Source organism: Crotalus tigris, unplaced genomic scaffold, assembly GCF_016545835.1.
Source record: "Crotalus tigris isolate CLP2741 ecotype Arizona unplaced genomic scaffold, ASM1654583v1 scf7180000024439.5362192, whole genome shotgun sequence".
NCBI lineage: Eukaryota > Metazoa > Chordata > Lepidosauria > Squamata > Viperidae > Crotalus > Crotalus tigris.
This window is the reverse complement of record NW_024100609.1, coordinates 4920010-5208367: the sequence shown is the minus strand read 5'-3', so window position 1 is coordinate 5208367 and position 288358 is coordinate 4920010. Positions and strand designations below refer to the sequence as shown.

Sequence of the window (288358 nt, the reverse complement as noted above, 5' to 3'; positions counted from 1 at the left end):
TGTTTCTCAACCTTGGCAACTTTAAGATGGGTGGACTTCATTTCCCAGAATTCCTCAGCCAGTTGACTGGGGAATTCTGGGAGTTGAAGCCCATCCATCTTAAAGTCGCCAAGGTTGAGAAAGATTGCTATACATAGTGCAAGAGAAAAAAATGAGTGGAGGGGACTTGTGATCTACATTGCTTCTTGTATGTTTGCATCCTTGTCTCAAAACATCAAAATATTAATGTGGAGCACTTGCAAATTTAGTAGAGACTGGGATAATGAATGGCCACATGTCAGTTTATTAATAACATTTAAAAATTTCATGGACTAAACCAATGAAATTCTATAGCAGGAACTGAAGCTAGAAGTGATATTCCAAATTAAAAATGGAAATTAAACCGGCATGATCAGCTAGTGATACTAAATAAGGAAAAGAGTAAAAGATATTCTGTACCATTAGAATTTTTTTTAAAAAAAAACTTTTCATGGCCCTTGTAGAAACTTAAACTCTAAATTTAGCTAACCAACTACCTGCATGCTGTCTCAATAGAAAAGGAACTCAGAATTTCATACTGAAGAGGTGATTCCCTAGAGAACTAAAAAGGAGAGGAGGTATAATTGCTATCTATATGAGGTTAAAAGGGGAAATTGTCATATTGGGTATCTTCTTAACATAAAGCACATAAACTATTATATGCTGGCCAGGTCCTCTGAGTCATGATGTTTTCTGTCTCCTAGGAGCATGAAACAGAGACAAAATGGAGCCAAGATTCATCCACCCAATGCAAAACTGGCATCTCTGTGGGAACAAATTATATTGCAAAGAACAACTGAATCTCCCCAGACTCCAGGAAGCTGAGAACATCAAAGCTCAGGTGATAACTTCTCAGAAGGAAAAGGGCAAGAATAGCTATATGTCCAGATTCCCTCGGATGTGTCACCTTTTCCCTCAGCCCTGTTCCAATGTGTGGGAAGAAAAATTATTTGTCAAATATCTAGAATGGCACACAGTGTTGACAAGGAACCAGGAACAACTCATCCCAGCTTTAATATCTGAGAAAGAGCACTGGCCTTGCTGCCTTCTGATTGGTGAAGGAAGAGAAGGGAAGTGGTCATCAAGCAAATAAACAGTGATGTTGCTGACTACAAGGTGCCAGAAGGTTGGGACAGTGATCTGGTGTCTGGTCCCATTGGGTGACTTTGGGCCAATCACTCTCAGGCCTAGGAGGAAGGCAGCGGCAAATTACTTCTAAAAATCTTACCAAGAAAACTGCGGGGATTTGTCCAAGCAGTTGCCAGGAGTCAAGACTAACTCAAAGACATTTAAAAAATCCAAGAAAGAGGGAATAATTCATTGCCTTGTTTCTGAAAAGTTACAATTCAGATCTTATTCTTTCTGCAAAAGGGTCCAGATTTAGTTCTTGGCATTGTAAGATAGAAGGAATTGTTTAATCTTTCCTGACAACATAGAGGGATGCTGTTCCTTAAATCAAAATGACAGACCAATGGCTTGACCAAGGTATGTATAAAAAAGAGCTTCTTGGCTCCCTTTGAAGACCAGAAGCTTTTTAGTTCTCTAAGATTCTAGACCTTATTAACCAAGGGCACACAATTTTAAAATATGTTTGGCATATAAACCTCAGGTACAAAGAGGAACATACTAAATAGAGGAATTATTTGTGCATCTCCACTTGAATCCTATCTTACATTTACAAAAAACAGCCGTTTGTATCTTTAACATGTTGATGGTTTTATGCTGTTTATCAGTATAATTTACTATACTGGATTAACAATGGAAGAAACTAAAAGCATTCCAGCATTGGATGCACACTACGAAAAATATTCTTATCTGCTGACAAAGGATAACTTCTGTATTATGCAGGGAACCACACACTATCCTGAACAGCAGCATATAAATACAGTCTTGGTTCTCAAAATTCTCCCCCACAAAAACTTGATTATTTTCTCACTATAGAGAAAATGAACTACTCCATTGTGAGGTGCTGCATAATGAAGGGGTCAACAATTGCTACTTTGAACAGGTGACTCATCCACAACTGGTGGGCTTAAAAGACTGGGGTGGCCCAGTAGGACTTATAGTCTTATAGTAACATGTGCAGTAGCAGCAGAGAGCATGGTTGTGTTCAAGGTGTGTAAAACCTGGATAGCATCACATAACTGGTATTTTTTAAAAAAAATATGGAACAACATTGGTTTTTTTAGATTTGGTTTGAAATCTATATCACTCTTATGATGTACAAAACACAGGTTGCTAGAACCAAACAGTATGAAATTGGTGCAACAATTTGGCATACAGTTTGTATTGGGAAAAAATGGTATTTTAGGATAATGTTAGTTTTAATTCTAGCCTTTTCTTTAACAGTCACATTATTTAGGTATTCTTGCCTTGTTCAAGAACCCCAGTGTATCAAAGAAGCAGTTCTCATACAGTCAAATAATTTAGCTTGTCCCATAGGACATTTTTCTGCTTCTTCCTTTTTTTCCCCAGAATTTTGGGAAAACCAAAAAGAAGTAAGTTGGATTTCAAAGACAGAAACCCAAGCCAGCTGTTAACTCTATCCTTCCCTCTGCAATGGGTCCTTCACCTTCCTGTGCTTGACTCAAGAGAGGCTAAGTAAAAGAAAAGGGATTTTCCATCAAACAGAGGGAGACAATTTACAAAAACATGCATAAGAAAGTATCTGTGAGCAGGAACCTCAGTAGAGAAAGTTCCTCTACTGCCCAGTCTTTAACTTTTAGCATTCATTTTCTTCAAAGAGGGGAAAAGGTAATGCTCATTCAAGCAGGATTTCTTTTCAGAAGTTAGAGGGCTGCTGAAGGTTGTCGGACATAGAAATCAAACAGTTTTTTTCAATTCAAATTTAAGTTATGAAAAGATAAGTGATTTGAGGAAGGCAATAGAGTCAGGAAAGAATTCCACACATCCTTAAAAATAAAAGTAAAATATTAATATTTAGCAAAAAATAGGCATCATTCAGATTAATCTTTATATCAATAAAAATCTAGTTTCCATTACAAAATTCTAATTTTAAAGAATCCTTTAATAATTAACTGCACAAAGTTTACTTCTTTTTGCTACCTATTCATTCTTGGTGGTGTATAATTTTGGCATTTGAATATTACTTAGAATTTTGTTTCTCTTGGCTGAGAAAATATGCAACTAAACAGAAAACTTAATGATCCCTTTATGCAACTAACTCTTACAATTTCAACATTTTGGAATATTTAAAAGATTATACAGATTTTATAAAGTTTTATAAATATAAAGATGTTATAAATATGTTTATAAATATTAATGAAAGTTCATAGTTTGATACACACACAAATATATGTATGTATATATATGTATGTATGTATGTATGTATACACACATCACAGTCAAAATACAAATCAAAGTACATGGAAACAATTTACTATGGAAAATTAAAAAGGCTTGTTGCATTAGTAAGAGATTGTAGACAGAGATTTTAAAAAATGAGAAAAATCTGTTCATTTATATATATAGCAGTACTGCACTTGGAATATTACTTTGTCTGGACAGAACTAAATCTGCCTAGAAATAGATTATAAAATGTTTAGTTGATTTTCCCCTTTGAAAGGTTAACATTTTAAAAGAAAGCCCAAAATCTTAAGAAATTTTTGCAGTTTGTGCATAATCAATTCCAGTGTTTAATAGATGTGCAGTATTCCCAAATAATTGTCATACGTAAAACAATGACTGGTCTCTTGTACTTCTATAGTGTGAGGGAGGGGGGAGAGGATTGAATGGGTGTAGCTGTTCTCCCTCTTTTGCTGACAAAACCCTTGTGCTAACTTCCTAAAACTCTTCTTGCTAACTTTTTGTGCTGAAATTCTGGTCCCAATTGTGTCCATAAATCAAAGACTAAGGGTCTTATAACAGAAGTGAAAGAAAACATCTAGTGATGATTTGATGTGGCTCATAGCAAACACTATGTAGTTCAGCCTTTTAAAATACGTTTTTCAAAGCCAAGAGGAATTTGTGTTGGCTTTCCAGGCTGTCTCTGGTGAGAATGGCTTGTTAACACTTCCTCTTTAACCCATTTTTCACAGTAAGCTTTAATCCATAAGGCCTTGTATATGCACTAACTTGCTTAGTGCAGAACAACTGAGAATATCCATGAATCTTCAAGCTCTCTTATAATTTAGATCAGGGTAAGAATGGGCTACATCTATTCTCCACTCTGTATCACCACTCAATTCTGTCCCAGATTGTCCTCCAATCCTTTAACATGATTTCAGGTTGGCATGTAGGCAGTGCCAGAGGAGAAGCAGTCTCGGGAATTGTCAAGACAGAGTTGGACAGAAATGAGCCTTTCAGCATACAAGCATTTTTATTTAAACAAAGTTCATGTCATTTAATCCAGAGAATGAAAATAAAGATGGCATCTTGTGTTTTTGAACTCAATGAAAAATACAGGAATTTGCTGGGGAGTTTTAAGCAACAGGAAACAATACTGTTCTAAAAGAGTTCATAAATCCATGAGTTACAAAACATTAGGGCATCATCAGGGGAAAATATTTGTGAGTCATTTCTTTCTGTGAATTGCCCAAATGTTTGATGGTGGAAGACTTCTTTCCCTGCCATCCCACATTCATATACGGACAGCCTAAAAAAAAACAGAAAGCTTATGAATGAGCAGAAGGAAAGAAGCTGATGCATTCTGTAAAATAAAATCGTAATATATTTGGTTCTCTTCCTCAGCTGCCATAAGGTTTTTATAGAAGCATCCAATGTTTCAAATCCAGACAAATTTCTACAGAAGCATCAATGTTTCAGATTCACATAACTTCACATCAGGGCTGATTTAAAGAAGGACAAATATCCTTTGCACAGATTTGTCAGGTCAAAGAGCCATTAGACCACCACACCTGGACTGTGAATTCTGCAGGTCTAATCGAAAGCTGACTGTCCCCTGCTTCCCCCAAAGTATTCAGTTTACAATGAAATAAGGACCTTATCATATAAAAAACCCCAGTTAATTATGAAAGGTTTTCAGTTGCCCATACTCCCATCAATCATACAAGGTTGCTTGCAATCCATTGCTGATCCATTGTAAAATTCTGAAATGATGTCATTCTCAGAAAATTACATTTGCATTTTCTTGCCATTACAGGTCTCTAAATCTGAAATCTTGTAACCCCAACCTGCTCCTGTGCCAATATCCTGAGAGAGAATACAATAAATAAGTATGCATTATTGGTGTATAAAACATTAGGCATAGTCCCACAGTGACTATAAAGCAGAAGTAAACAACTTCTTTGTGGCTGTGAGCCAAACTTTCAAATTCTGAATTGTTTGCTTTTTTTCAGTCTCCAAGATACACAGACATAGAAGCAGTCTTAGGATGGAGTCGAACAGTTTCTGTCCATTGTATAACCCAGAATAGCTGTGAGAATTGCACAAATTGACTAGAGCTTCCTGCAGTGCTACCATAATAAATAAATTATTATTTTGCTTGTGCAGTTTGCATAGCTTGGTGCTTAGATACTTTCTTATTAATATTTAAATATTAACCAACTCAGTGAAGAAAATGGAAAAGGCAGCACATTCCTATTCTCTGCACAGGTCTTTTAAGTTTTCAAGTCCCTGTTATGTATGCCTTTGAAAGTCAGAATCATTTAGGCCAGTTAACAAATTATATCAATTGCTGCTAGGAGGATAAAGAAGCAATATGGCCCTGAAACTTTTCCTGGTGTGCTAAAATCAAGCGAGTGCTTTTTCACACAGTCATCTTCTGACCTAGGCTGGATCTGGCATGTCTGAAGATCCCCTTAAGTCTCCAGACTGAATCACTGAGACACTTTTGATGCTCTTCACCATATGGAAATGTTTCCTTATCACATGGAATCATCAATACGTGGGCAGCCACATAACAGAAACAGAATCTCTTTGTAATATTGCAGTATTAATTAAAAAGTCACTTCATAGCTGTAATATTGTAGTATTAATTAAAAAGTCACTTCATAGCTTTTCAAGTTCTTATGTACCAAAATGACCTCCAAAATATTTTAGCTGGCTGAAAATCCTATTGATATAAAGAACACCCCAGCTTTGCATTGGGTTGAAAATAATTTTAAGCCTTATCTCTATTAATATAATCAACACAAGTTAATTGTATCTCGTATAAATCATAGGAGTATAGAGTTGAATTTCAGCAGAGTAGCCCCTGAGGGTAAAAGTATCCTCAAGGTATCTTCTCCAAAGTTTCATCCCACAGATACATTAGACTTCAGTGCTCACTATCTAGTACAATTGTAGGCGACATTTCAGATATTGGATTGTGGAGGGCTGACCTTAAGGGTGTTAGACCATTCTTTACTTGAAGCTTTTCAAGCAAAAAGATTTCACAGTTTGCTATGAAGCTCACTTCGGAATTTTTGAGCTGCTCCAGCAGGGGACAGGCAAAGCATAATTGAGTTAAAATACTGCTAAGCTGGAAGACTTCATATTAACCAGGAGTTCACTTCCCTCCAGAAAAAGTCTAGTAAATAACTGATTTCTATTAACCTCTTTGTAATTTGCTAGTTACAGGGCTTCTTGGCTGTGTTCAGATTTTAAAATTTTATTTCAAGTTTTTAAAAAGTATATTCTTTCTTTGCCCAGTATTTTTTCCATTAAGTGAAGGTTACCTACCAGTCTTTTCCATTTGCTTGGAAAATATGGCAGCTTTGGTTTGAATGCAGCCCATTATGTCTTTCAAATTATATAATGGCCATACTTCCCCACAGAAGTATAAAATAAACTTGGAGAGGCCTGATTATTATATTTTTTAAATAGTTGTGACTAATTCAGTGAACTTTGTCTGTAATATGCCATGAGAAAGGCTAGGGAGAAGAAACATCTTTGACTTGGGGTGAACTTCAAAGGTACATCCTTCTACCTTCAGGATTCTTTCTCTAATTTTAAGTTATCAATAACTTTAATCTGTAGTTTGGGATCATTAATAAATAAACTGCCGACTAGTAACGGCTTTCTATAAATCTAGGGTGAGATTCCACTTGGAGTTCTCTGTAGTAGAAATGTACAAAATATATTGTTCTGGAGCCAGACTATGCTGTTTTTCTTCCAGAGACACCAGTATAAATGTTCCTGAATAGTCTGATAGCTTGTGGTGTTCTGTAGAAGGCCCAGCCCTGAAATGGCATTTCCAAAATCACTTCCTCTTCCAGAAAACTTATTTCCAAAAAAAAAAAAAAAAAAAAAAGTATTGGATCACCTCTGGTACAGTCAGATTGGCATGATCTGAGGGGAAAAAAGAAAAAGAACTCTCCCCCAAGCCAAATGCAAAACACATAAATAAACTGTGGAATTATGCTGCCACAAGAACTGGAAAGGCTATTAGGTAAGAAAAGTTTAAAAGAGAACTGAAGAAATTCAGGAGTCAATTACCACTAGGTAATTGTCAATTACTTGTCAATTACCACTTAAATTTGTCAATTACCACTATGTCTGATGGATGATTTTACTACAGCCTGGATCACAGACAGAATACTTTAAATGTCAACTTTTGAGGATCCAGAATGCAAGAATGATGTCACTCTCTCATAAGCAGTCACAAGTCTTCTGAATATTTTAGGTGCTATTTGCATGAGAGAAAATGCTAGGTAAGATGCGATGTGAGCTTGATTTAGCAGATATGTTTTTTTATGTTAAAAAGAATACTAGGGAAAACTCCTGTAAAAACTCCCATCTTGGGTAGAATTATATATAAGAGGAGAAATTGCAATCTTGAAATAGTAAGGTAAACATACAAAGCAAATTGCCTACAGATTATTTGCAAAATTAATTGATGCCCCTCTGCTAGTATCAACCATTTTCTGACACACGGAAGCAAGCACTGACATATATTCCTTCCCCTTCTTCTAACCAAAATAAAAAAGCTGGAAATGGGTATGAGAAGCAGCAGCAGCAGCAGCAGCAGCAGCAGCAGCAGCAGCAGCAGCAGCAGCAGCAGCAGCAGCAGCAGCAGCAGCAGCAGCAGCAGCAGCAGCAGCAGCAATGCAAATTAAAGCCAAGAAAGAAGAAAACTGAATGGAGATACTGTAAGTGGGGTGAAGATAATCAGGCAGAGGAAATAAAAGTAAAATGCCCTTTTACAAAAGAGTTAAATTCACCACATATATAGCGTGTTTAAAGCAAAGTCATCCATATTTTTCAGCAGCCTGTTGACAGTCTGTTGTCATCTGTATTTCTTATCCATGCTATGACTTCTTCTTCTTTTCAATGTCATCTTCCTTTCAGATCTATATGATGAGTTCATTTGCCCAAAGTGATGGTGGGTATCAAAACTGAGAATAACAATAATTAGGAATTTCCAGTTTGAATTAAAAAAGAGAAATCAAATGAGAATGTGATCCTGCAGCAAATTTGTTTCTATGAGCTTACCTTAATGTTATTTGCTTTCCAATGGTATGATGTATGTATGTATGTATGTATGTATGTATGTATGTATGTATGTAATTTATTATCTATTTGTTAAATTTATTCATTAAATGTATATGCCTTATATATACCATGTATTAAATATTTTGAAATGTACCGGTATATACAACGTTCTTGCTTGCATATTGCACCATAAAGCTATAGGTAGCAATGTCCATCAGCAAGAATGTTGTAAAGCACAGCTCAGTCTCCTAATAACAGATGGCTTGTGGGAATATAATTCTTCCCAGGCTCAGAGATGACGTATTTTTACAAAAAGAGTAAAACACGGTGCTCAAAATAAACCCTACACTCAAATAAGCATTTGCTAGAGTATTATAATCCATACATATCAGAACTAGGGCAAATACACAGTTAAGAAAATAGCTTCGTTGTTTACCATTAGGACTGGGTGATCAAAGATGTTTAAATGGCATGGCCCACCTGAAGCATTTAAATAGCAAAGGCCCTCTGAAAAGTGCAATGTATTGCTTTTCCCAGTTGTGGAATTTTTGTTGAAATTTATATAGGTTTAGGGATTCTTTCTCATACCTTCCTAATAATATGAGAGCTGCTTTTCTGTGGAGTTATATTTCCACAGTCAGTACTGTGATCCAAAAAATGATTGTATCTACTGGACTTTCTAACTGAATGTTAACTGACTGGGAAAGATGACAGTAGAGGCAATCCTCAACTTACAAGCACAATTGGGAGCAGAATTTCTGTTGTTAAGCAAATCATTGGGGTTGCGCCCAATTTTATGACCTTTTATCCCCACAATTAAATGAATTACTGCCACTGTTAAGTGAATCACACAGTCATTAAATGAACCCGGGGGTTCCCCCATTGACCTTAGTTGTTAGAAGCTAGCTGGGAAGGTTTTAAATGGAGATCACAGGGCCCCAGGACCCTCCAACTGTCACAGATACATGCCAGTTGCCAAGCACCAGAATTCTGAACACATGATTTACATGGGGATGCTGGGATGCTCATAAGTGCGAGGACTGATAGTAAGCAGTGGTGGGATTCAGTCGGTTCGCACCACTTTGGCAGAACTGATAGCTAATTTTTTGTTGCCCAAGCCCAGAATGGACTTCCGGAAGCGGCATCCACACAGAGAACCAGTTGTTCACATATTTGAATCCCACCACTGATCGTAAGTCACTTTTTCTATTGCAGTTGCAACTTCGAACAGTTGCTAAGCTAAGGGTTGTTAGTCAAGGACTGTCTGTAATAGAATGGAAAATAACTTTATTTTTTTAAAAAATCGCTCCTTTGTTTCAGAATATCAAACCGTGTGAGCAGTGATGCAATGCCGATTTTGCCATTTTGGTGAAAGGAGCAAATTTCAGCCAGCTGTGAATATCAGAGCTGGTTTGAAGGTAATTAAAATTTAAGTGTAATGTTTGCAATGTATTTTTTTACTTGTCCTAAAGCTTTCCTATATTGTGGTCTAAGAACCAGAACATCTGCCTCCAACTGACACATCTCATTTCTGTAGTTTTATATGTGTTAATTATAATTAAGACTTAAGGCTGAGTCATGCACTAATTTTTGACAAGATCCTGAAGAATCAGCAGACTTGTTGAGCATTATTGGCATACAATTGTGCAATTACACAACAAACCTTTTGGATATTTTTGTTTGTATATACATACTCACAAATATACTGTATGCATCCAATTATACATTATGGGTGTGCAAATAATCCCTCATCCTATTCAAAATGTTGCTTCAAAATGAAACATTTATTTACTTTGGAAAAAGGTATTTCTACATTTACTTAAGAGTTCAACCAATAAAATGAATAATTTTGAGTCAAATTAACTTCAACTCTGCAAACATTCCCCACCTCTGCAAACTGTACATAAGAGTTTATGTGTCGATAAACAGAAAATCTGTTGCATACAAAAATCAGTTTTCCAGAATGAGGCAGATTGTAAACATAGGTAATCCTTGACTTAAAACCATTTATTAAATGACCATTTGAGGTTACAACAGTACTTAAAAAAAAGTGACTTGTGACTTTTTCACACATATGACTCTTGCAGCATCCCTGTGGTCATGTGATCAAAATTCAGACACTTCGTAACTGACATGTATTTATGAGTTGCAATGTGCCAGGGTCATGTGATCACCTTTTGTGACCTTCTGACAAGCAAAGTTAGAAAGGGAAGCCAGATTCACTTAACAACCGTGTTACTAACTTAACAACTACAATGGTTCACTTAATAACTGTATCAAGAAAGGTCCTAAAATGGGGCAAAAGGTACTTAACTGTCTGGTTTATCCATGGAAATTTTGGACTCACTTTTAGCCATAAGTCGTGGACTGCCTGTCCCCAGTCCTTATATACGTCTATGTTAGATAATTCCTACTTTGCCGCGAGAATGATCTTTGAGCTTCTTCACTTTTTTTAGTCATTATTTTGTGCTATTCTGTATTATTTTTAAGATATGGAAACCTGAATCTCCTTCGTGTGTCAAAATAGGTACATTCAGCCTGGAGAAGGTTTTTACAATCTGTCTCCTATTAAAAATTGGCTCCTTCAGGCAAAAGGCTGTCTTCACTTCAGCATAAAATAGGCCTTAATGTTTAATGCAGTTCCCTGCAAATGAACAGTCATTAGTCAGCCGCATTTTTATATAATTATTGGCAGTGGAGAGGAAACATGAATACTCTGAACTATTTCCACCCAAACAAAACAGAAGCTACTCAGAGAGGCTCCAAAGAAGTAGGTGGACTAAAGAAGTGTTGGAAAACAGCGAGGGGCAAATAACCTCTCATTCTCTTCAAACTGGGAATAGGAAGGAAATTCCAATACTCTCACCCAAGCTGTTCTTCAAAAAGCAGAAAGGAGCCAGCATCTTTTTTAAAAAAGCACTCTTGTACAGCACCCGGTATCACTTCTTTTGCAAGATGGACAGCTACATAAATTAGATAAATACTTATTGTAGGAGTTTAATTGGAAAGTAGCTTAAACTCTGGTTGCATTTTAAAATTCCTCTCCAAGTTTGAACATTAATTTTTAAACTGCTATTCTTAAGGAGAAATATTCAGCAACAATTGAGTCAAAAGCTCCTCCAGAGAAGAAAACACTGGAGAAAAATAGCTACAGGTAGTCCTTGACTTATGACCATAATGGAACCTGCCAATTATGGGCATACATTGTGACGGTCATAAAGTGGATCTTATAAGTTTTTACATGAAGAAGTCAGAAAGCAAATATTGCAGTCATTAAGCAAACACCATGGTCATTGAATGAACCTATTGTTCGCTATAGGGTGTTTTAGCTGAAAAGAGATAATAAATGTTGGTTCTAAGCAAAATGTAAATCATGGTCACATTACCATAGGATGCTGCAAATGGCCATCAATAGGCCATCAATTTGCCAAGAAACCAAAATGCGGTCACGTGACCACCATACCCCAAGGGATGGAGTTCCAAATATCCACATTTTGAAGTAGTTTTTAATCTCATAAAACATTGTTTTATGTAGAAATATCCAGTATGTCTATTGTGTTATTAAGTGCGACTTAAGGACTACATGGGTTTTGAAGTTTATAGTCAAGGTGTCCCACAGGTTTGGTTCCACCCCCAAATACCTCAGTTGCAGTCCAGGATAGGTAAAGCCAATGTTTTTAGAGCATATTTTTGTATTGTGGTAGGCTCATTAAAGGGTTAAATGAATGCTATGAACCTGTAGACTGAAAATACTATAAATTTAAACTCTTTAAACTTAAGTCCTTCTCCAAGGAAGAGCAGCTATTTCCCATTAGGCGGCTTTAAACCGCAAAATGGGTATCTTAAGCCTCTTTAAAGTCCTAATTTTTCTCTATATTCTCCCTAAGCCCCTTAACACTAAATATAGTCCAATAATATTGACTTCACTCTTGCTAGTGGTATTGCAGCAGGATTGGCCATAGCAATTGAAGTCCTTCAAGCAGAGCAGAAAATTGCTTAATGAACCACAGGCTGAACACATTCAGCTTACAGGTAGATTAAGTTACATGGAACAGAGCCATCAATCCAGTTAACTCAGGGATTGATCCTGGCTTTCCAAGATTTGGAACAAATTTCCCTTGTATTTTCAAGAATTTGCAAAGTACATGGTTTAATATTGTTCTACTTGTCTACAGTTATCTTTTATTGAGTATTCAAGAACTAAATTGACGATACAGAGGACTACCAGTAATGGCATCATCCAGTCATACTTTTATGTCCCATTGACACATTTATATAGAAGGAAAAACTATCTGAATTTAATGTAACACAATACAGACAAATATAATGTATGGGATTGTCATCCACAGGTTTTGGACAACTCGCCGCAGGACAATTGGCTGCAGAACAAGAGTTAAACTAATATTGAAGAAATGGTGGAATATAATAAAAGAAAGGATGCCAAAGGAGGGACAAAATGAAATGTGAATGACAAAAATTATAATTTTTAAATTATTTGAAATAATAAAATTGAATTGTCGAATTGTTCCACAGTGAGTTGTTGTATAATGAATTGGCCGTGGTGAGTTGGTTGTGGCAAGTTAGCAGCGGCAAATTGGTCATCTGGGTCATCCATACCTATCTTAATGAAAGTATTGATTAGTTCCTTGGGTGATACCTCTAGGCTAAAAGAATCTTGCCTAGGTAAGAAAGAAATCAAATGAGACAGAATTTCAAACAAATATGGGGTAAACATATGGGGCCCCAAGGGGGGACATCTCATTCTGGAGGTGGCTAGCAAATTAGAAGACAATTCTCTCCCCTCTAGCCTATTTGGTCTTTTTAAAATCCACTGCTGTTAATTTTAATGTTTTAACTTTTAATGCTCCATGTTTTTAATGCTTTTAACATTCTAATTGTTTTACATGTTATTTTACGATGTTCTGAGTCACTTAATAGAATAATGGGCTGCATATAAATTTAATAAATAAATATTTATCCTAAAAATAGACAACAAGCAATGTTTTCCCTGAAATTAGCCACGGCTGGTGTAGGATTGGAAGGGGGAGGGACAAAAAGCCATCACAAGTTAAGTTTAGTTAAATATGCACAATTTTGTTTATTGAAGAGATTAGGACAAAAAACATTAAACCAAATACAAGACAAAGCACCAGAGGCAGTAAAATCCCACCATGCACATCACCAACCTTTCTTCCTACGAGTTTATAAAATAAATGCTTAAAAAAAAAAAAACAGAAGAAGTCCCTCAACACAGCACCATCTTCAGAGTGTAAAAACGTTACTCTTTTATATTCTTAGATACCAAAATAGAAGCAAGGCAGGTCAGCTGCAGTTTTGTCTCTTGATAAGGAACTCTGAACCATCATCTCGGCAAGTGGGATCAAAACCTTCCCGCAGGGCAGGCGAAGAGCATTCATACGTCAAATGCCAAGTAGCTGTACGCACATGCCACAGACTATAGTTAAGCACAAAATTCAAGTAACATTTACAAACTACAGAGTCCACATGTACCTATCCAAAAAACAGGACCACTTCACAAAAACGCATACAGGCAGTAACATCAGAACAGCTGAGGTACTGGAAACACAAATATCTATGCCCAAAAAAAGATGTGTTGGTTTTCCGCTGTTTCCTCCAATGTCATATAGCAATATAAAAGCAGTAATAAAAATCATTTGCCAGTCTAAATCAACATGAAAGCTTTAACAAAGGGGTGGACCTGCAGGAGGAATGGGGGATGGGGGGGTGTTAAAATGTGTCAGTCAGGGACAGGAATACCTGAAGAGAAATACAAGTTTGTTAACTACAGCATGTAACATGTCACCCCAAGTCAACCCGTAATTGAAGTACTGGCTTAAATTCATCACAACTGTGACAGATTCATCAATAAATAAAATCTTGACAATAAAAAAGGTGCATATTACAATGTACTTTTCAGGAGACAGGTCTGTGTCCCAGCAATGTTCAGCTTATTAACAGGTGAATAAACAGAAAAATAAAAGAGCATCCTTGTTGTAAGTCAAAAATGAAAGCAAGAGAACCTAAGCCACTGCCCTACCAAGATATTCAGGGCAGAGGCAGGTGGCACATATTTCTTACTTCAGAAAGATCCACTTTCTGTGCATATTCAGGACATGTAGAGGCTTAGCCAGTTCTAAGATCAAATTTGTTTCTTTCTTGAAATAATCCAAAGGAGATCCTTCTCGCCCCACCTGGTCAACTTTATGTGTAGTGGGTCAAAGTGAAAGCCAGTATTTCAACAGTCCTTGGCAAACCAAAGAAGACAATTCTATAGTCTTTTGACTACATGGTGAAAAAGTCTGACTTCTGGCTCCCTGCAATAAAAGCTCTAACCCCAAAACAAGCCCACCAAAACCAATGGCTTGTATTCAACTGAATCTACTCTGCTTACAGAAAGCTCTTTGATCCAGTGGAAACTGCTATTGATAGACGATGGGGAGGGTCATCGCTACAGCTTTATTCTACTGTGTGTAATTTCTTGTATAATTTTCTCAGGAGTGTCTCCTCAAGTGGCAAACAGAGAGTTTCCCTCAGCAAACTCGTTTTGTCATGCAGAGAAGCCCTCACTAGATCAAAGAATCTTTTGTAGGTTCTGATCAGGAGAATATCTGAATACAACCGATTAGGAGAGAATTTTTCCCTCCAAAATAAAACATTCCAAACATCATTTCCCAAAAAATGTTAACATATCTGTCAACTTAAAACTAGGAATCCAGAGATATGTTCCAAAACCTTGTTTAGCATTCACTTCTCATATTGTCCTTTGTGTGCTTCCTACCCGTCCTCCTGAAGATGAAGCCCAGATTCAGATTCTGAAAACAGGAAACAAAGGAACAAAATAATAGCGAATTGTACCTTCCCTGAATAATGGCTGAAGTTAAATATCTAACAGTGCGATGCCAAAATGCAAGAGTTCCTATCCACTGGGAATCGTAAGTGTTTGAATGAAATGGGATCAGGAGTGGTGTACTGGTGGCTGCATCGGAAACGTTGGGTGTGCAGTGTCCTTGGCTCCATAAAAATGAGAAGCAAAGCTGCTCGGTGCTGCTGCCTTCTCCTTTTTTTTTTCCTCGCTGTCAGTCTAACTTGATAGCAACAATTCTTCCTGTCTACCCATTCACAGGCTAAATTGGTTCTTGAATGTTCCCTCTCCAGCCTTAAAAACAAAACAAAACAAAAGCTTCCTCCAAGTGGGTCCTTTTTTTGCTATCAAGCCAGGATGAGACAGAGATATAATTCTGCATTTTCAGAAAGGTCTCCCTTCAGGTTGTCCTTTCTGGACCATGCATTACCTTTATCAGTCCTGACGCTTAGTTAAAGAATGGATCAGAATCCTCTTCCATGTTAACATCAGGCACCAGCTGATCTGTTACTTCCTTAGCACCATATCCTGAATTAGACACATTAAAATCTGTGGAAAACCAAGGGTGGTCCAGAATTTCCTGCGAAGTCAGCCTCTCTGAGGGCTCTCGGCGCAGGATGCTACGTATAAGGCATTTCGCCTTGGGGGACAAAGTCTCTGGAATGCTGAACTGCCCACGGCGGATTTTACTGAAGAGAGAACTCGGTTCAATGTCATGAAATGGATAGCGTCCAACTAGCATTGTGTATAGCATGACGCCTAGACTCCACACGTCCGCTGCTTTGCCGGAGTAGCTGCCATTTGTGTTCAGGATTTCTGGGCTCACGTAGGCTGGACATCCGTGCTTGTCAGAAAGGGAGTCGTCATTTCCTCGCAATATATAAGCATCTTCAAGGCTCTCCAGTTTTACTCTTGACCTGCAGAGCAAGAAATAACAAACCAAAGAATAGACTTAGTGACAATGACTCATACGAGGTAACAAACAAAAGGCAAGAATATTCACTCAGGCTAGGATGCATATCGATATCCAGCAGGTTCCCTATCCTCTTGTTTTACCCAGAACATAAAGGAGCAGTTGCTATAACTTTGAAGAACATCCCCATTCTGGAAAAAGCATGGGTATTGGGGGATGTTCTGGGTCAGATCCGGGTTAGAAGCAGAGGACCGTATCAAGTAGCAATCTGACCAGATTTATAAATCTTGTTCATGCTTATCATTTTGTGCATTTAATACTTCACTAAGGTGTGTCATAGAAAATGTGGTGTATGTTTGATTTCCCTTGTTGTTAGGCATTTACTTAGAAAAATTATATGGCTATCTTATTTATGAACTCTGGCCAGCTATTTCCAAAAATAGATGGAAAACCTGCAAATCTAAGCCATCTCTAGCATAGACCGAAGTCCCACCCTGAATTATCCATTCAGATAAATGCACAAGGAAAGCTGACTGCTGACTGCCTACTATGAGCGCACATGAACTGGATTCTTTCCTGAAACAAATTTATTTGACCCACCACCGGCATATGGTTAAAAATGTACCTTATATTTTAATTTTAAATGTGTGTGTGTGTGTGTGTGTGTGTGTGTGTGTGTGTACACACACAGAGTAGGTATAGAAAGGGAATGCAGTCAGATTTTTCAGTCAAATCATATAGGCCAGGGTTACTCTACCTACTTAATACTGTCAGTAGTAGGGTGACAGTCAGTCATTCTGCTGGGTTGCACATAAGCTAACTCAGAGATGTCAAGCATAACATCTGACAGTTTTTGTAAGCAAAGCATGTGCTTTATAACTGAGTTAGAGCTTTCCCCCTGCTTGAGAAATCAGTAAGCAGCTCTTGGTCCCTGAGAATGATGGTCTCATAAAATCCAAGTGCATGAGCTCAATATCTGCAAAAACTGTACTACTACATTAAATCAAACCAACTTTATTACAGCTGATTTCAATCTTGAACATCAGTTCTTTGGGAATATAACCATTCCTACTAGCCTCGAGAAAATAAAATATCCCTAAAGGGTATAGAAGCTGGATAACCCTTTAGCATACACATTGACTTAAATGAAGTCACGCATCCCATTAAACATGTAGAGATGTATTATAAATCTATTTTCCCAATGGCAACTTCTGGATTGCTTATACATGTCCCTTTCATTAAATACCAATTAACCTTTAACACTGTAACCAACAATGAATTGCCTATTATTGTATGAAACAATACCAGAAACCACAACACACTATTCCCCCCCCCCTTCTCCTGAACGGATTTGTCAGAAAGAAATCAGGTAAAGGGGCTTAGAATCCTGTCAGTCCACCAGAAAGAATTGATCAGGAAAGGACCAAATTTTGCATGGTAGGAAAAATCAACAAAAAATAAAAGTGAGTTGGAAAACAGACCAGATCCATCTTGGGGCTACAGAGAAAAACTTTCCAGAAAACAAAATAACAATTTTACATACAACAGTTCATTTAATGACTGTTCAAAGTTACAACTTCACTGAAAAAAGTGACTTATGACTGTTTTCTTACATTACAACCATTGGAGCATCCCCACGGTCACATGATCAAAATTCAGATGCTTGGCATATTTATGACAGTTGCAGTGTCCAGGGGGACAAGTGATCACCTTTTGTGACCTTCTAACAAGCAAAGCCAATGGGGAAACCAGTTTCACTTAACAACCGTTTAATTTACCAACTTGCAGTGTTGCAAGAAAAGTCGTAAAATGTGGCAAAACTCACTTAACCAATGTTTCACTTAGCCACAGAAATGCTGGGCTCAATTGTGGTCTTAAGTGGAGGACTACCTATACACAGCTTGCTCTGCTCTTCACAATGTACGTACGTACACACACACACACACACACACACACACACACGGAATAGAGGAAGGGAGCAAAAAAAAAAAAAAACACAGTGAGTGAAGGGCAATGTGTTCAACTACCCAGAACAAAATTCAGATATTTCCTAAGGTGCCCACTGGTAAAAGGCCTGGAAAGAATGGCAGAAACATGCTGTGCAGTCTCTCCCTTATTGTTTTATCCTTGGTTATCTTTAAAAAGAACTTCCTGGGCATCTACATTCTTCTGATTTTATTCTCTGATATAAAATCCTGCTGAATGTAGCTCCCTCCCTCTTTTCTCAGCTCTTCCCTCTCCTCCAAGATATCTGATGCCAAACATACTGTGGGGGTTGATGAACGAGAACGTGCTCCTTTGTTACATTCCTGCCTCTTTCAACAATGCACACTGGAATAGCTACTACCTTTGAACTGGATTTGGACCAGCAAAATAAAACAGAAAAAAAAACCACAATGCAATCATCTCCTGTACTTAAGAATCAAGGACCTGCACTCAGAAGAGAGCAGATTGTTTAAAACTAGACCACTGAACAACAGCTGGCATTAATCCACTTGTTCTATTGTAATCTCCTGCAGGATCAAGCAAAGGAGCAGTAGCCATGTTCTCATCCTGCTGAATAGATGAGACCGAAGCAAATACACCAAGGATAAACATCTGTGTTACACACATGCAGTCTCCCCCCCCACACACACTCCATCCGTTATTAAAAATAATAACAAACACGTTTCCAGAAAATCAAGCAATCCTTGCATTAATTGAGGGTAATTGTTGCTAAAAAGGTACACCATGCAGATAGAACTAATAGCCACAATCCAGAGTGTTGGTTTGTTTGACCTTCTCATAATAGGTATGCAACAAGATAACATTTACCCAACTCTTGAGAAAGAGGGGGGAAAAAAAAAGGGGGGGGGGAGAATAAGATTCTTCTCCAAAAGCCAGTTAAACAGATTGGTCCTCGTCTCTCCCCATGTCCTCTACTTATGCCAAGGGGAAATGCTAACTTGAAAAGATGAAGACAGCCTCTTATCAAGCTGGATTCCTGGCAACGGCATCCATGCCTTTTCCTTAGTGGGGTTTGGCCATTGTCTTTTCTCAGGAGACGTTTTCAACTTCCCAAGTCTGGCCCAAGGCACCTGAATTCCCAGGAGATCTCCCATCCTTGCAGCCCTTGTCAGAAGGGCTTGTCAAGAAATGCAAACTCACTCCTTTCTCCAAATGATGTATGGTGTGCAAAGAACTGGAGAAGCTGTGCCAAACTTCCAGGTTAGACAAATGTCATCAAGAGTTAATACAGTTAAAATGTATAGCAGCCACCACTGCCAGTAATTGTCAAGCTTACAGTATAAGCTGAGCTGATACAACCCTTCAAGTAGCTAGTTATTGCCACCACAAATTCTCTGGACTTCCAGGAACTGCTCGTGTCTTCCTGTTCCAACTCTAGCTATGGGAATGACAGCATTAAAATTTGATAAATATGGGCTTTCACAGGAGAGAAGACCTGCCTTACAAAACTTACTATATAATGCAAAGCTTCTTCCCAAGGCCAGCGTAATTACAGTGTACCATTTCAATTCAGAAAGTGGAGACGCTTAGAAAGACAGCATTATGCATTTATCAGATCACTGATAGAGCCCTGCATTAGTATAATGCTTAAGAAAACAATCAAGCCTGAATCATTGCTATTTAAAAAGGGGAAGTGATTCTGTCTATGAATGCTTTCCCATTACTGGTGAATGAAACCACAAAAGTGCAATCAGAGGGCAGCAAATAGCACTCAAACGGGAAATGCGTCTTTGTCCCCATAGAAACCGGCAGGGAAGCCCATGAAAAACAATACTATTCTTATCAATGCCACATTCATTACTTGAGTGCATTCAGACATGGCTCTTCAGCAATAGAAGGAAACATGATCAGTTCAGCTACTTTCAGTATGAACTCCTTAGTTATTTCTGATGAGCCATTAGCACACAGCTTAAGGTATTTCCCACAATGGGTTCTTTTAAGTCTCTTCTCAGAAAAATCTGGGGATTTTAAAGAATTTCTGACTTGCAGGAAAATTCTGTGGGAAGGACTTCACGTTGTTTACATAGAAGTACCTGCAAGGATGAAGACTTGATGGGTGACAAAATATTTGACTTAGGCTCTGCTTTGTGAAAGGGGAACAACAAAAAAAGTACCTCAGAAACAGGATGTGATAGCACCATCAGTTAGAATGTTAGTGTGAATTTTGATTTATTACATCTCAGTAATATTTTAACATAATTGTTTCAAGTAGACATAGTAGAATTTTCTAGGCTCCCACTTCAATTAGTACAAGCAAAGATTTGAACTAAGGAAAGAGATCATGGGGAAAATACAGGCAATCCTCAACTTACGACCACAGTTGAGCCCAAACTTTCTGTTGCTAAGTGAGACATGTGTTAAGTGAATTTTGCCCCACTTTACAACCTTTCTTGCCACAGTGGTTAAATGAATCACTGCAGTTGTTAAGTTAGTTACACGGTTGTTAAGTGGATCTGGCTTCCCCATTGACTTTGCTTGTCAGGTGGTTATATAAAGGTGATCACATGACCCCGGGGACCCTGCCACCGTCACAAGTATGAACCAGTTGCTAAACATCTGAATTTTGATCATGTGACCACAGGGATGCTATAACGTCATTAAGTGTGAAAAACGATCGCAAGTCACTTTTTTCGGTGCCACTGTAACTCCGAAAGGTCACTAAATGAACTGTTGTAAAAGGACTACACGTAATACGAGGACCTTAAACAAGGAATAGAAAGCTTCTATGAAAATGAATCACTGTGAAGATAGGTCGCTGACTCAATGTATATTGATAACTTTCCATGGGACCGGCCATAAATTAGAAGGCCCTGGGACAATCAGCCTGGGAGGTTGTGCATGGTTCAGGACTTCTGAACCCCCTGGATTGTAAACACAGAGATAAAATTGCATAGTTAAAAGGGTGAGAAGAAAAATAATTCCCCATATTTACTGCTGCCCCCATTTTTCCAGCATAACTCTTTAAAGATTCAGGTTATATTAATGATAAAATCCTTCATAAATTCTTAAAAGAGCAGAAGTGAATTCTGCCTTATTTGCAGAATCAGCACCAAAACCTCAGAAATTAGGCAGCATGGTTTCCAAGAACAAGAATGAGAGCTAAAAAGTCCCCATTCAAATCATAGCTCAATCATAAACCCATTCCTTTGTATTAGAAAAATGTTTTCTGTAAGGTGGTTTGAGTTAACCTAAGTATAGCATATGCATTCCTGGAATATCTTAATAGTACTCTTTAGGGACCCAGTTACCATTCTCTTGGTAGAAGATTTAATAAGTTCCTTGATGGTGCTTCCATACAATAGGACAGTTCTCAAGGCCAGAAAAGTTCAACACGCAGACAGTCCTTAACTTGTGACCATAATTGGGACTGGAATTTCAGTCATTAAGTGACGAGGTCATTAAGCAAGTCATCACAGGACCAGACCCAATTTTATGATCATTTTATTGCAGTTGTTAAGCAAATTGCCACGGCTGTTAAAACAAATCACAGGGTCATTAAGTGAAACATGTGGTCATTAAATAAATCTGGCTTCCCCACATTGACTATGTTTGTTGAAAGGTTGCAAATCACAATCACCTGACAAGATGCTACAACCATCATAAATGCAAGTCGGTTGCCAAACATCTACAGCTGCAACTTTGAGGTCATTGTCACTTTTTCCAAAGGCTCGTTACTTTACCCAAATGGTCGTAAGCTGAGGACTGACTACCTGTGGAACATAAGCAACTTCCACATTAGAAATGGATCCCAGAAGCTCTCACTCCTGACTAGGCTCTCTGAGACCTTGTCAAAAACAACTGCAAAGCTACAGGTCCTTCGAATCTCTTTTACATGGTTTGTTCTTGGGCGAGTCATCATCATCTTTGTTTCAAAATTTTCACTGCAGGCCGGTCCTACACTGAGCATCTGGGGCTAAAAAGTTGGCTTTAAATAATTAGATGGTTTTTGGAACTTCTGGGGTGAGCGCAATCAAGGAGTTCCTCTAGCATTCAGAACCACAATAAAGGAATGAATCAAGTATGACGATAAGGCCCTGTGTATCAAGAGATTCTGAGGAGCTATCACAAAGTAATTGAAGCTACAGTTCCCTAAACTTCCTGCAGAGCTGCACCAAATAAAAACACTTTTGGGAGCGTAAAGTTCTACATCCTTATTCATTATATACAGGTAATCCTTGACTTACGACGTTTCTGTTAACTGAGACATTTGTTAAGTGAGTTTTGCTCCATTTGACGGCCTTTCTTGCCACAGTTGTTAAATGAATCACTGCAGTTATTAAAAGTTAGTAACAAGGCTGTTAAGTGAATCTGGCTTCCCTTTCTAACTTTGCTTGGTCAGAAGATGACCCCATGATCCAGGGATATTTGAACTGTCATAAATAGGAATCAGTTGCCAAGGATCTGAATTTTGATCATGTGACTATGGGGATGCTGCCATGATGGTAAGAATGAAAACCGGGCATAAGTCACTTTTTTCAGTGCCGTTGTAACTTCGAACGGTCACTAAACAAACTGTTGTAAAGTCAACAACATGGCTGGCTCAGGAATTCTGGGAGTTGAAGTCCACAAGTCATAAAAGAGCCAAGGTTGCCTAATACTGTACAAAGAATTTTCAATTACCTGATTTAGAATTTCAGAATGCCCTTTTTTTAAAAAAAAAAAAACCTGAAATGTATGCAGACCTTACAAAACATAATAATCCCTAATAGAAAGTTGGAATCTAATAGTGAACTTGTTCAATAGAAAAGGCAGTATATATGTACTTTGAAGCCAAATGAAATTACGTAACTAATCCACTTTTTACCATTTGATAAATGAGATGTGCTGCCAAGGAGGACAAAAATCAGCCTTCCCACACACTGGCAAATTCAAAATTCATTAGGAAAAGCATTAGTTTTCTGGGATGAAAAGTAACCTCTGCTTTCACCTTCCACAGCTAAGGAGCTATTCCATTTGACCTTGCAGCTTTTCATTCTGTTCCAAAGTTAATAAGGTCTATTCATCTTCATATCCATAACTATGTCTTTGTGGGGAGGGGGGAGGGGGAAGGCAAAAAGGTTCAAGGAAGCCTGGTATGGACCCAGCATGTATATTAGATCAAGCAAAAGAGAAAAAAACAAACATTTACTGGTGGAGAAACAAAGGGACAAAATAGAAAAGTTCCAGAAAAAAGGGTGATGGGAACTGGAATTAGGAATATTGCACAATTATTGCAATAAGCATCCTTGGAAAATGACAAAAATGTTGATTGTCCTTGGAGATTCTCGGTCATCCAGGTCACGGTTGTCCAAATGTGCTTCTTCAAAAAGCAACTGGACATTTCGCTTCTCATCCAAGAAGCTTCTTCAGCTCTGAAGCATTATGATATAGAACTGAAGAAGCGTCTTGGAAACGTCTTCAAGGAAAAACTAAGTCCAGCTGCCTTTTGAAAAAGCCCCTTTGGGATGACAAAAATGTTGGGCGGCTGTTTTGTTTGTGGAAGTGCCACCTTGCCTATGGGAAAAATCGAAGGTAAACCTGTGGAGTTAGGAGAAAGGAGGTTCATTTCACCTGTTTGGCTTCTAGAGAAGAGTAAATTATATATTCCTTGGCATGGCCACACCCACCATAGTTGGCCAGCCCAGCCTTTAATGAACAAGCAAACCCCATCACAACAGTAATACCGGGAGCATACCTGTTCACATTCCAAGTGTGCTGCCAGCGTAAAGTTACCATCCTACCCATGCCTGAGAGTGCAATTCACAACAAGGGCTTCCCTGGTGTCTGTTTTAGTTGAGTCAGCCAAACCCACAAACCACATGAGGACTCTGTTGATCCCTGCTAGGCTAAACACAAGATCTGAGAGAAGCAAAATCTGTGCAAATAGAAGAGCTTATAGGGCAACTGCTGCACCAAGCACACCACTTGCTGGCTCTTTTTTTCCCCTTTTCATCCACAATTCCAGTTTAGCTAGCCACAGGCAATTGCTGCCAGAAGAATGATGTAAACCACAACATTAAACTAGTTGACTTAGAAGTTAAATGCCATTAACAGACAAGACGTACAATGAAAGGTACATAAAGCAGGACCTGCTGGGTTTGGTATACATACTAGGAATAGCAAAAAGAAAAATATTTAGTATTTTAAAATATCAAAATATATAAAGAAATAAAATATGAATATTTTAAAAAATCAATCTATAGGATGGAATGGCTCCAGCCCAGCCTCCTCTCTTCATTGAACATATTTTTAAAGCAATTGCTGGTGGGCTGAGCATCGGAAAATCTGAATTGCCATCTAATAATTGGGAAGGTTATCTTCAGTAAGTGGTGAGCCCTACCAATGAGCCGTGGTGGCACAGTGGTTAGAATGCAGTATTGCAGGCTGATTCTGCTGACTGCCAGCAGTTCGATTCTCACTGGCTCAAGCTCGACTCAGCCTTCCATCCTTCTGAGGTCAGTAAAATGAAGACCCAGATTGTTGGAGGCAGTATGCTGATTTTGTAAACTGCTTAGAGAGGGCTGTAAAGCACTGTGAAGTGACCTATATGTCTAAATGCTATTGCTATTGCCAGATGACGGTACCTAGGATTACTTCTGCTTGTGGCAGAAACATCTGGGATATTTGCTCTCAGAGGCTGCTTCGCCAATTTCCTGTGTGGCCTTCAGCAAGGAACTGTCAGATTCATTCCTCAGTTGCAAAAATGGAAATAAAACCAGTATTGTTCATCAGGTTACACAGAGAATGATTAATATAAGACCACACTGTGTTCCATGACTGATTATTATTGCAAAGATTAATACATTGTTCTACTGACTGTTTTCACGCAAATCAGCTGAGAAATTCAGTGTTAAGATCTATCTTAAAATAGCCTTATTGTATCACTCATAATTCCTAGAAAACTGGGCTTCTTTGGTTTGTTTTCGAGGAAAATAGCATATGGATTTGTTCTTCCTGAAAGCACTTGTTGGAGCTTAGTAACTGAAGATCAGCGGACTGTCACAGCATATATAACAGATGAAGAACAAAGATCCAATGCTTAAGACAAATCTATTACTTGGCAAAAAGTAGGGAATGCTAGAGCTTGCATCACTGATCGTGTTTTGGAGATAACTGCCTTTCCCTGAACTTGTAAAACCAAAGCCTAGAATGAACTAATGCTATCTTCAGAAGAGGTAAGATTATACTTTATTTGAGCCCCTTCAGTGAAATCTTGAATCCAATTCATTGAAGTGACTTTCTTATGTTTATTTGATTAGATTTTTATCCCACCTTTATTACTTTATACATAACTCAAGGTGGCAAACTTATATTTTGCCTTCCTCCTCTTATTTTCCCCACAACAATCCTATGAGATCAGCTAAGTTGGGCTTAGAGCAGTGATTCTCAACCTTTCTAATGCCGTGACCCCATCATACAGTTCCCCATGTTGTGGTGACCCCCAAGTGGGTGTGGCCACTAATAAGAGGGAGTAGGACAGCTAGGGAAAAGGGAAAAAAATGGCGGGCAGCATGGTTTGGTGACCCCCGTGAAATGATCATTTGACCCCAAATGGGGTCCCGACCCACAGGTTGAGAACCACTGGCTTAGAGAGAAGTGAACCAAAGTCATCCAGCTGGCTTTCATGCCTTAAGGTGGCACTAGTATTTACGGTCTCCCTGTTTTAGCCTGGTTTCTTAACCGGACAGTCATGAGAAATCCATCTGATTTGGGGATCTATTCTATCTGCATATGGAATATTATCTATCTACCTATCTACCTATCTATCTATCTATCTATCTATCTATCTATCTATCTATCTATCTATCTATCTACCTACCTACCTACCTACCTACCATGCATCCATCTTGATAAACTGTATGTATGTATGTATGTATGTATGTATGTATGTATGTATGTATGTATATATATATATATATATATATACACATACATACATACATACATATATATATATAAGTTTATCAAACAGTTGTTAGTTTATTAAACAGGTTTTATTTATCCCGGTGTTCGACTACTTTTCTCAACACACACACACACACACACACACACACACACACACACACACACTTAAGAATGCTAAAAACAAAAAGGTGATTCCTGGGTAGATTCATGTTTAACTAGCCAAAAATGCACGAACACCAGGAAATTATAAAACTATAAAAAGTTTTAATAAGATAAAATACCAAGCTTTCGCTGGCAGCTGCCAGCATCATCAGGGTAACTTCCAGTCGATGGGGGAAGCTATTTATGGATGTGGTGTTCTTTGCGCACGGCTCCTAGACCTGTAACATTTTTGTATTGTTCCTAACACCTAACATAATGAGAAAATATTATTGTCTTCCCAATCCAGAGATATTTCTCACTGTTAAAAAATGGCCACTAGAATGCAAAAAGCTTCTAAAGTAACAATAGAATCTTTTTTAAAAAGTTACTAGCAAAACTGATTAACAAGTATGAATTCTAAGCAGTAAATATTATGACAGCCAACATTTGAATTTAATTGAAGACTTAAAAGTACTCTCTGAATATGATTTACTGGCAGGACAAAATGATTGCAACAGGAAAAAAGTGATAACACAAAAGCTGAACATATTATTTTAAATTCAAAACATCATCTTAATTAATTCAGGCAATGCTAATAGCTTGACTATGTAACATTGATCAAAATAATCAATCCATGAAAGTGAGAAGGGACCAATCTTTTGTATTTGGGCACTAGCATAAATGGTAACACACTCAACAATTCAGTAAAAAAAAAAGAAGATATCAACTGCCAGAAAATCTCCTAAATCTATTAATGGAAAGAATATAAAATATACATATAAAAATATGGGTAGATCACATTGTGCCACATAAAAAGTAATATTTCAAGTCAGCATCTTTTAAACACTAATTCAGATATAATAGTTGATCTTGTTCATCAGAATCCAAAGCTTTACTCCCCTCTCTTATGCACATATGTCAAGGTCTTAAAATACCAAGCATAGAGCAACATAATTCATGTAGTAACGACTGCCTATTAATCTCCTGCAAGATGAGGTTGAGCACCAGAACACTATATCACAACCAAGAATACATCAAAGCAAGATGCCAGTTCAGAACAAAGTATATACTTGGGAATACATAGCTACATGGAACTTCTGAACAATAACTACATCTCAAAATATATAGTACTTTACTCCTAAACAGGAAATAACAGGACTCATGTGGACAAGGCACCATCATCAGGAAGAAGAAATGAACATACAAGAATGCTAGGAAATGGAAGTGCAATTAATGGAACAAGAATGGAATTACCACTTTATTTTATACAAATATACGCAATAAAGAAATCTGAAAGTTCAGGTTTCAAAGAGCACAGAAACCTCCCTGGATGCACAAGGTCCCTAATTGTAAGTTTATGTTCCTCATGGAGAGAAAACATAAAGCACAATAGAAAAGAGGAGAGATTGAACTGGTGTGTTTATTATTTACCCTCTGCATTCACAATACACCACAGAAGAAGATCTCAGAAAGAATTAGAAGTTCTTTCTCAGCAGGCAAAAAAAAAGCATTCCATATTCTACACATCTTAATCAAACAACCATTGTATACCGATTTTAAACATGTATGACTTTCCAGAATGAATGAATGCAATGCTGAAATCTGGAACTCTTAAAAGCAACCATTCGCCCACAACTTTTAGTAATTACTAAGAACGTACATTCTATATGAAGCTGAAAGGGAGAACTATTGCCACTATAGTATTGCTGAATAGCTAACACTAACAGGTATTTATAGGCTTGCACAAATCAGCCCTACCCAGATAATAATTCCTATAGGCTTATGAAACATTACCAGATTTTTAAAGTTCTGTGATCAAAATGAATTAATATAAGTGCCATGTAAATGGGTCAACCCTAACAGATTTCTGCACCAAATAAATACATTTTTTGCTTTACCTATACAACGTGTTTGACCATTTCTCCTCCTATATTCTAATTCTGTACAATACTTCAAATTCGGTTCTGAAGAAATGTTTTGAAATGTGTGGGACTACAAAGGCCATCACCCACGAGGCTCATTAAAGCAACAGTGTCCAGTTCCAAGATCATGCTGCTCTGCAGGATTGTGCTACAGTAACCCAGTCCTAAGAATAAGCTGCTTTGGTGAGTCAATCACCAGGTATTCCGTTCGTATTCCTGTGCATTGTAAAACATATCTTCTGAATCAGAGTTGGAACCCTGCAAAGTTCAATTTCCTTCCCTACTAGTTCTAAATCCAAAGTCTAAATCTCATTGAAAGATTGTGTGCGCAAAATAAAAGATGTGTTCTCACAGGGGATGGGAGCAGAGTCAAGCCAAGCAAAATCACATACATTTCTGTCCTCCCCATACACCAGACTCACACAGGTAGTCCTCCATACAGGATCAACAACTGGGCCCAGAATTTGAGTCGTTGAGCAAAGTGGTCTTGAGATGCCACATGACTGCTTTGCTGAAAGTTTGCAATTCTAACTTTCCCAATTTTAGTCTTTAAGTGACAATTGAGGTCATTGACCACTGGGGAGAAGAATCATGACAACATTGGCATTTGCTAGCATTTTCACTAGATTTGAAGCCTGTTTCTCCAGAGTGGGAGTCCAAATCCTATACTATGTAACCGAAGTTTGATTAATAAGACCTAAACAGCCTGATTCATGAGTTATAAACCACAAGATACAAAATATTCACATAACATCCTAAGCTGAAAATAAACAAGCCATTTTTGTAGCATCATGTGTCCTCCATGATCCCATTTAAGTGAGAGTTTTAAAACTATAACAGATGCTCTTTTTCAAAAGGCATTGCCTCCAACAATGAAGGGCAGCCTAATGCTTAGGGATGTGCAAAACCCATTAAACCCAGAGAACCTTAGGACATTCCACTCCCTCTCCAGACCACGCTAAACCTCCTGCCCCCAGACGTGCCATTCTGGGTAGTTCTGACGGAACTGGAAGCAAATCCCCTAAAATGGAAGCAGAACACAGAATTTACTTATGGAAGCCCCAAATTCCTCCAGAACAGCATGGGCCAAAAAGTCAACTGAAATTAAAGCACGGTCGAGAGGGAGACTGGAATGTGCTGCTTCCAAACTGGCAAGCTCTACATATCCCTGCAGGTGACTAACCAATGCCAGGGCTCTTGCAACCGATGCAGAGTGGAACAGGAGATGAACTTTCTATAGATCTTTAAGGATCATGAGGCAAGATACCACACCAAAATTGAAATACAAGTCAAATATTGTTGTAAAAATATCTCATCTATTTTATTATTTCTTTCAGAAAAGCACTTAAAGTAAGTGCTGGCATTCTGATTAGGCAACATTTTAAAAAAAAACCCTGAGAAACAATAACAGTGGTTTGGCACCTTGACAATTTTCCCAATTGGTATTTTGTGAATCTAATGAATCAAACTGTAGCCTCTGAAAAGTTTGGACATGATCCAACTGTTAGTCTTTTAAAATAACCCACACTCGGTTTTCAGCGCAAGAGACATTGCCATCACTTTGGAAATGATGAAAATGTTCAGATAACAGCTAAAAAGTGTAGCTATAACTCTAGAGTTTAAGACTAGGTGCATAAAATAGTTTTTCGGGTGGAAAGAAAAGAAATATGTGCTTCTAGAATTTGGCTATCACAAGAGGATGGGCTCAAAAATACAACTCACATGAAATGCCCTTCCCAGTGAACCACCGAAAGAGGAAAGGTCAAGAACACAGCTAAAACAACTCACTGACTGCGTAACAGTAGTATTAATAGTTCTATCTAAAAAAACTATTTGTTATGAAACTCTATCCAAAAGTTCATCCCATGGAAAAATTTCATATGTATTTTTTGTACATAAGTCAACGTGGGATATGGATAGGTTTTATATGGATGGGGCACCTATGGTTCTCCAAAGATTCCTGAACTACATACCCTGACAGCCCTAATCATCCTGTTGGGAGTTGTAGTTCAGCTACGGGTCTGATAGTGGAGAGAACTAAGTTGAACATCACCCCCCAGCCATGGAAACTCATGGAGTAACCTTGGGATAATAATTTCCTCTCAGCCCATGTAAGCTGTCTTTAGCAACTGGAAGGGCATCAATCTTATAGCTAAATAAACTCCTGGGAGGCCACAAGCTAAGTGGTGACTTCTCCTCAACCCATACTTCTTTAGAAAGCAGATGAGCTACCGGCTTCTCTTAACCTCCACTAAAATCTTCTTTTTCTACCAAAGTCCAAGTTTAACTGAGGATGTTATCAGGAACAGTAGCCAGAAAAGAAGCAGTTTGAAATGGCAAACCACAGCATTTGGGGAGTGGGGAGAGGAAGCAGCAGGGGAAGAGATGTTATTTCCTCACCTTTCTTCATCCTTGAAAATGAATTTCCGCAGCTTGAGATCCCTCAGGACCAGCCCGCCATCGTGACAGTGTGCTACTGCAGAGGCTATCTGATAGAATAGCTTGGCTGCCTCTTCCTCCTTCAGCTTCTTGCAGGTACGAACAAAGGAATGCATGTCCCCATAGCTCCGTTCAAAGAACACATAAGCTTTCGTCTCTCCAAGAATGACTTCGGTAATTTGGTTGATGTTGTCATGAGGAGGCATGCAAAAACATGGCGCCAGTAATTCTTGGTAGCAGCCAACGTCGAACACCTGGAATTTGAGTTTGCAGTAAAAGAAAGGGTTACCAAAAGGAAGACCAATCGCTCCCCCACCCCTCAACATTAGTACTGGTCAACCCAAGACTATGAAATAGCTTTAGTAAATCAGCCACTGCCCAGTGGGTTGAGACAATAAACCCTGAAATATCCCAGCCAGCATAGATTTGGGGAATTCTGTAATCCCAATACATCTGCAGGGTGACAAGGCTGACAAAGAAGGAGTTAACTGTATGAGACATTTTTTCTTAAATCCTTAATGCCCTGGGCAGGCATTTTCCATAATGAAACTCTTGTCTTCTCCTCCGCTCCAGCTCCCAAAGCTAGCTGGTTAAAATATAAAAGGTATCAGCTGGGGGAGGGAAAGATGTACTTTCTCCCAATAAAAACAAAAAGGGGGCAGATTTTTTTAAAGCTCTCTAGGTGAGGGAGCGGGAGAATTAAAAATCCCTGGTGGCCCAGCATCTGATTTAATTTTCTTTTTGAGATACGATGGCTGGTGCTCTACATTGAACTTTTACTAGGCTGTAAGTCTTATGCTTTCCTCCCAAAGTTTGAATGGAATTCTAGAACAACTTTTGCAAAATAAGCCGTGCTTCCTATTTTTACTGGAAAGACCTGTGTCATCAGCTACACAAGGCCTGTCAGCACAGCTCTGCCAATACTCAGTGGACTCCTGCATGAAAGAGTCCACTTTTCCTCCCTGATGGAAAGAAACGGGGGTTATTTTTCCTTTCAGACTGTGGGCAAAACCATTCAGAGCTACAGATCGGTAATAAGTATATTGGCTCCACTTACCGTCAGAGATACACAAGGCTAAAGGATTTCTGCATCCATATTGTCCCAATGAGTTTTTATTACCAAACTGAAGGGTCCTGCCAAAGCTTCTTACTGACCTAGCTGTGCTTTCCAAGATACAGGGGAAAATATATTTCTCTTCCTTTTCCCAATGTGGTAATAGGGACATAAGCAGTACCCTCCTGATTTGAACTCCTGACCCATCTCATCAGCAGTCTCTTCTCACAGTGGCCAACCAACTGTACAAGGAAGCCCATTAATCTTCCAGCAGATGGTCTTCAGTCATACTGACATGAAGGCTGATCCACAACTTCCGTAAGTTTTATGGTGTTCTATACAAATGCCAAATAAGCTGTAATTTGGATGATTTGGTGTTAGCATGTTTGTGAACTCAAACTGATTTATAACTACGATTTAATCAAGATTATACTCTCTGTATACACTTCAGCACTCAATCATACATGTTCCTTGGCTGAAATCATGTGAGAAACTCATGACAAGTACATTTTAATCTAGCACCTTATGTAAACCCAAGGTGTAGGGTCCCAGTTTCTGGTTCACTATTTTGTGTGCAAACTTTTAACAAGTGGCTTAACTCAGTAAAACGTGGTTACATTAACTATGGGCAAAACGTTTTATATATATGTCTCACTGGGCTCAAAAGGATGATGGACAGGAACTTTCTAACACTGTTTCCTTTGCTTTTAAGAGATGGAGGGAGATATGGAGTTACTCAGGTCTTAAGGTATGCATTTGAAAAACATAAGAGAATAGGAAAGGTTGCAGTAAGTTTCAAAATCTCTTTGCTTATGATGGCCTGAATAGGAGGAATAGGAGATACAAGTATTTATTCAGCTTTCAGAGCACTTCAATTAAAAGAAAACAAATAGAAGTGCCTAGAAATTCTTCTTGAGAAAATGCTAGGGATACATAGACTACCTTTAAGTTGGACTGGGCTCCACTGCATTTAGAATGGGGAGTCCAGACTTCTGACACTTCTAGGCAAGTGTCTCTTTAAGAGCAAGCATATCCCTTATGAGCTTATGAATGAAAGTGCACCAAGAGTTCCAATACAAAAAGTTACATAAATCCACCAATCATGAATGAATCAGTGCTTGAGACATGTAGAAGATTCAAAAGAGTGCAATCATTTCATTGAAAATAATTAAGTATTGAAAGTAGGAATTATGGGTAAATTCCCTGCATTTGTTTCCCTTCAGACCCAATATAATAAGATTAAACAGAATTTGCTTTTGTTATTGCAGAAGTTACAATAAAAAATGTAGGCTTTTGTTATAAGCTAAGGACTAAGGAGGTGAGCTTGTTTTTATCATATGTCAAAATCTATTTTTGTCATCTTCTGACATGGGATAACACTTGCTGCATGTGTGCAGAAACAAGACTCTGCCTAATTCAATGGGTCATGCTCCCAGGTTAGCATGCATGCGATTAAAGCCTCTATCCTTACCAGCCTGATCACAGGCTAGCAAAAAATGTTTCCTGAGAACTGAATGCAAAAGTTTGTATTGCCCCTCTAAATCTTTGAAAAGTGGATGACAAAATGAAAATCTTTTACTTGAACAGATTAATCACTGTCCTAGTGCACTATCTGAGAAAGAGGAAGTGCAAGTCAATTTTGATAACACTGTATGAAATCTACTCAGAATGAAATATCAACTATTTACTCTGTGAGGCTGGGGCAGTAGATTTCAACCACCCTTATTCAGACAGGCTTCCTCAGCCTCTAGTGAGGGGAAGGCTGAATGACTATATTCACAACTGTGTGTCCAAGAAATATCAGATCAATTTTCAAGTACAGAGAAAGGTGCAGGTTTTAAACAGCATTTTCCTTTAACAGCCATGCAAAACTGTCTCTTCAGACTAACTTTTCAAAGGCCTTTTCTTAGTTGAATTGCATTATTTATATTAGTTGAATTGCATTATTTATATCGGAATGCCTGATTCTTAATTACCTTGAGTTCTGAGAAGGAAAGCAGAGTTCATCTGGATTACAGGAGTGTAACAGTCACAAAGAAGTGCCCAATGAAATTAAGGGGCCACATATGCCACAGAAAAGGTATTTAGAAGGAACAAGGATGGGCTAACTACTTGAATGCTTATTATTAGAAATTTACAAGTGCTGCAGTTCAACTATCTCCTACACTGGCATTTAGCTTTTAATTATAAAGCATGTTTAATGGATCCCCCAAGGTTACTTACTATGACCATGCAACTTAAGATATTTATCATGACCATGGTTTAAAGTAGTCATTCTTGGGGGAATCTACATGTTTCTTACAAGGCAGATTTCCTCCTGGTTGCAAGAGGCATCAAAAGAAAGAGGGTTTTTTCCCCCAAAATCATTTCTTAAACATTTCAAGTGAAAGTATACAAGGTCTTTGCATGTTTACATGTAAACATTTCATTTGGGGATATCAATTGCTCTTTCTGCAGGATGTAATGTTTTAATCTCTCATCTTTCTTAATAAGCCAATGAATACATTTTAAATAATAGATAAAATTAGTCCATTTTTCCAGCACCTTGCAACAGACAACATGCAAGATCAAATCCTCAGTGAGTTATAAACAGTATAAAATACTGAAAACTAATTTTTCATTAACATGCAGGAGCCATGATTCACAAGTGACCAATATATTTATACTGCCCTGCAAAGCAAGTCTTTACAAGCAACCAGAGAGTGCAATTTAATTTTCCCACCACAGACCAATCTAAATAAAAATCATCCACCAGTCAGCAGGGCTGTGCAAAGCTACTTTAATTATTTTAGGATGTTAATAGGCTTCTTGTTTGCTCCCAGCCATCGATGAAATCCAGGATTACAAGACCCTTTTACTTATTTATTCTTTCAAAAGACCTTCACTGTGCATTTTGAAAAAGAAAATCTAAAATTGAAAAGGTACAAAAATGACCATTTTCTCTAGTTGCCATCTATTAAACTGATGAATGGCACAGAAAACTGTAAGCAGCCACGAAGAGTATATACTGTACGCAGCACTTTAGGAACAAAGGAAACAGAATGGCCTCGGTGAATGGGTGCTAGTTTCCCCACAGACAAGCATGAGGGGGTTTCCTCTCTCCCCCCCCCCACCCCACTTCATAATGAAACTAAAGAGGCCAGTGGATGGGAAGCCAGTAACCCAGCAAGGGTAACCCACATTTGTCTAAAAAAAAAATTGCAATTCTGCAAGGCTTTTGAACGGTTGCTCCAAGGTGGGGGATGGTGTTTGCAAACAACCCATCAGTGTGAAAAAAAAGGCCAACAGATTAAAAATCAACTCTGCAGCTCAAACCTTCTGATTTTTTTTTTTTTTTTGAAAGGAATCCGCTGCTCTTCCAAGCTTGTTCCCAAATAAGTACCGTACGTACAATACGGAGGCTTGCCGCCTTAGGCTACCAGCATGCAATTGTTAAGTTGGCTAAAAAAAAAAATTATGGTTTATTTCCCCCCCCCCCCGTATATCCCCTCCCACTCTCCCGGAGAAGTATCCTGAGACTAGGAAGAATTGGCATCGTGCAAGTCAAAAAAAAAAAAAAAATCGGAAGAAAAAGGAAAGCGCTATATCCAGGGATTCCGATTTTAAACCCAACTCCCCCCCCCTTTTCAGTCCTTCCTCCCCCGCGGCTTTGGCTCTAGGCCACCGTTATAACGTGGCCATTGTCTGCAAAGTTGCTGAGAGCCGTTTAATTATGCAAGGCTTTGTTTGTTTAATTAAATTTCACCCAGCGCCTAACTCGGAGGTTCCCTCCCCGGCAAGCACACACTCCTTTGAGTACCCTCTAAAAATAAACTTGCCAGACAGGGAAAGGCCACGCTGCGTATGCGAGCTTCGGTGCAGGAAGGCGAGAGGAGGAAGGAAAGTTACCTTGCAAACCAGCTCCTCCTCGCTGTGCAGATGCACGGCCCGGAAAATGTGGTCTCCTTCCAGAGGCTCCAGCAATAAGTATTTCCCAATGCAAGAAACGCAATGCGACAAGTTCGGAGTCTCTGGCGGGCTCGGCGAGCCAAGATTGGGGCTAAAACTCTGGCTGGATTCAGTCTGTCTTATAGACGAGAGCTCCTCTAGATCTTGGGTTTTATTCCGAGGTCTTCCATACCGTGCTATCGTGATTGGGGTTGACCTTTGTATGTTCATGGGGATGGAGAAGAAACCCTCCAAGAAATCCCCCCCCAATTTCTCTCTCCCTCACACTCACAACTCACTCAACACGCGCACAATTCTTTTGGCGTTATCAGTCGCTCAGCTTCAGGCCGGCCGCAAGAATGCCTTTGTGCTGTCGTAGAAAAGAGTGCTCGGGTGGCAGGTTTCTGTAGGATCTACAGTCCGGTTTCCAGAAGCCAAAAAGCGGATGATCTCTCGTCGCTGGGAAGGGGGCGTTGGGGGGTGGGGTGGGCGATCGATCGAACGATTCTCCCCGCCGAACCTCGGCCGCGTTCGATTCGAACGTTTGGCTACACCTTTGTACTCAAAAGCGGCGAAGTCCCGCAAAGTAGAAAAACTGAGCAAAGCGGAACCTCCCCGGAAACGCCGCGGGGTTTAAAAATCAAAACAGCTGGTAAACGCGTTCCGAGGGCCAGGTTCGTTATCAGTCTCCGATTCTCCAATTGCTCGCTTCGAAATCTTCACACGGGTTATTTGAACGTGCTACAGCAGGCGACGGGCTTTTTCTTTCTTGCTTTTTCGATACGGTTTTTAATAACCTACTTTAAACTGTAGAGGGCGTCTGATCCTTTTTTCCCTCGTGGAAAGGACTATATTCAGAGAAGCAACCCAAGACAAATAAATAAAAAAAAAAAATAAGCAGCGGAGTATTTAACTTCAGCGGATTGCCGAGACGCTCGGCTAACGGTGCGGGAGTACGCTATCTGATCAGATCCGGATTTATTTTAATTGAACCTCCTTTGCGGTGCAAGAAAAACGTTTCCCAAACTAAAAGCGCCGCTCCTACCAGGATACGAAGTGCGCGAAGCTTCAGGAGCTGCAGCGCTGAATTGGTTGCGTGCGTTGGCTTCCTTTGATCAGACGGAAAAGTGCAACCAAGGACAAGAATAAATCGATGCTCTTTAGCTTTCCATTGGCCTGGGTGATGTCCGGTCTTTCTTCGTTGTTCACCGGATGGTTTGAGTGCAGTGCACATTCAAGCAAAAAAAAGAAAAAGACCACAAAGGACGAGAAAAAAAAAAGAGAGCGCTGCAGAAAAAAAAAAAATCACCCTCCCGACGATCTTCTTAGCCCCCTCCCCAGAGTCCTGAGATGCAGAAAAGGAGGGAGGGAGGCGATGCAGCCACTTCGATATGAATAAATGTATATTGCAGGCGCCGTTCTTTATTCCTAGAGGTAGAAGGAGTGGGGAGGAAAGGGATGGCCGAGCCAATCCCTTTCAGCAAGCCATCGTCTCTTCACCATGTATTAATAGCTACTTACGTGGCTAACAGTCTTTCTTCTTCTAGCCGTGCCTTCCTACTCAGGGTCAGAAGCGGCGGCGGCGGCTGCAAGAGCAGCAGCGATACCAACGCTACATTGACACCGCGCAGAAGCTGACTGCCCGCTCCTCACCGCGGCGCAGCGCTCTGGCTGCCAGCAGAAACGCCCGCCCCGACCCGAGCGGCCTTCCCATTGAGCCAAGGAAGCATCAATCACGCGATCTGCCTGCCAACCCTCCTCGACATCTCCTCCTCCTCGCCGCGTTTCTCCTTTCCACTCATTCAATGAGCCGGCTTCAGGGTAAACAAGGTGAAATATCCTTCCGCTGAGCAGGCTGTGAAATACGAGCTTTGTGAGCAGTTTCTAGCGGCTACTGTTGCTACTACTGCTACTACGGCGTTTCGTTGACCTCTGCGCGTTTCCGTTTGGGTCGAGTTCTTTCGTGTTTGTGTGTGTGTGCTTTCTCCGGAGAGATGGGAGGAGTTTTCTGCCCATTTATATCCAAGTGCATTTGGGCCATTTTATGAATTAAATGACTCGCTTTAACTGATCGTGTAAACACAACAGACTTGCAACGAAAAGCATTTTCCTTATGTTTACCTTGTGTAAAAATGGATCATTCGCTCATCCGGAATATAAAAAGATCATCTAAAAAAAAACCCACCAAGGCACAATGTTTAGATATATTGTATAAGGCTAAAATAAAGCTTTAAAAACAACACAGAGACTTCCTATGTTTTGTTGACTGATGGGAGAAAGTGCAGTTAGGTCATGCTTTAACTCTCTGGTTAGCAAATGGAAACCCAGGAGCCCAGCCTACTCCTACTCCCACTCAAATGGCTAATATCTTAAAATAAATACCGTGGTGGCAGGAGGCTGCACTTTCCCAGATAACTTATGTTTGGATGGTACATTCTGTTAATGGTCACAATTTGATTAAGCATAGTTGGACTAAATCACATGCGGTTTAAGAACTTACTGCCCTAAGTTGTCAGCCATGGTTTAGAAACCCCAAGCAAACTTAGATTAATGGTTGTAAAGATGTAAACTCATCTTTTGGCTTAGTCTGGGGTAGCTGATGATATTTATCTGATGGAGCAGCCCCTTTCTGTTTGCTCAAATGAGATACGCCCCACTTATCCAATCTTTCTTTGACCTGACTGCCCCAACCTCTGTAAAAACAGTCCACCTGCAGGTAGTTTCATTTCCTCTTTTGGCCGCATTTGCATTTGATAGTCCTTAGCCTAGCCACATTTTGCTGGTGAAAAATGTGAGGAATAACGTATAAGGTCAGGATAAGAAATATGTCACCACATTATTCTGGAGCAATCCGAATGGCTGAATTCCCACACTGCACTATAATAGGTCTTTGAGTTAGACATGTGAATCCACATATCATATATGGCTTAATCAACAAACTATGGTGAACACATGAGAATCCAGCCAGTGTTATTTTTTTGCAGAATAAGAGAGGCTAGGGGCTTTATTTCAGAAGATGGAAAACATTTAATATTTTTTGTAAAGTAGCCAAATTATATTTCGTTGTAATTAAATAAAAAGGAAATGAAATTAGGTTTAGTGTCTTTCCTAATCTCATCTATTACCTACAGTACTTAATTACTGTACCAGCGGACACAACCCTCTAAAATCAAATGTGGCCCTTGAACCTGAACCAAGTTGAAAAACCAAATAGTTCACTTGAAAAACTGGCCTTCTTCTATTAATTTGGATTGTCAGTTGATTTTGACCTCGGCAAAAAAAACAAGGTGTTCTTGATTTAATAATGCATAAATACATTTTTGTTGCCACCTAGCCAACCATGGTTAATTTCAAGAAACTTAGTAGGGCTGGATCTTTTAGTACTTGGATGGGAGATCACTAGAAAATCCTGGGCTATTGATTAGACTGAGAAGTTGGAAAAAAATATCCTGGAAGAAGACAATAGAAAATCAAGAAAAGGGGTGGAGTGGGAGGAGGCTACAGCAGATATGGTGCAAGCTCAACTTAGAGGATTCTTTACTTGATTTGTTGTTTTCTGGGCTGATATGTTAAAGAATTTGACACAAAGAGGTACTGCAGAAAAAAGCATTTTTATCTGACACATTCTAATGGGGTCACTTCTCTACACAGGTCCCTTAGTTTTAATAGTACTTTATTTTAATAATGTGACTGATGGAAATGAATGTGGTGATCATTATTTTCCTGCCCTTTTTATCCTGCTATTTCTTTCTTTTGTATCAGGCTAGCAAGGCAAGTAAGCAGTGCTGAGCCCAAGAGAATTCTAAAGGGAAAATAATGAATATCAAAGAAAAAAAACTTCATAAAAGAATGTATCATTTGAAGAAAAAAAATCTATTATCTCCTGATGAGAAAATGTACCCAGGATACCAATATAAATCAAAACTAGATGGGTGGCAAAATGAATTTTTGATTAGCTTTAGCAAAGTGTGAAAGCAATTTTCTTCAAGTAGAAAGCATAGCTTGGAATCCCTTTGAAAACTTGGAAAAGCTACACAGTAGAATTGAGATGGTTTCGCGGTGGTGAGGTTCAAAGAGCTTTTAACAAATGCTGAAATGTGTGTAACTTCACCAATCCTCATCAAGGTTCTTGGAAAACAGATGTTCATGCAAAAATTTTATTCTGTGCCTTTTTAAAATTCATCAGCAGGCAAGAGCCTGCCTGAAGAAACACTAAAGACATGAACACTAGCTTAAAATATTGTGAAAGAGGAGAGGAGGAGCAAATCATCTAAAAAGCCCATCTACCCAAAGGTAGAGCCTCACTGAGCTAGGTAACCTGTGGAGGGAGGGAGGGAGGGAGGGGCAAAAAAATGGAATGGAAAAGGGAATTCAAAGGAGGTTCAAAAAAAGTCAAGATAGGTGCTGCAGCCTCCTGACCAAAGCCTCGCCTTCTTTTTACATGTGTCAGTCTCCTGGCCATCTGCCAGAGAACTAAGATTGCCATGCAGTAGCGGTTTTAGGTAGTCATCAGCCCCTTGTCTGTGATTTAGGGACAAGACTCGGGGGGGGGGGGAAAGAAATTCACCCAGCTGGTCTGCATGGTTGGTTGCTTTACAAATGGTGAAAGGCTTACCTTTCTCCTTTGTTTCCATTGATGTGCTTCCTACACCTGGAAAAGTGACAAGAGAAGAAATGTGCAGGAAGACTAGTTTCCTTAAAAGAAAAAAAAAATCAATATAAATGTGAGCTAATCAAGATACAAACAAGATAGGGCAAGTAGGATAAAAGAACTCTATAGTGCATTCCAAATGCCTGAAAGCATTCAGAGAATACCCATTTGTACCTCCAGGGAATTTTTTTTTTTTCTATTAGCTCTGTTAATGTGAAGCACTAAGCCAGAAGGAAGTCACTTTTTTTCCAGTCAGAGTCCGAATTTATAATTGTTGACTTTGACTGCTACCTTGATGACTCCTGATACCAATGAGAAGCTGTAATCAAACTTTTCCACTTTTTGTTGGTTGGAAGGGGCGTTGAGAACAACTTTTCAATAAAGAAGGTACCCAGTAAAAGCTTTATATTCCCATTTCAAATTTGACATCTTGCAAAAAAAAAATGAGCTGAAATTTTATTTGCTTCTGGATGGTCCAGCTTGGGAGTTGTGGCTCCCGTGCCATGCCATAAACCCAATCTTAGCCATACATCGTGGCTTACAAACCACAATTCTTGGGTTTACCTAACTTGCTAAGCCAGAACCAAGCCAGTACATAATCACTCAGTGCAATGAGCTTGCTCATTGTTTGATTTTTGTACACATGAAAAGGGAGGGAAAATTAAGATTGGTACCAAATGAGAGGTGGAAAGAGAGCACAGAAGCAACAGGATCTCTTTTAATATTTAAAGCAAAAGCAAAACTTCCTTGCTTTCCTGCCTAGTTTATGAGAAACAAATCAGGAGAAAGCCACACACTCTTCCCCAAGGCAAAAATTTCTACCATCATATTTCTAAGAAGAAAAACAACATTGCTATTTCAATAAAGATGCAAAGCAGCAGCAGAGATAGTTATCAGCCCAGCATTTTGGAAATTGGTGCCTTTCATGTATATCACAGGAATCAGTTAGGAAAAGAAAGGCATTGTTCTATCAGTGATCAATGAAACTATCTTTGGCAAACTTGGTTTAACTTGGAATGGTTAATTTCTTACTATCAAGTTAAATCTACTCCTATAGCACCATATGTGATGCAGTATTGGGTGTCCTTTTTTTCTACAGGGGAATCTTTCCCAACAAGAGTTGGATCTTGGGTTTTGTCTGTGGAGATTCTCAATCATCCGGGTCATGATTGTCCCAAAGATGCTTTTCCAAAAGGCAACTGGACTTTCTTGGGTTTTTTTTTTCTTTGAAAACCTTATGCTTCTCATCCAAGAAGCTTCTTCAGTTCCTGGAGAAGTGAAGAAGCTTCATGGATGAGAAGTGAAATGTTTTCAAACAAAATTAAAGATTTCCATCTAGGTTGTAGTGAGACCATAATGTCTAACATGTGACACAGTAGCTGGAGTACAGGACTAGGCCTGGGGAGATTCATGTTTTTTGCCCATGATGCATGTGGGGGGCAACCTTTAGACACCGTCTCTTAGGGAATAGACTTATTAGATTTGGGCTGATGGTTACCTGGGGCTCCAGCTGCTACTGGTGACTAAAATATCCACCTCTATCTTGGCTAAAATAAGACTAAGCCATGAATATAGCTTGTCCCATGAAGCTCTTGCTGTTCATAATAAGGATAGCAATTTGCATTTAGATATTAGATATTGTTCCACATATCAAACAATGTTCATTAACTATTCCGTGTGAACTTGGAAAAATATTTGCATTTCAATAAAATAGTTGGGCACACAGATTCCCTTTAGTTGAATTTGATTCTTGGAGATTTCACAGATATGTCCAGGTTGTTTTCTTACCAGAGCAAAAAATGACCTTAGGAGTCCTATGTGGCTTGAAGGATGAACAGTTTTAGATAAAATCCTACCCTGGGTGAGAACTTTAAATTATTATCACCAGACTTAGCATGTGGGCTAGGAGTATGGCGAGTGACTATGCTCTTTTGATTTCATCAAGAGTTGCCTAGCCATAATTTGTCATTATGATTGCTTACATACTTTCTGTGATGATAGATATATCATGGAGGGAGATGCACATTAAAGCATCAGAATATCTTTCTTAAGTGCAAAGTTTTTAATTTTGTTTTCAGTGTAGGGGAAGAAAGAAAGTGGTTTTGTAATTAAGGTGCTGCTGCCAGAATGATGCAACTGCTATTTAAAAAAAAAGAATGAAAATAAAGAACGAGCAACACCCAGTATGAATAGCAAACTCTGCACTCTGTTTGCCAAACTATGACACTGGCTGATGTCCAAATGCTTCAGAACTGTAAAGCCTCCAAGTATGATTTGCTGCCAGCCCAAAGATTTTAACTTTAGGAGCTGAGAGCAACAGTGACCCAGCAAAATATTATGTGGGTTAAAATAGCCACAAGACTACGGGTTGCGCTAATGGAACAGCAGAAATGAAATGGATGCAAGCTGTGCAGCCATGTAAATGAACTGCATTGGAGATGTGACATCTGTTTAGTATGGCTGTATACAATTCAAATGGTTCATCTGTTCTGAAGAATTAATTAATTAATTCAATTAATTGGTCTCCAGAACAGTGTAAATCAACTGTCCCTAACTTGAGTTGGGGTTACGCTGGGTCTGCAAATTCCTAGAGTATCCAGGCCAGCATAAATGTTCAATAGCGCTATTTAGGAATTCTGGAACCTGCAACTCTAATATATTCCGAGGATCCTTGAATTGGAGGAAAGTCCTAAACCAGCATTTCTCAACCTGGGCAGCTTTGAGAACTGCAGACTTTGATTCCTAAACTTCTTAACAATGGCTACACTGCCTGGGGAATTTTGAAAATAAAGTTCACACCTCTTGAAGTTGCCCAGATTAGGAAACGCTATCACAAATAAATTCTAGTGCAATTTACAAGCCCATCATCAAAACTACACTTTAGGGGAAAAAAAGTTTGAATGGTGATATGATTGAGGGGGTGGGGTGTTTCCCCACAGTTCTTTTCAATTACTGTATTACTGTCTGAATCCCTGACAATTAATCATGCTGACTGCAGCTTATAGAAGTTCCTGCTGACCCATCAGGATGCCTTCTATCCCTGAGATTCTTGAGCTTTCAGATTAACATGCTATGAAGCAAAGCTGTTTAATATCTGACAATAGACCAATAGGGCTTCATTATAGTATCACAATTGTCACAGACCAGCCCCTGACAGGCAAGGGAAAAAAGGAGGAAGTCTAGCCTGTTTGCAAGGAAGGTACAAAAAGACAAGATTTAATGGGACCCCAAACTCTGAGAATCCTGGGCGCTGAAAATTCTCTGAGAAGTGCAGTGGGAGACAGCATTTGTTGGTGTAGAAGGGCATACAGTAACCACCATGAAAGAGGAAATAAAAAATAAAGAGCAGCAGAATCTATAAAACAAGAGAGCCTAAGTGGCTTTCAAAGATGCCCACTGAAAGAACCATTTGAAAGATCTGTTAGAGAGAAAGCGAAAAGAAAACCAAATCAAGTGTTCTGAAGAGGGCATTCCATCATTATAATCACCATAATTAAAAAGCTTATTTGCTCCCATCAGATAATATCAAATTCCTGCCAGTCTGTCTGAAGCACTTCACTGACAAAACCGAGTTCTTAGGATGAAGTGTTTTCTAAAATGTCTTAAACAGTATAGAGCTGGAGTTTTAAATGCAGTGTCTGGAAGGAAAACAGAAGTGAAATTGGCACAGACGGGCATCACACAATCTGTCTTTCCAGCTTTGACTATCCGTGTTACCACCACCACACCCTGGGCTCAAATTCCAGGTTTGCTATGATGTAATATGCAGGGAAGGCAAGTTTCTTTGAGGACTCACTGCCCCATCACAGAAAAACACCTTGGTTCCTATGTTGTGCAACAACGTTATCTCAAGCCTTAGTACTTGACTTGACTGGCTGCATGCATCATGGCAAGATATAATTTGCTTATTCTCAATAGATTAAATGAACAGAAGCACATAGACTGAGTACTAAGTCATAGCGTGGTGGCTTCGGTTTGGCTGTGAAATGTAGTCCAGATTCACAAGAAGGAGGGAGTGCCTTCCAGAGGTGCAAATGACAGTGAATTTTAGACAGTTTGTGTGAGAGAAAAAGTGTTAAGACAGCTTCCCCCCCCCCCTCCAGGAGTTCTTAGAGTATGTGCTTAATGGTGCAAGTAGTTAGCTTTAGTTTGGCAAGATTTCTGTCTACAGGTAAGAAACAATAAAGGAAACTTCTTAGAAGAACCTCAGCATGTTTGTCTTGTTTTCTCGGAACCTGGCAGCTGAGCAGATAATTCATAATTCAACAAGCAATTGCTTAGTGGGATGTAGAAATTCAGTCTTTTTTAAAAAAGTTTATTTTATTTCAAAAAAGAAACCCCCCCACCATAGGTAAAAAAACAAACAGGCAAGAAGAAAAAGAATTGAAAAGAAAGAAAATGTTAGATTAAAAAAAAAAACAAGATAAAAGTGCAAAAAAAAAGTAAAGGAAGAAAAAGAATGACTTCCAAATTTCTTTGATATATAGATGATAAAAACACATTAAAGTCTTCCTCTGAAATTAAAATACTCCTTATTATTTCCATAATCCCATATAATTATTATCATCAATTCCCAATATCAAAATTTCATTTCAGTTTGTCGCTAAAAGTTCAAAATTGGCTTTCGAGTAGAGATAAAAAAAAATAGTCTAAATCTTTTCTTTCTTTAATCAAAGCTCTCTTCGCCAACTCCATCAACCTAACCATCAATTCTTCCAGTGTAGGTATTTGTAAGACCTTCCACTTTGTGCACTTAGAAGTCTCACTGCTTCTTTTTATACATATAAAGTCTCACTGCTTCTATATATAAAAACAAAATTCCATAGGATCTTTCTGTTTGGTTATCCCTTAACCCCAGAAGAAAAACCTCTGGTTTCAATTGTATTTTTACCTTCAAAATCTTCTGAATCAAGATACAAATTTGATCCCAACATTTTCTAGCTTTCTTACCTATCTACCAAGGATGAAAGCATATATGCTCAGGGAATCCAGTCTTGTGTGTACCATGGTCAAATAATCATAAAGGACCAATGGCAGTTCCTCTACTGCAGCAGTGTAACAATGTGATGATAGGATAGAATCTGGATACACCTCTATAACATTGCCTTTTCCAGAAAACCTCCTTTGCCAACAACAGTGAAGTATGATTTCAGCTCGTGTTAGGGTCTTCAACTAGCAGAAAGATAGTCTACTACAGCCGAAGCATTAGTGAGAATTATGACATCTTAAAGGCCAATGTATTGATTATGCATATTTTTGGTGGAGTGTAGCCATTACATCAGCTGCACGGATGACTAATCCACTAAAATTGACACCATGATACATTTGTTTCTTTTTAAGATTTTGCAGGAGACTTTGGTCATTGGGAGGCTTGGCTCTTAATATCACTTAATGATGTAGAAGCTATCTTATCTTTGCCCAAAGCCCAGGGTCTTCTAAAGGTTATAAGAAGGATAGGAAATTATTTTTGCTGGACTCTGGATACTCAACAAGAAGATGAATGCCATGTCCCTCGCAATATTATTTACCGGATTCTACATCTACGTTGGAATTATATATACATACTTATGGCTGTATTTACCACAATTTTTTCTAGTGCAAAATAAGAATGTGAATTCTTATAGATATCATTGTTATACATCCTTGTGATATATCCATAGAAAAACCTTGTATTACACCATATGCTAGAGCCATACTATGATATAGTTTAGCATAATATGTGAATTGAGTGTTTCAATAATAAAATTAGAGATATTCAATAGCTATATTGTAGATTGCCATGTTTTAGCCAAACCTTGCCAATCTGGAGTCCTCTAGATGTCTTCATAATTTCTAACACATCTCTAGAGGGCAGAATTAGAGAAGCATTTTTAAGACACCAAAGGCATCAATGAATCTTAGATTGCATTTTATTCAACAAAAATAATATTTTAGATTCACTGAACTGTATTGTGCTTAGATAGAAAAAGTTTAGCTAAATCACCATGTGGTTGCTGTGAGATTGATTGAATTAATTAAAACATACATTTGTAAAGTGTCCTATAATTATTTCTTGTTGGGAGGAAGTTATTACATGTATTAACACAACTTTGAGACAAGATTTAATATTCTTAGATGCTAGATGCTTATACACTTTTGAACTACATTCCTATTTGATAGCAATTGACATCTGGACAAGATAGAAGATCCTTCATTGCCTACTGAGAGCTAAAGACTTACCGTTCAGCGCTGGGAAAAGTAAAAACGTAATGTCCCCAACTTACTCAATATAACTTCTATGGAATGAGTTTCCCCTGAGATTCATATGGCCCCTGATTTAATGGGCTGTGAGAATAATCTAAGGGAGAGCCACGGGGTAAATAATGGTCAGAAAAAAGACATCTCCTCCCGCAGAAGGAATGAAAGTGGAGAAAATGTCTCAGAAAGTGAAGACAATGGAGGAGAGATGTGATTTCAGAGTTGCAAGATTCAGTTACTGTAAATTTACAATAAAGGTATGTTAGTGGACCCCATTCTGGCAAGATGTTGCTTGATGCATCCCATTACGGCTCAGTGAAGAGTTTTAAAGATAATGACCATCACTTTGAATTGAGCCAGGAAGCTTTCTGGTAATGAGTGTAGCAATTTGAAAATTGGTATTAGTCTACAGTGGGTGGGACTGCTCCAACAGTTGCCTTATTTTACACTAGCTGCAGTTTCTGGGCCACTTCCAAAAGCAGTCCCATGCAGAGCATGCCACAATAGTCCAGCTGAATGGTGATGTCAATATAGAGATTTGCTGGAAGACAACATGGTTCCTAATCTCTCATTTTTTTTCTGGAATTAGCTTATAGCTTCCACAGCCAATGGATTGCTGAAAAGGAAGCAAAAAAATCAGGAACTGGGTGTGTATTTGTGTGTGACAGAATGTTTAAAAATTGACATTTTAGAAATCAACCATGGACGTCATTAATAATGGCATTTATGCAATCAATTAGGTATAAATATAAAGAAACAACGCTAGTGGAAAGAGGCTATTTTGCTTGAACAGTTTTGCCACCACCTACTTCCCAGCTGCTATTTTATGTAATGAAAGGGTTTCCAATGCAAACCATAGAAAGAACGAAAGAAAGAAAGAGAGAGAGAGAGAGAGAGAGAGAAAGAAAGAAAGAAAGAAAGGAAAGAAAGAAAGAAAGAAAGAAAGAAAGAAAGAAAGAAAGAAAGAAAGAAAGAAAAAGAAAGAAAGAAAAAGATTTCAGTGAGAAGGAGCAAGATTTCTAACATGTTTTACTGTAAAGGATGTTCATTGAGAGACCTGTAAGAAGCTGTCAATGTTTCGGGGGGGGGGGGGGATATTTCCAAGAAATAACAGAGGATATGTAAATTGACCATATATAAGAAAGAGCAGGCTGGTGAGTTTTCCTAACTTTCTACAAGGCATTGTCATCTAGAGTTTTAAAATTCCCCATTCTACCAGGTCTTCAAAAATAGAGAATCTCCTTCCATTATTGTATTTTTGTGCATGGACTGAACCTGAGACTCCTGACTTGTCGAAAGAAATCAAATCTGCTGTAAAATAAGTATGGCTCTCATCCACATTCGTGGCCTATGTCTCATGTTAGGTTGCATGCATAGTTTAACCAGGCCCGACTCAAAGGATAAAAGAAAATGGAAAGATCAAAATGAACTACTGTATAGATAAGCTACAAATGAATGACTCATAAGTCATTCCACATATACTAAGTTACAGCTAGTCAACGTGGCAATTGTGAACACTTCTCTTGATGCCCACAAGGTTCATTGAACTCTTACCCCTCCCAATTGTTTGTGTGTGTTATAGATACAATATGCGTAATATACAACCTTTTTAAAAGTGAGAGTGACACACTGCAGAACCCTCTGCCAGCTTCCAACATCAACTTTGTTTTCAAGAAGTCCTCTGGGATCCATAGAAGTTTTTATTTTTATTCTAGGAAAATAAAAATAATGGGTAGTGACAGCCTGGTGCTTACTTTGCAAGACAAATTTAAGCTAAGATGGAAAAGAACATCTGGAGAACTAAAAAAGGGAGATGGTAGCAACTTTGCCACTTTCTTTATCAGTTTGTCTCCTATAAAAGACAGGATCAGTTCCATGCAGCAGCCACTTATTAAAGTGATCATAGCATGCCTTTAAAATTCAAAATGCTGTTCATTTGTGCCTTCAAAATTCCTTCGGAAAGTTCAGCCTATCATAAATGGAATTACATATAAGTTGACAGCCATAATAATTAATTTAAAAAAAACCTTAAATCCAACCATGTACATTCTGCTTAGTGAAGATCAAACTCTTTTATTTCCTAAACACAAAAGAGGGCCGCTAAATATAAAATAAGCCTATTTGTGTTCTACTAGAGACAAAGGATTAGCTCCCAGAAACTCTGCATGCTAGAACGAGAAACTGACAGAATTTGATGTAACTCCCAGCAAACCCATCACACAGAAGACATCTGCTAAGATTGTGGCATCTTCTGGAATTTCTAAGGATGAGAGCATACGGAGAAACAAAATAATTATTATTTTGACTTTCATCTTCATCTTTTGTTTACAAAAGGAAATCCAGATGCCTTTAGGCGGAAGCTGCATCCTGTGATAAAAGAATGACCATCAGTTCATTGCTCATCATTCCATTATCCATGAGAGAGAAAAATAAAAAGGACATTCAGAAAGTAACAAACATGATAACTATGAAACAGGAAACATTCTCATACTGTTTCCCATGAGAAATTCTGCTCCCAAGTTGCGTTGTCATTCTCTGATATGCAAAGGGATTTCTCAATATACTTCCTGCATATTCTCTACTGAATATCTGACACACACAGCCAAATTGTAATGGCTGAAGAAAAATCAATGTCCTATCCTGTCTCCTATGCTCATGAGGATCTGACTGACCTTTAAAGACACCAGAAATAGTCACATCATTAGAAGATCAGGAATGTTTGCTGAGACAACGGTAGTTTTACCAGAGCACTATCAATTATTAGATGAGAATTGATAGCACTGGAGAAGGGAGCTTGCCCTGTGTGAAGATTTCTACACCCAAGGAAGCTGCAATAACCTACATGTGGAGCTAGATATTGCTTCTCTGTTATATTATTTTTCCAATACCGATGAGGCCATAAGAATAAAGAAAACAGGTCCTATTTCATTGAAACAATGGCATTAATTTGGAAAACAACTGCATTGGTTTGAGACAACCAATCAGACCAAATCTTTCAAATGGATTTAATCCAATTCAGACTCATTGGAACATGAATCGCATATGTATCTCACAAAGGATACCTGAATTAATCCAATTTGACCTGGAAATGCTTGCTTCAATGAATCAAACCAATCCAGCCATTTAATTTGTCAAATTGATTCAATATTTTGTGAGTTCATGCACAGCAGAGCTAACAGATCTGAACTGAACAAATCTAGACAAACACTGGATGGGCATCAAAGAGTTAGACTTTTCTGCATCTCTTTGAGCAGAGAGTTATTGAGCCCTGGAATTTCTTCATTAAAAAAGAAACAGTGGGAATGCTGACCTAGTGATAGAAAAACAGCTGCATTTGAATGGGATTTCTCCTCAATTTCTTACAGAATCCCATGAAGATTTTGCAAAGCTCCATTGTTTCCCCTGAAAATTCCAATATAGAGATTGTCTGGATTTTTAAATTCTAGGGTTTGTAGTCCTAATACTGAGTATTTGCATTGGCTGGCTGACAATCCTTTCAAAATAACTGAATATCCAAATGTGGCCATCTAGTTATCTCCAGAAACCAATAAAGAGGGTTTAAACGCCATAGGGTTTCCATGATGATTTGCACTGAATCAGGACAAAGCTGCTAAATTGTTTGCAACAGGCCATAGCTAATGACAGACCAAATTTGCTGGTGACAATTTGTCTCCATCTATTACAGCCAGATATCCTGGAAGATATTATATTAATTTTACAATCAATATCAATCTTTTCCAGGTACAACAGGTACAACATGGTAGGCCAGTACATTTGGAACTATTTGACTAGCATAGGGTATATGCCTGAAAATAATCCTCAATACAATGTTAGATAAGAGCTTATCCCAGGTTAAACTGGTCCTTAGAATATGGCTGTACATATTGACGTCTAATACTGGCTTTAGATCTCACCAAGCCTTGAACGCAGGGGGAGCAATCAAAGGATAGACATACCAAGGACTTTCCCCTGCACCCCCAATTTCCTTAATAAAGAAAAGATATAAACTCTTTTACTCGCAATTTGGAATTCTGGCAATGCTGGACCCCAATCATCTGCAAGCCACCACAGTGGGAGAGCTGCTGTCCCAACTTAAATGAATCCCATTCGTCATGATTAATAAGAAACACATAAGAATTTCATTTGATAATAGCTTCATAAAATTGCATTAACAGAACAAAACCTAGATTTTTTTAAAAACAAAAATGAGTAAAATGGTAGAAATGTAGCTAAATCCACACTTAAATGCCTGGATTTAAATCCCTGTGTATTCAGCTATGGTTCTAGTGCTGAACTCCAAAATTTCCACTTCCTTTCTTTTCGAATCCCGATTGTCTTCAGAAGCTCCTCGGCAGGTACCAGATGGTAAAACTGGGACATTTGACTCTATTTAGTTGGATGGAATCTATGCCCCAAAATAATCTTCAGTGCATTTTGGGATCAGAGCTTACCAAAAACCATATAACCCTCCTTAATTGGACAGAAACCATTTGAAATGTAAAGCATCATGAATACAAATGAATTAAAATATAGGAATCTATCCAAATGGATGTTATTGATTTCAATGGAGCAAGCACAATGGAGGAGAAGGAGAACTTTTTTAGGAGCATAGTCCACATGTGGAAATGTCTGATTAAAAAAAGTGTCGTGTTTTTCTTTCTTTTATCATAGAAAGTTTTTAGGCTATATTTTTAGACTTGAGTCAGCAACTTTCTGAAAGCCATAAGCAGACTTAGCACAAGGGAGGAGAGGAAAATTGCAGTGGGTGGAGCAAGAGGAAAGTGGGTGGAATACATCACACCTGGCTGAGGTCAGGATTTCCTGTTTATGCTGTGATGGAGTTGGGGAGGGAGAATCCCTCTTCGTTACCAACAAGAGGCACAGTTTTCATGTGTTTCCTGCCCCAAATGGCAGGAAACCACACCAACAGCTTTCAGCAATCAGTGTTGGAGGGACTGAAAAGTAATCAAGAGACATGTGCTCCCCATGCTAGATATGGATACATGATAAGAATGACCTGCTGGTTGGGCTTGTGTAGGATTGCTCTGTTAATCACACAAGATATATTTGGTTACCAAATTGCTATCCTTTGGCAACAAGGCCTTGCCTGTTAAGGCCCTTCCTCAAGTCCATCTGTGGCAAAAACCACAACGTGCTCTTTGGACCATAAACAAAAGTACCCGAGGCTGTGTTTCTGCCCTTTCTGTCTTTTTTCATAAATTTCTGCTCACGCAAGGCTATAAATAACAACACGAAGAGCCTAGCCTTCTGTGGAATAGGAAAGTCAAAACAAAAGCCCTTCCTTCTTGGCTTGCAATTTTAGCACCTGTTCTTTCTCCACAGCTGAATATACTCGAAAGCTCTCTCTTCCTCCACCAAATGAAACCATCCCTCTTAGAGTTTCTCACCAGCAAGGCTGATGAACAAATGGGAGATATAGTCTCAGATTAACAGGGACAGGTTGCTTTTAAAGAATCTACAACCCTTAAGTTCTGTTTATGTTGTGGTAACAATCGTCGCCTCTCAATTCAGTTCATCCACCTAGTAGATCTTGAAGATCGCATTCTAAGTTGGATTCTGAGGCAGGAGAATCTGAAAATTATGTTCCCTTTATGCAAACAAGAATAGGATTATTGGCTTTGGTGCATGGAATCCACTATACCAGGGGTACTCAAACTTGGCCTTTTTATGACTTGTGGACTTCAACTCCCAGAATTCCTCAGCCAGCATGCCTGGCTAAGGAATTCTGGGAGTTGAAGTCCACAAGTCATAAAAGGGCCAAGTTTGAAGACCCCTGTACTATACTATCAGTGGGAGGTAACCTCTTAATGGCAGATCCAGCTGAACTAATCTGGAACTGCATATGAATTGCATGGCTTATTTCCCCAGGCAGATATTCTTGTTTTTTAAACTACATTGGAGAAGCTACCCTCTCCTAGGCTTCCTCCATAGGAGCCCTGGTGGACAAAAAACAAAAGTTAGCAATGCATCTTTTAAATTATGACTATATATTAATAAATGCTATATACAAAGGCAGGAGAACTTTCCTTGTGATATGCATTTCTTTTTCAGCCTGCTGTCACCTTAATTATTCATATTTGATTTCTGATATTTTTCTGTCATCTTTCCTCTCATTCTCACCCCTCAATTAATCTTAAATGACCAGATCTGTGATGGAAGCCTTTTGGTTTACAAAGAAAAGGGCTGTCCAAAAATCTGGCCACGGAAATAATGGACTGGGACTAGTACAGGTAGTCCTTGACTTAAAACAGTTCATTTAGTGACCATTCAAGTTACAATGGCACTGAAAAAAGTGACTTATGACTGTTTTTCACACTTACCACTGTTGCAGCATCCCCACGGTCATGTGATCAAAATTCAGATGCTTGGTAATTGACTCATATGTATGACAGTTGCATGTACCTGGGTCATGTGATCACCTTTTGCAACTTTCTGACAAGCAAAGTCAATGGGGGAGCCAGATCCACTTAACAACTGTGTAACCAACTTAACTGCAGTGATTCACTTAATAACTATGGCAAGAAAGATCGGAAAATGGGGCAAAACTCACTTAACAAATGTCTCATTTAGCAACACAAATTTTGGGGTCAATTGTCGTAAGTCGAGGACTACCTGTACTCCTATTCTTAGACCAAGGGCCAAGACAAGAAAAGTTTCAAGGAGAAAAAAACAGATAAGAAAAAAAATCACTATATCTCAGATGTAGCACTCAAAATCTATTGACTACCAGTCCTGTATAACTTTACTGAAATTTTTGATTTCCTTCTGAAAGTGAGGAAGGCAGGCAAGCAAACTGAACTTAGAAATGAGGTAGAAAATGAGCAAGCATTTTTCTATGTGAATAAAAAATACTGCTGTCCTTTTCCCTTTTCTGACAGCCTGATAAACAAGTAAATTCATCTCTGGTCAAAAGCCAGTACTAGCACAAATTATTTTCTATAGAAAGGAGAAAGAAGAAACACACCACCTCGGCCATTGCAGATATTTATTTAAAGGATAATATTTGTAGCTCAGGGTTGAAAAGAGAGGTCCTTGGTGCTCTCTGAGCTTGGTTGTTTTCTGGTAGGTGTTTCATTGCCCAAACTAGGTAACTAGTTGCCTGATCATCAGCTAGCACTGATGGCATTACCTAGTTTGGGGTAATGAAAACAACCAAGCTCAGAGAGCACCAAGGACCCCTCAGACACTTATTTCAAAGAATCTGCTTCCTGATGGATATGGATGAGAATATCAGATTCTGCTAAGAGATACTTCCAAATTCCACTAGGTAGAGTCATTAACTCAGATTAAATATACATAAAAATAAAGGGGGCAAAAGTGAGTAGGGTTCCATTATATTTGTACCTTACCCACTATCATAGTCGTGACCTCCTGAGAAACCAGGAGTGCACGTTTCAAAGACAGCTTCTTGCCCAGCGGTTCTCAACCTGTGGGTCACGACCCCATTTGGGGTTGAACAACCATTTTACGGGGGTCGCCAAACAACACGATCTGCCATTTTTTCCCTCAGGGGGCGGTGCATGGGGGCACATGGGGGCGGCGCCGTGCATGGGGGCGGCGCCGCGCATGCGTGCCGCGCGTGGGGGCAGCGCCGCGCATGCACGGCGCGTCCTTATGCCCGGGGTCGCTGTATAAAAAGGTTGAGAACCACTGTTCTTGCCTAATTAATAGAGTTTGCCCATAAACTGGCTTTGAGCTAAATTTCTGAGTGCTAGGTTGCATCACTGAAAGCATCTCATGTGGGAGGAACTTGGATGGCAAAACTCAGCCCATGGGAAAGGTGTGGCAAAATCCCCAGATTGAACCACCCTGATAATATAATATCAAGAAAGAATGTCTTCCCTATGGCAAAAGGTCAGACAGCTCTGTGCAAACACAAAGTAATGAGAGTTAAATGCGGGTATCTACAAGAATGGTGGTGTTGAAATCTACATAAACATTCAGATTATTTTTATTTAGACAAAACGATCATTGTGACAAGCAAATCTAATCCCAGAATTAAGGCTGGAAAGAGCCCTTAATATTATTTGGGAGTATTTCTGCTTAATATAATATTCCCCAAGATTTATAAAATAAGACCTAGCTACATAGGATATTTTAGAACAAAACATTTCCTTCTTTAGCTCTGTTACTAAACAGATTTAACCAACAAATTTGGCATCCATGGGAATGATAAAAACAGTCAAGCTGGCAGCTGTGACCATGTGATCAAATCCTGTGCCTTATGTACGTTTCGACACATTAAAAAGGGAACGGGGCTTTGACCTGATGGTTGTGACTGCTGTCTTGATTTTTTGACGGCAGTCATGACTACCACTCCCCCCCCATATCTCTGCCTACAATAAGAACAGAGACTGTCAATGCCCTTGTAAGCTATTATATCAATAGGTATTAATCTGAACAAAGTCTCATGATTCATGGATGTTGCAAAGTGAATTAGAGGTCCTTTGATTCAAGGAGAGACTCAAAAACCTTTAAAATATTATAGCTTTCCTTGGGAATTACATTTCTATAACTTTTATGTGACAATTTCTCACTTGCAATACCATCCTATCCATCTACCGTGAAGTAAGTTCCATTCAATTTAGTAGAATGTCCTAACAAATGAACTGGGTATAAAATGGAGTGTAGTGTAAAATTTTGAATTTCTATATATTTTGATGTTAAAATTAATTTGATGTTAAATTATAAGAAATCAAAAGACATGTATATTATACCCAGCAGAAGGGCTTATATTCAATCTACAGACTTGATACAAACCTCTTAAAATAATTGTTATAATCCTATAACAATCCCAAAGACATTCCAAATATGTAACTAAATCTTATCAATATAATGGGTTTTTAACTACAGACCAGAGTTCCTCAACCCCCAGTCCAAAAACTGGTACCAGTCCACAATCTGTTGGAAACCAGGCTACACAAGTGGCAGGTAAGCGAGTGAAGCTTCATCTACACATGCACCTGACCTAGGTTGCATGTGCAAACCATTCCCCCCACACCATCCATGGTCTCTGGAAGACAATCCTTCTCCTGAAATTGGTCCCTGGAGCCAGAAAAATTGGGGACCGCTGCTACAGACAGTAAACAATTATAGAAGAAACAAAACACAATAATATAAAAACCCCCCATTCTTAAATAGATCCATTTTATTTCTTCCTATATTGGAATATAAAAATGATAGCAATTCACAATCTAAATCTTTCATCAAAAAATAGATTTATAAATCAAAGGTTTGGTTTATGAATATTAGATAGTAGAATTGAATAGGTCAGCTTCTTCTAAACCAGTGGTTCTCAACCTGTGGGTTGGGACACTATTTGGGGTCGAATGACCATTTCACGGGGGTCACCAAACAATGCAGTCCGCCATTTTTTCCCCCTTTCCTTAGCTGTGCTACTCCCTTTTATTCTATTGGCTTGTGAAAGCCAATAGAATAGACTCTCTTGAATAGAGTCTAATTCTATTGGCTTTCAAAAGCCAATAGGAATTGTCCAGGCTGTCTCTGCCCTGCTGAGCCCGCCAAAAGTCCCATTCTGCAAATGGTGCTGCACCAGTTGAGTAGTCCTCGACTTATGACCTGTTGGGGGTCGCGGTATTAAAAAGGTTGAGAACCACTGTTCTAAACTACTGCCCTCAAAGTATGTTAGACTACACCTTCCATAATGGAGCCAGCAGGCAGGAGAAGACTGGCCTAGCTTATTGGTATAGCTACACTAAAGCTAGCACAGTCCTCTCTGACCCCCAATATTTCCTTCTTCATTTGTCTTAGACTTGGACAAATTGACCTAAATCTGGGCATGTCTGTCAAGAAGTTATTTTACAAAGGAATACTCTCTTGTTTATTGATCTGAAAATCTTTCTATTAACATTTCCAGGGCTTAAAGGGGAAAAAAAAACCCAATAATATCTTTCCTTTCACTCTTTTTCTTGACTTATCTTTAATAAGATCAGGGTTAGCCCTTTTACCTGGTGTGCCACCCTCAAAAACACAAAATGCAGGTTTAATAAGTAGTCTGCTTATAGCTGACAGGACCTGCATTGCACGGGTCTTCCCCCTGCCCGTTGTTAGAGGACTATTGAACTAGGGTTCAGGGTTCTTCCAGAAGAGTGTTAAACCCAGATTTAAATAGAACATGCCTAATCACTGACAGTCATGGGGGAGGAAGGTTGTATATCACAGTGGGAGAGAAATGGCCCCTGCATTGTAAGATAGGGGGTGGAGCATAGGGGAGGGATGTCTGTCTTCCACTGTATTACATAACCCCCTCCATATTGCTCAGCTGATTGGACACAAGGGGCTTAAACTGCAAGAAATGATCATTCCAAGGTCTGAAAGACTCGTACAATATGTCATCACAGTGTTTCATAAGTAAAGTGCAAAAAGAAAGATACAGTGTAAATACTACATAAGGAAAGCTATCTCTACTGGGTTCTTTTTGACCCATGCATATAGCCCAGTTTATCTTATTAAAAATGATTTGCTGATTCTCAAAACTAGATTTTCTCTATCTTAACCATGTCTATTAAAATGCAGGCAGTCGTACTGAGTTCAGTGGGATTTCATTGCAAAGAAATGGAGTATTGCAATCATACTTTGATCTTTGCAGCAGATGCATTAGAGAGGTGATTCATATATTTTGAGTGATTGCATAGAATATTTTGGCAGATCGTATTTGCTATGCATGAAAACAGCTGTTTGGACCTGTCTTCCCATATTTACAGTCTTAAAAATAAAGAAGCACAATTCTTTTTGGTATCAGTCAAATCAAAGCAATAGAACTGGGCTACATAATGCATCTAAAATCTCCTTCAAAGTGCAGGCTAAATCTCTACTTTCTATTCACTTGAGTTTTATTTGGGAGTAAGTCCCACTGGTGTGTGTAGGACATAGCAGCCTTATTGTTCTAGATAGTGTGTTAAATATCTAGAATCCCACTTCCTTTTCTTCAGGCAGAATCACCCCAAGGATGATATGAAGTTAGCATGACTCAACCCTCTGCTCTCATATTCCATCTACTGGGGAAAAAAAATATTTGATCTGGCAGGATTTTTTTTAAAAAAAGTAATTGTGCAGGCATGTCAGTACTTGTCAAAGCATTTCCCTTTCCTTCTAATTACATATAATCCTGTTTGATATCTTAGTTGATGATTCTGCGCAATGACACCGTGATATGCCTCTCACTAGGACTGCAGGGGGCTTATGTAATTCATTTGTGCTACAAATTGGTTTAGGGAGAAAATCTAAAAAAAAAGCCATCAAAATGAAAAATCACAAAGTAGAGATGTAGAGTCTTATCATTATTATTTTGTATAACTGAGTTATGCTTTCTTAATTGTAACCTTTAGATTATAGACATGTTAGCTTAGTCAGCATTTGAAATGCCACATTTTAGATTTAGAAACTAACATCATTTATTCAGAACTGAGATTCATTATGTTCAAATGAATATATTTCCAAGGGAATATTCTATGAAATTTCAGTGACCATCTTAGACTGGGGTTGCCAATTTTGTTATTTTCCCTTGTTCCAGTTTGTTTTCTAAAACGCACACACCTTTACCCAATATACTTCTCTACTGATTTCAATATAAGCTACAAGTTTATTTAAATGTAAAATGTCAGTTTTCCAGTAAAATCTCTCTCTCCTTCTGTCCTGGCCACTTTTTACAGAGGCACAATTGAGAGCATTTTAACAAACTGTATCACTGTCTGGTTTGGCGGCTGCAGTGCCTCAGATAGAAGGTCCATACAGAGATTGGTGAGAACAGCCGAGAAGATCATAGGAAGCTCGCTCCCTGGTATTCAGGATGCTGCTTATGAGCGCTATGTGCTTAGAGCTCAAAGCATTGTTAGAGACCCCATACACCCACTTCCCTGTCTGTTTCTGTTGCTCCCCTCTGGAAGGAGGTTTCAAAGTATTTCTAGCAGGATTACCCGATTCTGTAATAGCTTTGTTCCCTATGCCATCCGTCTGGTAAACTCGCAAGATTTGTTTTTCGCGCCATGCACATGTATACATAATCCAAACTAGACTGTGTTGTTTCTCTGTGTCATATAATATATGTGGGTATATACATAATTCTGTATTTATTTATTTATGTCATATTTATGTAGTGTATATTGGAGGTGGTGACCCTTTGAGAGCATATGCAATGAAATTTCATTTTAATGTATGCCAATTAGTGTACATTCAAAGTGATAATAAAGTTATTATTCTATTCTATTCTATTCTATTCTATTCTATTCTATTCTATTCTATTCTATTCTATCACCTTTGTTCACCTTAAAGATGTGCATTATATAAGGCCATAGTTTACATTCTTTCCATGTAGTTGCTAGGAGTCAAAGACAACTTGATGGCATGTAATCAAGTAATCACAGTTTATTCAGATTGAAACTTAGCGTTTGCGCGGATAAAGTGAGCTGTGGGGTGTTTGTCAATTTTAAGGCATTCAGGAAAAAATAGAGGTACATGTCCTCACTACTCAGGGTTGGCTCTGATTGGACCACTCTATTAGCCCTGTAGCCAACCAACAAATAGCACCATTTTGATGAGGAAAGGAGGAATCAAAGATGGATAAGTTTGAATTCAAGAAGGGGCAAAGCTATCCTCCAGTTAAGTGATATTGGTTACCCAGACTTTTTAGAATCATGAGTAGCCAGTTTGGTCTACTCGTTAAGGCACCAGACTAGAAAGTAAGGGACCATGAATTCATGTCCCACTTTAGCCATGACAGCCAGTTGGGTGATCTTGGGCAGTCAGTGTCTTTCAGTCCAGCTCCCTTCACAGGGTTGTTGTTGTGAGGAAAATAGGAGGAAGAAGGATATCTATGTTTGCATAGATATTCTATGGAACAGAAAAAGAATTGCATCTGTTTATGCTCTGCCATTACCATAACACCTCACTATTGCCTGGAAATCTTTCTTAATAAGTTAGTATGTTGGTGTGCTAATAGGTTTCTGTGTATGATTACTTTTTCCCTGCAAATAACCAGTTTACATTCTGTTCATCATCCTGATTCACATTTTCACTTAATCCATTATTGTGTGATCCTTCATTAGTTAATTTATCCAAAATTTCTTCCATTTCCTCTTCTTCTTCTTCTTCTTTGCCTTCTTTTTACAACACATCACTGTGGGATTCAGCTGGTTCGCATCACTTCGGCAGAACCGATAGCTAATTTTTTGTTGCCCAGGCCCAGAATGGACTTCTGGAAGCAGCATCCACACAGAGAACCGGTTGTTCACATATTTGAATCCCACCCCTGCAACACATGTATCAGAATTTTGTTTGAAAATTGTATTTCAATTGTAGTAATCATTATTCTGTCATCCTTTATTAAGCAGAGTCCAGCCTGACTAATATTTGGATAGAAAACCATAAAAAAAGCTAATGGCTTTAGGTGAGGTTAGGAAGTTAAAAATAATAACAAGAAGAAGAACCTTATTTTAGAAAAAGGCAATGACAACTATTTCCGTATGGTTACCAAGAAAACTCTGTGGTTTGTCCAGGAATGTAGATCAATTCAAAGGTGTCATTGTCTTTATTAACTTTTTCCTCTACTTCTTCCTTCTGTAAAATACGCCTCAGTCAGCTTTCATTATTTTTGCAATACAAAATTGTATGTAATATAGTTCTGCATATCTGTTCCTTTATAAGCAATATCCCCATGCCTGGCTCCATATTTATCAGCAGAATGTTACTGTATTAAGTAGTATTATTGAAGAAACCAAGAATAAGTGGAGAAACTATGAGGCAAATTGTGCTGTCAAAGGATTATTAGAAGTGCTGTGGAAGTCTAAGCAAGCAATTTTTTTGGTCCAAAGATCATATAAGCTGAAACTCCCTGCAGCATGCTTCTTCATCACATCCTGGTCTATTTTTCCTCAAATTTCATCCTGTTCTGATTATTTTTGCATTATATAACCTAAGCTGCCCACAGATAGATGGAAGATGGCCATAGAAATCTTTTAAAGAAAGACATGAAATCTTTATGAAAGCTACCTCAAGTTCTTATCAGGAAGAAAACAAATACAAAAATAAACCACTTAATCATTTATATTTTCCCTATTCTAAATTACAACAGAGTTGAATTCCATTTTTTCCTGATTCATTATCTGGAATCAGGTATGAATGGGACAAGCTGTCTTCTGGATTCAGAGAGTCTGGAAACAGCTGCAGAATGATTCAGATGGTTCTTGCCTAGCCCCGCTTGCAGGCGAGAGAGATTATTTTTGCTTAGTCCAACATCTCTGTCCAATTACCTGTTCACTATGACTTGAGCAGAAGTATAGAATAATGACTTTAATCTAAGATATAAACTTGCAATACACAACATGGAAAACTCTCCTCATTTCACTTCAAACAAACCTTCCACTTGACTGTATCAAATGTTTTAACTTTAGCAGAGAGCAGTTTTCTTAAATTGAAAACTTTAGCAATATTTCTCCCTTTAATAGGTTCTGCCTGGTGAAGATGGATAAATTTCTGTATAACCTTTAGCATCAAATTTGTGAATGAACATCAGGCAAATATATATTTTGAAAGTTTTTTTTAATCTCTTCCCTTCAGAGGGGGAGGAACTGGTTTGATCTCAGGTAGGGAATATTTATGGTGTATATGGAGCTACACATCCCATTTGAATCAATGGGGAGGAAACTGCTGAAGATAAAAAACTCAAAGAGGAGCATTAACTGATCCTGGGTTTCTGATTGTATTGTTGTATTGTATTGGGGAGTGGGGGTAGAGATTTTTTTTAGTGGTTTTAATATTTAAAAGATTTTTTTAAAAAAAAAATAAAATAAAATGTTGTGAGCTGCCCAGAATCACCTATGAGTGGAGTTTTGGTAGCTATATTAATTTGTTTAATAAATAATAAAAATAAATAAGTAATAATTAAAATAATATAAATAAATAATATAAATAAACAAACAAGCAATAATTTAAATAATATAAATAAATAATAAATAATTAAAAATAAATAAATTATATAAATAAATAATAAATAAAAGAACATAATTATCCAAATATGCTAATGATACAATCTTATACATATCAACTCAAAACTGAGGATTAAATTGGAACTTAACTGGTTCCAGGATTACAGTTGCAAATTTTTCCTCTTATTAAGTATCTTCTAAATTAAAACATTTCCTAGTTGATAACAGTGCTCGTATGTCATACCAAAAAAGATATAAAAAGAGGTTATAGCTAGCTTTGAGCATAGCTTAGCGCCATCTTGGTTTGCAGATGCCATCAACAGTTTTTTGCTGGTGAGAAAAACTTCATTTGCTGATTTTTGCCAATCAAGTTACTTTTTAAGACAGAAATGGGGATAGATCCTAATCCTGGTAGATATGTAACTTTGTGTTGGATGCTTAACAAGAGTTACCAACAAACAAATATGAGTGCTTGACCATATTGATAGATTATTGTTTCCTGTCTAAGAGTATAAAGTCTGTAACAATGGAAGTGGAAATTTTAAACATTTGTTCAAAGATATTTGAAAATACTTTTAGAAGTAATTTCAAAGTCTAAATAAGATTATATTTTATGTTTTGTAATCTAAATAATATTATAATTTATTATATTATTTAAAGTGTGAAATAGGTTCCCATTCTGTGATTTCTAGTCATTCATCCATTTGGGATAGGTAAAAGGCATATTTATCTCTGGTAAGAGAAATCCACTCCTCCCTTCCTAACCCTAGAGTTCATTATTTTAAAACATTATGCATGTTTTATGTATTAATATTTTATTTGTACATTGTCCAGAGTCCATCTGTGAGGGAGGTGGGCAGTTTAAAATGTGATAAATAAAAATATTTTTTAAAACTATCTAGGCGCAATCCAGAACAATAGCCTGAAGATGCTTCTGTCCTGTATTGCTCCTGGCTAGTCTGTAAACTGGTTAAAGAAAATGTTATCTAGCTTACAACACTTGGGCAATGAAGCTAGCTAGGTGCTGAACCTCAAACTGAGGGTCAACATAGGCACCAGCTGAACAGTCTCACTGCTGAATTGCCCTCCAAGTTCACACATGTAGGAAAACACAATTCCAAGTTGTTAGATGTTTCTGGAGTATGTTACTCAAAGCAATATTGGCCCATTCCCAGAATTGCATATGCTGCATTCTCTACTTAATGTTGAATAAGTAGCAGTAATAAAATGTATTGATATTAATAAAAGAAATGGTGCCAGTAAACTGAAGAATTTCAAGGTAGCATTGTAGAACAGAGGGGAACAAGCAGACTCATTATCACAGAACCTGTTAACATAGAACATTGATACATTGAAATCTCCCTCAAAGTATGGCTGGTGAAAATGACAGAATTTGCAGAGTTGGCAAAAATGACTTCTTGACCAATCAAACAGGTACATTTATTAGTGAATTAGGAAATTCTTTATGGACTTTGCTAAAAATGGAAAAAAATGGGCTGGTGATGTATGGACTGGAAAATCAGAAAGAGTAAATATGGGAAGAAGAGAATTATGATGTAACCTTAAGAAGAAGAATAGATGATAAATTTATTTGTAACTCTATAGAGAAGATCAGAAACTGCTCTTTTTTTCTCTCTTTTCTTTATCTATTTACTATTTTTTTTAAAAAAATGTACTGTTTTTACTATTGTATAAAATTATTAAATAAAAATAATTTTAAACACTTCATCAAAGCCAGAAAGACTGAAAAGTATTCTTGTAAAGCCCATCCCCCCGTAGACCAAGGGATTTGGAACCCAAAAGTTGGCCATACTGTACATCCACCAATGAGAGTAGGGCATTGGCATTGCTGTCACAGACCCAGCAGCCTATTGGAGGGGCAGTGGCTGTTTACAAATGAAGGGCATTACACATACTAGACTGCATAGCTTGAGATGACACAAGATAATACCTCAATTTTTGTCTTCAAGATAGTTAATAAATAATGTCACAAATTTGGAGGAAAACCCTGCTGATTCTTCTTCTTCTTCTTCTTCTTCTTCTTCTTCTTCTTCTTCTTCTTCTTCTTCTTCTTCTTCTTCTTCTTCTTCTTCTTCTTCTTCTTCTTCTTCTTCTTCTTCTTCTTCTTCTTCTTCTTCTTCTTCTTCTTCTTCTTCTTCTTCTTCTTCTTCTTCTCCTTCTCCTTCTCCTTCTCCTTCTCCTTCTCCTTCTTCTTCTTCTTCTTCCTCCTCCTCCTCCTTCTTCTCTTTCTTCTTCTTCTTCTTCTCCTTCTCCTCCTCCTCCTCCTCCTTCTTCTTCATCATCATCATCACTCATCCTGCTATATCTGAGCAAGTTGAGTTCTTGATTATTCAAGTCAACTCTCTTTTAAGCTGAGTGTAACCTGTGATGACCAGACGAACTGGCCCATGTTGTTCTCTTTATAATAATGTAAAATGTATGTTGCCATTGGAAAGAGTTTTCAACTTTTCACTTTAATCCACAGCTCTGGGTTTTCTATAGGTTTTCCATCTAATTACTAACAGAATCTGACTTTCTTTCAAAGGCAGCCAGGGTCAGCAAGGCACTGACACTTAGTTGGACATTTAATTATTTGTTTCTCTACAGCTTGGACACACCTTTCACTAGAATATGTTCAGTAGCACACATTCAGCATAAGCCTATTATTTTCTGAGAGCGTGAGCATGCTTAATGCTGCTGGCTTTTAGCCAACATGTTTGGAAAGAGATGCATAGCCACATTTAAGCTCTGTGCAAGAGAGTTGCTTTGTTTTGTACTCACAGACTGTCTGTGACCAGTTTTTGATTTCAGAGGAATTTGCAATAACACATACCTAAAAAAAAATTGCTTGTATTATAATTTGAGAAAGCACACCTCATAACAGTGTTTCTGTATATTGTACATAAAATAAATATGTGTAAAATAAATATCTGGGTGGATCTGTATTTATGCCTATATAATGCCTGTATCACACTATAATAAAGGATTAAGTTAACCTGCAGCAGTTTGTACACTTTTTGCATGGAAAGTCAAATCTTGAAAAGCTTATTAGCAGAAATCTCCATGAATAATGGGAATCTAACATTTCAAGAAGTATGAGAGTTCTTTCTTATCTTTATACAATGTAGGTTTGGAGGGATAAAATCAATACAACTGAAAGTTTGTCCTTGGCGAAGTCTGCCCTTAGTAGAGACATGATAAGGTACAGGGCTAAATACAAAGAAATAAAAAACTCAACCAAGTCTGCATCTAATTCATCCTCCAAGCCATTGAGAATTTCATGCGTAATCATCAACTTCACATTTGCAAAATCTGCTTCTGGACCTGCTTCAGTTTTTGCATTGATGCGATAGAATCATCAAGGATTTTAATACTTGTATCAATTCCTGTCATAGATGTTTGTTTCCCCACCTCCATTGAACTGATCCAAGACTGTTCACGCATCCTCCCTATTGCTCTCTGTCAGCCTGAACTGAATAAAACTTGGCAATCACTCAAAAGGCAATAGCTGTAGATCTGAAACCCTGTTGTAAGGGGATTTTTTGATCTCTCCCTGAATGGCTAATCTATATTTCATAACTCGGAAAGTCAGCATTTCCTTTATGTAATTGCACCAAGAGGAAGTACACAAGGCCTTTGTGGAACCTGAAAAGTCTACCGCCTTGGGCCATTTTTTAATGTGCCATAAATTATTCAGTAAATAGGCGCTGGCCATTCTATTTACAGTAAGTTGGAGCTCAGTGGCATGCAGGATACATAACTAACATGAAACAGCACTTGCTGGAGCTGCCAGGGGCTGAAGTGATTGCAGGAGCCATTAGTCTTCTATTATCCTCCATGGGGCAGACCCTCCAGTTGTCTAAATCAGCAGAACCCCCTTGACCTCTGTGCAGCTATGTTGATTTACACCTCCTGGGGATCAGAGGGGTCAGTTGAAAGGGCAGAGTAACTTTGGTTGTATGTAATTAAGCACATCCTTAAATTTCTTGTGTCTTGGAGAATTTAGTGTCTGGTAGTCCATTTTTTCTCCCAGCAGCTGAAACTATATGCAAGAATACAATAAACTTTTCCAAGTGGTTTAACCTTCAGAGCTGAACGTGTTGATTGCTCAGGCTGTAGTAATAATACAAGTAGTAATATGGCCTTTTCCCTGCTTTTTTTTTTTTAATAAGTAGAGATGTTTTAATTTTAGGAAATCAAATTACTTTTTTTCACAGAAGTTTTTCCAATAGTTGTTGGGCTTTAAAACTTTATGTTTGAACCAACCTGAATGGGGGCATAAAAAGTATGGTTTAATTACTTGTCATTACTGGTAGATCAATCCTTTCAGAATCTTTTTTCATCTTATCCTGGCAAGGCCTAAATTTCAGAACTGGATCTTTCCAATTTTTCTGTCGAAGCCAATGTATTAAGAACAATAAACCTTAGACTAGTTTACACATAAACAGAAACATTCCATGCTTTCTCAAAGATGAATAAAAATTGAGTTTATAAGGAATAATTATTATTCATCAAGATGGTGGTGTTTTGTTCTCCATTATCCGCATGGGACTCCTCTTTCTAGCATATATTGTTTAACAACAACTCCCAACTGCCCATCCTGTCCTTGGCAAGAAATGTTGGAAGTTGCACTTCATCTGCAGAGTTAAGGGTTCCCTTCCCTGTCTTAGCTTGATATGCAAAATAGGGTTTTTAATATGTCTTCTACAAGCAAATCAGGAAGCAAAACTCCCTTCTGCCTTCAAACTGTGGCTTAAGAAGAATAAGCCAGGTTTCCTAGTTTGCATGATAAACAGGACATGCCCCCAACCTTTTCGGCTTTGCATACTGGTGGGGGGAGGAGAGGGGATGGTCCAACTCTCGCGATGGGCAAGTGCATGTGCGTAGCACCCTTTGCATGAGCAGCAGGCACACGTGTTGGCCACTCATGCAAATGGAGCATGCGCGCATGTAATTGCCAACTACTCATTTGATGCGTACATGCGTGTGCTTGCCCACCATTTCCACGGCCCAGTTCCAAAAGGCTCAAGGCCTAGTCATGGGCCACAGGCTGGGGTTGGGAATCCCTGAACTAAGGCTTTGTGGTCTGATTAGTAGAATGATCCAGGTGAAAATGATTGAGCTGAATAGTCTAGCATACTTCCTGTTGAGTGATAAACATTCTAAAGACCTACAGTATGTTTCCTAGCTACAGTATATATTTTGTAGCAAACTGTGGATAGGCACCCACAAGTGAACTTTTGGCTCTTGTTCCTTTTTTCCAGTCATATTCTTTTTCCAGAAACTTTATTTATGCCAGTGCACCCCAAAATGCCAAAAGCATCTTGGAGCTCATGGTGTATTTTAATCCAATAATCTCTAGGTTCATGCCCAGCTTCATTTTCCTTACTTTCACAATGTGTTCCTTCCTTTGGGTGCTTCCAGCAGCCCAAGAATGAAACTCCCCTGCCAAACACAAGCCTTCCTCTGGGGCTGCTATTGATGCTGCAGCTGCTGTGTAAGGTGGCCTTTCATCTACCTCCAAAACATCAGGACTATAAAGCAAATCAGGCAACAACTATTTACTCCAGTATATTTCAGACTTGGCAACTTTAAGATTTGTGGAGTTCAACTTCCAGAATTTCCCAGCGAGGAATTTGAACAACAGTGTTATAGAATGAGGAAACACACCAGAATGCCTTGGCGACCCAGAAAAGGCTTAGTCTACAGATGGAGGACCAGATGCAAGCCTCACTCCTCTGACCTTGTAGTACTCGGAGGATTCCATTCATTGGAACTTTCCAACTACACTACTTCTCAAATAATAAAACTGTGACAAAAGAGGGGCAAATAACAACTCACTTACCTTGGAGGTCATAAGAGTGAGGAAGCAAGTCTAGTAGATATATAGGGCATGTAAATATATGTATATATATATTTTTGTATTTACAAATATTCTGGGTGCACGGGGGTAGGAGAGGCAGCTGGAATTGTTATATTTACTATGGAGATTTGGATCAAAAGCTGAGCTGTAAAGCCAGTCTAATTCTTTGCTCTCTTGCCAAATGCAATTCAATCAGCAATAGTGTTGAAAGAGGCATCTGTATACTTGTGATTTCTTCCAGATTGATAAATCCTAGTATATGTTCTCCAGATGTATTGTTTTTCCAATCCCTCTGCTGGGCTTTTTAGGTAGGATTCCAGGAAACTTACAGAAAATGTAAAACTGGTTATTATATTCCCACTATTTCTGGTTGACAATAAAGACCCAGACTTTCTTTCCATTAAACTCCTGCTAAAAAATAAAATGTGAAATATAATAATAACCACCATCCATTTGATTTAACATCCGTTTCCATTCACATGTTTAACATTAGCAATAAATGCAGCCAGCCAAGATGATCTATAATTTTGGATTATACATTTTATAACACATTAATACTTCGATAACTTTCTGGATTGCTGGTTCTCCAACCATGAGGTGGTCTCTCCGAATTGGCAAGAACATTCTAGACCTATTTTTATGGTCGCTGACACACCTAAACCCAAATGCTGTAGTTGATGACTTGCTCATTGATGTCTGAATATATTTACTATAGCACATCCCTATCAGGCAACTCATTATTTTTCAGAGTTTAATTTCATTAAAGCACAGCAATTCTACATGGCACCAAGTCTGTATTTTCTAATGAATTAGGAGATGACTTCCCTGCAAGAAAAGGCCTGGAGGAAAAGCGGCTGACTCATGGCTCCATTATCTATATAATAGAAACTAAAAGTGGCAGCGGGAAAGTGCTGCCAGGCTAGTTTAATGGGCCAGGATAGACTGTGTGTTGCACAAAACTCTGCTCTTTGGGAGTGACAGAGAGAGAGAGAACACAAATTGGATCAACACATTGCCTGAGGATTCTGGTTCTAACCATCTTGAGTGGTTAGTTTGGGGAAAAAACCTGCACTAACTTGCAGTAGCGCAAAGCTTAACTGTCATTGTCTCATTTGAATGAAATAAGTACAAATAGTCCTCAACTTATGACCACAGTTGAGCCCCAAATTTCTGTTATTAACCGAGACAGTGAGTTAAGTGAGTTTTGCCCTATTTTACAACCTCCCTTGCCACAGAATCACTGCAGATAAGTTGGTAACATGGTTGTGAAATGAATCTGACTTCTGCACTGACTTTGCTTGTCAGAAGGTCACAAAGATGATCACATGACCTCGGGAAACTGCAACTGTCATAAATATAAACCAGTTGCCAGGTGTCCAAATTTTGATCACATGACCCTGGGGATGCTGCAGTGGTCATGAGTGTGAAAAATGGTCATGAATCACTTTTTTTTCCAGTGATGTTGTAATTTTGAATGGTCACTAAATGAACTGTTGTAAGTTGAGGACTTCCCTTTCCAATTTTTAAAAATTGTGTGTGTACATGTACCCAAACAATGTCAAAATCAAGGGCTCAGTATAGATATGTTTTCCTTGTGCTGTTAGAGGTCCTACCTCTTGGAGCACCTGGGCTGGGCAGGGTAGAGAGAAATTAGATCTTTCCCCAGCCTGGCCACGAAAACGTTTGATTATTGTTTTCGGCTGAACTGAGGCTGAATCTTGATGGACTCTGCCTGCTGACTTTTTAAAATGTTACGCTAGTTGAGAATTAAATAAAGAACGGAGGAGAGGACATTCACCTGTTAACATTTTCCACTGCTCCATATTTCAGTCAATCAGAGAGGATCACAAGAGAAAATAATAATTTCTGGTAACAAGCATGAGTTTTAGACTCATTTTGTTAGCTTTTTTTCCAATTGGGGGTGGAGGGGAGACTTTAAAGCAAAGACTTCCAGAGTGGAAGCAATTTATTAGAATGTTGAGAAATCTTGACATTTTCAATATTTGCCCAAACAGCAGGGTGACTTGTCTCTTCCTTCAAAACAGTAAACATTAAACACAATATTACTTGCTCTTTCATCAAAAGGTATTTAACAGTGTGACTTCCAGGGCAAGTTGATGTGGATAAGGAGTTGATGTCAATCATCACAGTTTCAGGACTAAAATGAAAGTGCGGTGGTCAGGTACCTAAGCAGTCGCCTTTGAAGAAAAAAAAACCACAACTCAAACAGAGAAATCCCCCTCCTGAATAACTTCAAAACCCTAGAAATCTCCCTAATGGATGTAAATTGTCTGTCCTGGAGATAAAAGGATCAGGAGAGTATCAGGAAAGATAATTGCATGAAGATGTTCCCTCCTTCAAAAGCAGTGTCAACAGAACTGGGTTTTTTTGTTTTTTTTTTTGCTCCAACTATATCTCCCAAACCTTTGTTCTCCCTTCCTCTTAGTCTGACATTTTCAGCCCCTGAGGTGGTAAAATCTGCTTATTGTTATTTTTCATGTTGCATTGATTTTATTTGTAGTTTCTAATTGATTTTATCATAAGTACTCAACACCCAGAGTCATTGAGTGTTGGGCAGCATACAAGTTTAATAAATTATTATGGCTGGTCATATAGTCAGCCAGATGTTTAGACTGGATTTGGCATTTATGTCCATCTATTGAGTCCATTCCACGGACCTGGGATAGGCAGATGTGGATGTATGATGGTGTTATTGTCACAGGATTTAAGCTGTTCCAAGTAAAGCTGCCTTTTGCAATTGACTGTGATTTTATCAATGCCAATGGTGTTCAAGAGGTGATTGAATGTTTTGGGATTGTACTCAAGACTCATGTCACTATTGGTGTTGTCTTTGCTTTCTTTTTCAACAGTCATTCTACTTCTCTTTCTAGATCTTTGTATGTTGTGATTTTTTTTTTCCACCAGGTTTTTCTCTTCTGTTCCACTATATCCAGGAACTGCAGTTTCCATGATCCAGTGTTTTTTGTCTTTCTTATCAACAATTGTTAAGTCCAGGGTGTTATGTAGCAAGTGCTTGTCCATTTGATTTTCAGAATCCCAAAGCATTTTAGCTTCTTCATTTTCTTTCTCTGTTTTCTCTATTTTGTGGTCCTAACAGTTCTTGCTTGAAGGTAAATGGTATTTCCTGCATATATTCTAATTTAGCATTGTTACTATTTTATCCTGCCATTGTTTGCAGCCAGTCTGTGTAAACCTTGTTTGAAATGCAGATAGTCCTAATTATTCACTGGGAGGTCCATTCCAGCATAAAAATACAGATAAGCAAAGCAGATTAAATTTGGGGTATGGGGGCGCTTCTCCACACAAGCCGATTTTTTCCTCTTTCTACATGCCATTCAGGGGTGTCCATGTATGGGACAAGGAGAATCAGACTGACCAAACAGTATTGCAATGTATAATACAAATCTCACTTATTTTTTGCTTATACACTTAATTATACACAAGACCCAAATGAGCTCTCATAATACTGCAACACTGCTTTTGTCACCACAATGAGCTCTTGTGGATACCGCTGATGCAATGTACCAAACTTTCCTCTCCTCACTCAATCATGGAGATCTCATGTGGTCATCAAAGTTTCAAGCTTCCACTTCACAGTTCTATCACCAAAGAGTAATGAGAATGAGCAAATGCAATTATACTTTACAGACCACTTAACTCTAATCCTTAAAAGGGTACATTATGCATATACCAAAGTCCACCTCCCATTTTATACACTCTCAATGTAATCAAAACCAAGACTAAAACTGCAAATACACAAAACCCTTTAAACATCTATCATAGTCTGGTCTCTTGATGATCAGTTGTGAATATACAAAACCTCTGCAAAATAACAAGTCTATAGATAATGACCACCTGCTTTCCATTGTACCACCTCCAAGCCCCTGGGAAACCAACACATATATAAAAAATTCACATGCAAAAATGATCTTGGCAATGCAAGAAAATGTGTATATAGCCATGGATGACATAAAATGGAAGAAAGAGATGGCTTCATAGATTAAACAATAACACTCCATTTTGGAGGGGAAAGGAAAAAATGCCACCCAGCCATTTACTATTCACTTCACACAATTGTGAATGCATGCCAGCTTGCTTGCTTGCCTGCCTGCCCACTTTCTAATTATGGTTTTAGAGACAGTCTATTGAATCACCCATTTTTACATGTTGCAGTATGCTTATTAATCCATCAGTCTCTAGAATTTACCTACATTGACAAATAAAAATAATAATAAAGGGGGAGCCTGTGATCAGTGACTGTTTCACTGACAACTATGCATTTTCTCAGAAGAGGAACTGAAATAAAAATCCACAATTTTACATGAATGTCATTAAAAATATGCCTCTTAGTGTCAGTCTTTTAAAAACTCTAGACTGTAAAAATATGACACTTACCAATAGGAACAATGTTAAAATATGTACGATTTAGACCTTTCTGTTTATGATGTGCTGAAATGGAGAAAGGCTGAAAATCCTGAGATCCAGAGGCCTAGTTCACCTGGAGGGCTTTACATTCAATAACTTCTGCTAGGAATTATCACTGATACCGCTTTTCCAGCTGCAGCGACTGTGCCTGAACACTGATGCCCAAAGGTGGAAAATCTAGCTTTGCAAATCTCCAGATTTCCTGCTCTAGACATCATATCAAGCATGTAGATTTTAGAAGAGGTTTCTATTATTAGGGGCACTCGCTCCTCTGAGGGAATTGTGTGTGTGAGAGAAAGTGAATGCGAGGGAAAGAAGAGATTAAACTTGACCTTGTATAACAATCTGCATCTGGTTGACAATTTTCCCCTTTCATTTTAACTCAGAGAAAAAAAAATCATTTATGACACTTGAACAAAAACAATGAAAGACAAAACAACTCCCAGTATCTTTATAATGATACAGCCACCTCTCCTGTTAACACCCATAAAGGCCCTTATGAATAAGATGTAGCTAGTATTGTGAGAGCCTGAACTGTAAGAAGACTAAGAATGACCAAGCCTTTGGGCTAAAGGAAAAGCAGAAAGGAAGGAGGGAGGGGAGAACATGGGAACAATGCATGGATTAATTGGCTTTGTTGTTCTAATATATTTTCACATGATGTAATGCTTCATTTGAAATTATGCTATATTGACCTTTATGTTTACATACCAAAGGGAACAGTTATGCAATGGAACACAATTTTAAAATATGAAAGAATGAATTTCACACCCAAAGAGGAGCAACATTGACAAAACGACAACAGCTACCTAACAGGCCATAGTAAAAAGCATAAAAACTACATGGGAAATCTGTCTCTAAAAGATTTGCAGTATCACCTTTCATCCGTCTATTCCTATTCAGGCTCTCAACATCTTCCTGTCCTTGGGACCTGGGGAGGTGGAGAAGGGGGTTAATGAGCATTTATGCAAATTCTTTCTGTCTCAATCTGGACAGACTGGAGATTCAACTGAATTTTGCCATTAGGAACTTTATAACAAAAGGTTCCAAATTAACACAGGGCCTTCCATAGTTCTTAATTTGATTCTGAACAGAAACTGTCCTCACCCTCAACATAGGAAGGGGATAGGAATGGACACAGTATTTGAGATTTCCTGCTTTTACCTAGACATGCTCAGGCTTAAACTCTGCACAACACTTCTGTCTGACATGAACTTGCATGGCCTTCAATCCACAAGGATTTAATCCTGATCTTTGCTCTGTCCATCCTAAAGAGCTTGTGAATTCCAAGTGAATCAGAGGGTTTCATTTTTGCAATGCTTTTGTAGGATTGCATTTTGAGATTTTTTTAAAAAAATCTTTCTTGTTTACTTATAGAAGTAAACTTTCATAATTTCAGATATCAAATCTGTGATTCATTTTAAATTGAAAAGATCTTCTTTTGCTGCCAAGCTTATTTGAATTTAATGGGGCCCCAAGAGTTCTGATGTTTCCTGAAGCTTTATGAGAAACATTTGTCTACAGCAATCCAATCAGGCCCCTTCCAATGTTTTGGACTACAGCTCCCAAAGGCTGCTCTGTTATGTTTTTGCTGCATGAAGATTTTTGGAGTTGTGATTCAACATATCAAATTGAGGAAGGCTGATCTACAGAAATGTCTGTCTTTGTGGCTAAACCTCCTATGCTAGAAGTCCCCAACCTTTTGGGCACCAGGGACCAGTTCCATGGAGAGAGGTTTTTCCACGGACCGGAGAGTGCATGGTTTTGTATGCTACCTGCATCCCAGTTGCTGGCATGCCGCAGCTCGGTACTGGTCCACGGACCGGGGGTTGGGGACCGCTGTCCTATGCATTGACAATGAAAGAATACCAAAGGTGTCATCAAAAAATGAATCCACTAAGGATGGGCAAATCAGTTTATGGTCTCCTCCTCCTTTCTCCTTGATCATATGTCTTCATCATATTAACCTCATCTTATTCCAAGGCCACAGCAAAGATATAACTGATCATTCTACCAGTTATCACTTTAAAGTTGTCTTTTCCTTCTTCTTCTGACATAATTTTTGACATCAGCACACTTCTTTGTCAAAGGGTTAATGACACAGACAGCAACTGAAATCTGCTCAACTTCTACTGAACATTTTAGGTTGCTTCAGGCAAATCTATTCCTGTCCCTGGACACTGGTCTCTATGGCCTATGCAGCAAGGATAAAAAAAAAAGTCGAGATGGTACCTGCAACTGTGCATTCAAAGCCAGGCCCCAATTTTTATGTATGCCACACTTGCAATTTGGGTAAAAAAAATATGGAATAATTAAATTGCACGGTCATGGCCATCGTGAACTTTTGGATCCATGACCATTTAGGCCCAGGCTAAAAGAGAAATTGGTTTCCACAGAATATCTGCCTGCATGATACCTAGCCAGCATTTTCTAAAGTGCTTCTCAAATCTTATATGGGTTCCTGGGTTACATGGGTTTAGTGCCTTTTCAAAAAAAGTGTCAGAACTGTTTATTAAATGGGTTAGTATTTTTTGCTGTACAGGAGATTAATTGCACTCAGGAAAGACAGCTGAGTTTTGCCAGCTATGTAATGAGAGCATTTTCTTCTGACAAGGGGTAACATGTATTTGTATTATTTTTGTTAGGTTGAAGGAACACCATGTTCATACTGTTTGCCATCTTGCCTATTCTATGGGTTCTTTCTTTTTTTATTTAATTTCTATATCAATTATTTCTTGAAGTTGGTGGCCATGGCTATTCACTTCAGCACCATCATTCTTTTGCAGCTCTAGTTTAAGATGAGGTTGGCTGTTAATAATCTCCCCCCTCACTCTCCCCTTATGATGTCCCTTCTCTGCATCTGTCACTTTTTAGTGGGGAAACTTGATAAGTGGCTAAGCCAGCCATTCTACGCAGCTGCTAGCTATGCTCACCTCAGGATGTATGAGGGTGAGCAATTGATAGCTGCTTTTCCATTGGCAGATGACACATAGTGGAAGAGAATCTACAAGTCTCTATCATGAACTTGATCCACATTAAAACAGCAAGGACAGCACAATTTTCAGGCTTTGTTAGGGTGGCCAAATAGGGAAAGGCAATGAGAGCAGAACAAAGTATGCCACTAGACATCTGGAAGAGTCATAACTTCTGGTCCGTGTCATTTTCAAATGCATTCAACTGTTCTGCCTTTGGTCCAATCTGCAATTTAATATTTAAATTAAAGCACAATTCAAATGTCTTGCCTAAAGCATTTTGAGATTTCCTCCCCCCCCCCCAAAGTGTTTTAGAAAACGCAAGCCAACTTTTGGAGAAGAGCATTGACTCCATTGCTTCACACAGGCCTCTGAATGTGGAATTCCTAGCCTGTTTGGTGGACAGACGATCATCATGCTTTTCTTCAAGGCCACCGGGTGAAACGGGGACAGACAAAATTATTTTCAGGGAGTATCTGGATTGCAGATACCCATTTGGCCTTTCCTATTGTTGGAAAGCCTGTTTTTCTTAGGTATTTTAGCTGATTTATCCTGCATGACATTGCTGTCTTCTTTAGCACTTGATTTTCTATTTCCTGCCCTCCTTTAATGATTTGGCATGGAGGGGATATTGTCTCATAATTACCATAATTTCTGGTAAACAAAGAATGTGTGTGTCTGCTTTCTCCAGCTACTCATTGACAGGCCAGTAAATATCAAACTGGGCTGAGCCAAACGCAGACAGTTTATTTTGCTAAGCTTTCATCCAGTCTGACTTCAAAAGTTTTTCTTAAATAAGTGAGATAAAAATAGTCAAAGACAGAACACTTGTTATAATTGTAGTTATTAGAAGTAGCTATTTAATCTGCTTCCCAGTTTGATTGACTGTAGACTGGTGTGACATTTATCATATCTCAGATGTGTCCCTTGATAGTTTAAAAACAGGCTTAAATGATAAAGAAGCCTTAAAACTGCCTGTATAGGACTAGCAGAGGAGAAAAAAACAATAGTTCTGAAGGACTCTCTAAAAAAAATTGAAGCGCTTGGTAATTAAGTCAAGACTTTTGAAAATCTGCTTTGAGATCAAAAATCTAAATGTGGAAGGTTTGGGGTAGCCTGATTTCAAATGTCAAGAGATTATTGCTGAAATTAAGAAAAGGCAATCACCTGAGGTAAAAATAGATCTGAAATGAAACAGCTACCTCAGTGTGCTGCCCCCATTATAGTGGGGAGTGAGAATGGCATTTTAATTTATTTTGGAAAAATCAGTTTCCCCAGTTGAAGAGAGACTTGCCATGAATCAGCAAAAGCAGCAACAGGGTGAATCTGGGCCTTTGTTGTTGAAGCATTTAAATGGAACTACCTGTGACAATGGCAGGAGTTCATCTCAGTTCTTTTATTATACTCATTATACTTATTATACAAAACATTTACTTACTTATTTACTCCCCTCAGCAACAACTCCAAGCAGCAAACACTTCCCAACCCAGGAAACTAAATTGAAAGCAGAGCAATCCCATCATAATGGTTACTAAAAAACTCTTCAAATCCCCAAACAATAATCATTGAACTATTCACTTCATGCCCCAAAGCCCTTTGGCAAAGCTGATCTTAAAGGGCCTCAGAACAATATCATGGAAGAGGACCACCCTTCTTCCAAGGATGGGAGGGCTGTTGATTTTCTGGTATTGACATTCCTTTGGGTTAAAATTCAGAGCAAGCCTTCCTCATTAGCTCCTATCAAACAGACAAGTTCTTCCTGGAGGAAATGGTCCTACAGATATCCAAAATCAGCATGTATAAGATAAATCTGCATTTGAAAACATATTGAACAGAAGAAATGGCAATTGTTAAATTAAAATAGATAATGGATTAAATGCAATAGAATATTCATTATGCTGGTATAAGAAATATGATAATTGCAATAGTTTTTTCTTAAGATCTGCCAATAAAAGGACCAGGGGCTACTCAAAGATTCCTCCTGGTTGTTTTAAAAGGGTTGGCTTAAATGAACAGTCTCACTTATCACTGTAAAATTTGCATACAAAGAAAGCATCTGTTAAGGTTTCTCTCTGCCCATCCCTCCATGGACAGAGCTGCCCATTTTAACAGATAATCAGAAAATGTCCTCCTAGTAAAACAGAAATCAAACAATTGAATTTATCCTGAGAAAGCTTATCTGCTTTCTGGAAGTAATGAAAATATCCAAACTGATTAAATGGGTTAATTAAAGAGCAGCCATGCTACAAAACAAACTTAATGGTCAGCAACTATACTATCAGTGTGCATACTATAAACATTAGAAATACATTTTCTACTTTTCCTTTATGGAAAAATCTGGTAAATGTCATTAGAAAAAAAATAACCAAAAATAAATACAAATCTCTTTCTGAAGACATAAATAGCCTGTATTTCTGAAGACATAAATAGCCTGATCCAATGTATGCGGGATCCTTGGTGCTCTCTGAGCTTGGTTGTTTTCTTGCAGATGTTTCATTACCCAAACTGGGTACCCATTATCCAGACATTCACTTATCCATTACCCAAATTAGTGTGTGTGATGTTACCTAGTTTGGCTAATAAAATGACTGCAAGAAAACAATCAAGCTCGGAGAGCACCAAGGACCCTTCATTTCAACCCTTCTACAAATATTCTTCTTTACTGGAGCCTAAATGTATACTTGCATAGATTATTTTTAGCCAAAGTCCAAATGTTTAAGACTAAACTCTATTTTCTAAAGGAAAATCAATCTCAAAGCACAGAACACGCAATGGCATACAATAAGATATAGAAAAAGAAACCAGAAAAATGTGAAAGCACACAGTCCAGTTGGAACATCATAGGTCCTTGACTTACGATCAGTTGCTTAATGACCAAAGTTATGATAGACTTGAAAAAAAGTTACTTACATCTTATGCTTGAAATTACAACTGCCACACTACACCCACAGAATATAATTGATTTCAGGAACTTGGCAATCATTTCACATTTACAACTGGTTACAAGGTCCTGTGGTCATGTGATTTTGTGACCTTTTTTGCCATTTTTTGGCAAATGTTTGGTACAGTGGTTAATGTGCTAGTCTAAAAATCATAAGTTCTAGTCTCACCTTAAGTAGGAAAAATCAGTTGGTGATTTTGGGTCAATCACTCTCACTCAGTCCAACATACATCGCAGGGTGGTTGCTGTTGTAGGAAAAATAGGAACAGGAAGGATTATTAGGTATGTTCACTTCCTTGAGTTACTTATAAAATAATAAAGGCAAGATAAAAATCTAATAAATAAATTGACAAAAATGCCCATTGGATAAGCTGGATACAAACTTATGACATGATTTGCTTAATAACCATCATGAAAATAGTTGTAAAATTCCAGTCCAGTCACATGCTTACTTAACTTAGAACCACAATGATTCATGACCAAAATTCAGCCTTCAATTGTAGTTGTAAGTCAAGGACTAACTGTAGCAACAGAGACAGAGCTGTCTTCCACTACTTCTTCATCTCCCCCACAATGCTTTCTGTAAGCTTTCCAAAGCTGAACTGTTGGAGTATTAATTTATTAAATTTATAGATCACCGAATGCATAGATTATAGAAGAGACCTTGGATATTGTCTAAACCAACCCTGTGCTCAAGGCAAAAATCCTCACACCATCCCAAACAAATAGCTGCCCAATCTTCGTCTGCAGTGATGGAACGCCCACAACTCCAGGAGGCAGGTTGTTATGCTAGCCTTTTATGTCCTTCCAATCATATTTGAGTGAAATATGTCTTCAAAAATGTAATAAGATTAAAAACTAAAATGCAATAACGTAAGATTTTCCAGCCCTGAAAATCATCCACAGGAGAGATTAGCTATTGGCCCTAGAAGAAATGCTGCCAAGACAGTTTTGCAGCATTTCCTAGTGGAAAATCATCCACTAGGCATGGCCTAGGGATGGACAAAATGTCCTGTGCACAAACTATTCCATGCACAGAGAAGCAGCAAGTTTGGACAGTCCTTGTCCATACCTAAAGACTCATACTCCATCAGATCCATCCATTCCAGACCATAGACATTTGATCAAACCATAAGTTCGGAACATACATGTTCTGTGCATAGGTATTTTAGGGTGGGAGATAGAGGGGGAAAAACCCCCAAAAGGAGATGGAAAATGTGGGAATCACTAGGAAAGAGATCAGTGTGGCACTGGTGTTTCACTGCACTTGAGTCAGTGGTGGGATTCAAATACCTGAACAACCAATTCTCTTATTGGATATAGGCCTGGGCCTCTGAGGCCTAGAACGGACTTCCGGAAATGGCATCCATGCATTTCTGGTGGGCTGTTTTAGGCCTGGAAGGCTTCCTCCAGGCTTCTGAGCCCTAGAACGGACTTCTGGAAGTGGCATCCACACACTTCCGGTGGGTTGTTCTAGGTCTGAGAGGCCTCCTCCAGACCTCCGAGGCCTAGACTGGACTTCCAGAAGCACTGTGCATTAAGCCGGTTCTCTGAACTCAGCAAAATTTAGCTACCAGTTCTACCGAACTGGTGCAAATCAGCTGAATCCCACCACTTACTTGAATGCAAAGATAATAATATGAAGACATAGAGAAGGGAGATGCTGGCCCATGAACAATTAGGGCAATGGGAAAGTGAGTACAGAGGAAGGAAAAGATGGGGGAGATGAACCAGTCTAGCCATACCGGCCCTGCAGGTTCATATAGAATTTGTCTTGTTTACAATTAATCTCAATAAAATGAAGATTTGGATTTCTTTTTCTAAACAGTCTTTCCCTGAATAACTGGATTATTAGGAGTCAAAGAATCAAGCACATTTGGATATTTAGATATTATTTTCTTGGCTGCTTGTACAATTTCTGTCATTTGGTCTGCATTAAATGATGCTAAATCCATAAGATATTTTTCTATGAGCGAAGGTGAATATATGCCTACTGCATTCCAGATGTTCAATGTGAAAATTCTGGTCCTTTCTACATCACAACTGCTACCCCCCCCCCCACTCAGGAAGTAATATTCTCCCAAAATGGGTTTTGTGCCTAACAGGGAACCAGAATTAAACTCTGAGCATTCTAAAGATTATGGATACTCATAAAAATATCTTAACTGAGAAATATTCTTTTTCATTCTAGAAAGTTATGGTAGGTTTTTTCAGCATAGCAACTCATCAGGTTCACAAAATCTTATAGTTAAAGACAAAAAATAATGCAGCCTCTAGAGCATGAAGATGGAGACACTACTAGAAAACCTGGAACGTTTTTGTCATGCAATATTCAGAAGAAGCCCAAGATTATGTTATCTTATGCAATGTGGCTGTAAAATTGTGCTTAACAATGGACCTTTCACTGTTACAAGGCACCACCAAGTGATGTTGAATAGAAATAAGAAAAAGAAAAATTTGCTGCAGCTTATACATCCTAAAGCAAACAGAGTAGCAGGATCCACAAATAATAATAATCTTGCATTGAAGACAAAACTAAAGAGGCAATGGTTGGAAACTGATCAAAGAGAGAAGCAATCTGGAATTAAGGAGAAACTTCCTAACAGTAAGGACAATTAACTAGTGGAACAGCTTGTCTTCAGAAATCATGGGTGCTCCATCACTGGAGGTTTTTAAGAAGAGACTAGACAGTCACTTGTCTGAAATGGTATAGGTTCTCCTGCTTGAGCAGGGGGCTGGACTAGAAGACCTCCAAGGTCCCTTCCAGTTCTATTCTATTCTAATTTTAAAAAATGAAATTGAATCAAACTCCAGAACTTGATGGTGTTTCTGGAATACACTACAAGACATTCCAATAAATTTGAAACTTTTGACTAAAGCAATGAATGAGATTCAGAAACAGAAAGAACTTCCTTTGTTATGGAAAGAAGCTTCTTTGATTTACATAGAAGGAAAAGACTGAACTCACTCAGAATCATACAGACTTATTATTTTTACTGAATGTAGTTTGCAAGCTTTTTATGGGAATTCTGGAAAAGCATACACACAAACACCAAAATTATATATTTTGATAAATCTAGATTTGCTCCAAAGAGATAAGTGAGAAATAACATTAGGCATATTCTGATTATTATTAATAAATTAAGTGAAGCAAAAACAAAAAGCTTTGTCTTCCTTTTAAATACAGCTTGGAATAGTCTTTCACATTGAGTTGGAGTAAGATAAACGTAAGTGGTAATATATCATAACACTGCCAAGATTACCAATACAAAGCCAAGATTGTTCCCTTTCCCTTCTTTATTTTTATTGGCATCAGAACTATTGGCAACTATTTGATAAATCTAGATTTGCTCCAAATATATTGAAAGAATAGGAGTTAAATTAGCAACCTCAGAACCTAAATTAAAGCTACTGTACAGGCTGATGATGTATTCACAATTACTCAGCCTAAGCACTCTTTAGTATATTGCTAATGGAATATATATGGCTTTGTGTTATACTAATGGATAAAGAAAAAAAAACTTCTAATGAGCTTAATAATGATATGAAAACAAAAGAAAAAGGAACAGTTTTCCCAGGGTTGTATTCAAACAATTCAATCAGCCAATGAAACTTTTTTTTAGACATTTGTGGTCCCATGACAATCAAAGTAAAAGACAGGAAAAACTACTTTGTAATGTTTACAGCCTGTCACTCAGAATGTACCTGCATCTAACTCTTAACCAATAAGAATGAAGTATTTGAGAAGTTCGAGTTGTTCTATACATATATAAAAAGTACATTCAACTGAAAAATAAAGAGATTCGGATCTGATAATAGGAGAGGGGGAATGATATCTCAGTTAGGAATTTAAAAAATACTTGAATCACGACAGCATAAAATATAAAACATAAAAAACATTAAGTTATAGCCCTGAACAAAAGAGTGTTGCGGAATGAAAGAATCAAAACTTGCAAAGCATGATTGATACAAGGTTACTAATCCATTTTTTTGTGATAAGGACTTAATATAACTATTTATCTGCAAACTGTTTATCAACAAAAACTGCAAATAAAATTCCATATAAGAATAGAATGGGATCAAACCCATCTGTTTCATCTAAAAGTATTTGACTAGGAGTGTGCTAACTAAATCGAAAATTACTGGCAATAATTTTCCAACTATAAATATAAACCCCATCTGACCTGGATAATCTGATTAAATTTTTGTCAATTTCAGCCAAAGAGAGGCTTGTCCATGATCTGTCTTTAGGATTGCACAAAAAACCCCAGATTTTAAATCAATAAAGGTGATATAACCACAGTTACCCAAAAATATATAATATTTTTCAGCTGAATGATTAGAATTAGACAACAGTCAACCTCTTCTTAATTCCTATTGGTTTATCACTCCAGATTTTCAATCTAAGAATTAAAATTTTGGCATAAAGTTTACCAGTGACAGCTAACATAATGATAGGTCTGTCATTGGAGGACTCATCCCTTTCATCCTTTTAAAAAAAATTGATGTTACAACAGCTTAAAACCAAATTATCCAGTCTATCTCAGGAAACAGAGCTGCCTACGAAAAAATTAACATTCAGAAAGTAGGTTTCCTCTTCTTTCTTTTTGTTCCTCTTAATTTGATCAGAGTAGTAGAATCAACAGCAGGTTTGGTTTTAGTTTCCAAGCCCAGATCCAGTTTTAGGCACTGTTGATTTTACCCATATTAATTATGGTGATGCTCAGTGGAAGCATAATTAAGTTGATGAAACTAACCTGGAGCTTTGTTCATTATTAAAATGAATTTTCTCTACTTTCAGTCCATATCACCCTTCCAGGAACATCACAAGCAGTGGCCCCAGAGTTGTTATAATTAAAATAAGAGCACCAGTAGGTTAATACTTGCAGAGCCAACCTAGAGCCTTGCTTGCTGTTATTCCTGGACCTGCTAATCCTCACTGCTGATTATCTTGAACCACAATTTTAGTAGTCTATTCTCCTTAGGAATCTGATATTTGTCTCAGCCTATTATGTATCTGTGAAGTGCTATCATCTTTCCCTTCTGCCCTTATAATTAAAAATACTGAGACATGCTGGAAATTGGAACATGGCAGCAGCACATCAATGTAATTCTGCTGCGGTTTTAATTATAAGAAAAGAAACTGGTTGGTGGACAGTCTTCACAATGCAGACTGAAGAAATGAAGGGAGAGAAGAGAATGAATGTCATCTTTAAAAAGTAGTAGATAATTAAAAGAAGTTGGTCCAGTTTCAACATTGGTAGTCTCTCTCAGTTGACCATTCATTTCTTTCTTCATTGTCTTCCTAAGTGACAGGGGTGTCTTTGGTTGGGGGTAGTGTGGGAGGTCTTGAAATCAGGCCAAAATTCAGGAATGAATTTTGAAATGTAATGAAAGAGTCACAAACCCTGATTGGGAGGGGGGGCTCTGAATGGAAGATAAATAAAGCAATTATAAAACTTAGCAACAGACTCACTTGCTAGAAATCTACTTTGAATGTTGTCCAAAGAAACATTCCCTCACTATTCCTCTCAGATAAAACTTAGAAGCAACTCTTAGGAAATCAAAAAGAAGCCCAGCAGCTCTTCCAAATGGGTGTCTGTATTTGAGTGTATTTGTGTTTGACTAAGCCCATGGACTAAGTCAAATGGCCTATTTACTATACGTTATGTCTGTGGGATGGAGGCATTAAGAGGAGACGCATCGTGTAACAACAAGCCTTTCTTTATTGTTCTCATCCATAACCAACAACTGCAAAAATGGCTTGCAGGCCTATTATAGTGTCCTATCCCCGGACAACATCAATCAATGATTGCAGAGGCTGTTTCCTGCCTTGTGCATGTGCGCAAGGCTGGAGACAGCCAGTCTGGTTCCGGGCAGCTTTTGGTCTGCCCAAGACCCTTTGCAACATTTCTGAGCCTGCTGAATGCTTCAGCAGGCTCAGGACATAACACTATAGATTAAATCTCTAGAAAGTTTTTGTGGAAGTAATGTTTCTTCTAGGCAATGAAGAAATCCAAACCTGCTTGGCACATATTTTGCATTAAAAGACTGTATTTATTTATTTAGTTAAGGCAATGGAACCTTAACCAGGAGACTACAATATTAATATAGAGTAGTAGTTTGGCTGCCTAAGACTGCTAGTCAGTTTGATTCATGCTCACCTGCTACCAGAAATGCTCCACACTCCAACTAGTTCCACACTCAGAAATGGCTAATGGTGTTCCGCAGCATCATCTGGGGCTTTTCTTTCCACCGATGTTGCATCATATTCAGGCATCACATTCAGGCAGGTCTGACACCGTTTGGGTTCGTATTTCTGCACAAAGCACCATTATTTTTCCCACTGAAGCAGTACCTAATTATCTACTTGCATGTATCATGCTTTCGAACTGCTGGTGCACAGACTTTCTCCAGCATCTTTTAAACAGTCGTGCCTCTTAAAAGGCTGGAATGGTATGTGGAAATAAGCTTGGGAGACAGGATGAAGAACCGCAACCTCAACAATGATCTGGTAAATGAAATCTTAGTGCAAAGTAGGCATGGGAATGGAAAAAGTACTGTACCTCAGAAGGGACTTGAACCTAGGTGTTCAGGAGAATAAAAGCAAGGGAGAGGAAAGTCCTTTCAGACTTGCAAGATTCTGTTACTATAACCTTACAATAAAGGTAGTAATGGTTGATGTTTCTTGTTTGGCCTACTGCAAAGAGATGATGAAGGCTAATATTGAAACCATTTCTGATTAAATTATCTTAGGTAATCATTTAGAACAACCTGTAACTTGAGGACCTCATATAATCTCTGGTCTCTGAAAATTGACAGCACAGTTTCCTGATATTTGTAAGCACAGTACCTATCAACACTGTAATATAAGTCCTAAAATTTACTTATGGTGGTAAAAAACAAAAACATTTTCCTCAAAATCCAAGTCTGGGAGGAATATACCGGTAATATGTGTGATCTAGTTTTATCCATGGAGGCCTGTAAAATTCAGCCTCTGGCTACTGAACAAATTGATGCACTCCTGATTTAGAAAAACCACCTTAGGAAAAAAAATGCTGCACTTATCATGAGTGGCCTAGAGAAGCCAATAAACTTACTTTAATACTATTGACCCACTTTTGTAGCTGGTTGTTATTCATTTCATTGAATACAAAGGACGTCTTTCTGCTTCTCTTACATTCTGATGTTTGAATTCTTTCTTGATTCATTGGACACTGGTTTTTCCTTTCCAAAAGATCAAATTCTGTATAAGTGCCAAAGGGTGCTATGTGGAAATGGCCACACACCCCTTCTTCAACATATTCAGTTTTATTTAGCTCAATGTTTCAATCTGATTTGACTCTTCCATATCACAAATGCTGGAGAAAAGCATAAATGATAAGAGGAGATTAGAAGTTGTATCTAATCTTACTCATTGCATCTGTATGCATACCAGAGTAAAAATATATGGGACATGTGCTGGGATAATTAATCAAATTCTTTATTAAGCTTTAGAAACAGTGTGAAACCATGCATAATGCATTTTTTTGTCCTTTGACTGCTGTTCAACTTATTTAAAGCCACAACTCTCTGATTAAACAACTCTATTTCTACTCACATTTTGTATTGAATTTGGTGGGAGGGGATGAAGATGAAGCTTTGCAGAAGTATTTGGAAACAATTTCAGTATGAAGCAGGCCATTGAATCTATCACTACATAAATAGATGATGCACAGCTGCAGGATACATGGAAAGCACCAACTCAGAGTGCGCTTTTATAATTTGCTTTTGCCACAATCTCCCTTGTAAAAATGTGGTGGAAGTGATAGAAAAGTGTAATCTGCTAAAACTTCAGTCAATCTTCCTTTCTGGTTCTCACTTTATGGCAGGCCCATGAAGCTAGTATATTTTGCATCATGATTCTTATTTTTTTTAATGATACAATTCTACTGTAGAAGTTAATAAGATCTTGGGAGGTGGGGACTACTTGGATAGGTGATCAAATTATTTGCAACCCACATGGCATGTGGGGCTGTCCCTGTTATCTTATAATTTTACTCGTATAACTTACTTGCTATGGATAACCTGAAAAGGATCAGTTAATTTATTTATTTTATTTTATTTTATTTAAAGCATTTATACAGCCACCCATTTTTCAGTCAACTCTGGTTGGTTCACAATCAAGGATAAAAAGACATATAAAATCATTTTTAAAACTATAAAACACAACCCTTAGACAAAACATAAAACATTAAAAACAACAAAAACCTGGAGCTAGTCTGTGCTTACATGCCATCCTCTAACCTTCTCCCAATGCTTGGAGGAAAAGCCAGGTCTTTGATACCTTAGGGAAGGCTAAAAGGGTGGAGGCCTGCCAAACTTCAAGGGACAAGATGTTCCATTGGGCAGGGGCTGCCACAGAAAATATACACTTTCTGGCTCCCATTAGATGACTATATTTTGGGGAAGGAACTATAAGCGCATCCATCCTATCTGACTTAGTAAGATGGGTAGATGTCCTTAGGGCAGTGCTTCTCAAATAGTGGGGCGCGCCCCCCAGGGAGGGCGCGAGGCTCCGTAAAGGGGGGCTCGTTGACCTCGGCAAATACTGTCATATTGGATTTCTAGATCGGATCATCCGACTCACTCGTAAGCGGCAGCCTGACGCAGAGGACAACATGACCGCCAACGCACGTGACACATGCAAAGGACCCGATTGGATAGACATGATGCTCTATCCTGATTGGCCAAACCTGCCCGTGTGACTTTTAGACCCGGAAATCGGTCCTCTGTACAGAAAAAAATTTTTTACAGTCGCGCGGGGGGCGCGAAATGTTTTCTTCTTCTTAGGGGGGCATGACAGAAAATAATTGAGAAGCATTGCCTTAGGGAAAGATGGTCTCATAGATAGCCTAGCCCTCTGCACTATAGCGCTTCCATACACTTTCATGATGTAGAGATCTGCTTAGCTTCAATCAGAGTAAAAAAGTCTACACAAATACAAATCTCTTCCATTAGTCAAATCCAGAAAAATCTCAAAATCTGTACTAATAAAGGAATATACATCTGGCAATTCTTTTAGTTCTGGGGACTACTCAATAGCCATGCTATTTGCATCATAATGGACACACACTCATTTATACATACACACAAGTTTATATAAGAACCATTTGCTTGCCTCAGTTGCACATACATACAACACTTATTTATTTACTCATATATCCACTCCCATAAAAATGTGGAATATATACAGCAAACTCTCACAGTTAGTACTTGGCAACAAAAGCATTCTTGAGTACAAGACATCATCGGTGTTAACACAGACCTAAAATGTAATTGCATTCAATTCCCAATTCATACCTCAGGTTCATTAAAAGTAAAGACAGCCTCATGTTGAGCTGAGCTCTGGTGAACAGATGGACATGTCTACATTGTGTTTTTGGCAACAATATGGAAGTGGTTTGTCATTGTCTTCTTTCAGGATGCTTTCTCAACTTCCCACTCTAGCCTACAGCTCTGAGAATTCTTGGTGATCTCTCATCCAGATGTGATTAGGCTTGTTTTTTTTTTTTTACTGATTTACCAGGGTTAACTGGTTTGGCTAGAAGTTGGCACATCCTGATGAACAGTTGTTGTTGTTTGTTGTTATTATTTATTTAATATGTATCCAACCTTTTTATTCTAATGAGTATTCACCTACAACCCTTTTTTAAACAAAAAAGTTAAAAATTAGAATTTAAAGTTGGTATAATTAAGGTAAAGAATCCATGTTCCAGTCTTGCCTTAGGCATGAAAGCCAACTGGCTGACTTTGGGCCAGTCACTCTCAGCCTAAGAAGAGGTTATCTTAGATAACTGCATGGGCTTGTCTAAGTAGTCATTGGGAGTCAATCCTGCCTGGAAGGAAAAAAAAATCAACATTGATGGTTGCTCAGTAGTGTTAGAAGCTGAGTGATTGGCTACTGGTTCCAAAATGTAAACAATGTCAGAGGCTAAGCAAACCCAGAGGAGGAAGTTAAGTATGTACACACTGACTGCTGGGATGGGAGGAAGGGACCTGAGAATTGCAGTAAAGTCAGGGTGGCTCCCAATGCTAATGCTGCAGCTAGCACAGCCATCAGCTTTGGTGAGCAGTGTTGGGGCATTATTATGTACTATTTATTAAATGTATATGCCACACATCTCACTGTCAAGTAACTCTGGGTGGTTCATGCAATGTCCATCTTTTGAAATGGATGTGGACATACTCTTCCCCCAGAAACATGGATTTTGTTTCTGCTTCAAACATGCAGAGTCCTTTGGGATTGGGCGGCATATAAATAAAATTAAATACAAATACAAATACAAATGCATGCAGAAATTTCAGTCTGAGCATTTGTGGATGAATTCCATAGGCCTCTGTCCAATTATTCAAATAGTTTATTTACAATTTATTCAAAATAAATAAATGTTGAGTGAAATCTAACATCAAAAAAAAATATTCCTGCTACCGAATAATTGGTCTGCATGAAGGCTTTCTTTCAGTCAGAGATGATTAATAATTTCCCACAGGTATTCTTCAGAGTTAACGCACAATCTGGAAACATGTCCATGGTTTGTGTTGGTATCAAACAACATTTGCATTGTTTATCTATTTTCTAGGAATATTATAATCTAACTTTCAATAGGCAACCTGATTAGTATTATTAAAAAGAAAAAACACAAACACCACTTTCCTCTATCACCAAAAGAAATCCAAAGACGCATATCAATATTGAAGTGCAATGGCAAATGGTAACTGTCCCTCAAAGCATCATATTCACCCTCCAAAAACGGTTTGAAAGTTTACGGAAATCAACTCAGCTATCGTGGATCAGTCATGGGAAGTTTTCTGGCATGAAAAGACTGCAGATTTGTTTTTCAGATGGTTCCTTTAGCCATGCAGTAAATGAGTGGAGGGGAAAGGGGGACTGCAATCTCTGAACCTGCCGTCAGACAACCAACCACACATGCATAGATCTCTATGCATTTGCTGGTAAGTAGGAATCAGGTGCTTATAGTATGTGGGTTGACATGTCATGTACTATAGTCTGGACCAGGGGTGGGCAACTATGGCCACTTTTATGATCTGTGCACTTCAACTCCCAGAATTCCTGAGCCAGCCATGCTTGATATGGGATTCTGGGAGTTGAAGTCCATAGGTCATAAAGTGGCCATAGTTCCCATCTCTGGTCTGGACTCTTAGAGACCTGGAGATGGGGCAAAGGATATGTGATAACCTTAGGAACAAGGACAATAGTTATAGCTCCTGTGTGGATATTTATCATGTGCCTCAAGGCAATTTCTAGACTGGGAAGCATCTATCATACGCACATAAGATACTTTTAAGATATTCTCTCATCCTTATTTTTCTGCTTCTCAGCAGGAGATTGTGTTTCCGGCACAGTCTGAATAAGTAATTTTGGAAGGGAACAGTACTCTGTGTTTTTCTGTGTAGGCAGGATTCCATAATTGGAATGAATCACCATGTGGAAATGAGATTTTGGGAAAAAAAAATCAAGTTGTATTTGCAGAGAGTCCCAGATCAATGTACAGCCTGTTTGCCAATCATGGCCTCTCTGCATCAAAACCTTCTTACAGATGATACGATTGCTTGTGGAATAAATATTATATATATATATCCTTAATGGTTGTAAAAATACGAATCCCGGGCATATTTATTCAATTTATTCAATTCCCCCCCCCCAAGCCCCACTCTGAGGACGCTGGCAGAGGACCAGCGAAAGCTAAGTTGTTTTAACCTTGTATATAACTGTTTTTATTGTTTTAAATATTGTTTTAACAATAAATAACTGGAGTATACTCTTCCCAGAGATCGACGATTGCATCATTGAATATATATATATATATATATATATATATATATATATATATTGTGTGTGTGTATCTCCCCCAGATATAAATGTACACTTTCAGTCTTTTTTGGTAGTTTTCTGAACAGATATCAATTTTATATGAGTTAAAACTATGTGCTTCCCCTGGGCTTAAAACCATACAATTAGGCATATTATTGTCCATAGGACAACCTTTTAAAATTATGTTTTATATGGCTGCACTGTGAGAGGGGGAAATGTATAATCACAGGAGTGCTGGTAGAATGCAATTGCCAGAATCTAAATTCATAGTAGCCTGGGCTGTACCACAACATAAACGAGCCTGCAAAGGGAAGATTAGATTAGAACTCTGCATGTTTTTTATTTCATCCTACAACATTCAGTAGTTAGTTGGAATGTGTAAAATAGTGGATTTTGGTCCCTGGAACATATGTTCTTTTATTCTTACTTGAGTGGGTGTTCTAGGAATGGTTCTTCCATTTCTGGGGAAAAAAATCCAGAATAGGAAATTATATCCAATGCTTTGGATGTGCTCCAGCCCCAAAACAAAGTAATGTTGGGCCTGTGGTGATTTGGCAATGGAAACTCCAATCAGAACAGGCCAATGCAGGGGCAATGCTTCCCAGTGTATTTTCCAGAAGAAGAGAGCCAGCAGAGAAAGAGTTGGGGAGATAGAGGTGAAGATGGAGGTGGAAGTCCAGTCTCAGAGGGATTCAGCTTAAGAACAATCCTATCTGTCAGGGAGGCAGGGTTAGGAACAAGTTTAATACCAGAGCAGGCAAGCATTGCCTGTGAACCTGTCTAGAATCCAAGCATTGCCTGTGAATCTGTCTAGAATCCATTTAAAGACACTTAACAAAAGTCAATGCACTGAGACTGCTTTGGTCGCACTGACCGATGACCTCTGGCGAGCCCAACATAGGGGTCATTCCTCTATCCTGGTGCTTCTTGACCTCTCAGCGGCTTTCGATACCATCGACCATGGTATCCTTCTGCGTCGTCTCGGAGAGGTGGGGGTGGGCGGCACCATATTGCGGTGGTTCTCCTCCTACCTCTCTGACAGGTCGCAGTCGGTGTTGGCGGGCGGACAGAGATCGACCCCTAGGCGCCTCGATTATGGGGTGCCTCAGGGCTTAGTCCTGTCCCCCCTCCTTTTTAACATCTACCTGAAACCGCTGGGCGAGATCATTCGGCGACACGGGGTGAGGTATCATCAGTATGCGGATGATACCCAATTGTATATCTCCACCCCGTGTCCTTTCAGTGAAGCAGTCGATGTGATGTGCCGGTGCCTGGAAGATGTGAGGGTCTGGATGGGGGTGAACAGGCTTAGACTCAACCCTGACAAGACCGAATGGCTCTGGGTCTTGCCCCCCAAGGGTCATCCTGATGGTCCATCATTAGCCCTGGGGGGTAAATTTACCTTCCTCAGTGCAGGCACGCAACTTGGGTGTCCTCCTGGACTCACAGCTAAATTTGGAACAACATCTATTGGCTGTGGCCAGGGGGACCTTTGCCCAGGTTCGCCTGGTGCACCAGTTGTGGCCTTATTTGGACCGGGAGGCTCTACTCATGGTCACTCATGCCCTTTCACCTCAAGACTGGATTACTGTAATGCGCTCTACATGGGGCTACCCTTGAAGAGCGTTCGGAGGCTGCAGTTGGTTCAGAATGCAGCTGCGAGAGCGATTGTGGGTGCACCAAGGTACACCCACGTGTCACCTATCCTCCGTGAGCTGCACTGGCTTCCTGTGGGTCTCCAGACGCAATTCAAGGTGTTGGTTATCACCTTTAAAGCCCTTCATGGCTTAGGACCAGGTTACTTACAGGACCGCATACTGCCGCATAGTTCCCAGAGACCGGTGAGGTCCCACAGATTGGGCCTCCTTCAGGTCCCGTCGGCCAGACAATGTCGGCTGGCGGGCCCTCGGGGAAGGGCCTTTTCTGTGGTGGCTCCGACCTGGTGGAATCAACTTCCCCCCAAAATTCGAACTACTCCCACCTTGCCGGCCTTTAAGAAAGCCATTAAAACTCTCCTGTTCCAGCAGGCCTGGGGTTGATGTCCCCGGGGGGGCCGGGATACGACTGGACATGCTGTATGAATGCACTTATTTTATTGTTTTATCGTTATATTTATTGTTTTAATTTTGTACGCCACCCTGAGTCCCTAGGGATTGGGCGGCATATAAATTTTATTAATAAATAAATAAATAAATAAATGTGTTCCTTGTTTAACCAAGTGATTCCATTGCCCCTTTCTTCTCCACCTAGTCATGTTGCCTGAAAAACAAAGAACTAAAGGTTGAAAAGAAAATAATGTCTAATCCAGAAAAGGAGTTAGTGGCAACAGCAAGACAAATAGAATCTGCAGAACTCTCCCAGAGTTAATGGGCTTTTACTTAACTTTAAACAACAAAAAGATTATAGGAAAAAGACACCCACAACCAGGAGCATATGCAGCTGGATCAGTCTGTTATTTTCCTCCACCATTTCTGCTTTCCATAGTGAATGTTTAAGTTTACAATTTTGGTGAGAAAGATGAAAAGCAGATCTAGGAATGTTGGAGATGTGCTTTAGCAGGTGCCTAGCTCTGTTGTCGAGACAGATGATCCTCCAGCACTGCTGAGCATGTTTTGGATGCAAAATGTATGTTTTCATTCAACAGGCATCCTTTGTGGGTTTCTTGTACTTTGCTTATGGCAAGTTGTACACTATGGTACACTGATTAATTTCCGGAGCCCCAATAGATGGATGGTCTTGGCTTGGAGCACGTTCTTGGTCAGTAACAAGTTCTATTACTAGGCTACTACGCACAGTTAAGAAGGATAATGAACCTTACCCTTATCCCAAAGTGTAATTTTGCTGCTGGTCTCATTGCCCTTGTGTTACTTCTGCCCCTGAAGAATTGCCCCCAAGACCCTGTTGATATAATAATAATAATAATAATAATAATAATGACGACGATGATGATGATGATGATGATGTTGAAAGGGACCTTAGAGGTCATTGAGGAACCCTACACCATTTCAGACAAATGGCTGCCAGTCTCTTCTTAAAAACTTCCAGTGTTGGAGCATTCACTGCTTCTGGAGGCAGGTTGTTCCATTGGTTAATTGTTCTAACTATCAGGAAGTTTCTCCTTAGTTCTAAGTTGCTTCTCTCCTTGATCAGTTTCCATCCATTGCTTCTTGTCCTGCCTTCAGGAGCCTTGGAGAATAGCTTGACTCCCTCTTCTTTGGGGCAGCCCCTGAGATATTGGAACACTGCTATCATATCCCCCCTCGTCCTTCTCTTTGTTAAACTAGACATACCCAATTCCAGCAACCGTTCCTTATATGTTTTAGCCTCCAGTCCCCTAATCATCTTTGTTGCTCTTCTTTGTACTCTTTCTAGAGTCTCAGCATCTTTTTTACATCGTGGTGACCAAAACTGGATGCCGTATTCCAAGTGTGGCCTTACCAAGACATTGTAAAGTGGCCAAATTGTACCCCTTTGATGTTGCACTCAACAGGGACATGGTTGCATTTGAATGCTGTTTCCACCACTGTGTTTACCTCCTTCCCCTACAGATGTCACTGCAAGTGAAATAAGAAAGATGGAGAAATAATCACTCCATGTAGTCCATGTCAAGAGACAAACCTGGATTTGCTCAAATTATTCCCGCACCCTGACCATCACACAACAGCCACATGTCTGATAAATCTGATCTGAGATGATGCATAGTGACTGAAGAAATTTCATTTAAACAGAAGCAATTCTTGTAGAGGTAATACTGTTGTTAGTTTAATTTCCTTGGAATTGGTGTATCTGACATAGTTTATTAACTGTTCTAAAGTGGTTAAAATTATAGACAAAGATTATTGTGAAAGTGAAGCCCAAGGACTAATATCATTGAACATAGTTTTCAGTAATGGGCTGTTTGAAATGCTGCTGCTGTAGCAGTTGTGTAAGAGACATAAGCAATTCATGACCTTCCAACAAAGATTTGGGAAGAATTGCAGTAAGCTGGAGCACCTAGGAAAAGGAATAATAAACCACAAAAGATGCTGAGTTTTGCCCAAGCTGAAGCCAGTAGTTCAGGCTTTCAAGTCAAACCAACAGTTTCCAGAGAGAGATAGCTGTGATAATCTGTTGAAGCAAAAAGACCACATCATTCCAGACAAACATGGGTATTTTATGGATTGCAGGTATACTGTATTTTTTACATTGATGATGATACAGCCAACTGATCACATCAAGAATAAACCTTCCTTGTGCTGTACTAAAGGAAGCTGCCAAAAGACTTCTTAGTTATTCTGAAAAATTCAAAATATTTGTGCTTCCATATTGCCAATTAATGTGCTTTGCCAATTAAAAAAATATGCTGGGATGAAGAAAATGTTTTTTTTTTTTTACTTCTTCCTTCAGCATTACTTTGGAATGCTTAAGAAACTGAAAACACCAAATCATCAATCGCTTATTTACATCTGTAAACAGCTTGTTTAACATTTTAAAGCCCCGTGAAATAATTTGAAGAGGAAAAAATTATTAAAAGCTAATGATCCTTAGTTTCTTGAGTTTCTTGTTAAAAAGGAGATATAAAATGAAGCCCTGGCTATCTAATGATAGCATAATTGGGGAATTGCAATTATGAAAAATATCAACATATCCTCACATTGTTTCTGAAATATCTATTCCCCCTCTCAGAAATATCCAGAAGTTGAAGATTCTGCTAATAACTCGGCTATTATTAATTAACTCTAGTTATTTTTATTGCCATTTGCTACAATACCCAGGAGGAAATGGACAAAACATGCAAAACAGGAATCTCCACGGTAAAATACACCCAAATCAGAAAGATTGGAAAATGGACAAGCTGATCATCTGGAAGTGCCTCAAAAATGAGCTCTCCCATTTTTTCTTTAATATGTTGGCTTTCCTGGGCTCAGCTTCACATCTTGTTTGCTGTGGCTGAAAAACACCTTATCTTCTCCTCTTCTTCATCTCCTCCCTAGTTGACTATTGAAACAATCTAAAGTCATCTTTAGGTGTGCAGTTTGAGAAGCTTTTTTTTTTCTTTTCCTGATAGAAAACATATCATGTAGACAATCTAAGGAAATTGGACATGATGAGGTCAGGCTCTGATCTGATCCACTCTTATTGGTCTGACAGGAATGCCAACCCCCCTCCCTATCCAATCACCATATCTAGGCAAATTAGGGTCCTTTCATCTTGGTTGGAGAAGAAAGTGAACCTCTGGCTAAATTCCATTTCTTTTGAGATATGATTATCTATCAAAAGATTGACAGACACATATCAAATGAAATAGACTTAAATATTAAATCACAAATGTAGTGGTTTAAAATACAAATCCCTTCAAGGTGTTCTGTTGAGGAGAGTGGTACAAAGCTGTGGGATGCCAGCTCTTCTCCATCACAAATTTTCTCTACTCCTTTCAGTTGAGATTTCAATATGACAGCAGGTAAATGATAATTATGACAATGCTGAGAGCTTTGAAGATGTAGACACAGGAATAGCTTTGCCATGAGGGAGGACAGGAGATCATCCACCAACCACTGTCCTGAAACTGCCTACCTAAAATTGAGGGAAAATGAGCTCCCTGCTCATCCCTGTCCCTGAGGTATGGTGAAGATAGTCTGTGAGAACATTGCTATATGTGTCTGAAGAAAATTATGTGGGAAGCAGTTCACAACTCTGAAAGCAAAATGAAGACACATCAAAGGCTGTCTTCTATCAGAATCTATTGATTTTAATGTTCTATGGTTAGGACCATAGAAGCATGAAGAGGCCTCCAGTCTGGTAGCTCTTCTGCACAAAGGTGGATACAGTAACTGACTGTATACATTTAGTAGGGGAGTAATTATGATAAATCTTCTCTATATACAAGCATTCACGTTGGAGCTACATGGGCTGGGACCATATGGGTTGGGAATTAGATGATTGATCAGAAAAAAATAACATATCCACTGAACTGAACTGGTATTTTCAGGTATTACCTGAAAATAGATATTACCTATATATTAAAATAGGTAAATATTGCACAATTGCTTAATGATCTTTTAACATATTTGAACAGGTTTTAAAATAAAGAATTACATTTAAAGGAGAAAGAGAGTGCTAAAATGCACTTAGAAGAAAGTTTGAGAAATACAATATGTTGTTTGGTTATTATATTATATATTATTATATTATATATTATTATATTATTAATTATTATATTGTTTATTATTATATTGTTTATTATTCTATTCTATTCTATTCCTTTTTTAATTTTAGTACTATTGCATCAATGTTTTAATACCAGTTTTTTTTTTTAAAAAAAGAAGAAAATACACAGTTGGACAGGCAACTATGCATAAATTAAAATATATTTTTTTTAAAAAATGAATTTGTTAACGGATTGTCAGATCTGAAAAAAAGGGTAACTCTACTTTTCAAGAGAGAGAAGCCAACAACATAGGCTGCAGATTATGAGGACTATGAAGGGGTAGCGAATCTTTTGTTGTTTATCCACTATTACATTTTTGCTGCCATGATTGGGGACAAGTGCTGAAGGGATTTTTTTTTTTGGTTCACACAACTTTCACAGCTGGAGGGGGAGATCCCATACTTAAATTGTGATGAGAGCTGAATGGGGACAAGTTCACTGAAGCCTTTTCATACATTAAGTCAAGTTTCCTTCAAAGTGAAGGAAGAGTATCATTCGAATTTTACTAAATACATGCTTAGTGAAATAATGAAACCTAACCCTACCTTAAGCAAGCTATATATTTTGTGTAGGGAGTACAGCTCTGAACCATATAGGGATGCCACATATTTAAATTTCATCCCCTGACAAATCCTCACATTTAGAAACAGTATTTTTAAATGCAATGCTGGCTGGGGAATTCTGGGAGTTAAACTCCACATGTCTTATATTTGCCAAACATTGAATTAAACAAAGGACTCTTTCTGACTGAATACTTGAGGAAATATGAGATTAGGGAACATAAAACACAAAGGAATTTTGCTACTTTAACTTAGATTTTTCTTCACCCTACTTTTACTACCAGTTTTGTTTGAAAGAGCCTACCTATTTTCAAAGACTTCGCCCCCATCTCCAGGAGAAACAAACAGGGTCTTTTGCATCTAGAGAATTTTTGCCTGCTCTTCCCAAAATCCTTCTAGGAGGCTATTAATGAAAAGATTAAGATAGAAGCTTACATTGAGATTTCCTTTCATTTTACCTCATGAATAACCCTGTGAGGGAAATTGGGCAGAGGACAAATGAAGAGTCCAAAGTAAGTCCAGTGAACTCACAGTCTCCTGTTTTCTAGCCTGGTCTCTTAACACCAAACCAAACTGGCTCTCTCACTACACCATATCATAGATTTAATTCATACAGCACGTAGCTGAAAATTAATTGCATTTTTTGTGTGAAATTGGGCAACCTAGGGATTGCTTTCTTGCAGGTTTGTTGTGTTTTCCTGTGTCTGACAAGTAGAATCCTCTCTTGCTCCTTTTACACCTGTTGGGTCCATTCTCATTCTTCACAATCAGTATCTTAGTAGAACTTCATGAGGCAGCTCTTACCTGTTGTTTCAGAAAATATTATGTCCCAAACTATAAAGATGTCCAATCAGTCACAGTTGATGATATGTGACAGAACTGCTCTGACCATTAATATCATTGTGGGATTACTGAACTCACGACTTGATTTTACAAATGCCAAATGTCTTCCTGGGAAATATCATCTACACTTCTCAAGATGGAACCCAGATTCTATTTTAAGGATGCCAAGTCGATATCCTTCACTTAAATGAAAAAAAAATATGGACTGTGGTCTGGTTCACACATATGCATTTATCACTTCATTATGTCACCACAAATCACATTATCATATATTACAACTTCAGTCTCGTTTAATACTGTTCAGTGAACACTGTTGAAGTATTCGTTTGCCAGCAATTCTGAGGAGAAATCAAATTAATATTCATGATAAATGTATGATGTTTGCAGTGATAGCTGTGTAGTATTGCAACTCAAGTCATCAAGTCATCTCTCAAAGCAGTCTTTTTATCTGGTCAAACAACTTTCTTGTTTTAAATAATCTTTCACACCACTAGTGAAACTTTGAAGTTAGACCTTTTGCTATTCTCCTGGTTTTGGTAGGTCACGAATTCAAAAGTATATACCCTTCCAAGAATGTTGAATGTTAAATGGGAACTAATATAATTACGGAGATATGAGCTACTCAATAGGCTTTTCAACTCCGTTGATTTAGATACAAGAGGATTAGAAATGTGCCTTTCACATCTCTTAAGAATAAGGTTTGAAAAATTTCTCTTTGACTGTATCACACCCTTAATATTTATAACATTTTCCCCCTAAGTGTACAAGGCAATTCACTTAAAGTTTATGAACTGTTTCATTAAATATTGGGCTAGCTCAAATAGGAACATCAGTTGCTCCAGATTATAGAGGGACCAACATTAAGAGATGAATAGTAGGTGGGGAAGAAGACTGCTTATTCACATTGCCCAATTGCTTCAACCATTTTTGGATGGAAGAAATGAACAAAGGACCTGCTAGTAATCTACTACCCACTTTCAAAGGAAACATTTTTCTGCTGCACTTCTACATTATGGAGAGCACCTGTCCATTTTGAAGTTTCTGGATTAATAGGAATGGATGGGTGAGCAGAGATAAAATGAAAATGTTGGCAGTTTCCTCCCCTCCAACAGTTTTGTGCTTCAACTCCTAATGAAGCTCACCAGTAAGAACAGATGCAAAGAGCTATGAGAGTGGCATTCCAAAATATTTGCATAAAGGGAGCAAATAGACCCTGAATGCATGGCTCAGGGTATGTTACTTTAAAACAGTTAGCAGCTAAGTTTCCCCCTTCTTCTTTATTACTCCAGAATAAGCGCAAGATCTCAATCCACTTGGAGATACTAATTTTCATGGAACATTTTATGGCAGGGATGGATGGGGGCCTGTAATTGACCTTGCCAACAACAGATCCTCATTGTGCCTGGATAGAAGCAAAATTAAAGCAAAAAATAAAAAATAAACCACCTGATGCCCCATCCCATGTTAAATTCTCACCCATGCTTTCTCTTGATTATAAGAAAAGCATTGCTGTGTTGTTACATCTTTAAAATAATATATTTCTTGAGCATTATTTCAGATGAGGTGGAACTGAGTCTCGTAGCTCAGTTAGCCAATAATATTGTTCTCTATCCTCTTTGAACTTTGTGCTTCCTTGGAAGGGTTGTTCACATCCTGAAGAAATTATTACATTTGGCCCTCACCCAATTAAATGAATCAATTGATTTATTTTGTTTCACATATTCTTATCTGTAAATCTTTCACTTCTCTGTCAGTCACCTTTTGTAAACAGATAAACAAGTCCACATGAAAATTCATGTTTTCTTTCAAAACAATATATATATTTACATATCTTTCCTTCTAGCAAAGAAACCTATTCACACATTTGGACAGCGTGAATCTGGTTAATTTGTAATCTGCAATTAAAAGTTATCCCTTCATTTTCCACTTTTTTATTATTTAGGTTAATAAATGAATTTACTTATTTTAAACCAGGAGTCACCTATCTGGGTGGCAATATAAATTTGTTTAATAAATAAATAAAATCTGAATCTTTGCTACTTCTTCTGTACAATGACAGCTCTTGGATCATGTTTTGTTTCCCAATACCTAAATTTAAAACGACATGAACATCATCTCTTCTTTCTGGAAAAAAACACATCCAAAAGTGCACCTTAAAAATTTTTGGCTTGATATTTCATATCCCTTTTTTACACACTAGTCGTATTCATGGCATACCATGTAACCCTTACCTTCTTAGTTGGGGCAGCAAATACCAACTGGTAAATATGAGAAAGGGTTAGGAGAGGAGCAGGGTATCCTTTTTCTCATTCATTCTTGCATCTGAATGAGTGATAAGGAGAAGCAAATGCTGGTTCTGAAATGTGTCTCAGAGTGTTAGAGTTACCTCTCAGTTCCAACAGCGGGGTCAAAGGATGCAAGAGCTCTCGAATTTGCATTAAAATGTAGCATTAACAATCCAACTGCATTAAATTACTTTTTAAAAACATGAAAAGGAAATAGTGCTTGATTGCAAGTATCCAACGGAATGTACATAATCAGAGGTGAAGACAGACAGAATGTGGTGAGAGGGGTGAAAGTGGTCTGAAGATGAATGGTCTGACATACAAATTTGTGAAAGAGCAAATCTCTCAGCCACTTCTAACATCTTTCGAAGGCTGTTAAGGAAGAATGAATCAAATATATTTTCAGGCTATTTGCATACATTTACTAATAAGTCCTTTCTATACTGAATTATTTTTTCTTTGTTTGAAGGAATATCTGTACTTGAAAATGCATTTTCAGATTTAAGTTTCATCATTGGCCCCATTCTTAAGAACCATTAGATACCAATAGCAATAGCACTTAGACTTATATACTGCTTCATAATGCTTCACAGCCCTTTCTAAGCAATTTACAGAGCCAGCATATTGTCCCTAACAATTTGGGTCCTCATTTTACTGAGCTTGGAATGATGGAAGGCTGAGTCAACCCTGAGCCAGTGAGAATCAAACTGCTGTCAGTGGGCAGAGTTAGCCTGCAATACTGCATTCTAACCACTGTGCCACCACGGCTCTTATTATTTATTCTTATTATATAGATCAAAAAATGCTAGAGACAGAGTTTTTAAGGAGCAGCCCATATCTATTGAATGAAATCTATTTTAAAAACCTGTTTTAATTTATATTTATGCTCATATTTAATTTGCAGCTTGCTTTTACAATTTACTCTTTTCTAACAACTTGGTATTCTTGCTATTGGTTGGCTTATCTTTATATTGCTAACTTTGTTTCTCTGTGCTGTCTCAGTATTTTTTTAAATGGACTTGTGTGTTCTAGATTAAATTATTTTTAATAAATTTAATAGGCTGTTAGCCACCTTAAAAGGGGAAACTTCAAATAATGTATAAATACAACAGATCATTTAATTAAATGAACATCTATTCTTTTTAAAAAGTAGATGAATCATGCATAAATAGGGCCTGTAAAGCCTTTTAAAATATTTTTCTCATTCAATTTCTCTGAAAATATGAATGTCAACCAGAGCATCTCTAATCTGAATGCCAGATGTATCAATGTCAGAGCAAAGCCTTCTGTATGACAGCATAAGCAACGTTGCAGAACAAATTTTATTTCCACTTTAGAAAGCAGGCCAAGGTCTCACAGCTCTGAGAAAATTTTAGATTCTCGATATCTTCCATCTTGGCCTCACCCTGCCCCTAAGATACTTCCCTTGAGATCTTTGACTGGAAAAAAATGTTTTAAAAAACTGAAGGATGTTTCAGCATGAATATCCCCTCCACAGAAGAGATGGGGGGGGAATCACTATTCAATGGCCCCAGAGATAGCAATAGCAATAGCATTTAGACTTATATATCACTTCACAGTGCTTTACAGCCCTCTCTTAGTAGTTTTACAGAGTCAGCCTATTGCCCCCAACAATCTGGGTCCTCATTTTACCAACCTCAGAAGGATGGAAGGCTGAGTCAACCTTGAACTGGTGAGAATCGAAGCTAAACAAAAGATTTGACAATCAGTTACCAGGTAATAATGATAATAGAAAGTTAGAAGAAGAAGTCATTTTGTCACACTAAAAGCATTCACCAAATATCAGCTTAATAATAATAATAATAATAATAATAATCTGGAAGCAGATATGGGATAACCCAAAGAAATACAACAAGGATGCGGCTTGGTTAAAAGAGGTGGATGCAAATAAAACAGAAGTTGAAATGAAGGAACTAGTAATAACAACAAAAATGGTAGAAAAAAGAGCAAAGAAAATCAAAAATTGGTCAGCACCAGGTGAAGATGAACTGCATGGGTTTTGGTTGAAACATCTAACTGTTATACACCCACTCATTGCCAAACAGTTCAACAATATACTACAAGGAGGAGAAATTGAAAAGTGGCTAACAACTGGGAAAACCTACCTAATAATGAAAAATCCAGCAAAAGGGGCAACACCAGGTAACTACAGGCCAATTACCTGCTTACCAACAACTTTCAAATTACTAACTGGTGTAGTAGCTGATGCAGTGCAACAGCATCTAGTTGAAAACAATCTCTTTCCACCTGAGCAGAAAGGAAACCGCCCCAATAGCAGAGGAACAAAAGATCAACTCCTAATAGACAAAATGATCTTGGAAAACTGCAAGAGAAGGAAGACCAACCTGAATGTGGCATGGATTGACTACAAAAAGGCATTTGACTCTCTGCCACATGATTGGATAATAAAGTGCCTAGAAATAACAGGAGTCAGTAGAAACATCAGAAAATTTGTGCAAAGATCGATGGCACAATGGAAGACACAGTTGCAGATCAATGGTGAGAGGCTGGGAGAGGTTAATATCAAGAGAGGAATATTTCAAGGAGATTCATTATCACCATTACTATTTGTTATTGCACTGTTTCCTCTGTCAACAATACTGAATAACTCAGGACATGGCTATCAAACATCAAAAACATCTGCCAGACTATCCCACCTCCTTTATATGGATGATCTGAAGCTGTATGGAAAAACATCATCTGAAATAGAATCGCTGCTCAACACTGTCCGTATATATAGCCAAGATATTGTAATGGAGTTTGGCTTGGACAAATGTGCCACACTTACTATCAAACAAGGAAAAATAGTGAAAACTGAAGGAATCAAGATGCCCCACGAAAATAACATTAAGAGTCTGGATGAGGAAGAGTACTACAAATACTTGGGTATCCTTCAAGCTGACAACATCAAGCACACTGAAGTCAAGAAAAAGATTAGAGGTGAATACATCAAGAGAGTGAAGAAGATCTTAAAATCCAAACTCAATGGAGGAAATACCATAAAGGCAATCAACACCTGGGCAATCCCAGTCATTAGGTACACAGCTGGAATAGTGGACTGGACTCAAGCAGAACTAAAAGCAATGGATAGGCAGACCAGAAAAATAATGACAATGAATCATGCCCTTCATCCACGCAGTGACATTGATAGACTTTATCTACCAAGGCAAATAGGTGGGCGTGGAATGCTACAAGTACATCAGATGGTTGAAGAAGAAAAAATGGCTTTGGAAGAATATCTGAAGAACAATGATGAAGATGCACTGAAATTAGTATATCAGGAAGGCTTACTAACTACTGGAGAGACCAAACTGGCCTACAAGAAAGACCAAATGAAGAACAGAATAGAGGCATGGGAAGACAAAGCACTACATGGCCAATACATGAAAAAAATAGCTGGGAAAGCAGATAATAATAAAACCTGGCAATGGCTAAGAGCAGGAAAATTGAAGAAAGAGACCGAGGGACTAATTCTGGCTGCACAAGACCAAGCCTTAAGGACAAATGCATACAAAGTCAAAATTGAGAAGACAGCAACAGACAGTAAGTGCCGCCTATGCAAAGAAGCTGAAGAAACAGTGGACCACTTGGTAAGCTGTTGCAAGAAGATTGCACAACTGATTACAAGCAGCGGCATGACAAAGTAGCAACAATGGTGCATTGGAAGATCTGCAAAAAATATCATTTGCCTGTAAGCAAAAACTGGTGGGATCATAAAATAGAGAAAGTCATAGAAAATGATAAAATTAAACTGCTCTGGGACTTCAGAATTCAAACAGACAAGCACCTGCAACATAACACCCCAGACTTAACAATTGTCGATAAGAAAGACAAAAAAGTCTGGATAGTGGACGTGGCAGTGCCTGGAGATAGCAGAATAGAAGAGAAAGAACTGGAGAAGATAACAAAATACAAAGACCTACAAATAGAAATAGAAAGACTGTGGCAAAAGCAAGCAAGGGTAGTACCAATAGTGATAGGCTCCTTGGGTGCAATCCCAAAACAACTGGAGCACCACTTGAACACCATTGGCATTGACAAATTCGCTATTAGTCAATTGCAAAAGGTGGCCTTATTAGGAACTGCTTCCATCCTGCGACGATATCTGTAATACCACCAAACATCCACATCTGCCTATCCCAAGTCCTGGGTAAGGACTCGATAGGTAGACAAAATGCCAAATCCAGTCTGAACATCTGGCTGACTGTGCGATGATCGATATAATAATAGTAGTAGTAGTAGTAGTAGTAATAGTAGTAGTAGTAAAGTAGTAGTAGTAGTAAAGTTGGAAGGGATCTTGGAGGTCATCTAGTCCAACCCCCTGCTCAGGCAGGTAACCCTATACCATTTTGGACAAATGGCTGTCCAGTTTCTTCTTAAAAACTTCCAGTGTTGGAGCATTCACCGCTTCTGGAGGCAGGTTGTTCCACTGATTAATTGTTCTAACTGTCAGGAAGTTTCTCCTTAGTTCTAGGTTGCTTCTTTTTTTGATTAGTTTCCATCCGTTGCTTCTTGTCCTGCCTTCAGGCGCTTTGGAGAATAGCTTGACTCTATACTGTACTTGACACCACTAATTTTGCACAACATTAGTCTACTTGGAACAAAATATATGCAGTTAGGATCTACATCATCTTAATCAACCCCCAGATTGTGACAACTATCATAATAAAGAACAATATTTTATTATGGTTGATAGCCAGAATATGACAATCAGTTTTAATAGTAGAAGGGGTTAAATTAGATCTTTTGGGGTGAAAGAAAAGGCGGAAAGTCTTGCTAGATACTGTATCATACATAGTTTGTGAAAGCTTAACTCAGTTTCCATATGGCTTTCAATCAAATAGCTTCCCATACACTTTCAATGTATATAATCTGTGGCTCTCAGCAACTGTGCTAGGCCCATTAATTTCAGTTGGACTCTGCACAGGTGGGAATATTTAACTGTGTATTAGATTAAAGATTCTCAGCTTTAACCTTTTTCTTTTCTAATAAATTAAGCTCTTACTGAGGTCCCCACTGATTATGCAAGCTCCTGTTTTTAAGCAGTTATAAATATTGGCTATAAGAAAATGTATCTGCTCAACCTGGAGTCAAACTCCAGAAATTCCTGCTTAACTAAGCAGATATAGAGCATCTGTGTTCTGGGCTTGTAGAGCCATATGCCTATCTTGCAAGTTTGTCTGAATGTTTGATACAGATATCAGACAATTCAGATAAAATAAATCATAGTTCTTTACAGAATCGTTTACAGGTTTTCTTTACAAAATCCTTGCCGCTGGTTATTCTTTTTTTCTTTCCTTCCACTGTTCTTACATTGGAGCCTTTTCCAGGGTGTTGGATCTTAGCATAATGTGTCCTAAGTAGGCTAATTTGAGCTTTGTCATTTGTACATCAAGTGAGAACTCTGGTTTGATTTTTTTGATGATCTATTACAGGGGTGTCAAACTGCCGGCCTGCGGGCTGGATCCATCATAGTGAAACTGCACACCCACGCCATTTCCGGCAATGGCAAAAAAGTTGCAATATATCGCAACACATCATGTGATGTTGCAGGTTTGACACCCCTGATCTTTTGGTTTGTTTTCTTGATTGTCCATGATATTATCAGGACTCTTCTGCAACAGCAGAGTTCAAAGGTGATGGTTCTTTTGCTTTTTTTAATAATAATTTTAATTCACTGTATGTTACCTTGAGCCATTGTTGATAAGGTGAAATATATATTATCATCATTGTTAACATTGAAAAATTTCTATTCCTTTTTTGTTCTGAACTGTACATTTCATTTTATTCAAACCAGGTGGCTGCCATTTGTCAAACCACTGTTAGATAAAACCAGGGTATCAAAACAAAATGAGCTTGTGAACCAAGTTATTGACGAAATACCATTGTTGATTTATTTCTGGTAAGTAAGCTGTTAAAAATATTGTCCACTTGTATGATGCAAAGCTATTCCATCCTTTTATTATTAAATCTGATGTTATGTCTGATCACAGGAGTGAAAAAAGCTTTAATGGAGCTTTAATGGCCTGAAGTAAAGATGTGTCTGGTTCAAAATCTTACCAGTGAATGAGATGCCTTGGAGTGGCTCCAAACAGCCTATATACCATGTTTTTTCCTGCTGTTGATAGGGTAGCTGTTAGGAAATCCAGGTTCAGATCAGCTATTGAGGTTCAGTGAGTGAATTTAGGCCAATGACTCTTTCTCAGTCCAACTTATTCCTAGATGTTTGCTATGGGGAAAACACATAAAAAAAGACCCAGTAAAAGCTGTCTTTTGGTCCTGGAGAGAATTCAGGATGATGCGCATCTAAGAACTCTATAAATATACATCATGTGCCCTTTTACTCTTCAGAATATGGAGCTTGCAGTTCTCTATCAAAGCTTTAAATATTCCATAATTGAAAGATGCACCAAAACATTATGGTACCCATTTTATAATAAGGCATGACTGTCATATGTATATGTATATGTATATATTCTACCTCTTTTCTACGTGGAATTTAAAAAGGCAAAATACTTGGCATCGCATGAAAGATTCAGGGATTCAGGGCTGAAGTTTAGCTTCAATAAATTGGCTTCATCACATCATTTCATTCATGGCACAGATTGCAAGGTTAAACTTTTTATTGATGCTCTTCCTACAATAAAAACAATGGCTACTATTTCTTTTGCAGAGAGTCCTATCATTTGGAAGCTGTTGTGTTCATCCAAGATGCTGCATTATTTCTGAAGTTCACAGGTTTTGGAACGAATCATGATGTATGGAATAAGTTCAACATAAGTCATAGGGCTAGCAAAATAGCAAATGCATAAATTATATGTCATGTGCTGTTTTTTGTTTAATGCTGTTAGTCACAAGCCAGTAATCTTCAATAAATTGTGTAGAATACAGAAAAAAGAAATAAGTCTTTCTATATCCTTGAACTGCTGGCATTTTGCGGAAATCAATATCCTGACCTCTCTCTTCTCGCTGACTGTATAAATAACTTAGCAGAAGGCTTTATAACATGGCTTTAACCTTTGAGATGGATGGCCATCTTAGAGCTCAACTTCTATTAAAGGACAACTTTTCTAATTTATTTCTACAGAGCCAGTTAGGAGCTGCTTATTGGGTGGGAAATATTAACACCTTAAAAAAAGGAAAGAAATCACTTTGCCAGCAGGTTTCCAGTTTCATTGCTGACTAGAGGATGAATTGCATCGACCAAGGGATGATATAAATTGGACCTTCATTAGAGAACTGCTGGAATCTTACCAATATCTTGGGTGCAACCCCATGGGGAGGAAGAGTGACTTCAGCTATCTCTTCCCTCAGTTGCTCCTCACTCCCTCATGTGCCTTCTTGGACATGGAAAGGGGTTGTAGCTCAAACGTAAATGCACAGGCAGCTTGCAGACCGATATCTGTGTAGATCAGGTTTTCTCAGGCTTGGCAGGTTTAAGATGTTTGGACTTCATTTCCCAGAATTCCCCAGACAGCTCATCTTAAAGTTGCCATCTTCGAAAAACATTGGTATGGATAGCACTGAGCAGCTGGTCCTTCCCATGACGTTACTGCACCTCTGCTGCTGCTATGATATCTTCACTGATTGCACAATGCTGATTGGAAATTAGTAAAGAGCACAGTGGTGGCACAGTGGTTAGAATGCAGTATTGCAGGCTAATTCTGCCGACTGTAAGCAGTTTGATTCTCACCGGCTCACCAGCTCATACTTCCGAGGTGGGTAAAACAAGGACCCAGATCATTGGGGGCAATAAGCTGATTCTTTAAACTGCTTAGAGGGGGCGGTTAAAGCACTGTGAAGTGGTATATAAGTCTAAGTGCTATTGCCATAATGACAAAAAAACACTATGTAAAATGTATATTAGAAAAAATGCTTCATACTGTATGTTACATAATGTAACACATGATATTTCCCAGCTTATTATTTAAAGATAAATAGAATATTTTAGCATCTATCACAGAGATACAGACTACTTTAGACCAATCTACCTATCTGTGCAATAATGCTATATGAAAAATATATAATGAAGGAAGAAATACTGTTCATAGCAGCTTCAGTTGTTTTTCATGCATGTATATAGTCTCAGATGTTCATACAAACTCATTCAGCATGGAATCAAAATGATTGAGCAGCAGCTAATGTGATGTTCTTAGATTAGATTATCTTCAATGTTGATGAGCAGGAAAAATCATGGGTGATGCTCTTGGATTTCTCACAAACTTGAGGTTTTCCTCTGCAATGTCATATATTCCTTTATGCCTGATTCCTGATGTTTTGCTTTTACAAACATTTGTCATTCTACCCTCTCTCTATAGTACCTGAAACCTCACAAAATCAACACTTGTAATCTGCTAAATTCATCATCCAATATTACAGCTTGTAGTGTAAAAACAAAAGCAGACTCGGAGGAGAGATCAAAAGGAATCAAAAGCAGTTTTTTAAAAAAGCATTTTCAATTTATGTCATTGGTGGTTTTTTTTTTAAAAAAAATTCTTTCACAGTTTCTATGTCATGCCTATAGCTCGGTTAGGGGTGATTTTTGTTTTGTTTTCTTTTGTTTTGCAACAACAAAAAAGGGGAAAGTTGGGTTGTAACAGCATTATCTTTTTTGTAGAAAAGCTGCTATTAACAGATTGTGGCAGAAAGCGAGCAGCGAATTGGAGGTGGGAATGTGACTTTCTTCCTTCTTGATATTGCATTGCAACATGGGGAGAAAAGAGGGGGGTCATTAGGAGGGAAAAGGAAGAAGCCAGAACTGCAATCATTTTGTTGGTTGTTAGGGATGATATAGCAGTTCCAGTAAGGTAGACCTTTGCGGCAGAGATCCAGATCTCTTCCATCAGCATTAAGACTTCCAAATGTAGAGTTTTGAAGCTAGTAAAATGTGATGTGTGGCCATTTGCATAGAAAAATAAAAGATAAATCCAGTATTTCAGATTATCTCATTATTAGGGTTAGGGTTAGAGTTAGCTTTCAGCTGAATGTGAATAGGTTTCCTCCAATCTCCCATAAGATTTGTAGTGAGATCAGAACAGATTTGTTCCTTTTTGTGAATTCTTTGAATCATTACTTTCTGCAGAGGGCTCCAGTATTTTGACTGATTCTTCCCAAGCTATTAACCCTTCCACGCCAATACTGTTTCCATCTCCAACATTCCAAAGCAATTCAAAGACAAAGCTGATCATCTTTAATTCTACCAACCTTTAAACAAAGAAAATGCAGAAATAACCTCAAACCATGTGCTCTCTCTCCAGCTGATTAGAAGCAGGGTTGCTGCAACCATTGGAAATAATTCTCCTGCCCACACAGTATAAAAAGGGAATATAATTCATTGCCAGGCCCACTATCCAAGTGTTCATGCACGATGCGTGCATTTAAGACAGAAAATTTTAGTAAGGACTAAGCAGAAGAATGACAAAACTCTCCTCCTTAATAGCTCATGTAAGCTGTAACTTCGCATTTTTCTCTGCTTAAGTTTAGGTTGCCTTGGAAGAGCCAGGTTATGGGATGAGGTAAGGATTCCCACTAATGGGAGGTTTCATTACCCAATTAAGTAACATCATCAGAGCTAGTGAGTGTGGAGTTTTCTCCCTGGTTATATAGAGTTTTATATATAATTCTACCATTAAGAAAGAAACAGATTTCCTCTATTTTTAAATCAACTGCAGCAGAGTCTAAACCAAGTTCCCCAAGAGTTGATGGGACTGTCTAAGAGGTCAAGGTTATAACCTGTTCGCCATATTGCAAAGTCATAACTGTCGGTTCTTCAGCTGGTGCTTGGCTTTCATAAGCATTGAGTTATTCCCAAGAACCTAGGATGTCATAATGTATCAGCATTGTATATGTGCAGACTGAAGCAGTGTGGCCTTCTGCAATCGACAGATGGAGATTTGTCCAAAATGTTGTGGTATGGCACCCAGTATATCAATAACCACTGAGATCACCATGGCCGATGCATGCTATAATCTTTCAATTTCAATTTTCAATTTTGTAACATCCTCCAGTTCTTTGTTTTCTATTCTACTATGCCACATCAATTATCCACACTTGCTTCTTGTCAACCTCAGTTACATCTGTGGTGTTATGAACCAAGAGTTTAACAGTCTGTATTTAGAAATGCTGACAATATTTTAACCTGCTTATTTTTTGCTATTTTTTCCAACTATATTGTATGTTCCCACTAATTTTTCATTACTGTTACATGATAATTTTTACAGATATTCCAGTGAGTCATTTTGGCAATTATGTAATGTTGCTGTTTATAATTAGTTCATGCAATCTTCTTCCACAAGCTGAATATATGATCTACTGTTTCTTCTGCTGCTTTGCACAATCTGCCCTTTGATCAATTGATGATTTTTCAATTCTATGCTTGTAAAGAGCTTGGGGACCCATGATCTAAACAAACTAACTCAGATGACAAAGTTAGCCAGTGTATGAATACACAAGTCCAGAGCTGGTTTCCTGGTATGAAATGCTACTAAAATTCTGGTATTCCTAAGGCTGAGAATACTGTTTAAAATCTTCAGATGTGTTTATTCAGCTGTGTGGTTGGCCCAAACTTAGTGTGCCATCTTTTGGTTGTACTTGTTGTGAGTTACAGACACTAGTCAGAATTTCGCAATTCACACCCAATACCTGGTAGACTGACATTTTTTATTCTAAACTCTGCAAAGGAGACCTGAATAGTTATATCCAATAGATTTTCTGGCTCCCTTATAAATCCTCTTTTTCAGCAATGCCTTAGTTGAAATCCTAATCACACTCCTCCCTATTTCCTGTTCTTTCACTGTCTGCCTTTCTTTCTGTGGTAGCATTGTTGTCAATACATTTTGTTGTTTAATTGATTTCACCCAAATTATACATCTGTAACCAAGGACAGACTAATGAGGGTTTATAATTCTGTGTAGAAAGGCTACTCAGAAAAAAGTGCTACTGAAATCAGTAGCTACTGAAATTTATTTTTGGATGTGTACAATCATTTTAAACTGTGGACTATTATAGCTTTGAATTTATTAATGAAGATAATTTTCTCGGTATGCTCAAAAAGAAAAATGAAAGTCAGGGCCCATGTTAATTTTGATTGAATGCTTATGCAATAATCACTGATATCTGAACATATCAAAATGATAACCTAGTAGTAAATAAAACACAATAAAGCAATTTCTTTAAACAATGTTCCTATTTATCTGACATTTTAATTCCATCATGCAGAAAGTACACACAAATCATTCAAGAAATATTTTTAGTCAGAAAATGACTGGTTTAGCTTCTCTTACATTTTATCTTCTACAAGTGAAAAACTCATAGAGCCAGTAGGTTTAAAAACTGCACAGAAGTAATATGGATAATTACAAGTTAGAATGATCAATGACTTTAGCTTGAAAAGTAGGCATACAAAAATAATTGGCCTTTGAAACTCATTAGTCAGTTTTGTTCCAATAATTGCATTTGCATATTTTGTAACTTCATGTCTTTTTAAGCAAAGGGAAAACACTATCACTTAATCAGCAAAGCTGAAGCCAAAAAGAGAATGTTATTGTGAATTCTGAATGTAGCACATGCAGAAAAAGGGAAAGTCAAAACTGGAAGGGCTTCGTACAGCATGAGAAGGAAAGTATGGAAAGGACTGTAGAAACATGCTTCAAATTGCTGGAGTTAGTAACCCCAACAATCTAAACATGGCACAGTGTCAACTGGAAGGGGCACTTTTTTTTATTTGTATTGTACCTAATGATTCAGGAAAGTTTGATAACAGCCCTCTTAAGTGTAAAAACATGGGCAGTCTTAGCAGTCTGTGTGTGCCTGTATATGAAAGCTTTAGAGAACATGATCAAAGGTAGGAAGGGAATTTCTGGCATTCTTCTCAAAACAACATCATCTCTGATCTTAGTCCAACCAACATATCTTCACAAGCTGGTTTCTCAAGCGCTGGGCTATTGGTGTGGAGTTTACTTTATTACTTCAGATTCTTCTAAGGTGGAGTGGACAACTTTTCTATCAGGGAGTCATATTTTGGTTGTTTTATTGTTTAGTTTTGCTTTTGCAGCTGGGATTTTTGAAGTGTAGGGTAGATGCCTTAAGATTTGTATAAGTTTAACCCAACTCTCTGCATATTGGGGAAATAGCAGAGAATTGCTCATTTGGAAAGGCACCATTTTGCTTCTGAATTTCACTGATCCGTAGATGCTTGATTGATTATAAAATTATGTGCTGGCCGTGGACTGCTTGGTTTCCCACTGCTATTCTGATGCAAGAAGCAGGCCTGTGACTTCTGAAGAAAGGATAGAATGGAGATGAAATATTTTCTACATACCCAATTTATTTATTTATTTACAAGTACATTTGCAAAACTCAGTCATTAGGTAAGCTATGCATAATAATAGTGATGATGATGATGATGATGATGATAATGATGATGAAGTTGGAAGGGACCTTGGAGGTCTATTAGTCCTGCTCAGCAGTGGTGGGATTCAAATATGTGAACAACCGTTTCTCTGTGTAGATGCCGCTTCCAGAAGTCCGTTCTGGGCCTGAGCAACAAAAAATTAGCTATCGGTTCTGCCAAAGTGGTGCAAAGTGGCTAAATCCCACCACTGCTGCTCAGGCAGGAAACCCTATATATATAGTTTTCAAGAACAACCTCCCCCTATGCTTGAAGAGAAAAGTTTTCAATCAGTGTGTGCTACCTGCTCTAACATATGCCAGTGAATCATGGTCACTAATTTCACAATTGATACAAAAACTACAAGTGGCACAAAGAGCCATGGAAAGATACTTGCTTGGCATCACAAGAAAAGCTACAAAGACCTGCACATGGATTAGAGAACAAACGAAAGTATGCAATATCATCAAGAGAGTAAAAGAATTGAGATGGAAACGGGCTGGTCACATAGCAAGAAGAACTGACGGCAGGTGGAACAAGGCAGTCACAGAATGGATCCCACTTGATAAAAAACATCCATGAAAGAGACCTAAAACAAGATGGATCAATGATATCAGCAAGTATTGCCGGCCCAATTGACAAAAGAAAGCTCAAGACCGTATTGGTTGGAAACATGTGAAAAAGGCCTTCATCCTACAGTGGATAGACAGTGGCTAAAATGATGATGATGAAGAAGTACATTTGATCGACATGCTGACTTTCTGTTTAGAAAAACCATTTGAAGCAGATTACAATTTAAAAAATGCAAAGTAAAGTTTAAAAATAATAATAAGAGGATAAAATGATAAATAAATGTGTATTTATTTATTGGAATTACTTATATTCTGTTTTTCAGCCTAACAAATTTCTCAAAGTAGCATTCAAGCATTATAAATAATTGTAAAGGAAAATACAATAAATATGATATAAACAAATGAATCCTCATAATTGCTGACAAAAAGTGGTTTTATTCTCCTGCTACTGAATACCTTCCAGAAGGTTGTAGTGTTAAATCACTGAGACCATCAGACGTCCTATAAATATTCTAACCCTAAATTCAGCTTAGAAGTGCTTTGGACTAAAGTCCTAAAGTTAAACACAAGGAACTTTGTTTGAGAATTTGCAAAAACCTCTCACCCTTTTTGCTGAGTAGCTAATAATAGCAGTTCTTGCCATGCTAAATCACTTTGACAAAAGTCAATAGATAAATGAGGAAATTACAATCTTGGTGCTAAATATTATTTATATTATTTTAACCATAAAACACATTCCAGTTTGGTTTTAAGTGTCATGGTTCCGACAGATGAAACTCTTCAAAAGAACTTTGAGGCATTGTTTACCAAAGAATCTTTTATTCAAGTAGCATAATATCGGCACTTACATAATCAAAGCCAAAAACTGAATTCCCCTCCCCTGGGCACATAGTATCAAAGCACAATTCCCTCCTCCAATTAACAGTCATAAATCACATTCTCCAATTAGCTTGAAGCACGGGCTTCCTCTCCAGTTCTCCAGCCGCTAATTCAGCCCTGGGCTCAATAATCTTGATTCTCACACTAGGTTTAGTGTTGTTATGTCTAGCTAGACTCTCATTCACACACCCCCCCAGCATTATCTAACTCTAAAAGCAAAAGGGAAAAAGATGACTATATTTTCATCTGTTATCAATGCAAAACATCTGATGTTAGCAGCGTTGACAAGTGATTCATGTATCTTGGAACTTCTTTTTTTACAGTATAGGTACCACACCAATGTTTTTCACCACATCCCAATTGGTGCAGTGAATGAGCTTGAGAAAAAACCACCAGCCTCTTCTATAGAGAACAAATGACCTTAAAAATATTCTTTCAGCTATAATCCCAATGAAACAGGAAATATAATTCCATCTGATATAAAATCCCAGAGCTTTTAAGGATTCTAACAAAGTATTTGCTTTCATAATTTGAGTTCATTTATTAGTAAAGCTGCTGCTAATGCAAGCAGCAGTTCAAAAGGAACTTGCCTTTTTAGCAACCACTAAGCTAAAAGCATCACATTAAAGAGTTATAGGTGTAGAATCTGTAAGTAGGCTACAGGGGGGAAAGACCTTGGAGACTACAAAAAAGATAAAATAAAAAATAAAAGCAGATGCTATTTGAAATAAATAAATGAGCTGGATCCAAATTAGTCATATCTAGAGTCGATCAAGTGAAAACAATGGAACTTAAGCTTGTCGTGACTAATACATATCTAGTGGATCTATTCTGACTCAGTCTGGATAAAACTGTTTAAGTTGGATATAATAAATGTTTGGTTCCAGATTATTCATATTTACACTGGCTACATCAAAGTTAATGGGGATTATTTTATGTGACTAATTTATTCTCCTTGATTTCAGTAGATCTGTCTAAACATGACTATAGCTGGGTAATTTCTTCTGTTAATTAAACTAAGTTTCTATTGAAATAAATAGGAAATAATAATTTTGTCCCACTGATTTTCTTAGAACACAAAATCTAGTAACTCAGTTTGGAATCCATTTACTTATTTGTGAAATTTATTTGACCACCTAAATCCACCCAGATTCTGGAAACTTACAGAGACTACATGTTAAAAACAGAGTACAAATCAAAATAAAATTATAAGAATAAATATAGAGTTAAATTACATAAAGCTCAGAAATTGTAGAATTATAAAAATTGGTGGTGCTAATATAATTAACTACTAGCTAACTATAATGATTTCTATGAGAAAACAGAACAAAATCTATTGTTGGATAATTTTCTGAAAAGAAAATGGTCACATAACGCAATAACAAAAAGTATTTCTCAATTACAACCAGCAGATGCCTGAGCAATCTTCTGATTGAAGGATTGGCTCATTCATTCATTGCCAAGTAGAGAGAATGACTGACTTCTAATACATAAACCAGATCTGTTTAGTTTTCCTTGCTGAAGTTAACATCCAAAGCATTAGCACATATTCAGGAAACAAAAAACATAATTAGACAAGAAATTAAAAGGGCATTTTTATTAGTTTGCCTGCTAAGGTGATGAGCTCAAGAGCTGTTCAAAGATGCAAACCAGAAATTATTGGGGTGCCAGATGATAGCCTTTAAGTTTGCAAAGAGCTGCTCTATGAAATGTATCACCAAGCTATGTTCTACTATTTCTTCTTCATCAAATTAGCAGCTTCAGGTCCTGCCCTAATTATGCTTGCATAAAATGAAAATACGATAATGGAGTTTCTTCTTCTATTTAAGATTTGTTTGTATAACATATCTCTTTTCCTGACTTATTGCTTGGTCCTCAGTCCTCAGTTCTTCCTCCTGGCTTGTCCCTTTATTCTTCAGTCTATGTTCCTGATTTGTGAATCATATTTTTATTTCCAATGAGTCTCGGGCTAGAGCTGTGACTGTGGCTCAATGGCCGAGCATAGGCATTTCATGTAGATGATACTAGGTTCAGTCTGTGGTACCTCCTGGTATGGATATCTATGGAGATTCTCAGTCATGCAGGTCATGGTTGTCCCAAAAGTGCTTTTTCAAAAGGCAACTGGACTTCCTTTGTTTTTTCCTTGAAGATGTTTCACTTCTCATCTGAGAAGTGAACGTCTTCAACAACAACAACAAAAAGTCCAGCTGCCTTTTGAAAAAACACCTTTGAGACTCCTGGTATGGAAGTATCCTACCTGAAAGCCTCCTACCTCCCACTGCCAGTCAAGGTTGACAAAATTTAGTTGGATTTAAATTCTAACTCCATATAAGATTTAGCCTCATTTAGTCTTATATTCAATCAAGGTTGCTGAATTCCTCCCACGGTCTTTGTTTTTGCTTAATTCCATGCTACCCATCAGAGGGATAAGGCAGCTAAGGAAGAAAATTTGAGCAGGGAGAAGAGTGAATTTAGGAGATCAGAGTAGCATAAAAGGCTTCAGATAACCATGTGCTCGAGTTCCAGTTCTTTCATCCAGGAAGATCTGGTATTGTTATTAGCAGTCCATCTACTGGAATCCAGGTCTGTGAATAGAAGAGGGAGCCACAAAGAAGAGGGAGTCAAGCTATTCTCCAAAGCACCTGAAGGCAGGACAGGAAGCAATGGATGGAAAGAGAGAAGCAACCTAGAACTAAGGAGAAACTTCCTGACAGAACAATTAACCAGTGGAACAACCTGCCTCCAGAAGCGGTGAATGCTCCAACACTGGAAGTTTTTAAGAAGAGACTGGACAGCCATTTGTCCAAAATGTCTGAGCAGGGAGTTGGACTAGATGACCTCCAAGGTCCCTTCTAACATTATTATTATTATTATTATTATTATTATTATTATTATTATTATTATTATTATTAAGATTTTTAAAAATCACGATCTAGGAGGTGAAACTGGATGAAAATGCCTAACGTCCAGCAATATGGAACCTCTGGGTTCCACGGTGCGACCAAGAATCAGTGAGTGGGTTATTTTTGTCTACCAGGATTCTGACTCCCTTTTCTCATATATGTGACCTGCAGTTTATCAATGCCAAATGTCTTTCACTGAAGCTCAATTTCCAAGTCAGAACGGGAATTATATTGATTTATCAGCCATAATGCTGCTTCATGCTTTTCCTGCTACAGCTGATGAAGATGTTACCTGAAATGTTTGTGTTGTTTGCTGATTAAAGTGTGATTGGTAGTGATTACTTGTGGAAAGGCCTTGCTGACTGTAGAATTAGAACTGAATGGCATCAATCTCCTGCTGTTACACTCAACAGCACACCACCTTTATATAATCAGATGATGATTTGCAGCAGAAAAAAATGCTTAGAAAAAGAAACCCAAACTGTTTGGTTTTAAGAGACTACAATTTTGCTGGCTGTGGTTTGTTTTGGAAAAAGGTTTGATAAATTGTTGTTTAAAACATCCTGCCTGTGCAGCTCCAGTAGCGCTTACAGAAAATGGATGCAGCCTCTTTCCCATAATAAATGGTTTCCTTGGGCATGCCATGGTGCTATTGTAATCAGAAGATGACCATTTTGTTTTTCTTACCATGTACAACAGCAAAAATAGATGAAGACACACAAATATATATACTGGTATTTAAAAAACCAGGCTCTTGACTTCAAATGACTGGAATGTATGTTATATATTGCATACATTCCAGTCATTTGAAGTCAAGAGTCTGGTTTTTTTAAAAAAAATTGTATGTCTTCGTTCTATATATTGAATCTTTAGCAACAGGAATAGTGTCTCTTTTCACTATTACTCAGAAGAGAATGTATCTTGCACTAGGTGCTGCAATTTATGTGAAGAGCTGGGGAGTAGGCTAGTCTTCTTTTTAGTATTATATATTTGATTGTATTTATGTATGTGGAGAAGTATATAAATTCCCAGGGCAGAGTATTGAATAAGAAATCAAGTCTTAAGTAAAGCAAGTAAAGCTAGGCATAAAACATCAGATAAATAAATCATTCCATCCTGGAATGCCATGCAAACACACAGAAAAGAGAACGGATGTGTGCCAGCTGTTCCACTTAAGAATGCAAGGTGCCACAATCAAGAAGGGCATCTAGTTTTCGCTCACCTAAAGATCAGTTTTTGAATAACTTTTGATGGTCATTGAGATACTGCAAAAAAATATGCTGGATTGCTTAAAATAGCAATTGTCTTCTGAAATAAATCTATTATGGAATGATGTCATTTTGCATACTTGAGGCTTAAAATGCCATTTTCATCTCCCTCAAAGTATGAATCCCCTTTTCAGTTTACTTTCTCCCCATGAGTTTAATCCTATCAAGATTATTACTTCACTTACTTTTATACTCTCAAATTCTGGAATCGGTTTAAAAAACTTTCCCAGCTACTCCTAAAGACTGTCAGGTGCGCTGTCAGATTGTACAATATGATTTTGTCCTCGGAATGGAAAATATGGTCACTGGTCTTCAAACAGGCCATTTTCTCTTACTAAATAAAACCCTGCCATATGTTACATTCCCAGTAACTTAGGCTGTAACATTAGCAGATGTTCCTATAAGCGCTCAGCCTTTGCCCTGGTTACTATATTTGGGGGGAAGATGCCAGCTGACAGACAATCAGATTTCCTACTGCAGGTGATCTATCTGTCACCACCAAGAGGAACTTGATACTTTCAGGGAATAACATTCCCCAGATTTCACCACCAACACCCTGTTTAGGAGAAAAAGAGACGTTCAGGGGATGTGATCAGGAAGGTAATGCTGCCTGTCACACCTGAAGCTGGGGGTGAGCATTTTCACCACTTTTCCATTGCATAGTAAGAAAGGCCAGTGCCCGGTTCTAGAAAGCTGCAAGAAAACCACAGGTGAGGAAGAAGGCACCTACTTGCCAGGTTAAGTTCCTGTTCCCAACTCAAGCAGTTGGAAACAGCAGGAACCAAAAGCATCAGCAAAACAGTTGTAGTCTCCCAGAAGGTTTCTCATCACTTGGGCTAAGTCTTCTTTTTTCCACTTCAGTTACAATTACAGGCAATCCCCAAGTTAAGAACAAATTTAACTTTAACTCAAATTTATGTGTAAGTCAGAGCTCATATGTATTTACAAACGGTCTGCCTCTTACTAACAGTGGCATTGTCCTTCCTCAACCACTGAAGCTGTGTAATGTTGACATGAACTGCTGAAAACAAGCTGTATATTAAAAATAGGCAGCTTCACTAGTTCATAAAAACATTGCGCAGCTTCAGTGGTTTGTCAGCTCGAGGAAGGACAATTCTGTCTGCCATTTTTAGTAATAGGCAGTCTTTCGGTAACTAAGTTCTTAACCCAGGAACTGCCAGACAGTGGGGGATTCTGGGAACTGAAGTCCTCTCCTCTTAAAGTTACCAAGGTTGACGCTGCTCTAGATGCATCAGATATTTTTTCATAGACATGTTGCAATAATCTCAACAGGGTGTAACCAGGATAACTTTGCCAGATCAGAGTGACTCAGAAAAAGTCACTGCTGGCTTAAGGAATACTATTGTTCCAATTCCTTCCTTGATACTACAGCAAAATAAGGAAGAACAAAGAGACATGAAGTGCTCTCACGTGATAACCCTGATCTTCCTGGGATGTACAACACCTTCCAGAACAGACTGAAGCTCAGCCTAATTTCTCAAATGCTTTTGGTCACAGGATTTATTAAAAACAACAGCCTTATTGTTACCTCCTTCAAGAAAAGGAAATAAACCTCTCCTTAAAGTGGTGTCATAACTTCACTTAACCATAAGGCCTGCTCTGTTATATCTGCATTATAGAGAGATATAATCAAAAAGGCAATGAGGGAGAGTAAGATTAATTAATCTCACACTGACTATCTCCATAAAGGCCTGAAGAAAGTCTGAGGGATTCTTTGAGGATTGTTCCGCCTGATTTGATGGTCAAGCAAAACTCCCGGAGGAAGCCCTTCCGCTTCTTGAGATGAAGTGATCGTGAAAGCTATTGGGTTTAAGGCCATTGAAAGCTACCCAGCAGGAAGGCTGTGCAGTGCTGGTACAAGCCCTTTGTCTTGACTGGCAAGGGAGGGGTAGATAGAGCATTTAGCATGTTAGAGATGGCATAAGCTGGAGGAGGCTTGCAATGAAGAAGCACACAGGCAGTTGTGGACCAGACAGTCTTCCCTACTAGGAAGCTGACATTTGCCTCAAGAGGTTCTGCAGACCAAGGGAGGAATCCTCTTAAAGCAACTAACATTTTCAAAAGAGGAATTTTGTCAGGATCCCTGTAAGAAAGGAAAAGACTAGATTTCTCTTCCACTTCTTCGGCTATAAGCATTTGTCAGATCACTCCTAGCTAAAATGTGTCATACTTTGGTCCTGAGAGTTTGGGCACCTGCCTGAAAACTTTGCGGATGATTTCAACATATGTAAAATGGATTGCTGTTTAGGTAATGTCAACTCTCCCTGAGAATATCTGCCCATCCCAGCAATAGGCACGCCCGCAGGTCCCTTCCCTTAAACACTGGGATCTTGCAGATCTTCAGGATCGTACCTTTTCTCTTGCAACACCTTTCCCCTGAAGATCTGACAAGCCCCCATCCTGTTATCCTTCCAGAAGCTACTTAACAGCTGCCTTCCCTTCCCCAGACATTGGGATAGGGTGAAGTTGGCAAAATGGGGAGAGTGTTGCAGGCTGCATCAAAGAAGTAATTATGGAACCAGGTTTTTCTGTTCTTGCTTTCTGTTTTTATTCTCTCTCTCCCTCTCTCTCCCTCTCTCTCTTTCTCTCTCTCTCCCTCCCTCCCTCCCTCTCTCCCTCTCTCTGTTATTGCTTTGTCTGCCATTCTGGTGAAAGGGGGGCTGTTTGTTTGGGGAATGTATTTGCCTTGCTCTGCTTATCCTCTTTCAAACGTCCTCCCTTCATAAAAAAGGAATGTGACCTGAACACATCTGCCTTATCTCCAGACAATGGAGCCTGGGACCAAACGAAACCAAAAGAGAGCTTGAAATAGGCGCTAAATCATCAGGTTCTCAAAACAGCCCAGCACCTATGGATTGGTTGGATTTCAACCGGATGGTTGGACACTGAGGGGAGGAGTCCTAAATGGGCATTGTGATGTAACCTTTCACATGTGAATTCTTGCTTTGCTCTCCTGCTGTCATTAACTCTCAATAAAGTTCCTTTGGAAACAATGCCTGTTTCAAGAGTTCTGCTTTCTTGCAAGATCTAATTGAGGCAGGTCCTTACATAAAGCAAGGTCTGCAGTAGTGCCCAGCCTGGAGAGGCAGCTGCCCTACCGTGATGGCCATGCACGATATGTCTCTGCATGGCAGTGAGAGGGGAGAAGCCAGGACCGAGGATTGGAGTGAGTCAGCTACCCAGGCCTGTCCTAAACAAGATATCTTTGGTTGGAGGAAGCTGTTGCCCTGGAAGACTCCATGAAACCGAGATGATCACTCAGTATCTGGAAGAAACAGGACTAGGAAGAAAGAGCTCAAAGGGTAACTTTCACCTGGGAGGCTGGAAAAAGACTTGAAAGAAAACGATGGAGCTGCTTTCCAATGATGAAGAGATGGACAAGCAGTCAGACTAGATGGAGGGGATACTGAAGCAAGCCATGCAGTACATGGTGGAAGCTTCTGAGGACTTAGAGGTTGTGGCTGAATATAGTGAAATTCAGTGTTAATTTGAAGATTACTTCCTGATCAGATGAAACATCTGGTGTGTGAACCAGAAAATTTAAAAGAATATATAATTTAAAAAAAAAAACATTTTCAGGGAATGCTGAGTTTTCATATTGCTAATTGTAGTTTTAGCAATTTCTTCTGTCTTCATCTTTCTGTTTTGTTCCTCGTTACTGGGAATAACACAGGTTGGAAAGCATCAGTATTTTCTGAGTTTTCTGTTTCTTTTATTAAAACATCATCAAGTGTTTGTCAAAATATTCATTCAAAAATATTTCCATTCACTATCCGCCTATTGCTGCAAAACTGTTTTTTTCCCCTTGACAAAAATGCATTCTTCTCCCCTCTCCCATTACAATGCATCAAATGTTCACTGCTTTCTAAAATGTTCCAAATAGATTTACAGAAAATAAATGTGCTGTTCCTCTCCGTGGAACCTCAGGATGGTGAACCATTATTACTTTGATGAGATCACCAGTCTATTTGTTTCACTGGCCTTGTCCCATGTAACAATTATGCTTCGCCCCCCCCCCAAAAAAACCCTGTACAAAATCTTACATTATTTGCAAATGTACCTTATGTAGGCTTCATTCCTTTCCCCTGGCCCAGCCCTTATTAACCTTTTCAATATTCTTTTTTGGGGGAAAAAAACACAGAATATTTATATCAAAGTATTTCAACACTAGTTATGGAAGAACTTTTTGTGCAGTTCTAACAAACTGGGCTTAGCTTTTGTGAACTGTGGCAGCAATATGTTTCTTTTCAGGAAGGACAAGAAAAGAGAAAATTATGGAAGAAATTTGGAGCAGCATCTCCAAATATAGATGCATCCCAAAGGTGCTTTTTCAGAAGGCTACTGGACTTTCTTTGCTTTTTTTCTTAAAGAGGTTTCACTTCTCATCCAATAAGCTTTTTCAGTTTGACTGAATGGTGGAAAATGGAAGGATTTATATTCCTTGCAGTCATTTGGTCATTAACACTCTTTCTGAGAATCATTGAGGCCATGTGGAGGTTTATCTGTGCCCTCAGGGCCACCTGAATAAAGTAAATGGGTGACCCAGAGAGCACAGATAAACCTCAAAGTGGCCTCAACAACTCTCAGAAAGAGTGCTAATGACCAGATGACTGCAAGGAATATAAATCCTTCCATTCTTCACCATTCAGTCAGAACTGAAGAAGCTTCTTGGATGAGAAGCAAAATGTCTTCAAGGAAAAATGAAGAAAGTGCAGTTGCTTTTTGAAAATAACATAAAATATAGGTGTATGCTATTCTTTCTTTTGGAGAAACGTCTTCCCTTCTTTTGTTCTTCTGTTATTTCTCAAATACAATTTATCCAGGACCTTTGTGGAAATAGTTTGGATGTACGTTTATTGTAAGGCTGCCTTCCCTAATTTGGACTCCAGCTCCGATAATCCCAGCTACCCATGAGCATGCTGGCTATGTACTAAGGACATGTTAAATATTAGTAAAGGCTGTTTTGGAAAATGGCATATACCTCAGCTGGTTTCATTATGCCATAGATTGACAGCAATTTTTCTGATAAAGTTGGCAAAGCTTGGGTCTCTACTAGCAGTCTGCCTCCCTTAACTCTGCTTGTGCTTTGGCAATCATCTCATTCCTTGTGTGGAATTCCTTCTATTTAAGGCCCAGAGAAGTGCTATCTGCATTTGCTCAGTCTTTATCTATACAAACTTCCACATCCCTGATAGCAAATATAAGTGATTACTATGCTCCTAAATCACTTGAACTTTTTTCAAAGGTCAATATTTTTCCCCTGTAGTTGCATAGCCACCTTTGGTTATTAATAAGACTGATTTAAGGAAGTCTTTCTCCTGAAAAGCTGAAATGCTTTCTCTTATTCACTTATGGCTTGCTCTGTTACTCTCAGATACACCTAATAGAAAATAATCCATGTGAAATAATACTCTGTAAAAGTAACAGAGCCCCTACTCTGAAAATATAGATTAGTTATGTTTTAATTTTTATTTTCTATCCAGTTTTATAGTGTGGAGTCCACATTATGTACCGATTGGTTGAGGTAAGTCTGGCACCAGCTGTACCCTGGCTATCCTGAATTGTCAGTGACTTCTAATTAAGATTTTATCTTTTCTTAATGCCTGATCCTATTCTTAGCCACTTCTATGAGATAACAGGTCGATTGGTATTATCAGCAAAGCTATTTCCTAGCTTCCCCTCCTTACATGTTTCTAGTGGGTGATGCTTAAATAGCATGTCATGCCCCTATTTATGGGCTTAGTCTAATTTCAGTGAAAAATAGTAGGATCAAACAGAGCTGGAAGTGGATGAAGGCAGGATTTTGTTTCTAATGACCATGGCAATGTTTTAAGCCAAGTGTGAGCCAGTATAAGATATATCAAACAGAATGGCCCAGTTCCTCAGCTTTCTTACTCAATTGGCTGAAATCTGATTCAGAAGAAAATTTATGTTGGGCGAACACCCCCCCCCATCCTAACTCCAAATGTATTTATTTCTAGAATTTAGAAGACTTTTTTTTCCAGATAACATAATAATAAATATGGGGATGCAGAGGGCTGGAGCATCTTCATGTTAGACTTTACACACATATCCTTCTAAAATAGGCATCCATAATGTATATTTTGAGTTACTAAGGCAACTCAAAAAAATCAAAATATCTGATCTAGTGAGAGACACTGCTAGAATCATAAACACTGAAACCAAAGAAGCGGTAACTGAACTCATGGATCACCACAATCTATCAGCTGCCATTTCCATGGAAAATATAGATATATACCTATACCAAGGCATTCCGTACACTCAGGATTTTAAAGAACAGGATTCATACTTCATTGGTCTTTATCCTTCTTTAAACAGGGGAGAGAAAAAGAAAAGCCAGGGTTTAGCACCTTTATATTATTTTGCTGAGTTAAACAAAATGAACAGCCATGGTGCAAATCAGATTATTAACACAAGGGAATAGCTTATTTCCCTAACCTTGGTAATGGAATCCACCCAACTCCCTTTAACTTGCTATCCATAGGCTTTTCTTTATATGACTACAATCCCTGTACAATTCCCTTGTCAACATGCAATAATCAAAAGGTTTGTTATACTGTTCCTACTTTTTAAATTGTAATTTAATTTGCCCAGAGTCTTCAGGAAGCCTCTACACTGTATAAACAAAGTAAAATAAATATTGATGGAAATTGGCTAGCATGCATAGCTATGCCATCTCTCCTTTGTTAATGTACCCATCCAAGTTTTATGTTTAAACAAAGCTAAGTTCTCCCAACTATCCATACAGATTTGCCTACCACGTGAACATATCTTCATTGTAATTTGTACACATCACTTAAGAAACAGCAAGTAAGCTTCATGCAAATTGTGTGGTCCACATAGTAGAATTTATACCATCCAAGGTAACATAACAAAGAAAAAAATAGACTATGAAATCAGTTTTCCACTGTAGAGTAACACCTTTGCTTTTCCTGTGATACACTGGTATAAATTTATATTTGTCAGGTTTAAAGCTGCCCAATCATCTTTGAAGACTCTCTGGAAAAAGCAGCTTTAAAAAAGTTGCTTTTCTAAGAAACCACTATGTAGTATATTAACAGACTGTAGGAATGAAAATGCCTTGAAGGTGAAAAAGTGTTCCAAGCAAGTGTTTTCACAGATAAGTCTTTAATTAAAGCAGAGTGTCAGGGTATCCAAGAGAATAGAGCATGAGCTATGCATTTGGCACTTGGTTTTTGCACATTACACAACATTGTCAGCTAGTTTAGATTAGAAGCATACTTTTGCTACGCTGGTGTAATTACCTCATTTTATTTCTGAAATGTACTCTTTGTCATGTGGCCCAGTGTGACCTTCAAATAAAATAACTCAGGGCATTGCCAGATTTGTTTTCAGGTTTCAACGGGAAAAGAAATTAATCTTCTCCTGATCAATCAACAGCATCACTAGGCAATTTCCATCACAGGTTTTGGCTCCTTCCTATGGCAGTTTTGTGCAAAAGGAAAACCGTGGATTACTTCACTTTTTGTGAAGAGTTGAAGTCATGTCTTAAAGCATTTAAACTTTCTTTTCCTCCTCCTCCAGGATATGCACACCAGGGTCTCCAACTCCTGGGCTGTAGATTGGTACTGGTCCATGGTGTGTAAGAAACATGGTGGCACAGTGGTTAGAGTGCAGTATTGTAGGCTAACTCTGCTTAATGCCAGGAGTTTGATTCCTTCAATCCTGACCAGCTCAAGACTGACTCAGCCTTCCATCCTTCATTGGAAGATCTGCAAAAAAAACAAAAACAAACAACAACAACAACCACCATTAGCCTGTAAGCAAGAACCGATGGAATCACAAAATAGAGAAAGTAATAGAAAATGAAGCAGCTAAAGTGTTCTAGGACTTTGGAATTCAAACAGGCAAGCATCTGCCACACACAACACACCAAATTTAAAATTGTCAATAAGAAAGACAAAAAAGTTTTGATAGTGGACATTGCAATAGCTGGAGACAATGTAACAGTGGACAAAGAACTGTAGAAAATCACAAATATAAAGATCTAATAGAACAACTGTTGCAAAAGAAAGCAAATATAGTACCACTAGTAATAGGATGCTTTGGGTGCAATCCTAAAACCAAAACATCACTCAAACACCATTGACAGTGACAAAACCCCCCTCAGTCAATTACAAAGGCAGCTTTACTTGAACAGTTTGCATCATGCAACAATACTTTTAATATTATTAAACAACATCATCTGCCTATCCCAGGTCCTTGAGAAGAACCCAATAGATGGATAAAAATGCCAAACCCAATCTAAAACATCTGGCTGACTATACAACCGACAATAACAATAATTAAAGCTATTTCAGCAGTACCTTTAAGCCACCTTCGTTTGAAACAATGATTAATTGTCCTAAACCTAAACACAAACTCCTACTAGAATAGAGTAAGTCCTTTTTGAACTTTTTTAAAAAGCCTTGTTATCAATTACCCATTGGGATGAGCGATGTTTATGAAAATATGGGAGTATGAGCATGGAAGTATGCATACTCACATTTCCCAAACCATTCCCAAGCTTAAGAGCTGGCTAATAGAGTCCAGAGGAGTAAACAGAGGTGTAGTCTATGAGGCTGGATGTTGTACCAATGTTATCAGCTAGTCAGAGTCTAGATCTGGTCTCTACAGCAAAGTAAACCTCTAACAAGCTAGATCCTGGTGTCATGCAAGTACAGAAAAATCACAGCAGGAAAATTCTGTGTGATGCCCATATTTGTATTCTTTATTTCAAATCACTCAGTTCTCTAATTCAATGAAAACATTCTGCAATATTGCTTTTGATTTACAGCTCCCACTCTTTTGCATAAGGTTTTGGTTTTGAACACCTCTTCCTCCTAGAATAGAAAATGTTATTTTGATGCTAGTGCTTATTGTGTATATCATACCCTTCCTTGCTGTCCCACAGCTGCAGCCTCAAAGCCATTTGCAAAGATGTATCAAAACCAAGGCCACAAGAAGCGCCTGTCACCAGATAAAAACAGAGAAAAGAGATGGCATTCAAGGAATTGAAGGGAGCTTTCCTTACAGAGAAATTGGATACTAATGTATATGGACACCAAGCAGAGCAACTGGTGTAGTGTTTTAAAATAAGGGCAAGACACGTGGTGTGAGAGAGATAGGAGTGTGCTTATTTCATACAACTATTTCTGAAAAAATGGTGATAGAATGTGACAGAATTACTGGGGTATTTTGATCTGAACCATAAAAAACAATGGGCTAGCAAATGTTTATATGATTTTAGGCCCAGTTGGTGACTGAAAATAGGAGCAGGAGATTTACATCAAACAGCAAGAAGAAAAGTTCCTGAAAGCCGCAAATTATCTATGGCCCAGCTGATTCCAAATGCATTTGGAGTGTTCAGGACAGAAAAATCAATACTTAAGATATTTCTCTTCTTGCCTTCTAAAATCTATGGCTGAGTTTGAAAGATAGTGCAGTGGGACCTCAATTGGTTGGTGGTTTTCATCATGGTTGCTCTCGGCCTTTAAAATACTCTGGATAGCTTACTTGACTGGTTCTCTCTGTCTTAGAAAACATATTGAAACCTACTTATTTAGGAAGATCAGGTTGAAATGGATTTTTAGTCACTTTGGTCTAGTACAGCAATAGGGAACCTTGGCTCTTTTATGACTTGTGGACTTCAATACCCAGAATTCCTGAACCAGCCATGCTGACTCAGGAATTCTGGGAGTTGAAGTCCACAAGTCATAAAAGAGCCAGGGCTCCCTACCCCTGATCTAGTAGTTAAGGCACCTGGCTAGAAACCAAGAGATTCTGAGTTCTAGTCCTGCCTTAGCCATGAAAGCCAGCTGGGTGGCTTTCGGCCAGTCACTCTCTGTCAGCCCAACCCATCTCACAGGGTTGTTACTGTGAGGAGGAAGAAATATTAGGTACATTCTGTGCCTTGAGTTACCTATAATGTAATAAAGGCATGATATAACTAGCTAACTAACTAACTAACTAAAATATAATTCATGTTAGCCCTTGATTTTTTGCTCTTTTTTTTAAAGTGCTATTTCACAGTTGCTTTGAGTAGAGCTAAGTCAAACATTTCTCAGAATGTTTTTCTGAGGAAAATTTTTTTTCCCTTTTTCTCCTCACCTGAGGGGGCAGAAGAGAGAGAGAGAGGGGGGATATTTTGCATCCCTTGTTGTTCATGGCAGATTGTGCCAGAACAAGACAACAATCAGAAAGTTGGGAAAGATATAAAATGGTGGCCAAGCAACCCACACATTTTCTTCAGTTGTGGCAACGGGTTAATTATGATAGCATCCAACTATAGTAGATGAGGAGGCAGTTTATGATGAGCCCCAAATTCAAAAAACTTTTAGAACTCTTCTGTTTCATTCACGAATAGGAGGTAGATTAGAAGATTAGATAGATAGATAGATAGATAGATAGATAGATAGATAGATAGATAGATAGATAGATAGATAGATAGATAGATAGATAGATTAGACTAGACTAGACTAGACTAGACTAGACTGGACTGGACTAGACTAGACTAGACTAGACTAGACTAGACTAGACAAATAGACCCAGCCCTTCAATATCTGTGGAGCTGTCTTAGAGGCTATTTGCCTGTTCTAGTGAAAAGGTGTGCCGAAGATACACTTGTTGTTATTTTAAAAAGATAAATTGTGCAGCTAGGTCATAACATCTTAAACCTGCAATATCTCTAGCTGGTCCCTTTCTATAAATAACAATAAATGAATGAACTGTACATTGTCATGGTAACTCACAATGTAAAATGTGATATTTGAAGAAAGAGACTGAGGAAAAAGTCTCTCTGATCTTGCCTCCCTGCATACTGCAGCACCAGGTCAACCATTGTGTTAAGCTGCTAGTCCCGGTCTTTGTAGGCTCCAACCCTCATGCAGAAAATTCAAAACAATTTTCCTCCTGAGCAGAGCAATCGGCAGCACCATTGACCTCAGGCCAGTTAGTTAACCTCCAGCCTCTTCACTTGCAGTGGGCCACACATTGTTCTCAGATGAGCCTTGATGCTGTGAAAAGGAGTATCACAATTGAGAAAAGATGCGGCAGTCACAAAATGCTGCTTTCCTCCATGCAGTCCTGGCAGCTGTTGACAATGTTACACTTGCCTCAGCTAATTGTGGAAACAGCAACAGGCTGCCAAAAAGGGGATTTTCAAAGCAAGCTCTCTGACATCTGTGAACAAAGTGGGTGGAAGAGGAACCCCACATGTATATACACAATAGCTCTCTTTCTCCAAATAGGGGCTTTCTTGGCTGAAAAAGTGCCCTTGACAGGGAGGGTGATATATCGATGGCATTCAGAGCCAAGAACACAAAGGATTGCCATGCGTCCTTTCCCTGATTCACTGAGTGTAAAAAGAGGAGGAGGAGATGATAATAACAACTAATCTAACAGGGCTGCTGTGGTGAAGTTAGCTTGTCCATTCAGCCTTTTTTAAAAAAGTAAATCACTATCCTGTTTTTTTCCCCTCCTCAGCAGCTATCACTTAAAAAGTGATTTATGGATGGTCCTTGCTTAGCAACTCCAGTTGGGACCAGCAACTCTGTCACTAAGCGCTGCAATCACTAAGTGGAAAAATCATGTGACCATGATGGACTTAGGATGTCACTTGTCATTCAGTCATTAAGTAAGCCACTAAGGTCATTAAGTGAAACACTATCTGACTGAGCCTTGCAATGGCCATTAACTCTGCTTGTTGCAAATCTGTTGGAAAGCACACAAATGGCAATCATGTGATCATGGGATGCTATGATGGTCGTAAATGCAAGGATCAGTCTAATGCAGGCATGTCAAACTGCCGGCCCACAAGCCAGATGCATCATGCCAAAACCGCCCCCACCCCATTGCCAGCAATGGGGAAAAAGTCCTGATATGTCGCGCAATGTCACGTGACATCTTGAGTTTGACATGCCTGGTCTAGTGGCTAAGACACCAGATTGTGAGTTCTAGTCCTGCTTTAAGCAATAAACTGGTCTTGGGCCAGTCACTCTCTCTCAGTCCAATTCATCTCAAAGGGTTGTTGTTGTGGAGAAAATAGATAGTCCTCAACTTACAACAGTTCACTTAGTGACCGTTTGAAATTACAATGGCACTGGAAAAAGTGACTTATAATCATTTTTCATACTTATGATCATTGCATCATCCCCAGGGTCCTGTGATCAAAATTCAGATGCTTGGCAACTGACTCATATTTATGATGGTTGCAGTGTCCTGGGTCCTGTGATTATCTTTTGCAACCTTCTGACAAAGTCAGTGGGGAAGCCAGATTCACTTAACAACCCTGTTACTAACTTAACAACTGCAGTGATTCACTTAGCAACTGTGGCATGAAAGTTATCACAGTTAAAACGGGGCAAAAATCTCTTAACTGTCTTGCTTAGCAACAAAAATTTTGCACACAATTGTGGGCATAAGTCGAAGATTACCTGTAATAGATCATTATTTTTTGTTTTCAGTTTTTGCAAAGGATAAAAAACATTTCTTCAACTGGTTGCTCAGCGAACAGTTCTGAATCCTGTAACCCACTTGTCATCAGATGTCCAGGAACTAAAAAACCTAGCATGGTCCTTGTTGACCCAGGCAACAACTGAGCAGTTATAGGTTTCTATATGGTGTTTCTTCAACATATTGTTTATGGGAGAGGCACTATTTGTCTGGCTCCTCTAATGAGACTGTCCAGTATGGTTCAATCTCATTTTCTTCAGAGCATGCAAGCCCCAAAACCACCTCAAGGGAGTGCCTCACTGGGGGGATTATGATGATGATGATGATGTTCTCTTTTATTATTCAAATTTCTGAGCAGATTAGGTTCTAAAGCATATCAAGAGGGAGGGAAAATGAAATGCGACTTCCCTTTTAGCTTTAATTAGAAGTAGCCTATATCAGCAGTCCCCAACCTTTTTGGCACCAGGGACTGGTTTCATGGAAGACAATTCTTTCATGGTCCAGGGGGGAGGGGTTCATGTGCAACCTAGATGCTGGGCATGTGCAGATTAAGTTCACACACTCATCTGCTGCTTTTGCAGTCCAGTTCTTAACAGCAATAGCACTTAGACTTATATACTGCTTCATAGTGCATTACAGCCCTTTCTAACCAGTTTACAGAATCAGCCTATTGCCCCCAACAATCTGGTTCCTCATTTTACTGACCTTGGAAGGATGGAAGGCTGAGTAAAGCAGTCAGGATCTGACTCCAGGCTGTGGGCAGAGTCAGCTTGCAATACTGCATTCTAACCATCTTGCTGCTATCATCTCACTGTTTATAGCAGTGGTTCTCAACCTTTTTAATGCCGCGACCCCCAACCGGTCATAAGTCGAGGACTACTCAACCAGTCGTAAGTCGAGGACTACTCAACTGGTGCAGCACCTTTTGCAGAATGGGACTTTTGGCGGGCTCAGCAGGGCAGAGACAGCCTGGACAATTCCTATTGGCTTTTGAAAGCCAATAGAATTAGACTCTATTCAAGAGAGTCTATTCTATTGGCTTTCAAAAGCCAATAGAATAAAAGGGAGTAGCACAGCTAAGGAAAAGGGGGAAAAATAGTGGACTGCATTGTTTGATGACCCCCATGAAATGGTCGTTCGACCCCAAATGGGGTCCCGACCCACAGGTTGAGAACCACTGATTTATAGTCACTGGGCACTCTTCTTGCAGCAACTAATTAGCCCAAAGGTGCCTTTTCACAAGGCAACTGGACTTTATTGTTTTTCTTTGAAAGGTTTCACTTCTCATCCAAGAAGCCTCTTCAGTTCTGAGTGGATTGGGGGAGGGGGAAAATGAAAGAATTTATACTTCTTGCAGACAGCTGGTCATTTGCATTCATTTAAAGAGTCATTGAGCCACCTGGAGGTTTATCTGAGTCCTCAGGGTCAATGAGTAATGCAAATGGATATGGACCTCTACCTGACTACTATCTATTTTAAACACAGTGAAGGTTTCTACAGACAGAAACACGGCTGCACCATGGGTTCACCTATGACCCCATTGTGGCTAATCTCTACATGGAAGAAATAGAAGCCAAAGCCCTAAACTCCTTCACAGAATTCCACTCACTAACTGGTATAGGTGTGTGGATGATACTTGGTCAAGATCAAAACACAGGAATTGGAAGCATTCACCAAACACATCAACTCTGTGGACAGATACGTGAAATTCATACAGGAAGATGTTAAGGAAAATAGTCTGGCCTTCCTGGAATGTGCAGTACACACTAAGGAAGACAGAAGCCTAAATATTGAAGTTTACATAAAACTCTCACACACAGATCAATATTTACATTTTGATTCTCACCATCCACTGGAGCACAAAATGGGAATTAACAGAACTCTATACCACCGAGCTGAAGGTCTGCCTAGATGGGGGGGAAAGGAACTGAAACACATCAAGGAAGCCCTCAGAATGTGTGGCTATACCAAGTGGGCTTTCATCAAATCCCCCAAAAGGCCCAGGAGGAGCTCTTCCATAACAGACAAAGAAGAAAACAATAAATGAAGCAATGTTGTCATTCCATAAGTTGCAGGAATATCAGAAAAGTTCAGGAGGATCTTCAGCCAACACAATAATAATAATAAAGTTGGAAGGGACCTTGGAGGTCATCTAGTCCAACCCCCTGCTCAGGCAGGAAACCCTATACCATTTCAGACAAATGGCTGTCCAGTCTCTTCTTAAAAACTTCCAGTGTTGGAGCATTTACTGCTTCTGGAGGCAAGCTGTTCCACTGATTAATTGTTCTCACTGTCAGGAAGTTTCTCCTTAGTTATAGGTTGCTTCTCTCCTTGATTAGTTTCCACCCATTGCTTCTTGTCCTGCCTTCAGGTGCTTTGGAAAATAGCTTAATTCCCTCTTCTTTATGGCAGCCCCTGAGATATTGGAATACTGCTATCATGTCCCCCCTTGTCCTTCTCTTCGTTAAACTAGACATACCCAATTCTCGCAACCGTTCCTTATATGTTTTAGCCTCCAGTCCCCTAATCATCTTTGTTGATCTTCTCTGTACTCTTTCTAGAGTCTCAACATCTTTTTTACATCGTGGTGACCAAAACTGGATGCAGTATTCCAAGTGTGGCCTTACCAAGGCATTGAAGAGTGGTATTAATACTTCACATGATCTTGATTCTATCTCTCTGTTAATGCAGCCCAGCACTGTGTTGGCCTTTTTGGTAGCTGCAGCACACTGCTGGCTCATATTTAAGTGATTGTCCACTAGGACTCTGAGGTCCCTCTCATAGTTACTACTATTGAGCAAGATACCCCCTATACTATACCTGTGTATTTGGTTTTTCTTGCCTAAATGTAGAACCTTACTTTTTTTACCATTGAATTTCATTTTGTTAGATAGTGCCCAGTGTTCAAGTCTGTCCAGATCCTCCTGTCTTCTGGAGTGTTGGCTATTCTTGCCAGCTTGGTGTCGTCTGCAAATTTGATGATTTCCCCATCTATCCCCTCGTCCAAATCATTGATGAAGATGTTGAAGAGCACTGGGCCCAGAACAGAGCCCTGGGGCACCCCACTACAGACTTCCCTCCATATAGATGCAGTTCCATTGAGGACCACACGCTGAGTACGGCCGGTCAGCCAGCTGGTGGTGATGCTGTCTAACCCACATTTTTCTATCTTATCAAGTAGTAGGTTGTGATTTACTTTATCAAATGCTTTACTGAAGTCCAAGTAAATTGTACAATATACTTGTACACTTCAAACCCACAAATATACTAAGGCAGAAATTTGTCCACCCCAAGGATAAAGCACCCAAAAACAAACTGAATGGTATATGCAGTGAGCCATGTGGAAATCTATACATTGAGGAACCAAAACAACCATTTCATAAACGTATGGCACAACATAGGAGAACAAACCCATCAGGACAAGAGTCAGCAGTCCATCTGCATTTAAAAGACAAAGGTCACTCTTTCAAAGACAGCAAAGTCCATATTTTGGACAGAGAGGACTACTGGTTTGAAAGAGGGGTCAAAGAGGCCATCTATGTCAAAACTGAACAGCTCTCTCTCTGTTGAGGGGGAGGCATATGACAACATATATCTCCAGTCTACAACACAGTCCTTTCAGCAGTTTCAAGAAGGCTCCACACCCATTTGCACTAGTCAGGTGACTCTCATGACACATATAAACCTCCAAGTAGCCTCAATAACTCTCTAAAATATGCAAATGACCAACTGTCTGCAAGGAGTAAAAATCCTTCCATTTCCCACCATCCAGTCAGAGCTGAAGAAGCTTCTTGGATGAGAAGTGAAACGTCTTCAAAGAAAAACAAAAAGTCTAGTTGCCTTGTAAAAAAGCAACTTTGGAATAACCATAATCTGGATGATTGAGAATCTCCATAGACATTTAGCAACTAATTAGATTTTATTGTTACTAGACTTTTGTCCTGCCTTTTATATACATTTATAAATGCATATATATAGGTCAACTCAAATACCGCCTCCTATTTTTCCCACAACAATCTTTAAAGTTGGACTGAAAGAGAGAGTGATTGGCCCAAAGTCACCAAGTAGCTAATATGCCTAAGGGTGGCCTAGATTTCATGGTTTCTAGGTCAGCACCTTAACCACTACACAAACTGTAGTGTAGGCTCTTCTAATTGCTGTTGTTGCATATCCACATTATAGTGTAAACGTGTTCTCCATGAAATATGACATGACCTTCACACCAGTACTCTGGAACATAGATATGGGAGTGATGACTGATGTCCAAATGTTGTTTTATATGAACCAAATGATCTTACTCCATTATAGTTTTTGACACTTCACTATAGTGAAGCATATGGCAACTGCGCTATTATAAAAGCTTAGATATTTTTAGAATTTTGCTGAGGATAGGCTTAAAGATAAATTACCAAGAGACTCTTTTTGGTCACAGTATGATTCTTAAGTGAGATCTTTTCCCTAGCACACTAAGCTCTTGTTTAAACCAGAATATTTCCATGCACAGAGAAGGAAACAGTCAGTATTCAGTCTTATTTTACTTCCTCTTCCACCAGTGTTGGCAAATTCATAGGACTTCTAAATGCATCTTTGTAAAAAAAAAAAAAAAAAAGCTCACATTTAGAGCAAGTGTAGGAGGAATAAAATGATGCAACAGGAAGACTTCTTATACCAAAACCCATGAGTATTTCTGAATCCTACTGGATGCTTCTTTGAAGCCTCTAGCTAGATCACCTATTTAGATTTGGATACCAAAATAAAGCAGAAACCTGCTTTGAAGAAGTGCCTGCTGTCTTTTTAGTCAATACTAAATTGAGTTGTCTCTATTTCTGTTTTAGATTTTCAGGCAAGGTATTTTGTTATGAATTGCTTCATTTTTTGCATTAGTATTTGACACCTGATTAAAGGGAAGATGCTAGGGGTTTAATTCATAATGCCCCTAAGAGCAGACCATATTTTTTTTGAAGGGAGAACATCTCCTTCATATCATTAGTATCTGTCTGGAAAAACTAAGTCTGTAAATGCAACCATTTGAACTGTAGCAAATTCAACTCCTTTCAGTGTCTCAGAGGAAGAGTTAAGCAGGAGGAGGAGGAGGCAGAAACTACAGGAGTGAGGAGAAAAATGGAGGAGTAACAGAACATCTTAATAATGGAACACATTAGCATTTTGCCTAGAACACCTCAGCACTGACAATATGGCACCGGCCCTGGTTACTTGAGGGCTGTCGATAGTTCCATCAGACAGAGTTGACTCTGTTCAGGGCCTTTCACTTTAACAATGATGTCATCAGGACCTAATTCTAATTCCAACTTTGCTGAGTATCTGACAGGACTCTTACTAGTTCTTGGTCCATTACTATAAGTTTTACATCTATGGCATGATGATATATCCTTTTGTAATCCTTCAACACAACGTTCTCCATGTGCACAAACTTCATCTTGTAGAATTGCCCGGAAGAAGCTTTTGCCTTTATTTTATTTAATTTATCACTCTGCGTAGCCAGCTGAAAAGACACACCCTTTTAAGTAAAAAAAAGAACAAATCATCCAGGTCACAGAGAGAAAGAGAGAGTGACTTAATTACTAATCCTGTGGAGGGTCCCTAGCCATCAGGTCTTGGGACATCAGTTGCTGGGAAACATGGGAACCATTTGCTGGTCACTATTGGCCCACACCAGAGAAGCCTTTGGTTTTTTCCAGCAGAGATCTAATGCTCTAGTGTTCACTGATGGTCAGAGTTTCTTTCTCACTACTTGAGATATTTGCATAAGTTCCAGCAGTTGATAAAATAACATGCGTAAAAGGAGGCCCATCAAGAAATGGAAATTTTGTCAGATATTCACATGACTGTTAATAAAGTACAACCATAAATATCGGTGGTTCATATATAAAAATAGATTATTTGAGTATCTGGACTTCATTATGATCTGATAGCATTTGAAGGATTCCAGGGTTTAACCAACTTGGGGTTCCAACAAAAGGTTCAATTTCTATCTTCTCTACGTCTCCAAATATCTGCCAAATATAAACAAGCAGTCTAATTCCAGGCTGTCTAGAAGTTTTATAGCTGTTATTTATCCTCTAGGGTTACATCTTAATACAGAACGCCAACTCCATTTTCAAATTAGATGGCTTTTGCCACACCTGTTTCACGTTCTTGTGTTGTGACTATATTAAACTACTCTCCAAGGTCAGAAGAGGGACAGGTGCAGGGGCATTACTATTAGAAACAGTTGTATGTTATTTTCAGCCAGCAAGATTTGTTTTGTTAACTTGACTCTGGACAAAGGAAATATTCAATGGGCTCTAACAGCTTCAAAGAAGAAAGGTTAGAACATGCTCGGTGACAGGCATGACTAAAAGCTGCTGCATGAAAGTTGGTTTTGTATAAGCATTCAAAATGTAATGCAGATCATACCATTTTAGCCAGGTATCTGAGGGTTGTTTTTTTTAAAAAAAAAAAATTCTGAGAAGATCTAAATGCAGACAGGAAGAACTATCTTATAAATAATATAGTGAGATTTGTAGTAGGTTTATGCACGTACCTTGGGTTTGCTTCAACAAGAACATTTGTGGCATAGAAATAATGCAATTTTCTATGGAACTTGCAAGGAAGCTATTTTTTTTAAAAGGGATTTATCATATTCTGGGATCTGCTATAATGGGATGATTCATTCAAATCACTATCAAATTAAATTAGTCCATCAAATCTTTGGGCAGCCCTAATCTGTAGACAATTTAAAAAGATTCTAAAAGAAGATTATGTTGAAAAAAGGTTACATACAGATAGACATGCAGCCCACTGATCAAAATAATCGATACCTTTAGAAATGAATCAAAGGTACATTTTTAACCACACAAACTTCATTCCAGAGAAATTATGCCATATCTTTTTACTCCATTCAGTCATGTCCAAGAATTACTTGGACAATTCCCTGGAGTTTTTTTGGCAAGGTTTTTCAGACTTGAAACAACCATGTGTAATTGTTTTCCATTCCATTCACAAGGACACCAAAATGAGGCTAGCAGGGGCAGAAAGCCAACCTGGCAGTCCCATTTGGTGCACGATTGTGTCACATATATGTAGGGAACTGAGATATTTTAACTACAGTACTTCAATATGGTTCTATATTCATACTGATATAAGAAATATTTCCCTAAGAATAATACTGAGCTTCACATCTGAAAACCCAACTTAATTCAATGTTTATTATTTCAATGTATTTAAGATTTAGAAACAAAGTCAGAGCTTAGAAGTAAAAAACAGAAATGTTAGTAAGTTATTATTTTTTGTGTTCTTTAATCATCCTCTTTAGCAGTTTTAAATGTCTCATGCAACATTTCTCATTACTTCCTTTCTTAAACAACCAGCAGCTTGATTTGATTTTATCTTCCTTTTTACTAAGACAATTATAATAGAAGGTTGACTTCCAGTTAACTACCTATTTCCTCTGAATGAGGCAAACAAGGACTTTAAATTTATTTTTCATTTTTCTATTTTGCTTTTAATGTGAGCCTTCATCTTTGCAAGTGATAATATTCAGCTCATTTATAACAAAGACATCTATTTACCATTCAAGATAGGCTATTGCCATCTAACTTTTTTAAAAAACAGATAGTTGGCTATTTTTCCAAATAACTATTTTGTTTGAGGTAGATTATACTGAAACATGAAATAAAATATTTGGATATTTTTTTAAAAAATAATGGTATTATCGAGACAGGGGCTTGCTGCAGAATTCAATGAAGAATTTAACAGAACATTCAAAACAAATGTCAAAAGCAATCAGTCTGGCCTACCATAATTTGAAATCAAGTTATTCACAACAACATCTTAAAAGAAATTCCCCACAATAAAGTCTAAAGGTAACTAACTACCATTGTGGAAAAAAAATAAAATTACAACCAAATTGTTCTGTTGCCTGGCTGAAGTTTATAAATCTGATATATGCCTGTATATCTGTGTTTATTATTTTAAATTCTGTTTTCTGATGTAGATGTGAGCAAACTTCTTGGCTCAAAACCCAAAAATGGAAGTACAGATGAATGCACTCTGGGCAACAAACAGTTTATTAGTCATAAGAGGACAGTGCAAATGCAAGTGATTTGAGCTATATATTATATTATGTAACATTGTATCTCTGAAATCTGGTAGATGACAAGGTAATTAAGAAAATGGACAGATTAAAAAAGAACATAACTAAGACATCAAATATAATCAATTAAAGTTTCCCTAAAGCAGGGGTGCTATCTGGTAATCCAGGAATAGACAGATGTGTGAGGTCATGAAAACAAATATTTTGGGGATATTTGCAAAGCACATACTAGGAGAGCAAGTGAGAGGAAGATATTTAAACAGCAAATGAATAGAATAGAATTTAGAATAAAACTTATTGGCCAAGTTTAATTGGACACAAGGAATTTGTCTCTGGTGCATAAGCTCTTACTATACATACAGACCACAAAGTGGTAAGTCATACAACATAACTTACAGACAACAATTGATAAATCACAACATACCGATAGCAGAAGATAGCAGGAGAAATGAGAGGTGAGAAAGATGAGAAGATGAGAAAGATGAGAAGATGACAAGGATTATAGCAAAAGCATTACATTGGTAAATATCTTTGAATAAATAAGGGTGAATATGGGTGAATAGTGAGTGCTAAGTTTTGAAGAGTAAATATGAAAAAAACTTTCCTATTTGTGTAGGCCAGGGGTAGGCAACCTTAGCTCAGGAATTCTGGGAGTTGAAATCCACGAGTCATAAAAGAGCCAAGGTTGCCTACCCCTGGTGTAGGCCCTCAGGTTTTATCCACATATTAGAACGTATGGCAGAGAAAAAAAACCCTGCTATGTTACTTTTATCTTTACCGCAGATGATCAAACAAACTCACACAACTTGGAAAATTGGTTACCTATATAGGACTGTTCTGGAGTGGTGTTTCTGTCAAATATATTAGACTGCAGCTCCCATGATTCCCACTTCCCATGGCTATGCCTACTTCAAATTAAACCAGTAATCCAATTTATCCAGAGGATACAACTTATTGAAAATTGGTTGGCAGGTCTCTTGTGCTCCTGGCAGCTAAGAATACCTTAAAGTATTAAAGTGGTTTCTGTTTACCTATGGCAAGATCATAGATGATAGTTATATTTGTATTTTTATGTTATAATATTCTTTTCAAGAGGATGGAATGATATTTACTTTAAATGAGAACTTTATTTTAAAAATCAACAATATATTAAATAATTGTTCATTTCATTTCAAACATAATTATATATTTTCATGGCTTCATATAATTTCCTTCTAAAGTGACCAGAGCTATCAGACTCATGCAAATTTTTTATACGATTGAACGATCCTTCTTAATATATATCTGTTGCATTTAACAGGCCTTTTAAAATGTTGCTCTCGGAGATGAATATATTTTATCTTGTAACAATCCTAACACCTAATTTACACCTAAGTTCTGTATTATATTATATTATGTAAAGAACTTGAAGAACAACTTCAAGGAACTATAATGTGCACTGAGAAGCAGTTGAGGAAGTAAAAAGTTGTTTTCACCTCTGGCTGGTTTTTGGGTTTTGTTAAAAAAAACATGGGGCAAAATATGTTTCCCATTTCTTCTCTACACAAGATCCTACACAAATTATACTGTACAGCCAAAGTATTTTTAACATCTTCTACCTATGAAACTTTGGAACATCAAAACTGTGTAAGTCTCCTCATCATAGTTCAATAATTAAACACTGATTACCACAGCTTCCAGGAAATGAAGCAAGATAAACCAGCCTGTGCAAATACAGAAGAAATTCATTCATATTGATAGAGCTGAAGAAACTAATTACTATTAACAAGGTTTTTGTGTGAAATTGCAGTATGTGCATACTCAATAGTTTTCTCAAGCTTGCCCTACCTTGAAGCTTTTTTAAAATGACATAATCTCCAAGTTGAGACTTGCAAACTTATTTTAGGATAACCTAAAAAAAATGTATTATGGAGTCGGGAAAGATGCATTTATCAATATTTATAGTGCACAAGTCTGATCATAGCAGCCAAGAAGGAACAATGTAAGTTTGGAAAGCCAAGTTGGTGTAGTGCAGTGTTTCTCAGTCTGGGCGAGCTTAAGATAGGTGGATTTCGTCTGCCAGAATTCCCCAGCCAGCCCTAAACCCGCTCAGATTGAGAAACACTGGTATAGTGGTTAAGACATAAGACTAAGAAACCAGGAGACCATGAGTTCTAGTCCCACCTTAGGCACAAAGCCAGCTGGGTGACCTTGGGCCAGTCACTATCCCTCAGTTCGAGGAAGAAGGCAATGACAAACCACTTCTGAAATCTTGCCGATAAACCTGCATGGACTAATCCAGGGAACTGCCAGGACTCGACCCTAAGTCAAAGACATAAAAACAAAACAAAACAAAAACGCATTAGCAAATGTGTAGAAACATGTAAAGGAAGAAAAAGCTGAAACACTCTTTATATAGATTGTTTTTAGCCTAGGAGAAAAGTTAAAGGAAACTTTACAAATTGCAAAATGTGTAGAAAAAATAAAATGTAATCCCTCATAATAATAGGTTCTGCAACCATCCAATGAGACAGGACAAATTACATGAGCTCTACATCCACCAGTGATTCTTTCCCTGTTGCTGAGTTAAAGCCTTGCCCACCTATCCCTCAGTTGGCAGAAAAACATCCCACCATGAAATCAGGCATCCCCTACCCTGTTGCTTTTGCATTGGTTCCTAATCACATCAGTCACCTAATTTCCCTCCAAGTTAATCAGTGAAAAACCCAAGCAAGTTTTATTTATATTTGTTGGCTTGCTAGCAGAATGACCATAAGCCAAACATCATCAAAGATCAGCAGAAATTGCTAAATAATTTGAAAGAGAAAAAGCCTGCAAGCAGTTGAGCTTTGCTACCAGTATATACATCACAGACCAACATGGCATATGTCAATCAAGCCCAAGAGAAAGTAGTGGGGATTGTCATAGCACTTTCCTGTGCTATGAACCAGAGCCAGAGCAGACAAAATGTTCAAGGCACTTAACAGCAAAATAGAGTACCTGACATAGCAAACCCACCATCAGATATCTATTGGTACAACTAAAACTGTAGCAACTTTCTTGGATATTTCAATAAAAGTGGTATTGCAGTCACTGATCTGTAATTGTTGATTGCAATCACTGGAACCACCATCTGTCCACAATGCTGCAAAGCTTTCCTTCCCATTTCTTTATTTTTTTAAAGCCTCCGTAACTTGCAACAGAAGGATGTTGCTGTTTTGCTTCTGTGAAGCTTTATTTATCAATATTTCCTTACCAAAAAGTGTCCATGGACCTAAAGAAAATCATAGGAACCAGAGAACAAGTTGTTCCTTCGCACTTTGATTACAATGCTACGTTGGTTCCATAAGAGGAAAAAAAAGAAAAGGACTGTGTTAGAGTCAATGGAGATCATATGTGAAGGAGTGTGGAAAGGCATCCAAATGTGCATATATCGGGGAAACAAAGGGATTAGCAAAAAGGGAACAAACCCTAAGGAAAAGACAGGATTGATTCACATGAGAACCAGCCACCAAGGCTTGTCTTCCCTCAATAGATGGGAAGAGCAAGAGAAGGAGAATGACCAATCTGTGCTGTCACCAACCTGCTGAAATCCTGACTGAAATTTCTAAAGTTGGCTTAGGAAATAGCTGATAGCTCTACGGAAGAGAAGTTTTTAAGCTGCAGTTTGGAATTCACTCAAAACTCTCTTGTTGAGCTCTGTCATGGTATTTATCTGGGACCCATAAAGTAGGATTAAGAGCCCACAATAAACCAAAGCAGAATCTATTTTGTCCTTTAAAAAAGAAGATATTTCACTAGGTTTTGCTCTGCTCAAAGTGTTTGTTTTATCAAGAATATAGGTCAGAAAAGTCCCAAGCCAGCCTCAGCAGAAAACACAGTCAAGATCCAGCCAGAATAGTGAATTTGCAGTTGATCAAGAATCATGGAAAACGGCTGTCAACTGGGTAAGATAGATGGGTCCTTATGTTTGCAGAGTTGAGTGCATATAGCTAAAAACTTACGTTATTAGTTTTAATTATATTTAATTACTGTGTGCATCTAATTGTTACCTTTATGGTTTACAAATTTGATGATCACATTGGATCTTTTTTGAGCTTTTTTGAAGAATGCACTAATTAGATGGGTCTAAGAGATAAAACCTAAAAGTGAATACATTGCCATTTAATGTCTTTAACTTGCTCAAATTTATCTATCATTGATTTTTCAATTATGAAAAATGTTTAAATGCTTATTTGGTAAAACCAGGACCTTTGTTATAGAATAATAATTTTTTACTTTTTCCCTATTGGGAAAAAGAATACAAATACAAAAAAAGATGGCATCAGCATTTGCAAAGCGTATAGTCAGATTAGGCAGATTGGTAAAGGCTGGAGGATGGAGATTTTGCAAGAGCCAAAACTATATTACTAATATAAAAACAATTGTACAGTGGAATAGCCAGAATACAGTACATCTGTCAACACTGTGACAATGGACGTCAATACAATGACAACTGAGAATCAGCAGCCATGTTACCTTTGGTTTTAGAGTGCCTTTTTACTGTTTTGAAGTTTAGATGGAGAAGATGGGAAGGGGTAAATGCTTGAGAGTTAGTTAGCCATAACAATGGCAGCTGTGTGGGAACTCAAGGACATTGCTTAATAAAGTTTTGACAGGCTGAGGAGTTGGGAAGAAAAGCCCACATTTTGCATTAATTGGAGAATGTGATTTCTGACAGCTTCTTTGGGGTGGGAATTGCAACTTGTTACTTTGTATCTGGGGGGGAAGAAATTTCAGTCTTGGGTTCAACTATGTAAGTGCTGATACTTTGTTTCCTGAATAAAATGTTCTTTAAGGAAGAAGTCTTTGCCTTGAAGTTCTTTTCATTGGTTTCATCTATTGGAACCATGACAACATCCTTACCTATCTCTTCTTAAGGAAGGAGGATTACTAATGCTTTAATACCAACAAACCAAAGGACAGCTTTAAACCTTTCTCATTTTTAGACGGGAACAAGATGAACACAACCTCCTGGGCTCTTGGGAAAAAAGTTCGCCAAGATACAGATTTTGTGCCATGATTAGGAATATTATTTCCCCTGAAAATTCTATTTCCTTCTTAATTGTGGATTACACATTTGGGGGCAGTCATGATTTCTATGAGCTACTAGGTCAGTGGTTCTCAACCTCTGGGTCGGGACCCCATTTGGGGTCGAACGACCATTTCACGGGGGTCGCCAAACAACGCAGTCTTAATCTTGAATAGAGTCTAATTCTATTGGCTTTCAAAAGCCAATAGGAATTGTCCAGGCTGTCTCTGCCCTGCTGACCCCACCAAAAGTCCCATTCTGCAAATGGTGCTGCACCAGTTGAGCAGTCCTTGACTTACGACCGGTTGAGTAGTCCTCGACTTACGACCGGTTGGGGGTCGCGGCAGTAAAAAGGTTGAGAACCACTGTACTAGGTACTTGTGAGATCTTGCTAGAGGAGGATACAAGCTTCTTATTTCAGAACTAAAAACTAAGCTCAGAAACTTCCATGAGCTTTGTGAAACTGACCACAGGCTTATAAAATTGATTAGATTAAGTATTCTCAAAAGATCATCCAATTTTATTACATCCATTTTATGTGAACTGTTGAATTATTTAAAAATCCTAGAATAAATTTGATATCCATTTAATTAAATTAACACATCATTCTTAACACTGACTTAGTTATACACTTTGCATAGAAGTAGGAGTGCTTTATATCTTTGAATTTCTCTTAAAGAGATATTTATAAATACCAAAAAATCGTACTTTTCTAATGTTACCTTTTGTGCTGGTTTTTCCTCAGTCTGTTCTTTTAAAATATGTTTTGTTAATGTTCTGTTTATCCAATAAGCAAGCATGCATATATATAAAACCAGTTCAAATTAATTTCACTGTTGGAGAAAGGCCTATTCATTGATGGTTAAACTGGTCCAGTCTAGCACTGTCTTCCCAGTCTAAAACATAGACAGAGTTACTAGCCAAGTTACTCAGCCTGTTTCTGTGCCTAAAATCTGTACCTTAAGCAACCCCCTGGCCCATAGACAGACAGGTAGCTAGCTATATAATTTTGCTCCCTTTGAATACATTGATAGAAAATATGCCAAACTAGAGTGAGTTTGACAGATGAGCAAACCTATACGGCTAGTCATCTGTTAAATTTTCCTTCTTTTGTATTCCCTGTGTTAAGAATTATTGGTGAATGTTTTCTCATCAAGTGTAATATTTAACAGGAAAAAAAGAGGAAGTGGGAGCCAGAGAAATCCACCAATCCCTATTCTTAATGTGCCCTTTACACTATAAGTAAAAATAATGCCATTTGCCAACATTGCAATTGTGGCAGAATTGAGACAACAGAGGTGGCAGTAATTTTATACTAGAATAGCTTTCTGCTGGCTTAATAAGCAGTACTTTGACTTAGTTATGAAGAAGAGCAACTGCTTTATATTTTTATGATCTATTTTTCAATAAAAAATAATTTATAATATGATTGTATAACCCATAATAATGCTTAGATGATTATTTCTAGTTACCGACATCATGTCAGTATAACCCCCACCTTATTAATTTTCTATTAACCTGAAAACAGCTTTTATAAAATCTGACAGCTCATATCCTCCTAATTACTTTTAGTAAGTAACTAACATTTTTATTTACTTTTAGTTATTTACTAAAAGTAAATAACTAAAATTAGATTCCCTTCTTCTCCCAACTGTGGATATGGATATGATGTGGCAAATCCACTGGCTTTTTGATTATTCCTGCAGTTAGGAGTTGGGATCAGCCTAGCTTCTATTGGCTACATTAGATCAGGAGCCCCCCCCCTTCCTCCCTGGGTCACTGCCTTTCATGGCTACTTTGACTTGGGCTACTGGAGAGGTTGGGCATCCAACTTATATCGGCAGACCTATCTCTGACTGGCCCTTTCTATGTTAGGTTTTCCATAGGCTCTTTTATACACAGTACAGCTCTTGTAAAAAAAAGTTGATCTTGCTTTGTTCAGCACGTTGATTTCACCTGGGGAAAAGCAGGGTTATGCCAGCATTGGGTGGCTAGTTCTGTCACCACTGGATACATTGCCGGTTTTCAACTGCTCTAGTTCACAAGAGATTTTATATGGCTATATGTTTGACTTTTTTTTTTATCACTTTGGCATTGCAGCAGTGACATTCCATCTACTTCATTCCAACTCTGATGCTGTTGACCAGAAGGTCAGAACTGGGCTCCTTGGTTACTTAGCGCCAGCTAGTATCACCAGTCAAGGATAGAAGTTGCTGAATATCATTATTTCTTGGTTCATCCTGTGCTCCTCTACTGTGCCTGTTATCTCTTAGCCATGCTATTTTTAAGCAAGGGTTTAGCATTCTTTCAAAAACAGGCTGGATGCACATTCAGAAATAGCCGAGGTGACAAATCATAAGCACAGAGGAGGAGTTGCTCTGACCAGGAGCTGCATCTGCAATGTGTAAAACTTGCACCTTGACAGATAGCTGAACTCATGTTTTAAGGAGTCACCATGCACATTAGGGAAACTAGTAGATGGTTTCCTGCTGGAAGGTGGGACGAGAAATTAAGCCTTCCTCTTTAATTTCGCCCATAATAGGTGTATAATTAGTCCCATTTGCTAATTCTGTTGCTTTGCTAGTTACTGTGTGATAAGCAGTAGGGAGGCAGATTTTATGCCTTCAGCAGAGTGTTCTGCCAGCTCAAGGGTTGATGTTAGAGAAAAGTTCCCTGAAGATGGGCTCCAGCATGAGTCCAAAAGCTCGGAAGACAGAACCACTGGTCCCAGTAACCAACCCAGATTGGATCCTGCAACAGTATCCTGGGACACGTATATTCGCTTTCATTCATTGATGCTAGTGATGAATCATGTTTGCATTTAATTGCAAGGATAGGCTGAAATGTGGAAGCAGACAATTAAAACAGGTAGACTGAATGGCTTCAATATTCCCCCATGTACTTTTTGATAAGCTCTGGTGAAATTTTGTGCAGGCTAACATATATCTATAGAGTTGACCTAACAAGATAATTTTCTTAATATGGATTTTTAGAATTTTGATAATGGCCAGTCTTCTTTAACTTGTTTACTGGTTTGTTTGTTTTATATATATTGTCTCTAATTATACTAAAAATGCAAATCCCAGGTATATTCATGTTGAGAAAAGTATATATAAATCAAATATATTTTTCTGGAGATTGTACATAATCCAGCAGAATCATCCTCTATTAAACTGAAGTGGGTAAGAGACAACTATTAGCATACAGTAATCACATCAGAGAAAGGCATTTCCATTGGGAAACCCAATGAAACTATTTTTAATGCCCCCCCCCTTCTTCCCCCCATAGGCCGGCTGAAAATATGTTTCAAAAGGAGAAGACAAAAATAAATCTAGCTTCCAGTTTTCTCTTTCATGTCATGAATTTTATTTTCCTCCCCTCTGAGTTTTTTAACATTGGAAATGTCATTTATGCAACCATTTGGTGGAGGCTTAAAAAAAAAGATGAAAGGTGTATAAGAATTGGCAGACCATAAAAAAAAAATGCATGTTCCTTTGATAGGCAGTTCACTTTAACAGATGGATTCTGTTCCTGAGTAATCAGGAAAAGGTCCCATGCCATCTGCTAGGATTCCAATGAACTTTTGTGGAGACAATTGCATTTCTGGGTGAGTACATTCCATTGAGGTAAAGAGAAATGTGCTTGTGAAAGTACATGTGTGTGTCTGTGTGTGTATCTGCCTGTCTGTCTGTGCTTGTGTGTGATGATAAAATATATGCTATATTTTCTCCCAAATTCTTAAACTGATTAAAAATTTGAACAATAATAGAATTTTGCATTATGCATCTAATTATGGATATGAATAAGGGCACAGATAAGGAACATTTTTCAATTGGCTAATCCAGAGGACCAATAGGAAAACAAATTCAGCTACAAAGTTAAGGCTAGCATGAGAGCCACTGGAATCTTTAGTTACTCCTTTTTGTTAATAATAGTAGTAGTAATAATAATAATAATAATAATAATAATAATAATAATAATAATAATGGCAAAAGCAAGCAAGGGTAGTACCAATAGTAATAGGCACCTTGAGTGCAATCCCAAAACAACTGGAGCGCCACTTGAACACCATTGGCATTGAAAAATTCACCATTAGTCAATTGCAAAAGGCGGCCTTACTAGGAACTCCTTCCATCCTGCGACAATATCTGTAATAACATCAAACATCCACATCTGCCTATCCCAGATCCTTGGTAAGGACTCGATAGGTAGACAGAATGCCAAATCCAGTCTGAACATCTGGCTGACTGTGCGATGATCAATAACAACAACAACAACAACAATAATAATAATAATAATAATATAGTAATAGTAATAATAATAATAAAGTTGTAAGGGACCTTGGAGATCATCTAGTCCAACCCCCTGCTCAGGCAGGAAACCCTATACCATTTTGGAAAAATGGCTGTCCAGTTTTTTCTTAAAAACTTCTAGTGTTGGAGCATTCACCACTTCTGGAGGCAGGTTGTTCCACTGGTTATTAGATAGTCTTTGTCATATTCCTCTATGCAGCAGAGGAAACAAAACATTGAACAGTCATTCTAAGGTCATTGAAACAACTTCATCTTGCCAATATTATATAGTTTGTATAGAGACCATATTTCTGAGATTTAAATCCTGCTACTGCAGCCGTATGTATGATGTTTTATTCATTAGGACTTTACAATGCTTCATTTCAAAGCTTGAAATCAAATTTCCAAATTAAATTGATACATTGATTTGATACACTGAAATGGATCACTTCATTTTGTGAAGTGATTCTAATCGATTTGAAGATTCAGTGGTCTTTTTAAAGTTCACACACATACATTATCCAAATGAATCTTCAGATCCAATAATTCAATGATTCAATTTATTAATTCAGACCACACTGATTCAACTGAAACAGTCTCATCAAATTGCACATTTAATTGGAACTAAGCTAACTTACTCCTTTGTTTTATTCATTATCTTAGGAAATCTACTATTTCTCATCCCTCTGGACACTTCTGCAAAAATAGATATAGTAACTTGCCTCAGAGAGCAGTTGGAGTGCTGAATGAAGATTTACAATTCTCTGCCTATAAAAATGCTAATACAACCAGCCAATGTCAGTAGGATCACTATCCTTTTATTTTATTACAAAGATGACACTTCCTGTTATTGGATTGCAGACGTAGTCACTAATGCCATGGGCAATAGTAATGCATTCATTATTGGAAGAACATTGCTCACTCCATAAAGGATGTGTGTATACTAAATGTCCATGTAGAAAAATCTTCACCAAGAGTACTGAGAGTCAAGGGAGAAGGATATTTTGTTTTTTATTTCTGTGCTCACCTAAATTACTGTCAGGAAGTTGTGTCAATGGTATCAAGTATGTGTTGAGTCTTAGGTTCATTGAAAACCTGACCTTGTGTTTGGCAATGCAGACATTGCAAAATAACTATTGACGTAGCTGTAAATGAAGGCAGGTGGTATTACTAAACATATCACTGTGGTGTGGAATTTACTATTATGTTGCAATTCCAACAAATACATGGACACTTGGAGAAGGTGGGGATCCGCTGTCTGGCATTAAGTCTATTATGCACCTGTATAGAAATTTGTAGATTTACAGGTCTGAACATGAGGAAAAGTATGGCTTTTGCAAATTTGATTGAGAATAATTTTGCCCACCTTTTCCCATGTGTAGGTTAACATAGAAACCTTCTTGGATGTATATAATTAAAGTGCAAATTAACTTAGGCACTTCGACTATTTCTGTTTGGCAATCCAGCCTTAAACTAATTTCTCACAGGAGTCTTTTCATTGTTCTTCTATTATAGGGCTGAATAAGGTGATCTCGAACATTTTTGGCAGATGAAAACTATGGAGCCTATGGGAAGTTGCCATTTTCCCAGCACCCTTATTGCATATTGCAAAAGAGGGATGGGCATTCACTAGAGCACTTTTTCAAATGTGAGTAAGTCTTGTGATGTATTTCCCCAGCTGCAGAAAATATATTAAGCAATCTGTTCTTTCTGTATAATATCACAGGCTGAATTATATCAAGTGGAATACTACAAGATAGACAGCAACTTTTGCATTTAGTTGACTAATGTTATACTGCAAGTAGAATCATAGGGATAATTGAACTTTAGGAAATAAATAAAAGTCAAGAACCTGACAATACTACTGCTTTAAAAATCTGTCAAATTAACCCTTTACATCCCATCAACAAAGCTTATCCTACCACAGTTATGAATTATCTGAGTTAGCATTGAATTGTTAACACCTTTTATTAACATTATGGCATTTGTGTATTGTGGTTGGTTGCACAGTCAGCCAGATGTTGGGAATGGACTTGGCATTTTTATCTACCTATCAAGTCCTTCCCAAGGACCTGGGATAGCATATATTGCTGTTTGGTGGTGATAAAGGTACCACTTGCAGGATGTAACCTGTTCTGAATAAAGCTACAGTACCTTTTTCAACTGAATGATGGTGATGTTGTCAATGCTGATGGTGTTCCAGATGTTTAAGGATTGTACCAAAGGTGCCTATTACTATTAGTATTATCTTTGCTTTCTTTTGCCCAAGTCGTTCTGTTTCTGTTTGCAGATCTTTGTGTTTGGTGACTCCAGTTTTTTTCTCTTCTCTTCTGCTGTCTTCAGGTTCTGCCACAATCACTATCCAGACATTCTTGTCTTTCTTATTGACAATTGTTAATTCTGGGGTGTTACATGGTTAATTCTGGGGTGTTACATGTATAAATTCCAAAATCTCTGAGCAGTATTATTATTATTTGGTTTGGATCAATAGATCAATGGGTTTTTTTGCCAACTATGCTACTCTTGATGCTCTTGACTCTAAGACAGGGATCTTCAAACTTGGCTGCTTTAAGACTTGTGGACTTCAATTCCCATGGCTGGCTGAGGAATTCTGGGAATTGAAGTCCACAAGTCTTAAAGCAGCCGAATTTGGAGAACCCTGGTCTAAGATGAGAAAGGGAAGTGAAACAGAAAGGGAATTCATGCCACAAGAGAAGGAGAAAGACAAAAATCACTCACTTGGTTTGCAGGCTCAGATTGGTTGAAAACTAATATTTTTCTCGAATATATTCTCAATGTTCCTGCCAGATTATGACTGTTGGATTTTAGAGGTACATTCCAGATTACATGTTCTACTCATGCAGAGCATTAGCTACTGTGGATTTGTTGGAACACGAGAGCTACCCCATTTCAGATCCATAAAACAGTTATGGTATTTTGTGTAGAATAGATGAAGAAATCAATAACAACAGATGAAATAACTTTTAGGGAACTTTGTTTGCCTCTTCCTGTTGACATTGCCCCCCCAAAATCTTTTAAGAAATGCCAGTATCCTTGGGATAACAGTCTCAAAATATTTGCCTTAGAGCAATTCTTTAGAATTTTTCTATTACTGATAAATTTGTTTCAGTATTATATTTGTATCAATTTCTAGGCAATCAAACAGAGCCATTTGTAATTGTGTATACCCAGACAGCAGAGCAACTATCCTTGGGTTTTTTTTTTTTTTTAATGGTTTGCATCATTGCTTGGAAGGTTGCTGTGACAGCAAATCTCAGTTGAATTAAATATACATCTTTGCATAAGGATTTTTGCAGCTCCCACATATTGCACTTTTACAGTTCAGAAGAGATGACTGAGCAGATGGGAGGGCAGACCAGTGGATATTTGCAATTTTCTGCCAAACCAAAGACATTTTTACTCTCCCAAGGGATGAGTATGCACTGATTGAAAGGTTGCAATTTGTTTATTTTTGTATGAAGGGAGGATGCTTTATTTTCACATTGCTGCATCCATGTAAGCTAAAAATTTAAATATAAGGTATCACTGAGAAGAATATGGTAGGCAAAGGGCAGCTATGCAGCACAGCATCAAAAAAAAAAAAATCATTGGGCAGCAAATTTACCTTTTCAAGCAACTGCATAGTCCTTTTAAATAGCCAGAAACAAAAGTGGGATTTTCCTCCCTCCAGTTTAATGATCTGAATAAAGCACATCACAATAGAAAGTCTAACAACCACAGTGAAGGAAATATGATGGCCGTCAGAATAAAAGCATACTTTTTATATTAAGGCTTACCTGAGGGTAACTTACAATCAATGACTCACTGCATAAATGGTTTGTGGATTGTGCTTGTCATAGTTTAGCACAGACATGTCAAACTTGTGACGTCACATGATGTCGCGCAACGTATTGGAGCTTTTTCGCAGTTGCCGGCAATGGGGTGGGCACAGCTCCGGTATGATGAAACGGGCCCATGGGCTGGCAGTTCGACACCCCTGGTAGCAGGTTGCAACTCAGAGCATCTTACACACTGGAAGTAAAATGTTATTCTCTAATATTATCCCCAGGACATAGGCAGAAGGATGCAATCATCAAAGTAACACATAAAACTGATTCCAGGGCAGGTGGTAGCACCTAGCCCAGATTGGTTAAAATTGAAGTACAGTTGCTTAGTAACCTCGTTTGTACTTGGATGGAGACTATCAGGAAATTCCAAGGCTGTAAACTAGATTAGAAAGCGAGAAAAAGTCCAAGGAGAGAATAACAAATGCTTCTAAACTGTTGCAAAGAAACTATAAACAAATATCCACAAAGTCACCCAAAATTATGCCCGATTGAAGGGAAACTTTACTTTTACCGGTACATAAAGAGAGAAAGAGATTCTTTCTTCAAGTCAATATTGACTCCTAGAGACTGCTTAGACAAGTCCCTACAATTTTGGGGGCAAGATTGTTTTGCCCTTGCCTGCTTCCTAGGGCTGAGATAAAGTGACTGGCCCAGGGTCACCCACCTGCCTTTGTGGCTAAGGTAAGACTAGAACTCACGATCTCCTGGTTTCTAGCCTAGGTTAAAAGAATGATTTTCGGTTAAAAGAATGACCCATCGAAGTAATTCTGAAATTTTAAAATGTATTTTTAAAAACCTGAAAAGAGGCATTAACATAAGTACACCCAAAAAATCAAAACATTCAGATCACAACAGTGGTCTTGTGTGTTAGTATTAATGTCCTCTGATGAACCCAAAGCCCTGTTAGTTATAGACTGACAAAACAGAAGTGAGGAAGGAATAGAATTTGCTGTTCTTCCTTTTGTTTTCTCTCATTGTTCAAAATGAAAAAGAAGGATGTTTAAAGCAGCTCAAGGGGTAATTCAATTCTTTGCACCCTTTCCTGCATGTAAGAGAGAGGTAGAGGTTCTCCAAATTCTTTGAATCCCTGCTGAACTCCCAAAATGTCTCCTGCTGTGGTCTTTCCAGTTTCAAAGTTTCTGATATGGATAAATAGAAAAATGCCATACTTGCCAATCACAGAATGTTTTTCTCCCTGGAAAACAGACAGGGTTTCTTTCTTCTTCTTCTTTTTTTTTGGGGGGGGGGGGAAGAGAAGTTTATTTTGTAAGGTGTAAAAAAATTCATAATACTGTTGAAAATTACCTTGCCTTAAAGTTCCCCCCTTTTTTTCTATCTTTTTTTAATCCTAAAAAAACCCCATAGTTATTACTTATATGTCCACTTCCTCAGTGAATTATTATTTAGGCACAGAACACTGCATTTACATTGTTGTGTGTTCATTCTACCAGAAGATAAAATACTTCATGCTGCCATAAGCAAGGGAATTAAAGGGGGAGGGTCAAATGGAGTTTTTTAAGACAGGAAAAAATAGATAAACAATGTAAGGAAATTTTCCATTCTTTCCCCCCCCCCCCAACACCTTCAAATCTTTTTTTTTTTTGAAAAAGTTTTTTTTCCATTTGTACATCATACAAAATACAATTTTGAAATAAAATAAATTCATAACCATTGGTACCGCCTGCCCATTCCCCCCAGGCCGCGTCCACCCACTCTAAAACCTTCCGTACTTCCCTCCTCTTTCTCTCCTTCCCTCCTACTCTCTTCCCCTCCCCTTCTCCTCTTACCATCCTACTTCCTCCCTACTCCTTCCTCCCCTCTCATCCCTCTCACACACATGAACGCAGCATAGGGGAAATGCCTAGGCCGCACCTTTCTTATAAACTACCATATATATATGATCCTTACCCACCCACTCTTCCACCCCCCCACCCCCAACCCCCCTCCCCTCACTTCCCAGAGCAGAATACAGGGTTATTAATGACAAAGTTGACAATAAAAAAGAAAAAGAAAAAGAAAAAAGAAAAAGAAAAAAAGAGAAAAAAAATATCATACTTAACCTTTAACTCCAATAACATCATAAACAAATCTCTATAACATTTACTATAAAATTCACTCGTAAAGTAAATGAAACTTTATAGAACACCTTCAAATCTTGAATCAGATCTGAGCCCATGCTCTATATTCCTCCTGCTTTTACTTGCTCCACCCTCACTTTATGAACAAGGTGAATTTAAAATGGTGAATAATACAGCACGTTATTAAGTAAATCAGTTTTATTTACACATATATTTACAGTATTTTCAGGAAGAAACCCTGGATTCAGAGGGTTTCCAAAGGACGTTCTATTCAAAGCGGAGATTCAAGATTTTAAAGCATCAGGATTCAATTTCAACAGATTTGGGATTCAATGTCCAATCTGACCAAAGATTCGGTTGCCATGGGGAAAGCATCAAATGACTGTAGCCCCTTTATTCTTTTGTTAGAAGGGAAAGTGCATACCAGCATTGATGGGCCTTCAGAGCCCATTAGCTCTACAAAGCCTCAACAAAATAGCAATATTTTTTTCAATTTCCTATATACATGTCTTCAGGCAGGAGTAGCAGGGATGAGGCAAAGATGGCCCAACAGCACCTGACTGAATCACAGACAGCCTGTAGGCAAGATGTGCTTGAGCCAAAATGCAGAAAATATCCCACTCCGAATAATAATAATAATAATAATAATAATAATAATAATAATAATAATAATAAAGGTTCACAATGTGCTTAACAAGTAAACTCTTACAAAATCAAAGAACCCTGATCACTTAATTTTCTGGATAACACACAGTTGTTAGTAAAACTAAAATTAGCCTCCTCTGGCTTCTCAGCTGGCTTCTGAGAAGCAAATTCAATGGGAGGAAAACAACATGATTCACTTGACTGCAGTGATTGACTTAACAACTGTGGCAAAAAGGTTGTAAAATGAAGCACAACTCATTTAACAACTGCCTGGCTTAGCAACAGAAATTGGGGGTTCGATTGTGATTGTACATTCAGAACTACCTCTATTTCTGTATGCCTTTTAAAAAACACTGTGACTTCAACATAATAAGACACCCCCCCCCCCAGTCGGTGGACTGGCACCAGTCCGCGATATGTCAGAAACCGGGCCACATAAACAAGCGAAACCCCATCTGTGGCATGCAAGGTTTTGCCCTCTGGTCCATGGCAAAACCTCTCTCCAGGGAACCGGCCCCTGGTGCCCAAAAGGTTGGGGGGTAGCTGTATTAAGAGATCTATTTTGTAGGTTCGGATTGATTATATTGATGACTCATGGGGACTTTATTAAAGCTGTGGGATACTTGTTCTCAACCTCCGCATTTAGGTAGTACAATCGCATGCCAGCTTCCCAGGTCTGTTGTGCCAAAGAAGGAAGAATTGGGAGGGGCAAAGGATATTTTGTCTAAAGATTGATACGAAGACATATAATGGATTCACAGTTATATGAATCCACATTTCAAAGGTCTGTGACAATAGGACAGAAAAAAAGTGTAATAACCACCAAGCAAAGGGGCTTAATGGCCAATAGGTGAATTTGAAATTCTGAGAGTCGTGTCTGCCTTTTAGGGGGATAGAGGGCTTGTCCATTCATCAAAAACCTCTCACAATGGCATAGCTTTTAATCTAAAGCAAAAAATCAGATAAAAGGTTGAACTGAGAAGGCATCGCTGCAGAGGCCCGAGGATGTGTGTGTTTAATATAAATTTTTATTGAAGAAATTTTTAATGAGATAAAAAGAATATGAATATTAGAAAAGAAACTAATAAGAAACAATAATGAATAAGTAAGAAAAAAATAGAAAAGAAGACAAAGAAAAAGATTATTTAAAAAAACAGCTTCCACTCTTTTAGACAGCCATTATAAATTCATTTATATTTTACTCCCCTTCTCTCCAAGGTTACATCATAATTTCCTTCTTTCCATAAGCTACCCTTTCTAATCTTCAAACCCAAGAATTCATGTTTCTCTTTTTTCAGCAAAAAGTCTATAAGCAGTTTCCAATCACAGGTACCCTATTGCTGATCTTTCTTAAATCAAAACAGTTGAATTTGCCATCTCTTATATTTCCATCCTCTTCACCAACCATTCCTCCATTGGGTATTTCAAGATGCCTAAAGATGCATGGATGGCCAGGACAATATACTGGGGCCTAGTTCTGTAGCTTAGTGTGAGGCCTCCAGATCAGATAAATTGTGATAGACTTGAAGTACTTTGCAGCACTTTATATGACACTTAAATGCTTGAATATATTTAAATGTATTAACATTGCAAATATTTGCACCATCTGAGCTCAGCTTGGTTCATAGGTAAGTTCCAAATCTGACAAAATTTCACAGATACTACTTCTGGATCATCAGTGCCATTTAATTTTGGGCACAATTCAATAAAAAAAAAAATCATAGGGCTAAGTCTATTAATATACATGCTAAGAGTAGTAAACTGCCTTGTTATTTCATAATGGAAAGCGGTCTGTGAATAAGCAATTACTTTTCTCAGAAATGAAATTAAGATAGTGTTAAAAAGATCCATTTGGTTCTGCCATGACTGTGATGTGTTCCTGATAAAGTCACAAGACAACATTCGTCCCCTGGTTTTATAACACAGCTGCACTAACATAGTGAAAAATGATGAGTGAGGCTAATAAAGTTTAACACAATGAACTGTAAACAGTGGTGGGATTCAGCCAGTTTGCACAAGTTCGGCAGAACCGGTAGCTAATTTTTTGTTGCCCAGGCCTAGAATGGACTTCCAGAAGCGGCATCCACAGAGAGAACTGGTTGTTCACATATTTGAATCCCACCACTGACTGTAAATAACTAAGCATAGATGCCATTTGCTTAACTGTACTGAAATCCAGAAATATAGCACCTATTGGTTCCAAATATTTTCCATTAAACAAGCTGAACATGATGAATCATACAGTGCGCAAAGCTAACACATGGGCTGGTTTCATAAAGCCATGTTTGTTTAGTTTACAAGAGCCAACGTCTTTCCTGGCTTTGATAAACAGTGCAAGTGATTCATTATTTTAGCATCATATACATTTCCTGTTTATAGGCGATGGTTCAAGTAACTTTATTTTTTTACAGACAGGTTTTTCCAATTCCAATATAGACATTTTTTGTGTGCCAGAGTTCCATTCCCAAGTCAATTCCATTTTTCCTAAAGCTTAATCACACTACTTTTCTTTAAAAACTGAATTTACTCACTTATCAAAACATTTTGGTTTGGGAAATGGTGCAGTTAAAATCAGTCCCAAATCGGAAGAGGAAATAGATGGCCCAATGTACAGAGTTGCTTTCCTGGGTACTACTTTATTTGTTCAACTTACTGTATCTGTCAGTCACAATTATAAAAACACAGTGAAAGTTTTACTGTTCCTTCTTCTGAGCAGTGTTCTTCCAGAACCCACCATTCCATTGCCTCCTGATAAATCCCTTCTTAAGATAGACCAGTACCTTTTCACTCCCCCGCAGAAAAGACTTTTTGGTTTTGTAATCTCTTCTGCACTATTTAATCCTGCAAAAAAGCTGACCCCTTGTCGGGCATGTCTACGTGGTTGTTTGAGAGATTCCACAAATGCTTGAAAGACAACAAATTCATATTTTTGCTGCTTTGTAATACAAGATCTAGTTTCCATTGCATCATTTGTACTATTACAGCTGTAGGCTTTAGGGTATTTGGCTGCTCTTTGAGTAAAAAAAACAACAAACCAGAACACAAACTGTGTCCACTGCATACTGGACACAGTTATCACAATTGGAATTCCTTGTGCAATAAGCAGCCACTTCACATGAGGCTGCCCAGGGCAAGTGGTGTTCTGCTGGGATTGTACAACTAGGCCTGGCTGTTATTTGTTCTTGTTATTACTGCCATGTGCAATTAGTTAATGTTTCTCAGAGTCTATGTCTGAGCTGCATGGTAGATTCCAGTAAGACACATGATTATAATACATTTTGAGACGTGGTCACAAAATCTTAGGCTCCTTAATCTTGGGAAAACCTCTAAATAAATCTTGTAAAGTTGATTACGCTCAATATCAAAAAGTTAGGAATCTGACTGGGAAAAGAAATCAAGCTTTGACTGTACCCTTAAACTAGTTCAATCCCACTAACAGGGAAATTCTACACTGGATTATCTTAGAAAACATGACTTCAAGATTATAAGAACTCTCTCTCTCTCTCTCTCTCTCTCTTTCTCTCTCTCTGTCTCTCTCTCTCTCTCTCTCTCTCTCTCTCACACACACACACACACATCCTTATAGTATACACACCACATTATTGAAAGATTCACAAGGGACATGGGGGTGAAGGAAAGAATGTGGGTTCATATTAAAATACAAGATGATCTCATTTCAAAATTTCAAACATGAACCAAACATAGTTATTTGTCAAAATGTTCTTTTTTGAATTTTGCACTCCAGTTCCCTAATGTGTATAAGAATGTATTCTGTAGACAAAAGTGTGTATGAGAAGTTATATTCATAAAATGCATTGTTTGTAAAATGCATTCGTACATAATTGGTTGCTAAATTAGCTGTCATAAAACAACGTTAGGAGAAATGGCCACACAAAATATTTTGTGGAAATTGTTTAGGCTGCAGAAATGGAATAGACTAGATGAGAGAGAGAGAGAGAGAGAGAGAGAGAGAGAGAGAAATTGTTACTTCTGCTTTTCTGTAGTTAACATACCCATTTTCATTTCCTGATAAATGGTGTGCCAATAGGTGAGCTAGATAAGCAGCTGGATGAATTTTCTTATCACCAGGCATCTTCTCTAATGCAGTGGATTTTTTTTTTTTTTCAAAATTCACATACTGCCACTCAGTACGTGAATCAGCAACTATGTATTCTGGATAATCAAATGATGCATATGCATGCCTGAATATCTCTGAATTATGTTCTATAATACAAAACTTATTAACCAAAATCAAAAGGACCCTTACATAATTGTTTGGGGATTCAGGACATCTTACAACATCTGAATCCCCAAAGAACTCTATGTAAGGGTCCTTTTTGTAGATTTCAACTCAGCATTCAACACCATCATTCCTGAAATCCTCTTCTCTAAACTGATTCAGTTAGCTGTGCCTGACCACACTTGTAAATGGAGCATAAGCTTTCTAATGAATAGGAAGCAGCAGGTGAAGCTAGGGAAAATCACACCAAACACCCCTTCCATTAGCACAGGAGCCCCCCCCCCCGGGGGGGGGCTGTGTGCTCTCTCCATTACTCTGCTCTCTCTATACCAGAGGTAGGCAACCTTGGCTCTTTTATGGCTCGTGGACTTCAACTCCCAGAATTTCTGAGTCAGCGTGGCTGGCTCAGGAATTCTGGAAGTCCACGAGTGATAAAAGAGCCAAGGTTGCCTGTCTCTGCTCTATATCAATGACTGCATCTCAAAGGATCCCTCTGTCAAAGTACTGAAGTTTGCAGATGATACAAAAGTCATTGGTCTCATTCAAGACGATGATGAGTCTGCATATAGACAAGAGGTAGATCAACTGGCCGTGTGGTACAGCCATAACAATATGGAGCTGAACACTCTTAAAACTGTAGAGATGATAATAGATTTTAGAAGAAGCTCTCCTATTCTACCCCCTCTTACAATATTAGGCAACACGGTATCAACAGTAGAGAACTTCAAGTTTCTAGGTTCTATTATCTCCAAGGACTTGAAATGGACCCCTGACATTAGAACATCATTAAAAAGGCACGACAAAGAATGTTCTTCTTGCGACAACTCAGAAAGCTTAGATTGCACAAGGATCTGCTGACACAGTTCTACAGAGGAATTATTGAGTCTGTCATTTGTACCTCAATAACTGTCTGGTTTGGCACAGCAACCAAACAGGACAGGTACAGACTTTAATGGATAGTTAGGACTACAGAAAAAATGATCACAATCAGCCTGCCTTCCACTGAGGACCTGTATACTGCACAAACCAGAAAGAGGGCTGAGAAAATATCTACAGACCCCTCACCTCCTGAACACAATCTATTTCAACTTCTCCCCATACAACATCACTACAGAGCATGCATGCCAAAACAACCAGACATAAAATTAGTTTTTTCCCCTGTGCCATCACTCTGTTTAACACTTAATTCTCATGGCACTGCCTCATTTCTCATCTTTTTTCATCTTCTCATCTTTCCTACTATCTTTTGTTGGTTTCTTATGATTTATCAATTGTTGTTTATAACTTATGAGTAATGATTGTAACTATGATTACAGCTATGATTATGACCTATGAAGGGACACAGGGCAGAAAACATCCTGCAGCCAAGAAGGCTCCACACACATTTGCACCACTCAGGTGACCCTGAGGACATAAGTGGCCTCAAAGACTCTCTAAAAGAATGCAAATGACCAGCTGTCTGCAAGGAGTATAAATCCTTCCATTCCCTACCATCCAGTATGAGCTGAAGAAGCTTCTTGGATGAGAAGTGAAATGTCTTCAAAGAAAAACAAGGAAGTCCAGTTGTCTCATGAAAAAACACCTTTGGGTTAACTATGACCTGGATGACTCAGAATCTCCATAGACATTCCGTTGTTTATGGAACTGGAGCTTAATCTTTGTTTCAGCCAATAAAATTTTTAGAGCCAAACCTAAATGTCCATGGTCCAGAGACCAACTTATCCTTCTTCTGATGAAAGATATAGCTAGAGGAAACATATGTATATGTGGTAGGAACAAGAAAGTACCGTACGATAGTACCTTATGTGCTGGGAACGAGGAAATCACATCATATCTTGCTTTCCTTGATTACAGTTTCAGGGAGCTTCCATTTTCAATACTTCTAGTTCCAGCATAAGTACTCAAAAAATAAAAATAGAGCCATTAAAAATCCTTGTATTATTATCTTTTGGATGGAATCTATTCTGCATTCAGTCACAGCTGATCAGTAAAAAGAAATATGGTATTCCATTTTGCTTATGATACTATTAAGATACAAGTTCTGTCTCTCCATATATTCACACCTGCCAGCTCTACTTCTGATTGTCACTAATTGTCACCATTAATGCAATGGTCTGGGGATTTCTAAGAACACTCAGATGAATTTACAATTTGCCTCATAACTGGCAATTTCAATCAACTGGAATACTGCAATTGGAAACCCTAAGCATGTTAAGCTGAACATGATTCAAATCTGCATTTTTTGCAGAATCTACCAAAATCAAAATGTTTATGGCTGTAGGAGATGGACATAATGAATGTATCACCCGTGGTTTCCCCACTTTTAATTCCCATTATTCATCTGAATGCATGAATAGGACTTTTATAATATCCTAGAAGTAGTTCCAGAGCAACCACCCAAGGGAGAAATGTCTTTTCAACATAGGTGCTCATTTTCCACCCACTGTTGCAAAACTGTGTGGCATGTTGCAACTTTGCTTTAAAAGTCAACTTTTGCAAAACACATATTGGGTAATCTGAGTATATCTTTATCCTTTTGTGTACACAGTGGCCTTGCCAGTCTGGTTCATATTAAAAAGAAGAAGAATTTGCCCTTGGACAAAAGTTTTGAATGAGACACAAGACAAGGAGAAAAGAAATATTTTAGATGTTCATAGAGGTATAATATTCCCAAGTTATGGATCCTGTAATTGTGTAACAGAAAGGGAGAGAGGGAAGGAGGGAGGAAAATCACCTGAATTTTTAAAATACAGCAGTGATCAAAGACTGCTTCTAAATTAACAATTTATGGTTGCAAGCCAAATGCAATTGATACTTTATAAAAAATAGATTCAAATCCTAAAAGTAATTCTATTATCAGGTTGCTAGAAGCAGACAATTGATAACCCCAGCATCAGAAAAGACATGAATACAATATGAGAATGACTTATAGGGCAAATTACTTAGACAGAACTACCATATTTTCCGGCGTATAAGACGACTTTCTAAAGCGTGGAAATCGGTGCCGAAGTTGGGGGTCGTCTTATACGCCAAGTCGTCTTATATGCCAGAAATTACTGTAGTTTCCGGCATATAAAACAACTTTCTAGGCATGGAAATCGGCGCCGAAGTCGGGGGTCATCTAATACGCCGAGTTGCCTTATACGCCAGAAAATACGGTATATCTCCACAGATCTAGTATTCTGTGAAGGAATGACCTAATATAGAATTCCTAAACTTATATACTGCATTAACCTGAAACACAATTACTTTTGAGTGTTTGTATTCATCCTGTTTTTTCAGTACAACACTGCAAGAAAAAAAAGTATTTAAAAACTATACAAGGAAAAGTACAAGGTATATTACAGAGGAAAGACCAAAAATAGTGTCTTTCATAAGAAGTGACACTAAAATGTATGCCAACTTTTTCTAGATCTTTGTTTTCAATTACAAATTGATACAGACGCTGAACAAAATCACTTTGATCAGAAAAAGGAGAACTCAATTCAAATTGATTTGCATTTCCTTATTCTTTATGAAATATTCTATTCTGTTGATGTGAGATCTGGGAATCAAATTTCAGATTACTGTTTTGCCCAATTACTTGATTCAGATGAAAAGGTTCAAAATATTTTTATGTGAATTAAGTGCATTACTAATATAATGTAAGGCCCCAAACTCTAATTTTTCTTGGATCTAGAATAAACTTCCACTGAAACATTAAAATGCAGCCTTGAAGTCTGTTTATGCCATCCATTTTTATATACATCAAACTTTTACCAAGTTTCCTATAAAAAATGAGAATTTTAGTTCGCTGAAAATAAATTCCTATAATTACTCAGCCACTTGCTCTTCAGTATGAAATTATAATAGGGTAAACTATCTGTAAATGAGGTTTTGATGCCAAGACATATACCCCAAGTAGCTCTTCAATAAGTGTATGAAGTCAAAACAAAGAAAAGGGTCAGACTGGGACAAGAAAATACATTTAATTAAAATTAACAGCTTAGTATACTGTAAATACTTCCTGTGATGTATTCATTTCCCTTTTTTGTCATATTTAAAATTCCCAAAGTAGCAACATTGAGAAGGCTCTTTGATTCACACCTGTATGGTGATTTAATCTTCTTACCTTTCTCTAGCTTGCTTCAAATCTTGTCCCCTTGACCTGTTGACAAGGAAAGTGAAGAGTACTGAAGCTGTAAGTTATTATGGCTGGCACAAATGAATTTTTACTCTGAGCTATTTTAAGCCTGACAAATATACTGCAGCGAGCTTATCAGGATATGCTCAGAATGCTGAAGGAACACATGTGATGTTTTCAGTCACTCGTGTTTTATATTAAACAAAAGATTTTTTTTTATATAAAAGAGAAAGATGGCATGTCAAAACAAACACAAGCAAAAATGAGAGCAAGATAAACAAATCGTGGTTGGTATAGCTAGAAATGCTATTTTGTATCCTGTGAGTAACAAAACATAGTTCTTACTTCCACTACTCCTGAGAAGATTCAGCTCTGTGTCCATGGACAAGAAGCTGAGCCCTATAGATTTACAGACATTTGCAATCAGGGTTCTTGGTGCTCTCTGAGCTTCCTTGTTTTCTTGCAGACATTTCATTACCTCAACTAGGTCACATCATCAGTGCTAGCACTACACTACATTACAACACTAGCACTGATGATATTACCTAGTTAGGGTAATGAAATGTCTGCAAGAAAACAAATAAGCTCAGAGAGCACCAAGGATCCCTCATGTCAACCGTGAGCTACAAATATTCTCCTTTATTGGCATTTGAAATCACTTTGAGGCCTAATATACCTGGTCCAGAATGTGGTCACATGGACAGTGATGGGGGTGTCACATCATCATCCATGGCTTCACAAGCTGCACTGGTTACCAGTTGGCTTCTAGGAGCAATTCAAGGTGCTGGCTATCACTTGTAAAGTCCTTCAAAGTTTAGAGACTGGCTGTTTGAGGAATCACTCATCTCTGTCCATCTGATATGGTCCAACAGGGTGGATCCACTTCAAGACCTGTCAACTAAAGAATGTCAAATTGTGGGATTCAGAAAACACGCTTCCTTGTTGGTATTCCTGTCCTCTGGAATGATTTCCCCTCAAAGATCTATGTGGCTCCCACACTTCTATCATTCAGAAAACTTTGAACATCTGATTTTCCCAAGCCTTGCAGATAGAGTAATTGTGGAGTTCCCTTTTGTCTGTTTAGTTGCCTAGTTGTAAGCTCTCTAGAGCAGGGGTGGGGACTTATGGCCCTTTTATGATCTGTGAACTTCAGCTCCCAGAATTCTTGAGCCAGCATTGGGGCTGTAGTTCCACACCTGTGATTTAGAGTCATTGAGGAATCAGGCAGTATATAAATCAAATAAAAATTACACTGAATAAAATTTAGTCCTGCCTTATACAGGAAACCTAGCTTGGTTAGTCATTCCATCTCTGCCTTAGGAAGAAGGCAAACAACTTCTGAAAACAAAGATAGCAGAAGAGAAGAGGAAAAAAAACTGGAGAAAAATCACAAAATACAACTGGAGCATCACTCAAACAAGATCAGCAGTGGCAAAATCACAAGAAGTGAATTGCATAAGGCAGCTTTACTTGGAACAGTTTACATTCTACGACAGTGATGGCGAACCTTTTAGAGACCGAGTGCCCAAACTGCAACCCAAAACACATTTATTTATCACCAGGTGCCAGGTGGCATGGCGCACTGGGTGGGCGTGGCTGTGGTGGTCATGGGAGATTGGATGGGTGTGGCCAAGTTGGACGTGATCACTTCAATGTTGCTCGTGGGAGGGACGCCTGTGGGGGCTGGGCAGGGTTGGGGTAGATCCCGGGGGTCTCTGGCAGGTGGGATGGTGGGCAGGAGGCTTGTCCTGCTGGGTGAGGCGAGGCAAGGCAAGGCAAGGCAAGGCAAGGCAAGGCGGGAGTGCCATTGTCACAGGGCAAGGTGAGGCCGGGGCAGCTGCTGCCTGACACCATCAGCCCCTGCACACAGAGGCCAGTGAGCGCATTGGTGCTGGGATGCACCCGGCCATGTGGACCTCGGCGAGTTAGTGGGCGGCTGAAGAGGGACAATTGCCATCTCTGGGGCATGGCGTGCGTGCCAACAGAGAGGGCTCTGAGTGCCGCCTCTGGCACGCGTGCCATGGGTTCGCCATCACTGTTCTACGATGATACATTTAATAACATCAAACAACATCTGGTCCTTGAGAGGGACTTGACAGGTGGCTAAAAATGTCAAATCCAGTCTAAACATCTGGTTGACTGTGACCAGTCAACATCATTATCATTGCAAAATCTGAAAATAAATGCTTTGTTAGTGCATTTCTTCAACAATGTTGCATAATAAATGTCTGGTTTTCAGACAAGGGGCATGATCTCCCCATATAATTACTTCCTATATATTGTTAATGTTGCAATCATTTTCAGGCTTCCTGGCTAAGACATTTCAAAATTGTAAAAGTAGAAGCTGAACTCTCAAACTCTCAAGAGTACCAAAGCAAGCAAACCAACAAACATACACAAAGAGAGAGAAATACCCCCCTCCCCAAAATACAAGAACAACTATAGAAATACAAGGACTATAACTACCCAACTTGATTTTATAAAACTGTGATTTATTGTCTAAAGTGTGTCTAAACTGAGATGGGCTGTTTTGTGGTTCAGTATAATATGTTAAGGAAGCATAACCACTATTCCGGGCAAATGAGGAAAACAATACGGTTTCAAAAAGAGAAAAATAAACAGGGAAAAAAATTGGCCTGTGGGGGAGAAAAACCAACAAAAGCTAATGTCAGAAGAAAACAGATGATAGACTGAAAAATTGCAGTTAACTAGCCTCAAATCATATTGACACTATGTAAGAAATAAATAAACGAGAACTTTTATGAATTTTGAACATATGAAGCTATCGGTTAAAATACAGGAATCATATTTTCCCCTTCAAATCTGAGTCTTTGTAAAGCCTTTAGAGGAAACCAGACGACTGAAGGCATTAGCACCTTCCCCAACAACATGGTAAAGTGGACATAGACAACCATGTAATTCAGGGCTCTTCAAACTTGGCCCTTTTATGACTTGTGGATCTCAACTCGCAGAATTCCTCAGCCAGGCATGCTGGCTGAGGAATTCTGGGAGTTGAAGTCTACAAGTCATAAAAGGGCCAAGTTTGAAGAGCCCTGATGTAATTGGTTGCATTCTGCATGATGTGTCACTTTTTCTGCAAGGCCATAGCGTCAGGTATAAAGCCAATAGCTATGGCACTCTTCTCTCCTCAAAGGTAAGTCACAGCAGAATGCCACAAACAATTGTTACAAAACAGTTCTTTATTGTATTTCCTACATGCAGGGGTCTGAATCCCCTGCTCCAGTCAGACATATTTCTGTGACTGGAGCAAGGGATACAACCATATTGGATAGCACAACCAATGCTTATAAGAGCAAAAGGATAACAAAACTGATGCAGAGGAAAGGGCAGAAATAGCAAAGCTATGAAAGACAACAACACTGTATATAGGTAGAAGGTAGAAAGAGAGGAAAAAAATAAGATACTGCTAATTATAAAAATCACAACTAAGGTCCTAAGTGCAGGGACATTATTTACAGTCAGAAAAGATTCTGTAAAAGAAGTAAGCATAGGGAAATGAAATGTCTGAAACTTAATCAGACAAACACAAGTTCTGCCAACAAAAATGTGAAAGGAGAGATGCCCTGGAAAAAATAAATTGCAAATCAGAAAGTTCCTAATAAAGAAGAAAACTAAGACAAAAAGCATGAAGGAAGGCAGAAGGGAGTATTATAAAATTATCATGAAAAAGTGGCAGGTTGTCAGTGACAATCTGGCAAAGCAGAAGTAATGTTTTTGGTATAAATTATTCTTATAACAACCCAAGTTTGTTATAGTTTGAAAACAGAAGAGCAAGTGTTACAAACAATAAATGTATAATGGCGTTAATTACGTTGACAAATGTCACCACGCCTAGAAGATACAATTAGCTTTCCACTATCATGGAGGATACAGTAGTATGTTGGGTTCTGGTTGTAAAAAAAAATGTGAAATATTTTTATAATAAGAACAGGGAGAAAGAGCAGGGAGCAGAGAAAAAGTAAGATTTAAAAAAACATTTGCAACTAGAGTGATGTAAAAATTGGAGGGAAACAGATAAGTGTGGATATGAGAAGCTAAAGATATTTTTTTAAAAAAACCTATAAAAAATTGTAGATTTTTGTACAGACTGGAAAAGCACAACTCCAGGTTTGGATATGGCCAAGATACCTTGAGTGCAACCCCCAGAGGGCCTCCAGAAGTTGCTACCAAATTGTAATTTTTAATGGGACACAATAATGCAAGAGAACCAACATAGCGTAGAGCAGTGATTCTCAACCTTTCTAATGCCGTGACCCCATAATACAGTTCCCCATGTTGTGGTGACCCCCAAGTGGGTGTGGCCACCAATAAGAGGGAGTAGGACAGCTAGGGAAAAGGGAAAAAAATGGCGGACAGCGTGGTTTGGTGACCCCCGTGAAATGGTCATTCGACCCCAAATGGGGTCCCGACCCACAGGTTGAGAACCACTGGCGTAGAGTTTAAGATATTGGACTATAAACAGGGAAACCCAGTTTTTAATTATCTTATTCAGGGAAGCTACTGACTCCTACCCTAAGCCCCTAATCAGCAGCAGATTCTGTGACAAACCAGAAGAAATATAAAAGCCCCTCACTGGATTTATACTATCTCTGTGAGAAATAGTTGAATGCAGGGCAAAAATAAGTGGACTTTGCAGCCAAGTGGGAAAAACGCTGAGAAGATCCACAACAAGGGGACAGAGAGGGAAATTACTAAGCACATGAGTGGGAGTAGTCACATTAATCTTAATTAATTAATTAAATTGTAATTCAGCTGAAATGTAAATGGAATGGCATATAGTTTTTCTCTAGTCCTAGCATTTTGAGGACTACAGCTGCAGCATGTCCTTCTCTGAAAAACGTTGCATATCCCTGTTATAAGAGTAACAAGAAACTTGTAAATTGTATAAAAGTAGTTCAACAGTAAACATAACATTCAGGCTGCTTATATCCCAAAAGACAGAAAAATATCAACGGCAAAGAAGGGAGGATGTCAAATTTCTTTATATATCTAACAAAGAGAAGGATGCGTTAGAAATAAGAGTTGTACAAAATATTGAATTATTTTATGGAAAACTAAATGGCAATACTGTATTTCTCTTCCTGTATTAAGATGTCTAGTTGTTCCTTTCCTTTCTGATACAATATTTTTATAGAGAGAATGAAATTCTTGGGTCATATAATTTGACATATTCTTTCCTGTATTTATCTGCAACTTAGTGACTTGGGAGTAGACAATACACTTGGAATTTACCTGTGATGGTGGTTAACAGCATCAAGTTTCTGGGTGTGCAGCTAACAAATAGCTTAGCTTGGTCACTCAACAGTGAGATACTGGTGAAATGGGCATAGCAGCGCCTGCATTTTCTGCATCGCATGAGAAAAGTATACCTTATAATAATAATAGTAGTAGTAGTAAAGTTGGAAGGGACCTTGGAGGACATCTAGTCCAACCCCCTGCTCGGGCAGGAAACCCTACACCATTTCGGACAAATGGCTGTCCAGTCTCTTCTTAAAAACTTCCAGTGTTGGAGCATTTACTGCTTCTGGAGGCAAGCTGTTCCACTGAGTAATTGTTCTCACTGTCAGGAAGTTTCTCCTTAGTTCTAGGTTGCTTCTCTCCTTGATTAGTTTCCACCTGTTGCTTCTTGTCCTGCCTTCAGGTGCTTTGGAAAATAGCTTAATTCCCTCTTCTTTATGGCAGCCCCTGAGATATTGGAATACTTCCTTCCCCTGTCCTTACCACTATCTAAAGAGGGACAATCGAGAGCATCCTGTCATATGGCATCACTGTCTGGTTTGGAAGTATCACTGCATCAGACAGGAAGATGGTGCAAAGAGTGGTGAGGATGGCAGAAAAGATTATTGGCAGTTCCCTCCCTTCTGTCCAGGACATAGCATATAAACATTGCTTGAGCAAGGTCCGCAGTATTGTCTGGGATGCTACACATCCTCTTCATGGCCTGTTTTCCTTGCTACCTTCTGAGAGGAGGCTCCGTGATATTCAAAGCAGAACATCCAGATTCAGTCACAGTTTTGTTCCATACAGTATCAACCTTGTGAACTCTCAAATTTCCTCTTTCCACTATGTATTCACAATGAACAGTGATGTGTGTGTGTGTAATGTATGTATATAGCATGTGTATATGTGTGTTATTTATATGTATGGGTAGATATATACTTTTGAGAGCAGACAACAGAATTTCATTTTTCATGTGGCCCAGTGTGCTCACAATAAAAAAATGACAATAAAGATTATCTTATCTTATCCTGGTTATTTATAGTGTCCTGAGTTTTGCAGTTGTATGAATCCATGGTGTTATATCTGTGCCTAATGCTTGTTTACATAACATGGACACCATGGCCTTCTGCCTCCAAAACCAGACCTAGCTGGAAACTGCATTCAGTTGTCTTGTTTGCAAACCAGCACCCAGCCCAAGGCATCCTCAGAAATGTCAGAAAGGCAAAGCAAGAGTCCCTATGGAGGCAGGCCTTGGATCAGAACTGGACTGTCCAAAACCAGATCACAGAATCTAGCCTTATCCTTCTCTTCCTCTTCTTTCAGCTTTATGATGTGGCCCTATTGGTGGCAAGGAGTTGGCCATCATTCTCATTATAAAGGAGAACACGCAGAAAGGGTGGGTGCCATCATACCTCATCCCTCAGCTTCAGCTCCAAAGCAAAGAGCTGCATCATATCTCTCTCTGTTTCTAGCTGCATTTTCCATGCTGCCGTGGCATTACAGTTTGGTCTTGCACACCATCCCCATGTTAAGGTACATAAAACCAACAGTGCTATAAATACATGGTGCGGAAAATGCAAACCTGAATCAAAAAATTAGAGGAAGCACCTGAAGTTGTACTCTGGCAGCAAGCAGTAGAAAATGCAAAAGTCTGTTATCAATCTGGAAAGCCATAGTAACCATCTAGAGTAGTTATTAATGAGTAACTATTAATTTCTAGAGAAGGGATTTAGCAGAATTCCTGGCCACCGCTCTGTAATTTGTGAGCATGATTGCTTTTGAAGCAATGAGATCAGGGGAAGCACTGCTAGCATCCCATCCAGGAATGCTGCGCAGCTCATCAAAAGTGAGGCACATCACGTGGCTTTTCCTGGACCTCCTTCTCTCTTTTATATTAGAAATATATCTTCATTCAGAATGGATTCAGCTCTGCAGATGTGGGCCTGTTTTCACATTTCACATACAAATTACTCGAAAAGCCCATAATCCACAAGCTTGCCTAGGGACCTTTCTGCATCTCTTGGTCCCTAGTCTCCTCCACCTTACACCTACCACCTAACTTAGTGAACCATTATTTTGATCCCATCCATAGTTTAAAAGGAAGCTAGGGTTAAAGGGGCTCAGGACAGCAACACTGAATGCTACATGGCATAAACAAGAAAGAAAGAAAGAAAGAAAGAAAGAAAGAAAGAAAGAAAGAAAGAAAGAAAGAAAGGAAGGAAGGAAGGAAGGAAGGAAGGAAGGAAGGAAGGAAGGAAGGAAGGAAGGAAGGAAGCAGGAAGGAAGGAAGGAAGGAAGGAAGGAAGGAAGGAAGGAAGGGAAGGGAAGGGAAGGGAAGGGAAGGAAGGAAGGAAGGAAGGAAGGAAGGAAGGAAGGAAGGAAGGAAGGAGAAAAGAGTGGGTTGTGGAAGTGGCCTAGAAGGTAACATTAATTTAAGCACTGCCTTGTCAATAACAATAACAGGCTCACTGATGAGACAACATTAATTGGGTAGCTATTACAGTTTCACCTTGCAGAAAAACAACACTGGCATTGGAACACACAGGATAATCCACTCTTTTCACATAAACATTAAATCTGTACCCTGCTAGAAGAATTTAAAGTCAATAAATAAAGCAAAAGCAATGCAGTAAATTATTCGGACTTCTCTGTCTCTTCACCATAAATGATGGTACTGAGTCACAAGTATATTCAAGAAGTTATTCTTACTTTTACCCAAGCTGTGGATGCTGTTATATCTAAAAGGAAACTCTCAGAGGCTTCTTTCTTCTGTCCTGGCCATTTGGTGTTCTGCAACTTAATTAAGCAATTATGTGGTCCCATCACAATTCATTTTGGCTTGGGTCACTGCAACCCCTGGCCATTATTGTTGGTAGAACATCTTGTGCGGGATGAGTGATTTGCTCATGCTACCACTCTAATTATTCCTCCCTTTTATACATCTGCTGAGAGCCCGAGTTTGATCATCTCCGTACTAAATGATTACATTAACAGCTGATGTGGGCAGGCAACTTTGTACTCACACAAAAGTGGGACTGACCTCCTGGAAAACGTAGGAGGCAGAACACACATTAAATGCAGCTGACTTGGCTTTTATTTCTGGTTTATTGAGAAGATTGGGCCTGAAGAGTGTCAGGCATAGCTGAATTTTAGACTCTGGCAAACTTTATACTATCTCTGGAAAAGATGTGCCATGCAATGCTTCATTTTTAGCTCTACCTCCCCTTTCTTGTTTGTTTTGAATTAGTATTTTATATCAAGTACTGCAAAAGTTTAACTTGGCTAGGTGGCAACATTCTCAGAATATTGCTGCCCAACATTTGATTAATATTAGGACTTCTTTAGCAATAGAATAAATGCCTATCGGCTCTTTTAGCATTGATGAAGATTTTCAAAGCTTCCACCCACTCTCCAACACAATCAGGATAGAAAGATCGTTGCAATCAACATGCGGGCAACACGCAAGGGTGCAAAATTGTGAGTATTATTACAATCTCTTGCCCAGCACTGGCTGTAAGCACCATCAACTGAGTAATTGAAGAACTCATCTGCCTCTGCATGCATCCTGTACTGCACACTAAAATGTAGCTTATTTTCCTGGTGTTGAACTGAGGGGCCCTTGAATGTTTAACCAAAGGAGGGAGATCTGTCCAGCAATGCTGCCAGGATTGAGAGAATACCCTTAGTCTTCCTGATCCCTAGGGTTTTTTTTTTCCCTCCTCAATCCTGACTTTCCAAGAGAACACTTAAGGGCAGAGAGCACCAGTCAGGCACTCACTTGAACTTTTAAAATAAAAATGTGAAACATTAAATCTGAAGTCTGTCCACGTGGAACAGTTCTAAACATGAGCTAATGGAGCCACTGATCTTTTCCTTCATTCTCAATAGCACAATCTCTTTGACTGTCTGCTCTTATATTATGCTCACATGGACTAAGAGTTCCTGCCATTTCATTCAGAAAATGGGATCTTGTTTGAAGGCAGCTGAGACTACATAGGGTATTAAATTCTCTTTGGGATTCAGTACACAATTCTTACTGTCTATTGGAATTGACCAGAGGCTGGGTCTTTCCAGTTATGGGCATTAGCATCTTAAAGGAATCAGGAGTCGGCCTTGATAGGAAGTATAACCAATATACTATAGAAAGCATTTATTTTCCCCAGATTTTCTTTCCATACAAGTCTGAAAACAATAATGTTCTTGAGGGTGGTGAATTTGGCTTTGCATTTGATTCAATTGCAAGCATGGAAGGCTGTTTAAACTAGTAAAAAGTTGATTGTGAGAATGGGCCATTGGACTCGATGAACCAGGGATCTAATCCAGCATGGCCCTGCTTATGTTCTTATATTTTTATCTAGGAGCTCTGGTGCCACAGTATTGCAGGCTAATTCTGCCCAGAGCCTAGAAAGTACTATAAAGCACTATGGGATGGTATATAAGTCTAATGCTATTGCTATCTAGCTACCAAGAAAGAAGATCAGAATCTGTGAGGTGTGAAAGCTAGTGATCAAAAGGGATGTCTGATATAGCATCACTCAGCCAAATTTGGCCACATGTTCTGCAACATTCACTGTTTACAACTCAAGTCTGCAACAGGGAGAAGACAATGGTACTCATGATTAAAACAATGATTAGATCTATCCCTCTCCCTTGAAGTAGCTTTTGGATAGAGTAAATCCAGAGTCTTAATGTAACTATACATGTTTGCCCTCACTCTTGAAACCAGTATGTAGATTTCATCAAAGGCAAATGTTCTTTACCTCCAGGATATTTTTCTTTCAACTCTGCATAGAAAATGTCTAAATCGGAATCTACAGTAACATTCCTCTGTAGCTGCATCAACGTTGACAGGTCTGAATTCTCTGTACTGGTTCTGGCTAATAAGGAATCTGTTGGTTGGTTAGTTATTTACTGCAAGCAGGTGAAATTGGCTTACAAAATTGAAAAAAAAAAGGGCCAAAGGCCAGCTGAAGCAAGTTATTTTTTTTTTATTGAAAATTTTTATTTTTTAAAACATACAATCATTTATAAAAATACAATAAAATTTTAAAATAGAGAACCCCCCCTTACCCTCCCTCCCACCCCTACCCCCCTCCCTTCACTTCCCAGAGCAGAATACAGGGTTAAAAAAAAAAGAAAATTATAATAATTAAGAAAAAAGAAAAAAAAAGAGAGAAAGAAAAAAAAATATCATAATTAACCTTTAACTCCATAACCTATAAAACAATTCTCTATAATATTTGATATTCATTCATAAAATAAATAAAACTTTTTAATTCCATACTTTTTCTGAATATAATCTATCCACCTTCCCCATACAGTAATATATCTTTCTTGTGTATGATCCTTTAAATAAGCAGAAATTTTTGCCATTTCTGCAAAACTAGATACTTTAAATATCCATTCTTCTAAAGTAGGCAAAGAATCTTTCTTCCAATATAACCTACTAGTAACCTTGCTGCAGTTAATAAATTCAACATCAAAGTAGTTTCTTTTTCATTTAAGTCAACAAAAATACCAAGTAAAAATAGTTGAGGAGTAAACTTTATCTTCTTTCTAAAAATCTTTTGAATGTTCCACCAAATCATAATCCAAAAAGCCTTTACTTTTTTACAATTCCACCAAATATGAAAGTATGTCGCATCATTATTGCCACATCTCCAACATTTGGGCTGTATGTTGGAATACATACAAGATAATTTTTTAGGATCTAAATGCCATCTATAAAACATTTTATAAAAATTTTCTCTCAAATTTTGAGCTTGTGTAAATTTAACATTTCTTATCCAAATTATCTCCCATAAATCCAATGAGATCGGCTCCTGTATATTCTGAGCCCATTTAATCATACAATCTTTAACCAATTCTGTTTCCGAATCTAACTCTAATAAAACATTATATATTCTTTTTATATGAGCCGGACCTTGGTTTTTAATCTGAATAACCAATTGTCTATCTTCTAGTGTTATTCCCTCTTTCTTGTCTACAGTCCATCTATCCATTATTTGTAAATATTGAAACCATGACTGTAGAATATTTTGCTGCCTTAATACATCTAGGGATTTCAAATGCCAATTCGAACCAGAACAAATTAACAATTCTTTATATGAAATTTTATCAAAATTTGTCCCCTTAGAGGTTCCCTCAATTGCATGTCTGGGAATCCCCCAGATAGGTATTTTATAATTTAATCTATAATAATACTTCTTCCAAACACGAAGTAAGGCATTCCTCAAAATATGTGATTTAAAAGTCCGATCAACTTTCTTATTAAAAATTAAATATGCATGCCAACCGTATATTAAATCCCAACCTTCCAAAAAAAGAATATCCATATTTGTTAAATTAAGCCAATCACTTAACCAAGTTAGGGCGGCTGCATCATAATATAATTTCAAATTAGGTGCCTTAAGTCCCCCTCTTTCTCGAGCATCCTGTAATATCTTAAATTTAACCCTTGGTTTCTTCCCGGCCATATAAAATTATTGATACCCTTTTGCCATTCCTCCAAATTTGCCTCTTTTTAAAGAATAGGTATCATCTGAAACAAAAAAAGAAACTTTGGTAGAACATTCATTTTTACAGCTGAAATTCTCCCCAACAATGACAATTGCAATTTTTTCCAATCTCTTAAATCCTTTTGGACTTTTGCCCATAGTGGTTCGTAATTGTTCTTATACAATTTTCCATTTGAAGCAGTTAGATATACTCCCAAGTATTTAACCTTTTTTACCATCTGAAAACCTGTGGCTTTAATCAAACTTTCCCTTTCTTTAACTGACATATTCTTAGATAATATCTTAGTCTTATAATTATTAACTTTAAAACCAGAAACATTCCCATACTGTGTTATAAGTTCTAATAAACCATCAATCGCCTGATTCGGCTGTTCCAAAATTAAAACCAAATCATCCGCAAATGCCTGATCTGCCATCAACATGTTAAATTGTTCCTTAAGCATCTTTATAGATACCTTTAAATTATTATCAGTAGGGTTAAGAACCAACTCTTGTTCTTTTGATTTGATCTCTTCTTCTATTTCTCTACGTCTTTGTGACCCTTTTTCCCTAAAAACTTTATTCAATTGAATCAAAATTCCCCTCATATATGCTTTACTAGCGTCCCACACCATAGACATCGATGTTCCCTTATTCATATTTATAGTAAAAAAGTCCTTTAAATGTTCGTACAAATGTGATAAGGGAAGAATGGTATTTAAAATAGAAGAAACTTTGGTGGTTAAAGTTGTATTATCAAACGGTAGCCAAAATGCTTTCTGGTACTTTGAGATCAGTTGAATAAAAGAACAAGAGGCTTTGCTCAGAACAATGGATGTAATAATACAGTGCCATTCTTTTAGAATGCTATGGACAAGTTCTGTTTGTTAAGACATTTCAGCACACGCAAGAGCTCTTGAGATGATTTACACACTAAAATATACCAGACCTGTGTGGTGGCAGAACTTTGTGCCAACAAAAGAGACTGCAGCTTGCTTCAGGGAGACCCAATGGTGATATCTTTCACCTTGATAAGATGTTTTGTTCCTCTAGCACATCCATTAGCAACAGAGGCTTCAGAAGCAAACCAAAGCAAAGTGACATACTTTTGCTCTCTTTTTAGAAGCAGCGGCAACTGTATGGCTTTACAAAGCATCTTGGAAAGGTTACTGCACTCAAAGTGTCACAAAAGTAAAGGAATCCTTCCAGTTTTTGTGCAGCCCTGCAAAGTATGCCAGTACAAACAGAATTAAAACAGAAATTACAATCAGGGTTAAAGCATACAACCCTTCATTTAAACACTATTAAAAGCCAGCAGAATAACACACACACACACACACACACACACACACAATCTCACACGTATGTATGTATGTATGTATGTATGTATGTATGTATAGTGTTTGTGTGTATGCCAGCAATACTTATAGAGCAATAGTTCTTCTGAAAGAGAGTAGATTTCAAAAGGGATAACTATTATTCCTCCCTTGGTCTGTCCTTTCCTTATAAAATGAGACAGCAAGGTGAGCAGAACAGTTTTATTTGCCTTCTATCCTTCCTCCTAGCAGCTTGGAGACCTCATAATATTACAACAATAACTTGGTTGCTTTAGATTTAAAGCACACTTATCCATGACTGAGCATTACACTAAGCTATGTCTGAACCCAAGTGGCTTGCATTTGGCTTACTGAAGTCAGCCACCATGGTATGTAATCCAGAGTTTATTATTTGGTGTGGTTTATTCAGCATACTATAATTAAACGTACAATGGCATGGCATAGTGTGCAAAAGCTGCACCTGAATCCAGTAATGTTCATTCCAAATAAGGGGATGCAGAACCGCCATCTTCAAAATATTTTCCAAAAATTCTGTGACCTTCATAGTGAGGAACTGAGCCCAGACTTCCCATCTTCAAATTCTTTAAATTAACACAGCATTGATTCTGCTAATTATCAATTCCGTGTGTGTGTGTGTGTGTGTGTGTGTGTGTGTGTGTATCATACACATACACACATATGCACACTCACAAAACATGACTATACAAAATTGTTCTATGTATCTTAGATAGTTGATTTCCTGGATAGCTAACTAAGCCATGTAGATTTTAGAAAACAAGTGCATTATGTCCCCAGCTTGCTCTGATCTCTTTTTCTACTTATCAAAAGTGTTGCTAAATCATTCTCATTCTGCACATTTTTCCTCCTGTCTGTTTCTTCCTTATCTCTCCACCCTGACCCTTGTGCAAACAGGTTTCTGTGACATAAATATGCACACAGAAATAGCACTCAAACAGTTTTTGTTTTTAGTAATCTGCAATATGGAATGATAATTCCAAGAGTATTATCCTGAGCAGAAGGGATGCCAATTCAAGTGGTATCATGCAGAGGTGAGCAAGAAGAACCGTCAATAAAAAGTGACAGGAGAAATCAAAATGGTCTGGAGTTGGTGGATTGTTTTTTTTTTTATTACCTTCAGATGGTGTAGGTGACTTGAAAGCCAGATCACACAAAAGGGGCTCTATTCCCCCCTATAATAGAAATATTAAATCATTAAGTCATTCCTACCATCACATTGTGGAAGGCATTGAGGAAAAATCCAGGATTAAAGGCATAATCAAATTCACGTTCAACCAAAATCATTCTTCCGGTATGATTTTGGTTGTGCATGCTGATGGTTGCAGAGAAATTGAGATAATTCTGCGCCAGAAAATTGTTAAGAAGAGTAGAGACACTCATGCAATTCCTACATACATTCTTTTGCAGAGATTGGATTCCAGCTCATGTGGTCATATCTGCTGGAGAATAACATCCGTGCAAAAGCCACATCCCATCAGCACACATACACGCTCATTCAAAAGAACAACTGTGATACAATGGTTCCTGTGTGGGATTAGGATTGGGGATTCTCTGACTGAAACCCAACATCAGCCACAGAAGCTCCTGTACTGTAAATTGGGCAAGACGCTATCTCTCATCCTAACTTAATTCACAAGATTGTTTTGAAGAGAAAAAAAATAGAAATATGTAAATGCTTTCTCCTGATAGAAAAACTGAATAATGAATCTAAGCACAGCAATAGTGGGTGATGAAGATAAGAGTGAATGGTATATTCAATATAGCTATATGGGTGCTTCAAACATCAGAAAAAGAGCGTGTGATGAAGAATACAAAAATGGTAGGGGACAACATCGTTGAACATACTGCTCACTAGAATATTTGATGTATAATTTAATATATCCACTATGCAGGTTTAAGACAGAAAACGATATGCACACACCAGAAAAAGGACTAATATGCTGCCAATTGAAATTTCTTTTGAAGCTTACGGACAGGGTTTTTTTTTCTTTTTTTATCACAAGGAGCTTTCTACCTGGATGTATCTGAAAACCCTAGTTCCATTTAAAAGTGCATTAGAGAAAATCCAGCTTTTTTAATTACCTAGAGTCTAGTTCAGAAAATTGGATTGCTTGAATGCTTGGATGCATTGATCAAAAGATCATCAAACTTAATAGAAACGTGATTAGAACTATTTCTCTGGAAAAAATGCAAACTGGCTCAGAAATAAAGGATTACTTATAATCAAACCAAAACTATAGTCAAATTTATGGTAGGGATGGTCTATTTTTAAGCAGTACCATACGCTGCATTTATACACTCAGATCAGCTAAAGCCCCATGGAATATCAGCAAAGCTGAATTACAATATCAAGGAAACTATAAATAATAAAGAACACAGAAATATTTCACAAATGATTGAAACAGAATTAAGCCCCCCCCCAGACTGCCAGATGAATATACAAAACAAAATGATATGTAAAACTATTGTTCATTTCCTTTTTCATTTGAAAACAGTGGTATAGATGTTTAGAAGTTTAGACATGTTCTGTTTTTATTCATCTGAAATGCTATCCCAGATTTAAAACTCTCTTTGCATTTGCTTGTTATGTAGAAATGCTTCCTTTTTAACACTCTTCCCATTCAATGCCCAATTTTTCTGACCCTTTATCTAACTGCCCATAAAGTTCTCAGCTTCATTTAACCTTATCTATTTAGATTCTTTTAATTGTAAGAGTAAATTAATGGGAAGTTAGCATGCTGCAAAGAGAACAGCAGATTCAGGCATAAGCAATAATTCTAACAATGTATTCTGATCCACATACAGTAGAAGCCAGAGACATTCTTAGAAAACAAAAAAATCACAGGAAATTGCCATTATTTGCTTTGCAGGGAAATGTGCCCATCTACCCAACAAAAAGTAAAAGTAAACACAAGTGGCCAAAAATTGGAGGGGGGGAGGGAAGGGAGATTTAGGAGAGGAATCTCACTAGTTTCATTTCCTTTCCCAAAGAACGCCAGCCATTTAGTGAGAGCGCCCTTAGTGTGCTCCAAATTCCAAAGGTGCCCTTCGGCTCAAAACAACTGTGCACTTCATGCTCTGTGGACAAACAGAACAATCTGATACAGGAAAGTTTTCTGCTACTGCAGAGTGAAGAAGGAACATCTTGTGAAATACCTATCTGGAGGAACTGGTCAAGAAAGGTAAGTAAGGTGTCAATCAAGGTCATTACAGCCTAATGAAGAGAAATACTTACTGTATGCTGGACCTCTTGGGTTTTTTGCAAGTAAGAAGTTTCTAATTGTCCCAAATTCCATAATATTAGCTCACATCATATTGGGTGTTATGAATGTTTCCATAGAACAGGTGGTCTACAACTAGGAAATTAACACTCCCCCCCATACACAAACACAAATTGGCTGTGATCCTAAACAAATGTGACAAGTAATTTCAAGGGGATACCATTACTAAAAATGTAATTATGGGCTCATATCCTTTAAGAGAGTTTGGAATTTTATGACTTGAACCAAATTTCAGCCAGAAACAGCATGGAAATTATACCCAAAGGATTCAGTCTTTGAAAAAAAAAAATAGAATAACTTTCCTTTAAAAAAGAGAGCCCTAAATAGGTTAATCTTTTTTCTAATTTATATTTTACTTCAATTACATTACCGACAAACCCTTAAGCCACATTACTTTCATTATTTCTTTCCCCTTTTCTTTCATCTCCCTGTTTGTATTATCTATTCTGTTTCTTATTTTTCTGTATTGGTTCAAACACCATAGTTTCTATTATACATCATTAATTATACCATAAGTTTCTTCTAATCAGGCAGGATAACTGAACATTATTTAATAATAAAAGTAAACAGTTTTGTTTAGCATACAACTGAATTAAAAACAACATTTTAAAAAACCATTCACCATCATCTTAACTCCCACATTGCATGTATTAAAACATAAACTGTTTAGATGGGGTTATGGGTTTTTTTAGTTTGGTTTCATTTCTAATCTTAATTTCTAGTTCAACATGTTATACAGTCTGAGCCAGTTGTATTTATTTCAATCAATAATTATTACAATTTGAAATAATTATTTCAATCATTTGATCAAGAATAATTAAGAAAAAAATGGAAAGTACAACCTTGAGGGTGGAGCTTCTTGAGATAGCAATATTTGGCAGCATGATGGAGACAGAAGATTATTCAAAGTTGGAAGTTGCTCCCACTCCCACTGGGCTTTTTTGCTCATCTGTGGTCATTCTGTTTCCCTGTTCAGGTAAAGAAATACCTCTCAAACAATGAGCCAATAGGGAACAGCTTTTTTAGCTAAAACTAAATACAGAAAGATTTAGTATCAATAAAAAGAATATGAGTTCTTTATACAAACAAGAGTTAAATTGTGGGATTCACTACAATTATAGACAGCATTTTCAAAACGCCAGCTGCAAGGGAAGAACTATAGTTGTTCTGTAAAAAAAACAACCTATCAATATCAGTTCAATGTTTGTCACCTCCCTGAAGGCACCTGATTGATTCAGCACACAATGCTGAATCAATTAGATGGGCTGTTCACCTGATTCGGCGTGCCCCTTCTTTTCTTATCCTGCTATGTTAGTCCTGTGATCATTATAATAGTTAAAATCCTGTCAACATCCTAACTTTTATGTCCATATTTACCTCCTAAAAGGGGGGGGGGAAGACTCAGTCTTCTGCCAGCAGAGGCTGAATTTAACTAAAAACATCTAGTCCAGCCCTCAACAAACCATAGTTAAACTATGCTTTAGCTTACGTGTGAAATTAAATCTTTAGTTCTCCCTAAAGCTAGTAAGCATACAGCAATACTTGTAGTTTAAAAAAATCCTTTTACAAAACTAGCTTCTGTATTTTGGGGGGCACTTTGCCAGAAGATGTGATTAGGACCATGACTAGCTTTAAACTGAGAAAATAGTTTCCCTTTCTCATGGTTCAAAATCGAGAAGCTGTGAAAGGTTTTTATCCCCTCTCTGATCAGTTGTCAACCACTCTTGCTCTATGAAAAGAAACACATGATTTCTCCAAGCACTGAGGCCTAAACACCACAGTGCCTAAACTGCAATTGTAATACAATTTTCTGTCATCAGAGGAAAATCTCTGCTTAACTGCCCAGCTTCTTAACTGCCTTGTGAATGTGCACTCTAGTACCATATAGAGCATAAAGAATAATAAAAGTGAGATGACCAAATATGTACCACACACACACACAAGGGCAGGAAATTAAACATGGGGGATAACACTACTTGATGGGTGTGGGGGTACAGCACTGCTTGTCCGACCTTTAATAATAGCTCAAAAGGAAAACAAAATCTCACAGGGTTTTTATGGATATCCCCGGAGGGAAAAATTCTCTTCAGGTTGAATCATTCTTAAAGCAGAATTACCAAAATATCCACAAATGTATGCCAGATGCAATGAAAGAGTGTGACCTCAGTCATTTACCTTCCACAGTAAGCTAAAGCAGGATGTTTTGTATAGTGCTTCTTGTTTCTAAAAATCCTGTTGTACTGTTGACAAAATCTAAAGTTTATAGCCCAAAAGATTAAAGTCCATTTAAAAAACAATTTTGTTGGCTTTCTGACATATACAAATTTGATAACCTTCCTTTCTTCTCGTCCCCTCAGTTCTGTCTCTGCAGTCTTCTGTGACATGAAGGCATATAGTATCTGCAGCTTTCTCCCTTGATGAAAGTTTTGTAGCCTTTTTCCTCATGCATGTTGACTTTTCATGCAAATTTACATGAGGCCTTCAAAAAGAAAGCAAATCCTTTGCAAATCTTACAGAAACAGAATATCCTGGTGCTTAAAGAGAATGCAAATCTTATAGAAAGCAAAATAGATGGGATTATCCCTGGATTGCAGAAGCAGACAGGGCCATGTGTGTCTCTCCTACATCCAGAAATCCAACTGTATTAAACTCAAGGTTATGGGAGCACCTGATTCAGAAAATCTCAAAAAGCCCTCTATCCCTCCATGACAGAAAGGAAAAAAAAATCAACAATAGCAAATCACTTTAGAATGTTCTGTATTTATGATATTCAAAATAAGACATAATCGTGTGTAAATTCTTAGGTAACTGGTAACCTGTAGCTGGTAACTTCTTAAAGAACCTATCAAAAAAGATTCATCAACTTTCACTGATCATGGCAACCCAAAGAATACAAAAGGCAGAACCAGTTCTTCACCCAATCCAGAGACTAAAAAGTGAGAGAAGCTGGTTTTGAATAAAGGTACTAGGCTAAAATATATGTTTCTAATCTGTGGATCAGAGTGATGTATGCAGCCAGGCAAGGTGGTTCCTGTATAATTCAGGATGTTGTGAGAACTAAGACAATTATGCCATGGTCAACATATTGTGGGAATACTGCCTACATGTGGTCCAAATAGTGTATGAAAAAGTTAGGGGCACATTTGAGTTTCTGCATTTATATCAAATTATAATGATCCAATTTCCTCTTTTTGTGCATATTTTGATAATGGTTTTGAATGTTAGTTATGGAAAAAATATACACTGCAAATACTTTGATGAATCAATTCATCAATTCATCAAATTTAATTAAATCATCCAATTTGATTCAGACAATAAAAAGGTATACCTGTGTGTGGAGAAGAAGAATTTTCTGAATCAGACAATTTAACCGACTCAACCCAATTCATCTCTCCCAATTAGGATATCAAATCAAATTGATTTCCTGACTTAGAATGACAATGAATCAAGTTGGATCTAATGCATAGAAGAAACTTTACTCATGTGAAGCTATTCTAGTGCTGGCTAGCAAAGCCCCCAATTTTGACCACCCTCATTTTATAAGTACTTTCAATGTCTTTTACTTTCAGTCTTATTTTGGAAAGCACTATACTAAGGCTCTTCTTTCTTTCTGGTTGATGGATATATTTTCCCTTCTGACACAAAAAGAATTTTCCTATTATATTGATGCTGTCAGAATCTATGTGAAGCGGTCTCAAGTTATATAATGAAAAACCTCTCCTCAGCAACAGTAGTTCCAAATGTTCTTTCCAGCTGTGGCAAGCTTATGTTCTGCAGAGATATTACATAATTGTGTTTGATTATAGGCACAGTACAATTTGGTTGTTGCTGGGATGCTGTTTGTTTTGCTTTTAATCGTCTCTTAGGCCAGACAACCAGCTCATACAGCATTAATGCCATTCTAGGAATAGTGTTCTATTCTCAGAGTTCTCAAAGCAGCTCTTATTAAGGCTTGCCTTCACAAAAAAATGTAAATTACAGCAGAAAGCTGCATTTTACATTTATTGGGTGATGGCAAATTCAGTACAACTGATTCTACTCAAAATTCCAAGTGATGCTTTGCAAAGCTGATTGTACAGAAACAGTTCTTTCTATTCAATTTCTATTTCCTTCCATTTGACTTATATTATACAACATGTTTTTTTCCAGGAAAACAATTTTTCAGATTGTTTTCCCCCTTGACTTCTTCTCTTTTTGCCCATCTTTGAGATATAGTAAACTAGAACATAATGATAAAACATTTTAGAATAATGGGGAATAATTGCTTTCTTGACTGGTTGATTAATAACATGGTCACCCATTTATTTACAGGAGTAAATGCAGAAAATAAGAAGTGATTCATATGTGATTGTTCTGTCCATTGTATTCTGTTTAGTTACATGACCCAAAATATTTCTGTGCTTAAACACCTCAAGATGTCTAATTCAGTATATTAAAAATTTGGTTGGCAAGCATAGTTTTAGTTTACAAACAGGGTTTTTAACTGTTTTTGTCCAGTTTAGAGTCATTACTTAGAGTAAATGCTAAAGGCAATTAGTAAAAAAAACATGGCTGCTACCCCAAACTAACATCTAACAGCTGTTTTGTTTTTAAAGTATTCATAGCAGAGAGGTAGGAAAGGGTTCTCTCTATGCTAAGAACTACTGGGGCTAGTTAATTAGAAATGGTTTCTGAAAATTTTGTTTGATTTACTTTATTCTTTAAATAACAACTTAACAAAAACTTAATATTTATTTTCTCAAACAGTACAGAAATCGCTTAGCTTCTTTTAAAATTTATTTATTTTTATTTTATTTTTAAAATTTATAAACCGCCCCACTCCCGCAGGACTCTGGGCGGCTAACAATAAAAACAACATAAAACATGACAAAACAAACAGTACAATAACAGTCATCCAGGGGTCAGATTTTATAAACCACAGGCCTGCCGGAAAAGCCAGGTCTTAAGCAGCTTACGGAAAACCAACAGGGCGGGAGCGGTCCTAATCTCCGGGGGGAGCTGGTTCCAAGACGTGGGCACCATCACAGAGAAAGCCCCCTCCTTAAATTTTATCCTGCGAGAATGGAAACTGAAAGATTTATATGTTCCTAGTGATAACTGCAATGGCTCAGCAGTTAAAGATGCTGGAAAGCTGCCAAATCAGGTTTGAGACCTGAGCGCCACACAATGAAGTGAGCTCCTGATCTTGCCCCAGCTCCTGCCAACCTAGCAGTTCAAAAGCAAGCAAATGTGAGTAGATAAATAGGCAGTGGAAAGGTATCAGTATTCTGTGCATCTCAGCATATGGTCATCCTGGCCAATGATCATGAAAATGTCTTTTGACAATGGAAATGGAGATGAGCACCAGGCCTTAGAGTCAGACATGAATGGACAGGGGAATCCTTTACCTTTATCTTTAGTGACAACTGAAGCACAAAAACTCAGTTAAATGTATAATAGCCTTCGGTAGCCTGACATTTTCTAGACTTCCAAATTTTAAGAGGCCTTCCAACCCTTTCATTGAAGAAGGCAAGTGACAATGGAATAATGTTCTAGAATGTTGAAACTAAGTTAGGAAGATAACTCATAAAAGTTCAAGCTAATACAATTGATAAATCTTCCAAAAATCTAGTTGGCCAATGAAGGATCAAGAAAGGTAGGGTGGATGGAGGAAGGGGGAGAGTTTGCTCCATTTTTTTGCTCTATTTCATCAGTCCAGCACACATTATTTGGTCAGTAAGAGAACTTTCCAGCTCCTTGATCTATTGGCACCTACAATGAATTACAGTGTCAATCAGCATATGGATTTTTTATTATTATCGATCATCGCACAGTCAGCCAGATGTTCAGATTGGATTTGGCATTTTGTCTACCTATCGAGTCCTTACCCAGAACCTGGGATAGGCAGATGTGGATGTTTGATGGTGTTACAGATATCGTCGCAGGATGGAAGCAGTTCCTAATAAGGCCGCCTTTTGCAATTGACTAATAGCGAATTTGTCAATGCCAATGGTGTTCAAGTGGTGCTCCAGTTGTTTTGGGATTGCACCCAAGGAGCCTATGACTATTGGTACTACCCTTGCTTGCTTTTGCCACAGTCTTTCTATTTCTATTTGTAGGTCTTTGTATTTTGTTATCTTCTCCAGTTCTTTCTCTTCTATTCTGCTATCTCCAGGCACTGCCACGTCCACTATCCAGACTTTTTTGTCTTTCTTATCGACAATTGTTAAGTCTGGGGTGTTATGTTGCAGATGCTTGTCTGTTTGAATTCTGAAGTCCCAGAGCAGTTTAATTTTATCATTTTCTATGACTTTCTCTATTTTATGATCCCACCAGTTTTTGCTTACAGGCAAATGATATTTTTTGCAGATCTTCCAATGCACCATTGTTGCTACTTTGTCATGCCGCTGCTTGTAATCAGTCTGTGCAATCTTCTTGCAACAGCTTACCAAGTGGTCCACTGTTTCTTCAGCTTCTTTGCATAGGCGGCACTTACTGTCTGTTGCTGTCTTCTCAATTTTGACTTTGTATGCATTTGTCCTTAAGGCTTGGTCTTGTGCAGCCAGAATTAGTCCCTCGGTCTCTTTCTTCAATTTTCCTGCTCTTAGCCATTGCCAGGTTTTATTATTATCTGCTTTCCCAGCTATTTTTTTCATGTATTGGCCATGTAGTGCTTTGTCTTCCCATGCCTCTATTCTGTTCTTCATTTGGTCTTTCTTGTAGGCCAGTTTGGTCTCTCCAGTAGTTAGTAAGCCTTCCTGATATACTAATTTCAGTGCATCTTCATCATTGTTCTTCAGATATTCTTCCAAAGCCATTTTTTCTTCTTCAACCATCTGATGTACTTGTAGCATTCCACGCCCACCTATTTGCCTTGGTAGATAAAGTCTATCAATGTCACTGCGTGGATGAAGGGCATGATTCATTGTCATTATTTTTCTGGTCTGCCTATCCATTGCTTTTAGTTCTGCTTGAGTCCAGTCCACTATTCCAGCTGTGTACCTAATGACTGGGATTGCCCAGGTGTTGATTGCCTTTATGGTATTTCCTCCATTGAGTTTGGACTTTAAGATCTTCTTCACTCTCTTGATGTATTCACCTCTAATCTTTTTCTTGACTTCAGTGTGCTTGATGTTGTCAGCTTGAAGGATACCCAAGTATTTGTAGTACTCTTCCTCATCCAGACTCTTAATGTTATTTTCGTGGGACATCTTGATTCCTTCAGTTTTCACTACTTTTCCTTGTTTGCTAGTAAGTGTGGCACATTTGTCGAAGCCAAACTCCATATCAATATCTTGGCTATATATACGGACAGTGTGGAGCAGCGATTCTATTTCAGATGATATTTTTCCATACAGCTTCAGATCATCCATGTAAAGGAGATGGGATAGTCTGGTAGATGTTTTTGATGTTTGATAGCCATGTCCTGAGTTATTCAGTATTGTTGACAGAGGAAACAGTGCAATAACAAATAGTAATGGTGATAATGAATCTCCTTGAAATATTCCTCTCTTGATATTAACCTCTCCCAGCCTCTCACCATTGATCTGCAACTGTGTCTTCCATTGTGCCATCGATCTTTGCACAAATTTTCTGATGTTTCTACTGACTCCTGTTATTTCTAGGCACTTTATTATCCAATCATGTGGCAGAGAGTCAAATGCCTTTTTGTAGTCAATCCATGCCACATTCAGGTTGGTCTTCCTTCTCTTGCAGTTTTCCAAGATCATTTTGTCTATTAGGAATTGATCTTTTGTTCCTCTGCTATTGGGGCGGTTTCCTTTCTGCTCAGGTGGAAAGAGATTGTTTTCAACTAGATGCTGTTGCACTGCATCAGCTACTACACCAGTTAGTAATTTGAAAGTTGTTGGTAAGCAGGTAATTGGCCTGTAGTTACCTGGTGTTGCCCCTTTTGCTGGATTTTTCATTATTAGGTAGGTTTTCCCAGTTGTTAGCCACTTTTCAATTTCTCCTCCTTGTAGTATATTGTTGAACTGTTTGGCAATGAGTGGGTGTATAACAGTTAGATGTTTCAACCAAAACCCATGCAGTTCATCTTCACCTGGTGCTGACCAATTTTTGATTTTCTTTGCTCTTTTTTCTACCATTTTTGTTGTTATTACTAGTTCTTTCATTTCAACTTCTGTTTTATTTGCATCCACCTCTTTTAACCAAGCTGCATCCTTGTTGTATTTCTTTGGGTTATCCCATATCTGCTTCCAGAACTGCACTGTTTCTTCCTTGTCAGGTACTGACTGATTCCTTGCAGTTTCTCCATTGATGGATTGGTAGAAACGTTTCTGATTGGATTGAAATTGGAGGTTCTGCCTATAGTTTACAATTCGAGCTTCATATCTACTGATTTTCCTGGCTATAGCTGTTATTTGTTGCTTTATTATTTCCAGTGCTTCCTTGATCTTCCTTGTTTCTAAGTGGTATTTCTTGATTAGTATTCTTTGGTCTTCTTGTTCTTCAGCTTCTTTTCTTTCATCTGTTCTAGCTTGCTTGCATGTGATCTTAACTTGCTGATCTTATTTTCTAGTCTAACCTTCCATTTTTCTGGTGCACTGTTTGTTTGTTTTTCTTCTTTGTTGATTTTGCATCCCAGGTATTCAGTTATAACTGCAGCTGTGCTGTACATTAGTTGGTTTGTTTCTTGCAGTGAATTGGTGCTTATACTTGATATTGCAGTATTTGCATCTTTTAATGCTTGTGCTAGTTGTTTCTTTGGAACAAGCTTCAATGCAGGTAGCCTTATTCTGTTGTTTTTGTGCTGTTCTAGATGCTCAATTATTCTTTGTTTCAATTCTTTTATTTCTTTAGTTAGAGGGTTTTGTTCTTCCTGAGGAAGAGGTGCCTGGTTTCCAAATGAGAACAGTTGTATATCTCTGCTGGATTCCTTCACTGCCAACTCCCCCTGATTTGCCTCTACATTCTGAATTACTTCTGGTAAGGCTTTGATTTCTTTGCCCTGGGTAAACCTTTGCAGTTCGTCCAATTCTGTTTCTGTGAATACTTTATTTCGTGTTATAAATCGGCGTTGATCTGCTAGTCTCTGTTCTGTTATTTCTGATTCTGGATGTTGTTCTTTCCAGAACTGGTGCATTCGTTTTAGATATCCTCTTCTTGTTGGACTTGATCTGTAGTAACAGATCATTATTTCTTTGTTTTCCATCACTGTGTATCTGCGACGGGTAAACACCTTTTCTTCCAGTAGTTCTGCAGCTGCTGGCCCTGGTTGCTCAGCCAACAGTCCTGAGTCCTGTAACCCATTTTTCACCAGATAGCCAGGAACTCCAATATCTAGTGTGGACCTTGTTAACCCGGGTGACGTCCGAGCCGGTATGGCATTCTGCAATTTACGTCTCACCATATTTTTATGGGAGAGACACTCTTTGTCTGACTCCTCTGATGAGACCTGTCCAGTATGGTTGAACCTCTGGCATAGCTCTCATCTTCCTCAGAGTACACAAGCCCCACAACCACGTCAAGGTAGTGCCTCACTGGGGGTATTATTATTATTATTATTATTATTATTATTATTGCATTTATGGTTGGATCAGAGCTTCCCAGGGAAGTAGTTCACCCTGCAAAAGATGAAAACACCAATGAGGGAGATTTTAAAAACAACAATAAAGAATATTAATTCCAGATAGCAGATAAAATCTTCCCTTGTGGATGTGTGGCCAATAAAAACACTTGTATGGCAAGATGGCAGATTTATATCTGCTCTTCTACTGGGTCTACAACTAAAAGGAGACTACTTGATGGAGACAGTTGATTCTTGTTACACTTTTTTTATTTTACATAGTACAGAGTAATGAAGTTATCAGTGTTATTTTTAGTAGCACTAGTATAACTTTGTGCTATACAGGAGGGGCTATATAGGACGTGCTGCAAAAGATTTATTGTTCAATGTATCTTTGACACAATTTGGAAGGAGAATTGAAAATGCTCTATTCATAATGGCTCTATTCATTTCTTGAAACTGGTCATTGAGAAAAAAAAACCCAGTTATATAATCATAAGGAGAAGACATCCTCTCTCAAGATCTCCAGAAGCTAGATGATTACTTCACAAACTGGCACCTCCAACCTCCAACTAAGCCTAACAAAAAGAAAAGTAGCTACATTCCACCTCAGCAATAGGTACACAAATTACCAGCCTTCAGTGAAGTTCCAGTATCATATTTTACAATGTAACAACTCTTTGAAGTGTTTCTGGGTTACACTGGACAGATCATTAGCCTTCTGGCAATACCTGGAAAAACAGCTACAAAATTGAAAAACCCCAACAATTTGCTGAACAGACTGGCTGGAACATCCTGAGGCGCTGATGCTAACACCCTATGAACAACAGCCTTGGCTTTGGTTTATTCCATGGCTCAATATTGTGCCAGTGTGTGGTTTAACATTGCCCACACCCAAATGGTTAATATCCAACTCCGCTGTACAATGAGTGTCAACTCTGGCACTTTGCATCCCATTTGTGTGCACTGGTTACCATTACTTAGCAACATCATATCACCTCACATTAGAAGACATTCGGCTATGGTCAAGGATGTTGAACCACAAGGCCCTCCTTATTCACCAGGACAAAGCACAGCCCATCACAAGATTAAAATCTCATAAGCCAGCTTGGAAAATGGCCATTCACTTAACATCTACCCAGTTTAACCCAGAGAATGCTTGGATATGGGAATGGTCCAAGGTACCTTCTTGTGGAGTGAACATTAATGATCCCTCTACCAAACCACCTGGTTTTGACCTGCCTCGCTCTGTCTGGTCAAAATTGAATAGAATTAGGTGTGATATTGGAAGAAGTGCCTCTGCACTGTATCAGTGGGGATGGAAAGATTCCCTGTGTTGCGATTGTGGTGTTGATATGCAAACTATTAAACATATTGTACTAGATTTTCCTAGAAGATTTGCATGAAGTGATGCCAAAGGCAATCACCTGAATAGCTGAATTGGACATTCAGTTATGAGGCATTGCCATAACACCATAGAGGTGTATATAGGACTGTGTATATACTATATATTTACTTCTCTTCTGTCATGTTCTCATCATATGCTAAGTAATGGTAAATAATACTAAGCTGTTTTAACAGTATAAGGTATCTACTTGAAAAGTAAAACATTTCAGCTTTTTGAGTAATTCCCCAAATATTAACATGGAGTTATTCAATGTCATGATACAACAAGCTGTGCTTTTCTAATCAGAACTGATTCTGATTTAAATCAGCTGATGGTATGCCAAAATCTTGTGAAGCTAAATGCTAAGTACTTTCAACTTCAAAGCTGTAGTTTGAATCTGTGCACATTTGAGCTTTCCCTGCTATAAATCTTTACAGTCAGTGTATTAATGGTAATTAAGCATTTCCTCAAAATGGTGACTATAACTGGATCTCTGACATCAGCTTTACATGATTCCATGAGCCAATAAACTTCCCGACCAGGTTTTCCTTCTTGCCTTACTTGAAAAACCAGTTGGGGGCTTTCACAGTTTGGAGGAGATAATGTACAAGTGGGATGTTTTTAGATGGTATCCAAGTTTGTAAGGCAGTATAATACCATTCAAGAGATGCTGAAAACCTGTGTATTTACAGGATCCTTTACTACACAGTTCATTGCTACTGAAATGCGTGTTTAAAATCCTTCATACTATTATAGGGGTAGAAAAGTCATAATTATATTTTGGTTTTCAGAGGTCCTCTTCAGTGAATATTTCCAGATAAACTACTCATACTGTTGTCCAATAATATGGACAGATAATGCAATTGATATGCAGAACATCTAAAGATTTATTAGTGATTGAGATTGGCACTATGTTGTTGTTTTTTTACCATTTTAGACCTAACATTGCTTTATTTTTACTTTATTGGCATCGGGCTGATTCTGACAGCATGTACAGTAAATTCTGTAATAATAATTGCTCTCCTGACACGAATATTTCTGAGCTTCATCCAGTTCAGTGAAGAAATTGGGGGAAAAAATATTAGTTAGTTGCTTGATCAAAACCATTCCAAACCACTGTCTTTGTGGAACTTCAACTAAGCAATCAATTACTGTCCTTGCCACCACCTGTCTATCAGTCACACCTTAATGAAGCTAAGGTTATGTGGATCATAGAGGACCTTCCCCCACTCCAAAAACAAAGTTCCTGGTGTTTTAGTTTCTTCACCTTTCACAATCCATGCATTTGTAAACCTACCTTGACTTTTATTTCCCAGGAAGTGTGGGATGATGAATGATCATATCAATCTAACAATATGATTAAATTTATAATTGCTTTATATTATGACTGTTAGGATTTTAACATCCCAGGAATGATGGAAAGTATCTGAAATTAATATATAAAAGACGCTTGTAACTGCACATGAACCAAAATTCTGTAGCAATTAACTATGCAGTTTTTGCATTTAGTGCCTAACAAGGCAAAGTCTAATTCTTCCTTTCCCTCCTATAAACATATAAACACTTTCCTAGGTCCCAAAGAGGTTCTAACTGTAAGGACATAGGAAAGTACAGATGCAAACTCCATCTGGGTTTAAGAAGTCAGTCCTAATATAGAAGAGAAGGGTTCTAGTAGCTGATCACAGACAGGATTAAGGTTGTGCATTTTCCAAAAATAATTCAGAAGAAGTGCTTTGGAAAACACGTAAGTCAAGCATAATGCCTCTTTAATGAAGCCATATTTTTTTTTATTTCAGACTTATGCACTAGTCTAAAAACAGATATACAGTAACAGCTGTAGGACTCCATTACTTGAAATGGTGTCTGATTTTTTTTTTCTTAAGTTCTTGCAGAAGCCTGAAAAAAATGCAGTTACTGTAAAGCAGGGGTGTCAAACTGCTGGTTGGCGGACTGGATGTGTCATTGGGAAACCACGCCCAACCCATTGCCAGCAATGGCAAAAAAGCTCTGATATGTTGCGTGACATCACGAGTTTGACATGTCTGCTGTAAAGAAATACTACAGTTCCATACATTCTGAAACAACAGACCCCTAATAAATATATTTCTTTCAACACTGCATTAGCTCCCATTGCTCAACTTTATATCCCGGGCTTCACCCTGATTACTGGAAAATGAGATGGGTAGCATATAAATTTAATGTTGGTCTACTCAGAAACACTAGTGATTTCTGGGTAGACTATTAAATTAATTTCAAGAATCATTTACTGTAGCCTGATGATTCTGCACATTTCACCCCTCTAGTTTTTGTTTGACCTGTTGTCACTATTGCTTTCCCAAATCTGGAAAATATTCAGCGGAGTCATGATCAGGAGCTGAAGCTACAGGAAACCCAGTAAAAGATAATTCTTCCCTATTTTTTCTGTTGGGCCTTAGTTCTGGCCTCTATCAAGCTCTAAGCATTCCTCTGGTTTTCCCTCCTCCTCTGAGAATGAATCCTTCAGGAAGCATGGCAATGACATTATAGTATGTCTTATTTGCAAAAAAAATGTGTCTCATCCTAAAATTTTCTTATCACTGCTATTTGTAGAAGTAGGGTTGTTCCCCTCTACATTATCATTATGTGTGCTGAAAAAAATTACTAGTGAAAATATTCTAGATATTAATCACACAACTTTCATGCTTTCAGAGCCCTACCTATCTTTTATCTCTTTTATGGGTGGAGAAATTGTTTCTTTTTTGCCAGCAGCAATAGAGAAACAATCATCATCTTAAGCAGCTTGGTGAGGACTGAATGATTAAAGTCTGTTCCTCCCAATCAGTTCCAATCATCTTCAACAAGTTCGCTTTTTGGGGGGATTTCTGAAGTAGAAATAGCAAGCTGAAGATGGTTCTGTTAAAGCAGAGCTGATGACCTCAGCAGAATGAAGAACCAGACAAGGTGAGAACTTGAGATCACCCACAAGTGCTCTATGTAGGACAGCAGTTTCCAGTGGGTTTAGCGATCTGGGAGACAAGGGAAAGGTCAAACCACAGTTGGCACCTTTAAAAGAACACTGGGTTTGCATATTTCCTTTTTCTAATTGCTTTCAGAAGTTGCTTGTGTTGAAAGAAAAATCTTCATCAGGGTCCAGTCCAAGCTTTAGAAAGAAGGTTGTAGTTTATTGAAGAGGAGAGCCAGACAGAAAGATGGCCCTGGGAAAGCTGACCACATGTAGTAGGGAGTGGTGGGTTTTTATACCTTCTTGAGCTTTTGTTTGGAGTTGTTCCTGTAGCATGAACTTTGACCTGAGTCTGAGTGTGCCTTTTTGGTATTCTGATGGTGATGAGTTAATCCTATTATGTCCCAAAGGTCATATCCTACTTCCCTGGGGGTGTGGCTGATGGCTATGTCCTGTGTTGGATTTTTTTGATGTGAGGGATTGTTGATTCTAGGGATCTTTGTCTTTCTAATCCAAGCTTCCTGGCTCCAATCTTTCTGACAAGATTATCACATCTGCATTTCTGCAGACCTGGTTTCTGTTTGGGGCAGAGAGACTTTGGGGGTGGTATTGGTTTCTGCTTTTAAGATCCTTTGGGGAAATATAATATTCTGCCTTTTAATATTCCCAAAAATATTTCTTTCTCGGGAGGGAGTGACTTTCCACACTTGCTAACTGCTTTTCAAGTATTAGGAGCTTGGGAAAACACTAGATGAAAATATTTCAGTCCTTAGTGAAAGAAATTTTAAATACAAGTTTAAGAATTTTAAAAATATTTTTAATAAACAGCAAAAAGGTGATTAGAGCTTTGATTTTGAAAAGTTGCAAATGGATTAAAGGTCCAGATGATTTCTCCTCCTCCTTTGAAATAAGATTTTGGAATTAATTATAAGAATCCTTCCTGTGGGAATTTTTTTAAAAATTGTTTTGAATTCTTTAAAAAAAACATGATAGGATGGGACTTTGAATAGACACTTAGGAGAACTAGAAGGAATTAAAAATTGTTAAAGAAGTTAAATGGTCATAGAAGACTACTTAAATTTGATTTCCTAATACAGATTGGAGCAAAATGTTTTAACATTGGACATATTGAAGGATATTTTTGAACAATGGACAGAGAAGTCAATTTTAAGAGTGTCTGCCTCTATAGATAAATTGTGTTTAAAAAATGCCATAGAAGAGGAGCAGGTTATACCGGACAAGATTGAGATTGATCTGAAAATGCATTTTAAAATGACAAGATACAAGACCGATATGGAAAAATATGATATACTGGACATGCAAAAGATATCTTAATAATAAAAAGGACATACAAATAGAAAATCAAGAAAGTCAGCTGGATTTTCTACATTGGATTTACAAAAGAGGCTTGTTAAAGACTGAATTTTTGCTGATCAGGACTGAAATGACAAGGATTTTTAAGGATTTGTTTATAGATGGGAAGAAGAAATTATTTGTAACCATCCATGACTTCACTGTGGAACTCTCCAATCCTACTCCATACAAACCACTATGCCATTCTGTAGTGCTGAAGGAGCTGACATGAGGCAGGAGTTGTATTTTATATGAATCAAGTCTGATCCATATATCCTCTGTTTAATGGAATTTGGAGAAAGTCTATTGTGGATTATATTATGTGTCTACCAGGGAACTACATCAATTCCTGTCTATAAAGATCTTGTATCAGGAACAACTGCAGGCAATTTAATACAAGTCTATTCAGAAATAAAGTTTTCAGATAAATATGTGTAAGATTGCTGACACAATAGATAACAGGTGGACAATTTTGCAAGCAGTTTAAAGGTGAGCAGTTTTTTTCACAAGGATGCTTCCATCATTTAGAGCTATTTGTCCTAATCCATCCAAAAATAATACAAAAAGAGCAAAGTCATCTATGATTTGAACTCTGTAATCTTTTCCTTATTCTGCTTGCTACCAAATTGCCCAGAGGGTGGGTGGATAACTGATACAGTAAGAGAGTCAAGTTTTGCATTGCCAATCTATAACTGACAGTTGTAGTCATTTGCATATAGAAGATGCAGAGTGCGTTTTGTCAAAAACAGAAGCTGAGTAAATTCACAATTGCACTTCTGTTACAAAAGCTTTCTCTATTAGTATATGTCCTAAGGAGGAATCAGATACTATTTTTCTTTTCTTTTTTCAAAAAAAAAAAGAAAGAAAGAAAGAAAGAAAGAAAAATGGAGGGGGGGGGCTTGTTTAAATTCCACAGGCATGAATTTTCTAGTATCTTAATGATATTAAGGCAGTTTTTCTAGAGGAACTGAATATTATTATGACAAGTTTCAGTGTGGCATGGAAAGAAACATGGTAATCAAAAACGTGCAAATATATCACAATATTCTTACGGAGAGAGAAGTATTTCAAATCAGTGTCTGCAGGGAACAGAAAAACTTTAGCTTCATCACCTTTTAACTAATCACAGTACTGTTGGCAGAAATGACACATCTAATTTTTTTTTTAAAAAGGCACTGCACACAATCTATGTTGCTTTATAGTTTGAGGACACTTGATTATTTGTAGCTGCAATAATATTGTATTACTTCACCACAAACAATACAAGGAATAGCAAGTGCTGGATTTATTCTTTCTTTCTTCTCTCCTGCCCTGCAAAGTTTACTCTGCCCCATCATAATCCCCCAGGGGGTGATTTTGGGATTTTTCAATCAAACAGCCTCCACTTAGTTAGATTTCAGTTCTCCTAGCATAGCATACCTATAGAGCAGTGGTAGGCAATTAAATTTCCTGTTGGCCGAACCAATAGAACCAACATACTATTGTGAAGGTGCATAGGCAAACATGCACATACATAAACTGAAATAAATACAGCAGTTACCTTCAAAATAAAAGCAATGCAGTTGTGTTGTGTGCATGGCATACACTTATTTACATTTTATTTCCAATTTCCAATTAAACTCACGTGAGCTGGACAGGACAGGCAAAAGGCTGGATGTAGTCTACGGGCTGTAAAATGCCCAGGTCTGCTGTAGAGAATAGAAAAGGGGGTCAACCTATTCTCCAAAGCACCTGAAGGCAGAACAAGAAGCAACGGATGGAAACTAATCAATGAGAGAAACACTAGAACAATTAATCAGTGGAACAACCTGCCTCCAGAAGTTGTGAATGCTCCAACACTGGAGATTTTTAAGAAGAGACTGGACAACCATTTGTCTGAAATAGTATAGGGTTTTCTGCTTGAGCAGGGGGTTGAATAGAAGACCTCCAATGTCCCTTCCAACTCTGTTATTCTGTTATCTTGAAAGCCACCAAACTGAAAAAAATTGGAACCCTCTAGAGGAGGAAGAGAAAGGAAAAAGGGAAGAAGGATTTTGCCAATGTGCCTGGTGTCTCTTAGAGCCAGTAAGGTGTAGAGTTGACCTGTACAATGTGCAGCCAGCTGGTATATTTAAGGGGAAAAAATGCAATACTTTTGCTGTTGCCCGAAGTGCTCTGACTCTAACTGCTTGTGTCAGTTCCATCACTGTTGCTGTTTCATTAGCCACTAAACAGCTGATCGGTGTGCCAGGTATTCCTTTGAGGCCCAAGATTATTTTTAATTTGGTACATATTTTCCCCTTTGTGTGTCATGCAGGCCTGCTGTAGAGGCACAGAACCCAGCTGGGTGAACATAAGAACATAAGCAATGCCCTGTTGGATTGGACCTCTGGCCTACCTAGCCCAGTAGTCCATTCTCAAAGTGGCCAACCAACTGCACAAGGAAACCCACTAGAGTGCCAGCAGATGGCCTTCAGAGGCAGCTACACTGTCATTAAGATCCACACAGCTATGAAACCAGTCAGTCATTTCTTCTGGCCCAATATATGTGGTTAGTTGGTAAAACCCTATATGTTAGGAGAGGATAATCTAAAACTGTAAAGATATGTCCCCCCCCCCCAAGTCTTGTTTGTTGCATCCCCCCAAGAATTCAGGCCAACAATAAAGATTGAAGCAATGTGTGGCAAAATCCCATTTTAAGCTTAGTAGCAATGATTGCAAGCCCTAAAATAGGCATTTAAAAAACCTCAGTGAACCTCTCAAACTCCAAGAAAATACTTCAAGCCCTGCTCTGCCTGTGTGCATAACACAATTTTACCCTCTTCGCATTATTATTCTATGACTCTCTCCTACTCACAAAAGCTATTAAGTGTATTCTCTGGCTATAAAATGGTTGCCCATTCCTACTATTGAATGTATTGAGAGGAAGAACCTGGACTCTTTTCAAAGTCACTTACACACATGCTCATCTCATCTCAACCATATTGTCCTGTTTTGAGAGAAGAGCAGAACACTATTAAGTTTGTGAATAAGCTCTGGCTTATTAGAATGCTTAATCTTCTGTTTCACTTATATTCTTTGACTTTGCTTTTTAATATGTCGATTTAAGAAGTTAACATTTTTAGACTCTGAATATTCTGCAGAGTTATACTGTGGGGACAAGTGGAGGCCAGATTTTCTGCACTTTGTTGTCATTTCAGGTAGACTGAGATTTAAAAATAAAAATCTCCTTCTTAAACAATTAATCCTCCTCCAGTTGTCTTCCTAGGGCCAATCAGAACTGAAGTGCTTAGAAAGGTTGGAAAAAAAATCTACAAAAGCATTTCTAGTTCTCAGTTTCTCCTTTTACAGAAAATAACAAAGTACTTAAATATGATATGTGCTGAAATCGAAAAACCAAATCAAAATGGCTACATTTGTTATGATTTTTTTAAAGAATATTATGTATCTATTTGCTTTTGTTTTGTTTTGTTTTTGTTTGTTAGCCTTAAATGGAAGGGTTTCTAAACCAGAATGGGATGCTCCCTCACAGTGAATGTCAAAGACGCAGACCTGAGACGGCCATCTTTTTTAAACTTAATATGATTGGTGTTAAGAATTTATCTGCATCATTTTGCTCCATTTACATTTGATATAGCTCAATGCAAAACAGGGAAGAAAGGATTTTAAATTGCATTATTAACAATAGGCTAAGTCTTGGCAAAGCTGATTAAATCAGTCACTTGCCCGATAAAATCATAATAGGGCCCATCTGTATCCATCTGACAAGAAACATGTCATTGGTAATGTTTTGTGTTGCCTTTAATGAGTCTGATTGTCATCTTCCAGAGGGGAAAGCAGAAAAAGCACCTGCAGGTCTGCAAGAGAAGAATCACTTATTGATCGAGTTGTCAGGCCTGTCAGGCACTTAGTAATGGCAATGCTGCTACATAAAATCAATGTGACAGCACATTCACAGCAGTTCCTAGGACTCACCATGAGATGGTCTGTTTGGGAGATCCAGTTACATGCAAGATAATATTTCCTCCCTGTATCTCTGGAAAAACAACCCCAATCTCTCAGGATTGCATGCAAAGAGAAAGTAAATAAAAAATATAAATACAGGTAGTTCTCGACTTACAACAATTCATTTAATGACCATTTGAAGTTACAACAGCACTGAAAAAGTGATTTATGACTATTTTTCACACTTAGGACTGTTGCAAAATCCCAGGATCATAGGATCAAAGATCCTATGATCTTGGCAACTGATTCATATTTGTGATGCTTGGAGTGTCCTGGGGTCATATGATCATCTTTTGCGACTTTCTGACAAGCAAAGTCAGTGAGGAAGCCAGATTCATCTTACAACCATGTTACTAACTCAACAACTTCAGTGATTCACTTAACAGATGTGGCAAGAAAGGCTGAAAAATGGGAAAAACTCATTTAACAACTGTCTCGCTTAGTAACAGAGGTTTTGGGCTCAATTGTGATTGTAAGTGGAGGACTACTTGTATCTAGCAGGTTATGGAAATAATAAATAGATTAACTGTGTATCAGGATGTGGGAAGGTATTACATCCCATCTGTCTTATACGTCATGCATTTAGAACTTAGGAATCAACTTTTTATGTGGTTCTTTAAATTCTTGGTCCTTCAACCTTCAGTTACAAAGAAAACTCACTCCTGACCAAAAGCATCTCTTCTCATCCAAGAATCCATGAACTGAGGAAGCTTCTTGGATGAGAAGCAAAATGTTTTCAAGGAACAAACCAAGAAAGTCTTCATGAAGTATAAGCTTTGAGATGGATGGTTGTGTAAGATATAATGTGGTTCCTCACATGGAGAAGTCACCATAAGTATCAATGGGCTGTCTATTCATCCTTGTCAAAATGGATTACCTATACTGCTGCCTTATACTGCTCCACATCCGTCTCCGCATGGCCTCCTCTGCCATTTGAAGAGAGAGAGAGACAGAGAGACACTTTCGCTTCCCTTCTCTCTCTCTCTCTCTCTCTCTCTCTCTCTCTCTCTCTCTCTCTCTCAAGTGGACCTACCTACTGCAGGGCTCCTGATTGGCCCTGCACCTGGGTGCCCCACCCCCTGGGAAAAGCACGGCCAGGGCCTCCTGGCCTTGGAGCGCCCGGGGAAGCCCCGGGATCCCTGCTGGGAGCGGCCCATTGGAGGCTCCACTTAGTGGGCCAGCCCTCCCGCAAGCTGCAGCCCAAGGGAGACCAGCCCCTGCGATCCCCAGCCAGCCCGACCATTGGCCCCGCTGGCCAGGAAGGCGCACCAGAGTCCAGGCTGCCGGGAAGGAAGAAGGAGATGCAGCAATGATAGGAGGAGAGCTCCTCCTGGGTCCAGTGCTGGCGGCGGCTTCCTTGCCCTACTCCTCCTCCTCCCCTTCTTCCTCCTGCTGCCCCCCAGGTGGCTCGGGCAGACGCCGGGACAAGAGGGGTGCCTGGGGGGAGCAGCCGGGCTGGCAGAGGGGCTGGCAGGGGCCATGTGGCACCAGCCCCCACCATGGCTCCATCGATGGATGGAGGGCAAGGCCAGGCAGCGCAGAGTCCCAGTGGGGGTGGTGGCCAGGCCGGGGGAGCGGGGACCCCCGACGATGCAGCCATGCTGCCGCCGCCACCATCAGAGCCGCTGCCTCCCGTCCTGCTCCCCCTCCCCGCCCATATGGCTGAGGATGTGGCGGAGGCTGGGCCGGGGGCAGTGGGGACCCCCGACAATGCAGCCGTGCCGCCACCGCTGCCACTGGAGCTGCTGCCTCTTGTCCTGCTCCCCCTCCCTGCCCGTTCAGCTGAGGACACAGTGGAGGCTGAGCCAGGGGCGGCGGGGACCCCCGATGATGCAGCCTGCCGCTGCCGCCGCCACCAGAGCCACTGCCTTCCATCCTGCTCCCCCTCCCTGCCCATTCGGCTGAGGACGAGGCGGACACTGGGCCAGGGGCGGCGGGGACCCCCAACAATGCTGCCATAAGAGAGAGAGAGAAAAGAGAGAGAAAGAGAAAGAGGGAGGAAACAGAAAGAGAGAGAGAGAAAGAGAGAGGAAAGAAAGAGAAAGAGAGGAAAGAGAGGAAAGAGAGAAAGAGAGAGAAAGAGAGAGAGAAAGAGAGAGGAAAAAGAGAAAAAGGGGGAGAGGAAAGAGGGAAAGAGAGAGGAAAGAGGGAGAGAGAACAGAGAGAGGAAAGAGAGAGAAAGAAGAGAGAGAGGAAAGAGTAAGAGAAAGAGAGGAAAGAGAGAAAGAGGAAAGAGAGAGAGAGGAAAGAGAGAGAAACAGGAAAAGAGAGAGGAAAGAGAGCAAGAGAAAGAGGGAGGAAAGAGAGAAAGAGAAAGAGGAAAGAGAGAGAGAAGAGAGAGAGAGAGGAAAGAGAGAGAGAAAGAGAGAAAGAGGGAGAGGAATGGCGCTTCTTCAACCAGGCTGGGCGGAGCCGGCAGAGCAGCCTTCCTGCCCCCCCTCCCCAGCCAGCTGGATGTGGGTTGGTGGTCACCACAACATGAGGAACTGTATTAAAGGGTCGCGGCATTAGGAAGGTTGAGAACCACTGCTCTAAGTGCTTTACACAACTGAAAATGAAATGAAGAAATTGCTGCTTGTTACAGAATGGAGCACATGTGAAATATCATAAAATAAATTTCCAATAGACAGAGGTTGCTTTAGAACAGGTTTCTCAACCTCTGCAATTTTAAGATGGTTCCCTAGCCAGCAGGCTTGGAATTTTGGGAGTTGAAGTCCACCCATCTTAAAGTTGCAGAGGTTGAGAAACACTGGTTTAGAATATCCGACAGGTTCTGCAATCACAAACAGAAAATTTGGCAACTTTGCAGGTGATATCAGTGTGTTTCTCCACTAAAAGGAAAGAGACCTAACAAGCTTCTCAGCACCTAGGAAGGTGTAACATATTGATGAAATAATTACCATGTGAAAGTTCGTATAGCAATATAGAAGGACAAGTATAATGGTTCAGAATGTTGCTAAACCACAAGAGAAACACGATTTAGTAACTTACTGAATATGCCCTATAGTAGATCAGATGGAAGAATGTTAGTTTGGATTTTAAAAATCAGAGCCAAGCTCTTGAAATACCGAACTGGCTGAATGCATAAAAGATTGTCTCCACTTTTAATAATTGGAAGGAGCCCTAGAAGGATCAATTTGAAATTTTATGTCTATTAGAACATGACATATCAAATGGGCCTATTTTGGCCCAAAGGCTGAACAGCATTATACTAACATTTGACTGTATTATATCCCCTGTCTTCATTGATATCATTAGTTGGACTTCATATATTCTGCATGGCTGCTGTCTATAAAGGCTTTGTATAGCAAAAATTCAGCACAACGTTTTGCAGAGACACATAGCCTCAAGCAAGAAGGGGTTGATGCACTCATGCTGTGCATGCACAGAGTCTCTTCTGGCTACTATATATAGTACACTCAGAGCAAGCAAGTGAATGTTCTTACAATGAAAGGCTCACAGTTGCTCTGCAAAGCCCTAGCTCTGAACAAAAGCAGGCATTCAAGCAGAAGATTTAAACCTTCACTCATCTCCAAAACTCAGATGGCTGAAGTGAATAAAAGAGAAACATGCACAGAAAGCCTAGGACTCAGTAATCCTCTACCTTATTTTACTTTGTACAGTTTTTCATGGGCATAGATGTGAAACTAGATTCGTGTCTTCTTGCTCAAAAACAAATTCCCTCTAACAAAACCCATGAACAATTTAAATCAGGAGTGTCCAATGCATGGCCCACAGGCCACACGCAGCCCTGGACAACTAGTAATGCAGCCCCACAAGACTGTAAACCTTTAACCTTATTATGCAATTTATATGCATTAATTATATCATATATTTTATATGTGGCCCAAGGAATAACATAACCCAAATGTTTTTCTAAAAGCATATATCTTGCACCACACAGTAATACATATCTATTACGCACTGTTGAAATGCCTCCACAAATTTTATCTGCAGCAACCAATATGGGCAGTGATATCACTCAAAATGTCACCATCATGTACTAGAGCAGAGGTCTTCAAACTTGGCCCTTTTATGACTTGTTGGCTGAGGAATTCTGGGAATTGAAGTCCACAAGTCATAAAAGTACCAAGTTTGAAGACGCCTGTACTAGAGTTCCAATATCTCCTGGTATTTGCATGTGCGGTACATTTTGCTGTACCTTTCTTTGACAATGGATATCTATGGTCTACCATAGTGCTTCTCATCCTGGCAACTTGATCTAGCTAAGAAATCCTGGGAATTAAAGTCCACATATCTTAAATTTGCTATTTTTGAGAAACTGATCTACATTAACCACCACAAGTGGTTTATTCCAGGCTGCAATGGATACTATGCATACAGAGGGCAGAGACCCCAAAGACCCAAACTCTGGTAGTTCAGCCTTGCTTGCAACTAGTATTCTAAAGTAGTTCAGAATCAAATCTTACAATCTATATGAAGTAAAGAGCATCAATCGCAGATTTATTTAATGGTGACACAAAGTGATCTGATAAAATAAGCTTCAGTTAAGCAGCAATATCAACAATGAATTGAGTTTAGTGCTGTCCACTCACAGGTGGAAGAGTTCATATGAAGCAGCACATAATACAGGTAGTCATAGACTTAAAACAGTTCGCTTAGTGACCGTTAAAAGTTACAATGGTTGAAAAATGTGACTAATGACCATTTTTCACAGTTACAACTTTTGCAGCATCCCCTTGATCATGTGATCAAAATTAAAACGTTTGGCAACTGGTTCATATTTATGATTGTTGCTGTGTCCCGAAGTCATGTGATCACCTATTGCAATCTTCTGACATGCAAAGTCAATGGGGAAGCCAAGTTCATTTAATAACCGGGTTGCTAACTTATCAACTGCAATGATTCACTTAACAAATATGGCAAGAAAAGTCGTAAAATAGGGCAAATTAAAAATTTGGGCTCAATTCTGGCTGTAAATTGAGGACGGTCTGTATATATATTTATTTACAATATTTTTCTTGTTTCTCTTCTTTAAAAGCACTAAAAAGAATTATTTTTTTAAATAAAATACATTAAATATATTAAAATCCTATGCAATTTATGCAGTAAAATATCAACCAAGCAGAAGGAGGGATAACTAAATCAAGCCAACAAGAGCTAAGGGACTTCTTCCCCCACATGCTCAATTTTCAACGTGCCTGGAAACTGAGCTGGAGTAAAGTTAGGAAAGCTGTGTACAAAATCAACAAATATTGTTTTAAAAAAACAATGTATTTGATTTACTTGTGTTTAAATTAAGTATGTCGTGAGGGAAAATGTATTGTTCCCCAGGGAAAAAGTATAAAGTTACATTACATACAGAAAGGTGTCTACTAAAAAGGATTAGTCCAAAATCACATCCTGATCTTTCATTTGTAGTACTTAACTAAAACAACAACAACATGGAAAGCTAGAACAGAAAAGGATGAATATAGGGCACTGATAGGAATCTGCACTTTCATTGCACATACTTAGACTATTAAAATTAATTATGCCTCCATTCTATTTAACTGTATAGTTGCTTGATGACAACTATACAGTTGTCTGGGTGATTGGCAGGCATAAACAGTTCCTCTCCTGATCCTTTTTGAAAATAAGCCTAGCTAAGTGGAGGATTTTAGCAAAGCTAAGCCGAGTCAGACTTTATTAATACCACCATGAAATATCCAGACTGTAGCTAGACTGGGAAGTAAATATACACACACATATACACACAGACCATTCTATTTTCAAGAAAACTACATGGGTATTTCCACGAATTCAGCAGCAACAGGTTTCAATTCTACAGAGATTATTTTACATTTATTCTTAGCAATGATTGACATGTGCTCTTTGCCAAGCAACAATTCACACAAAATTCTGGGTTTTTTAATGTGTTTTTGGAGTGTGGATATGCAGTTTTAAAGAAAATAAAGAAAATGTGTGATAATACATGCATCCAATCATGTTTGAAAGTTCATGCTGGTATCACCTGCCCAGATTATGAGAAGTTCTAGCACTGTGTGAACAGTAACATTCATGTGTTTTCAAGTTTGGGATTCAACAATACTACTATTGGCAGCTATTCCCTTGCATCAGCATAAGAACAATGTGATCTTCCGAATGGAAACAAACAAACAAAGCAAAAAAACCAAGATGAGAACCACTGAAAAGTATTGACATCTCTAAAAAACACAAACGCCTCAAATCCATCTCCAGAAACACCCAAAAAATCCACTCTTATTCTTTTTTTAAATATATTTTATTGATTTTTTTTAGAATAACAATCTTTAGTGCTTAGTAAATGTGTCTGGGTTCATATATTTAACAACAGTCAATAATAGGTACTTTCTATGCTTTCATAATCAACATGCTAACTAGAAATACCTTTTCTTGGTCTTCTCTTCTTCCAATAGTATTCTCTTTTTACCAACATTGAGCAAATACAGTTCTTAGTACTATTAGTACGTACAAAGTTGAATATAAATATTTTTCTAATATTTAACAATAACATCAGTATGTAATGTCTCTTCTGATCATCTTATTTTACAGTTGCATTTGCAAAAAATCATCTTATGTAAATCACTATAAGTCCTGTTTTCATAACTCTTATTTAAGCTTAATCTCCCCTCAGTATTCAAAACATTTCTTGTCAATTATAGTTTTCTCAAAATTGATGACATTTAAATATCCAAAGTATGTCATACATTTAAATCATCCCAATCATTTTATGATATGATTTCCCATATCATAAAAAATACTATACTACTTATAAATCACATCTCTCTTACTATAAAACCCCTTCATATCTAAAATTTGACTATTCTTTTAACTATATTCAGACAAATGTTTGATCATATAATACTTCATCTGTATGTCAAATTATCTCTCTTGAGTCTGACTCTCGCAGCTGACCATTCTTCTGTTGGGTTGGAGGGCTTAACCCGGATCAAATGGATCAATCATCATCTTTCCATGATCAACGTCTTTCCTTCCTTCTTCATCACCTCTCCAGGGCGACCTTAGACCCATTTAGGATCCCCAGGCAGGGAGAAACCAGCCATGGGCTGTGTCGCTATGATGCAAAACCGGAAGTCAAAATCCACTCTCATTCATTGTGCTGCCCATTAGCTATGAGATGATGATAATGATGTCACAAGACATCAGAAGTTGGAGTTCTGCTTCTCTACAAAGTTTATCACTTGCTTTGTTTTATTAAATGATCCATTCTTAGATTAATTGATTAAAATATAACATAAATGAAAACTGGAGTTGACTGACTTTACATCATTATAGTTGATGTAAAAAAAAATGAATCTCTTACTTCTTAAGAACTGATCCTCATAGACAATCTTTCCTGGTTCACCATCTGACAGCCAAGTAGTAGAATGGCTGTGTTATTCTCCATGCTAGTCAGCAGAAAAGAAAACCCACTGATGGGAGTTGATTTCTCAAAGCCATGTATGACTGCATGACTCCCCTTATTGATTTTCTTCACCCTAATCACTGTCATCGTATCCTATTATCTCCTGATCTATGAACTCACTTTCAACTTTAGCATAAAAGCTTCTATGATTTAGCACCACATTAGTTTTTGGCACAACTTCATGAGATCATTCACTTAAAATGCAAGTAGACAAGAACTAGACTGAACCACTACTGAAAAAATATCTGTCTGTCTGTCTGTCTGTCTTTCTGTCTGTCTGTCTGTCTAGCCATCCATCCATCCATCCATCCATCCATCCATCCATCCATCCATCCATCCAACCAACCAACTTTGTAACTTCTAATTCCTATTGTCTAAACAATACTATAAGCCTTTATTTGTCCTAAACTATTTTAAGTTTTCCTGTATGACTAAGTGCTATAGCATAACTATTATGGTTCAATGATAGATTTTGACTGATTTCATAAACTTGACCTCTCCACCAATAGTGAAAGTCATGTTGAAAAAGTCCATATGGAAAGTCATGTTCCAAAATTGCCATCTTAATTTAGAAAAATTGGGAAGGGGGGGAAGGGGTTTCTAAATACCAAGAAACCATGAATACCATAATTCACACCCTACAACATTTTGACATATGATCTTTATTTCCTAACTAAGGAGCTATTGAATTTCCAGAGTAGCATTATTACAATTTTCCCTTATCTTGAATGTATTAGAAATATCTCTTTTAACCACTAGTAAATTGCCATATGTTAAATTCCCACTTATTATATTTGGCAAAACATCTATAATTTTTTAACCTTAGCTCAAGGACTTTTTTTAAAAAAAAAGTCATCTAGCATATTAGCTTAATGTTACGGCTACATAATGGTTACCTCATAATTTGCCCTTAGGCTTGTGCTGAGATTGAGAAATATATTTGGGACTTGCATGTCCTTGTAGCCCAACCTACTGCTGAAGAGTGGAATAATTAATATGCAGACTTTTACTGGAAATATGGAATAGGATGACTCTTATAAGTCAATTTTTCCCCTGAGTTTGCATACTGGTTTCCAACATTCTTTGCCAACTATAGGTGAAAATGGGATGTCATGTCAGAGGAACTAATTGTGAAAGCACAATCCTTACAGTATACAAATGTAGGTTATTCCCACCTTTAGCTAAATGCATAGAGCAGTGATGGCAAACCTTTTAGAGACCGAGTGCCCAAAAACTGGCCCTGGCCCTGCTCCACCCCCTGCCCTGCCCCCACTCTGCCCTATCCTGCTGGCCCGCAGGGCCACTCAACACCTCCCGGGCCCGCCGCAGATCGCCCAGGCAGCCCAGCAGCACCATGGTGGCCACGCCCTCTGCCCACCTCCCGCAGCATCAACTCTACGCGTTGGGGCATGAGGGCAGAGTCTTGTCTACCCTGACTGGCTGCCATGTCCTTAGTTGCGCTGCTCTGTGTCAGCCACATTCAGGGGCGACTCTCCTCCAGAGAGGCTGCTGGTGAGGAGGGGATTGCGGGCAATGCTGGGGCAATGGCACGTGTGCCCACAGAGAGGGCTCCGAGTGCTGCCTATGGCACCTGTGCCATAGGTTCGCCGCCACTGGCATAGAGAATGGAGAAAAGTGGTATTCTCCATTCTGCTGTCCTACATTCAGTGATATTTTAGTTCTGGCATCTTTTAAGTGCAGCATTACAAAATTTGATAGTGATCCAACCAACCTTCTCCAGCATGCATTCAGCTGTATTTGTTTTATTTCTCGTCATATTACCAAATTAGTTTTTAAACTGTTTAAGTCCCACCAATGTATCCTATCTGATTGGGCTGTATCTGTATCTCTGATATATGGAGCAATCTCAAGGTTTTTTTCAATATGTGGATTTTTTTAATGTGGGCTACTGTTGAATTGTACTGTGCTGGAAGCTTCTATTCATTTTGAACATTTTAGCACTGCTCATAGCTGGTTCAAGTTTTGCTGCTTAGTAGAACATAATAAATTAGAAAGAGGAATGGCTGCACTCTTGATTTCTTTTCAATATGAGTCCATAAATCACACACAGTAGGTGTTTTCCCCATATTCAGAATCCCTTGCTTTCAATTTTATCAATTTTACAGCTCTTCAAGGTACATTTTCAGCTCTCAGAATATTTATTTACAGGAGTTCTTTTAAGATCTAACTCCTCAATATATTTTTTAAAAAATCTATAGCTAGACAAATTGATCATTACTTTGTCACAACACATTATGAAATAACTGCATCGGAAAAACAAGTGCTTCTTCAGGAGTCAAGGCACAGAGGCAGAAATTAGAATAAAAATAAGAACAAACAGGTTGGAGGGAAAGGGAGGGGGAGGGGGAGGAAAAATCTCATGTCCCAACGGTGCTTTTTCAAAAGGCAACTGGACTGTTTTTTCCCTTGAGGAAGAAAAATAAGACATTTTGCTTCTCTTCCAAGAAGTTTCATCAGTTTTGGGAGGATGGTGGGGTGGTGGAAGGATAGATACTGACAGGATAGGGAGGGGGAAGTTGGAAGGATCATATATCTTTGCAGTCATCTGGTCATTAGTACTCTCCCTGAGAGCTCTTGAGGCCACTTGGATCCTTCCATTACCCCCACGATTCTCCCAGAGCCGATGAAGCTTCTTTGATAAGAAGCGAAACATCATTTTCTTCTTCCTCAAGAGGAAAAAATAGTCCAATTGTCATTTGAAAAAGCACCTTTGGAATAACTATGACGTGGATAACTAAGAATCTCCACAGACATGCTACTCTAGATTTTTAAAAGTACAGTGTGATGCAATCAAAACAATTTTTCTTTCAAACCCCCCCCCAATTAATGGCTTAGGGAAGGGGAAATATTTAGTATGACAACAATGCAGAATGTAGAGCAGGACACTCACAGGAGGTTGAAAGGTTCCATAGAAACTTCATGTGCATGATTATACCCAATTATTTCCTTTGAAGACCATTAAGTGAATCGCAGTCATTCTTTCAAGTTGGATCTGTATCTACTTAGAAGTAGGTCTTGTGGGTCCAACTGGCAGCATTTAGCTGACCCTGACTGATTTTAAAACCCTAAGCAGAATGGATCTGGATAAAACTTGAATTGAGGGCTAATAATCCCAGGGTGTAAGCTAAGGTGGGAGAGTGAAAAAAAAAAAAAGCATCCTGGAAAAAAGGCCATGCCAAATTATTTTCATATTGTTGCCAAGAAAACTCCTTGGATATGTCCATGCAATCACCAAATGTCAAGCTCACTCAAAGGAGACTAATCTCCTTACCATTATCTATTTTGTGGGGTTATAAGGTTGGATTGCCAGTTTTGTGCAACCTCATATTCATTTAGCTGTAGCTGTTTTCCCTTTGCTAAACCTATCACTCTAACATTTTTAGGCACAGCCCACTTCCACTCAGACATAAAGCTTGTGGGCCTCTTTCCAAAGAAATATGCTCAGGATTTTGACATTGCCAGACTAAATTGAGTCCTAAGTAAATCAAAAGAAAACGCCTCGTGTAGGTTTTCTCAAAGAGGTTTTCACCAGTGTGTTTCTAAAGTAACCAATTGTGGCATGATCTCAAGAACGTTGAAGCAGCTTCCATTATTGTTCATTTGCTGTTGTATGCCACCTGCCTGATGAGAGAATGTGGGGGATTTATGATCTCCTGTTTCACAGAACACTCAGTCACAAGTGCATTTTCCCTCCCCTCCTGCCTTGCTTTCAATCCAGATGGGTGAAACATTCCAAACTCAAACAAAAACAGAGCTTTTTAATTCTGGATTTTTGAAGAAAACAAATATTCCTGGGAGGCAGCAACCAGTTTGAACAATATGTAAGATATAAACTTTTTGTTCGTTTATGTGAGATTAAATTTATCCAAAATAATTTAATAACTTAATTCACTTTAAAAATAGAGTTACAAATTAACAGAGTTAATAGATTTACAGATGGGGAATTTTTAGAACAGAAGCACAGAAGCAGTGCCCTGCTGGATCAGGCCCCTGGCCCATCTCATTCAGCAGCCTATTCTCATATTGTTCAGCCAACTGCACAAGGAACCCCACTGGTCTCCCAGCAGATGGTCTTCAGAGTCAGTTATACTCCCATCAAGGGTAATAGACATGGATCCCCATGACTATTATGAATTGGTCCAACGCTTTTTTGAAACAAGCCAAATTAGTATTGTACAAGGCATCTCATAGTAATGAATTCTGAAGCTTAATTCTATGTTGTGTAAAAAAAAAAAATCTTTTTGTTGTTTTTTTTCTGAACATGAGTTTGATTGTGTGACCTCTGGTTGTAGATTTTTTTTCCCAGAAACTTCCTGGTCAAATCCCTGGAGTTTTCTTGGTAAGGTCTTTCAGTAGTTTTTCCATTGCCTCCTTCCTAGGGCTAAGAGGAAGAAACTGGCTCAAAGTCACCCTGCTGGTTTTGTGCCTCAGGCAGGATTAGAACTCATCGTCTCTTAATTCCTACCTGAATGCCTTAACCATTACACCAATACAGTGGAAAACAGCTTTTTCTTGTCCACTTGATACACATGAAAATATCAATCCTGTCCCTTCTCACTCACCCCCTTTCTAGGCTAAAAAGCCCCAAGTATCTCAACCTTTATAAGGATGCTGTTCCAGCCCGCTGATCATCTTAGCTGTCCTCTTTTTTGTTTTACTTTCTTTTAGTTAAACTATATTTTTCTAGATGTATGGTGACTACAACCGTATACAATATTCCAGGTGCACCACTGATTTCGTAAGGGCATTATGATATTGACATCTGTATTTTCAATGCCATTTTTATTATTTCTAACATGCTGTAGCATTTTTTCCCAGTAGATGCACACTGTATCAACACCGTTGAACTGTTTCTTATTATTCTAATATCTCTTTCCTCATCAGGAACTGCTAGCTCTGATCCCCTTAGTCTGCATTAGTAGTTGGGATTTTTGGCATCTCTTTACCATTGCTCACATTGAATGGCATCTCTTATGTTGATGCTCCCTTCCTAATATGTTCTTCGCTGTCTATTGTTTTTAACCAATCTGATCAGCTAAGTTAAATATTCTGCTAGTAATGCCTGATTCCAGATCATTTATAAATATGTTAAAAAGCATCTGCCCAAGGAAGGAATCCTGGGGAATCCCAATAGTCAAACCCCTCCATTGTGAAAAATGTCCATTTGCTCCTGTTTGTTTTCTAGTCTTTAGCCAGTTGCTTACCCACAAGAGGACCTGCCCTTTTACTCCATGGCTGTTAAGTTTACTGAGAATTTTTTTTATAAGGAACTTTATCAAAGTCTTTTTGAAAAATCTAAATAATGATGTCTACTAGCTCATCCTTACCCACCTGTTTAGTAAAGCCCACAAAAATCCCTAGCTGATTAAACAAGAATTTGCCTTGGTGAAGCCATATTAACCATCCCAGTGGGGTGGGATGTTTCTCAAGTAACCTAGACCCATGCCATGATGGTGATCACTAGCACCTTTGTTGGTAATGACAATACATCCTTTTTAGGATGCTTCTTTGATTTCTGTCTTCATTTTCATCTCTTTGGGCACTTTGGTTAGGGGGACAATAATACATCTCCATTATGACTTTGCCTTTATGACCTGATATTTCTACCCAGAGTGATTCTTTTCAATGATCTGTTCATTGGAGAATGTTGAACTAATTTGATTCCATGGTATCTTAGACAGAGAAGTCAACACCTTCTCCATTAAACCCTTCCATGTTTTTCCTATAGAATCTGCAACCAGGAATAACCATGGTTATTTTCTTCACTTAAACAGATGCTTTGCTACCTTTTTAATTTTAAAGTGGCAAGCAATTTGATCCCATTTTGGTTGAAGTGGAACCTACTCATCCTGTACAGATACAGCTTTTCCTCACTTTTTTGTATATAATTTTTACTCCAACGTTTAAACAAGAAGATAAAAACTAATACAAACTAATATAAAGAGGGAAAAAAAGAAAAAGACATCAAAGAAAAACAAAAACTGCAAGAAAAGAAAAAAGTTGAAGAAAAATGTAAAAGAAAAAATATAAAAAGTGGCTTTTGGTATTTTTCACTGCAGTTGTAAGTACACTTTAATCTCTGTTTGTAAAATTACATAACATTACTCTTCTTTCTATAATCTATCCTATCTAAACATTAAAACCATAAATCACAAGCTCATTTTTTTCTTTTTTATGCAAAAAGTCCAAAAGATGTTTCCACTCACCAATAAATATAGATGATGTCTTTTCTCTAATCAATTTTTTTGCATTTCATCAAAATATACCAAATATACCAACTATTCCTCCATAGTGGGTAATGTTGAATCTCACCATCTCTGTACAATAATCTCTGCGCATATACTCAACATACAGGGATTATAAACTGAAAACTTTTCTCAAAATATTCTCCAATGCCTAATAAATAGAAAGCCCTCCTCTCAACATCCATGCATTGAGACATTTCAACTCTGCCTGTCTAGGATCCTACATGTAGAACAGGTAACACTGCAGAGAAAGCTATCCTGGAAATCCTGGCTTTAAGCTTCTTTCTTGATGCCCATGTATACTATAAAGCACTATCTATCTAGCAGTCCATCTAGGTGGTGAGTGACATCCACAAATTTTGCACCAGGCATTTTGCAATGGTTTTTTCACCATGGGTCTGGAAATGCCACCTAAGAAAAGACAGCACACATTTCAAATCTTCATTTCATTCACCAGATTGCATACTCTATTCATTTATTTATTCATTCAACCATTTCTATGCTGCCCCAACAAAAAATTCTAGGCAGTTTCAGTTTATAAAAATCATAAGAACAATGAATGACATCATCATCTAAATACCGGGCCACAGCAGCTGCTTCCCATTAAGTACCATATCTTCTGTTTTCCAGAAAAGTATCATCTCCACAGCCTTCCTAAATGTTAACATAGTAGGAGCCATCCCATAGTAGGAGCCATTCAGAGGATGGGAACTACAAGTGAGAAATCCTGTTAGTTAAAATATGAAAAGTTTGATGGCTACTTTTTCTTGTTATTTCTTTTTCACTAAGGAAGACTAAAATTGGCTCTAAAATCACAGTTTCTGACCGAACTGTTAGTTTATATTCTTCAACAGATTCTTTTAAAAAGAATCCAAAATTTGACATATCACCCAATAAAGTAATCATCCCAACCTTGGGGTAAATGGGAACCCAGTCCTAATATTTCTGGAGCGTTTCAGTTTGGGGACATGATAAAACAATGAAAACGCTCATCTCCTTTGGCACAGCACATGAATCATGCTGAATACCAGCAACAGATGTGGTTTATTTTGAGAGCATTGGGCCTCTTTTATATATTCATTTTGGTGATGTAAATAGGGTTTGTGGACCGAATGCAATTAAGGATTGCCAGCTAAGAGACGACACCACCTGAATGAACCTTCTGCCAATCTTACTTTTTCTCTGGAGGTAAAGCAAATGAAAGCAACATCTTCCTCTGAAGCATTTTAAAAAAAAAAAAAACAGCAACTGGCAGAGTGCATCTTGTGTGATGAATATTTTCCAAGCAGCAAGATGTAATGTTAATATATCTCAGCTCCAACTGGTGCCAGATAAGGTTTTGTGAGGACCTCCATAATGCTAATAATATATTCTCATGCATCTTAAACAGCCCACCGATTATTCCAACAGCCAGGCCTCCTAGGTACTTGGTCTTGACAAATAAAATGAGACCAGATGTCCTGATAAGTGCATACATTTTAATAGCAAATAAATGAGTCCTCGGTAGTTCTGCTCCTGTTAGCAAGGGAGTTGGTTTCCAGCTGCTTGTTTTTCTGCAAACAGCTGAATAAATACATTCCCTGTATAATATGATTTTCAGCAAGAAAATGATTACTTGGTAGTTCAAGCTTCAAATATATTTCCCCTACGATTGTTTATCTGGAAGCAGATGGGATATAGCTCAATGACTTTCTAATAACTTTGCAAACTCATCCTTGTGCAGAACCAAGTCAGAAACAGACAATTTTAGAAGAAGGTCTCCCAGGTGGTAGGTTGGCCTTTCCAGACCTAAACCTTATGAGAGTAAGTTATCCATACCCCCACCACCATCATCTTTGAGTTTGTCCAAAGGTTAAAGATTTGCAAATCCACTTCTACTTTCTAGTCTGTCCATAAAAGCAGTTAAAATGAGAAGGACCAGGAAAAGATTGCCAGAATTCGGCATGTCTAGTTTAATAAAAAGAAGGATTAGGGGGTAACATGATAGCAGTGTTGAGATATTTGAGAGGCTGCCACAAAGAAGAGGGGGTCAACTTATTCTCCAAAGCACCTGAAGGCAGAACAAGAAACAATGGATGGAAACTAACTGAGAAACAACCTAGAACCAAGGAGAAATTTCCTCACAGTTAGAATAATTAATCGGTGGAATGGCTTGCCTTCAGAAGTTGTTAATGCTCCTTCACTGGAAGCTTTCAAAAAGAGACTGGACAACCACTTATCTGAAATGGTATAGGATCTCCTGTTTGAGCAGGGGGTTGGATTAGAAGACCTCCAAGGTCCCTTCCAACTCTATTTTTCTGTTAAGACTTCCCCGGGAGGGGGGGGGGCTGCATCTTTTCAATTCCCTCTCCAGAGTTGCATCTGGTTTGCTACCACTGGCTTTTTTAAAAAAAAATAAAAAAAAATCTCAGAGTAAGTTTTTATCCCATTCCTCACTTGTATTAATTACTATGTGGTACTTAAAGAATATTGGTTTCTGCTGATTTGCCATTCTAGTTTGAATAGAATGGTTGCATTTGATTTGTTGTAGTTGAAGGCCTGATGTAAATCTCTGCGTGAATGGATAAATCTTAATGAACAATGATCCTTCTCATATACTCATTCATACTCATCCAGCCAGGACTGTGAAGTGTATGGGGCAGCACTGATTTATCTCAGTGAGTTGCCTTACAGCCTCTTTGTCACTTGGGATAATTAATAGAGTCTTGGGATAACTAATAGAGTTTCCCAATATTGCAGACATTGGAGGAGGCAATTGGAGCAGGTTACGTGATGCAACAGGCTTGCTTTTCTTTACTCTGGAAAGCAAGGGAGCTCCAGTGCTTCCCTTGTTGATTATAGTTTTATGCTTTTTGAAATAGCACCCACTTCACTTGTATCAAACGTACCCAATACATTTAATAGTCATATAGTAGATTGTTTAAGAGTTGTAAACATACTATCTATTTTCAGCCCTTAGGACAATGGCGAAGGCAAGGTTTCATGTTTAGCTTTGAGACATGCCAACTTATTTTTAATTCCCTGGGGGTTTTTTGGTTTTTTTTTTAAAGGAATAGTTTTAAAAAGTAGAGTGGGGCAGGGAGCTTGGTGGATCACAAGACTACATCCTCAGCCATTGTGGCACTCAATTTTCCTTTATAGATAGTCCTTGACTTACAACCACAATTGAGCCCAAAATTTCCATTGCTAAGCGAGACAGTTGTTTAGTGAGTTTTGCCCCATTTTACGACCTTTCTTGACACAGTTGTTAAGTGAATCGCTGAAGTTGTTAAGTTAGTAACACATTTGTTAAGTGAATTTGACTTCCCCATTGCTTGTGAGAGGGTCACAAAAGATGATCACATGACCCCAGGACACTGTAACCATCATAAATATGAGTCAGTTGCCAAGCATCCAAATTTTGATCACATGACCATGGGGATGCTGCAACGGTCGTAAGTGTGAAAAACGGTCATAATCCACTTTTTTCAGTGCCGTTGTAATTTCAAATGGTTACTAAATACACTGTTGTAAGTCACTGACTTCCTGTATTGGGAATCCTAAATATGAAGTTATTCTTTAAGAGAGACTCCAGGATGAAAGCAAGAGGCCTACTTCTAAATTCAAGCAGAGATGAGATTCAAACCAGGAGTTCTTGTTTCATTGTTCTTCTCTTCTCCAATATGCTACACCTGACGTCTAATGCAATGGATGGGAATCAAGACTGAAGCCATAAAAATTAAAGTTTCAACGCCACCAGACATTGCAAATCAGTTGATATTACTCATCATGCCCTTTCTTATGAGGTTATGAAAATGAAATCAGAAGAGTCACATATACTGTCTTAAGGGTGGGGAGGAAAACAGGATAAAAATGCAAAGTGCCAGTGCTAATTGCAATCTCATTCTCAAGAAAATGTTTTTCTATCTTCATCCCACATCCCCTTTAGAATTTTCAAAATCTGCTTAAGGCTGCAGTTTTATCCGCTTTTGGTTTTCATGGTTTATCTACTTTTAATTTCTGCACTGTTTGCTCATAACTGCTTGTAAATTGTTGGCACGTTATTATGCTTTCCTGTTTGTTTTAATTGTAGTCTTAATATATTCAAGCTACTGCAAGAAGGGTGAAATGCCTGCCATGCAATTTAAAAATGTATAAAATAAGCAAAGAAAATCCTGAATAAGTGAGCATGTCAGCTCCACTAAGTTGTTCCTCAATCAGGACAAGACTGAACGAGATTAACCGCTTGTACCTATGGTGGTTCCCTATTTGCTTTTGGTTATCATCTATTTGGTTCTGAAAGATAGCAGCCTTCACCCTCGGCTGCTTCTAAGAAAACATTATTGAGGAGGTATGGTACTGTTGCTTCACCTTAGGAAGTCTATAAAACATTTTTTTTTATTATGGGCTGAATTTCCCATAGTTGGAATTTTTTTTAAAGGAGCGGTTTCCTGAGAACCAGTTTAGTGTAGTGATTAAGGCACCAGGCTAAAAAACAGGAGAAGGTGAATTTTAGTCCCAATTTTAGCATGAAGCCAACTGGGGGGGGGGGACTTTGAGCCAATCCTTTCCCCTCATCCCTAAAAAGGGGACAATGGCAAACCACTTCTGAAATCTTGCCATGAAAACTGCAGGGACTCATCCAGGCATCTCCAGGAGTCCATACTGACTCAAAGGAACAAAGAAAACACGGATACACAGACACACACAGACACACAGACACACAAACAAACAAACACACACACACAAGGTGGTCTGCCAGCCATTTGTATTTTGGAAACTCTTTGGTTGCCAATTCTTCGAATTCTGCCCTCCCCACCAAGCCAAGTTCCCTATAAGATAATGGAAGTTTAGTCTTTCTCTGTTGGAAGAATCAGACCTGGAAATGGAAAGCAAGCTAAAATAAATTCCCTTCCATGAGCTGGATTATGTAAATGTGTTTTCTGGCTAAGTGAAAGACTTACAAGGCAGACCTTGGGTTCACTTCCCAATAAGGTTATTTTACACTGAGACCTTAATGTTATAATGGCTTCATGATCTTGAACAGGACAGCTTACCAGCCTGTGTGTAAATTGAAATGCAAACAGACGGGATGGAAATTATGAATCACTGGATCCATCATTTATGTATAAATCATCCAGAATCTTAAAAGCAAACACATTGTACATTAACTTTGACTGAAGCTTCCTGACTCAACATGCGTGAGTACAATGGAAGGAAATTGTCTTTAAAACTCAACTCTTCATAAAAGACAGATTCTATTTGGCAAGATTTCCTGGGATAACTAGAAAGGAAGATTTTTTTTAACTTTAAACGTTTTTTGTATTTTTTTTGTATAAGGCCATTTGTGACTCTTCATGGAAGATAATATGCAGTCTGAAATATGACAGTTCTATTGTTTAACTTTATTTATTGCTTTCTGTACTTTCAGTTTAGTAAGTAAAATTTTTCTTTGCACAAAAAAGAAGTGCCATTTCTCTTCACGTAGAAACAAAATGTTAAGTATCTTTTCTTTCCAGATAAAAATAGATCCAGCACAGGGAGAATAAAAGCCTTTCCCAGACAATGTTCTACCCGTGTTGCTGATAACCATCTGTAGCAAATGACAACAGGTAAGAACCTTCATTTCATCCAAAACCAAATGACCATCAAGATCCAGTTTAAGAACAAGATACAATTTTTATCAGAAAGGGAAGCCACTGAGGCCGTATGTCCAAATACATTTTAAAATATTACTTTTCCAGACTCATGAACTAGATGATTTGTGCTTATGAGAACTTTTTTTTTTGCACATACAAGGTTTCCTGTTTTATTTGGTGATATCCTGCTGAGGGTTTCCCAGTCCTTTGAAATAGACTGGAAATTTTATAGGAAGTAGAAACATCCCACTACAGAAAGAGAAGTCTGCTGACATAACTGGAACTTACAGTATCTGTCACATGCTTCCTTTCTCAACTAGTATTATCCTATTTGAGCAAGCACTTATCTATTAGTATATTGATACTGTTACTGATGTGTTGATGATATATTGATACTGCTGTTATCATGGTGCCCAGGGTGCTCAGATGTTCAGGATCTCATATTCCATTTTAAATTTCAAAAGGCCGGTATTCTGCAAAGAAAAGAATCAGCTGCGAACATCATCTTTATTTGTAACAATGGTCTGGTCTCCAAATAGCCTCAAAAGGTTTATAGAAAGTTAAAAAATGATGGTTGGCCTGCAGTGATTACTTTATCTGGAAGTAAACCAGTCGCTCCCAAAAAGATGAAAAGTATGGTAACAGAGAACAATTCATGCAAAAGAACTAGAAGGGATGATCAGTAACCTTATAGGAAATAAGTGCTTTTTAACCTGTTGTATTCTTTATGGCTGATATATTGTTAATGGGACTGTCTGCCCAACACCAACTCCCCCCCTTTTTTTGCAAAATTTCCATATAATTTCAAAAATCCCATCCCTGTTTGCTGTTCCAAAAGAGTTGAGGAACCTAAGTCTGAGGCAATGCATGAATCCAGATACTGAGGTACAATCTATCTCTGATTCTTCATTTCTACAAAGCCAGTCACAATGGTCTTCTCCAAATCATTCCTTTGTCCTGAGGACAAAGTTTCCCCAGCATATCCCTAGAGTTTCATTATATTCTGTAATCAAGTTGGCTGAACAAGATGGATGAGTTCCTGGAGATAGAAAAAAATCAAGCAGATTAGTAATGTTTCACAAAAGGAATCATGAAGCAATTGAGCACAATTGCTGATCCACTGCCAATGTTAAGTATGGCATAGCTAGTAAAGATTGATCTTACCTTTATATCCTTGCTCTATCAGATGAGCCAAGAATTGTATGTTTTTACACTTCTTGCTATTGGATTTCTGTAAATTAGTCTATCAGTTCTGGTGTATCTGAAGCCACAATAAATGGCAAAGGGAGAATGGGCAAGGAATATGGACAAAGTATTGAAGCCAACTTTCCTTTTTAAAAAAATAAATAAATAAATTGTCCTCAACAGCAGTGGAAGGTTGAAATGAGATCCAGGTACCAACCTGGTTGATATTTCTGTGTATTATTTGTGAATTTAATGTTGAACATGGGATTGTAGTTCATGCCCTGATATCTTCCCATGACACTGGCATGATGGAAATTTGGGTATATTTTCATTTTACTGATTCTCAGCTTTTAAAATGTTTACTTCTCTGTGGTGTGTCCATACTCTTAATCAGCCCTGTAGCCCCATGGAAACACCACTTGTTGGTTTATAAATCTAACTATTTAATTTGAAACTTTTCAATGTCTTTGACTGCATTGGCCACTTCTCAAGACCACTGACTGAATCAATGGGCTGCAAGAGAAACTTTTGTTTTGGCAATCACTGTTGTGCTTTTCTTGGAATCAGTATTGGTACAGTGATTGTGTTATAGAAGCCAATGTGAAAAGGCCGTCCTGAGGATTTCAATGTGCAATGAACTACATTTTTCTTTCATCTTTTATATTGAAAATACCCACTTTAGGAAATAGAACTAGGTAGGTAGTATACTGCATCTGAATTCACAACATATTACACAAGGTGCACATTGTCTTGCCATGAAAGTCTGCAAGATTGACAGACAGATTTTGAATGCAGAAGGTGCTAGGTCCAATTTATGACATCTCCAGGCAAAAGTATCAGCCATATAGAGATGGACCAAAAAAGCGCTACTATACCGAAGATCCTCTACTACAGGGGTGTCAAATTGCCGGCCCATTGGCCAGATGCTTCATGCAGAAGCTGCACCCACCCCAGCTCCAGCAAGGGGGAAAATGTCACAATATGTTGCAACACGTCACATGACACGGCGAGTTTGACATCCCTGCTGTACTATTTGTAATGTAGGAAGTTACAGCATGCAACCCATGGAAATCAATGTGCCCTCAAACACTTTCCCAGTCAAACTCCTGGCTCCTCTTGACTACATTTGTTTTTCTCCAATTCCTTTTTTTACCTATGTATTTTTAAGGAAGCTGGCAAAGCATTTTTAGACAAAACTGGCAAGTTGCTGAAGCCCACATTTTAAAAGGCATTATAGATTCAGAAGAAAAGAGAGGAAGCAATAAGGTAGCAAAAAGAAAAAGTCTACCTCTCATCTAGATATTTATCTACTTATTTGTCTCTAATTATGTTAAAAATTCGAATCCTGGGTAAAGCCAAGCAATAAAAATAAATGCATAGGAGCACCAGGATAATATCAAACTAGAATTTGTTTAATAAAAATGCTGAGTTTTTGTCGGCCAGCACTACCGACATCATCAGAGCATGAAAGCAAGTCAATGGGAGTCCCCTTTTTATGATACCGGCCAGCTTTGCGCATGGCTCCTAGATCTAGTCATCGGTCCATCCAATATCCCTAATTGTTCTACTCTTAAAAGGTGTGCATTTGCTGTTCCCTTGGTGGTTTCTAAGGCTGCTGCTCCTCCATCTACCGTCCTTCCTCCAATCACTTCCCTCGTGCCTGTGCCGCTGTCTGCTAATGCTAATTTCTGAGGCTGCTGTTTTCCCTTCCCCCCTCACGAGGGAAGTGATTGGAGGAAGGAGGGTAGATGGAGGAGCAGCAGCCTTAGAAACCACAAAGGGAACAGCAAATGCGCACCTTTTAAGAGTAGAACAATTAGGGATATTGGATGAACCGATGACTAGATCTAGGAGTCATGCGCAAAGCCGGCCGGTATCATAAAAAGGGGACTCCCATTGACTTGCTCTCATGCTCTGATGATGTTGGCAGTACTGGCCAATGAAAGCTCAGCATTTTTATTAAACAAATTCTAGTTTGATATTATTCTGGTGCTCGTATGTATTTATTTTTATTGCATTTATACTTATATAGATACTATCTAGGTCTAGATAATCTAGATAAGATTAACAGTCTTATCTGATATACTGTACATGCAACTGAAGAAATGGGTGTTGCTTCTCAAATGAAAGGTGCCATGTTCAGTCCTTGTCTTCTTTTGTAAAAAAATATCTGATACAGAGCCAGAGGCTTTAAGGAGAGATAGACAGTTCCAAGCTAAAACCAGCAAGTGTTTCACAGCTTAAACATTGTATGCTTATTTTTCTAAGGTGGTGGGGAGGAATTCCTACATGATTTTATGAGAAACTTCTGCTAGTTACTGTCAATCAAAAACTGAGCAAGATGGATCAGTGGTATGACTCAGGAGCAGGCACTTTTGCATATGTTTCTTTTTTACTAAAAAGTGGTAGAACAGAAAATGTATATTGGTGCAATCATTGCTGAGGTACAGAATACAGCTTTGCATGCAGAATGTCCTCGCTGGGATCACTAGTTAAAAATTATTATCTTTGGAAGGGTAACAAAGGAAAATAATTCTTAGAATCTCACTGGAAACTGAAAGGTGGCATCTTGATTCCTCTTCCAAAGAAATCAGTATAACGTGTAGACAGAGGTCTGTAATCAAACCTGAAAATGTAAAATGACATAATCTCGTTCTACTCTGAATGGGCAGCTCCGGCCAACTAGAGATGGCAACAGGATTACTACTTTAAGTCCCTTAAGATTTTTACCCAGTTTGGAAAGATGCTGGCAAACTCTTTATCTCTCTCACATCAAAGGCTAGCAGAAAGGAAAACAATAGAAATAGCCTTTTCCTTAGAAAATTGCTAAGGGGAGACAAATTATAATCACAATTCCAGGTACAGGGATGATACTCTGGCCATATATTTTTGGTTACTATTTTATTTGCTTCTTTCAGTGTTTGAGCTATGTAACTCCTGAGGTGAAAAAACGCCACCAAAGCACACCTTAATAACTGGAGAGAATTCATCAATTGTTTTATTAAAACTAGCAAGTTTCAGTCAGTCACTGGTCTCCAGCTGTTACGAACCAGAGCGCCAATTGGCATATAGTAGCTTGTATATTGCGAATGTCACAATATCGTATGATTTCACAGAATCTGTTTTTAATTATGCGGTCACTTTCTCTTTTTTTGCTCCTACTGATATCTCTATTGCAATAATTTTGTTTTTCATTATGCTCTTTTCCCTGACATGGCAGTTAATCGGTTACTTAAGAAAAGCCAAAAATACTGCTTATTTGAAGGATCATTCACAAGAAAGATACATTTCGGTTTGGAGAAGATGGATAGATTATATTCAGAATAAATATGGGACTAAAAAGTTCCATTTACTTTATGAGTAAATTTTAGAGTATTATTATTATTAATAATAATTAACTTGTTTGTATTATTATATTTATTTTTAATTTGTTTATTTTTATGTTAAAGGGGAGTTAAAGCGCATTATGGACTTGGTTATTTACATAGTTGGTTAATGTTAGTTAGAGTATGATTATTATATTTGTTACCCTGTACTCAGCTCTGGGAAGTGGGGGAGGGAGAGGGGGGGTTTAGGGTGGGTGGGTTTTGGGGTGTATATTGTAACTTTTATAAAACTTTTCAATTAAAAAAAGAAAGAAAGAAAAGCCAAAAATAATATTACAACCTGGGGTCATATTGTAGCCCAAATCAATCTTTGTTATGTTTCTTTCAAATGAAATAAATAAAATGTGAAACACATTATAATATTTAGATATGTCCTTAAATTTGTTGGTTACCTTGCTTTATATAACATGCCTCTTACATCAGTCACTATTTCTTTTTCCTCTAGGACCAGCCTGATCACAGATTAAGACAGCCCAATATATGCATCTCTAAACAGACTTGATTGATAGATTATATACCATTAGATTGGTGTCATCTCTTAGCAACCTCATACTGTAGATAGATCTGGAATGATCTATCTCCAACCTGGTCCTTTGGGTGTGCCCATTATCACTATAATTGAGTCCATCCATCTTGCTGGTCATACTCCTTTTTCTTTCCCTCCACCTTTGCCAGCATTATAGAGTTCTCCAAAGAGTTGAGTCTTCACATAATCTGTCTGAAGTAAGACAATTTGAGCCTGGTCATTTGTACCTCCAGTGAGAACTCTGGGGTGATTTTTGTTTTCTTTTGAAGATTTGTTTGAACAAACCACAGGCAAAATATTAATAAAATTGACATATACATATACATATACAGTGGATATATATCTCCACTGTCAATTCTAAGGCTGATTCTTCTATCTGTTGTGATTAGATTTGGAATTTTTTATATATATTTAATTTTAATACCATCTTTCCACTCTGCTCTTTAATATTTAGCACTAGAGCATGTATTCCATTTGCATTTTCTCGTATCTTTTTCAAGTACCATCAGCAAAGCAAAGATTATTCATGTTTCTTCCTCCACTCTTAAAAGCCACCCTCATCTTCTTCCTAGCCAGTTTCCTTCAATATATATTCCACATAGAAGCTGAATAGAGAAGGAGAGAGTGTGTAGCTTTCTCTCACCCCTTTCCCAACCCAAACTTTGTCTGTTTCACTGTGTTCTACCTAGACTGTGACTGACTTGTACATACATTTCAAGTGAGAAGTTCTGGGCTTCCTATTTTTCTAAGTACATCCCATAGTTTGACTTCTAGCAGCTCTCTTAAATGTTTAATTTTATTTTTATGATCTTTCACTTTCTTAGTCTTGGTTTCTCTTCTCTGCTTTGCAGTCTCCATATGTTGTTGTTTTTCCCCCTCACATCCAGTTTGCATTCTTCTGTTTCTTGAACTCTGGCAATCTGAGTTTGTGTTCATCCTTCACACTTTGTTAAGTTCATTACATAGTTCTTCTGGTTTCCAATCACGAGGTTCAATATTTCAAAGCATTTCCTGATGTTCACCCTAAAAATTGTGGGTTTATAGAATCATAGGACTGGAAGGGATCTTGAAGGTCTTCTAGTCCAATCCTCTGCCTATGGTAGGAGACCTTTTATCATCTCAGACAAATGCTCAAGTTTCCACCAGTATTGTGGAAACTGATTGGCTTTCTTCTACTATTTTAGCTTAATTTGAAACTTGCACATGAGCAATTTGTGATTTGCTTTAAAGTCAATCCCATATCTTTGCCATTATTACTGACTAAGCAGCTTAGAGAAAAATAAATTGCTTTTGAAGTTCTATCTGGAAATAAATCTGATCAGGATTAGTGCATTCTCAGTGCTGTCATGTTTTCAGTCAACGTTTTATGCATGACTACATTCATTTGACCCAATGTGTTTTAGTTGTTATGTGTGGTAAATCTTTTTCTCTTTACATTCTGCTAAAAGAGCCTATTTGGTATAGTGGTTAAAGCATCATGCTAGAAACCAGGAGACCAAGTTTTAGTTCCAACTTAGGCATGAAGCCAGCTGGCTGCCCTTAGTCCAGTCATTATCTCTCAATCCTAGGAAGCAGGCAAAGGCAAATCACTTCTGGAAAAAAAAATGTTGCCAAGAAAACTGCAGGGACTTGTGCGAGCAGTTGCCAGGAGTCAACAATGACTTGAATTAATAATAATAATAATAAAGGTTTGTGGAGCATGCAAAAATATTTCAGACAAGGGAGGAAATTGCTAGTGGTGGTTCAGTGTCATAAACATATTAATGGATTATTTAAAGAAAACAAAACTTGTGAGTTACCCCAAAGAAATCTATGGCCATGCCTATCCTCTCAGTTCCGCAATATTTAGTAAGCCATTCCAATCAACAAAATGGCTCAGGAAGAGAGCAGACAGAGAGGCCTGCCAATAACAGATCACTGTTATATAAAATAAACTCTATATAAAACAAGATCAGCACAGGATGTTTCTCTGCATCAGAAATAAGTCATGGGAGCAATCAGATCAACAAGCAGTTCCTGTGAGACATATGGGCTTCCTGGAGAGCTTTCCAACAATAATAGTTTCATCAAGTGCAATGTAGAAATTCAAGTAATATTTTTATTGAGCATGCCCTGGCTGGATACAGCACTTGTCTCAATCTAGCTAGTTACAATCCCATATAAAATATATTTAAAACACACACAAACATACACACAGAGAGGGGGGGGGAGGGAGAGGGAGAGAGTTACCATGTGTATACATTTTTTCCTGTGCTTCAAAAAATGTAGACATTTCAAACTATAGCCACTGTCTAAATTAATTAAACCTTTGACACATTCTCAAATGTATCCGTGCCATGGTATGTCTTTTCCAATGCTGTTGTGTTGATGAGTCATACCGTTATTTATTTATTTATTTTTTGTAATTAATCTGGGAAAAAAATATATGCTTCAATGGATAGGTCTGATCTGTATTCCTCTAGAAACCCTACTGAAAATGTCCATGTAGACAAAGCTGTAAGTTAGAAAACCATTTCAGATTTCAATGATGAACTCCACTGAAGACCTAGCAAGGGAGAAGACGCAGTGCTTTCAAAATTGCATGCTAAAAGAGTGGCATATTTTAAGAGCATTTGTGATGAATGTTTCTTTACATTTGGAATCCTCATAAGAAGCATAGAAAATGGCATTTAATCTAAACACAAAGGGCCTCCTCCCCACTTTTATACTCTAATATGGAAATCAGCCAGATTGTAGGTAACAACAGGGATACCGAGACACAGTTAAATAGCCAGAAGCAAAGTGATGGATACTCACCTATGCATAGAAACTCTGCCTTCCATATTTATTTTTCTAGGTCAATTTAGGGTGTTAATGTTATCCTTTCAAGCTCAGATCAAAATTAATTTGGACTATCTGAGGTCTGCCTTTGTTATGGTGAACTGCCTGGACATTAAGAGTAGTAGAAAAGTTATTTCTAAAGATGTCCCTGCATGAAAGATATGGCTAGTCATATATATTAGGTAATGCTCTCTTTCTATATACTCTGCACATTCTGTATGCATTTCTTCTGTAACTAAATTGAACCTGCACTCTCTCTGCTTTTAGAAAAAGCCATCAATTCATCTCTTTTTAGTATAGCCTTTTGAATGATTTTTATGATTGTGCCTAGTGTGTTATAATTGTGTCTTCTGTTTTTAGAATTTTCCTTGTGTAATTGTTGTTAATTGACTAGAATACTCTACTCAAATAGAAAACTGAGAACCCAAATCTACCAAGGATATGGAATCACTGCCAAATCTGGGGTTGTCACAAAGCATCTTCAGTTTTATCTGTGGACAGAAAAACAGAGGAAACAGTTTCACCAATAGGCTCTGACAATGGGCACTTCCACACTGCCACTATTATTACTTCCCAATTTCTCAAAAACATGTTGAACATCTACCAGTCTTCAAAGGTTGAAAACGATAGCAATAGCACTTAGACTTACATACAGCTTCACAGTGCTTTTACAGCCCTCTCTAAGCGGTTTACAGAGTCAGCATATTACCCGCCCCCCAACAATCTGGATCCTCATTTTACCATCCTCGGAAGGATGGAAGGCTGAGTCAACCTTGAGCCAGTGAAATTTGAACTGCCAAACTGCTGGCACCCAGCAGTCAGCAGAAGTAGCCTGCAGTAGTGCATTCTAACCACTGCACCACCAGGGTTCAAGAAGCAAATTCTTTCATTTCATCACTGCCCCACCTGTTTGCCACAAGTACTAGACTCAAGAAATAGACATCCCTTCACATCCACATTATTAAACAAAATGAAACAATTTATTGCATCTACCATATCCATATCTAGGTTGCATAAATTTGGCAATACATACACACACACACACACACACACAGAGAGAGAGAGAGAGAGAGAGAGAGAGGCAGGGAGGGAGGGAGGGAGGGAGAGAGAGAGAGAGAGAGAGAGAGAGAGAGAGAGAGAGAGAGAGAGAGAGAGAGTCCTTATAATCTTGAAGTCTAACTATTGTTTCCTTGAGCAATCTGTTATGGTCTGAAAGTGGAAGGCAGGGTAAAGAACTATGTCCTACAAATGGTTAAATAGACCCCCCCAAGCTCCACTGAGTTACTGTTTCAAAGAAAATAGTGGTTTTGCTCCAGTTTAAGTACACACACCCAAACCAAAAATGTATCGACTTGATTTTTAAACAAGCAATATTGGGGGATCAAACGGGAACCAATTCATTTTTTTTAACTGATGCTAAGTTCTATTACCCTCTTGAGCCTCAAAATGAGGAGACAATTTCATTCTTTCAAACTCCTGCAATTTGGTTTGGATTTCTCCAGCTCGTAGAAAGGAAGTGGCTATGAAGAGTGGCAGCTATATATCTTCTGTATAAGAGGGAGAAACAGGAGAAAATGGAAAATAAGGGGCATTCTTAGGAAGGGTGAAAAGGAAAATCTTTCAGAATTTGTTTCCTTAGAAAAATTTCTTTGGCAAAATTTGGGCTTTTCTAGCCAGAATCGCCTGTTCTTGGAAAATTATGCATGTAGGTTTAGAATTACTTTAAATATTTTCACTGCAGAGCAGATTGTTTTTAAAAGTTGCGTAATCTTGAGATGGAGAGAATTTTTGCCCCCACTTTTATATAGATTAGCCTTCCCCTACTTCTGATTTCCAAGATCAGTTTGGACTATAGCTCCCAGAATTATCAGCAAATATAGCTGTTGGATTTATTAGCTTGGGATTCTACTAAACATAATTCCAAAACAATAGGACTACAAATTGAAGATGGTGGATATACTGTATGCAGTAAAACGATATGTCACAACACGTGCATGAGTCTTTAGCCATAATAATTAAATCCAAGGTCCAGCTTTTACAAGACAAGATTTTGCAGAGGAAGACAACTTCAGTGGTCTCTCTCGATGCACCATGATATTTATCTGATCAGAGAGACGATGTTGAAGAAAAGGAAAAGGGATCTTTTCTGATCCAAAAGAGATTCTTTTTTTCCCTGAATGCAAGAAGCTAGTCTAGTCTTCCATCTACATGTTTTACATTGAGAAGAGGGCTTGTCTTTTGCCTAAAATAAAAATATACTGTCCTGGGAATTTGGAAATTTGAATCATACTTATGGAGAACAACCTCCAAATGTGCTTCAGCCAGAGCCCCTTCTGTTCCTTCCTCGCCTCCTCAGCACTGAGTCACAGTAAGATCCTGTAGCTTTCTCTACAAATTGGTTTGTTTTGGCTGGAATTGGATGGACCCATATGTTACCACCTGCTGCAAGTCCTCAACTTTACAACAGCTTGGTTTTTTTGATCTCAGAACAATTTGTTCAGCGGAGAAGGTAAAACTCACGGTGAGGGCGGAATGTATTCCTCCTTCTAGATAAATAACTGTGAAGTGTGTCTAAGTAGCAGAAGTAAATCCAATACACACCGGAGGCCCTGGGCTAAAGTTGCTAAAAGATTGTCTTGGTCATTTTAATGGGCCTTCCTTTCCTATCTGCCACTAATAGTTCATTGATTCTGTTACCCAGAAACCAAAGGTATATGTCTTCACTTCTGAGGTAGTAGGGCATATTGTTCTCTGAAGATTTTATGGCTTGGAAAGGATGTAACCTTTATTTACTGAACCTGGGCAAGTGGCTGTTTCTCACTGAAACCCAGTATGCCACATTGTTATGAGGGTGACATACTACTTGGAACTTTTTGAAAAAATTATGTAATGTAAACAAAACAAAGACAAATAAAAGTAGTTGGTATATGCAGGACCATTCATTTTATACAAAAGAAACTTCTGAAATAAGATACAGTAATTGTGATTATCCATAATGAAGGATATATTATACTGAAGCATATATTATTATTACTACTGTATTTACTAACAGTGATACTCATTGCTTTCCTCTGAAGCAAAAAAGGGGCATTAATAGTTGAAGGGGAATATTCTAAAAACAAGAAGAGACATGACTTGATTCATATATTGTTTTACAGTTAAGAACATTGGCACAGGAAGAATACGCAACTATATCAGACCTTTATTTTTTTGCAGTGGTAGGTCACAGGCTTTGCTCCTGATTTTGAATTAATATAACCACTACCTATTCTGATGTTCTGAGTAGACAGTTAAATTAGTTTTGCTGTAATAATAATTATTGTGAAATTGCAAGAATTCAGGAAGAATTCACATTTTCTTTTGAAAATCAGTGGGTCACAAATATGCAGCTTCAGTGCATAATAATAAAAGATGGCTGCTACCACTTGAGACAGGCTTTTGAGAGCAGGCAACAGAATTTCATTTTTAATGTGTGCCAGTGTGTCCACAGTAAAAAATAGTAATAAAGGTTATCTCTCTTTTTGGGGAGGGAGGAAGGGAGGGAGGGAGGGAGGGAGGGAGGAAGGAAGGAAGGAAGGAAGGAAGGAAGGAAGGAAGGAAGGAAGGAAGGAAGGAAGGAAGGAAGGAAGGAAGGAAGGAAGGAAAAGGTCCTTTCTAGTGAAAGAAAGGAACAATTTAAACTACAACCCTGAAAGTACATAACACTGTCTTCTTTTTTGTTCCTGGATTTGTTCATAATGCTAATCCAGAGTTCTCTTAACCAGGATTGATTGATTAAGCTGTAATTGATTAGGTTTACTACTATTTTATTAATACTACTTTGTGAACTATGGCTAAGATTTCACAACACACTTAAGACAAAAACAGACAAATTATATTATGGCTCTTTGTGATGGATGAAACTCACATTCATCTGTGCACCACATGTGAAGCAATGAGTAAAATCAAACATATTATAAAAAACTACAAGTAGAATGTAATTTCAAGAGAGTCTGAGAAGTTCAAGGCATCAAGTGCCATTCATTCCATCAATTGTGAATTGCCTTCATGGTGATGCAGAAATCAAAACAACAGGAAAAATGAATTATATGCAGTATAAAAGCATGAAAGAGACAATCTAGAAAAGCTATAGTATTGTAATAACAAAGATTTATAGTAACACAGGCAGCAATAATATTTGTTAAGAGTTGTACTATAATATGTTGATTTTGCCAGCTAGCTAACCTAACTTTAATGTATATTTATTTATTTATAAGATTTATTCTTGTTGCAATCAGCAAGACTCTCAATAATTTACAGTATATGTATTAAAAATACAATAAAACAAAATAGGTCAAACAAAATGAAAAACAAATATGCAATACGTTAAAATATCCATGTCAAACAAATAAAACAAATTTTTATACAAGTCAACTATCTCCATATAAACAATTACAAAACCAATAAAACTTATTGTGATGTTTCATGCCCCACAAATCTCTTAAAGAGCTCTATTTTTAACAACTTGCACAAAGCTAACAGCATGAGAGCTCACCACAGATCAGGGTGAGGCAGGCAGATGTACCACAATGGACAAACCAAAATAGAAAAGTTGTCCCTGCATGCTTCTGTCCTCTCACTTTACAAAAATGGGGAACCACTAAAAGTTCTCCTGAGATGCACCAGTGAAGCAGGTTGTAACTGTTAAGCAAAGAAGATCTTCTAAGTATCTTGGTGCCAAATAATGTAGGACTTTAAAGATTAAAAATAACACTTTGAATTTCATCAAAAGCCTATGGGAAGCCTGTATTCTAGAAAAGCCATGAAGAAGGTACACATTACAAGGAGTTTACACTCCAGATAGGACCTGAAATTCTACTATTGCAATTTTTCAACACAACAACATAAAACTGATAGATTTTGATTGACTATGTGCCATCAAATCATTTGTGTCAAGTGCTGGGAAAATCAGGAGATTCAGGTAGTTCAAATGAGTATAAAGATTTATTGCAAGCTTAAGCTCTCTATAAGAATCTGACCAACTGGCAGTTAAGGGAAATGAGCAGGAGATAAGAAAGGCATTCAAGGTGGGCTGGACTTCGATCTCTTGCAGGCGACCAGAGACCTGTGACTTATGATCCATTTGACCTCTCCCTCGGGCTCAGCATGATCATCTCCTACAGTTTGTGGCTCCTAATGACCACATAGATAGATTTTTTTCCATGAAATATAAAATAGAAATACAAAAGTAACATAAAAGGGATAGCAGATTGTATGGACAATTTTACCTCAAAAAAAGTGGGACCAACTGACCTCAACAGGCTATTTCTGTTGCTAATAGCTTCTGCCCATGTTCTGGGCATAGCCAAAAACTGCTATTAAGCAAAGAAAAACATTACAGACATGCTACTTTGTGAAGAGACTTCAAGAGGTACTCCAGTTATTAGACAAACACACACACACAGGTTTGGTTGATTATGGATTTTAATATTACTATAGATAGTCAATTGTTGTAAGTCACCAGGATCCTGAATGAATTCAGCAATATATCAAAGTATTCAATTGGTCAATCTCCAGCCAATCATCTTTTGTATCAAATATTACTGGTAAGTCCAGCTGAACATTTCTCCCATTTAGTTTCTGTCATAAATTGTTTACCGGTACTTAAGAGGATAAAGCTATTACAGCCTACAAACCAAACCTTACCAACATTGAAAAAGATCCAGATAACCATTATATTTTCACATATTGTTTTGGTTACAGTAGAATGAATAAAAGAAATATTCCAAAACAGTATTATGTAAACAAAGACTGTATTTCATTTTCTATGGTTTCTTTGGTCATGCAAAATTCATTATTTATGGATGCTCAGACAACCACAAGGTTCATGAATATGAATATGCCCCAAAATGCCAACAATTCATTGAATTTCCAGTTCTAGCTTATTTGCTCCAAAATCTATAAACTCATTGCCTTAGAAGGATCACAAAACAATTAGAATATTTTTCTTGAAATCTAGGAGGCCATTCACAAGAAACAAATTACAAAGCTTTCTTGAGCAAGTGACTATTTTGAAAAGAGCTACTTTTACTCCTTAGTGTATCCCTAAATAAAATAAGGAAACTGCAATATTTATGCTATGCACTCGGCGATTGACAAATACATGATATTAGGTGTCCAAATAAATTATTATCTTAACTGGAAGATTATAACCACTTTTGTAGTGTGTTAAGAACTTAGTTTATAAATAAATGTTTATCTCTCCATCTCACCCAACACAATGTTCAGAAAAAAGAAAAATATTGAAATGATAGTTTACCCTGCTTTTGAAATCATCAAGATGTGTGTGTGTTTCAGTTTATGATCTTCTGTGAAGTCATCTGCCTTATAGTAATAGCACTTAGACTTATATATCACTTCATAGTGCTTTATAGCCCTCTCTAAGCGGTTTACACAGTCAGCATATTATCCCAACAATCTAGGTCCTCATTTTACCCACCTCGGAAGTATGGAAGGCTGAGTCAACCTTGAGTCAGTAAGAATCAAACTGCTTGCAGTCGGCAGAGTTAGCCTTCAATACTGCATTCTACCAATACCCCACCACAGCTTGTCACCCATTTTTCAATCTTCAGTAAAGACAATGGTGGAATTCAGCTGGTTCACACCAGTTTGGCAGAACTGGTAGCTAATTTTTTGTTGCTCAGGCCCAGAACGGACTTCCAGAAGTAGCATCCACACAGAGAACCGGTTGTTCACATATCTGAATCCCACCACTGGGTACAGATTAGACCATTTCTGCACTATTTATTACATCTTTGGGAGTCATGAAACCATGATTGATGATGCTATGGAGATGCTTTAAGTGACTAATGTGGAAATTACCTAGGAGAAGACTGACAGGTTAATTTCTCACTTTTGATCTTGTTAAGTTTTGAAAGAATAGCCAGCCAGGGAAGCTACAAAATGAAATTGAAATGTGTAAGAAAAGGCATCAAACTGTCTACATTCCAGTGATAGAAAGATGTGAGGGAGGGAGGCAGTTTCTAAAATAAATAAATAAGCAAATAAGCTCAAAAATACTGTGAATATATCCAAAAGCTATTAAATAAACAAAACCATTCAGATACTTTTTTCAGGATAATATGTAGTTGGGAAACTAGAAGAAAATTTTTGGCACAATACTGAATTGCTAAGCTGTTTAACTCAGATTTAGGTTTTGTAATGTGATACTGTACATGCCATTCCTTGCAAAAAAAAGTTCCAGTTCCTTATGATTTCTCAGTTAGCTTACTGTTATGAATGAGTGGGTGGATGGATGGATGGATGGATGGATGGATGGATGGATGGGTGTAAGGATGAAGAGAATATTACTCTGACTATAAAATAATAAAAGCTATGTATACATACAGTACAAGTAGATTTTGCTTCCATCCTTATCATGCAGAAGCAAGTCCCAAACTGCTTCAGTCATTTAATTATGTGTCCCAGCAATTGATCATGTATGATCAATTCTAGATTAAATCGTAGTTCCATTAGTCTCAACATGCTGGCTTTATATCCCGCCAATTATCTCACCAATCCAGGATGGGGTTTAAAATAGAGTAGATTAATTGTACAAAACAGGACAGTTTTTATTTTTTTCATTCCAGAGTATAAAGTAATAAAAATCAAACTTTATTCAAACTAATAATTTGCAACAGGAGGAGGCAGAGAGTATTAATTCTTCCTGCTATAAACAATGTGATTCATGACTTGAGCCTTCTGGAATTGTTTTCTTAAATATAATCTTAATGTTACCCAGTATAAAAAAAATAAATAAGAAGTGCTTCAATAAATTTGCATAATGCATTTTAATTGACACAATGGAATTTCAGACGTAGCGATGCTCAAACTTGTACATTTCAGCCTCAAAAACCATCAGCTCCGTGATGGGGTATAGATTTGAACCCAGCTTTTTCTTGTTTACGTCAAACACTTTGTCCATGATCCCACAATGGTATTTTTCATGTCTGCTTAGTTTAAATATCTTCAAAATTCACTTCAAAAAAAAAAAAAAGCTTCACTGAATTTCTGAATCAAATAGATGTGTTATCTATTTGAGAAAGGAAGAGAAAAGTTCTTTCTGGGAAACTTCAATTACAAATCCCGGTGCTGAGCTTTCATATGAATAAGGAAATTGCTTTCTCCATTTAGCTATGGCCTTTCCCCTTTGCATCAATTCCACAGAAAAAAAAACCAGGGGGGGGGAGGAAGGAAGAATCATTTTATTTAAACAGGAAACAAATGAAGGCCATTTGGGTTCCTGGAAATATTAAAATAAATACTGACAGCAGCTGAAAGCACAAGGTTTTCTGAAGTATTATAGCTAGCTTTTCAGATGCTGACTTATTTCTTTATGTTTACTCTCAGTTACTGTATATCAGAGATGATGATGTAAGGAAAGGATTTCAAATACAGATGAGCAATATATTTCCCCTTCTGCTTTGACTTTGAAATAAATACTGAAAGAAGGTAGATTCTATTAAAAGTTGCATGGCAATTATTTAATTCTTGCAAACGGGGTAGGAAGCTCATTTTATTTTTTTCAGACAGAATGATGACGTTATTTTCTCAGCCCGATACAGGACAACTCCCTATACCAGGGGTAGGCAACCTTGGCTCTTTTATGACTTGTGGACTTCAACTCCCAGAATTCCTGAGTCAGCCATGCTGAGGGAAAAGGGAGAGGTTTCCAAGCTGAGCCATGCTGGCTCAGGAATTCTGGGAGTTGAAGTCCACAAGTCATAAAAGAGCCAAAATTGCCTACCCCTGCGCCTATACACTGTGTTTTAGAATAAATGCACAGCAGTATACAGGCAGTCCTCGACTTACAACCACAGTTGAGCCCAAAATTTCTGTGGCTAATTTGTTAATTTGTTAATTTATTCAAATAAAGATTGAATCTTATTTTTGACAGAGATTCTAGCATGCTTCTTGAGCCAAACTCAGAAACAAACATCTAGACCTGTTAAAAGCCCATCTCACCAAATAGCTCACAAAAAAAAAAGTTTTTAAAGTAGCTTCTCAGGTTTGTATCAAAACCTGTGTCAAAAAGAAAATTTTTGACCGCGCCACCATACTGGCACAGGTGGGAGTGATTCTGTGGGGACCTCTGATTATGAATTTCAAATTAATTTGAAAACAATCCATCTCTAGTTCCTGGATGTTTTTAAAAATAACAGAGAAACCTGTTCATTGTGATTACAAGGAAGAGAATAAGCCACTCTTTCAGCTTGCTATGACAGGATATGAGACAGAGACCAGTCTGTTTATCAACGCAACTTCTGGTCCATTTTGGCTTTTTTCCAAAAATGTCACACCCCTTCAAATGAAATTGGACACATCAGGAAAACCTGATGACTTTGGATTCACCAGCTCCAAAACCGCCACCAATGCATCCCTGAAATGCTAAACCAAGCTTTATCCCAAGCTCTGTTCTTCTATGAACAAGAATGGACTACATTCACCAGCTAAAGAGACACAGTTCTGGAAAGTTCCATGGAGAGACACAATATATGGTGGGTTTATTTAATTAATTTATTTTTATTTGTTTAAATTAATTTATGATTGAAATATTAATTTAATTAATTATTAATTATTTAAATCTTTAAAATAATCTCTTCTTTTGCTTCTTCACAGAGCTGCAGAGTGACAAGAAGCTCACCCTGTGAAAATCTGGGCCTTGGTTCTTTATCAGAGGGAGACACTCTAACCCTGTCACTTTGCCAAAATACTGTTTCAGACTGGTTAAGCTTTAAACCGCACTTGAGTGTAGGCAGCTTGTAGGAGTGCAAGGCCCATAAGTGCACTTTGGAACTTTACATTTAGAACTATGCTTTAATGTGTAAATCAGCATTAAATGACTGTGCAAGGGCATTTCTTTTTTCCCCACTGAAAGCTCTTTGGTGAAGAGCCAGAGATGGTACTAGAAGGCTAAGATTCAACACAAAATGAGCAGGAAGTTGGAAAGCTCTCAGTGAGCCTTGCTCTAGGCTTAGAGGCAATGATGGATGATAGGAAAGTCCAAACTAAGGGAGAGACTGCTTGTTTTAAATAGAGATATTAATTATGGTGCAGAACAAGGGCAAGTGAGCTTAGACACATCGATAGTAGGATAAGCTCAACTATTGTAGGTTTGCAAAATTATGACCAAAATGACAGAAGGGCTGGCCCATTTTCACCAGTTTTGAGTTTTTCTCATCCAAAGCAAAACATGATATGCTAGGTCTGCTTGACTTTTGAAAGGCTGTTCAGTATCAGCAGGACTCTATAGCTAAGGTTGCAAGTTCATGGAGAATCCAGGAAAAGAGCAAAACAAGAATTTCTCCCTTATTGTTTTATTTTTTGAATGTTCTCAGGGTTATAATTTCTATGTCATGGATTTCTGTGAACTCATTGGGTTTTTCTTTTCTTTTCCTTTTCAATTGGAGAAGCATGGGGTTTGATTTGTTTCTAAGTTTTGAAAGATTAGTATGGCAAAAAAAAAAACAATTGACGGTAAGTACTGTAGTTGTAGGGCACAAACCAAATTTAAAAAATACCAATTGTAAGGAGTTAGTGAGGATCCCTTGTGACTGAAAGGGGATTCAGTACACTGATTCCATGATCTAAGTGCTGAGAAGAAAGAGATGTTGCTAAAAGAGCCAAAAAAACATTAAGGCAGGAATGACATCTTCCAATTTCTAATTGGATTAGAGAAATGTCCATAATATTGGCTCAGAATTGGATGAAGCTAAGGGTAGTCCTAAATGAATTCCAAACATAGTAAATACAATGGGAATTTTAACACAAATTCTCATACCACATTTCTGGTGTCAAAGGAATTGAATTTTGGTAGCAATTCAGACAGCCTAATGTGTAATTCTTCCTGGTAACCTTCCCCTCATTCTGTATCTTTTCCTTGCTTTTAACTACTTCACAATAAAGTAATGGTAGCAAGATTGACAGGCAATATTGAATTTGGCCTAAAATTATACATGGTTATTATCTTGCACCCAGTCATATATACCTCACTGAAGTATAGGAGATGGGAAGGGGGAGGAAGATTGTTTCTTTTTTTAAAAAAACAAAAGATGCAACCAGGTAAATTTATTCCTACCACTGTATGGTGGCTCTATGCATTAGGACCTGACAATACCTGGTGAGAGTGGATTAGGAGAGAAAGAACTGGAAAAAAAAATCACAAAATACAAAGAACTTCAAATAGAAGTGGAAAGTCTGTAGCAAAAGAAAGCAAAGATGGTACCAAAAGTAATAGGATACAATCGCACAACATCCAGAGTACCACTTGAACACCATCAGCATTGACAAAACTCACCATCAGTCAATTTCAATAGCTTTACTTGGAACAACTTACATCCTGCAACAATATCTTTAACACCATCAAACAACAACTTCTGCCTATCCTAAGTTCTTTGGGAAGGTTTCAATAGGTGTATAAAAATCTTATTTATCAGAAATGGCAAAAATTTCGGCTTATCTGAAAGACCATTCACAAGAGAGATATAATTCTGTGTGGAAAAGATGGGTAAATTTTGTACAGAATAAATATGGGATTAGAAAGTATTATTTAGCTTTTGAATAATTTATAGCTTAATGTGGTTATGGTTGGATTTGTTGGTTTTAATGTATTGGAGTTAAAGTACTTTTAATTTTTTGGGATGTATGTATAGTTGATTGATGTTCATTTAATTTGTATGTTTTTTTGTTTTTGTTTTTTTTAACCCTGTATTCAGCTCTGGGAAGGAGGGGGGGGTTATGGGGGGTGGGAGGGGGGGAAGTATTTCATTCTAAAAAGTTTATAAAATTTTCAATAAAAAAAATAGGTGTATAAAAATATCAGATCTAGTCTAAACATCTAACTGACTGTGCGTTCAAACAGTAACAATTTATTTCACTAAGGATTGAAGGTAACTCACCAGGTATTTTCAGACTTGTCAATCCAAAGTTTCCTAAAAGCGGGAAATCAGTTAACCAGCAATTTCCAAGAGTAATTATAAAAGGAAATACACAAACCTGGTGTCCTTAAAGGTGTCGACCACAGTTTGAGCAAAGATGGGCATTCTCTCATCCCCCAGAGCTTTAATCCCAACAAAGACCATTGTCTTGCGGTCTCTTCACAAGCAATAAGTTTGTAGACCACAAGTGAGTGATCTCAAGTCCTTTCCTTGTCCAGAGAAGAATTTGAAGAGTGGCCTCTACCTGCTGGCTCTTCATTCCATTGTGGTCATCAGCTTTGCTTTTAGTGGAGCTGTTTTCAATTCCATTCATAATTTCTCTACCAGAAGTCTGCCACAACTATTTCTCATATAATAAGTGATTTCCAGTAGGGAACATCAAAAGCAAAACTCAGCTATCCTTTGCATATTTTGGTTTTGGTTTTGTTTTCTCTCTCAATTATCCCCCCTCTTGCTCTATCCAGGATTGGGGCATATCCAACATATATAAGATATAATATTTATATATATTAAATATACATATACATATAATAAATATTTATACTTGTGTGTGTGTTTGTGTGTGTTTGATATAAATCACAATTCGCCTCAAAGAGAGCAGAAGCAGCATTTACTATTACGCTTGGTAAGATTATTCCTGTTGAAGAACAATCTAACATTTTGTGTTGGATGAAGGCCATGTAAATAATTGACTCCTAAGGCACCCTTGATCTTGCTACTCCATGAACTGTTAAGACAAGAGTCCATGGAAGACTCAGCAGTACTGAGAGTTTTGCAACAACATCAGACCTTGTGCGGTTTATTGAGAAATGCACTGCAGTAACCAGACTGCACAAATAAATTGGGTTATGAAAGGATGCCGCCTCAAGAAGTTTATCAAATGCCAGTTAGAGATTGTGGGGCAGAAAGATTACATCCAGTCTCTATACAACAATCCAAGTGAGCAGCTTTTCTGTGCTATACTTTGAAGTCCTTCAGAGGTATCTTAAAGCTGCAACTCTCTTTAGTTTTTGTTGACATCCAACAAACTGAGAAATGCAACTATCCACTGTCAGTGTCTTGGCCCCCTAATATTCATGCTGTCATCATGAATAGCAAATTATTCATAGTAGTTGCAGTATATCTAAATCATGCATACAACTCTTATTGTTTTGACTATCCTTGTGCACGGCATTTGCTGCATGCATTGGGCACCGTGGGGTCACTTTTCCATTTTCTCTGCAACTCATCATTTATTGAGTCTCCAGAATACATGCAGCCTCCTTGTCAGACAGGCGTCAGCCACAAACAGACATGGGCTGCAACCATTACTAAGGATTTAATGAAATGAGCCAAAAATTGTTCAGCAAGCAGCCAGGATTTCTTCAATCAAACAGGGGTTTGAAGGTGTTTCATTAAGACATTAGATCCGATATTTTGCATAAAATATAGCAATTTCAAGGCCACGTACATATTGCATTTTAGACCTGTGAATGTTGACACCTACTGGCACCATCCACTGGCCTTTCCCACACCTCTTGGTTTCCTCATCCCAACCCTAAAGCTACAGAATTCAGGTTCCACTCACAAACCTGTAGGACTAACCATAGCTTTCCAGCTGATCCCCTTTCCTTGTTACACTCTGCAAGTCTGTTTAAAGCCAAGGACAGATGTATCTTCTCTCCAATTCAATTTTTCCCCTGATTTTACCAATATTTTCAAATGCTGGCCTAAACTGTATAAAAGGAGATTTTTAAACATTATAAAGTGTCAAAAAATGAGGCATATTCGGCTATGTCTGTGGCAATGAAATAGGACTGCAATCTCTTTTGAATTATAGGTTCCTCCTGCTTCACAACAGTATGGCAGATAGAACTTGTTATCCATAGATAAGGATTAGCCACATTGCTGTTTCCTTCGAAGTCCTTGCTGAATTCATAAATGTAGGTAAACTCAGATAACAAAAATGTAAATAAAAATGTGGGGGAAATCAAAACTGACAGTCCCAATTATGGTGGCCTGTCGAATAGCAAAAGTATCAAGGAAGGGAGAGTATTCAGAAGGCCATTGTGGTTTTTATTATTATTATTCCTCCCATAAAATATGCAAGACAGAAATATTTTCAGTAAACTTTCTTAGGCAGTGAGGGTACATCAGAGAAAAAGAAGTTTTCCAAAAACACTGTGTTTGAAATTAATATTGGCATGGAGGTCAGTGAGAAAAATATAGAGGATTTATATTGTGTATGCAACAGTATTTCAAAATGCTTCTTCCAAACCCTGGAAATAGAATTCTGATTCTGCCCAAATCACATTTGGGAGGAGGAGCCAAGATGGCAGCTTCTGGAATGTGCTCCCATCTTGCAACAGGTCTGGCTTAACTTGACACCCCCAAAATTCCACCTAAGGACAAGAAAAGAAACTGGGCCAGCCCCAGTAACCTTACTGGGACCCATATATCTAATGAGGCAGAAAACAGAGGAGGATCCAATCCTACCTGTCCACCACGGAGACAACTACAAATGTGAATAATTGATCCACGGACCCAGGACCACTTTCACTCCTAAGACTGTAACAAGACTAGACCCAGTCAGAATACAAGCCACCTTCTCAACTCATGAAAGATTCAGCCCAAATCTTCCCCTGGAGCAAGGAAATAACCTCCTGGAGCAAGCTCCCAGTAGGCCCCATAACAACTATATCGCTAACCCTTTTCAGAGGGCTGGTCTTCTTTCTTCAGGAATGCTGATTTTATATCACAACAATGAGATGAAACTGTAGCCAAGGTGAACAGTCTCCAACAAGCCCTGGATCCACAAATCTCCCATAGCAATCAGGAGGCATTTTAGCCTCTCCTAAATGTTATAACCTCATTCCCACCCCATTCCTACTCCAAAAACTTCCCTACTCCTGCCCTCTCCATCACACAAAGCAGTGCTTTGATTGCAATTCACAGGGAGAGGGAACAATGCACTCTGGGACAGCATTCAAGAAAGAGGCCAGAGCCAAAACAAAAACTACATGTGATTTAATGGAATAGACATTGTAATTAATGGAAATAACAGGTGATTGTTTGATCTTATTCCATGCATTGGATAATTTCCCCCTTTCCCCCTTCCCCCCCTTCAGAACATAAAAAAAGTCCTGCTCTGTAGCAACTTTGGGAGGGTTGGAGGGGGATATACTGCCTGCAACTCTGGGAGTTGCATATCCTTGCATTAGTGCAAGGAATCTTCCACTGAATCCCAGGCAGTACATCTCCATTAAATCCGATTGCTGTATGCTTGTTTATTCCTGCTGAGAGTCTTGATCATCGCAGTAAATTGCCAGCTTTATTGGTGGCTTCCCTCCCCTTCCCACCCTCTCCCCCAGCTCCAGTTTCTTCAGACATATCACCAACTGTATGGCTTGCAAGCAGAACAATTAAAAAGGAAGCTCATAGCTCTTCTCCCACTCCCAGGAAAGCTGCTGCTATGATTTCACTTATCTTCCCCACTAACAAAAATGCACTTGAAATACAATCAAAAAGCTGCCCACACATGTACTGGCTGACTTGCTTTACATAGACCCAACATACCTCCCCCACATTAGCAGCATCGGCAGCCTCTTTTTTCAGTGACTCAACAGGAGGCAGAGCAGCAGAATTTAGGGTTTGGAGTTGAGATCCAAAGTCGCAATATCCAACAGGACAATGTAGGAAATATTCGGGGGGGGGAGGTTATTTCCCTTTCCCACCATTGTATGATCTTTCCCATCACTACTTACAACTTCTTCTATGTCACCATCACTGTGCTGCTACCCCAGTAACAAAGACAAGTGTTACATTCTATTTTACTTCTACGATGGCTCAATGACACTAAATATTTCTGTAAGAAATGTAAATGTGTAAATCCAGACAATCATGAGATGGGATCAAAAAAACTTAGAATTAAGCCTGGTAAGGAAAAATTAAATGCCCTGGACCTTATTGAAATTTAGGTACAGGCTTTTTTATGGTTGCAGCACTACCTCTAGCACGAAACCCTCGGCCTGTGCAAAGCTTTAAAAAGGTGCTTCAGTTTGGTGAAACATCTTTTTGCCACATCAAACTGAAAGAGACCTCTGCTTTAATAGACCTGCTCCAAGAGGCTTTATTGGTCTTGTTCTGCTCAATTGGCAAAGCAACCTGCCAGATTCATTCAGCCCATTTTATGATTTGATTCAAAATGCTGAGGTGGAACAAATTATTTTTCCCAAGTGGAGACGCCATCTTCAATCAGATGGCTTCTGTAATTTCAATCAAGTCAAGGTCATTTCTTACAAGTCTAGTATCTACTAAGTTATTGGTAACAATGAATTGGTATTAGGCATCCGTTCACAATAGGATGTTTTCCTAGTGCAAAGCACATTACATTTACATGCACACACATACCTACAGTATGCACATACAAGTCCTTGTCCAGAATATTTTCTATATAAAACTGGATACTGTGTGTTGAATTTGAATACAGCCATGCTGTTAGATCACTGACCTCAGTGCCTTTGAGTGGCAATCACCATTTTTAAAAAGATTTGTTGATCTTTCATTCCACTGATCAGTAATGTAATGCAGATTTACAATTCAACAGAAATTTGGGATGGTGTGTGTGTGCATTGCCCTGATTTTCCTGAACTGGAACAATTTTGTTTAGCTCAAGAACTGTCTTTTGTGCCAAACAGAGGAAAAAAAAGATTCATAGGATGAAATACATTTTTAATCTTTTTCAGGAGGTAAATCTCTCAGATCTTTTTGTGTGTTCTGTATCTGTACTCTGGTGGTGAGTCAGTCTCACAGCCTGAAGCAGCAATCAGCAGGAAAAGCACATATTTTAACTAAAGGAAGGAAATGGCTGTAATTATCATTAGTTTCACAAAGTACCTGCTCACAAGGGCTGCACTAGACTAAGACCTTCCTGTCACCCAAAATATCATACAAAAAGGGACTCATATATTATTTGCCTCATGTTGCTGGTAATAATGGGTGAAAAAGCTATCCTCAGTCCAGCTATTCTGAAACAGGAATATCTAAAGGGGGATGGAGGCAGGCAAGAAAACATTGCTAAATTCTAAGTTCTAAAATGTGAACCTCTTTTAAGATACTGCATAGTGTAGCAGCATCCAGAACTTGGATTGGCCTCCTTTAAAAAAAATATTGAAGAAATCACTCAAGGGAGTGTGATTTGATAGACCTTCATGCCAAGTTGAAGGGTGTAATTGTTAAAACAATACTTACTGTTGGGAAGCATCCACTTCCACCATTCTTCTAGACTTTTCTTGTCATTGTGAAATAAGGAGGAAGTGTTTGTCATCCCATTTTATTTAATCTCCCCAGAACATTTCATTCCTAGGTAGGAGGGAAAGCTTTTTTTCAGAATATCAATCCACATTTGGGCATGGCCTCCTCAGTTTCAACCAAGTGGGGCAAATCCATTTCCATGGAGAGAAGGGATTCTGTAAAAGGGTTGAACACCTGCAGTAATATTAGATGCCAGGCTGATGTCTCTGGGACAGATGCTTTCCTCCCACCTCCCCATAGATCAGACTGAATACAAACTTAATTGCTCCCAAGATACATTCATTCTGGCTTTAAAACTTGGCAAAATTGTCCTCCACCCTTCTTGAAATAGCAACCATCTTAACTAGAGATGAAGCCCATAGCCCTCCCAATGTGATTAGATTTCAGCTCCTTTAACCCTGATGAATGGCATTCCAGGTTGAGGCTGATGGTGTTCGGAGTCCAAAAGCCATAGGTATCTCTTGCAACTTAGAGTAGAGAGAAAACATTTTGCTGTTAACTTCCACAGTGGATTCAGCAAGAGGTTTCCTTAAATTAGAGTTGCCCAAACTGTGAGGTGTTCCTCCTTTGGGAAGGTGCAGACAGAGTCCAAGGGAGATCCATCTTTCCCAAAGTTTCATTGTATTGCTTTCATTCTTAGTGTTCTTTTTGGTTCTTTGGATTTTTAGGGGAGGTGTGATGGCAAAAACTCTAGAAACCCTGTCCTAGAAAGTACAGGTAGTCCTCATCTTACATTTAGTGATCAGTTGTAGTTATAATGGCACTGAAAAAAAATAATAACTTATGATCATTTTTCATACTTACAACCATTGCAGCATCCCCATGGTCATGTGATCAAAATTCAGATGATTGGCAACAGGTTCATATTTATGACAATTGCAATGTCCCAGGATCATGTGATCCTCTTTTGCAACCTGCTGACAAGGAAAATCAATGATGAGGCCAGATTCACTTAAGAATCTTATTACTAACTTAACTGCAGTGATTCATTTAACGACTGTGGCAAGAAAGGTGATAAAATGGAACAAAGCTCACTTAATAAATGTCTTGCTTAGCAACAGATATTTTGGGCTCAATTGTGGTCATAAGTTGGACTATCTATATGATGAGTGACAGATAACAACTTAACATTCCTATTACTAAGAGCCACTTTAAAGCTTAAGTTAACAACCTCTCCCCCTCAAAGCCATGATTTACAGCTTTTTTGCTTTCTTTCACTCACTTGTAACAAAAAAAAGCAGAAGCTCTGTGGTTCTAGACCTCTGTTTTCTTCTTTGAGATTAAGAGGTGTCAACATCAACATCAGCTTTTTTTTTCTAAAGGAACAGTTTTCCCCACAAGGCTCATATATTTAGTGAATGTGGTGTGTATATATAATTTTCATGGTCACTTAGCATAATGATTGCAGAACAATAAGCAAAGCTTATTTACATTCCCTACAAGCCAGCACAATGTACTTGTCAAACAAGTCATAGCCTTTCACTTGTTCTGCAGTTGTTGGTAAAATGAATCAATATAACCCCTGATCACTTTTGCAGGGGCGCAAAGAAGAGTGTGAGTCAAGAAGCTTTTTGATTAAACGCATCTAATTGTTCCATAGCACTCGAGCCAGCTCTAGGGTCTAGCCAGGGAAAAATGTACTGTTTCACAAAGTTGTGTGGAGGGGAGTGGGTGGATAGGTAAAATGTCCAAACAAAATGAAGCTAGAATTTTGACCTGAGAGCAAATTGTTCTCTTTGATAAAGACCAAATGCCATTCTTGATTGATCTCCAAAGGAGAGAGAGAGGAAAAGGTGAAGATGAAACACAAAATGTACCTCAGACTAGGATTAAAATTGGAACCTGAAGAAAGTTTCCATCTTAGTGTTATACTAATTTGAGGGGCTATGAGAATAGATATGCATATCAATGCAGAATATATTTATAGAAAGTATTCATCTTATAAATTAATTCCCATGTAGTGACAAATAAGAGTCATTCTTACACTGTAGGCTCAATAGGCAAGGACTTTCTCATGGATGTAAGGGGTGTAGAGCTATCTCTTCCATGTACTTTCCCACTCAGAATTAGTAAGCATCCATAATCTTGGTGCCTAGGCTGTTCTGCTATTTTTTGAGTCAATCCAGTATAAACCAGGGAGTATGGCCATTCCCAACAATAAGTAATATTTACATCTCAAGTCTTTGACACTATAGTTAACACTTTCAAGTTGAATTCAACTTTGGGTGACTTCTTGCATGTATCCATGCAGTATTTTTGGCAGTGTTATGGAAATGGTTTTCCAGTGCCGTCTTCCAAAATTTTTTACTCATTTTCAGTCTTGCTTTTAGCTCTGGCATTTCCCCCTGACCCCCTCCTAACCATCTCCAGTTGCGTTTAGCCTCTCATGAGGCTGGTGTTAAGTGCTATAAACAAAGATCACATAAATCTTGAATCTTACAACAGTGAGATCTCATTATACCTACTGTATGTGGCTTTCAGACATAGTTTGCTGCCTTACATCTGAAGCTGTCCATCTGGAAGTCTGTAAATTTGTTGGTAAATTTGTATTAGTCAGTTAATGATGCTGATACAACTGTATATTTCAGCTTCTGAAACTCCTCAGACAGGAAGCACCTTAAAATGCATCAAAAAAAAAAAAAGATATTAGTCATTTCTCGATACTGTTGTCAAAATACCAGTGGGTGTTTGAGTGTCACTTCTAGAATTACAAAAATGCCTGCATGCACAATTTTTTCAGTACGTCTGTCAGGATTTGAGAGCTCCAGCTATAAATTATATACTATTTTTCACAGATCTGATTTTGAAACTAGGGCAAAGGCTAGCTGGTTTTATACATGACATTTCCAATTGAAAAAGCAATTAAGAATAAAACAAACAAAAAAATAGACCAAATTAGGTAAAGATGAACTTTTCCCCTGACCAATTGTATCCAACCCTAGGGGCAGTGTTCATCTCCATTCCATGGCCAAGAGTGCCAGCATTGTCTGAAAACAATTCCATGGTTATTTGGCCAGCATGACTATACACCAACATGCATGGAACACTATTATCTTTCCCACTAAAGTGGTACCTATTTATCTACTCGCATTTGCATGCTTTTGAACTGCTAGTTGGGCAGGAGCTGGGGCAAGTAGCAGGAGCTCACTCCATTGCATGGCACTTGGGTCTTGAACCCAGGTTGTCAACATTCTAGCTTTTTTAACCACTGAGCCACCACACACCCCCTAGACTTAATTAAAATCATACATTTAAAATCATGACTAAAAAGACAAAAAAAACCTACAATAAAATCATCTTCCAAACAAACAGAATGCTACATTAAAGAGATAACCATTTAAAGCGCTTTCCAACAGCAGAAAGATTGTTAAGCAAACACAAGTCCTCAAAAGAAATATTCCACAGATTGAGAGCTGAAATGATGAATACAGTTGCAACCAGTCTTGGGGACACAAGCCTGAAACACAGCCCTTGTATTATTGCTTTAAAAAAATATGGATTTTGTTGTATAAATAAAAAACACAATCTTTTTTTTCTAAAAAGAGAAAGTGATCCACAGAACATAAATGTCTTCCCAATTGATCTTATTTGTCCAATGTTGTCACAGGCAGCAATTAGGAAGGTCACATTTGAGACTGACTCAGATCTTGGTCTATATGATTACATGGTTACCTTTCTGTATTGTGTTATGTTTTGACAGAGGACTCATGTTTCTTTCCAACTGAGGCAACACGATCCAGGCATGCAGCATTTTTGGGGTTTCTATTTCTTCACTGTTTTTGTGATCTATGTGGTTGGCAATCTTGCCAAAGCCTGTTTATCTAAGCTGCTTCAGCAATGCTCTCAGTCTTGATAAATTCATCATGTAAGACAAAAACATAAACTATGTCTGCTTTTGAATTTCCTGTCATAGGAAAATTTTCCAAAGCTGAATTAGCCTCAGATTTTCCAGCTCCTCCACTCCAGATCCAAGTCCAAAAATCAATAATAACTTTCTGCTTACAAAAAGAAAAAGGTTTCTGATCACACACAATTATATAGATGAGTACACAACACCTGTTGGATCATCATTTCAGAGGTATTTCCTTTACCTAAACAGAGAACCAAAATGACCACAAGTAGGCAAAAAAACAACAACAGTGGGAGCAGGAGTGACTTCTGAGTTCCTGCTGGCTTCCCCACTAAGTTTCCTTGTGGAAAACTGGTAGGGAACATCAGAAATTTCTTTCTTTCCTTCCTTCCTTCCTTCCTTCCTTCCTTCCTTCCTTCCTTCCTTCTTTCCTTCCTTCCTCCCTCCCTCCCTCCCTTCCTCCCTCCCTTCAAAACCAGTTGCCCTATGATGCACTGTTTCATCCAGTTAAAGATCGTAACAATAATAGTTTTAGTAATATGTAGAGATTTGTGCCACAGTGGCATTAAAATAGACCATATTTTTCTTCTTACAATATGTTTCTCTGTGTGTCCTACTCACACATTACTGAACTCAATGGGGCTCCCCTCATAAATTGGATTATTCTATAAATATTACATTACATATGCTTTAAATAGACAGGCAATATAAAATATAGCAATCAATAATGAATCAGAACAATTGAATAGAGTTATGCAGAGTTTTGAAAAGGTGTTTTGCTTTGAAAAAAATTGTGTTCTTTTGAAGAGAAGCAATTTCCCCTCATTTTCAAGCAGTTTCACTAAACAAAAATCAGTTTTTGCTCAGGAGACTAGTTCCATCTTGACGCTTTTAATCAGGGACACCCATATTTGGGGGCAATATAAAGATAAATATGGTAGCTGCACCTGCACAATTGAAACCCCTCCTCTTTTTACATATAGCAATTCTATTATTATTTGGGCATTTATTTTCATTTAACAACAAGAGTAAAATTAACAACAGAAAAAAAAATTCAACATTAACAAAAAAGGAGAAAAAAATTCTTAGTGTGCAAAAAAGGGGGGGACCCCACAATATATCCAAAATTAATTACAAAGAATCCATCTTTGCTGGATGCTGAAAAATAAATTTAAAAAAACTGATAAGTTCTTTCCCCTTACAAATAATTATGGCTTCCCATTAAAAAAATACTATATTAAATAAACCCAGATGAGAGAATCTGTCTGTAGCACATCTATTATCTTGACTGTTTTAATCCCCTTTGTGGATGCCCCATTTCTTTTCCACTATTTCCCAGCCTTGACTACTTTGCTTCAATTGATGAAACAACTGCAGCCAATGTGCAAAAATAAAAGATCAGTTTAAAGCAGATAAATTTAGTGAATATTGGAAAAGAGCAACACAAGCAACATATTCCAGCAGGATCACAGATCACAGCCTGTCCCAGGACTCATTGAAAAACTATGACTTCACTGCTTTCCTAATGGAAGCAAGGGTCTGGGCCATGAGAAGGAAGGGGACAGTCATGCAGCAGGCATGTCTTTGGGGTTCCAGAGAATACAATTATTTGCTGATGTGACCTAGAGCAGAGCTTTTCAACTGGTGGTACACATACTGTTGTGTCCTGAGCCTGCAAAGGCAGGCTCGGGATGTTGCAATGGTCCCGGGCTGTTGCAAGCTGCCCGGGACCAGACTGAGTGGCGCTGGCCTTGCGCACATGCGCAAGGCGTAGAAGCGCGCCAGATTGTTACCTTTTTGCCCAGGGATTCTATTAAAGGAGACAGAGAGGCCTGCGAGCCTCAGAGTTGTGTTTAAGAGAGAACTACTGAGAATAAAAGGCTGTTGGAATTACAGAATGTGTGCTCTTCATTCGCCGTTGACTCGAGGACTCAACACTGGCGATGAAGGTGGGATCGCTTACAAGATCAAAGAAGAAGATTTGTAAGCTTACCCCAAGAGTCCTGGAGAGAGGAAGACGGCGTTAAACTCAGCACCTGGCCTGCCAGTACAGCGTTGCTGGAGGTAAGCTGGCTGATAGACCCCTTCCTAGAGTAAGAAGCAAGAATGGCGAAGATACGGAGACTGTCTGAATTCGACATTACTCACCCAGAAAGATGGGACTCTTATGTTGCTAGAGTAGAAAATTACTTTAGAGTGAATCAAGTTAGAGAAGATGGCTCGAAGGCCGCTACTTTGCTGTGTGTCTATGGTCAAGATGCATTTGAAATTGCAGAAAATTTGGCAGCCCCTGCTCCTCTTGAATCTGTCACACAGATTTAAAGAAGTTATTGAAGGAACATTTTCAGCCCAAGTTATCTGTTATTGCGTGGAGACACATATTTGAACAGAGGGATCAAAGAGCTGGTGAATCAGCCAAAGAATACATTGCAGTCTTGAGAAGAGCAGCTAAGCCTTGTGACTTTAAAGATTTAGAAGAAAGGCTGAGAGACCGATTTGTATGCGGGCTTAGGAACAGAGACTTGCAACAGAGACTCTTTGCAAAAGAAGACATTTCCTTCCAAGATGCTTTGAGAGAGGTCACTGCAGAAGAAGCAGCAGGTGGGGCGGTCAAGAATATGAGGCCTATCAGGAACAACCCAGAAGCACTCTCCATGCACCATGAGGGAGTCCAGGAGAGCTCGGAAGAAGATCCTGAAGATGAGGTGGATCATCTCTACCCATCCAGAGAAAGGAAGCAGAAGGAAGGCAAAGAAAAGTCTTCAGCTGTACCCAAGTACTTCAGATGTGGAGGTCACCACAAGAGGACCGACTGCAGGTTCCGTTCTGCAATCTGTAGAGCATGTGGCAAGCAAGGCCACATAGCAGCTGTGTGTCTGGGCCGTCAGAAGGTACAACCCCGAGAAGAATTGTGCCTGAAAGTTACCAGGGTCCCCAGCCAAAACAGGGTGGGTTTCTGTGCATCACGTAGAAGCATCTATAGGACAGGCACACACAGGCCACTTAAAAAGAAATTGTCACTTAAGGCCAAGTTGCAAGGAGTTCCATTGGTTATGGAACTGGACACTGGGTCTGCCCTTTCAATCATTTCTATCCACACTTTCAGAAAGATTTGCTCTAGCAGTGGGTTCCAGGCCAAGCTTAGGCCATCCAATATAGTCTTAACAGACTTCCAAAATTCCAAGGTGTGTGTTAAGGCCACCCTTACAGTACAATACAAGGATTTTGAAGGTCCATTAGATGTATTGGTAATTGGGGGTGAACGAATGAGTCTCATTGGACTCGATTGGTTTGAGGCCTTGGGAATCCAATTTACAGGGCTACACAATTTGCAAACGCCAGGCCTACAAGAAGTCTGCAAAGAGTTTGCAGATGTCTTCAGCCCCCAGCTGGGAGCTTACAAAGGCCCCCCAGTTTCTTTGAAACTGGACCCCACTGTCACTCCCATTAGGGTGAAAGCAAGGAAATGGGCCACGCTGATGGCCTAAGTAGATTACCTTTACAAATGGTAGAAGCTGACCCTGCCCCTGCCATCAACATTCTTTCCATTCAGGCGTTGCCTGAGTCTCCCTTAAATGCCAGGGATGTGGCTGCTGAATCAGCCATGGATTTCACACTCACTCGTGTGCTGTCATGAGTTTTGTCTGGATGGCCGGAGAGTTGTCCAGGTACTGAGTTCCAGAGTTTCTGGCTCAAGAAGCATGAGTTATCCACTTTCCAGGGTTGTCTGTTGTGGGGCATCAGAGTTGTTATTCCTACCTCAATGAGACCTAGAGTCTTAGCTTCCCTCCATGAGGGTCATCCTGGCATTGTCAGGATGAAGGCGCTTGCGCGTAGCCATTTATGGTGGCCAGGTTTAGACAGGGAAATAGAGGCCCAAGTAAATGGATGCCTCTTGTGTCAGCGCTCACGCCCTGAAATGCCTCCAGCTCCTGTGCATAGATGGGAGGAGACACAGTCACCTTGGTCGAGGGTGCATGTAGATTACGCTGGGCCCTTTCAGGGACAATTCTTCTTGGTCCTTGTTGACAGCCATTCAAAATGGCTTGAGGTTGTTCCTGTCTCTTCCACCACTGCTGCCAAGACCATTCAAGTACTGAGAGGGATTTTTGCTGCACATGGCCTCCTAGATGTTCTGGTTTCTGACAATGGTCCTCAATTCACTTCTTTCAAGTTTCAGGCTTTCTTGCAGGCCAACATAATTCGTCATGCAACTTCGGCACCATTCCACCCTTCCACCAACGGTATGGCTGAGCGGATGGTTCGCATCACCAAGGATGCTTTAAAGAGACTGACCTACGGGGACTGGCACCACAGGTTGGCAGACTTTCTTCTTGCTTACCACACCACACCTTCCACTTCCACTGGGAAGAGCCCGGCTGAACTTCGCTGGGGGCGCAAACTGATCACCAAACTTGACAAGTTGCATCTGGACAGATTGACTCCTGGGCCCGGTCACCTGTGGGTTCCGGCGGTAGTATGCAAGGTCACTGGTCCATTGTCATATGAGATTTCCCTGGGCGACGGTCATGTCCTTCAGCAGCATAGCGATCAGCTGCGTACAAGACTGGACTTACCCTCTGCAACTCCTGGGCTTTCTCCAGGGAGAGAGGGGGACCACTGTGGGCAAAGGGAAGGGTGTTGGCAGCAGCCGGGGCCAAACTGAGAGGCTGAAGAAGGCCTGTTCCAAGGTTCCGCAAGTGTCCCTAACAGGAATTCAGGGGAACAAGAAATAATACAGGCATCAGTGCCTACTCCAGCCAGGGAGTCACCCAGGGGGCATGCTCATCATTCACAACCTCAATTCAGCACTCCAAGCAGGGAGAATAACCGGGAGCATCCAAACAACCCAAACAATGCAAGAGAACTGGCACACAAACAATTAAGCTGGCCCAGTACTGCTACTGCTTCCAAAAGGAAGTCTACACACAGGGAGGTAGTCGGAGAGGCAAATCCTGATTCTGGCACCTCTGGCATAGAATGGGGGGCAACAGAGTATTGGGGCACTGCAGAAACCCCAGACAATCCCGTTACGGGGCTTGGGAGTGAAGGGATGCATTCCCTTGATAGGTCCATTGTGGACTTGGAGAGTTCTACTGAAATGCCAAATACTGGCGGGCACATAGAGGGGCCCAAGAGCCTACAGTTAGGCAGATCAACCAGGTTCAGTGGGGAGCAAGTCCTGATCTGATAAGCCCAGTGGGCAAGCAAGCAGACCAGGCAACAGAACACAGTTCACGGGGACCACCAGGGTTTAAAAGAGGAGGCAACTTCACTCCAACCTCTGTACAAGAGGAATTAGGGGGTTCTCAGAACCTGAGGAGGTCACAGATTTTGTAACCTTGCTGTCAAAGCAAGGAAGCTGAGAGGGTGTCTGCTGTTGTTGGGGGAACTTGAAAGTGTGAGTGTTGGCACTTAATTCCAAAACAATAGCCTGGTACCATGCTGTGGTGTGGCTAGTGAGTAGCTGCAACAGATGTGCAGGTTCCCTGGATTGGCACACCATGCTTGTGTTGAGGTCGTGTATAACTACCTATATAGTTAATAAGTCTCATCCGGGGGGGAAGGGGTGTTGTGTCCTGAGCCTGCAAAGACAGGCTTGGGATGTTGCAATGGTCCCGGGCTGTTGCAAGCTGCCCGGAACCAGACTGAGTGGCGCCGGCCTTGCACGCATGCGCAAGGCACGGAAGCGCGCCAGATTGTTACCTTTGTGCCCGGGGATTCTATTAAAGGAGACAGAGAGGCCTGTGAGCCTCAGAGTTGTGTTGAAGAGAGAACTACTGAGAATAAAAGGGTGTTGGAATTACAAAATGTGTGTTCTTCATTCGCCGTTGACTCGAGGACTCAACACGTACCACTGGTGGTACATTGGCACCTGGCAGATGGTACGTGACCCTGTCTAGCCTAGACAAGTGTAGTGGGGGAAGGGAACGAGCTAAAGCGGTACAGCGCAGGACTTGCTGTGAGAGAGGATCAGCACTTCCGGCTCACCTGGAAGAGAAAGGAGGAGGAGGGCATAGCAAGAGAGAGGCTATAAAAGGAGACAGTTTTGACGGGAGAGGGAGAGAGAAAAAAGATGTAGCCTTGGGAGGAGGAATCAGCTGGAGCTGCACCAAAGAGAAAAGGAGGAGGGGAGGGGAGAAGAGAGGAGATAAAACAGGCAACTTCTTGGCAGCCATCCATGCCGGGCACGCACACAGGTGGCAGCAACAAACAGGGGAGAAATGCAATGGGGGAGGGGTCACCCTCCATGAGGAATGGAGAAAAGCACCATCGGCTGCAGGTGAGGCATGGAGGAAGGAAGGAAGGAAGGAAGGAAGGAAGGAAGGAAGGAAGGAAGGAAGGAAGGAAGGAAGGAAGGAAGGAAGGAAGGAAGGAGAAAGGGAAAGAGGAAGGGAAACAAAAGAAGGAAAGAGATTTGAGAAAGAGGGAGGCAAGGAAGGAGGGAGGGAAACAGGAAGGAAGGAGATGGGAATGAGAAGCAGGGAGGCAGGAAAGGAGGGAGGGTAGGAAGAAAGGAAGGAGAAAGGAAGGAAGGAAGGAAGGAAGGAAGGAAGGAAGGAAGGAAGGAAGGAAGGAAGGAAGGAAGGAAGGAAGGAAGGAGGGAGATTAGAATAAGAGGGAGGGAGGGTCTGATGGTAGTCCTGCCTTCCTCTTGCCTCTGCTGTGGTCTCCCATCCTATTGTTGAGGATGCTTTGGTTACAAAGCTGGGTCTCCTCGCATGGAGAGGGAGCAGGCCTCCCTCTGACCTATGCACTTTGCCCTCTTGCACCCACCATGATCAACCTGGCCACAGAGAGTGAGCACAGCAGCAGCAGCCTTGAAGAGGAGACAAGCGCAGCCAGGTGCCCCCTTGGGCAAATGTGGCTGGACTGGGTTGGGCTGCGAGGTCCTTGTGCCCTGGGAGCTCAAGGACCTGGCTGGACACTTGCCGTCCCCTGCCCAGGGCTCCGGGCAGCCTGCACCACTGTCTGGGTGTCCCCCGTGCAACCTGAGGGACGGCGAGGCTCCTCCAGTGGACCAGGCTCTGGTGCCCATCCCAGTCCCACCCCCTCCACCGGAGACGCTTGGATCCCTCCCACTGCCCCACCCACACCTCCCATAGGCACCCTGTGACCTGAGTGATGTTGAGCTGGCCACACACCCCAGCCATTGACTTTGCTTGTCCAAAGTTTGCAAAAGGGGATCATATCACCCTGGGACACTGTGACCATCATAAATATGAATCAGTTGCCAAGCATCCAAATGTAAATCACATGACCCTGAGGATGCTGCTATGGTCATAAGTGTGAAAAATGGTCATAAGTCACTTTTTCCAGTGCCGTTGTAACTTCAAACAATCACTAAGCAAACTGATGTAAGTCAAGGACTACCTGTACTTTATCACTTTTTTTCCTTTTGGGGGGGTCATCAAGTTTTTGACACCTTGCTAGGCGACTGGGGATACTCAAATATTGCCATATCCTAATGTATGGCTGTGAAAGTTGGACCATAAGAAAGGCTGAGCGCCAAAGAATTGAGGCCTTTGAACTATGGTGCTGGAGAAGACTCCTGTGAGTCCCTTGGACTGCAAGGCGTTCAAACCGGTCAGTCCTAGAAGAGATCAACCCTGACTGCTCTTTAGAAGGCCAGATCCTGAAGTTGAAACTCAAATACTTTGGCCACCAAATGAGAAGGAAGGACTCACTGGAGAAGGGCCTAATGCTGGGAAAGATTGAGGGCAATAGAAGAAGGGGACGACAGAGAATGAGATGGCTGGATGGAGTCACTGAAGCAGTAGGTGTGAACTTAAATGGACTCCAGAAGATGGTAGAGGACAGGAAGACCTGGAGGAACGTTGTCCATGGGGTCACGATGGGTCGGACACGACTTCGCAATTAACAACAACAAAAAAGTGGTACAATCAGTGAAAAGGTTGAAAAGCCTTGACCTAGAGCATATCAAGCATGCTAGAGTTTACCAGATGGACAAAAACAATTGGATAAAGGTGGTCCCATATACACCAAAGCCCCAAGCTCTGAAGAGCTTTATAAGTGAAATTCTAGCCTCTTCCATTACTTCTTGCAGGTCCTCTGGACTTGCAACCCTATTACTTTCTCCATCACTTTGGGGAGAAAGTTGGAAACTAGCCAGAAATTATCCAACATCGCTAAATCCAGGGATAACTTACTGAGCAGGCCTTCGGGGCCTTCTCTTACACAAGCATAAAATTACCACCACCTGAATTTGCGTGCAAGTCCCCTTCTAGTGGCAATGACCAAAGATCTAACACACAGGTGGTGGCACTAACAATTGCACTTTCTGAAGATTGTAGGCTCAAAGGAGACCTCATCATGGTCAACTCAGTAGGTCCTGTCCAGTTACAGTCCAACTCCAAATGAGTTCCCCTAGAGTTTCCCTATTCAGAGGGAAGTTGATAGTTTAGTATTATATCATAAGATACATAACACAGAATGACTATTGCCTTCAGGTATTATTTGAATGCTTCCTAGATTCGTCATTAACCACCAAAGTTCTTATAATTTCAAGACCTGCAGCTTACATTGATACTCTACACTATCAGTGCTATGATGTTTCATAAGGCAGATCTGGATATTTTTAAGCAATCATCCATTTTATGTATTGTTGAACAGAATAACATCTTAGTCACTGTTTTCATTTATGCAAAAGCAATTAAAGGCCCTCTTTATTATTCTTACTTCTTTTGGAGATGAATTCACAGTCTATTCCAAGATCAGGAGGGTGATATTCCCCAATATTAATTATTTTTAGAATCTGGAACTGATAACTGGAGAGATTCTATGGTCACAGGTCTAGACAGTTTGGTTTAGTGGTTAAGATCACTGGATAAAAACCAGGAGACTTTGAGTTTTAATCCTGCCTCAGGCATGAAAGCCAGTTGGGTCAGTCTGAGCCAGTCACTCATTTTTTTTAGCTCAACCTACCTCACAGGGTTGATGTTGTGGGGAAAATAGGAGGAGGAAGTAGTATGAAGTATGTTCACTATCTTGAGTTATTTATAAAAACGATAAAGGCAGGATTAAAAAAAAAGGTCAGATCCATTTCTGCATGGTCCACTCAGTGCCCTTTTTAACACTTTGACCCATGACTCTGCTGTTTTTTCAGTACTGCTTAAAATCAGAGAACCCCCTTTTCATTTAATCCAACAGGGCTCTCCTTACACTTTTAAAACTCAATTTTATGTATGTATACATTGTTATAAATTACACAAAGATCTTTCACAATTAAAGATCCAATGATCAAAGGGCATTCCACTAAACCTTAGCCTAGTATTATAGAATCAAATGTCATTCACTGCAAAAATGGAAAGCAGGGAGACAACGTATTTTACTTTATACTGTGGCTTCCAAAAAAAACCCCATTAAAATGGCTCATAACAGAACACCAGGATAGAATAATCTGTGGAGACATAATAACTACCTGTGGTTTATCAAACTGTCAAAAAGTCAGGGTCATCCCTTCTCATTTCATGCTTAATAAAAGGCAGAATTTAGCCAGATACTCTGTATGCGTGCGTGTGCGCGTGCGTGTGTGTGTGTGTGTGTGTAGAAAAAGAACTATAGAAAGCTCTAGTCTGGCTATAAGAGTTCAAAAAGACTTTTGGCGCTTGTTTGACAATTGCTACTTTTACCAATTTTTTTTTCCTCTTCCCAAAAGCTAACCCATTTCCATTTATCTCTATGGCTTCAAATCCTGACAGTAGCATTCTATGCGAGTCCTATCCTTTCTTTGTGATTCTATCATTCTAAGCCATTGCTGTGTGCTATTATTTCCTTTTGTATTTCACATCGTGGTTCCCAGAAAATTTCCCATGCAGCTCTATAGAAACCAGGTGAATTATTCAAAGCGTGCATTTTGCCTTGATGGTGCGTTAATGGAAAACCCACAGGACTGTACTACTGTTCTGCCTTCCTTAACCGTGACTCACCTCTTTGTTTTAGCTGCAATGCTGGAACAATGCATAGGGCAGGTATGCTCTCGAGAGGAGGAGGCAGAGAGGATCGACCAAGCTAACACAAAGGATGTCAAACTGTTGAAAAGCTCTGTTTTATTGGAACGAGTATTTTAACAATCAGCCGCATGAATGAGAGTGGGAAAGCCATACTTTCAGCATTAAATCAGCCCATTCACTTAACAGTTGGATGTGTTGATAACTGAATTTCCCATCTGCCATGGAGCCAGATGTTTTCCATCCCTGCTTTCATGACTCCTCTTTTTGTAATCAGCATTACAGTTCCCAGTAAAAGCAACTTTGAGGAAACTCTGTTTTTCTCCTTGCTGTTGCCTGTTGTCTCTTGACCTGTCACAAATTATAGATCGGTTTATCAAATTAGCTTATTTATGTGGAATTACTTCCTTTTGATGGCGCAAAATACACTCCGGAGTTTTCTTCACTTCCCTTTTAAACCATGACACAGCAGGCCTTCCTGGAGCAAGGGGGTGGCATTTCGTCTGAGCAACCATCTGCTGTGCTAATATTGAAATAATTGCCTCCTGCTTTTAGCCAGGGGTTCTGAAAAAACAACTGCCTGTGAGCTTTGATTCATGGATTATGTTCAGAATATTGCCCACTTCCTAAAATAGAACATGCATAGTGTAGATTGTAAGGGATCAATAACCGTAACAGACTTGGAAGGGACCTTGGAGGTCATTTAGCCCAACCCCCGTGGTCTTGAGGAGACCTATATGTCTATGGAGATTCTCAGTTATCCAAGTCGTCGTTATCCTAAAGGTGCTTTTTCATGAGGCAACTGGACTTCCTTAATTTTTTTTTTTTTTTTGAAGACGTTTCTTGGATGAGAAACGAAACGTCTTCAAAGAAAACCAAGAAAGTCCAGTTGCCTTGTGAAAAAGCACCTTTGGGATAGGAGAACCAGTGCTTTTTTTCTAAAAAAAAAAAAAATGTGCCAGAACTCACACATATCATACAACCAGCCTTGCCTACCCTACAAGGTTCCATTCAAAAAAGGTGCCGGAACTCTATTCTGGGTGTTCTATGAGAAAAAAAGCCCTGAGGAGAACTATACTATTTCTTATAAATGGCTGTCCAGTCTCTTCTTAAAAACCTCCAGCGATGGGGCACCCACAAATTCCAAAGGCAATTTTTTTCACTGGTTAATTGTTCTAACTGTTAGGAATTTTCTCCTTAATTCCAGGTTGCTTCTCTCCTTGATTAGTTTCCATCCATTGTTTTTTTGTCTTGGCTCCTGGTGCTTTGGAAAATAAGTTGACTTCCCCCCCTTCTTAGTGGCAGCCCTTCACATACTGGAAGATGGCTATCATGTCTTATCATATCAAATTATATCATAGCAAATCATAGCAAATTTGATATATCAAATGCGGGAAAGCTCTCTCTGCCACGGCTTGAATATTACAAGTGCAAATATACAAATGTTTGGGCAGTGGTGATAATAAAGTTCAATTTAATTTTGTTGTGTGTAGAAGAGCGCAGCTTCAGATATTTTGTTATAATATGAAGGCAGAATATTGGTAGTCCTCAACTTATAACCACAATTGAGCCCAAAATTTCTGTTGCTAGGTAAAATATTTGTTAAGTGAGTTTTGCCCCATTCTATGACCTTTCTTGCCACAGTTGTTAAGTGAATCACTGCAGTTGTTAAGTTAGAATACACTTGTTAAGGGAATCTGGCTTCCCCATTGGACTTACTTGTCAAAAGGTTATAAAAGGTAATCACATAACCCCAGGACCCTGCAACCGTCATAAATATGAGTCAGTTGCCAAACATTTGAATTTTGGTTGTGTGGCCATAGGAGTGCTGCAATGGTCGCAAGTGTGAAAAATGGTCATAAAATGGACTTTTTTCAGTATTGATGTGACTTTGAATTGCCGCTAAACAAACAGGGACTACCTCAGCCCTGTTAAATAAGTGAAATTAAGGGTTTAACGGCAGTATTAAAGCCCTAGTTGAGACCTTTGGAAAATCCTTTCTTACCCCCTTCTCCTTCATAACACAGTCTGACAACAATTGATCACTGCTGCATCAAAAAGAGGAGAGCTTGAAGTCTCCTGAAAGAAAAGGGCTAAAAAAAAATAAATCCAAAATTAAATGCGCAAAATACTCTATTTTCAAATAGCGGCTGATAGATGAATAACAAAGAATTAATTGAACGTTCTTTATTTCTCACACATAAATAACCTATCTTGTGTCCTTAGTTGGTCTAGTCTAGTGCATTTCTTTCTCCTTTTCCTTCTGTTAAATTGCAGGTTAGCTCAGAGAAAAGGGGAGGGAGTCTTGCAGTAACTGTTGAGAACCGGTGCAAAAAACAAGGATTTGAAAATAGTTGACTTTCTCGCCTGGCAAAAGCAAAAGCAGATAATTCCTTAACTACACTTCTAGGTTTATTTTATAGCAATAATTAAGATCATCTTGCATATTTAATTTAGTTCTGAGAACAGAACTCATTGAACAATGGAATCCAAACTTCACATTGCTAAGCGAGGCAGTTGAGTGAATTTTGCCTTATTTTACGACCTTTCCTGCCCACCATTGTTAAGCGAATCACTGCAGTTGTTAAGTTAGTAACGTGGTTGCAAAGTGAATCTGACTTCCCCGTTGACTTTGCTTGTCAGGTTGCAAATGGCAGTCCCATGACTCCAGGATACTGCAACCATTATAAAAATGGATCAATTGCCAAGCACCCAAATTTCGGTCACATGACCGTGTGGATGGCGTGCTTCCATTTTACAAAGCTTCATTTCATCAAGTTCCTCAGCTGAAAGCAGCATGAAAGAAAAGGTGGCTGGATTTACTCTCTGTTGGGAACTGCTTGCAACCCTAACAGGTTTGGGAAAGGATACACTCAATGTATAAGTACTGTAGTTTCAGTTCCCATCTGTGAGGTTGCATTATCAGTCTTGGCCTTGCTCCTCAGGCAAAACTTCAGAGTGTGATGTCAGACTACTGTAACATACTTATTCATAAGTCAAATATACATGGGGTTGCTAGGCAAAATTGCACAAAGAGATAGCTGTACATTTGCAAGGCACTTAAAGATCTCCTGCTTATAATCACTCTGAAATTATTCTGTGGGAAACACACCTACTCAGGATGGAAAAAGCTTTTGCATAAGCCAATCCAAATTCATTATATATCATTAAAGTATCCTGCACTGTGTCTGCCTTGAATGAACTTTGCCATTTGAACAACACCTTTTATTAAAGAATACATATACACTCAAGGTCACACTTTTGTGTCGTGCTATCATAAATAGTAAGGCATCTGAGATGCATTTGACACTGAAGTAAACAATAGCTTCCTTTGCTCTAGACTGGTTTTTATCCTTAAAATAATAATAATGACGCCCAGATGGTTTTGGCAACTTCATCAGGAAAGGAAATGTGGTTCCTGGCTCGCACAATTTCTCTAAAATATGGCTCAGCAGCTTTTATCTGTGCTATTTGAATCACTCATAAGTTTTGAGGTTCTGTGTGGTTGCAAATCTGATAAATTTTTGAATAATCTTCCACATTTTTCTTTAAATGTGTAAAATATTTAAGAGAGTTTTCCCTCAGCTTTTGACACTTTAGAATAGAATAGAGCTGGAAGGGGCTTTGGAGGTCTTCTAGTCCAGCCCGGGTGCTCAAGCAGGAGAACCTATACCATCTCAGACAGGTGAATGTCTAGCTTCTTCTTGAAAATCTCCAGTGATGGAGCACCCACGATTTCTGAAGGCAAAAGCTGTTCCACTGGTTGATTGTCCTCACTGTCAGGAAGTTTCTCCTTAATTCCAGGTTGCTTCTCTCTTTGATCAGTTTCCAACCATTGTTTCTCGTCCTTCCCTCTGGTGCTTTGGTCAGCAACCTGGCCCCCTCTGCCTTGTGGCAGCTCTCAGATATTGGAACACTGCTATCATGTCTCCCTTATTTCTTCTTTTCTTTAGACTAGCCAAACTCAAGTCCTGCAGCCGTTCTTTGTATGTTTAGTCTCCAGGCCTTTGATTGTCTTAGTTGCTCTTTTCTGAATTTTTTCCAAACTCTCAACATCTTTTGGCTGGAGTATTCCAGGTGTGGTCTTACTAGGGTTTTATAAAGCGGTACTAATACATTGCATGATTTTGATTCTATGCCTCTGTTTATACAACCCAGGATTGTATTAGCTTTTTGGGCTGCTGCAGCACACTGCTGGCTCATAGTCAAGTGATCGTTCACTAGGACTCCAAGGTCCCTCTCACAATTACTGTTTTTAAGCCAGGTCTCACCCAGTCTGTATTTGTAGCTTTGGGTTTTCCTGTCTAAATGTAAGACTTTACTTTTCTCCGCATTGAAACTCATTTTGTTGGATAGAGTCCATTGTTCAAGTTTGTCAAGATCTTTTTGGATCCTGAGTTTGTCTTCTGGGGTGTTGGCTACTTCTGTCAGTTTGGTGTCATCTGCAGATTTGATGACTTCCCCTTCAATTGCCTCATCTAATTTCCCATGATTTCCCATGAGTCCATGATTTCCTACACGAAGGACTCTTGACAAGGGATGGGCTACACCTCACGAAAACAGGGAAAAATGTACTTGGAAAAAGACTGGTCCAATTCATCAGGAGGCTTTAAACTAAAACTGAGGGGGGAGGGTGACCAATCTCTAGAATCTCTAAAACCCAAACCCAATCACAAATCCCAAGAAAACAAATCAAATAATGAGATAGGCAGTGATGAAAAAAAAGAAAAGAAAAACTCAAACAACAATCAGGAGCTGCAGGAAACGCACCCATGGATAGGCATAAAAGTCTTAAATGCTTATATAGCAATGCTCAAAGCTTGGGAAACAAACAGGGTGAACTAGAAGCAATAGTACACGAGGGAGGGTATGACATAGTTGGCATAACAGAAATCTGGTTTATATTTATTTATTTATTTATCTTACTTTTTAAGATCTGATTTATTCACTAATACAATCACATATATAAAATTAAAGTAACTACAGGTGCATATACACTGCCAGGAAGATAAAGTCCTTTAGTTTGGCATTATTGGAGAAAATCCAGCTTCCAAATTTTCTGTATAATGGTATGATAAATTTGAATGGAAAAATTCTACCACGGTCAGAGTTATGGCTTTGAATCACATTAAATGCCTACAGATGTAAAATGTATTGCAGGTTCTGGAAAACGATTTTGAATTTTACAGCAATAGCATATAATGGCTTTTGACATGGGCTAGCAGAATAAATATAGTCTTTACAGAATAATTTTACAGTAACTCCCTTGGGTTTCCTGCATTCCAGGTCATATATTACCTATTCCTTTACTTTTCTTTATGCTATAAAATAAAGGAATATAATGACAAAAACATTTACTACTGTACAATAAAGAACCTAATAAGCAGATTTCTTCAAATTATATGGCCCAATCTTAAAACCCATATTATTTCTATGTAAAATATCAGATATCCAGAACCAGTTTTCTACTTCAGCCATATCATTACATAATAATAAGCCCAGAATGTTGGCTTCTTCTACTACTGCATGAGTGAACTGCATGTCAATTCATAATCTCTGAAAAATCAGGTAGGAATAACTTTGGACATGTCCCTTGATAATGTTATCATAGTAGTCTCTTAAAACAAAGGGAACAATTCAACAGTAAAAGAAAGAAGAAGTTGGAAGAAGAAAAGGTGGACTTTGAGTAGCCAGTAGGAGAATGGGCTACTCAGAAGCTCTGCAAATTGGAATACTTCAAAATAAAATACTGGATTTAGTGCAGTATCACATGTGACAGAGCTAATAAAATTAATGAAAATTAATGAAATATATATATAAAATATGAAATATTTATTTCATTATAATGAAATACAATGAAAACAGGCTTTTCAAGAAGTAGAAATACTCACAGAAAAGATATTTCAAACTCTAGTAAAACTTAAAACATTCTAAATGTGGCACTTAGAATTCTCAGTATATTAGGGTGAAATAAAGAAGTAAGAGCTTTAAGTGCTTCTTAAGATTTATAAAGCCCCTTATAAGTTGGTACCTAGATACATAAGAGAACCAGTCTGGCATAGTGGTTAAGGTGCCAGGTTAGAAATGGAGAGACTCTGAGTTCCATTCCTGTCTTAGCCATGAAGCCAGCTGGATGACCTTGGGCCAGTCACTCCCTCTCACACCTAGGAAGGAGGCAAGGGCAAACTACTTCCAAAAATGTTGCCAAGAAAATTGTGGGAACTTCTCCAGGCAGTCATCAGGAGTCATCATGGACTCAAATGGCCTAGACATAGGTATTTGAACATAAGATCTTTTTAACATTTGCATTTTATTGTTTTTTACTCATCTAGATGAAATGTTAATATATATTGCTAGTCCATGTATGCCATATGCTCAATAACTAACTTACTCAAAGATGGCACATGCACTTGCGCACACGCACATACACAAATATACATGTACACTGGCCTATTCCAACCAGTACCAGCCCAACCTGCTAAAAGAACTAGGAAAACAATGCTGCCAATGGCACATTTTCAAGAAGTTTAGGGAACTAAAGCAAGAAGGTGCTGTTTTTATGTAACATCATTAATGTCATGGAACAGCCTCCCGGTGGAGATCTTGCTGTCTTTTTACAACTCATTGGAGATGGAATTGTTCTGGAGGGATTTCCCTTGAGCTGATATGTGATGCCATCTTTTCCTCAGTTTTTCATTTCATTGTATTGTTATTGTCGTTTCTTGGTTGGTGAACGTTTTTACCCTTGCGGTTTGTTAGTGTTTGTCCCCAAGCATTCTACTTATAGTTACCGTTCATTGTTCAAAGTTACAATGGCACTGAAAAAAAGTGACTTATGACTGTTTTTCACACTTATGACCATTGCAGAATCCCCATGGTCACGCAATTAAAATTTGGACGCTTGGCAACTGGCTCATATTTATGTATGACAGTTGCAGCGTCATGTCAGCATCATCCTTTACTACCTTCTGACAAGCAAAGTCGATGGGGAAGGCAGAGTCACTTTACAACTTAAGCTTGTAAAGTTTACAATTCCAAACTTAACAACTGTGGCAACCAAGGTCATAAAATGGGGCAAAAGTCACTTGACAGCTTTCTTGCTTAGCAACAAAAATGTTGGGCCCAGTTGTGACCGTAAGTCAAGGACTGCCTGTACTCTGCTGTTTTCTTGAACCCAAATGGATCTTAGAGCTAAGATGTCATGATAATGTCAAGGAGAAGAATAGGAAGAACAACTGCACATGAACAAAAAGCCTAGAATGTCTGATCTGTATGCAAAAAGGCCTTATCCCATAGATCCATATGGGATTACTTTAGTTCCATATGAACTATCCAATCAAACACCAAGCAATAATTCCTATGCTTAAAGTCCTAGATGGATTTGTATCCTAGTACTTGAATGTTCACTTATCCTATCATTATAGCACAGGATGCTCATTTGGGGAGGATTTTTTTTAGTGAACTCAAAAAAAGGGAGAGGTCCTTCTTTATGGCACTGCACCGATTTTAGACTATCATTCTGAAGGAGACATAGTATGTGTGAGCTTTGTTTTCTTTTTCTTGATGTTTAAGAAACAATTCCTTAATTTATGGATTGGCTAATTTATTCACCTGATTTTTTTTAATGTGCTATTTTTCTTTGCTATTTAGTCTTTCATAAGATCCTGGGCAACCCCTTGAATTCCCATGTTTATACATGAAAACAGAGCAGTTGGCATATTTCAAAAATAACTTCCAAAATATATTAACAAAGAATTAAGTCTTACTAAATACACAATGGGACTTCTTCTCTTGAGAGAAAATATCTAGGATTGTGTTGTACACTAGTGTAATTTAGTAGACTAATCAGCCAAGACAGCGCCATTTTGGTATAATGGTTAAAAGTTGAGCTAGAAGCAGGAAAAGTTGAGTGTATTAGACACAAGCCAAGCCAAGTTTTTTTTCCCATTTAGCCCTAGGAAAAAGGCTGTGATAAACCATTTCTGTAGTTTGACCTGCCTGTATAGTCACCAGTATATGTATATCTGTCTGTCTGTCTATCCAACTGACTATCTCTTTATCTGTCTCTGTCACTGGGCTTTTAAAAACCAAGTTGAAGTGTTGATTTCACAAAACTAGTGATCATGTTCACTGTCATGATAGATAACAGACTTGAGCCCCTAATAATTAAGGCAAAATTGTCTCAATAATCTGCCCTCTCACATCTCATGAATAAATTCCAATGGATCTAAGAGTGATCACTTTGCTTGGTGTGACAGAAAAACCCAGGAGAGCCAAGAAACGTCTCTGCCAAGTTCCATTATACATAGAGAGGCATACATTTCCTAAAGAATCCACTCTCCACTCTTGCCCTCTGAATTAATGCCTAAGCAGCCTCACTTTTTGCTGGGGTAATGTCAGGCTAAACTTGCCTCAAGTAATACTGAACAGTTTGAATGCCTGGGCCAAGTCATGCATCAGTCTGCAAAGGGAGGAACTGTCACTTGTTCATGCACTTCGCATTTGATGAGTCTTGTCTTCTTCCTTCTCTTCCATCTGATGCTCTCTTTGATTCAGCTCATTGCCTTCGTACTATCAGACACAAAACAATCTCCAACAGCCACTGCAACACTGGGGGTGGGGTGGGGGACTTGTATCAATATTTCTGATGATATTCGCCTATTCTTTTCTTCTGTTTCTCACATCATCGGCAAGCATTCCCATTGACAAAGCTCCAGGTATTCAGCTTTTGGTTAATGATGTCTCTGTTTCAAATCCAAGCCTGAAACTCATCCCTGATGTGACTTGAATGATTGGAGTATTCTCTGGAGTTGGTTGAAGGGGAATTCTTGGGCAACACTGGCTCCTACAGACTTGAATCCTTAGTCAGAAGCAAAGCTGTGAACAGGTAGCCCTTAGAGCCACAAGTGGGACCAAATTGCTAAGCAAGGTGGTTTTTAATTGAGTCTGCAAGATTTTACAACCTTTTTCTTTGCCATGATTTATAAAGCATGGCTATTGCTTGATACCTATGTCAGCTAGCCACGGTTAAAGCAGATCGTGGCTTAGCTCAATTGTGAAATGACTTGTATATCAGTAACCATTTTCTGCTGTACAAACAATAAAAATTGTTCTTTTTTAAAAAAGAGAGAGATTAAAAGCTCATATTTATATCTGTGTTTATATGCTATTCTGTATGATACTCTAAGAATATCCGTGAAACAAAGTAGAAGATTGATTAAGATAATCAGGAATAAAGTAGCGGAAACAAAGGAAAGCAAAGAAGAAATGCAAGAAAGTCTTACACTCTATAAACATGATACTGTGTGGGGGGGGGAAGAAATTATTTGCCTGACAACTAAAGGATGTGATACACTATTTGCTATTCTTTAAATCTCATTTAGAAGCTGAGAAAGGCATACATGGGAGAAGGTATCCATTTTCCTTCAACATAGAGGAAAACGGATGAGAATCAAATATTCCCACAATGTTTCAATCCCAAACTGTGCAACACTTTAAACATTCATTTTTTTTTTACTTTTTACCTAGTTGGACCAACTTCCTGAACAATAGCATGGTGAGTGAGCCTTTGCTCAAAGTATTTAATTGTTTTTATATCCTTTGTACAATCCTTGGTTGCCATTCAAGGCATAGCGTCTTGAATGACATTCTCAGACCAGCACCTGGAGATACAAATGAATATTGTAGAGCTAGACACACACACAAAATCTAATTGAATGCAGGTATACCTCTGACCTTACTCAATTGAGGATACTTCTTGTGTGATTACATGATGGTAGGAAACAGGAATGTATCACTTTATAAATATATCAGTATTCTCAATTTGTAGCTCTGAAATATTGTTCTGATTTCACAGTTTGTGGTTCAGTGAAGTTCCTTGAAATATTTCCTCTGAGCAAATAACTCATTACAATGAAGAAAACTAATTTACAAAATACATTATTTGTGCCAGAAAAATAAGCAGTTAGTGTAGGTTCCTCTCCCAGAACTGTATGAAGCATGTAAATTTTAATGATCTATAATTTTTCTCAATATTAGATTATACCATTGATGTGTTTGAGGAAAGAATCCTATCACCACAATAATAGAAATGCTTGCTAATATCTCCTCTTTGAGTATGTTAGAAACAAAAGCGACAGAAACCTTTCTGACCCAGCTCATCTTGAGCTTTAGCTTTCCTGACACACAGTTCCTGCAGTTTATAGAGGTCACCATATATCCTTCAGTTATGGCTTCTCCTATTTCTTATTTATGTCCCTTTTTCTTTTCACTGTTTTAGACAGTTCTTTGCATAGCCAGACTATCCTCTAGATTCCTTTATCTTTCTTGTAGGAATGATGGTTGTGCTTTCAATGTCTTTTTTGTAGAATGTCTCTTTCTCTTTGGATATTTCAAGCTAACCTACCATCCCTCAAAATTCATCAAAATTGTATTTTCTGAACTCTGGCCTACAGGTCTGACACATCTCAATTCCTGGGTAACATGACCAATATCTCCTGATCACCTGTCCTTCTTCAAGCAATTTCTCCTTGTTGGTGAGGTTTATAACCAGGATTGTGGATTCCATTGCTCTTTCATCCACCTTTGCATAAATAAATAACTGAATTTTCCCAGTGTCTCTATTGCTTAAATCTTTGAATAACCGTCATCTGAAAAAACCTCACTTTTCTGTCTATCCAGTCTGTGATAATGTTCCATAATATCACTTTTCTCTTACCCAAAAGATTTCCATGTTAAGATTCTTGCATTTCTGTGCATGTCTATTTTTTTTAATATACAATGCATCACACCTACCCTTTCTGTTTCTGGTGAGCACGTTTTAACCTTCCAGTGCTAAGTGCCAGTCCTGAGAGCAATTTTCAATTTTCAGTCACCTTCATTTAAGTCTGCAACATTGCTCCTCCATCTCTCTCTCTCTCTCTCTCTCTCTCTCTCTCTCTCTCTCTCTCTCTCTCTCTCTCTCTCTCTTTCAACACAGAGTGTTTATTTTTCTTCCTTTTATTTCAGTCATTAAATGCTGTGCACTGACACAGATTTGCAGACAGATTTGCAGTTTTTATGATTAAAGTTCAATCAAATTTATATTAAAGATAAAGAAAACCAAACTAATAACCACAGGGACAGCAACCAGCGTTTGAATTGATAATGAATGTATTAAAGTGATGGATAGCTACTGTCTTTTGGGATCAGCCATCAACAGTAAAGGATCCAGCAGTCAAGCAATATGCTGCAAACTAAATTTAGAAGAATAGCAATGGAAGCCTTGGAAAAAGATATTCAGATGCTCAACTGTGTCTACATCCCAAAATGTCAGAATTATGCAGGCAATAATGTTCCCCATTATACTTTAGAGAGCCACTCTGCAAGTGAGATGGTGGCCTCTAAATTTGACATATAAATAAATCTAAATACTTTATGGAAGCAACAGTTTAATTTTAAAGAGGCAGGACAGAAAAATGTTGATACTTTTGAAATGTTATGTTAGAGAAGATTCCAAAGAATACTATGGGCAGCCCCCCCCCCCAAAATCAAATAAATGGATCATCTATCCAGAGTTCTCACTTGAGGCACCAATGGCCAGGCTCAAATTTTCAAACACATTATGAACAGACGTAGTTCTCTGGAGAAGTGTATAATGCTGGAAAAGGTAGAAGGAAAGAGAAGAGAAGAACAAGCTATAGCAACATGGATGGACTAGGGGATAGTGACAAAGGGTGCACTATTGGCAGACCTGAAGGACCAAGTTAGAGCAAATCTTCCCAGTTCTATCTATGTGGTTGCTAAGAGTCAACATGAACTTAATGGCACATCATCAATCAAATCAAATAATTATCAATTAATCATTAATTCTGTAAGTACCATAGACTATACCTCTAATGCCTGCCCTAGCTAAATACACACACACACACACACACACACACACACACACACACACACACACAAATCAGAACAAGATTATCTTGGTCAGGAAATTCTGTTTTTATACTCCATTACCATGATGACCTTTGGGCTATTGCAAAACTAGTAGCTCTCCTGTTTTCCTGCCCAATCAACAAGTACTTTCAAGGGCAGGAAATCAGGAGTCCAGGCAGTTCAAATGACAATATAGGTGTATTGAATGCTAAAGTTCTGTACAAGAATCTGAACTATTAAGGGTCAAAGCGAGTTGGCACTAGATAAGAGTTGATGGAATTCAATGTGAGCTGGATTTAGTTCTCAGGCTTAGCCTGGTCACGTCCTACAGTGCTCTTATCCCCACTTCCCACAACCACTTCCAAATCAAGCCAACCAGGGCCATCATAAATGGTATTTTGCCAAGGCCCCTCAATTCTGTAACCAGGCATAATAGTAAATATCTATTAAAAATAGAAAGATTAAAACATATCAGGGGCGCAACTCAATAAGAACTGACTAATTATTACGGCTCCTTGAGGCTGAACAATAAATGAATACATCATATAGTTCATTTTGTAATGCTGAATTAATGTTAGCAAGACAAAGAATAACTTCAAAGAGACCATGAATCAATTGATTATTTTTGTCAGCACACTACTTCACTCTTAGTGTAACTGCTTACTGCTTTATATAAAGATAAATGCTTCCTTCCTTTTTCGCAATAAATGTAACACATTTGTCTTGTTGAAGTCAGCATTGCCTAACATCCAAATTTGTTTTCCAATTAAAATCACCAGAGCAAAAGTGAGACAATAGAAGAATGTGCTTTTTTGTCTGTTTTATAGCTATGATTATGTGGTACAAAGAATCATTTTCAGGAACATATAGGCATACACACACATAAAGAAATGCATACATTTCTGCAGAAGATTCTCATAATCCCATCTATGATTTCATAAAATGTGTATTCTCCATTTTAGGTTCCTGGCATTCAGCCAGTCTGTTAGGTAAGTTGGATGCTTTTGTCATATCTTTTATATATGAATCAAAGTAGATATAAAAGAAAATTCATGTTACTCCAACTTGATTGAACATGAAACACAAAATAAAATTCTTTCAATGAACAGAAAAGCAATACAATAAAATATATAAAATAAAGTAAAAGAGCTCAACATTTAGAAATATAAATGAACGTAAATATCTTCAGGTCAAATGGGCCCCTTTGTTTACTTTGTGAAAAAAAACCTGATGACACATTATTCAAGATTTTCAGAGATTAAAAGTTAATGCATAGGTCAATATGAGTGTTGATGGATTTTGAGAAAAGAACTCAATCACTATTGTTGGTAATTATCTTATGACCAGGAAGCAATAGATCTAACTACAGGTAGCCCTCATCTTACAACCACAGTTGGGACCAGAATTTCCAAGCAGGTTGATAACTGAGATATGCTCAGTTTTACTACCTTTCTTCCCATGGTTGTTATGCCAATCACTACAGCTTTGAAAGAGGTGAGCTTTGCCAATTCCATCAGTTTTTCCCTCCATTCTTCCATTGTGGAAATTAATATGACTTTCCATTTTTGCACATAAAGGATTCTCAGTGCAGTCAATGTATTTAATAAACTTCCAAATTTTCTTTAAGTTCTTTATCCAGTAGCCCTAAAAGGAAAACTTCTGCTTTTAATTTTATATTTGTTTTTTAAAATAAAATCTTGTGAATTAAGACAAAAACATGGCCCCAATTTTTCTTTGTTTTATCACAAGTCCATCAAACAGTGGCGTGGTGGCCTAGTGGTGAAGATGCTTATCTCCCACCCAGAAGATTGAGAGTTCAATCCTAGGTAGTGAGAGATGTTTCTCTCCTAGGGTACAAAGAAAAAATACCTGCTGAGAACTCTTTGTAGGTGTCAGGAAGGGTATCCAACCAGTAAATTCTCAGTTCCATTCAGCCCTCCTAATTCTACCCCAAATTAAAGAATTACAGGGTCATAAAAGGGGATTTATTTATCACAGGTCCACCAAAGATGCTAAAAATAAATGTAATTCTTTACAATTACATTTCCAACATACATTTGAAACGCCTTTATACATATCGACAGTATCTTGGGCATTAAGTACCAATGATACATCACATGTCTGCTTCTAATTGGACTAGAAGTACCCATATGGATTGCAGTTGAAGCTACTATGCCTTTCATTCTTTTCTCTTTATATGTCTTCCCCTTCCCCTCTCCTCTCCATCCATAAAACTCCAAATATTACCCATAAAGTACTCATAAAAGGGTATAGAGAATTTCCTGCTGTTGTCTATCTACATTTCCACATTAAACAGCTCACTATTGAGAGCCATTGAGAGCCAATTTCCCATTGAGTCTATAAGTGGTGGACTGTTCCATTGGATAAAGACCATTATTATTTACTTCCACCAATATTCATAGACATAGAGGGCAAGGATAGATCAAATGATGTCTTTGCACATTGCACAAAGCATAGCGTTTATCATTTACATTTAGCACAGCCCTGCAACTGTGACACATCACAGGTAAGCAAATGGCATCTTCACTATGGGTAAGGGTACGTATAGAGGAGAGAGAATGAGACGGGAATTCAGAATGAATTCCATGATAGTTCTGCATATCAATCAATCAGAATAGAGTTGGAAGGGACCTTGGAGGTCTTCTAATCCAATTCCTTTGCTCAAGCAGGAGATCCTATACCATTTCAGACAAGTGACTGTCCAGTGTCTTCTTAAAAACCTCCAGTGATGAAGCACCTATAACTTCTGAAGGCAAAAGCTGTTCCACTGGTTAATTGTCCTCACTGTTAGGAAGTTTCTGCTTAATTCTAGGTTGCTTCTCTCCTTGATTAGTGTCCATCCATTGTTTCTTGTCTTGTCTGCTTGTGCTTTGAAAAATAAGTTGACCCCCTCCTCTTTGTGGCAACCTCTCAAATACTGGAATACTGCTATCATGTTGCCCCTAGTCCTTCTTTTCTCTAGACTAGCTATACCCTCCTGCAAAAGAAATCCAAATCAAACATAAATTCAGAGAAGGTGGTGAAAGGCACATTCATTTTGGAAATCAAAAGTTATCCCTGAGGTGAAGAATAAATTTCTAGGCATATTATGAAATTATGATGTATATTTTTCTTCTGAAGATCTAAGTTCATTAAGATCTAAGTTCACAAGGATATGGATCCCTATCTTCCATTAAAACAATTTTCCTGTTTCTCAGTTGAAAGCAACCAGCCTCTTCAGTCAATCCCATCCAAACTCAAATACGGAATCATACCCTTAACTTTTTGCCTGAGATTTTCAGTTATCACCAGACTGTCCTTCCTTGTATATGAAGTTGCTTTATACGAAATCAGTTCATTGCCCCATCTAGCTTTAAATAGCTGTATTCATCTTAGTTTTCAGGAGAAAGACTTTCATGTTCCCAGCTATATTATGAAACCTTTTATATAGGAAGCATTATCTAAAAACCTACTGGGAATAGTTGCATTAGGGCAGCTTTGGATTTGATTGACAACATGCAGGTTTTGAACTCCTCAAAGCAGCCACTCTTTTTTTTTTAACCTAGAATCAATATGACAGCTGTAGCAGACAGCCACACATCCCAGGAAATGACACAGCTGCTTTAAAGAGCAGTTGCTATCCTCTTGTTCTAGTGCTCTTCAAAGCACTTATTTCTGTTCAGCTCTGAAGTATATCCCAACCCCAACTGCATTTACAAGAAGCTTCAGAAACTATTTCCTATCAAATTTAAAAAATTACTTTTCTTGAGAAAATCAACAGGGTGCACATGTTTTTCATTTTTCATTTTAATTTCTCACATATTTAGAATAGAAAGCATAAGGGATAACCATTCAGAAGAAATAAAATGTTCAAATAATTAAATATGAAGAATATATTACCCACCTGAATATTACATCCCTTTTGTTGCTTTTTTAACCTTATGGTTCATTTTTTCACATTCTGTTGATACGTTTGATCTGCATATAAATTGTCTTTTAGTTCCTTTGTCTTTGAATATTAATATCATCGCTCATGATGACCAAGGTCTTCAGAAATATTCCTGAAAGCTATTTTAAAAAGAAAATGATACAAATTCTCTCTGGAAGTTGGATCCTCATTAATTTCTCACTGAAATAAATCTTAGGCATAAAATGAGTTCATGCAACAGGAAACGCGATCCATTTTTCCTCTAATAATTAAAATGCTGTTCTGCTGGCATGACACACTCAATTATTTTTCAGTGGGTATAAATACTCATTTTGCAATGCTATTTGTTTTAAAGTTTCCTCAGGTGCTATCATGGCTCAAAATGCTATCCAGTTTCATCACCACTAATAAATTTTAACCTAGTGCTCTCAGGCTGAAAGGAATGTATTGCATTATACTGGTTAAGACAGGATATTCCTAGTAATGTCAGGCCCAAGGAACCAAGAATGGCATGAGGGCTTACTGCTGAATAGTTTTTTTTTACTATTATTGTTCACCTATACACAAAATCTTTCCAGATTAAAATAATCTGCCTAAGTATATTAGATATACTCTGTGAATTTCACCCTCTTCCTGCTCATCAAACATTCCAATCTCCACTGTCTCTTTGCTCTCTGGGAAACAATCCCTTCCTCCTGTGACTCCAGACTACGTTCCACCACAAGAAATAGTCACAAGGAGACCATGACATAAGCAGCAGAAGAATGTAGCATAAGATTCAACATTGGTGAAAGCTCATCTGCAGTCTTGAAGGCACAATTGTCCAGCCACTTCATTTGAAATGGTGTCATATCTGCTATAAAGTAGAGTGCATGTCTCTCTTGTGCAGGCATGCCTGTCCTTATATATAGTCCCTGTATTTACAATTTATCACTTGTTGCAACAGGATACGGAACTGCTAATTTACATGCAGATACGCTGGAACTTTGGCCTAATTAAGCCAGTTAATGTAATATATCCTTAATCTGAAGGAGGTTTATAGCCCATTTCTACGAGAGATGCCAAAGAATCCCAGTGTGATTTCAGGGTTTCACTACATACTACAACAGAATTCACACTTTTGCCAAAAAGGACTCAAAGGCAAAATGGACAGTCAGGAAGGGATGCAGTACATATAATTGAGAAAATGCATTCCCAAGAGACATATATTGGGAAAACTGCATGCAAATATTAAATATATAACTCTCTCTCTCTCTCTCTCTCTCTCTCTCTCTCTCTGTGTGTGTGTGTGTGTGTGTGTGTGTGTGTTACAGCATCATAGAACTGGAATTTGAGATCTAGCCAAATTTAAACAAGAATAGCTCCCCTATATACTGCACCTTACCCATAAGCACAAACATAGACATTTGAAACATGACTTCTAAAAAATATTATGAGAGCAATCATCAATAATAGGTTAATGAACTTAGATAGATACCAGCAATAATCTTCAATGTACAATGTAAAGTATAATAACCTAGGTTGTGGTCAGTGTTGCGTCCTTGGCGGGAAAGCAGACACGAGAAGCAGCTGGAGTTCTCAGTTTCTTTTATTCAGCGTTCAGCTTACAGGAAGATGGCTTCAGCCTCGCCCAAACGCCTCGCAGCCTCTTATATAGGCAACTCCCGGGTAAATGGGTTACTTTTCCCGCGCCAGCACCCGCGCATGCGCACGGCGCTGGCGACAGCCTGTCTGGTCCCGGGCAGCTTTGCACCTGCCCGGGACTGCCTGCAAACGCCCGAGCCGTTTGCAAAGGCTCGGGACATAACACCCCTTTCCCCCGGGCTAAAACTACTACCAACATACAACATTTATTTTATATACATTTTGCTCCCCAGTGTTCCCACTGTTTACTGGCTTTTGCCTTGCCAGCAATGTTATGTAGTCTTCTAGGTACTTGGGAGATTTCTTTGCTCTCTGTGACCTTCTTAGCTCTGGATTACTGGCATAAGTCCCCTGACTGGAGGGAGGCGTGAGCCTTTTCTCTCTATTGTGCCCTGGTGTCTTCCAAGGACTGTGCCCCAATGCCTGGCCTGCTCGCTTGCCCACCGGGCTCGTCAGGCCAGGGCTTCTGTTGCTTTGTGACCTGGTTGACCTGCCTAGCTGTAGACCCTCGGGCCCCTTGAAGTGATAGCCGCTGCTGGGCGTCTCTGTAGGACCTCCTAGGTCAGTCCAAGACCTGTCAGGAGGCTGTCCATTCCCTGAACCCCATTCTGTGTTCGGGCTCGTGTGGGTTTCTGTACTTTCCCAAAACTCAGGTGTTCCCTGATTTGTGCTAGGGTTGTTGTAGTCGGGACTTGGTTCCTCGACTAGCTCTGTGTATCTTTGACCCCCTGTAGGATTTGGGGTAAGGTCAGGCCAACCTTGGGGATTGTGTGCCAGCTCTCTTGCGGGGAATGATTTGTTGGGATGCCCCCGGGTATCCTCCGTGACTGGAGTGCTGTGTGACGTGTGTGGAAAGTGAGTATGCCCCCGGGGTGACTCCCTGGCTGGAGTAGGCGTGGATGCCTGGTAGTTAGGTAAGCTCATGGAATTATTGTTCGGAGCTCTCGCGGAACCCTGGGATGGGCCGTTTGTGGCTCCCTCAGTGGAGATGGGCAGCAGCTCGTGCCCTTCCCTTTGCTCCAAAGGGTCCCCCTCCCCCCCTGGAAAAGACCCAGGAGTCTCAGCAGAAAAGTCTCGCCTAGAGCGAAGTTGGTCGATGTGCCGACGCAGGACACGACCGTTGTCCAGGGCAACCTCGTAGGAGAGAGGACCTGTGATCCTGGACACAGAAGCGGGGACCCATGTATGACCAGGCCCGTAATTGCGAGCCCAAACCGGGGCACCCACAAGTAGTTGTCTAGGTGCCCTAGGATGTGAGGTAGATGAAGGCAGTCTGTCCGGATGCAACCGGTCAAGTCTAGTAGTAAGTTGGCGCCCCCAACGAAGTTCAGCTGGACTTCTCCCTGTAGAAGTGGACGGTGTGGTGCGATAAGAAAGGAGAAAGTCAGCCAACCTGTGATGCCAGTCCCCGTAGGTGAGTCTCTTCAAGGCGTCCTTTGCGATGCGCACCATGCGTTCAGCCATACCGTTGGTGGACGGGTGAAAAGGCGCAGACGTGGCATGACGAATCAGGTTTGCCTGTAAGAAAGCTTGGAATTCGGAGGAGGTGAATTGAGGGCCGTTGTCAGACACAATGACATCTGGCAGCCCGTGTGCAGCAAAAATCCCCCTCAGTACCTGAATAGTCTTTGCAGTGGTGGTGGATGAGACAGGCACAACCTCAAGCCATTTTGAATGGCTGTCAACAAGGACCAAGAAGAACTGGCCCTGAAAGGGCCCAGCGTAGTCAATGTGCACCCTAGACCATGGGGACTGTGTTTCCTCCCATCTATGCACAGGAGCTTGGGGCATCTCTGGGCGAGATCGTTGGCACAGGTGGCATGCGTGCACCTTAGCCTCAATATCTTTATCTAAACCAGGCCACCACAAGTGGCTTCGTGCAAGAGCCTTCATACGGACAATGCCAGGATGACCCTCGTGGAGGGATTCTAAGACCCTAGTCCTCATTGAGGTGGGAATGACAACTCTGTTTCCCCAAAGCAGACAACCCTGAGAAAGGGACAGTTCGTTTCTTTTGGACCAGAAACTCTGAAACTCAGGACTAGGGCAGTGCTCAGGCCACCCGGACAGGACCCAGGAGCGGACACGTGAAAGTGTGTGATCTGTACCTGTTTCAGCGGTAACATCCCTGGCACTAAGAGGGAGCTCGGGCAAGGCTTGGATTGATAGAATGTTGACAGCTGGCGCGGGGTCAGCTTCTACTACTGGCAGAGGCAACCTACTGAGGCCATCAGCATGGCCCATTTCTTTCCCAGGCTTGTGGAGTAATGAAAAATCATATGCAGACAAGAAAATAGACCACCTAAGCATTCTAGGGGAAATGATGTGGGGAGTCTGCTTACGTGTGGTAAACAGTCCCAGCAGAGGCTTATGGTCAGTGAAGACCGTGAAATGCCTGCCATATAGAAAATCGTGGAATTTTTTAATTCCAGCAACAACAGCCAGAGCCTCCCTGTCTATCTGAGCGTAGTTGCGCTCGGCAGAAGACAGTGTTCTGGAGTAGTATGCAATAGGAACCTGAGTTCCATCAGACCTGAGATGACTCAGGACAGCTCCAACCCCGTAGGGGGACGCATCACAAGCGATGCACACAGGAAGAGACTCGTTGAAATGTGCAAGAACACTGTTAGAAGTGAGCAAGGCCTTGACTTCTTTAAAGCAAGCCTCATGTGCTTGTGACCACAGCCACACAGCTTGTTTGTCTAGTAGCCTGTGAAGAGGCTCAGCTACACTAGCTTTATGTGGAAGAAAAGAATTGTAGAAATTCAGGAGGCCTAGGAAGGCCTGAAGTTCGGCCTTAGACTTTGGCCTGGGTGCTTCTAAAATAGCAGTTAGTTTGGATTCAGCAGGATGAATCCCAGCAGCATCAATTTTGAATCCCAGAAATTCAGTCGAAGGCACCCCGATCTTGCATTTGTCTTTTCTGAGCTTGAGGCCTGATTCCCTGAATCTTAACAGGACAGCCCTAAGTCTTTCAGCTAGAATGTGTGTGGAGTCTCCTGCAATCAAGACATCGTCAAAGTAGGGGCAGACCCCTGGTATACCTCGTAGTGTGTTTTCCATTACGCTTTGGAAAATCCCAGGAGCGACATTTACTCCAAACTGTAGCCTTTTTACTTTAAAGGCTCCCCTGTGGGTCACAATGGTCTGAGCTATGGCAGCATCATCATCAACAGGCAGCTGTTGATATGCTTGAGCTAGGTCAAGCTTTGCAAAAACACGCCCCCCCTTGAGAGAGGCCAGGATGTGACTGACCACAGGAACAGGATAGGCATGTTGCTGCAATGCCTTATTGAGTGTGCATTTGTAATCAGCACAAATGCGAATGTCCCCATTTGCCTTTAGAGGCGTGACAATGGGGGTCTCCCACGGGCTGGAATCAACAGGTTCTAGGATTCCCTGTTGGATTAGTTTGTCTAGTTCAGTGTCAATCTTACTTTTTAAAGCAAAAGGGACCCTTCTTGCTTTAATCCTAATGGGAGTGACAGTGGGGTCTAGCTTTAAGGACACAGGTGGTCCTTTGAATGTGCCCAGCTGGGGGCTGAAAACATCTGCAAATTCTTTGCAGACTTCCTGTAGGTCGAGTGTTTGTAAGCTGTTGAGTCCTGTGACGTGTATCCCCAGGGCCTCAAACCAATCGAGTCCTATGAGACTCGTTCGTTCACCCCCTACTACTAATAAGTCTAGTGGACCTTCAAAACTCTTGTATTGCACGTTAAGGGTGGCCTCCCCCTTAACACACACTCTTGAGTTCTGAAAATCTGTTAATACAATATCAGAAGGCCTTAACTTGGCCTTAGACCCACTTCTGGAACAAATCTTCCTAAATGTATGCAATGAAATGATGGACAGGGCAGACCCTGTGTCTAGTTCCATAGATAATGGAACCCCTTGTAGCTTCACGTTGAGTGACAGCTTTTTCTTCATGGGCTTGTGTGTGCCTGTTCTACAGATGCTTCTTCGCGAAGCGCAAAACCCTACCCTATTCTGGCTGGGGAATCTGGTACCTTTCAGGCGTTCTTCTTGGGGTTGTGCCTTTCGTCGGCTCAGACACACAGCTGCAATGTGCCCTTGTTTGCCGCATGCCCGGCAGGTAGCGGAGCGGAACTTGCAGTCGGTTCTCCTGTGGCGACCTCCACAGCCGATGCACTTGAGCGGAGCCGAAGAGCTTCCCTTCTGGTTCTCTTCCTTCGCGGGGTGTAGACGGTCGACTTCCTCGTCCGGATCCTCCTCGGAGTTTCGTCGGACGTCTTCCTGGTGCACGGACGCACCCTCTGCACTGTTTCTGATCGGCCGCATGTTTTTTGATGGCGCCGCCTGCTGCTTCTTCTGCGGTGACTTCCCTTAAGGCGTCTTGGAAGGATAATTCTTCCTTTGCGAAAAGTCTCTGTTGTAGCTCGCGATGCCTTAACCCGCACACGAATCGGTCCCTCAGTCGTTCCTCGAGGTCCTTGAACTCGCAGGGCTTGGCGGCCTTCCGTAGCGCGGCGATGTATTCCTTGGCTGTTTCACCGGACCGTTGATCCCTCTGCTCGAAGGTGTGGCGCCATGAGATAACGGACACCTTGGGGTGGAAGTGCTCTTTCATCAGCTTCTTCAGGTCTGCGTAGCTTACAGACTCTACTGGAACAGGTGCTGCAAGGTTTTCTGCGATTTCGAAGGCGTCTTGGCCGCAAACGCAAAGCAGGGTGGCAGCCTTCAAGCTATCTTCCCTCACTTGGTTTGCCTTGAAGTAGTTCTCCATTCTGGATACGTAGGACTCCCACCGCTCTGGATGTGAGACGTCGAATTCCGAAAGCCTTCCGATTTTCGCCATCTTCGGATCTTCAGGAGACGGGTCTATCAGCCAGCCTACCCCCGAATGCGCACCGGATTGGCGGGCAGCTGCCGAGTCGACGCCGTTCCTCTTCCGCCGCTCAGGACTCCTTGGGTAAGCTTACACTTCTTCCTTTCCAGGTAGTGCAAGGCATCCCACCTTCGTCGCCAGTGTTGAGTCCGTGGCGGGAAAACAGACACGAGAAGCAGCTGGAGTTCTCAGTTTCTTTTATTCAGCGTTCAGCTTACAGGAAGATGGCTTCAGCCTCGCCCAAACGCCTCGCAGCCTCTTATATAGGCAACTCCCGGGTAAATGGGTTACTTTTCCCGCGCCAGCACCCGCGCATGCGCACGGCGCTGGCGACAGCCTGTCTGGTCCCGGGCAGCTTTGCACCTGCCCGGGACTGCCTGCAAATGCCCGAGCCGTTTGCAAAGGCTCGGGACATAACAGTCAGTAATTGGGAAACACACAAAAGGAGAATGTGTCAGCAGTAGAACTTTTTCCCATAATGTTTTTATTTATATTTAGTACAGGTAGTCCTCGACTTAGGACCACAATGAACCCAAAATTTCTGTTTCTAAGTGAAACATTCATTAAGTGAGTTTTGCCCCATTTTATGACCTTTCCTGCCACCATTGTTAAGTGAATCATTGCAACTGTTGAATTAGTAACATGGCTGTTAAGTGAATCTGGCTTTCTCACTGGTTTTGCTTGTCAAAAGATCACAAAAAGTCACATGACTGCATGACCCTGGGAGACTGCAACCATCATAAATATGAACCAATTGCCAAGCATCCAAATTCTGATTGTGTGACTAAGGGGATGCTGAAAGGGTTATAAGTGTGAAAAATGGTCAGAAGTCACTTTTTTCAGTGCTGTTGTAACTTTGAAGGGTCATTAAATGAACTGTTGTAAGTCAAGAACTACAAGAGTTGTTCTTGTTTTTTCTGTTGTCATTAACATAGGCTTTTTCCCCTTGAATCCCATTATACTAATAATAAAAATATCTTGTTTAAAATGCAGTTCATATGTGAGAGTAAGTAACACACTATTTTTGAAGGAGTGCAGAGCAGCCAGTATGGCTTTGGATTCAATATAGATAGTCCTCATTTAGTGACTGTTCACAGTGACAATGATGATGAAAAAAGTAACTTTGCAACTAATCTTCACATTTACAACCTTCTAGATCTGTAAAGCAGAGAAAAGATGCAGTTTCACTTACCAATGCATCACTTAGTGACTGAGACTCAGTCCCAACTGTGGTTGCTAAACAGCAGCTACACATAGGTTCAAATATTGCCTACCATTAGCATGTTACTTTTTTTTTCTTTCCAGTGATCAAATTCTAATTTGAAAAGAGCCATCTCAAAAAACTCTTTCAAAAGAGCTGGAAGGCAATTCTATCATCCTCAAAAGCTGGAGTGCCATTTCTGATCTTAGAGGTAACTAGAGAAAAAAACAAGGTATTTACAACGCCCTACAGCGATCACAGAACTGCAGCCTGAATCAAGCAAAATCATTCTTCCTGTCTGTCCTCAATTTAGATCATTGATTAAAGCATGTTCAAAGTCTATATTTGCTCAGATACAAGGTATTAACGATCCACTTATTTAACAACTTTATTTTCATTTGTGTCCTAATGTCAGAACTCATGCAGTGTGGATCTAAATGTTTTTCAAAGAACAAAATGATGAAATAATACATTATTCATCTTCTTCAAAACAATCTGTTTGTTTATTTACGCCAGAAGAATCATAATTAAAATAAGGCATACTATAAGACATAAAATTTAAAACGTAAAATACAAGATTAAATATGTACAAATTAAACAGATCTTGCCCAGAAACTAAAACTAAACTAAAACTAAAGCAATCTCACTTAATGATTAAATCCCACTCAAGTTTATTAGGAGAGGATTTTATCTCCTGCCCTTATTCCAACCAACTCTCATTCAGTGAAAATAGCCAAGTGTGGATATATCAAGGCGAACTCTGTATGATACCTATAGCACAAAGAGATAAAGTTGATTGGGGTTTAACCTATCATTAACTGTCAGATATAAGATTTTATTTCTTTTTTCTTTAATCAGTTTTTCACTTCAAGGTGACAGCATCAATGTCTTTCATTACTACAGCTACATTCCATGAACATCCTGTCTTATTTGATGGCAAAACATATTTTCATTTTGAAAGACTGCTCGAAGGTTGATTGTCAGCTTGCTAGTAGCTTCTAGACTCGAGATTGTTCAGGTGGGCAACGGTTCTTCATTAGGATGGGAAGTTGAACATCATCCTACAAGAATGCATTGGCAAAGCCACTTTTGTACTATTGCCAAAAAGACCCTGATATGGATATGCCCATTAAATCGTTAGAAGTTGAGATCAAGCTAAAGGAGACATTAATTGTATTTTTTTTTATTTATCAAATTTAGAGACCACCCATCTCACTCACAATTCAACTCTGGGAGATGCACAATTTTTGTCGCCTTAGGATATTATGGATCTAGTTTAACTAACACACAAGAAAAATTGGCTTTCAGTATATGCAGGCATGTAAGACTACCTAAATTTAGTTTAATTCAAAATAATTTGTAGAAATAGGGGAAAATGTATTTTCTTGTTCTTATATATCTATTGTTAAGATGTCTATTTGAGACTGTGACCGTACAAAATAAATATCTTTAGAATACAATATGTATGTATGTATGTATGTATGTATGTATGTATGTATGTATGTATGTATGTATGTATTGTTAATAGTATCACACTCTTCAACCTCCAATAGCTCCTGGAATTCATGTTATTTAGTCCCACAATAGCATAGCACTGAAATAAAATTTTGTTTAAAAAAACAACAGATTCTAAACATTCTTGCAAAGAAAAAAGTTTTTACCTGCTCCAAAATGGATCAAATTCACTTCTATGGAAGAAAAGGGAAGTTTTATTTCTGTTCATAATTTACTGCTGACTTCCCTAATTTTCCACATTTTAAAATCTGAACTGAGTTATCTTTCTAAAGCTGGCATTCTCTGGGATAACTATTCAAGAAAACAAAGACTGAACAAGTATTGTGTATATATTATGACCAAATGCATATGAAAAATATTTATTAATGAAAGTAATGTAGCCAACTGTATTATGTTAGAGGTAATGGCAGTTTTAATTCATTCCAGAAGACAGTCACAGAACCACAAGATGACACTGAGAACAGTAGATGCTTCCTTAATTCAGTGAACTATAAGAAAGATGAGGAAGAGGTACAGCACAATCTGACTTGAAAGAGTTTCTTATTATTACCCAATCTTGACAAAAAGTCATTTTAGCCCTCCTGGGATCTCCAAATCTGGTCTACCTAATGGACTCGCCAAATGTGACCCTGTGATCTCAGATTATGAAACCTCATCCTAAGCCATAGTTTTAACCATGGTTTGTTGAACAAGCCGGAATACATCATCATGTATAAGCCACCCTTTCAAATCTGGGTACATATTTCAACTTCCCTCATTCTCAGCCAGTAAGTTCATTGCTGAGAATTCTGGGAGTTAAATCCATACTTCTGGAGGTTCCCCAGGTTATGAAAAGCTGCTGTAAGCTACACTTTCCTTTCCCAAATATTATGATTTATAGTGTTTCAGAATACTGTAATGATCTGTCTTAGCTGTAAGAAATCTGATGCCATGAGTTTCTGGTATGTGGAATATGTGTATGCCTTTAGACCAGAGGCCCCCAACCTTTTGGGAACCAGGGACTGGTTCTGTGGAGAAATTTTTTTCCACGGACCAGAGGGGGCGTGGTTTTATGTGCTGCCTGCATCCAGTGGATGGGGCTTCACTTGTTTGCATGGCCCAGTTGCTGGTAAGCCGCAGCCCGGTGCTGGTCCACGGATTGGGGGTTGGAGACCCCTGCTTTAGACAACAGGAAAACATTCAGTAGTACAAAACAAGGATGATTTAGGGATGGGAAGCTGGCAACAGATATTGCTATATGCAAGGTCCCTTTCCAGCCAAACTACAGCAGATAATGAGACCATGAATAATGAGACAGTGAAAAAATATCATGAATGTGTAAAAATCCACCTGCCATTTTGCTTATGTGTACACATTGCAAGCAAAATTAAAATTATAGATATGTGAACTTTTTTATGCAGATAATGAAGTGTGTTCTATATTGTCCAACTTTAGATACTAGAAATCAAAGATAATGAGACAGGATAGCATGGGCTTTTTCCTTTAAAGCAAAAACATGCTGACCACTTCTCAAGCTATACACATACAGAGAGAGAGAGAAAAGAAGAAGGAGGAGGAGGGGAGGAGAGGGGAGGAGGAGAGGGAGACAGAGACAGAGACAGAGACAAAGATAATTTTCTACCTGTCCTGCAATATTCATATATTGCCTATACTCTGTGTTTGTGTGTGTGTTGTCTATGAATCCATGTAGAACAGTTTGTGCATTGTTCAACTTTCTCAAACATTGCATAAACCTTTGAATAATATTCTTATTATAAAATTCTGACTTTTCCTCTTGGATTTTTTTTCTCCCCATTTCAGGGAAAAATCAATTACCTTTTCATTGAAAATGCCAGGGCTGAAAGCATAGAGAAGAAAAAAAGAAAAGGGGGAAAGTGGCGTAATTAATCCTGAAATTACCTGGTGGTAATTGAAAGCTTTTTGCTGAAAGTTATCTTCAGTTTCTGCTATAGCAAGCATTTAGAAACTGAGAGGGTTTGGTTAAGGTGAAAAAAATAAATACCAAATCAGCCAGCACTGAACCTCTGCTGAATTTCAACTGACAACTTTTTGGATTCAAGGATAATAACTGTGAACAGCAGGACAGGCTTTCCATATAGAAACCTAACAATCTTCTGTAGCTCCTCAGAAGATCCTGTATCTATTGCTGAAGGTCAGATTAAATTATGTCAGAACAAATCACATCTCCAGTCACTACACCGAAAAGCTATTTCATGGGGACTGGGATTTTCCCCCCTTTGTCTCCAAGGGATTTTTTTTTATTTTGGTTCTGAGAGCTACCCAGAATGAAACAGATCCACATTTTGCAGAAATGGAAAGTGGATATACAGTACTTCCATGCCAATCTGAGAAGCCAGGCTCAAAGCAATTTTGACATTAAAAGCCAGATTCATTTTTTTTCATTGTATTCCAAATGTATATATTTGTATTCCAAATATATATGGCAGACAATCCTGCTGTGTTGCATTTATATATTTATTCATTTGGGCATTCAATCTCTACATTTTTACACCACTTTAATTCCAGAGTAATTCACAGTGTCAATGAAAACAGCAAGATTAAAACAGGAATGTACAATAAAATCAACAATTTAAAACTTTCAGAGTTGAAAAATGTGCTTACCTGGTTAAGCTTCTGAGAAAAAAAAATGCCTAGTTTGCATTGCATTGTCGTGAAGTCACCCCTGAAAAGCACCTTTTTCTAGCCACCATTATTTCCTTTTCAGGAGGTAAGAACACTATGACCTAAGAATTGGACAGCTGAATATGGGATTAATAGTGTCAAATTATGTGGAAATACGTAGCTCTGGGTGGGATGGAGGTTATTTTGGCACACAATTTGCAGGTCGAGAGAATGTCAGAGAAAGACTATGAGATAAGAACATTACAGTAAATAGTTGATAGAAGACAGAAATTGAATAGAGATTCAGATTGATAGAGTGAGGCTGAAATTGCATAGAGATTGGGATAAAGATGAAGTATAACGCCTATGCATAAACATATGGATCTTATACACAGTATACTATTCTTTAATGTATATGGAAAAGAGATGTTATGGAAGTACAGACAACCAGTAGAAGCTTTGATGGCATTGAAATGATATTGCATGCCTTATATATTACTTGTACAAAGACATCAAGACATCATACTCTTTATGTATTGGGGTTCGCAGCATTGAAGAGACACACAAGTTATTAACCAAGTAATTCTTTATTCGTTCCACGTTACCACTCAGTAACCCAACAGACTCGCAGGCCTTTTATAGTTTTCCAAACATCCAATCATAAATCCCCTTTTATTCGTGCCTTGCTCCTGTGTGCAAGACCGGTGCCAACCAGTCTGGTCCCAGGCAGCTTTTAGGTTGCCCAGGACCATTTGCAACATTTCTGGGCCTGCTGACTTGCCTCAGCAGGCCCAGGACACAACACCCCTCCCCCCTGGATGAAACACACAACTATACACACAAATACATTTGTTTCCTAGCCAGGAGAAGTGGAATTTCTCTGCCCAGCATACAGGCAAAATACTTTTATACATAATGATGTTAACTTAAACAAAACTCTCTCCAAAATCATAATTGGTATCTCTTATACTATACTAGGGGTTGGTCAACATCCTCCTTGACAGACTAGCAAAGTTCCCTTTGTGATGACAGGAACCTCACATAGTCTCCCAGATGTTTGGGAGGGGCCTTAGCCCTTTGCGATCTACGCAAGGTCAGGGAGGGTGCCTGGTCTGCCAACTCACCTGCCCGGCTAGGCAGACCAGGACTTTTACTTAAGGGTGCCTGGCCTACCGACTCATCTGGTGGGCTCAATAGACCAGGACTTTGATGCCCTTGGATGACAGGTGACCCCCGTCGCAGCGGACTGGCTGGATCTTCTGAACTCCAGCCAGGATCCCTCGGAGGAGAGGAAATTCCCAAGCCCAATGGTGGAGTGGAGTTTTCCCTTACCACCATGGACTGCTCTTGGGAACATTGTCCCTCGAGCCTGCAACCAGTCTCGGACATGCCCTGCATTGCAGCTGTGCCCCAGTAGTTCCAGTCCCCCATGTATTTGGCCGAGGTGCCAGAGTCAGGAGCCGCCTCTATGGCAAACCCCCTCTCAGGAGAATTCCTGTTTGGAGCACTTGCTGATACACAGGCCAACCCCCAGGGTGACTCCCTGTTTGGAGCAACAGCTGAACCTTGAGGATGCCCTTTCTCCTCCACTGGTGCATTAACAGCAACCTGCGGAAATCCCCAGGCACTGTAAGACTGATTCCCAGGATTTTGACCTGAAGTATGAGCTTGTTCCTCGTCCCCCTTCCCCCCGAGAGCAGAGCCAGGAGTGGAAATGCTGGGGGACAACCGCCAACGCAGTTGGTCAATATGACAGCGAAAGACACGGCCATCTCCCAAAGTCACTTCATGTGATAGCAGTCCTGAGATCTTGCAAACAAGAGCAGTGACCCAGAGATGTCCAGGACCATAGTTCCTTGCCCAAACTGGATGGCCCACCTGAAGTCTCCTAGGTGCCCGCAGCTGTGACACCTGTGAAGCCACCTGGTCTGGGTGCAGTCTGTCCAACTTGGTGATGAGGTGGCGACCCCAGCGGAGTTCAGCAGGGCTCTTTCCAGTGGCAGTGCATGGTGTGGTGTGGTGTGCAAGAAGAAACTCTGCAAACTGTGATGCCAGCTATCATGCGTGATTCTTTTGAGTGCATCTTTGGTGGTGCGTACCATCCGCTCGGCTTGCCCATTGGTGGAAGGGTGGAACAGAGCTGACGTTGTATGCCAGATCAAGCTGGCCTGCAGGAAAACCTGGAACTCAAAAGCAGTAAATTGGGGGCCATTGTCAGAGACGATGACATCAGGAAGCCCATGGGTAGCGAAGATGCCTCTCAATACCTGGATGGTTCTAGCAGTAGTAGTGAAGGAGACAGGTACAATCTCTAGCCACTTGGAATGACTATCCACCAGAATAAGGAAGAATTGCCCCTGAAAGGGCCCAGCATAATCTAAATGTACCCTTGACCAAGGGTTTGTGTCTTCTCCCACCTGTGTACAGGGGCCTGAGGCATTTCAGCCCGTGACTGTTGGCACACCTGTCATCTGTGCATCTGGGCCTCAATAGCTTTATCAAGCCCAGGCCACCAAAGATGGCTGCGTGCAAGCGCTTTCATGCGCACAATGCCGGGATGTCCCTCATGCAGAGAGGACAAGACTCTAGACCTCAGTGAGGCTGGGATAACTACTCGACTACCCCATAACAGGCATCCCTTAAATGTAGACAGTTCATGCCTTCTTTGCCAGAAGCTTTGAAATGCAGCATCTGGACACGTGTCAGGCCATCCTGACAAAACCCATGTCAGCACGCGTGTGAGCGTGTGATCAGTGGCAGTTTCTGCAGCCATGTCCCTAGCATTGAGGGGAGATTCTGGTAACTCCTGAATGGAGAGAATGTGCATAGCAGGAGCAGGATCTGCCTTTATTTGTTTGAGAGGTAATCTGTTGAGTCCATCTGCATGGCCCGTCTCTTTTCCAGGTTTGTGAATGAGTGTATAATCATATGCTGACAGGAAAATTGACCATCTCAGTGTACGTGGGGAAATAATGTGTGGTGTCTGTTTGTTAGTAGTAAACAAGCCCAGCAGAGGCTTATGGTCTGTGTAGACCATGAAGTGGCGGCCATATAAAAAGTCATGGAATTTCTTTATGCCAACAACTATGGCCAAGGTTTCTCTGTCAATCTGAGCATAATTCCGCTTTGCAGATGATAGAGTCCTTGAGTAATAGGCCACAAGGACTTGTGTCCCATCAGCCTTCAGGTGGCTAAGTACTGCTCCCACCCCATAAGGAGATGCTCATTGAAATGCGCTAAAACAGCATTTGAAGAGAGCAAGGCCTTAATCTCATTGAAACTCCTTTCATGGACTTTAGTCCACTGCCAAGGAGCCTGTTTGTCTAAGAGCCAGTGTAATGGCTCTGCCACTGCAGCCTTATGTGGGAGAAATGCATGATAGAAATTTAAGAGCCCCAAGAAAGCTTGCAGCTCACTCTTGAACTTAGGACTTGGGGCCTGCTGAAGTGCTTGAAACTTTGATTCATCAGGGTGGATGCCTTGAGCATCAATCCTGAAGCCTAAGAAATCAGTGGAAGTGACTCCTATTTTGCATTTGTCGTGCTTTAATTTAAGGCTTGCTTGGCGGAAACGGAGCCGGACAGCCCTTAATCTTTCTGCTAAATTTTGAGATGACTCCCCAGCAATGAGGATGTCATCGAAGTAGGGACAGACCCCAGGAATACGATGAAGTGTGCGTTCCATGACACTTTGAAATATGCCAGGGGCTACATTAACCCCAAACTGCAATCTTTTGACATTAAAGGCCCCTCTATGTGTTACAATTGTTTGGGCCTCTGCAGTTGCCTCATCAACAGGTAGCTGTTGATAGGCCTGTGCCAAGTCCAGTTTCACAAAAAGGCACCCCCCTTTGAGAGAGGCCAGAATGTGGCTCACCACAGGCACTGGATATGAGTGCTGTTGCAATGCTTTATTCAGTGTACACTTATAGTCTGCGCATATGCGGACTTCTCCATTAGCCTTTAAAGGCGTTACTATGGGGGTTTCCCATGGACTAGAGTCCACAGGTTCTAAGATGCCCTGCTGGAGCAGTTTGTCCAGCTCTGCATCTATCTTGCTTTTGAGGGCAAAAGGCACTCTTCTAGGCTTGATCCTGATAGGAATGATAGTTGGGTCTAAATGTAATGCAATGGAGGGCCCCTTGTAGGAGCCAAGCTCTGAGCTAAGCACATCAGCAAACTCCTTGCATACTTCTGCAAGGCCCAACGTTTGCAAGCTATGAAGCCCAGTCACTTGGATTCCAAGGGCCTCGAACCAATGGAGTCCAATAAGACTCGTGCATTCACCCCCAACTACCACAACATCTAGGAAGCCCTCAAAAGCCTTACGCTGCACCTTGAGTGTAGCCTCCCCTTTCACACTGACTTTGGAATTCTGAAAGTCAGTGAGGATTAAATTCGATGACCTGAGTCTAACTCGAAGGCCACTACTACTGCAAATCCTTTTGAAGGTGTCAAGTGAAATGATTGATAGAGCGGACCCTGTGTCCAACTCCATCGATAAGGGAACCCCTTGCAACTTCACATCAATGCGAAGTTTTTTC

At 38.8% G+C, this 288358-nt stretch overlaps 1 protein-coding gene and 4 long non-coding RNA genes across 11 annotated transcripts; 1 reads left to right on the top strand and 4 right to left on the bottom strand.

The window, feature by feature from the left end:
• Window positions 1-13485: 13485 nt before the first annotated feature.
• On the bottom strand, window positions 13486-37383 carry TRIB2 (tribbles pseudokinase 2). 3 transcript variants are annotated; one of them, XM_039331890.1, is made up of 4 exons: window positions 35544-37383; window positions 30563-30855; window positions 15726-16212; window positions 13486-15245 (listed from the first exon to the last, which is right to left on the bottom strand). In XM_039331890.1, the coding sequence occupies exons 1-3, from the start codon at window positions 35811-35813 to the stop codon at window positions 15744-15746; spliced, it is 1032 nt and encodes a 343-aa protein (XP_039187824.1). In that variant the 5' UTR covers window positions 35814-37383; the 3' UTR covers window positions 13486-15245; window positions 15726-15743. The 3 variants fall into 3 exon arrangements, with proteins under 3 accessions (XP_039187824.1, XP_039187825.1, XP_039187823.1); XM_039331891.1 differs by having other exon boundaries at window positions 13486-16212; window positions 37104-37382; XM_039331889.1 differs by having other exon boundaries at window positions 13486-16212; window positions 35544-37381.
• An 87793-nt stretch (window positions 37384-125176) lies between these two features.
• Window positions 125177-163191, bottom strand: LOC120302902. 5 transcript variants are annotated; one of them, XR_005555267.1, is made up of 6 exons: window positions 162979-163191; window positions 162291-162326; window positions 152386-152444; window positions 151166-151400; window positions 140190-140327; window positions 125177-125211 (listed from the first exon to the last, which is right to left on the bottom strand). It is a non-coding gene; the product is annotated as an uncharacterized LOC120302902 (long non-coding RNA). The 5 variants fall into 5 exon arrangements; XR_005555264.1 differs by lacking the exon at window positions 162979-163191 and having other exon boundaries at window positions 162291-162520; XR_005555266.1 differs by lacking the exon at window positions 162979-163191 and having other exon boundaries at window positions 151181-151400; window positions 162291-162520.
• A 15206-nt stretch (window positions 163192-178397) lies between these two features.
• On the top strand, window positions 178398-221679 carry LOC120302864. The gene is made up of 3 exons (XR_005555242.1): window positions 178398-178577; window positions 217022-217114; window positions 221245-221679. It is a non-coding gene; the product is annotated as an uncharacterized LOC120302864 (long non-coding RNA).
• A 271-nt stretch (window positions 221680-221950) lies between these two features.
• LOC120302863 lies at window positions 221951-243166 on the bottom strand. Its single transcript, XR_005555241.1, has 3 exons — window positions 243130-243166; window positions 242263-242373; window positions 221951-225549 (listed from the first exon to the last, which is right to left on the bottom strand). It is a non-coding gene; the product is annotated as an uncharacterized LOC120302863 (long non-coding RNA).
• Window positions 243167-243178: 12 nt separating this feature from the next.
• Window positions 243179-272126, bottom strand: LOC120302865. The gene is made up of 3 exons (XR_005555243.1): window positions 271964-272126; window positions 244791-244941; window positions 243179-243239 (listed from the first exon to the last, which is right to left on the bottom strand). It is a non-coding gene; the product is annotated as an uncharacterized LOC120302865 (long non-coding RNA).
• Window positions 272127-288358: the final 16232 nt, after the last annotated feature.

Coding starts and splice junctions, on each gene's coding strand:
- TRIB2 (XM_039331890.1), bottom strand. CDS start 35,813: ATGAACATACAAAGGTCAACCCCAATCACGATAGCACGGTATGGAAGA. Junction 30,856..35,543: donor AGGAGGAGCTGGTTTGCAAG/GTAACTTTCCTT, acceptor CTCAAATTCCAG/GTGTTCGACGTTGGCTGCTA. Junction 16,213..30,562: donor ATTTTCAAGGATGAAGAAAG/GTGAGGAAATAA, acceptor CTTGCTCTGCAG/GTCAAGAGTAAAACTGGAGA.